The following is a 282,160-nucleotide window of genomic DNA, read 5'->3' as shown; positions in this document are numbered from 1 at the left end:
GAAGGGAGAGGGGAGGGAGTAGGGCCAAGATGGGAATTCTGTGTTCTCACAGCAGAGCGATGATGGGGTGCTGACCCCTGCCCTCTGCCCTCTCCTGAAGGGACCCTCTGCCAGCCTCCTGACCGAAAACCATCTTTGTCCTGCTTATAGGCTCAGAGGATGCGGTGTTCACTCAAGCCAGCCTGTCCTCTGAGAAACACCACTTTCAGGGTCCAACCCACTGAGCCAGCTGTTAGTGAGTCTGGCACTAGACTTGTCTGCTAGTTTGTTAAGACTCCCCGGCTTGGGGTGGCCTGGGTGGTTGAGCTCAGTGGTTGAGGGTCTGCCTTAGTCTCAGGTGTGATCCTGGGGTCCTGGGACGGGAATCATCCCCGCATCCAGCTTCCTGCAGGGAGCCTGCTTCTCCCTCTGCCTATGTCTCTGCCTCTCTCTGTGTGTCTAGCATGAATGAATGAATAAATGAATGAATGAATGAAATCTCTAAAAAAAAAGAGACTCCCCGACTTCTAGGCGACCCCTTTCATGGGGTGGGGGGGTGGGGGGTGGACCTGAGGCTCAGAGAGGGGACAGGGCTTGCCATCATGCACAGAAGCCCGCAAGTCTGTCGCCTCCAGGCCTGGCTGGGTTCTTCCCTTGGCGCTGGGGCTCCGGGTCGTCGGGGGTCACCGCCTCCGCTGGCTCGGCCCGGCCCCGCTGCTGCTGCTCTGCACGGCCGCCCCCCGAGGCCCCCGAAGAGCGGACCCCGGGTCCCCGCGGGAGCGCGTGGGTCGGGGCGCGAGTGTGCGCGCTGGCAGGCGGGGCGGGCCCGGAGCCCCCCTCTCGCCGGGCCGGAGTGTTGCTCGTCCCCGCGCCCGAGCTGCGGCTTCACTCCTCACTTGCACCTGGGGATGAGTGGCGTTTCTGGAACTTGACCGGGGTCACGAAGCCATCAGGTGGGAAAGACCGAGTTCAAGCTCCTGCAAGCGCGGTCTCTAAACCATGGGCGCCGGTGGACAGTGAGCCGGGAGGAGCAGGACGCCTGGGAGGCTGGTCTTTTTTTTTTTTTTTTTTTTTTTTAAGATTTATTTATTATATAGAGAGAGAGGCAGAGGGAGAAGCAGGCTCCCTGCAGGGGGCCCGACGCGGGACTTGATCCCGTGACCCCGGGGTCACGCCCTGGGCCGAAGGCGGCGCTAACCCGCTGAGCCCAGCAGGGATCCCTGCGGCTGGTCTTTAACGTTGCTCTTCGTTCCCAGCTAGAGTCCTCCTCACTCTGCTCCCGGCTCGGCTCGGGAGCTTCCGCAGGCTCCACCTGGCCTGTAAATGAGTCCGAGCTGGTTTGCGAGGTCAGCTCCGCACCCCTGCGCGCCCGCCTCTGCATTTGGTTGTCACCCCGGCCTTCTCCTTCCCACGGGCGAGGCCCTGCTCTGGAAGGAAGCCCTGCCCCGGCCTTCAGCCACTGGTGGAAAGGCCAAGAGAACTTCCCAGGTTCAGCTGCTGTTCTCTAAATGGTCAGGCTTCTCAGCGGATGTCTGTTGACTCTTTCTACGAATTCCTATCCTCAGATCTGTTAGATGCCTCCTTCCTCCCTTCTGCTTCTTTCTGCACAGATGCTAATACCGTGCAGGTCCGTGGTTACCAATCGTTTGTCCTCACCAGCTTGTATTTTGGAGTCACCTTGTATAGAAGTCACATCCTTGCTCCGTGAAGTCATGGAGTAGCTTAAACAATAGAAAGTTATTTCTCACAGTACTGGAGTGTGGAAAGTCCAAGATCAGTGTCCAGCAGGATCTGGTTTCTAGTGAGTACTCACTTTCTGGTTTGTAGATGGCCACGGTGTCCCTATCTGGCCTTTCATTGGTGTGTGTTCATGGAAAGAGACCTTTCCCTCTTATCAGGCCACCCATCCTATTGTATTAGGGACTCATGACTTCATTTAACCTTAATTATCTCCTAAAAGCTCTATCTCCAAACAATGTCATATTGGAGTTTAGGGTTCAGTGTATAAATTTGAGGGGCAAACAGTTCATAGCACCTAGTTTTGTTATAAATATTATCCTTGGGTTTTTGGGTTTGACCCCAGTTGCTCTGGTTTTGTGTGTGTGTGTGTGTGTGTGTGTGTGTGTGTGTGTGTGTGTGTGTGTGTGTGTTTTAAAGATTTTCTTTATTCATGAGAGACATAGAGAGAGGCAGAGACACAGGCAGAGGGAGAAGCAGGCTCCATGCAAGGAGCCCGATGAAGGACTCCGTCCCAGGACCCTGGGATCACACCCTGAGCCAAAGGCAGACACTCAGCCACTGAGCCACCCAGCCGTCCCACTGTTTTTAATTGGGGATCCAGAGAGATTAAAAAGCGTCTCCCTCATCATGCTAAGTAAAATAAGCCAGTCACAAAAAGATAAATATATTATTTCAATTATGTGAAGTACCTAGAGTGGTTAAAATCATAGAGACAGAAAGTTTAAGGGTGGTTGCTAGGGTTTGGGGGAAGGGAGAATGGGAAGTTATTACCTGGTAGGCGTAGAGTTTCAGTTTTACAAGATGAAAAGAATTCCTGAGATGGACGATGGTGCACCATAGTGTGAAAGTACTCAACACTGCAAACTTAAAATGCTTACAATTTTATGTGTTTTTATAACAATCAAAAAATGGAGGACACACACTGGCTCAGTCAGTGGAGCATTCAACTACTGATCTTAGGGTTGTGAATTCCAGCCCCATGTTGGGTGTAGAGATTACTTTAAAAAAAAATCTTAAAAACATTTTTTCAAAGAAAAAACAGGGGAAAAAAGCTATGTCACCACCATCATGATCCAGAATCTTCTCTCCAAACTGCCAATCGTTAAACAGAGTTCCAGATTAAAACCCATCAGCACCTTCTCTTCACATCCTTTTCAACAATGAATATTATCTTTCTTTAATCCGTGCCTATTGGATAGATTTAACACATGAATTACACTAAAGTTTTAATTTGTCTGAAAATAATGACACACGAAAAGATGTCACTGCAGTGTGCTGGTCAGTGTTCTTGGTTACAAACAACAGAAACTAATTCTGGGTAACCTTAGTAGAAAAGGAATATATTGGAATGGTGCTGTGAAGTTCCCAGAATCAACGAAAACAGACATAAACAAATATGAAGGGAGGCAAGAGCCAACCTTAGAAATATCCTATGTCAGTCTACTTATGACCTTCCACCCACAAGCCTAGTTTTGAAATCATGGTGCCTGCCACACTCTGGATAATGTTCCTGGGGTTAACAATGAGGTTTGGCTTAATGCCTTATCCTGTTCCTAAGATCCCAGGCAGATTTATCTGCTCAGAAAAATAATTCTTTTTAAAATAATTAATTAATTAGTTGATTAATTAATTTAAAAGATTTCATTTTAATTCCAGCATAGTTAACACACAGTGTTATATTAGTTTTAGGTATACAATGTAGAGATTCAACACTTCATACAATACCTGGTGCTTGGGCAGCCCGGGTGGCGCAGCGGTTTAGCGCCGCCTGCAGCCCAGGGCGTGATCATGGAGATTCGGGATCGAGTCCCACATCAGGCTCCCTGCATGGAGCCTGCTTCTTCCTCTGCCTGTGTCTCTGCCTCTCTGTGTGTGTGTCTCTCTCTCGAATGAATGAATGAATGAATCAATCAATCAATCAATCCTGGGTTTGTTTCTGGGCTCTCTATCCTGTTCCATTGAAATATGTGTCTATTTTTGTGCCAGTACCATACTGTTTTGATTACTGAAGCTTTGTAGTTATCTGAAAATGTGGGATTGTGATACCATCAGTTGTGTTCTTCTTTTTCAAGATTGTTTTGGCTCTTCAGTGGTTCCATACAAATGTTAGGATTGTTTGTTCTAGTTTGGTGAAAAATGCTGTTGGTATTGTGATAGGGATTGCATTAAATCTGTAGATTGCTTTGGGTAGTATAGACATTTTAGCAATATTTGTTTTTCCAAGTCATGAGCATAGAATATCTTTCCAATTGTTTATGTCATCTTCAGTTTCTTTCATCAGAGTGTAGGTCTTTTTACCTCGTTGGTTAAGTTTATTCCTAGATATTTTATTATTTTGGGTGTAATTATTTTGGGTGTAAATGGAGCTGTTTTCTTAATTTCTCTCTCTGCTACTTCATTATTAGTGTATAGAAATGCAGTGGGTTTCTGTATATTGATTTGTATCCTGCAACATTATTGAACTCATTTATCAGTTCTAGTAGTTTTTGCTGGAGTCTTTCAGGTTTTCTACACATATAGTATCATGTCATCTGTAAATAGGAAAAGTTTTACTTCTTCCTTGCCAATTTGGATGCCTTTTACTTCTTTTCATTGTCTGATTGTTCAGGCAATGTTGAATAACAATGATGAGAGTGGACATCCATGACTTGTTCCTGACCTTAGAGGAAAAGTCAGATGTTCCCCATTGAAGATGATATTAGCTATGGGCTTTTCATATATGCCTTTATTGGGTTCAGGTATGTTCTCTCTAAACCTGCTTTGTTTGGGCAGCCCCAGTGGCTCAGTGGTTTAGTGCTGCCTTCGGCCCAGGGCATGATCCTGGAGACCTGGGATCAAGTCCCACATCGGGCTCCCTGCATGGAGCCTGCTTCTCCCTCTGCCTGTGTCTCTGTCTCTCATGAATAAATAAATAAAATCTTTTTTAAAAAATAAATAAATAAATCTGCCTTGTTGAGGATTTTTATCATGAATGGATGTTGTACTTTGTCAGATGCTTTTTCTGCATCTATCAAAATGATCATCTGGTTTTTATCCTTTCTCTTGTTGATGTGATGCATCATGTTTTATGATATTGAGGTATGTTCTCTCTAGTATCTCGGTGAGAATTTTTGCATCCATGTTCATCAGGGATGTTGGTCTCTAATTCTCCCTTTTGGGAGAATTTTGGGGTTTCTGGTTTGGGAATCAAACTCAAGGAGGAATGCTGGTCTCATAGAATGAGTTTCAAAGTTTTCCTTCCATTTCTATTTTTCAAAACTGCTTCAGAAGAATAGGTTTTAATTCTTCTTTAGATGTTTGGTAGCATTCTCCTGGAAAGACTTCTAGCTCTGGACTCTCATTTGTTGTGAGATTTTTTGATTACTGCTTCAATTCCTTTCTGGTTATAAGTCTTTTCAGGTTTTCTATTTCTTCCTGTTTTAGTTTTGGTAGTTTTTATGTCTCTAGGAATGCATCTATTTCTTCTAGATTGCCTAATTTGTTGGCATATAATTGCTTATAACATGTTCTTATAATTGTTTGTATTTCTTTGGTGTTGGTTGTGATCTCTCCTCTCCAATAAAATGTTCTTATTTATTCAGGTCCTTTCTCTTTTCTTTTTGATAAGTCTGCCGAGGGGCTTATCAATCTTATTAATTCCTTCAAAGAATCCGCTCCTAGTTTTGTTGATCTGTTCTACTCTTCTTTTGATTTTTATTTCATTGATTTCTGCTCTAATCTTTATTATTTCTCTTATCCTGCTGGATTTAGGCTTTACATGCTGTTCTTTCTCCGTCTCCTTTAAGTGTAAGATTAGATTGTATATTTGGGACTTTTTTTGTTTGTTTATTTCTCGAGAAAGGCTTGTATTGCTATATACTTCCCTCTTAGGACTGCCTTTGCTGCATCCCGAAGGTTCTGAAGAGTTGTGTTTTCATTTTCATTTGCTTCCATGAATTTTTAAAATTCTTCTTTAATTTCCCAATTGACTCATTAATTCTTTAGTAGGATGCTCTTTAACCTCCATGTATTTGTCTTGCTTCCTAATTTTCTCTGGTGATTGAGCAAGTTTTAAAGCATTGTGGTCTGAAAATATGCAAGGAATAATCCCAATCTTTTGGTACCAGTTGAGACCTACTTTGTGTCCCAGTATGTGATCCATTCTGGAGAATGTTCCATGTGCACTCAAGAAGAATGTGTGTTCTGTTGTGTTGGGATAAAATGTTCTGAACATATATGTGAAGTCCATCTGGTCCAGTGTGTTGTTCAAAGCCCTTGTTTCCTTGTTGATCTTCTGTTTATATATTCTATCCATTGCTGTGAGTGGGGTGTTAAAATCCCTTGCTATTATTGTATTATTATCAATGTGTTTCTTTAATTTTGTTATCAATTGGTTTATATAATTGATAACATATAATTGATAACATATAATTGATATAATATAATTGATATAATATAATTGATATTATATATATAAATACGTATATTTATATATATATATAATAATGCCCCAAGTTAGGGGCATAAATATTTATATTTCTTAGATCTTCTTATTAGACAGACCCTTTTATTATGATGTAGTGTCCTTCTTCATCTCTTATTCCAGTCTTTGGTTTAAAATCTAATTTGTCACTGGCTGGAGCCTGAGTCCTGGGTTCCCGTCTCACCTTCTTACTCTCCGAACAGCATGAGCTTCACCACCTGCTCCACCTTCTCTTCCAACTACCAGTCCCTGGGCTCCAGGCAGTCACCCAGCCACCGGGTCCAGACAATCAGCAGCAGTGCAGCCAGCGTCTATGCAGGTGCAGGGGGCTCGGGCTCCTAGATCTCTGTATCCTGCTCCACCAGCTTTCAGGGTGGCTGGGGGTTCGGAGGCCCAGCTGCAGGGATGGTTGGGGGACTGGCAGGCATAGACGGTATCCAGGGAGAGAAGGAGACCATGCAAGACCTGAATGACCACCTGTCCTCCTACCCGGAGAGGGGGAGGAGCCTGGAGGCTGATGATCAGAAACTGGAGATGAAAACCCGGGAACACCTGGAGAAGAAGGGACCCCAGGTCAGAGACCGGGGGCATTACTTCAAGACCATTGAGGACCTGAGGGCTCAGATCTTTGCCAGTGCTGTGGACAATGCCTGCATCGTTCTGCAGATTGACAATGCCCGTCTTGCTGCTGACGACTTCTGAGTCAAGTATGAGATGGAGGTGGCCATGCGCCAGTCTGTGGAGAGTGACATCCATAGGCTTTGCAAGGTCATTGATGACACCAATGCCACTGGGCTGCAGCTAGAGACAGAGATCGAGGCTCTCAAGGAGGAGCTGCTCTTCATGAAGAAGAACCACGAGGAGGAAGTAAAGGATCTATAAAACCAAATCGCCGACTCTGGGTTGACAGTGGAGCTGGATGCACCCAAATCTCAGGACCTCAGCAAGATCATGGCAGATATCTGGGCCCAGTATGACGAGCTGGCTCAGAAGATCTGGGAGCAGCTGGACAAGTACTGGTCCCAGCAGATCGAGGAGAGCACCACGGTGGTCACCACACAGACCGCTGAGATAAGAGAAGCTGAGATGACCCTCATGGAGCAGAGACATACCGCCCAGTCCTTGGAGATCAACCTGGACTCAATGAGAAACCTGAAGGCCAGCTTGGAGAACAGCCTGAGGGAGGTCGAGACCTGCTATGCGATGCAGATGGAGCAGCTCAATGGGGTCCTGCTGCACTTGGAGTCAGAGCTGTCCCAGCCTGGCAGAGGGGCAGTGCCAGGCCCAGGAATATGAGGCCCTGCTGAAAGTCAAGGTCAAGCTGGAGGCTGAGATTGCCACCTACTGTTGTCACCTGTTGGAAGATGGGAAGGTCTTCAGTCTTATTGATGCCCTGGACAACAGCAACTCCTTGCAGACAGACCATCCAGAAGACCACCACCCGCAAGATCGTGGACAGCAAGGTGGTGTCTGAGACCAACAACACCAAAATTCTGAGGCGTTGAGGCAGCAGAAACAGGGTACCCTTTGAGGAGCAGGAGGCCAATAAAAAGTTCAGAGGTCAAAAAATAAAATAAAATAAAATCTAATTTTTAGATTTTAAAAATTGGGGGCAACAAGGTGGCTCAGTTGGTCAAGTGGCTGCCTTTGGCTCAGGTCATGATCCTGGGGTCTTAGGATCAAGCCCCATGTCGGGCTCCCTGTTCAGCAGGGAGTCTGCTTCTCCCTCTGCTTCTCTCCTCATTCACTCTCTCTCTCTCAAATAAATAAATAATTTTTAAAAATCTAATTTATTTGATATAAGGATTTCTACCCCAGGTTTCTTTTGACGTCCATTAGCATGATAAATGGTTCTTTACCCCCTCATTTTCAATCTGGAGGTGTCTTTGGGTATGAAATGAGTCTCTTGTAGACAGCATATTGATGGGTCTTGGGTTTTTTTGTTTTTTATCCAATCTGATACCCTGTGTCTTTTGATTGGAGCATTTAGCCCATTTATATTCAGAGTAATTATTGAAAAATATGAACTTAGTGCCATTGTGTTACCTGTAAAGTCAATGTTTCTGTGTACTGTCTCTGTTCCTTTCTTGTCTATGTTACTTTTGAGCTCTCTCTTCACTCGAAGGATCCCTTTTAATATTTCTTGTAGGGCTGGTTTGGTGACCACAAATTCTTTTAGTTTTTGTTTCTCCTGGGAGCTCTTTATTTCTCTTTCTATTCTGAATGACAGCCTTGCTGCATAAAGTATTTTTGGCTGCATATTTTCCCCCTTTAGCACCTTGAATATATCATGCTAGTCCTTTCTGGCCTGCCAGGTCTCTGTGGACAGGTCTGCTGCCAGTCTTATATCTCTACCATTATAGGTTAAGAGCTTCTTTTTTTACATTTTTATTTATTCATGAGAGACACACAGAGAGAGGCAAAGACACAGGCAGAGACACAAGCAGGCTCCATGCAGGGAGCCCGATGTGGGACTCGATCCTGAGTCTCCAGGATCATGCCCCAGGCATGAAGGCAGGTGCTCAACCACTGAGCCACCCAGGAGTCCCAGGTTAAGAGCTCCTTGTCCCAAGATGCTTTCAGGATTTTCTCTTTATCTCTGAAATTTGCAAGCTTCACTATTATATGTCAAGGTGTTGACCTATTTTTATTGATTTTGAGAGGGATTCTCTGTGTCTCCTGAACTTGGATGCCTGTTTCCTTCCCCAGATTAGGGAAGTTCTGTGCTATAATTTGTTTAAATAAACCTCCCCTCAAAAATAAATAAATAAATAAATAAATAAATAAATAAATAAACCTCCTCTCTCTCTCTCTCTCTCTCTCTCTCTCTCTCTTCTTCCTCCTCTGGAACTCCAATTATTCTAATTTTTTTAAAAAAATTTATTTATTTATTCATGAGAGACACACACAAACACACACACACACAGAGGCAGAGACACAGGCAGAGGGAGAAGCAGGCTCCATGCAGGGAGCTCGATGTGGGACTCGATCCTGGGACTCCAGGATCAGGCCCTGGGCCGGAGGCAGGCACTCAACTGCTAAGCCACCCACGCATCCCCCAATTATTCTAATATTGTTTCACTTTATGGTATTACTGATCTCTCGAATCCTCCTCTCATGATCCAGTAGTTGTTTATCTACCTTTTTCTCAGCTTCCTTGTTCTCCATCATTTTGTCTTCCATATCACTGACTCTCTTCTGCCTCATTTATGCTAGCAGTTAAGCCTCCATTTTTTATTGCATTTCAGTAATAGCCTTTTTTATTTCAACCTGATCAGATTTTAGTTCTCTTATTTTTCCAGTAAGGGATTCTCTAGTGTCTTCTATGCTTTTTTCAAGCCCAGCTAGTATCTTTATAATTGTTTTAAATTCTAGTTCCAACATCTTACTTATATCCATATTGATTAAATCTCTGGCAGTGAGTACTGCCTCCTGTTCTCTTTCGGGGTGAGTTTTCCCATCTCATCATTATGTCCAGAAAAGAACAGATGAAAGAGAGAGAAAATACAAAAATAGCAACAAGTCACCAGAAAACTATACACTAAACAAATCAGAAGAGAACAGAAACCAAAAAAACCAAACCAAAACAAAACAAAAACAAAAACAAAAAACAGAGAGAGAGAGAGAAAGTCAAACAAGAAATAGAACAGAACAATAAACTATATCCTGGGTGTATTTTGGTCTGTTTGTTAGAAGAAACTAGACCCCAAAATAGGAGAGAGAAACACACACACACACACACACACACATACACAAAAATAAAATTAAATACAATGAAAGGAAGCCAAAAATGAGAAATATATATATATAAATGTAAATGTAAGAATGAAAATTTAAAAAGACTTAAAAAAAGAAATGATAAAATAAGAAAACAGCTGAAAAGGAAAAAATATAAAACCAAAAGACTACAGAATAATAAGAAAAACCCCACAAATGCCATATACTGTTTTCCCCAAGAGCTGGAGTTCTGCAGCCTTCTATGAGGGGTACACTCGGTATTAGCTGGATGTTTCTGCTGGTCTTCTGGCGAGAGAGGGGCCTGTTGTCCTGATTCTTAGATATTGTTGTCCCAGCAGAACTGCCCCTGCTACAACACTGGGCGCAGTGTAAGCAGCCCCAGATTGTACTATGGGGCTGAGGGCTTTCAGCACTGATGGTGGGGGGATGAACAAGGCTGCAGCCCAGTCTCCAGCCCCAGAGCTGGAAGTTCGGCCCTTCACTCTTCGGTGAGCCCTCATAGAGTCAGGCACCCTGGTCTCCCTGGTGTCCTTCCCCACTCTGTGTTCACCCGGCCTGACATGGAGCATTTTATCTCAGGCATGTGACCCTATTTGGAGTCTCTAAACTTTAGGGACTCCTGCAGCACGCGCCTGGGCCGCTCCTCCCAGGGATGGGAGGGAGGCCTCACTGCGGTTCTGCCTCTGGAGGGACGCCAGCTGGAGAGCAGTTGCCCAGCCCTGCCTCAGTTCCCACTTTATGGCAACACCAAGCAGAAAGCCGGAGCCTGGACTCGCTGTTTTCAGCTGGCTTCCCCACTCCAGTGCTTGGGAACTCTGCAGCACTCAGGCACCCCCATTCTTTTTGTGATCCGGGGGATCCTGAGACTATGCTGTCCCACCTGGGATTCCCACTCCACCTCGCCCCCTAAGCACCTTTCAGGCAGACTTTAAAGAGTTCAACCCTTGTGCTCTGCTGCTTCTAGTACTTTCCAGTGCCTGGCTTACGGAGGCTCTCTCCCTCTGCGGTTTGTCTTCTGACATACTGTCTTGGGTTCACGTCTCCACACCTCCCACCTTGCAAAAAGTGATCACTTTTCTATTTGATCACTTTTCTATTTCTATTCTAGCAAGTCTTTTCTCAGAGCTCCGGTTAATTTGACAGGTGTTCAGAATGATGCTATAGCTCTTCAGCTGGATTCCAGGGCCCAGACGAAATTAGGGTCCCCTACTCCTCTGCCATCTTAACTCCTCCCCCTGCAGCGGTTGTCCTCTTGTTGGATTGTTCCCTTCATGATTATGTAGTGTCCTCCTTTGTCTCATTACAGTTACTTTAAAGTCTATTTTGTATGATATAAATAAATATTGCTACCTTGGCTTTCTTTTCACTTCTGTTTGCATGTTAAATGCTTTTCCATCCCTTCACATTCAATCTGCAGGTGTCTTTAGGTTTGAAATGAGTCTCTTGTAGGCAGCATATAGATGGGTCCTGCTTTTTCATCCATTCCATCACCCTATATCTTTCAATGAGCCTTGAGTCCATTTACATTTAAAGTAATTATCGGGGACACCTGGGTGGCTCAGCAGTTGAGTGTCTGCCTTTGGCTCAGGGTGTGATGCTGGAGACCTGGGACCGAGTCCCACGTCGGGCTCCCTGCCTGGAGCCTGCTTCTCCCTCTGCCTATGTCTCTGTCTCTTTCTCTGTGTCTCTCATGAATAAATAAATCTTTTAAAAGAAAAGTAATTATTGATAGGTATGTACTTACTGCCATTTTGGTCCTTGTTTTGTGGTTGTTTTGGCAGATCACCTCTGTTCCTTCTCACTTTTCTCAGTTTGCTGGATTTCTTTAGTGATATACTTGGATACTTTTTTTTTTTTTGCATATATATTAACAGTTTTTAATTTGTGGTTACTTTTAGATTTAAATTAGCATCTTAAGCATAGAGCAGCCTCTATTAAGTTGATGGTTGCCTAAGTTTAAACCCATTCTAAAAGCACCAAACTTTTACTCCTGTCTCCACCATGTTTTGGGTATATGGTGTCTTACTTTACATCCTTTAATTTTGTGAATTTATTGACTGATTTTTATAGATATACTTAATTTTACTGCTTTCATGCTTCCTAATATTCTTCCTCCTGCTTATCATCTCTCCTTTCCACTTAAAGAATCCCCTCTAACATTTCTTGTAAGGTTGGTTTAGTGGTGATGAATTCCTTTTGTCTGTCTTGAAAGCTCTTTATCTCCTATTCTGAATGATAGTCTTGCTATATAGAGATTCTTGGTTGCAGGGTTTTTTTTTTTAATATTTTATTTATTTATTCATGAGAGACACAGAGAGAGAGGCCGAGACACAGGCAGAGGGGGAAACAGGCTCTCTGCAGGAAGTCCGATGCAGGACTCGATCCCAGGACCCCAGGATCATGCCCTGGGCCAAAGGCAGATGCTCAACCGCTGAGCCACCCAGGCATCCCATGGGTTTTCTTTTCTTTCAGCACTTTGAATGTATCATTCCACTCCCTCTGGCCTGCAAAGTTTCTGTTGAAAAATCAGCTGCTAGCCTTATGGGATTTCCTCTTCTATGTAACTGTTTTCTTTTTTCTTGCAGCTTTTAAAATTCTCTTTTGCCATTTTAATTACTATGTGCCTTGGTGTGGATCTCCTTAGGTTAATTTTGCTGTGGGCTCTCTGTGCCTTCTGGATCTGGATGTCTGTTTCCTTCACTAGATTCAGGGATTTTTCAGCTATAATTTCTTCAAATACATTTTCTGCCTGCTTTTATTTCCCTTCTTCTGGGATCCCTATAATGCAAATGTTATTATGCTTGATAGTGTCACTGAGTTCCCTTAATCTCTTCTCATTTTTATTCTTTTTTGTCTCTCCCATTTGACGTCATTACTTTCTATTACTCTGTCCTCCAGGTTGCTAATCTGTTCTTCCTCTAGCCCACTAGCTATTCCATCTAATGTATCTTTAATTTCAGTTACTGAGTTCTTCATCTCAGATTGGTTCTTTTTCATTTTTTCTGTCTCTTTATTGAGGATCTCACTGAGGTCTTCTACTCTTTTTTTTTTCCCCTTTTTTTTCCTTTTCTTTTTTTTTTCCTTTTTTCCCCCTTTTTTTCCCCTTTTTTCCAATGCAAACACAGGTCTTCTACTCTTTTCTCAAACCCAGTGAGTATCTTTATGACCATTACTTTAAATTCTAGTTCCTTATCAGAGGGTGCCTAGGTGGCTCAGTCGGTTAAACATCTGCCTTTGGCTCGGGTCATGATCCCAGGGTCTTGGAATTGAGTCCCATATGAGGGGATCCTTGCTGAATGTGGAAGTCTGCTCCTCCTCCCATTCATGCTCTCTCTTTCACACACACACACACACACACACACACACACATTCTCTCTCTCTCTCTCTCTCAATTAAATAAATAAAATCTTAAAAAAAATAAATTCCCTATCAGGCATATTACTTCTCTCTATTTTGCTCTTGTACTGTAATTTTGTTCTGTTCTTTCACTTAAGACATAGTCCTCTGTCTCCTCATTCTATCTAACTCTCTGTGTCTGTTTCTCAGTATTAGGAAAGTCAGCTACGTCTCCTCTTGCAAGTAGTGCCTTATGAAGAAGAGCTTTTATGGTACTCCATAGTGCAATATCCTGTTTGCCAGAACCTGGCTCTTCTAGGGTGTCTCCTACCTGTATTGTGTGGGCCCCACTCTTGTAGCTGAGTCACCTTTGCCTTCAGTTCAGTCGTCTGCAGTGGTTCTCTTTGCCTCTTGTGGGGAGGGTTTGGTCCCTATAGTATTAGTGGGCCAGTCTGGGGACACCTTAGGCTTGAGTTGAGTCAGATCAAGTGTTTGCCAGAGATGCAGTAGCGCCAAATTTCAGGGTACTTTCCCTGTGTTGTCCCCCTGAAAATCTTTCATTGGTGGGTAGGGTCTGCAGGCAGACTAGATGTCTTCCCTCAGCCCACTGCTAGGGGCTGACAGTTGAACTGCTATATGGTTGTCTTCCCCCTTCCCCTGGGCAGGAGTCACTTCAGTGTGGTGCTGACCCATTGAGGCAGCTTGCTCACTGCCCGGCTTGTGGCTCTGCTTTGGATGGACTCCTGTTAAGCGTATGTTGGATTGGGTAGGTCTACAAGAGAACGTAGGTATGGGGTACCTGGTGTTAATGAGGTCTGTGCTGGTTTGCTGTGGGAAGGGACCTGTAGCTGCTTTAGAAAATTCCTGCCCAGGGCATGTTGGATGGGGCAGGGCATGCTGTGAGTGTTCCTACTGCACTGGTTTCCATACCTAGGTGGAATTTGTTTCACATGTAAAAGGACCACATCACTTCACAATGTCCAAAAGTAAAGCATCCCAAGTTCCCATCAGAAAGTGAAGGGCTGAACAAAATGTGGTGCATACATACAATGAAATATCATTCAGCCTTAAAAAGGAAGGGAATTCTGACACAAACTACAACATGGATGAAATTTGAGGACAGAATGCTGGTGAAATAATCCAGTCACAAAAAGACTGTATGATTCCACCTACATGAGGACCTAAACCAGTCATCTTCATAGAGACAAAAATGTAAGGTGGTGGCTGCCAGGGACTGGGGCATAGGGAGAATGGAGAGTTATTATTTAATGGGTACAGAGTTTCAGTTTGGGAAGGTAAAGTTCTAGAGATGGATGATGGTGGTGGTTGCACAATAATATGAGTGTACTTAGGGCCAGTGAACTGCACCTTTAAAATAAGTTAAGATGGGGTGCCTGGGTGGTATAGTCATTTAGGCATCCAACTCTAGATTTTGACTCAGGTTGTGATCTTGGGGTCCAGGCTCCGCAATCAGCCGGAGTCTGCTTGGGACTCTTTCTTCCTCTTCATCTGCCCTTTCTTCTTTCGCCTGTGTGCTTGCTCTCTCTCTCTCTCTCTCAAATGGATAAATAAAGTCTTTATTTAAAAAAAGTTAAGATGGGGGCAGCCCAGGTGGCTCAGCAGTTTAAGCGCCTGCCTTCGGCCCAGAGTGTGATCCTAGAGACCTGGGATCGAGTCCCACGTCAGGCTCCCTGCATGGAGCCTGCTTCTCCCTCTGACTGTGTCTCTACCTCTCTCTCTTTCTCTCTCTCTCTCTCCTCTCTCTGTGTCTATCATGAATAAATAAATAAAATCTTTTAAAAATAAATAAAAATTTTAAAAGTTAAGATGGTAAATTTCATGATATATATTTTTTACCACAATTTTATTTTTTTTATTGGGAAGGGATACATAGTTGGTGGGGAGGGGCAGAGGGAGAGGGAGAGAGAATCCCAAGCAGACTCCTTGCTGAGTGCAGAGTCCATGGTGGGGCTTGATCCCACAACCCTGAGGTCACTACTTGAGCCCAAACCAAGAGTGGGACACTTAACCAACTGTGCTACCCAGGTGCCCCTACTTTACCACGATGTTTTAAAATGGAGAAGACTCCCATCACCAGGTACCCACTCAAAAAAAGAGCACTCAAAATTTGAATGATCCCACCATTCAATCACTGGGCTGGAACTCCTCCAGCCTTTCACTTGACAGGAGAGACTATTCTATGAATAGAGATTATGAGCTCACTGAAATGACTATAAAATATAAAGATAGGATTGCTACATATGTGGGTCTCTTTTTTCCTCTGGAGCCTGAGATAAATAGGACTACCTTTATGGTAGAGCATTAATGTCACAAATGTTCAAGTGCCTATTTTATACAAGGCATTATGCCAGCAGCTGGGGGAAATGTGAAAATGGAGCATATACAAGAAGTTCGTAGTCTGGAATGGATATGTCCATGCATAAATTTTTTCATGAATAATTTGAACATGAGATAAAACTTGAGATGTTCCCTTTTTTTGTGCCCTTAAAGCACCCCGTACTTCTCAAATATTGTATATGTTTCACTATATTGCCATCAACTTCAGGCTTCTTATTCTCACACTGTGGGAGATTGTGTGGATCATTCTCCCTGTATCCATCCATGCCCTTTACCATGTAACTGTGCAATGCTTGTCCACCATGAGTAGAATAACCTGCCCGCCCCTTGATTCTAGTTTCCACCATTTCACTTGCTTTGGCAAGTAGCAGCTATGGAATGGTAGCAGCGATGATGGCTTGATATGGTCTTGACCATCGGGAACAACCCTTTTTGCACCTCTGCCATCCCCCTGAGAACATGCCTGGGCTGGCCTGTGGTGAATGACAGGCACTTGTTGCAGAGCTGAGTGTCCTGGATTACCCCAGCAGAGGCCAGCCCAGGTAGCTGTGTGTCAGATGAACCTCTAGACAGGTCAGGGAGCCCAGCCAAGAAAAGTGTACAAAGTATAATTGTACAACTTGATGAATTTTCACTAAGTGTACACATCCATTTAATCAGCACCCAGATAAAAAAGCCAGAACATTCACAACACCTCGGGAGCACCTTGAATGTTCCTTTCTAGTCATTACCTACCTCTCTCTTCCTCCAGAGATAGCCATTATCTTGACTTCTAACACTAAAAATTAGTTTTTGCCTCCTCTTGAACTTCTCTAGACGGAATCATACCATACATGGTCTTTTGTATCTGGCTTCTTTACTTCAATATTACGTTAGTGAGATTTCCCCCTGTCGTTGGGCACATCTGCATTGCTTTGTAGTACAGATGGTATGAATGTAATACAAGGTATTTATTAATTCTACTATTGGGGGTGTTTGCGAGTCGGAACTACTAGGAATGGTGCTGCAGTGAATATTCTTTAGCATGTCTTTTGCTAAGTGTATGTATGCATTTCCCTTGTATACGTGGTTAGGACTAGAAATGCCAGGACATAGGATAAGGTGTGTCCAGCTTCATACATGTTGCCAAACAGACTTCCGAACTAGTTGTGCCAATTTACACCCCCAGCAGAAATGTGAGTCCCACTTTCTCTACTTTCTTGCAAACACTTGTTATTGTCCTTTTAATTTTAGTCATTCCAGTGGGTATGTTGTATCCCATAACCCTTACAACTAGTGAACACGAGTACGTTTTTCATATGAGCATTCAAATACCCTCTTTTCTGAAGTGTCTGTTCACATAAGATTCAAGTTTGTGCCTCATAGAATTCTGCCTCAGGATCAGAAGGACAGCGAGGCAGGTCACACAAGCCTTCCAGCAAGAGATCTTGACGATAAAAAAGAACTTTGCATCAGCTCAAACCCAGCGTTAGGAATAATACAGTGGGATTCCAGCATAAGACACTGAATGCTATAAAACCTCAAATCAATACTGGAGAAGGAGTTGATGGGTTGGATACACGACAATGTGCGGGTCTTCCAGGGAAACCCATTGGCTGGTTGCTGATAGACTCACAAGTTTTCCAATATCTTGGAGACACCAGGACTTCAGGGTCTGATTCACAGCCACACAGGCTCAGAAAGGAGCTTTTGCAGACATGGTGAGTCAGAAATTAATATCAAAACCAGGAGGCTGGTGTATTGGTTTACACTATGAACCAGAATTGCCAAGCATTCCGGTCTCTGGTTAGAGTACTCGCTCCCTATAAGAAAATACCTTGGGAGGTCAAATACAATTAGAAGCCTGCATGATGAGCTAGAATCAGAGCGCCAGAATGAGAGATGGGGGCTGGGAATAACAGGAGTGTGCTTCTGGGGCTTTCACAGTAAAAATGGATCTGTCATTGGATCTGGACAAGTTATGACCTTGGGCCAGGCTCCCTCTTCCCCACCAGTACTTGGATGGATGAATGTTGTCAATGTTACTTTACAGACTCTCCTTTTTCTTGCTATTTCCGGTGCTAACTAATCCCCCTTTTGATTGATTCCTTCTTTCTTTAGCTGTCCTGGAGGACATTCGTTGATTGTGTTCCTATCAACCATTTCCCTACCTTACTCCCCAGGGGTCCCTGACTGACTTTTCAGTAGACCACAGTTTCCATTTGGGGATGTGATCCATGTAGTTGCTGGGATGACTCCACCCCAAATCTAGGTTTAGAGCTTACTACCTGGGCTGAGCAATGAGCAATTCCATCCTCTGAGCCCTGTGTTGGGTTGAGCATGTTAGCTGCAAATGCTGGGAGCCTGATAACTCTCTATTTGCTTTTGGGCATGAATGACAAAGTTTGTGGCCCTGGGAGCCATCTGAGAACTACACAAGGAGTCAGTAAGCCTCAGATTATTCTGACACATAAGAAGGCAGAGTGGAGAGTTGAAGAGAAACTGGATTCTCAGTGATTTCATTAAGCTGTTGGATCAAGCTGTTGGACTTTTCCGTTACTTGAGCCAAGGTATTCCTTTTATTGCATAAACAATTTGCATTGCCCTGGAAGACCCAGCTGGCTAGCAAGTATCTGTCCTCCTCTTCTTCCTTATTTACAGAACCTCCAGTTTATTAACAGTTTAAAAATATGCAGCTCCCCTGGAGCAAAGGGTGGTGGCAATGTGGCCAATAAGACACAAGTGAAACTCAGTAGGAAAATTGATTTTGTAAAAATGACTGATTTTCTGCCTTAAAGAGAGAGAGTGAGAGAGAGAGAGAGAGAGAGAGAGAGTGAGTACGTACTGGCACATGCATTCTGACTTCTTCTACCCTCTTCTTCTGCCCTGCAAAGCAGATAACAATATCCAGAAGAATGACAATGAACTTGTGATTATAAAACCAAAAGACACTAAGGGTGGCCAAAGGAGATAGAAGGAGCCTAATTCCATGAACAGCTACACTGGCCCCAGCCTGCATATTCCAGATGCATTGTAACATGAAAAAAAGTATACCCCTTATTGGGTTAGGCACTCTGTTGGGTTTTTGTGAAATGCAGTCAAGTACAATCACTTAGAGCATTCAGCCCATGAAACATGGACTTTATTGCATAATAGTGATGGGGCCTTGGGCTGTGAGGGTGCAGACATTGCAAACTGGAATGCCCACAATGTCATTATGCTGTGATGAAACTCTGAGTCCATTTGCTCTTCTAGGGGAGATACCCTACATGCCAACCAAGTCCATTGTGTTAGGGAAAATAGCTGGAATAATTCAGAATATTGGCATGTGCAGATGATTTTGCTCCACTTTCTTTAAAAAAAATCTTTTTTTAAGATTTTATTTATTTATTCATGAGAGACACACACAGAGAGGCAGAGACACAGGCAGAGGGAGAAGCAGGCTCCATGCGGGGAGCCCAATGTGGGACTTGACCCCGGGTCTCCAGGATCACACCTTAGGCCCAAGGCGGTGCTAAACTGCTGAGCCACCTGGGCTGCCTTCTTTCTTTCTTTCTTTCTTTCTTTCTTTCTTTCTTTCTTTCTTTCTTTCTTTCTTTCTTCTTTTAAGATATTATTTATTTATTCATGAGAGACATAGAGAGAGGCAGAGATATAGGCAGAGAGAGTAATGTTCCCCGTAGGGACCCTGATGCAGGACTCAGTCCCAGAACCCTGGGATCAGGCCCTGAGCCGAAGGCAGACACTCAACCACTGAGCCACCCAGGCGTCCTGCTTCACTCCACTTTCTACAAAGTCCTGAAAGAAACTGGTGTACTAGAGTCATCCACACTGAAGGAAAAAGGGAAGAAATACCTGTTCACTGAGTTCCTTTACTATGGAAGAACACTCTACATACAGCCTGCAAATCTTTGAAGGAGGCTCTCATAATCTGGAGATTTGCAGGGCTGAAAAACACTGTTCTTTTTGTTTTTTAAATAGGAGCCGTGGCCGCCAGGCAGTAGCTTAGAAGAAAAGACTGGTGTCCTGGAACTCTCCTAGGCACCACCCTTTAAGAGCCATCACTCAACAGAGGAAGTGAGGTCAGCAAAGTGTTCTCTTCCCAATCTTTGGTTTCCAGTTGTCTCAAGTCAGTAAACATTAAGTTGAAGGTTTGAGGTGTAGACAGAACACAGAAGCCAGAGAGTTATAGAGGAAGACTTTTAGGTTTAAAGACCTGGGCTATGGAGCGCCTGGGTGGCTCTGTTGGTTGAGTGCCCAACTCTTGATTTTGGCTAAGGTCATGACCTCAGGGTCATGAGACCGAGCCCCGTGTCTAGCTCTGCACTGGGGCATGAAGCTTGCTTGAGATTCTCTCTCTCTCTCTCTGTGCCTCCCTACTTGTGCTCTCTTTCTCTCTCAAATTAAAAATGAAACAAGGGGATCCCTGGGTGGCGCAGTGGTTTAGCGCCTGCCTTTGGCCCAGGGCGCGATCCTGGAGACCTGGGATCGAATCCCACGTCGGGCTCCCGGTGCATGGAGCCTGCTTCTCCCTCTGCCTGTGTCTCTGCCTCTCTCTCTCTCTCTCTCTCTCTCTCTCTCTATGTGACTATCATAAATAAGTAAAAATTAAAAAATAAATAAAAATAAATAAAAATAAAAATGAAACAAAACAAAACAGAAAAAGACCATGGCCACATAGGAGCTTTGGCTGTGGCTACTCACACATAGGACTGAATAAGAGGCAAATGGACTTGAAACCTACATTTTCGAGAGAATCCTATCACCAAAAATGAGAATTTAAGAATCTGGCCAGCAATACCTTATCATTTTTCAGCCCAGGTCTTCTCTGAACACACACAGTAGAATGGGTCTCCTCCCCAAAGTTCACTTCAGATATGATAGAAAGAGGATAATGAATAAGAAGTCCTCTCCAAGGAAGATGGCACTGGACCATGGGGCACAATCAAAGAGGGCTGTCCTTCCCGAGAGCAGGTTGGCTGAGTGAGGAAATTACTGTCAGGGAGGGAGTCCTGGTCACTCCCGTCTAGCGGAATCTGGTCGGTATTTGCTGTAGATTTCCTTCCCATTCTTTGCCTTCCTATGTGGGAGCTGTATTTCATTCCTTCTCCTCTATTATATATGGAATATATTGGGGGAAATAACTTGCCTTTTAGTTTGCAGGTTATTGGACTCTGAGGCTTCACATCAGGGTCACGTGGAGAAAACTGCTTATTGGCTAGGGGTCCAGACTTCTGAGATGGATGCAGTCAATGTCTGGCTAGAGCTCAGCACTGTCCCCACTGGGGAGGTGTTATCCTACCTGTGGGAGGATGGATATCCAGAAGGGTGGACTGTAGCAGTCATTGCTTTTTCCTCCCTAAGAACCATTCTCCTTGTCTTATTAGCGGAACCTTGAATTTGTTTGGAAAAGCAATATGCCCAGCTAAAAACTACACCAAAGTTTTCTAGCCAGTGAGACATCAACAAAATTCTGCCAAGGATATCTGGAAAAGCTTTGCTTCCTGGCTGTAGGTATCATCCCTTCTCTCCTTTTTGCTTCTTCTTTTCTTGCCTGGAACCAGATGGAAATTTGAATCTTCAGGAAGGAATGAGGAGCATCGGAAGTGGTAAATATGTGGATAAATGTCAAAGACTACTTATTCTTTGTGGTTTTTGTACATGCATGTGACAAGTTAAAAAATAGTGTAGGAGTTCCCCTTTTCTATGTTCTGGAATATTTTAGGTAGCTTAGAAGGTTTAGGAGATTCTCCTATGAATCCACCTGGGTCTCGTGTCTTTTTGAGGAGTAGCTCTTTCATATGTTTAATTTTTTTATGTTTACTGGCAATGCGGGAACCCAGGGCTAGCTGAGGACAAGGCCCGAGCCTGGGGGGCAGCACCTTGGCAAGTCCTTGAAACAGGCAGCAGGACAGTCCTCTACAGACTCAGCTGCCTCCATGTTAATACTTTGCTAAGGGCAGAAGGCAATCTTAGCCCACCCCCTGCCCCCCGCCCCCAGGAGCCTGTAATATATATTTTTTATATATTTTTTTATATATTTTATATATGTTTTATATATTTTTAATATATAAAAACCCCTTTAGAAATTTCCTTTATCTCTAAACCCCCGAAGATACATGTTGGAAATCGTCCTCCAAGCACAAGGCCCACCGATATCCATCTGAAGGGTGTCAGGACTCAGGGTTTATTAGATGGTAATAAGTGACCTTTCCCGACAATAACTGGCCCCCTCAAGGCCCTGGAAACCTTGCTTCCAAGGTTCAATTCCTTGGAGACTACCCTATCCTCAAACCCCTCCCAACTCCCAGGTATATATTCAGCCACTCCTCACCGGCCTGGGGCAGCAGCTCTTCCTGTCTGTGGGTCCTGTCCCCGGGCTTTAATAAAACCATTTTGCACCAAAGACATCTCAAGAATTCTTTCTTGATTTTTGGCATCAGACCTCACCTATATTCTAAAACTTCCTCACTGGGGCCAATTTCAGTGAATGATATCCTCCTAGGAAATCATCATTGGTTTTTTAATACATTGGTCTAGACTCAAAAAATGTAGTATCCTAAGATTTTTTAATTTCTTTAAAAAGAATATTTATTTGAGAGAGAGAGTATGAGCAGGGTGAGGGGCAGAGGGAGAAGCAGACGCTCTGCTGAGCAGGGAGCCCGATGGGGGAGCTTAGTGCAGGGCTCCATCCCAGGACCCCGGGATCATGACCTGAGCCAAAGGCAGACACTTAACCACTGACCCACCCAGGTGCCCCAAGATTTTTAATTTTTCTTCTGTCTCACTGGCAATTTCCTCCCTGCCATTCCTTATCTTCCATATTTATGCCTTTTCTTTTTTCTTCCTGATTAGTTTAGCTAATGGTTTGTTTGATTAGGTTGGATAGATTTGATTTTTTTTTTTTAAGAACCAGCAGCAGTTGGATGGATTTATTCTTTTTACATTTTTTTCTGCTCTCTAGCTCATTAATTTCTGCTGTTATCTTTCATAGTCCCTCCATTCTGCTTTGTTTGATCAATTAAAAAGCTTTTTTAAGCTTTAATTGATTTTTAATTTTACTGATATGTATAGTACATGAAGGTACTTATAATATGTTACCTTCATGTGATCTATTTTATTCTAACAACTGCTTTTGTGGTATTTTATAGCTTCGGATAAGTTGTGTTCATCGTTGCTATTTCATAAAATTCTGCAATTTGGGTCTGTATTGCCTTACTGACCCATGTGCCTAATACACAGCTTTTTTTTTTAAGATTTTATTTATTTTATTATTCATGAGAGACACAAAGAGAGAGCGAGAGAGAGGCAGAGACACAGGCAGAGGGAGAAGCAGGCTCCATGCAGGGACCCTGATGCAGGACTGGATCCCGGGACTCCAGGATCACGCCCTGGGCTGAAGGCAGATGCTCAATCGCTGAGCCATCCAGGGATCCCCAACACAGTTTTTTTTTTTTTTAATTAGTGGAAGAGTCTTTTTGCTTTTAACTTTGTTATAATTTTTTTGACTCGCGATCAGAGAATGTTGCTTATGTTATTGTTATTGTTTTTTTTTAAGACTGTATTTACTCATTAGACAGCACAAGCAGGGGGAGTGGCAGAGGGAGAGGGAGAGGCGTGGTGGGGCGGGGCTTGGGGCTCAATCCCAGGACCTGGCACAACCTGCGGGGAGGGCAGACCCTTAACCATCTGAGCCACCCAGGAGGCCCCACCATCCCTATTAAAGTTACTGAGATTTTCTTTTGGGACCTAATGAATCATCCACTTTCACGAACGTTCCTTTCCCTTAGCCAGCAGCCAGTGCTCTGATCCACCAGGTCTCAGGCCTGTCTTGGGTGCCTCCCCTCGAGGGATGGAACTGTTTCCTTTGGAAGCGAGTTCCCGCTGAGGTGGCTGCTCTCGGCCTCCCCCAGGGCCAGCGTACCCCTCTCTTGCACACCCCGCCCTCACCCCTCCCCGTGCCCCAGTTCAGCTGTGAGCTCCGGAGCCGGTTCTGCGAATTCCAGATATTTATCTCCCCATTTACATGTAAATTGAAGTTTTAGGTTTCCTCGGTCTCCCAGGACGCTGTCGGGGAGAGCTGAGGTGATTTCATTTGCTGTCGCGGTTGATCTGTGTGGTTTCCGGAGGATGGTGAGGGGATTTAGGCATCTGCCCCGGTCCTGCAGGAATTAGGGAGCTCCCTTGTCTCCTCCCCTTTGCTCTTTCTTCTCCAGTCCTGCCTTCCTTCGCTTTATTCAGATGTTCTCCTTTGCTCATCCCTGTGCCTCAGCGCTGAAGCCACAGTTCTGTTCCTGCTCGCCGAGGGGCACCCGCGAACGCGCAGCCCCCACACCCCCACATCCCCACATGGAGCTCTGCGAGGCCTAGAGTTGCCACCGCGGCCTGCCCCTCCCTCAGCCCCTCATAGGCTGCTTTTCTTCACCAGACATTTTCAGGGCTTCCCCTGCGCCAGGCTGATACAATAACGGACAAAAGTGGGGGGAAGTAGGCCTAGAAGCGTGTTCTGAGGGATTTGCCTTTTAGTGGGAAAGATAAACAAGATACGAGCTTCAAATGCGCAACATGTTACACAATGAAGAGCACTGAGGAGCACAAAGGAAGCAGGGTGGGGGAATATGAAAGCTCCCCCCCCCCCCCCGTGGGCGTGAGTGCGTGTGAGTGTGAGTGTGTGAGTGAGTGTGTGTGTGTGTGTGTGTGTGTGTGTGTGTAGCTAGCCAGGCACATGTCTTGGGGAAGAACATTCTAGCCGCGGAGAATATCAGGTGCAAAGCCTTAGAGGACTTTCTGACAAGGAGGTCTGTGCAGCTGCACGTCCCTCTGGGAAGCGAGGGAGGGCAGAACGGCGGGATCTGAGGTCACAGCTCATGAGGAGACCCAAGCAGAGCCTCAGAGGGCTGCAATCTGGACTACAGTCCGTACTGGGTTTGGCTCTTATCCCAAGATGGGCGCCCCTTGAGGGGTGCTGAACCGAGGAATTACCTGGTGTGCAGCATGTGGTACCAGGGTTACTGAGGACAGAGCGCTGAGGCCAGGCCAGTGAGGAGGCCACGCCGCAACCCACAGGAGCCGGGCTGATGGCTGGCCTGAGGACGGCCCCAGGGCTGATGAGAAGTGGTTGTGTCCTAGGAGTACTTTGAAAGCAGGGAGGCTCAGCAGTTGAGCATCTGCCTTCGGCCCAGGGCGTGGTCCTGGAGTCCCCAGATAGTCCCACGTCCAGCTCCCTGCGTGGAGCCTGCTTCTCCTTCTGCCTGGGTCTCTGCCTCTCTCTCTCTCTCTGTGTGTGTGTCTCATGAATAAATAAATCAAATCTTAAAAAAAAAAAAAAAAGAAAGAAAGAAAAGAAAGTTGAGCTGATAGAATTTGATGACTGACTGGTGTTAAAAACCAGTCAACAGACCCAAAAAGGAGTCACTTGTGCTAAGCCCCACATCACCAAACTGAGATTTCACTTAATTATGCTTTTGGCCTCTCCCAGAAGTAGAATCTTAAGTCAGTTGATCCGGAATTGTGAGGTAGTCTGCCCATAGACCCCTGCCTCACCTAAAGGAAGGTGACGTTACCACGACAATCTACTTGGTGCCTGTATAGCTTTCTTGCTCACTTCTCCCTCTATGTCTTCCACTTTGTAGAGCAACTTGCAGCTCCTTTCTCCCTGCTAGATGGGATGTTGCCTCATTTATGAATTGTTGGATAAAGCCAACAAGATCTTTAAGATTTATTTCCTTGAATTTCGTTTTCTAACGCGAGGTGTAAGGAAAAGCAAGAGGGCAAGGATGACCCCGAAAACATTGTCCTGAGCAACTAGAAGGATAGAGTTGCTGTTAACTTCCTATTGCCTGGCATTTAGTCACCTGCTGTAGGAGGCTAGAGTCTAAGAATGCTCTCAATGCCCTGAGATCCCTCCCCTCTGAGTGTGGGTATGATCTCATCCTGTGATCATGTTGTTACAGAGCAAAAAGAAGGCTGCCCAGGTGGGCCTGCTCTACTCACAGGCCCTTGAAGTGCACAGCTTTTTCCCGCTGGTAGGCAGAAGGGGAAGTCAGAGATTCAAAGGACTTGTACTGTTGCCATTTTATTTTTGTTTGTTTAAAAGATTTTATTATTATTTTTAAATTTTATTTATTTATTCATGAGAGACACAAGCAGAGGGAGAAGCAGGCTCCCTGTGGGGAGCCCGATGGGGGAGCCCAGGACCCCGGGATCACAACCTGAGCCACTGGCAGATGCTCAACCGCTGAGCCACCCAGGTGTCCCACTGATGCCATTTTAACGATGGAGGGGGCTACACGAGCAGGGGACCAGTCAGCCTCGAGGAACAGAGCACAGGAAACAGGTCCTCAGATCTGTGGCCACATGGATCCAGCTTCGGCCAACAGCCTGAATGAGTTTAGAAGCAGGTTCTTCCCCCAGAGTCTCCAGATGAGAGCCCCACCCAGCAGACACCTTGATTTTGGCCTTGTAAGGTCCTGAGCAGAAAACAGCCAGGCCCAGACGTGGGACCTGTAGAACCCTGGAGCAATACGTGGCGCTGTTATAAGCTGCTACGTTTGTGGTAGTTTTTTACACTGCTATAGAAAATGAATCCTAATGGCTACACACCACCTTTGGGAGGCTGGGAGACGGTGACTCAGTTGGGCATCCATGTGCGTTGTTAAACTTGAGGGCGGGATGCACGTATAATAAAACAAAGAGAAGAATGAGTGCTGGGGGGATAAGATGTTCTTGCATACACTGTAAACTTACAGTGTTCAATACAGCAGACACTAGCCACATGTGGATGTTGAGCACTTGAAATGTGGCCAGTCCAAATTGAGATGTGCTATAAATACAAAATAGCCACTAGATTTCGAAGACTTTGTATGAAAAAAAAAATGTAATATATCTCATTAAGTATTTTATATCGATTATATTTTGAAATAATATATTTTTTAAAGATTTTATTTATTTATTCATAGACACACACACAGAGAGAGAGAGAGAGAGAGAGAGAGAGAGAGAGAGGCAGAGACACAGGCAGAGGGAGAAGCAGGCTCCATGCCGGGAGCCCAACGCGGGACTCAATCCCAGGTCTTCAGGATCACACCCCGGGCTGCAGGTGGCACTAAACCGCTGTACCACTGGGGCTGCCCTGAAATAATATTTTTATAATATTTGATAAAATAATTTTTGAGCTTAATTTCAACCTGTTTCTTTTTACTTTAAAAAATTTGGTTATGAAAAAAAAAAATTTGGTTATGGGGCAGCCTGGGTGGCTCAGCGGTTTAGTGCTGCCTTCGGCCCAGGGCGTGATCCTGGAGACCTGGGATCGAGTCCCACGTCGTGCTCCCTGCATGGAGCCTGCTTCTCCCTCTGCCTGTGTCTCTCCCTCTCTCTCTATCATGAATAAATAAATAGAATCTTTTTTAAAAATTTGGTTATGGGAGGGATCCCTGGGGGACTCAGTGAATTAGTGCCTGCCTTTGGCCCGGAGCATGGTCCTGGGGTCCCAGAATGGAGTCCCACATTGGGATCCCTGCATGGAGCCTGCTTGTCTCTCTGCCTGTGTGTCTACCTCTATGTGTCTGTCATGAATGAATAAATAAAATCTTTAAAAAAAAATTGGTTATGGGGATGCCTTGGTGGCTCCATGGTTGAGCATCTGCCTTTGGCTTAGGTCGTGATCCTGGGGTCCTGGGATGGAGTCCTGCATTGGGGTCCCTGCAGGGAGCCTGCTTTTCCCCCTGCCTGTGTCTCTGCCCCTATGTCTCTCATAAATAAATAATAAAGAAGATATTTTTAAAAAAAATTTGGTTATGTGTATAACTGAAAATTTTATTTTACTTTTTTACAGATTTTATTCATTTTAGAGAGTGTGCATGAGTGGTGGGAGGGCAGATGCAGAGGGAGAGGGAGAAGCATACTCCCTGCTGAGTGGGGAGCCTGATGCCACCCAGGGCTCAATCCCAGACCCCTGGGATCATGACCTGAGCCGAAGGCATACACTTAACTGACTGAACCACCTGGGCATCCCCGTAACTGAAAAATTTCAATTACATATGTCGCTCGCATTATAGTTTTACTGGACAGTGCTGCTGTAAACTCTTTTGTATATCTCAAATTTTCTTCACATGTCTATGAATTAAATTGTTTCATTTTTATTTTTTAAAGATTTTATTTATTTATTCATGAAAGAGAAAGAGAGGCAGAGACACAGGCAGAGGGAGAAGCAGGCTCCGTGCAGGGAGCCCAATGTGGGACTCGATTCCAGGACCCCGGGATCATGCCCTGGGCCAAAGGCAGACACTCAACCGCTGAGCCACCCAGGCGTCCCTGAATTAAATTGTTTTAAATGTTGGGTTTTTTTATTTTCATTATTACAGGTTTAAAATGCTTAAAAGGCAATGTTCTCATAAGAAATATTAGCAAAGAAAGGAGTTCCTCGTCGCACTCAGCAACCTGTTTCCCAGGCTCCATGAGGACACTAGTTGATGCTTGTACATGTGGAGGTGGGGTTGATGAAGGTTATGACATTAGGTGGGGGCCATCATGGAGATGGAAATGGTGCTTATACTGTCGTGATTCATCCCTTAAGGCTGGGCGTGCGCAGTCCCAAATAAAATATAAATTCTACAGCAAAGGGGAAGGAGTGACTGTATCATTATGGGAGGGAGAACAAAGGCCAGGCTGTGATGCTTGATCTCTGCAGGTACTGCCCCCTGGTGGACGATGGTGGCATTTCAGCCAGGCCGCTTGAGAAATCCCCCACTTCCTACCACCTCCACAGTGTCCAAGCCATCACCTCCGGCAAGCGTTATCCTAAGAGATTCCCAATGGGTCTCCCTCCTTCCCCTCCAGTCCAACAGAATGATTTAAAAAAATTATGTACTTATTCATGAGAGATACACAGAGAGAGGCAGAGACACAGGCAGAGGAAGAAGCAGGCTCTATGCAGGGTGCCCGATGAGGGACTCGATCCCAGGACCCCGGGATCCTGCCCTGAGCCAAAGGCAGATGCTCAACCATGGAGCCACCAAGGCGTCCCCAGAATGATTTTTTAAAAAGATTGATTGATTGATTTATGAGACAGAGAACACACCTGTGCACCAGAGCGTGGGACAGGGCAGAGGGAAGGGGTGGGTAAGCTAAGTATACCCTTAGTATACTTCTTCCTACCCCTTCCAGACCCCTCTGAGTGAAGGGCTCCATCCAGGGACCCTGAGATCATGACCTGAGCAGAAATAGAGTTGGTGGTTCAACCCACTGAGTCGCCCAGGTGCCCCCAGAATGACCTTTTAAAGACTTCATCAGATCCTGTTACTCTTCTGCTCAAAACTCAGGAGCAATGGTCTTTCTGTAGAGTTAAAGCCAATGCTTCATTTCCCCTCCTGCCATCCACCCCCAACTTACTCCATGCTGGCCATGCTGGGGAGTTTGCCCTTCCTCTGCCAGCGTAACATACCACATGTGCATCTCTTCAACCTGCAACGCATGGTTACTCCTTCGTGGCTGCGCACGACCGTCACCTTACACCTTATTACCCTACACAAAACAAAACAAAAACCCCAGCCATCCCCCATTCTACAGCACCCCCTCGGCTGGATTCTTTTTTTTTTGCCTTAGCATATAATACCATGTGATATATTACATATTTACATGTTACATACATACATTATGTATTTGTTTATTACCTGTCTCTCCTACTGGAATGTGTATTCCAAAAAGGTAGAAAACTTGTCTGTTTTGTTCAAGTTTGTAACTCCAACACTTTGAATGGGGCTTAGGGTTAGTAGGGGCTCAAAAATATTTGTTGGAATGAGACAAGATCTGAACAATGAATAAGCGCTGTACGGCCTCATTGTTTTAGCCTAGGATATGAAGACTTAATGTCACAAAAAGGTCAACCTATACATTTATATAAAATTATTTCCAATTCCAATCTCCACGAGATTTTTAAAATTGGATTAGATCATCTTAAAATTCATTTGGAAAGCATAAAGTTCCTATGAATAGCCAATTATGTAGGAAGAAGTATACTAAGGGTATACTTGGCTTACCAGATATTGGAAGACACCATAAAGCTACCATAATAAAACCCTTATGAAATTGGCATAGGAATAGACAAATGAGCCAGTGTAACTGACTAGAAAATTTGGGAACAGAAATCTGTTTATAAGAATAGAACATATTAGGGGCATGTGGGTGGCTCAGTGGCTTCAGTGTCTTCCTTCAGCTCAGGTCATGACCCTGGGGTCCTGGGATGGAGCCCTGCATTGGGCTCCCTGCTCAGTGGGGAGCCTGCTTCTCCCTCTGGCTTACCCCATACTCCTGGTTTCGCTCTCTCTCTCTCAAATAAATAAAATATTTTTAAAAAAGAACATATTAAAGGTGAAATTCAGTGATAAAAGGATGAATATGTCATAACAGTGCTGATGTCTACCAGGGAAAAAAGACTAGACACCAATTTTATACCATTTGCAAAAACAAGTGCCAAGTAGATTAAATACTGAAATGTAGTTGGTACTTTAAGAACTCTAACATAAATACAGAATATTGTTAATTTTGTCCTCATGCCAAACGAAGACATATGGCTGATTTCATCACAGTTAGAACTTATAGTGCACATTCTTAATCCCTTTGCTTTAAAAATCCCATTTCATGGCTGGGCTCAGAGTATTGAAGCCCAAGCAGAATGAGGAGGGAGTGTGTGGTGGGTAGAGATGGCTTGGTCAAGAGTGAAGTGTTGGAGCCCAAGCACAAGGAAGGTGTCTACAAGGGGACGAGGACGTGACAGTCACCACCCAGCTGGGATGTCAGAGCCCAAGCCAGGTAAGGAGAGTTCATGGAGGAGCAGGGCAGTGGTGACACAGAAGATACAAAGGGATTGATCATATAAGTAAATATTTCAAGGATGATGGAATAACAGGAACCAAGTTTCTCACTTATCAAAAATGAAAGGACAAATATAGTATGGAGAAACCAGGAAAACCCTGTGGTGTTGGATTGAAATTGGAAATGGTTTTCATTGAATATAAAATAGGTGGGGTGCCTGGGTGGCTCAGTCAGTTGAGTGTCTGCCTTTGGCCCAGGTCATGATCTCAGGGTCCTGGGATCGAGCCCCACATCGGGCTCCCTGCTATTCCGGGAGCCTGCTTCTCTCTCTCCCTCTGCCTGCCACTCCCCCTGCTTGTGCTTCCTCTATCAAATAAATAAGTAAAATCTCTAAAAATAATAATAATATAAATAGGTAATGGGGCACCTGGGTGGTTCAATGGTTGAGCAACGGTTTCTGCCTTCGGCTCAAGCTGTGATCCTGGGGTTCTGGGATCAAGTCCCAAGTCGGGCTCCCTGCGGGGAGCCTGCTTCTCCTTCTGCCTGTGTCTGCGCCTCTCTATGTGTCTCTCATGAGTAAATAAATAAAATCTTAAAAAAAAAATGGGCAGAAGACATGAATAGACATTTTCCCAAAGACATACAGATGACCAACAGACACATGAAAAGATAGATGCTCAGTATTACTCATCATCAAGGAAATGCAAATCAAAACTACAATGAGATATCACCTCACACCTGTCAGAATGGCTAAAATCAACACAAGAAACAACAGGTATTGGCGAGAATGTGGAGAAAAAAGAACCCTCCCTCTTACACTGTTGGTGGGAATGCACAGCCACTCTGGAAAACAGTATGGAAATTCCTCAGAAAGTTAAAAATAGGGACATCTGGGAGGCTCAGTTGGTTAAGCGTCTGCTTTCAGCTGAGGTCACGATCCCAGGGAGGATCATGCCTTGCATCGAGCTCCCTGCCCAACAAGGAGCCTGTTTCTCCCTCTGCCTCTGCCATTCCCCCTCCTTGTGCTCTTTCGCTGTGTCAAATAAATAAATAAATAATCTTTTTTTAAAAAGGAAGAAAGAAAATTAAAAATAGAACTATTTACGATCCAGCAATCACATTATTGGGTGTTAACCCAAAGAATACGAAAATACTAATTTAAAGGGATACATGGTACCCCAATGTTTATAGCAGTGTTATCTACAATAGCCAAATTATGAAAACAGCCCCAAGTTCCCTCAACAAAGGAATGCATAAAGAAGAGGTGGTGTATACACACACACACAAACAATGGGCTATTACTCAGCCATAAAAAGGAAGGAAATCTTGTCATTTGCAATGACATGGATAGAACTAAAGAGCACTAAGGTAAGCAGAATAAATCAGTCAGAGACAAATACCGTATGATTTCACTCATCTGTGGAATTTAAGAAACAAAACAAATGACCAAAGGGAAAAAGTAAGAGAGGAAAAAAAAACAAGAAACGGATTCTTAACTCTAGAGAACAAACTGATGGTTACCAGAGGGGAGGGAATGGGTTAAATAGATGATGGGGATTAAGGAGCACATGTACAGTGATGAGCACCAGGTGTTGTAAGTGTTGAATTACTATATTGTACACCTGAAACTAATATCACACTGTGTTAACTAACTGGAATTTAAATAAGAATTTTAACGGGGCACCTGGGTGGCAGTGGCAGTTAAGAGTCTGACTCTTGGTTTCAGCTCAGGTTGTGATCTCAGAGTCGTGAGATGCGGCCCCATATGGGGTTCTGAGCTCAGTGTGGAATCTGCTTGGGATTCTCTCTCCCTCTTCCTCTGGCCATCCCACTCCCAACACACAAATAAGTAAATCTTTTTTAAAATTTTTAAAAAAGATTTTATTTATTCATGAGAGACACACAGAGAGAGGCAGAGACACAGGCAGAGGGAGAAACAGGCTCCCTGTGGGAAGCCCAATGCGGGACTCGATCCCAGGACCCCCGGATCACAACCTGAGCCGAAAGCAGAGGCTTAACCACGGAGCCACCCAGGCGTCCCAATAAAAAAAAATTTTTTTTTAAGTAAGTAGTTGATCCAAACTCAGGTACATGTAAAGAGGGGAGGCGGGGTGGAGAGGGATCCCAAGTCAATAAACTCTTCCTTTCCTGATTTTATGCTTCTTCTCCAACTAGCACCCTTGGAATCCCGTTCCACATGTATCCCCTCTGGATCCCCTAGTTCATAATGGGTAGGCCTTACTGCTCCTATGAGGCCCAGTCCCTTCTCTCTCCCTTATCAGGCCCAGCACTTCCATGCTGTGTTATGCTGCAGCTAACCTAGTGTAGGCCTAGTAGCTAGGAGGAAATGTGGGAGCAGATCCAAAGAGGTACCGTTGCTTTGTGAGGGAGAGCCATCTTCACTGTCTTCCAGCAGAGAGGGAGTGCTGGCTCTCACTAGGAAGAGGGGACTACTTCTGCAGGCTCGTACGGTTCAGAGGAATTTGTGGAGTTAAAATCTTTGGGAGCATCCACTCAGATATCTCCATTCCATGTGTCAGAATTTCAGGTTTTTCCAAACAGGACACTGACTTTAGCATAAGAGATCTGCCTTATTTGGGAATTTAACGGTCTTTGAAATCAGTCACTCATACTAGTAAGTCCTGAGCTTAGCCCTCAGCTTCTCTGCCCTTCCACTGAAGGAGATATGCGCTTCTTTGTACGAACCAAAGAGGCTCTCTGGTTTTCGTGCTCAGCTTTTTTTTTTTTCTCGTACCCAGCTTTTACTGGCTAATTGTTCGTTATTCTGGAGCACATCCATGGAGCTTTGCAATAGCCATCCAGTTCCATCCATCCCTATAGCTACTATTTTCTCCGTACATCTCAAGTATCTGGTACATTGTGCCCTCTAGAGCATTCCATTCTATTGGTTCACTCTCCCAGTTCGCCACTTCTAGTAACGGGCTCCTGGTTGTCAGATGGGTGGTGATCCAGTTCCAAGACCCCATCTTATCCACAAATTTCTCATCCACTTCTGGTACCAACTGTCAGAAGGTCAGGTTCTCAAGAGTTGATCCTGAGATGGAGTTTGGGATGTAAAATGCTTGCTAGAGACCCACACCTATGAAAGGAAGGGAGCAAAAGCAGGATTGGGCTGAAGAAGTCTGTGCTGCAGGGTCACCAAAGCCTCGGCCAATCAGCAGGTCACCCAGGAGGGAGAGGTTGTCAAGCATCGAGTCTAAATGGCTAGACCTTTATGCCCCTGCTTTGTTAAGTCACCAGATGCAGCCTACCCCAGGAAGGGCATGATTTCAGGCAAGACAGACCTCTGCAGGCTCTGAAAGAACTGACACTGGAGACTGTCTGCTGGCCACTATCTCCGCAGCGGGGCAGTGTTTCTCCTTCAAGGGAACTATCATTCTTCTGTCATCGTAGATTCATTTACCTGGGGATCCCTGGGTGGCGCAGGGGCTTGGCGCCTGCCTTTGGCCCAGGGCGCGATCCTGGAGACCCGGGATCGAATCCCACATTGGGCTCCCGGTGCATGGAGCCTGTGTCTCTGCCTCTCTCTCTCTATCATAAATTAGAAAAAAAATAGATTCATTTACCTGCGTTTTTTATTTTTTTTAAATATCTTCAATCTTTTTATTAATTTATTCACGAGAGACACAGAGAGAGGCAGAGATGCAGGCAGAGGGAGAAGCAGGCTCCATGCAGGGAGCCCGACGTGGGACTCGATCTCGGGACACCAGGATCAGGCTCCGCTGAAGGCAGACGCTAAACCGCTGAGCCACCAGGGCTGCCATTTACCTGTGTTTTAAAAAATTTTTTAAACTGTAATCAAATACGTAGCACACAATATTTACCATCTTAAATATTTTTAAGTTCAGCAGTGTTAAATACATTCATTGTTATGCAACCCATCTCCAAAACTTTCCTTCTTGCAAAACTGACCCTCGCTCTATGTACATCTATGCCCATTAAACAACTTCCCCTCCTGTCCTTTCCTCACCCCCTTGCAACCACTATTCCTCCTTCTGTCTCTGTGATTTTGACTGCTCTAGGTAGCTCACATAAACGGGATCATCCAGTATTTGTCTTTTTGTGGCTGGCTTATTTTACTTAGCATAATGTCCTCAGGGTTCCACGTTGTGGCATGTGTCAAAATTTCCATCCTTTTCAAGTCTGAATGATATTCCGTTGTATCGGTATATCTTACATTGTTCACCCACTCATCTGTCAACAAACAGGTAAGTTGCTTCCACTTTCTGGTTATTGTGAATAATGTTGCTATGAATGGGTGAACCTACTTTTGAACTTTATACAAATGGAATGAATTCTATCATGTGTATTCTTTTCTGGTTTCTTTCCTTCAACGTTATGTTTGTGAAATTCATCCATCTTATTGCATATAACAATAGTTTATGCTTTCTCATTGATATATAGCAGTCCATTTTATGATCACACCCTAATGCTCATCTGTTCTACCATCGATGGACATTTAGGTTGTTCCCAGGTTTTAGTATTTACTTATGACTAGTACTGCTGTGAATATTCTTGTTCATGCATTCTAGTATACACATGCACTCATTTCTGAGGCTGTATACCTGAGTTAAATTGCTGAGTTGTAGGTTATATATGTTCAATGTTACTACATTCTGCCTCACGGTGTCCAGTGGACTGTACCAGTCTACCCTCTTCGGAGCACTGAATGAGGGTTCCAGGTATTTCACACCCTCAGCAGCACTTGATATTATTACTTATTGTAATTTTAGCCATTCTCATTAGTATAAAGTGCATCTCATTGTGGTTTTAATTTGTATTTCCCTGATGACTCATGAAGTTGAAAAACTTTTCATGTTTACCAGTTAATTGCATATCCTCTTGTGAAGGGCTTGTTTATATGTCTTTTATCCTTTTCTTAATTGGTTTGTCTTTTCTTTTACTGATTTTTAGTTTTATAGTATTTCTATGTATTTTCCAAAGAGTGGTTAATTCTCCAGTGCGGATGGCATGGTCTTCCTCCAGAAGCCCAGGGATCTCTCTGGGGCTTGTCGCAAACTATGCACATCACCTTCTCCCATCTCCCCCGACCATGTGCGTGTGTATTCTTTTTTTTTTTTTTTTTTAAGATTTTATTTATTCATGAGAGACACAGAGAGAAAGAGAGAGAGAGAGGGGCAGAGACACAGGCAGAGGGAGAAGCAGGCTTCATTCAGGGAGCCTGATGTGGGACTCAATCCCGGGACCCCAGGATCAGGCTCTGGGCTGAAGGCAGCGCTAAACTGCTGAGCCACCCGGGCTGCCCTGAGTGTGTATTCTTGATAAGTGTCTGCTGGTGGATGTATGGATTGCAAATATATTCTCCCTCCCTGTGGCTTGCCTTTTTGCCCTCCTACTGGTTTCTTTCATGAACAATAGCTCTTTATCTTAGCAAGTCTGAATTCTCAATCTTTTTCCTTATGGTCAGTACTTTTTGTGTTTCGCTTACTAATTACTTTTAAAATATGCATAAAAATAAACATGTATCTATTGAAATAAGGATATTCTTTTGTGGGAGCACGGTGGCTCAGTCAGTTTAGTGGTTAAGCCTCCAACTCTTGATTTTGGCTCAGGTCATGATCTCAGGGTCCTGGGACAGAGCCCCACCTCAGCTCTGCGCTCAGTACAGAGTCTGCTTGTCCTACTCCCTCCCTCTCTGTTCTGTCCTGCACACATGCACTCACACACATTCTCTCTCTTAAATAAATAAATAAATAAATAAATAAATAGGGAGAGGGAGCATGAGCAGAAGGAAGGAGAGAGGGAGCAGCAGACTTCCCACTGAACAGGGAGCCTGATGCAGAACTTGATCCTAGGCCCCTGGGATCATGACTTGAGCCAAAGGCAGACTCTTAACCAACTGAGCCACCCAGGCCTCAATAAATAAAATCTTTAAAAAATATTTTCTTTTTTACCCACTTAAGTTTAAGTCATGTAACACCAATGGTCCCCAGTAACCCACTAGATGAAACATAGACTGGCCAACATGAATCACATGATCACTTCCCTGCCAGGCCCCTCTCACTGCTCTCTTCTCTGCACTTCCCCATTCAGCTATTTGCTTACCTAACTCCCTTGCACTTATATCAGCAATTCTGAAAACAGTATGTCAGGAACTATAGCAGACAATCCTCCTGTTTTCTACGAGAGCCCTGATTGATTGAATGATTGAATGAGTGATCATTTTTTAAAGTAATCTCTACACCCAAGATGGGGCTCGAACTCTTAGCCCTAGGATCAAGAGTCACATGCTCCACTGACTGAGCCAGCCAGGCGCCCCCAAGGCCCTGATTTTGTTCAGGCATCCACCCTCCTCCATATGCCTCTGTGTGTCAGGGGAAGATGGCCCCACTCTGAACTATAGGAGGGGCCTCCTGATTGTCTAATCCAATCATGGCTCCACATTCCTCCTACCATGGGACCCAGTTCTGGCTAGGAAGATGGGTGCAGCTCCTGGGAAAGGCATCTTTGCTCCTGCTGAAGAGAACAGAAAGAGGTGCCCCATTTCTTACTTTGGAACTTATGGGGTCTCAGGGCAAATTCCATACACTGAGCACAGAGATTTTCCTGAAAGAACCTGGGTTTTTGATTGCTGTCAATCACCAGCAATCTTCCTGTGCCTGAAGAACAACCTTCTGCCAGTCTGCATTTCCTTTTGATTTGAGCCTGTTTGAATCAATTTCAGTCCCTTTCAACTGAAAGCATGTGGTGACCTTGGGTGAATGGCTGAAGATGGACCAGCCTGGTGGACTGCGATGTGCAGGCCAGCTTCACCCATGTGTGACCTGCCTGTCCCATGAGGCCTCATGCTCAGGAGCCCCCACCCTCCGCTTAGTTTACTGTTCTGCTGTTACTGTTTCCAAATTCTTAATAACTTATGATCAAAGGGCCCTGCATTTTCATTTTGTACTAGGCCCTCCAAATTGTGTAGCTGGTCTTAGCGACGTGACATTTCTTATCTCCTTGTTTTTCTCCATCTGCCTTCTCAAGCTTTGAATCTTCACAGCTTCATCTTTAAGACCTTAGTCCAGATGCTTCATCTGTAAAACCCGCCAGCTTAACTGGACAAGGAGACTGAGCTCATCCTTCTGAATACTTCCCAGCACTGTTAAGAATTCAGCTTTCTTCCAACACATTTTGGTAAGTAATGACTTTTCAGTACCCAAAACTGACCACTACAGGCAAAATCCAGCCCCCTGGCCTAGCACTCATCATCTTATTCAGTATGTTGTTCATGTCACTCAACCTTAACCTCCCTCAACCTCCATTACACTTCAACAGGAATCACCTACTTCGGTCAAAATGAAAACAACAGAGGCACCTGCCTGGCTCAGTCAGAAGAGCAGGCAACTCTTGATCTGAGGTTGGGAGTTCATGTTGGGGGTAGAGATTACTAAAAAAGAAATAAAGCTTAAAAAAATGAAAACAACTCATGCGAATAGTTGTTTACAGACTAACACATATTACATTTGATCCTTGCAATAATTCTGTGAGGTATAATTTTTAAAATTACCCTCTACTTTTATTCTGTTACAAATAGAATTTGCTGATCAGCATTATGTATAGTGCAAAAGTCCACAAACTTAGTAAATATAGTTACTAGTCACTTTTAACAGCTTTTTATTTTGAGAGAATTTCAGACTTTTAGAATAGTTGCATGAAGAATACAAAGACCTACCATACATCTGTTATCCAGATTCCCAAAATGTTAACATTTCATCACATCTGCTTTATCATTCTTTACCCCCACATATATATAAGTACACACACATTTATATACACGCATATATTCATTTAGGGGGAAAAAGGCATATCCATAATTTACTCTCAAATGGCCAACTGGTTCAGAAAATAATTATATATATATTTATATGTTTAACTATATAACACACTAGGTTATATATGTTATATAAATATACAAAAATATATTTTATTATACATATATTTCCTAAACTATTTGAGAGGAAATTGTAGATATGATGCCTTTTCACCCCTAAACACTTGAATATTTCCTGAAACAAAGACATACTTTACACAATAGGAAAATTATGAAATTCAAAAAATAACATTGTTACACTATCTAACCTACAGATCTTATTCAGATATCATCAATTGTCTCAATAATGTCCTTTATAGCAAAGAGGAAAAAGTATTTTTCTGGTTTGAGATATAATCCAGGATCACATGTTGCATTTAATCAACAAGTCTCTTTAGTTTCCCTCAATCTAGAATAATTCTTCTCTCTTTGCCTGCCATTACCTTGTCACTTGAAGAGTGCAGGCCAGATATTGTGTACAAAATCACTTCATTTGGGTTTATCTGGGTTTTTTCCTCACAATTAAGTCCAGGCTATACATTTCTGGGAGGAATATCACAAAGAATGACGTATTCTTCTCGCTTCATTAAATCAGGAAGCATATGATGTCTATTTGTCCCATTACTGGTGACGTTAAGTAATTTTGATTCCTAGATTGAGGTGGTACCTGTCAGGGATTTTTGTCCATTTGTAATTAATAAGTGTCAGGTGGACACTTATTAGGAATAGGTTACAGTATTTTTATACTGTAACCTATTCCTTGTAAAACTTTCACCCACTAATTTTAGTATCCATTGATGCTAAAGTAACTATTTCTTTTTTTTTTTTTTTTTAAGATTTTATCTTTAAGTAATCTGCACATCCAATGCAGGGCTTAAACCCACAACCCAAGATTAAGAGTCACATGCTCCACTGACTGAGCTAGCCAGCCGCCCTAAGTCACTAATTCTTTTAACTAAAAAAGTATACATGACCCAATGGTTCAAAAAAATCCAAACAACATAATGAATATAGTAAACAGTACAGTGAAAAGTAAGTCTTCTGATATCAGATCCTGATTCCCTTTTCCTGTTACTTTTTTTTTCGGTGTCCTTGTGACAGAGACAATGTTACATGAAACGGGGTTTCATGGGTGGGTTTCATGATGGGTTACATGAAACCCATTTCATTTTCTTCTTTCTGGGTATGCAAGATGGCAACACTTCCCACCCTGCCTTCCAGTGAGGCTGTGCCCAGGAGGCCAGTTCTGGCTCAAGGGCTATACACAGAAGTGTGTGCACTTCTGGGCTAGAACATTTAGTTCTAGTGTATGATTCCCCAGCTCTCCCTTCCCTTGCTGTAGCAATTGTGGAAGCCACCACACCCAGCACCACAGGATTTACTGTGGACGATTATAGGAAACCAGTTTTTCACTCTCAGTTCGCCACCTACCTCCAGCCTATAAAAGATGTTGGAGAGGTTGAAAGAGATAGAAGATTTAAGGTTTTTAGAGAAAGTTATTGGTGTCCTGAGTCATTGCCACACCCCTAACCTCATCGTAAGGAGTACGTGCCCATCATCTCACACTGATGGAAAGAGTTTTACTGGGATCACAGAGAAGTGCATAATATGTGTCCCTTCCAATGTGAGAGGCACAGTGGCCGGTGTCTGAGTTACGTCTGGAATATGTAAAGGGTGAAGGGCTGGCTCAGGCCTCCCATGGGGTAGAAACGAGGCTATGGTTTTCGGAAGAGCATGTTTTGTCTACTCTAGATATGTTACATACGTGAAGGGCCTGGAGAAGCACTGTCTCGGATCCTGTTCAAGAACACTGCCAGAAGTGACTGGTTTCAGTGGGAGGAGGGTGGAAGTGCATCCCCAGATGCCCAGAGTCTTGAGCAAGAATTATAAACAAACAACTTTAAGAGCAATGCATTCATCCACATAAAAGAGGCCACAAAGATGTGATCCCATCCATGGAATGAGGGAGCTTTATAGAACTAAGGAATCCAGTCCCTTCCCTAAAGAGTAGCCTTAAATCTCTGCAAACCCCGGGAAACGCAGATGCCACTCACAACAGCACTAGTGAGGGACAAACTTGACTCTGTCTGGCCTATTAATTCTTCCATATGCTCCAACTTCAACAGGCCTTACGGTTGTGCAAGCCACCGAAAAGTATGCATGGCTGTAGGTGCGCACAGTGGCTGCAATCTCGCCTGCTTTCTGCGCTCCAAACCATATGTCTTGGCAGCCGGTTGCGTCTTCTCAGAGGAAGAATTGCCTTTTTCCACTTCACGCAGAGAGAGGTGCAATTCTCTCCCCACAGGGTGGCATCCATCCACGAGGGGAACCTCCTTCCAATCTATGCCGAGGCAGCACATCAGAGACTAGCAGCCACCCAGCATGGAGGGCTCAGAGGCAATAGCTAGCAAGAAGAAGAAAGGAATGGAAGTATCGAATGATGAAGGAGAGAAACTGCTCACTCAGTCCTTTTCCGTGGGAGGCGACCCACCTCACAGATGCCCAAGCTGGGAGGGAGGGAGAAGCCTGAGTTTTAAATCAATTATAGAGTGATGACTATTACAGGGGGCTGGGCATTTTTGTTGCTTAACTGATGCTGTTTGGGAGACTAGCATGAGAGGAGGATTTATGACACATCAGGGTGATCAGTAAAGTCGAGGGACCTGACCAAGATTTCATCTAAGAGGGCAAGAGACTAGAGCCCCAGAGAATAAATTAAAGGGCCAGTGGAAGAGTTGTACCCTGTAGTGGAGACCTCTAGCTCCCTACTAATTATGCACATTCCCTTCTTCAGGCACAAAGCGAGGCAATGTTTCCCAGTGTCCCTCACAATTAGATAGAATCTTTTTTTTAAAGATTTATATATTTATTTATTTGAGAGAGAGAGAGGGGAGAGGGAGAAGCAGACTCTCCAATGAGCAGAGAGCCAACGTGGGGCTCTATCCCAGGACCTTGAGATCATGACCTGAGCCAAAGGCAGATGGAAAACCTACCGAGCCATCCAGGTACCCCAGCAATTAGATAGAATCTTTAGACTCAGTTCTCTCCAATAGAATGTGAGACAAGTTACGGTTGGTTAATCTGATGGGTGCCACTTCCAGAACTAGCCTAGTAGCAACCATTATCTCCCCTCCCCCCACCCCCTCCCCATGACATTCTTTGCTTTCCTCTTCTGCTAACTGGATACAGATGGTGACCAGGACACAAAGGATGATAGGCAGAAGGAACCTGGGTCCAGAAAAAATACGCACTAATTACAAAAGGAAAGAGAGTAACTTTAGAGTGGAGAGAACTGACAGATGACTACCTCAACCAAGTGATCAAAGTTAACATCACCATACCATATGCCTCCTGATATCATGCGCTGAAAATAAACGACACCACTTCTGCAGTGTTCCTGCCAGAAATGCATATCCTCAAATCTAATCAGGCAAACTCAAAATAATGGACCTGTACTCTTCAAAAATGTCAAAGCCTGGGGTCCTGGGCAGCTTAGTTGGTTGAGCGACCCGACTTTCGATTTCAGCTCAGGTCATGATCTCAGGGTCATGAGATCAAGCCCCCCATCAGGCTCCACGCTCACAGTAGAGTCTGCTTGGGATTCCCTCTCCCTCTGCCCCTCCCCACACACAGGCATGTGCGCATGTGCACAGGCAACCTCTCTCAAATAGATAATTTTTTAAAGTCAAAGTCATAAAAGAAAGACTGTAGATTATTTAATTAAAGGAAAATAAACAGGCTGGACTTTTTTTTAATTAAGTAGGCTCCATGCACATTGTATATGAGAACTCTTTGTACCAATTTTGCAACTTTTCTCTAAGTCTGAAACTATTACCAAATAACTCTTTAATTATATAAACTTGACACCCCGAGTGGAAAATTATGGCCCATAGGACAGAGAACAAATGCATGGAAGGAAGGACATGTCGGTGAGTGGATCTTGGGTAGAGGCTTTGCACTTATCCAGTCATCAGCTTGTTCAAAGGTTCTTGCGTTCAGTGGCAACTTCTAAGGATCATCTGCTTTCTGGCAGCTCTCGAGGAATCTCAATTTCAAATTTCCAGGAAGTGCAATTTTCCAGCATTTTTTGTTGTATAACATATTATGTCATCTTAGCTGAATAACATGAATCCAAAGACCAATCCTTTGGAGTTTGACTGCTATAAGGTCCTTTTAAAGCAAGGTTTAAGTTCTCGGATATTTCCGAAATACCCAGTCACCTGGTCTGTGGGCATTTAGAAGCTGGTTAGGTGGCTGGCAAGGAAATGTGACCTATTCTGATTAGACTGAGTAGATTAGGCTAATCGTTTGCAACATATAGCCAGCTCTGCCTATAAGCAGTTAGAATTCAGTGTAGGTGGAGAGATTCCGTCATATGGACCTGCCTGCCAGTGACAAAGGGAGAAAACTGGAGTTCCTGAGTGGGAAGAACACGAGTCTTAAGAATCAAGGACATTAAGGCTGTGGGAACACAAGTGGTGTCCACTAATTTACCTAATTAGAGTATCAATATTTCTTTTGTTCTCTCCACTTTTCTAGGTGACTTAGAGTGAACAGGGCAGTGAGACTTCTACACAAGAGGCAATACTTTCCATAGCTCAAGAATAATTGCCCCAGTAAAATATACTCCTTTATCTTTAAATGTGAAGTCAGAATATCCTACGGAGGGAATGCAAAGTCCAATAGTTTCTTAGCCACGGTGAGTGGTATGGCTTTTTGACAGGGTGATAGATGCTTCGACTCATCCAGAAAAGAAACACACTATTGCCATAAACACTCATAACTCATATAGGAAGGTAATTGTGTGAGGTCTCTTTGGATATATTCCAAGGGTGTCTTAGGACATTATTCCAATATGTGTCCTGCTTTTTTAAGGTTTCCTGGATTACCTTGTTCACAGGTGAGTCATGCATTGACCACATCTTCTTCTGTCTCAGAAAAGTTTCCCCATCAGTGTTTAATATCATGGCCAACTTGTTCATTGAACGTTTTCTGGTCTTCCTGGATCTTGCAACCAATCTTCTGCATATATGATGTCATTCTTGAACCTCTCCATAGGCTCTTCATTCTGTTTTTAAGTCTCACGCTCTACCGACTGAGCTAGCCGGGCGCCCTTCGTTCTGTTTTTTTTTTTTTTTAATATATATATATTTTTTAATTTTTTTTTAAAATTTATTTATGATAGTCACAGAGAGAGAGAGAGGCAGAGACACAGGCAGAGGGAGAAGCAGGCTCCATGCACTAGGAGCCTGATGTGGGATTTGATCCCGGGTCTCCAGGATCGCGCCCTGGGCCAAAGGCAGGCGCCAAACCGCTGCGCCACCCAGGGATCCCTCGTTCTGTTTTTAAAAGAAATCCCCATGTTTAAAGACTTCAGAGAGAGCAGCCTATTAGCATAATGATCTGCAAAGTATTTCATCTAATTTTTTTTAATGTGGGCAATGACAGTAATTTCCAAGACATCAAGGAACTTACTTATTTGGTGTCCATTTTCAATAGGGACACTTGAGGAGGTAAAAAGAAAAAAAACCTCTTTCTTTCCATGTCATTCTGAATGACATGAGTCATTCAGACTCTGACATTGTCAGAGTGCGTTGGTAGCTCCTTGGTGCGTCTAACAAGACACGGTAAATGGTAAGCTCAGGCAAGAACATCCTGGTTTGCAAGCAGACAGAAAAAGGAATCGAGGGAACCCAGAACCGGGGCCTTGTACCCTGACAGCAAAAAAAAGACTGAAAAGGTTTTGAGAAACAAAGATCCACTAAGATATTTCAGTTAAACAGAGGACTTTGGCACTTGAGCAAAGAACAGTCTCAAGGCTTTCCTTCCACCCAAGCCTTTGTTTCATATGGCTTCACTGTAACCACCACTAAGTTGGGAGAGAGGCATGGACTAGAGAAATAAATGAAAGTTGATACTTCTATCCTGAAAAAAAATCTTTTGGGCATGATTTCTGGCACAAAAAGCTGCTTCAAAGCTAATCGACCTGAAGTTACTGAGGGTCAATTGCCAAAAACCCACAAACCTGGCCTGAATAAGTAAGTAGACCCACAAAAACAACACTTGGATCTCTAGACTTGCACCATTGGGAAGCAGGCTGTTAAGGCTCATTAGTCCCCAAGGAGGGCATGTTCCCCACTTCACGATCACCAGGGACAGTGATGACTAAGGGTGGAACCAGGGTAGAAGGAAAACAAGGACAAGAGAATTTTTCCTAAAGAGCAAACTCAGGTCTAATCTAGGAACTTCTTTCACTGCTGGGAAAGGGAGTCTAGCAGAATTCATGATTGCTCTGGACGTGACTGCTCATCTTTCCCATTCTCTCTCTTTCAAAGAATTTTTATTGTCTTCTCTGTCACTGTGTAGTAGGGTAGTGGTGAAGTAGCAGCAATTTGGCTTTTAGTTCATAGGTTGCCGGACCACAAGAAAATTCATTCAGGCCAATTAGAAGAGACAGCAATCCAGACTTTGATATGAATGCCATAATGGGATGGGACTTCTTGTGGTCTCCCTTAGGGGAAGGGTGAGTATATTTGGTGACCAGAGAGCTGTCTACCAAAAACCAGGCACACAGCCAGACTCACTCCCATATCCGCTTCCAATTTGGGGATGGCCTTATGACAAAGTATTCTCCAATGTAATGTGAGTGGAAGCAATGTGCACCAGTTTGTGACCTGTGGGGTGGTACAGCACAAGATGGAAGGAGCCTAGGATCATGAATAACAGCAATGAAAGACAGCCATGTCCCTGACCTGAATGTCTGCCCAGGACTGTGAGGTGAGCAAAAAATAATCTATTGTGCTGAGTCACATTTTGGATCTATTTGTTGCAGCAGTTTAGAGACATACTCCATGAGTCATGCTTGCTCGACATAATGATTACATATGTACATCCTTTTTAAGCACAATTATTAATGGTAATATACTAACCACCCTGTAACAAACCTTGCTTTTTTTCATTCAACATCTTGGAAAGTATTTCCTATCAGTACATTAAAAACTTCATTTTTCTTTCCTTTCTTTTTCACTTTTTGATAGCTTAAGTACCACACTATTTAACTAGGTCCCTATTGATAGACATTTAGGCTGTTTCTGATGTTTTTTTCTTTTTTTTAAGATTTACTTATTAGAGAGAGAGCAGAGAGAGAGAGAGAGAGAGAGAGGCAGAAGCAGGCTCCCTGCTGAGCAGAGAGAGAGAGAGCTTGACACGGGGCTCAATCCCAGGACCCCAAGATCATGACCCTGAGTCAAAGGCAGATGCTCAACCGCTGAGCCACCCAGGTGCCCCTGTTTCTGATCTTTTGCTAAATACTCTCATGCTCAAATTCTTTCAGTTGGGACTCTACAAATGCAAGATACAGGTCAGCTTCACGTCCAGTATGCTCTAGTTGTACTCTCTGACACGGGACTTTACTTAGCTTCTTTTAGCCAAATTGCAAAGCTAATATGTGACATTATTGATTCTCCATGGCACACTATGATAAACTATATATTGAAAAATGAACTCCGATGGTTACAAGTCAAATACTGATACTCCTGGGAGGAATACAGCATGGTGTATTATCAGTATGAATTATAGTCAGACAGCCTGGGTTCAGATCCCAGCTGTGCTCCCTATAACATGTAACTTAACCTTAGGCAAGTTACTTAACTCCTCTGAGCATGTTATCTCACCTGTAAAATGGCCATTGTTGTGAGGATTCAATGAGAAGTGAAGTGCTTAGCGTACAACCATCAGTTAATAAGTACTGCAGATTTTTCTTTAATATAGCATTTTTTTTCTAATGACCAAAGAAAAAAAAGTTAAGTTTGAGTCTCAGGTTAGGGCATGCATCATATGTATCTCCATTCTTTTTTTTTTTCTTTTAAAGATTTTATTTATTTATTCATGAGACACACACAGAGAGAGGCAGAGACACAGGCAGAGGGAGGAGCAAGGAGTCCCCTATATGGGACTCGATCCCGGGACTCCAGGATCACACCCTGAGCCAAAGGCAGACGCTCAACTGCTGAGCCACCCAGGCGTCCCAAGTATAAGTATCTCTATTCTTAAGATGGGAATTGTTTTTCAAACGATTAAATCATTCAAGTTTTTTTTTCTTTTTCAAAATGAATTAATTTTACATGCTCTTCTGTAACTTGGTAGTTTCTTTTTAAATTCTACCACCAATTTTCTCGTATAGGAGAAATTATGGACTTCATTGTTTTATAATGGCTATAAGCATTTTGGGGGTCCATTTTTAATAAGGAGAAAGCCCTCAAATCTTGTGACTATTCATATGAGTTTTCTATCAAACTAAATAGTATGTTGCAGGTCCAGGAAATTCAGTCATTGTCAATTATCATTGATGTTAAAGCAAATGACAGAGAGGCTTCATTGCTTTGGGGAGTGAGAAAGAGAGTTGTAGAAAACACATGCAAATGTAAATACCATTCTCCTAGCACTTAAATTCCAGAAATGAAACTGGAGGGCTGAACTGTCCTTATTAGGAAATGACTGGTTGCTTGATGACCACACAGTTAAGCTCCGTTATTTTGCTTTTGAAGGGGTGGCATGGAAAGGAACTGGTCAGGATATTATTATTAGATCAGTTAGCTTTAGCACCACTCACTACTCTGTTCTCTTCCAGCATGATTTCAGTGCAGTTATAAGCATTATAATATCAAACTTTCGCTTCATTTGGGCAGCCTGAAAACCCAGATCAGTTTTTTAATTAAAAAAATTTTTTTTTCTTCAATGCGGGGCTTGAACTCATGACCCTGAGATCAAGACCTGAACTAAGATCAAGAGTCAGACACTCAACTGACTGAGCCACCCAGGCAGCCCCCAGGTCAGTTTTTAAAGATGAAGTCTCTGAATCAGATTCCCAAATGAGGTTGTTATTCCTTGAAATTGCAGGTGAAAAGCCCATGTTAAGACTGATTTGAATCAAAGCACTCAACGTGTGCTCTTGCTATGAAGTAGTAAATGAAGGCCTGGGGTACAGACAGCCTTTTCAGCCTCTAGCAGTGCATGTATTTCACCTTCATAAAAATACCAGGAACCCCCATTTTACTATACTCCGTTTTCTTTAGTTAAGAATCAGGGATAAAATAGTACTAAGCTGGCAATGGGAATTTGACTGTGTCATGTCCTTTTTGAGGACAAAAAAGCTATGAGCCAGGGACCCAAACACCTCAAGCCTCCCAAAAGCAAGTGTTCTCCATGCTGTATTTGAGAAACTCTTTTCTCCACTCCATATTTGGGAAACTTCCTTTTTACTGAAGTTTCTCTAAGACACCTTGCATCCTCTGAGCCCATGTTTCCAAAATACTTATCGTCATAAATTCTCTATTCTTTTCTCCTGAAATTGACAGATTTTTCTTTTTTTTTTTTTTAAATTCAGGGAGGACATGAGTCCTGGCCAAGCTTAACAAAAGAAAATGTCTATTACTGTTCTTGATTACTGAACATTCAGTCTTGGTGCTTAGAAATAAAGATTTTTTTGATGTAAAATCCCCTGGGCATGTGTAGGTGTCTATGGACACATTTACATCAATTGTAAATGATTCTCCCAATCAACCAAGCTCACTGCCAGGCCAACTTCAGCTCAGGATCTTCTCCACTTAGACTGACCAGCACTTGAGAGCATTTGGCTTATCACAGCTCTGCTGGGCAAGGAGCCAGATGGCTTCCAAAAAGCCCCACCCAGAGACACAGACCTATGGCCAGATGTCTCATTCTGGGACAGATGGCTTGAACTGCCTCCTGCTGCCTTTTGCTCTGCCAGTATACAGGACTGCTGAGTGCTAGAGTCACCACAGAAATCTGCATGGAGTTTGCAAAGACAGCTTTCAATTAAGTATCAAGAAGAATGAGACAATCCAGTGTTTTCAAAAGTGAGTCATTTTGGGATCAGTGAGTCACTTTTTATTTGCTTTAGATGTCTGACTTGTTTTATTCCTAGGTAAAGATTAGAATATAGTCACAGCAGTTCATCAGAATGTTGGCCAATCCCAGAGCCACAGGCTTGGAAAGGGCCTTTGCAGTGAGAGTAGGTCAAAAGGGAATGTGGCAAGAGAGCAGCTACCTGCAGAAGAATGCTGGCTGTCCACTGTCAGAAGTCCTCATTCCTTTGAACACATTCTTAAAGCTCTGCTTTGGGTCTCCGTAATTGGGTGCTGGCAGTTTTCCAGGGTTGACTGGCTTGCGGAAGCTGACACATCAGGTAACTCAAGACATCAGACACCAAATAACAATTGTCTTTCTCAAAATATGAACAGTTCAGTAAAATAAAGGACTGAAGAGACTGTCCTAATGGGCATGACCCCACCATGGGAAAACACACTGGACAGTGAACTATAGACATTACTGGTGCCTCAAACTCTGTGATGAGGCCCCTGCAGGCGTGTGTAGACTTGATCTACCACCTTTCATATCCTGTTGGATGGTCACACTCTTTCTCTACACAGGTTCCTAACATTTTCTTAGCAGAGGCTTTACACATGCTCATAGAGGCTCTGGAGGCTATACCTTGATCTCAGGACAAGAAGAAACCTTAATTATCTGGTTACATTTTAATTTTCCATGGCATCACAGGTACAGTAACTGCAGTACAGTCCTCTCCTGCCTTACTAGGGTAATCAATCCTGCAAAACCTCTTGTGAAACCAATGTAAGCTAAAAATGTAATCATCATTTTATGCTTCTCATTTTGTGTTTCTTGAGTCCCCAAACTGACACTCATTCGTGCTAAAATACCAAATCTCATTAAGACAGGCACAATTAGGGATGCCTGGGTGGCTCAGTGGTTGAGCGTCTGCCTTTGGGCCAGGGCGTGATCCCGGATTCCTGGGATGGAGTCCCACATTGGGCTCCTTGCATGGAGCCTGCTTCTCCTCCCTCTGCCTGTGTGTGTCTCTGCCTCTCTTTCTGTGTCTCTCACAAATACATAAAAAATTTTTTAAAGTCTTAAAAAAAAAAAAAGACAGGCACAATTACGTTAATAATTAACATTGGCTATCATGAATACAAACGGAAACCATCTTTCCCTTTTCTAATTATGACTAATTACATTATTATTCTATTATATGACCCTTTCCCTGTTGTTTCTTAGCTTTTATGTCCTATATGTTTAAGATTAAATTTATAACAAAACATACATACAAATGATACCCAATACTTACACAATTCAACCTTTGGTTTCAAAAAAAGAATAGGGAAATGAATTAGGGGGGTGGAAGGGGAGGAGGGCGGGGGTGGGGGTGCGTGGGTGACGGGCACTGAGGGGGACACTTGACGGGATGAGCACTGGGTGTTATTCTGTATGTTGGTAAATTGAACACCAATAAAAAATTAATTTATTAAAATAGATAAATAAATAAATAAAAATAAAAAAAGAATAGGATGCCTGTGTGGCTCAGCGGTTGAGCATCTACCTTTGGCTCAGGGCGTGATCCCGGATTCCTGGGATTGAGTCCCACATCAGGCTCTCTGCATGGAGCCTGCTTCTCCCTCTGCCTGTTTCTGCCTCTCTCTCTCCATGTCTCTCATGAATAAATAATTTAAAAATAAACAAACAATAAAATCAGTGAAAACCATGTCAATTATAGTAGTTTTACCAAACAAGTTGAAGTACAAAAGACATGGCGTTGTGAGATAACCCCTGCTGTAAATAAGCAAAACAGTGAGAAATCAGATGGTAGAACATAAGATAACATAGACTAACTATGTGAAGGGGATGTATGGTGGCTCTCGTCTTTAGATGCTAAGCAGTTCCAAGAAGTACACCCAACCAAATCCAGCCTAATGGATGCAAAGAAATGCCATGGGTATCCTTTACCTTTTACTGCAAAACAAACCACCTCAAAATTTATTGCTTTAACTTTAAAACAATATAAACATTATTTTTCACTGGTCTGTGGGTTCACCAGACCACAGCTAATCTAGGCCAACACAGCTGGACTTGGATAGTCTACAATGGCCTGGCTCACATGTCTGGTGGTTGGCAGGTTAGTTGGTCTAAGGGGCCACACTCATATGTTTGACAATTGGTTAGATGTCAGATGAGGTGTGGGCCACATGCCTCCCCTCACCCTTCAGGTCATCCATGAGTTTTTCACAAGGTGGAAGAGTTCCCAGGAAGAGAAAACAAGCCACAATTTCTATGCACTTTTTAAAGAATCTCCTTATATCAGATTTGCTAATGTCCCATAGAACAAAGCAAGTCACGTGGCCAAGCCTAGATTCAGAGAGAGGAAAGACTACACCTCTTGAGGGAAGAAGCTGGAAAATAACAAGGCTATTCAGTTCATTTCCTATACTTAGAAGATAAAAGAGAGATTGAATGATAGTCCTTATAACCAGGATAGGTGATTACCTCAGGGTTTAAACATATTTCTCTGGTGAGACTTTTCTTTTTCTTTCTTTCTTTCTTTCTTTCTTTCTTTTTTTTTTTTTTTTTTTTTTTTTGGAGACTTTTCTAACTACTGAGGTCATTTGGTTATTCTGCCCTCTTGGGTCCGCTACTGACCTGAGGCAAAGAGATAAAACCAAAGAGGTAGGCAGGGGCTCTGCAGGCTGCATGAAGGAATTTTGGTCTTGATCCCAAGAGCAACGGGAAGCCATAGAGCATTTTTTTTTTTTTTTGCAACTAAAATGCTTTTTATTTTTATTTTTTAAAAATTTTTTATAAATTTATTTTTTATTGGTGTTCAATTTGCCAACATATAGAATAACACCCAGTGCTCATCCCATTATTTTAAGGAGAGATAAGATCAACTGGGCTGCAGTGAGGATAGTAATTCTAGAAATTTTTCCAGAAAGGGGAATAGTGAAATAAGCCTTTAGTTATAGAATATGGGGTCAAGGGAAAGATTTTTTGTTTCTTTTTTTTTTTTTTTCAAGCAAAAGATGGTTGAAACTAGAACTTGATAGAATACTGATGGAAGGATCCAGTATTGCAAGAGGTTAAAGGGGAGCCCTGGGAATGGGGAAGAGAACTCATGCATGCATGAAATGTTTGGCTTACAAAAAATTATCATACAATAAAATTGGTTGTATTTTTGTTGTACAGTTCTGTGGATTTCAACACATGCATAGATTCATGAAACTGCCCCCACAATCAGGATACACAAGAGTTTCACCTTGTGAAACCTTCCTTTTTGCTATCCCTGTACAGTCACTCCTCCACCCCTAACTCCTGGCAACCACTAACTTATTCTCCATCACTAGTGTTCATCTTTTCAAGAGTGTCACTTTGAGACTAGCTTTTCATTCAGCGTAATGCCTCTATTGTTATGTTGTAATGCCAAGTCGTTGGGTATATCAATACTTCATCCTTTTATATTGCTGAGTTTTCATTGGGGTTTCTGATAGCATTCCCCAGGTCAGTAGATGGTTTCACCATTCTACCAGTTACTCAGGCCAAAAACCTTGGCTTCATCCCTGACTCTTGACTCTCTTCTCCAATCCATCACATTCAATCCATCAGTAAATCCTGGTGGCTTTACTTTCAGAATAGACCTGGAATCTGACCACTTCTTACTACCTTCAATGCTGTCACCTAGCTCAGGCCACCATCATCCTTTGCCAGGGCTAGTGTTTCTCCTCTAATCATACCTCCACCTTCAATCTGTTCTCCCCACGACAGCTAGAATAAGCCTTTTAGAGCCTTAAATCGGATAAGGCCACTCTTCTGTTCAAAACTCTCCAGTGGTTTCAGTGTTAACAATCCAAAGTTGTCACCATGGCCTGAAAGATCCACGTGACTGGGCCCCTGACTACTTCTCCGATCTCTTTTCCTGCAACCATCCCCCTCACTCAGTCTGTATCAGCTATAGGGATTTCCTTGCTATTCTGTTAGCAAGCCAAGCATGCTCCTGCCTCAGAGCATTTGAATCCGTTGTCCTCTCTGCCTGGAACACTCCTCTAGATATCCACATGGCTTACTCCATCAAATCAGTTCCACTTTCTGCTTATCAGTCCTTCTCTAACATCTAAAAGAGCAGCTACCTGACACCACTGTCTAACCCTTTTTCTGCTTTGTTCTTCATCATAGCACATATTTGTTTTTCTGTCTCTCAACACTAAAAAAGTCTTTTAGGATAGGGACTTTTTTATTGTTCACTGCTTAATAAGCACCTTGCCTGGCATAGTGTGAGTTCAATGAATATTTGTGATTTAATAAGTTATAGGAGGAAAAGACAGAATGGGAACACACGTACATTTCTAGATTTTAAGGCATTCTGCATTTATTTCATTTTAATTTCAGTATAGTTAACATACAGAGTTATATTAGTATCATGTGCACAATATATTGAGTGAATAATTCCATATACCACCCAGTGCTCAAGGGTACTCCTTAAGAGACAAGTGTAATCCTTAATCCCCATCATCTGTATCACCCATTCCCCCCACCCACTTCCTCTCTCATAATCATGTTTCTCTATAGTTAAAAATCTATTTCTTAGTTTGTCTTTCTCCCAACTTTACTCATTTAAGTTCCACATATGAGTGAGATCATGTATTTGTCTTTCCTTGCCTGACTTATTCAACTAACCATTATACTTCCTAGTTCCATCCAAATTGCAAATGGCAAGATTTCATTCTTTTTTCGGGCTGAATAATATCCCATTGTGTATATACCATGTCTCCTTTATCCATTCGTTTATTGATGGAACACTCAGACTGTTTTTGTAATAATTTGGCTATTGTAAATAATGTTGCAATAACCATAGAAGTGCATGTATTCCTTTTTTTTTTTTTTAAGATTTTATTTATTTATTCATGAGAAACACACAGAGAGAGAAGCAGAGACACAGGCAGAGGGAGAAGCAGGCTCCCTGCAGGAAGCCCAATGTGGGACTCGATCCCAGATCCAGGGATCATGCCCTGAGCCAACCGCTGAGCCACCCAGGTGACCGGCATGTATTCCTTTTAATTACTGTTTCTATATTTGGGGTGTATAGGGCATTCTGCATTTTTTGTTACACATACAGTAAGATAATCAGGGGAAGATGTATGGGAAGTGTAGGGTTACAGATTTGCAGAGATAGCGGCAAGCAAGTTAACCAGAAAAATATTACAGTGAAATTTCCAGGTACTGTTCAGAGCCCATTTAAGGTTGAAATTAATAACTTAGTGACGCCAGTCTGTTCATCAGGAAAATTTTCTACAGGATACAGGCATGGAGAAGCATGTGGGTCCCTCTAGGGCAGAGGACCTGGGTGGGGAAAAGGGAGTGGCGGGCACGGTTACGACCAAGAGTAGGACTGTAATGGTGTACCATCGTATCTCAGATACATAAGAAGGGAAGTGAAGAACTTCACTGGACTATTGGAGGCTTTCTTTCTTTCTTTCTTTCTTTCTTTCTTTCTTTCTTCCTTTTTCTTTTTTTTTAAGATTTTGTTTATTTATTCAAGAGAGACAGAGAGAGAGAGAGGCAGAGACACAGGCAGAGGGAGAAGCAGGCCCCATGCAGGGAGCCTGATGTGGGACTCCATCCTGGGTCTCCAGGATCACGTCCTGGGCTGAAGGCGGTGCTAAACCGCTGAGCCACTGGGGGATCCCCCTAATGGAGGCTTTCAATGAAGTTAGGAAGAAGTTCCTAGGCAGTCAAGCTGAAAGCACATCAGACTATAATTGGACAGAAGGCTGTTCCAATTACTAATCTGTGATGCGATAACGTTTCTGGTGACAAGTCCTGATTTTTGACTAGGATGGGGGGTGCTGATGTCAGGGTCACTAAAGATGGGGGCTGATGTCAGAGTCGCTAGAGGGGGGGCTGATGTCAGGGTCCATAGAGACGGGGGGGGGGCTGCTGTCAGGGTCGCTAGAGATGGGGGGGCTGATGTCAGGGTCGCTAGAGATGGGGGGCTGGTGTCAGGGTCCATAGAGATGGGGGGCTGATGTCAGGGTCGCTAGAGGGGCGGCTGATGTCAGGGTCCATAGAGATGGGGGCGCTGCTGTCAGGGTCGCTAGAGATGGGGGCGCTGATGTCAGGGTCGCAAGAGATGGGGGCTGATGTCAGGGTCGCTAGAGATGGGGGGCTGGTGTCAGGGTCCATAGAGATGGGGGGCTGATGTCAGGGTCGCTAGAGGAGCAGCTGATGTCAGGGTCCCTAGAGATGGGGGGCTGGTGTCAGGGTCGCTAGAGATGGGGGGCTGATGTCAGGGTCCCTAGAGATGGGGGCTGATGTCAGGGTCGCTAGAGATGGGGGGCTGATGTCAGGGTCCATAGAGATGGGGGGGTTGCTGTCAAGGTCGCTAGAGATGGGGGGCTGATGTCAGGGTCCCTAGAGATGGGGGCTGATGTCAGGGTTGCTAGAGATGGGGGCTGATGTCAGGGTCGCTAGAGGGGCGGCTGATGTCAGGGTCACTAGAGATGGGGGCTGATGTCAGGGTCGCTAGAGATGAGGGCGCTGATGTCAGGGTCGCTAGAGATGGGGGCTGATGTCAGGGTCGCTAGAGATGGGGGGGCTGCTGTCAGGGTCGCTAGAGATGGGGGGGCTGATGTCAAGGTCGCTAGAGATGGGGGCTGATGTCACGGTCGCTAGAGATGGGGGCTGATGTCAAGGTCGCTAGAGATGGGGGCTGGTGTCAGGGTCACTAGAGATGAGGGCGCTGATGTCAGGGTCGCTAGAGATGGGGGGCTGATGTCAGGGTCGCTAGAGATGAGACCCAGATGGTAACGGGGCCTCATTATCCACCTGACATTATCCAGGTGGCAGATAGACGACAGGAAAGCAAGAGCGGGAGCTGGCCGCCCCAGTGAACGGCTGATCTCGAAGGGCGGTTCGACAGGCGGCAAAGTCTTAAGAGTAAGCGTCGGGGAAGCGAGGGTTTTTCCAGGAGGGGAGCGTCTTCCACACAGAGCGCCCCCACCCTCTGGACCCGGGAAGGGAGGATACGCCTTGCCCCGGGGACGAAGCATCCTCAGGGGGCAGCCAGGTCTCAGCCCGGGAGGTTCACGGGAACACTGACCTGGAAGCGGGAATCTCAGAGGAAGATCGACTTGAAAGCAGGCAGCGCGGGAAAGCAACCGAAGCAGAAAAATACCCCGCGGGCACCCGTGGTGTTTCCTGTGCCTTCCTCCCAACGCGACGCCGCGCCACACCACCCTCCGCGGCCGCAGGGTGCGCGGACGAGGAGCAACGTAGACCGACTCTTTTCAACTCCGCGCGGAAGTCCTGACGCCGGAAGTCCGCGCCGTGCGCGGCTTCCCATTGGCCGAAATCCCCGCCGGCGTCCGTCCGCTTCCGCCGCCGACTCGGCGGGGCGGGGCCGTCCCTGAAGTCACTTCCTGCTTGGCCCCGCCCCTCGCTCCCTTTTTGGCCGCTTCCGGCCTCAGGCCCCGCCCCGGCCAGTGCGGCCCCGCCCCGGGCTCGCGGCCCTGGCCCCGCGGCGCCGCTTCCGGTGCGGGCCCCGCCCCGGCTGTGGCCCCCGGCTGCGGAGGAGGCCGAGGCGCAGCGGCTGGAGCCGGGGCCTGACGCCGGCGGACCCCGGAGCGCCCCGCTCGGGTAAGCCGCGTGGGGCCCGGCTCGCTCCGCCGCGCGGGGGCGGGGGCTGCTGCAGGTGGAGGGGCCGGAGGGCTGCGAGGGGAGGCAGGTGTGCGGGGGAAGGTGAGCGCGCGGGGAGCGGACCCCACGCGCCGCGCACCCCGGGGGGGGTGGTGAGATAAAGAGATGGGAGCTGCGAGGGCGAGGGTGATGGGGTCGGGGCGGCCGGGGAGCGCCCGCGGATTGGCTGGAGGGCTCGGGGGAGGTCGGAGTGATGTGGCCGGGGGAGGCGGGGGGCGGGGGCCGGGGCCCCGGCGCGGCGGTCCGGGGGCTTCGGGGGCAATGGGGGAGGGGGCCGGGTTTAGGGACGGAGTGGCTTAGATTTGCGAGGGTCACAAGTTTTCTCTATGTAGGCAGGTGGCATTGTTGTTTGGACCTTTCTGCTTCGGGACGGGGTAGGTGGGCTCTCGGGGTCTCGGGGGGAGGGCGTGTGACCTGGGGCTTGAATCCTCTCCATCTCACCGAGGAGACAGCCCCCCCCCCCCCCGCTGGGGACAGCGCGCCGGGAAGATGGTGCGGCCGCTCGGGAGGCGGGGGTTCGGGGCCCGGCAGGGCCCGGCTGAAAAACGATTCCCTTTGCGATACATTGTAGTGATTATAAGGGAAGTTTTTATTATTATTATTATTATTACTATTACTATTATTATAAGGAAAGTTAAAATGATCACCCGATTGTTTGCTGTAGTCTTTTGTTTAATTTTTTTTTTTTTTGGACGCCAGTTTTTTTTCTTTTTTTTTTCTTTTTTCTTTTTTTAAATCCTCAATGTATATCCTTTTGCCGGCTGGATTGAATGCTGGATTGAAAATCTTTTCATATTTTGTTACACTATAAAGAGGGCCAAAGCCGACTGAAAGAAGCGCTACAGGCGTTAAAGTCACACTCTCTCAAGCGCCAGGAGAGGAAGTTAAAAAGGCAAGTAAAGAGGCAGACTGGGATTTGAGTCTTGCACTGAACGTGAAAGGCCAAAGCAAGCGCTTCTCAGATAAACAATGAGAATTTTTCATCTTCACTTTTTTTCACCTCGCTTTAAAGAGTTGCACCTTCCCCCTGCCCATTAAGAGATTAATAGACCCAGGCAGTTTTTATTGCTATGAAGGTGATTCCTACCCCCTTCTTCCCCCCCCCCCACCTCCGTTCGGTTTTTTTTTTTTTTAAATCTTTAGTCTCAGTTGGAAAACAGTGAAACAACGCAAATATCAAGTCTCAACCTGTGCAATGAGTTCTTTCATGTGATGACAACACTGTATGCCATTGTTGCAAGTCCTGTTCACCTAAAATGTGCGTGTGCCTAGTAATCCCCCTTCAGTTATGGAGACTTGCTGAGGAAACAGAACTGGAGTGAGGTTCCTTGGGGGTGGGGGAGTGGAGATCTGGAGAGGAGGAAGGGAAAGGGGAAGCCAGAGTGGAGAAGAGGGTGTGAAAGGGGGGATGTGTTTGGAGACTGATTGGTAAGAATGCTGATAAACCTGCCCCCAGAACACTTTGGGCCTGAAAGCCTTTTCTGTGTGCGTTTGTCATAGAATGTCACAGTGGAAGTGAATCAGAAAGAAGAGGGATGTGAAGAGATTTACTTGGCAATTTATGAAAAAGCAGCATTAACTTGTTGTTTACACAATATTGATATCTGTTACAATTTAATTAACTTTAAAATCTCCAGAGGAATTCCTCCCTGTTTGTTTTTTTTTTTGTTTGTTTTTGTTTTTTGTTTTGAGCTGACCATTGCAATTTGAAACTCTTGCCCCCTTGCATGTTTCTTTCTTTCATGTTGTTGAAATTGGATTCTTTTTTGAGGCTATAATGTACAGTTAGCGAGGCTCAGCCCACTTGAAAAGCAGGCCAGCCATTCGATCGGGGAAATTTGAAAAGTTTAAACCTAAGAGCAGTTTGCTGTGTTCTGCTTTTGTAAGAGAGAGCTCATTCTGTCTGCCTGATAGCTCTGGGCCTAGCTAGGGCGGTGCTTTCTTTCTCTGATGGGCCTGGGAACGTAAGCCGTGCTCTCTCCTTTGTAGACAGGCCCTTCTTTCCCTTTTTATTGTGGTTTTCTTACTTACAACTTTTGTACAGTACAAACCTGGTTGCCTTTTCGGTGATAAACACGCTAATGTTTGATAATGTCGAGAGAGAGAGAGATCAGAACAGAGTTTTGCAGGCTCGAAACTGTCTGGATTTACTTTTTATACCCACATTTGTCCACCACTGCTGAGATCCATCCCGAATTTCCTCTCGTAAATCCCGTTCTTCTTCACACCATTCCCTACCACACCCCCACCCCCACCCCAAGCTCCCACCACCACTCCTCTTAGAACCAGGGCTTAGAGCATATGATTAATGTTTAGAAGTCATACCCTTTACTAGAAAAAAGAAAGTTTTTTAATGTATGTTTTACTGTTTTTCCCCCTTGTTTCTCCTTCTTTGTGGTTTCTGTTAATCACTTAAAGTTTAGACCCAGTGTGCTGGCTGGGCTGTACCCAGGTTCAGAGCCATGCCAATTGGCGGGTGAAGCTTGAGGCAGTGATGGAACCACTGGCACAACAGAAGCAGCCTCGGCAGCCACCACCCCAGCAGGCCCCTCCCCTGGCTCCTCTGCAGATGGATGCCAGAGAGAAGCAGGGACAGCAGATGAGAGAAGCCCCGTTCTTGTATGCCCAGAAGCTGGTCACGCAGCAGACTCTCCTTTCTGCCACCCCTGGGAGGCCATCCAGCAGCCCTGCCCTGGGTTCCTTAGCCAGAGGGCCACCAGCCTCAGCAGTAGCCCGAGTTTTTGAACGGAGCAACGTGAACTCAGAGCCCGAGGAGGAGGAAGGAGGTCTGGAAGATGAGGATGGGGATGATGAAGTTGCAGAGGTTGCTGAGAAAGAGGCCCAGGCTGCTTCCAAGTATTTTCATGTGCAGAAAGTGGCTCGCCAGGACCCCAGAGCAGCACCTGGATCTGGTCTGCTTCCAGGACCAGGGCTTCCACTGCGTGCACAGCAAGCTAAAGAAGACCATACCAAAGATGCTTCCAAGGCCCCACCTTCAGTCTCCACAGCTGGGCAGCCAAGCTGGAATCTGGATGAGCAGCTCAAGCAGGTCAGTCTTTATGATGCAGGGGGTCATTTATTCTTCCCAAAGGCCAGCTGAGAGGAGAACTGCCAGGGTCAGGATCTCTGCCAGTCTGGGCCTTCTCACCCAACTCAGTGACCCAACAGCCTAGTGATGCATAGACTGTGATATTTTTTTTTCTCCTAGTTGTTTTCTTGATTACAGCAATGAAATGTGCAGGTTCCTCTGAATATAGATTGTTTCAAGTGGGATGTGAAAGAATGTTAGTACAATCTGTTTTTTTTTTTTTAAAGGAAGGAAGAGGTTGCAACAGTTTTGTGAGGGATATCTAAAAATGCAATTGCAGCTCTAATTACAGTTTTTTTAGTAAAAGAACAGTTTTGCATAAGACTATTGCTTAGCTCCAGGCTAAACCAGCGTCGTGCTCTTTAAGGACAGTTTTGTTGTTTATAGCTAAGTGTAGCTGACACGAAGCTCTTGCGTTGTGTATATTTTCCAAATCATGCCTGCATGATTGCATCATTTCACCCTTACACCACCCCCTTTGAAATAGGAAAGGGTAGACCTCAGAATTCCCAGTTTAGCCAAGGCAGGCTTAAGTGATTTTCAAACATGGCTGAGCATCAGAGTCGTCTTGGGAGCTTCAAAAAATTCAGATTCTGGAATCTTAAAGAATTATCTTGGTGTGGAGTCTCAGGACTCTAAGGTGTTCTCAACCAGGCTTTTGGCTTCTGATTCCTCTTCTCTTTCTGACCTGCAGTGCAGTTTTTCCTCACTCAAAGAATGGGAGTTGCTGATGAGTTGTTCCAGGTTAAGTGACTCTTTGGTGCTTAGGGAGTTTGTGACAAAGCTGGTAGTTTCTAGGTACTCATAAGTATGTGCTCTTCATGTGGCCCAGTGGTGCTCTTTGGAAATGAGTCGTGAAGAACTATGGGTTTTCACAGGGCAACTGAGAAATCTAAGAAAAGTGCTTTGGAACCTGAAAACACAGTGTCTTTGTATAAAGGAGCCCTGCGTAGTTGATCTGAGTTTTACCACAGCGGTGTTTCCAGTGGATTCCAGAGCTGGCAAAGTATGGTTCCATTCTCATCTCTTCCATTTATTACCCTGTGACCTGTCGGTAGGGCTCTCAATCTCTCTGAGCCTGTGTCCTTTCATCTGGGAAGTGAAAATGATGAAGCGTACCTCCCCGGGATGGTGTGAGGTTTGACTGAGCTAGCAGCACCCGGTAGGTCGGAGTGCTCCAGGTGCTCTTTATGCACACAGCGCCGTCCTCTGCTGAGGCCACACCAACAGGCTGGGAAGCGGGTGAGGTGCCCACTGGCACCTGGGGGCACCCGGACCTTCCCGCAGATCGCCAGGAGGTAGAGGCTGAGCTGGGACTTGGATCAGAGAGTCCCAGCTTCCACGACAGAGGCAGCCTGGCCACTGGCCCAGACCCGCCTCCTGGCTGATTGCTTTAGTTTAGCAAAACATCTGTGAGTTGCCTGCAGCCCCCGCGCTGCCTGCGGCTGGCAGAGTTCCATGCGGCCGCTGAGTCAGCCCGCAGCGGGCTCCCGCCCTGACAGCACTGGGAAAGTTCAGGCCCGAGGCGGCTGGGCTGCCCCCGCCTTGGCAGCTGGCCAGCCTCTGCGTGTGTGCGGTCGTTCCTAGAAAGTGCAGCCGCCTGCGAGGAACAAGTGGAGCTCCAGAGCCTGTCTGTCTTCAGGAAGTGCAGCAGGTGTTGAGGTCAAGCCATTAGAGCTCTGAAAAAAGAGCCTCTTCAGAAGTGGCGTGTGCGTGCACACACGGGTGCACACCAGCAGGCACCCAGCCCAGTGCTCTGGGCACAGCAGCCCTGTGAAGACACAGCTCAGTGCTCAGGGGCTGGCTGTTGGTTTTCTGAAACCCTTTGGGTTCATTTTAAATTTCTAAGGCGTATTTGACTAATTATAGACTGCCTGGCAGAGCACCTGCTAGGATGTTTTACAAACACCAACAGAGCGGAGGCCTCATCTCGCACCCTAAAATTCCCCCTCCCCTTGGATTTGGAGATCGAGAACTGGGTTAGGGGGTCCTTGGGTAACAGTGACTTTAAAACCTCAGATGCGTGGGCTGCCTGGGTAGCTCAGCAGTTGAGCATCTGCCTTCGGCTCAGGGCGCGACCCCGAGGTCCCGGGGTCCTGGGATCGAGTCCCGCACTGGGCTCCCTGCATGGAGCCTGCTTCTCCCTCTGCCTGTGTCTTTGCCTCTCTCTCTGTGTCTCTGTGTCTCTCATGAATAAATAAATAAAATCTTAAAAAACAACCTCAGATGCACGTCACCCTTTCCTTTTGAATTTAATTTCATAAAATTACTTCATTCTGTACCCTCCTCCTTTGTCTAATCCTGCTTTTAAAGGAGTAAATAATATGCTTGCCGATTAAAACATCTTTTTAAAAAGTTATGCTTAGGAAGGGGGGGACTGAAAAAATACCCTCGGGGAGAGCCTGTTGAAACCCTTACAGACCATGAAACTAGCCAGCTTTTTTATTGTTCATAGTCTTTTGTTTCTGAGGCAGTTAACTTGTAGAGAGCAGAAATGGAATATGTCTTGCTCTGGCCAACAGTTACAAAGATCTTCTGCAGGTAATACTGTCAATGTGTTGCCGTGTGCATTTTGTTCTTTAATGCAACAGACTTTCACTGAGGCTTCTTTGGGCCAGGCCTGAGCTCCGTGGAACTAAGGAGCTCACATTTTAAGCAGAACCCATGTGGAAACCTTAAGGGGCATTGGTCTTGAATTGCAATAATTTCACTCTGTCCAAAGTCAGCAGAAGCCCAACTGCCCAGTCTTAGCTGTGCTGCAGATATTTTAAAAACAAGGTTTTGTTTCAGACATTTACATACCAAGGTAAAAACATTAATTTTGTCTACAGCGTAGCTAGCTAGCTTGGTAAACCAATAGGAATACTCAAAAGTATCTTGTAAGACTTTGGGAGGTTGCAGGTGGGCAGGCACCTGCTGATCAAAAAGCAAAATTTAAAAGCTAAAGGACACCACAGTTTCCTTTGTTCTGTAATCCCTTTCTTAGAACATATGAAATCAAAATAATTTTATGGATTCTCTTTAAAGAAACTCTTAGAAAATAATTGTTTCTTAAGGCCCAGATCATTAGACAGAGTATAGTATTCTCTGACACCAGGGTGATGGGAAGATGGATAATGCCATTGAGCCAAGCATTCTAAAGCCCATCAGATTTCGATGGGCAGAGTAAACAATTGTAAAACAAGGCAACAGACAAAGAGCTGAGTGTCCCTTCTCTCAAGGGAGCTCAGTAGAGCCCTGTCAGCACACATCCAAGTGGGGGGTGTTGCTGGTCTATTAGGGGTAGTCCTCTGTCTTCCTGGGAAGAGGGTAGTTCAGGCAATACAGGCTTTGTCTGTCTTGAGCCTTTTAGTGAAGCCAGGTTTCCAGAAGGGGGTGGACTTCCTCCCAGAGAATAGAAAGATGAGCAATTGCTTGATAGGCATGGGGGGAACCAAAGTGTGTGTGTGTGTGTGCGTGTGTATGTGTATATATATATTTTTTTTTTTTTTCATACTTTGGCAGCCTCCATGGTTACTGAGTGTGGGAAGCTTGAAGGATGGCGGACTGCTTGGTCTCTGGAATATATTGCCAAGAGTTTGTGTAAATAATAAGGTGCCGTTTCTTGGGCTAGTCCTACTTTCCTAGGTACATACTGCATGTCTTTGGAACATTTGATGCTTTTCGTGAAGATTGTGCAAACTATTGCATGAATAAAAATAAGATCATAAGCGTCCCTCACTTTTCTTTGTAGGTCTGTCTTGCATGCCCTTAGCTTCTGCTGTCACAGTGGAGTCTCATCAGTGGTTCTTAATTGAGGTTGATCTCCCCCCCCCCCCCCAACCACCAACACACCCTGCTCCCGGATGTCGTTTGACTGTGCTGACTGGAATGGGGGAGATGCTGGTGCACATCCTAGAATTACCTGGTTCAAGATGTCTGTAGTGCCAGGTTGAGAAACCTGCTTTATGTTGTGTAATTAGAAAGAGAACATATGCCATGTTTTCGTCAGGCACTGCCCTGGACTGTTTCTTTGTGTTTCGGTCTTGGTCACTGAAGAGTTTGGTACCCTTGAGTTTTCGTTGAATCTCCTTTCAGTATCTGTGTTGAGTTCATGTCTCTTCGCATAGTCACCTGGGTGACCAAACTGTCACTCAGGAGAGGATTGGGACCTAGAACTTGAGCCCTCTCATTTGGCTCTGCCAGCGGTGCTTCCAGCCTAGCATTCTGTGATGCCTGAGATGTCTGTGGTGATCTGTGAGACAGCTTGGTTGCTCTTTTAGACATTAACCCCAAAAGGTTAAGGTATAAATACTCAGCAAACATGTTAATTAGTAACAGATTTAATTATTAAATCAACATTGGTTTTGGGGCCAGAAGGCATGGATTTAGATCCTCGCTCCACTGCTTGCTCGCTGTAGTACTCTGGACAGGTGCCCTAACCTACCCCTCTGAACCCATACATACTTGTATCCCAGAGGATGCTAATCCTCTCCCACCATGCTCAGGGAGCAACTGTAAAAATATTACCAAAGTGGAAGAAGAATACGAGTGTGGAAGATCTTTGTAAATTTATACCATCAAGCAGGTTAGGTCACCAATACACATCTTGAAGCTGTATTTCTTCAGGCTTTACTACCTTTGTAGGTAAGATGCTCCATAAATCCTAGACACTGCTTTGAAACAATTCCTTTTCAAGTTTCCCAGAGCTGTGACCAAACTCTCATAATCTGGAGTTCTCTGAAACATTTCAGGATTATGTGAGCTAAAACTGTTGCACTTTAGTCAGCACTTAAAAAAAAATCTTTTCTTTTTCTCCTTGTTGAGAAACCATTGTACTTTTGAAGCTGCTTCTTTCCACATTAAAATAGGAGCATGTGCATGGCACCTGGGTGGCTGAGTGGTTGAGCGTCTGCCTTCATTCAGCTCAGGTTGTGATCCCAGGGTCCTGGGATCAAGCCCACGTCGGGCTCCCCACAGGGGAGCCCCTCTGCCTCTGTCTCTCTCTCTCATGAGTAAATAAATAAAATCTTTAAAAATAAAAATAAGGACATGGGCATGTTTCTTCTTTAGGTAGAATTAAGCTTTATTTACGTTGAATTCTTTTTTTTTTTAAGGGAGCAGGGAGCCTGCTGTGCAGGGCTCTATCCCAAGACCCCAGATCAGGACCTGAGCCGAAGGCAGAGTACCTGACTTAGCCACCCAGGTGCCCCAAATTTACTTTGAATTCTTATAGACACATGGTCATGACTTAACTGAAGTCCTTACCCTTCTTACCAAACACTGATCCCACCACATGCATCTGAGACCCCATCCCCTTCCTAATTTTCAGGGACTTGCTTCATCAGAGAAAGGGCTCTTTCCCTGACTCTTTGGACCCACTGGCTTCTGAAACTTTTTCCACATTCATATGTGTTCTCCTGTCTCCCAGATTTAAAAACACAAAATAAGCTCCTTTAATCCATAAATCTGTCTGGTTCATTTGTTACAGGGGAATGAGAAGTCATTTTTAAAAAACCTTCCCTTGACTACACATCTCTTTCCAGCTTAGCTCTTGTCTCCGTCCCCACAGCAGAGCTTCCCAGAGGCATTGTTTGCACTCCTACCTCCACTTTGTCACCTCCAGCTCACTCCTCAACACACTGCAGTCTAGACTTTGTCTCTTCCGTGTTCCTGAAGTTCCTCTTGGTGAGGCCTCCCAGTGACCTCCATGCTGCTAAGCCCAGCCTGCTCTCACCTCACTTGATTTCTCAGTGGCATCGAATACAGTAGACTCCTCTCCTCCAAACATTCTCTTCCTTTGCTCTCCATATCCCCTCCATTAGCTTATTTTCCTTTCTCTGTCTCTTCTGTGTGACCACTAGAACCCCAAGTTCTCCAGGGCTTAGCGCCTCTTCTCTATACCCCCACGCCCACCCCGCCCTGGGCAATTTCTTTCACTCTCAGGGTTTTAAATACTGTCCACAAGCCATTGACTCCAGTATGCATCGTTTGGCCCTTGTTTCCATTCTGAGTTCAGTTGCCATATTCCCAACTACCTTCTTGACATTTCGACTTCAATGTTTTACTGGCATCTCAAGTCTAACACCTGTGAAGCCGAACTCCTGATTTCCAGCCTACTCCCCTACGATTATTTCCTCCTTAGTTCTTACTTCTCTTAAAGGACATTTCTCTCCCTTTGGTCACTCGTATCAGAGACCTTCTTGTTGACTCACTCTCATACTCCATCTGGTGATGTCCAATCCCTCACCAGGTCTTACCAACTCTCCTAAGTGTCTAGACCACTTTTCTCCTCCACTGTCACCTCCCTAATCCAGGCTGCCGACCTGCTGCTGGAGCTATCAACAAGTGTCTGTGTCTTCCCTCCCCCATTCTAATCCATTCTCTACACAGTAGCTGGAATGATCTTCTAAAAAACCAATCAGGGGATCCCTGGGTGGCGCAGCGGTTTGGCGCCTGCCTTTGGCCCAGGGCGCGATCCTGGAGACCCGGGATCGAATCCCACATCAGGCTCCCAGTGCATGGAGCCTGCTTCTCCCTCTGCCTGTGTCTCTGCCTCTCTCTCTCTCTCTGTGACTATCATAAATAAATAAAAATAAAAAATAAATAAATAAAAAAATAAAAAACCAATCAGATTATGTCATTCCTTTAATGCCACCCAAGTATGATGTCAGTTGCTCTAATTGGAAAAGCCCAATCTGCATAATCTGATCCCTGCCAGTTTGTCAGCCTTATTTTTGTGAATCTCCTGATGTATCACTGTACTCCAGCCACCCTGGCCTTTCCATATGCTAGTCCTCTTACCTGGAACACTCCTCTAGGCTAACTCTTACGCAGCCTTCAGTTCTCATGTTAAACATCGCTTCCTCAGAGGCACTGTCTTCACCTTTAGTGTAGATCAGGTTATAGACTGTCATTGAACATCATACTTTTACGTTCAATGACTATACTTTTATAGGTTCAGTTCACCTATACCGAAACATCATTATCCCCAAAGTCTCTAGTTTACCTTCCAGTCACTCTTGGTGTTGTAGGTTCTGTGAGTTTGTGTGGGGTTGGCTTGTTGGGTATCTGATTCCTATACTCGACAGTAAACTCTAAGACAGCAGGAACACAATCTGCCTTGCTTATCATTGTATCCTGGTGCCCAGCAGAGCAATGGCAGATTATAGGTACTGAATAAATATTTGTGTCTCCCACTGTTTTTGGTTTGCCCTGTTCTTGTTTCTATTCTTTAATGCAAATGGCACCATTTCATTTTTTTAGAGCAGTCTTAGGTTCATAGCAAAACTGAGCGGAAGATACAGTGATTTCCCATATTGTCCCTGCCCCCACGTATGCATAGCCTCCCCCACTATCAAAATCCCCCATTAGGGGCACCTGGGTGGCTCAGTGGTTGAGCATCTGTCTGCCTTTGGCTCAGGTCATGATCCTAGAGTCCTGGGATTGAGGTCTGCATCAGGCCCCACGCAGGGAGCCTGCTTCTGCCTCTGCCTATGTCTCCGCCTCTGTGTGTGTCTCATGAATTTAAAAACAAAAAAACCCGACTGGAATGGTACCGTTTTGCAGTCAATAAACCTATACTGAGATATCATTATCCTCGAAAGTCTCTACCTTCCAGTCACTCTTGATGTTGTAGTTTCTGTGAGTTTTGACAAATGTATATATAATGGCACGTATCCACCGCTGTAGTATCATACATAGTTTCACTGCCCTAAAAATCCTCTGTGCTCCTTTCTCTTTAAGTCCTGGCAACCCCTGATTTTTTTTTTTTTTTTGGCTCCATAGTTTTACCTTCTTCAGAATACCATATAGTTGGAATCATACAGTGTATATATAGCCTTTTCAGATAAGCTTCTTTCACTTAGTAATATAAATTTAAGATCCCTCCATGTCTTTTCATGGCTTGATAGCTCATTTCTTTTTAGCATTGAATCTGGATGTACCACAGTTTATCCATTCACCTATCAAGAAACATCTTGGTTGATTGGCAAATATGAATAAAGCTGCTATCAACATCTTTGTACAGGTTTTTGTGTAGACATAAGTTTTCAGCTCATTTGGGTGAACACCAAGGAGCACAACTGCTGGGTTGTATGTTAAGAGTATGATTAGTTTTGTAGGAAGCTGCTAAACTGTCTTCCAAAGTGGCTGTACTATTTTGCATTCCCACTGACAATGAACGAGGATTCAACATCCTCGCCAGCATCTTGTGGTGGTAATGTTTGGTATTCTTGCCTCTTTTTTTTAATTGAAATTTTCACTGAGATCGTTGTAGATTCACATGCTGTTATAAAAAGGATAATTTAGAGAGATCCCTGTACACTTTGCCCAGTTTCCTCCAATGGTGACATTTTATTTTTAATTAATTAATTTATTTATTTAAGATTTTATTTATTTATTTGAAATTGAGAGATGGCACACAGTAGGGGGAGGGGCAGAGAGAGAGTGAAAAGGAGATGCAGACTTCCTGCTGAGTGGGGAGCCCAACTCAGGGCTGAATCCCAGGACCTCGAGATCATGACCTGAGCCCAAGTCAGACACTTAACTGACTGAGCCACCCAGATAGATACCTCCAATGGTAACATTTTACAAAGCTATAGTATACTATTACAACCTGAATATTGACAGTGTTATTAGCCACTGATCTTATTACATTTTCCAAATTTTACATGTATTCTGGGTCTATTTTTTTAAACCTATTTAGTTGTATGTTTAATACATCTTCTGAAATTCTTCTTGCTTATTAATAAGTGCATTTGAAGCTGTAGATTTCTCTCAAGGTCACATTTTTCCTGTATCCCACAAATGTTGATATGTAACATTTTTCATTGGTCGATACTAAACATTTCATTATTTCAGTTGTGATTGCTTCTTTAATTCATGGATTGTTCAATAGTGTTTTTTAGTTTCCAAATATGTGGGTTTTTAAAATATACTAACTTCCAGCTTTATAATAAAGCTCTAACCATTATAGTTAGAGAGTTGGTATGATAATAACTTTCTAGAATTTGTTACAATGTCCTTTTTGTTGGCCTTGTGTATGGTCAGTTTCTATAAATTCTCCATGTGTGCTTGGAAAGAATGTAAATTTTTCTTTTAATACATGTGGGGTTGCATATCTGTCTACTGGATCAAACTTATTAGTTGTGTTACTCAAATCTTCCTTATCCTTACTAAGTTTCATTTGTGTTAATCAGTTTCAGAGAGAGGTGAATTAAATTATTCCAGGGTAGGACTGGCTTTCTTTTGACAAGTGCTAGTACATTTTTTTCCCTTACACATACCAGTGTTTATATCTTAAGACCACATATCCATGTAATTATTGGGATTGGTGATACATGTGGGTCTATTTCTGCCCTCTAGATTTGGATTTTCAATTTGACCAAGGGTTCTCTTTGCTTCTTGTTTTGTCCTTTCCTGTCTTTTGTTCATTTGAAGTTTTGTTTTTTGTTTTTGTTCTGTGTTGTTTTTACTCAGGCTTTGTCTCCTCTACTGGTAGAAGTTATATTTCAGTTTCTGTTATTTTCTTGATTACATTTAGATTTTACCTTGCATTCTTGACTTTTTGTACTACTCTCAAACAATATTAGGACCTTAGAGATTCTAGTTTTTGTTTTGTTTTGTTTTTAAAGATTTTATTTATTTATTCATGAGAGACACAGAGAGAGAGAGAGAGAGAGAGAGAGAGAGAGAGACAGAGACACAGGCAGAGGGAGAAGCAGGCTCCATGCAGGGAGCCCGATGTGGGACTCAATCCCCGGTCTCTGGGATCCGGCCCTGGGCTAAAGGCAGCGCTAAACTACTGAGCCACCCGGGCTGCCCTTAAAATTTTATTTATTTATTTATGAGAGACACAGAGACAGAGGCAGAGACACAGGCAGGGGGAGGAGCAGGCTCGATGCAGGGAGCCCATTGTGGGACTTGATCCCAGGGCCCCAGGATCGTGCCCTAAGCTGAAGGCAGATACTTAATCGCTGAGCTACCCAGGCTCCCAAATATTTTCATATTCTATTTTCCAACTTTGAATTCTCTCTTCAGCTCTTTCTATGCTACTTAATAACTTAAAAAATTGTTTATCTTAATATTGTGTTTAATTTCTGTACTTTTTTGACTTTTAAAAAATCTGCCTCTTAAAAAAAAAAATCTGCCTCTTTTTACCAGTTGGTTTCTATTCCTTTTTTAAAGCACTTTGAACATCTTTAACTTTTTAAAAACTTTGTGTTACAGAATTGTTAAAACTTTTTATTATGGAAATCTCTAGCATACAAAGGAAGAGAGAATGGTAGCAACTGTCTGTGTCCTTTACCCAGCTTTCAACAATTACCAACATTCTGCCATTCTTTAAACATGCTTATTTTAGAGACTTTTTAAATTATTCTATTATTATCTCATTCTTGGAGTACTAGTTCTTGTTTCCTGTTACTCTCCCATATGATGGCTTATTTCCTCTTGTGGTCTTTTTGTTTTCCCAGTGGAAGCTCATTTTGAGTTGGGATTTGTTTCCATGGGAATCCCATGTGCTGGATTATGGAAGCACTCCTAAGGGGAGTTTTGTCTTCTCTTCTGCTGGGGCCCTACAAGTTTAGCTAGTTGTCATTGCTTTGGGATAATGTGAATTTGGAGTTCCATCTGTGCCTGGTGAGAGCCTGGGCTTCCTTTTCTTATGGACCCTATTCTTCCACGAGGCCCTGGACAAACCACAAGGTTCCTTACTTCTCCAGGCTGGTGGGCAGTTTTTTAAGCACCAGTTAATGGGGGCATGGGGGGTGGAAGTGTAGTCCTTCATGACCTCTGGCTTTATGCATTTATCTCAGTTCTGGTTCCTGGCATGCAAGGCGCCTGCAGCCTGGACTCCTCTCTCTTGCAATTAAATCCCCGGTCCTCAGCCCTTAGATGTTAAGAACTATATCCAGATCCCTTCTCCCTTGAATCCTACAGCTTTGGCACCTGCTCACTGCTGGTTGATTCCTTTATGTTTCCAGCACTGTGGACTCTGCTTTCTGTCTTGGTTTCAAACTCAGCTGTATGTGTAAGGGGTGTGGAGTGCTGAATTTTATCTAGTATTTCTGAGTGAATCTTCTTTGGAGAGGGAGGGAGGCAATAGACTTCTTCTGTTTCAGACTGACCTTAATCATGATTTTGTTTGCTGAGTTTTTTTGTTTTTGATTTTTAGTAGCTTAGGCTTTTTGACATCTTGTGTGCCAGGTACTTGCCTTATTTCATTGAGTTGTGTGAGTCAGATCCTGATTTTTATCTCTCTTTAAATGTTTGTTTTACAGATGAGGAAAGAATTATGCTGCTTGTAGTCTCACAGTTGAGAAGCTGGTATATTAACCCACAGGGTCAGACTTCAGCCTCTTCCTGTGCTCTTTCTCACTTAGCCATTCTAGATAGAGCAGGGCAATGATGATCTTTTTTTGGTGCTCACATTACTCTATAAGTAATTTTGTTTTATTTTTTCTCATTGTCAAAGTAAATCAGACTCATTTCAGAAACATAGAAAATATAAGCATTTGTAAAGGAGAAAATATAATCACCATAACCACATAACTTAGATGTAACTGTAAACATTTTCCTGGGCAGTTGACCCTTGAACAACACAAGTTTGAACTGGATGTTAAAGTTTTATTTATTTATTTTAGAGAGAGAGAAAGCATGAGCAGGGGTTGGGGGAAAGCTTCAAGCTGACTCAGAGCTGAGCATGGAGCCCAGTATGGGGCTCAATCTCACAACCCTGAGATCATGACCTGAGCTGAAACCAAGAGTCCAGTGCTTAGCCAACTGTGCTACCCAGGCACCCCTGGATGGGTCTGTTTATATCTGTATTTTTTTCCTATAAATACAGTACAGTACTGCAGATGTGTTTTCTCTTCGTGTGATTTTCTTAATAAAAGTTTCTATTCTTTATCCCAGTTTATTGAGATACAAAAAATACAGCATATAATACATATACATAATATGTGTTATTGACTATGTTATCGATAAGACTTCTGGTCAACAGTCAGCTATTGGTAGTTAAGTTTTTTGGGAATCAAAAGTAATATGCAAATTCTCCACTGTGTGTAGGGTCAGCATCCCTCGTTCCTAACCCTGGTGTTGTTCTGGGGTCAACTGTATTTCCTTTGTGTTTAAAAAAAAAATGCCTGTAGGGGCGCCTGGGTGGCTCAGGCCAGTTGAGCATCCAACTCTCTTGGTTTTGCTCTAGTTAGGATCTCAAGCCCTGTGTCCCGGCTCCAAGCTCAACAGGGAATCTGCTTGAGATTCTCTGCCCCTCCTCACTGTGCAAGCATGCACGTGTGCTCACTCTCAAATAGATACATAAATCTTTTTTAAAACTGCTTATGAGGGATCCCTGGGTGATGCAGTGGTTTAGCGCCTGCCTTTGGCCCAGGGCGCGATCCTGGAGACCCGGGATTGAATCCCACGTCGGGCTCCCGGTGCATGGAGCCTGCTTCTCCCTCTGCCTATGTCTCTGCCTCTCTCTCTCTCTCTCTCTCTGTGTGACTATCATAAATTAAAAAAAAAAAAAACTGCTTATGATAATGCATTTTATATATAATTTCATGGCTAACCTTCATCACCTAGTAGACTATAAGTAATTTTTATCATTAAAATTTATTGTAAAGGATTATTTTTAAAGTTTAAAATAATGTATTACAAAAGTTATATTAACTCCGTTAATTTTAGAAATATAGAAATGTATAAAGTAAAAACCTGACTTTTGATTGGTCATTCTGAACAGTTTGATGCTATGTATTTTTTCAGAACTTTTTTCTCTTTACAAGTACATTTGCTTGGGCAGCCCGGGGGCTCAGCAGTTTAGTGTCGCCTTCGGCCCAGGGCATGATCCTGGAGACCCAGGATCGAGTCCCACGTTGGGCTCCCTGCTTGAAGCCTGCTTCTCCCTTTGCCTGTGTCTCTACCTCTGTCTCTCTCTATGTGTCTCTCATGAATAAATAAAATTTAAAAATCTTAAAAAAAAATAGCCTTGGAGGGGTGATCCTTCACTTGAAAAACAAAAACAAAAACAAATACATTTGCTTGTTTTTAACAAAAATAGGAATGCTGCACATTATTCTACAAGGTACTCTTTCACTTGGTATTATGGCTGTCTTTCCATGTGTGTTCATAATGATTTATTAATATTTTATAAGCGTTTATCTCGGAATTATACAAGTAGTATGAATAGACACTCAGGATAATTAAAACCACATAGGAAAATGCAGAATAAAAATTTATAGTTTAAAAAAATACAGTGTTCAGGACATCTGGATGGCTCAGTGGTTGAGTGTCTGCCTTTGGCTCAGGTCATGATCCCAGAGTCTTGGGATTGAGTTCCACATCAGGTTCCCTGCAGGGAGCCTGCTTGTCCTTCTGCCTACATCTCTGTCTCTCTCTGTGTGTCTCTCATTAATAAATAAAATACTTAAAAAAAATATATATATATATATATATACATACAGTGTTCTGTTGCTTTCCCTGCTCCCTTCTACCTCACCTCATCCCATCCCACAGGAGACTGCAGTTGGCATGAATCAGCTTCTACGGCTGCTTCTGTATATTTACCTACTTAACTGTGTAGTTACAGAATGTGTTAGAAAAGAGTGTGTGTGCTATGTGTATGCATTTAGTATAAATTAAACTACCTTTGTAGATGCTGTATAACCCTGTGCCTTAGTGTCAGCATTTCTATGGTAGGTGAGATTATCCTGGAGATTTTGTTGTATCAGAGGATAGATAAATGTATATTGTTCTTTTCCTGTTTGCCTTTTGTATTTATTCTTGCCTTATCTTGCTTGTGGCCTTTGTCCATTTTTCTTTCTTTTTTTAATTGTAAAAACACATGAGATTACCCTCCTAACAAAATTTTAAGTGTACAGTACCTATTAACTATAAACAGTGTTGTACAGATCTCTAGAACTTTTTCATCTTACATAATGGAAACTTACTCCCCATGTTCCTACCCCATCAGCCCCTAGTGACCACCATTCTCCTTTCTATTTGATGAGTTTGACTACTTTAGATATCGTATGTAAGTGTATTCCTGCAGTTTCTGTCCTTATATGACTAGCTTATTCACTTGCATTTATTTAACTTTTAATTGAAATATTTTCATTATTTAGCATAATGCTCTCCAGGTTCATCTATGTTACCACATCCTGCAGGATTTTCTTCTTTTTAATGACTCAGTCTTATTCTGCAACTGAATAGAGTTGACACGCATTAGTTGCAGGTGTACAACATAGTGATTGCACAAGTCTCTACTTTCTGCTGTGCTCACCACAAGTGTAGCTACCACCTGTCACCATGCAACACTGTTATAATATCACTGACTGGGTTCTCTATACTGTACCTTTTATCCTCATGGCTTATTCATCCCACTCCCCTTCACTCATTTTGCCCATCTTCCTATCTCCTTGCACTCTGGCAACCATCAGTTCTTTCTTTGTGTTTCTGGGTCTGTTTCTGCTTTTTCTTTGTTTACTCATTTGTTTTTTAGATTCTACAGGTAAGTAAAATCATATGGTTCTTGTCTTTCTCTGTTTGACTTATTTCGGTTAGCATCATACCCTTTAGGCCCATCCATGTTGCTGCCAGTAGCAAGATCTTACTCTTTTTTATGGCTGAATAATGGTGACACGTATGTATATATGTGTGTGAATGTTATATGTATATATACCACATCATCTTTATCCATTCATCTATCAATGGATCCTTCTATCAATGGATACTTCAGTTGCTTCCATATCTTGGCTTTTGTAAATAATGAATACTGCTGCAGTAAACATAAGAGTGCACATATCTTTTTTAATTAAATGTTTTCATTTTCTTTGGGTAAACACCCAGTAGTGGAATTACTAGATGATACGATATTTCCATCTTTAATTTTTGAGGAACCTCCTTACTAATGTGGCTATACCGGTTAACATTCCCACAAACAGTGCACCAGGATTATTTTTCTTCACTTTCTCACCGATACTTGTTATTCTTGTCTTTTTTTTTTCTTAAGATTTTTATTTTTAGGTAATCTCCACACCTAATATGGAGCTCAAACTCACAACCTGAGATCAAGAGTCACATGCTCCAGTAGCTGAGCAAGCCAGGCACCCCTTGTCTTTTTGATTCTAGCCATTTTAACAGGTGTAAGGTGGTATCTCATTGTGATTTTGATTTGTATTTCCCTGATCATTAGTGATGTTGAGCATCTTTTCATGTGTCTATTAGCCATTTGTATGTCTCTAGGAAAGTATCTGTTCAGGTCCTCCCCCCTTTTTAAAATCCAGACTATTTGGGTTTTTTTGATGTTGAATTGTATAAGTTCTTTATATATTATGGATATTCCTTTTGAATATATCATTTGCAGATATCTTCTCCCATTCAGTAGGTGGCCTTTTGTTGATGGTTTCCTTTGCTGTGCAAAAGTTTTTTATTTTGACGTAGTCTCAGTAGTTTATTTTTGCTTTTGTTTCCCTTGCCTCTTGAGACAAATCTAGGAAAATGCTGCTAAGGCCAATGTGAAAGAAATTACAACCTGTGTTTTCTTCTAGGATTTTTATGGTTGGAGGTCTCATATTTAGGTCTTTGACACATTTTGAGTTTATTTTTGTGTCTGGTGTGAGAAAGTGGTTCAGTTTCATTCTTTTCCATGTAGCTGTCCAATTTTCCCAGTGCCATTTATTGAAGAGATTGTCTTTTCCTCATTGTGTACTCATTCTTGCCTCCTTTGTTATAGGTTAATTGACCATATAAGCATGGGTTTATTTCTGGTGTGCCACATTTTCATTATTCATTCATCCATCAATGAATACTTAGATTGATTCCATATTTTGATTATTGTGAACCCTGCTGCAATGAGCATGAGAGTGCAGATATTTCTTTAAGATCTTGATTCTTTTTTTGTTGTTGTTTGATGATCAAATTATTTATTTATGTATTTATGTGTTTATTTTTAATTTAAATTCAATTTGCTAACATATAGTATAACACCCAGTGCTCATCAAGTGCCCTCCTTAGTGTCCATCACCTAGTCTCCTGAATCCTCCACCCTCCTCCCCAATCCTGATTCTTTTGGATAAATAATCCAGAATTGGGATTGCTATATCATATGGTAGTTCTGTTTTATTTTTTCAGAAACCTCCATACTGTTCTCCGGATTGGCTGTACCATTTTACATTCCCACTAACAGTGCACAAAGATTCTAGTTTCTCCACATCTTCTCCAATACGTTATTTTCTGTTTGTTTTTACAATGGCCATCCTAACAGATGTGAGCGACATCTCATTGGCTTTGATTTGCATTTTCCTAATGATTAGTGTTGTTGAATATCTTTTCATGTGTCTGTTGGCCATCTGGATGTCTTCTTTGGAGAAGTGTCTGTTCAAGTATTTACTCCTTTTGTAATTGGGTTATTTGGGAGGTTTTTTTTTGCCATAAGTTGTAGGAGGTTCTTCTTCTTCTTTTTCTTTTCTTTTCTTTTCTTTTTTTTTTTTTTTTTTTTTTGGTAAAGTCTATTTATTTATTTGGGGGATAGTGCAGGAGGCAAGGAAGAGAGAGAGAAACAGACTACCTGCTCAGTGTGGAGCCCAACACAGGGCTCTATCTCATGACCTGGAGATCATGACCTGAACCCACATCAAGAGCTGGATGCTTAGCTGACTGAGCCACTCAGGCACCCCTGTAGGAGTTTCTTACATCTTTTGGATATTAACCCCTTACCAGATAGATGATTTGCAAATGTTTTCTTCCATTTTTTTCTTTAATTTTGAAATTTTTTTAAAGGATTTTATTCATGAGAGACACACAGAGAAAGGCAGAAACATAGGCAGAGAGAGAAACAGGCTCCCTGCAGGGAGCCCTATAGGGTCCGATCCCAGGACCCCAGGATCATGACCTGAGCCAAAGGCTCAACCACTGAGCCACCCAAGCACCCAAATATTTTCTTCCATTCTGTATGTTGCCTCTTGCTCTGTTGATTGTTTCCTTGGCTGTGCAAAAGCTTTTTATTTTGTTGTAGTCCCATTTGTCTATTTTTACTCTTGTTGCCTGTGTCTTATCCAAGAAATCATTGCCAAGACCTGTGTCGTGCAGCTTTCATTCTATATTTTCTTCCACGAATTCTGTAGTTTCAGGTATTATATTTAAGTCTTTTATGTATGGTATGAGCTAAGAGTCCGTTTTCATTCTGTGCATGTGGATATTCAGTTTTCCTGACACCTTTTGTTGAAGAGACTATCCTTTCCCCATTGTGCATTCTTGATATCCTTCAAAGAGCAATTGACCATACATATGCAGGTTTATTTCTGGACTCTGCATTCTGTTCTGTTGGTCTATAATATCTGTCATTATGCCAGATACGCTGTTTTGATCACTGTAGTTTTGATATATGTTTTGAAATTAGGAAGTATGAGGCCTCAGCTTTGTTCTTTCTCAAGATTGATTCAACTGGGCAGCCCCGGTGGCTTGGTGGCTTAGCGGTTTAGCGCCGCCTTCAGCCCGGGGCATTATCCTGGAGACCCGGGATCAAGTCCCACATCTGGCTCCCTGCATGGAGCCTGCTTCTTCCTCTACCTGTCTGTCTGTCTCTCTCTCTCTGATAAATAAATAAAATCTTTAAAAAAAAAAAAAGATTGATTCAGCTATTTGGGCTCCTTTGTGGTTCCATATGAATTCTAGAATTGTTTTTTCTATTTCTATTTTTTAAATGCCACTGGGCTTTTGGTGAGGGTTGATTGAACCTATAGATCTCCTTGGTAGTATGGATAGTCTAATATTAGGTCTTCCCATCCATGACCATGGAATGTCTTTCCATTTTTCTGTATCTTCTTTAATTTTTTCAGCAGTATTTTGTAGTGCACAAGTCTCTCACCTTCCTAGCTAGGTTTATTCCTAAGTATTTTATTCTGTTTGATGCTGTTGAATATGGAATTGTTTTCTTAATTTCCTTCTTGGGTTGTTCGTTGTCAGTGTAGAGAGACACAACTGATTTTTGTGTGATTTTGTATCCTGAAACTTCCCAGAATTCACTTTTTAGTTTTTTTTTTTTTTTAAGATTTTATTTATTTATTCATGAGAGACAGAGAGAGAGAGGCAGAGACACAGGCAGAAGGAGAAGCAGGTTCCATGGAGGGAGCCCAATGTGGGACTCGATCCCGGGTCTCCAGGATCATGCCCTGGGCTGAAGGCAGGCGCCAAACCACGGAGCCACCCAGGGATCCCTCACTTTTTAGTTCTTTTTTTTTTTTTTTTTTTTTTAAGATTTTATTTTATTTATTCATGAGAGACAGAGAGAGAGAGAGAGGCCGAGACACAGGCAGAGGGAGAAGCAGGCTCCATGCAGGGAGCCTGACGTGGGACTCGATCCCGGGTCTCCAGGATCAGGCCCTGGGCTGAAGGTGGCGCTAAACCGCTGAGCCACCCGGGCTGCCCTCACTTTTTAGTTCTAATGGGTTTTTTTGGTATGTGGAATCTTTAGTTTTCTACATAGGAGATCATGTCATCTGCAAACAGAGATAATTTTATTTCTTCCTTTCCAGTATGGATGCTTTTTATTTCTTTTTCTTGCCTAATTGTTCCAGCTAGGACTTCTAGTACTATGTTGAATAGAAACGGTAGGAATAGGCATCCTTGCCTTGTTCCTGACCTTAGAATAAAAGCTTTTAGTTTTTCACCATTGAGTATGGTGTTAGCTGTGGGCTTTTCATTCACAGCCTTTAAAATGTTGAAGTAATTAATTTCTGTTCCTAAGTTTATTGAGTATCTTTGTCATGAAAGGATGTTAAATTTTGTCAATTTTTTTTTGCATCTATTGAGATAATGTGATTTTTCATCCTTCCACCTGTTAATGTGGTATATCCCCTTGATTAATTTTTTGTGTGTTGAATCATCCCAGGGCATCAGTCCCATTCGATCACGGTATATGATCCTTTTAATGTACTGTTGATTGTGGTTTGCAGTGTTTTATGAAGGATTTTGCATCAGTATTTAACAGGTAGTTTCCTTGTGGTGTCTTTCTCTGGCTTTGTTATCAGGGTAATGCTGACCTCATAAACAGAATTTAGAAGAGTTTGGGAAGGATTGGATGTTAATTCTTTTTAAATGTTTGGTAGAATTTACTTGTGAAACCATCTGATTCCGGCCTTTTCTTTGTTAGTAGGTTTGGATTCTGATTCAGTCTTCTTGCTAATTATAAGTCTGTTCAGGTTTTCTATTTCTTCATAATTTCATCTTGGTAGGTGGTAAGTTTCTAAGAATTTTTAGTTTAGCTCAAGGTTTGACAATTTTGTTACCTTTTCAGAAAAACAACTGTTAGTTTTGTTGATGTTTTTCTGTTGTTTTTCTAGTGCCTGTTTTGTTTATTTCTGCTCCAATCTTGATTACTTCCTTCCTTCAGCTAACTTTGGGTTTAGTTTGTTCTTTTTCTGGTTCTTTGATATGTAGAGTTAGGTTGTTTGATATCTTTTTTAATGTAGGCGTTTATTGCTATAAATTTCCCTCTCAGTCCTGCTTCTGCTACATTCCATGAGTTTTGGTTTGTGTTTTGTTACCTTTACCTATTTTTCTATTTGGTTACCTTTGTTTTATTGAGCTGTAATAACTCTTGTGCATAGGCCCTTGTCTTTATGTTGCAAGTATTTTTCACATTTGCTGGTCCTTCATCTTGTAATCCTTTCATCAAGTAGGAGTTGACATTTTGATGTAGCTAAATCAATTGATATTTCCCTTTATGGTTTCTCTCATATTTTAAAAAGCCCTCCTCTCCCCAGGATTATGAGAGTGTGTGTGTGTGTGTGTGTGTGTGTGTGTGTGTGTGTGTGTTTAAGATGTCATTCATTTATCTGAGAGAGAGAGAGAGCATTCACAGAGGGAGATGCAGACTCCCCACTGAGCGGAGCGCCCAGCTCACAGCTCCATTCCAAGACCCTGAGATCGTGACTCAAGCCAAAGGTAGACACTCAACTAACTGAGCCCCCCAGGCACCCCAAGTGTATATATTATTATTATTTTATGATTGTATTTTTGTATATAGATCTTCATTACATCTGGAAAGGATACAAAATAGAGATCAAATGTTTTATAAAAGCAAGGCTACCTTTGATTGGCTAAGCAGTGTTCTGTCACAGAGGTGGCACCTCTGTCATGTGTTGTCTGTTGCCTTAATGTCAGACATCTGGACTGTTTCTAATTTTTTGCTATTATAAATAAAAGTGAGGGGGATCCCTGGGTGGCTCAGCGGTTTAGCGCGCCTGGCTTTGGCCCAGGGTGCGATCCTTGAGTCCCGGGATTGAGTCCCACGTCGGGCTCCCGGCATGAAGCCTGCTTCTCCCTCCTCCTTTGTCTCTGCCTCTCTCTCTCTCTCTCTCTCTCTCTGTGTGTGTGTGTCTATCATAAATAAATGAATAAATCTTTAAAAACAAACAAATAAATAAATAAATAAATAAATAAATAAATAAATAAATAAATAAATAAAAGTGAGGATTCCTGGGTGGCTCAGTGGTTTAGCGCCGCCTTCTGCCTAGGGCATGATCCTGGAGTCTCGGGATCAAGTCCCACGTCGAGCTCCCTGCGTGGAGCCTGCTTCTCCCTCTGCCTAGGTCTCTGCCTCTGTGTATCTCTCATGAATAAATAAATAAAATCTTTTTTATTTTATTTTTTATTTTTTTTATTTTTTATTTTATTTTTTTAAAATAAAATCTTAAATTTAAAAAAAACTGCACTGTATTTCTAGTCATTTCCTTAGGGTAGATTCATAGGACAGAGCTACAAGATCAGTAGGAGACTGGGACAGTAAAGCAGTTACAAGCAGGGGCTTGAAAAGGCGCTGCCTGCATTTGATTCTCAGACTCCTCTATTCAATTGTTTTTTACCTTTCTGCCAGATGTTTCCTCATGCGTTCCTTGTGCCTTGGTTTTCTTGTCTGAAAAATGGAGGTAATAATAGTACTCCTCAGAATTGTGCTGAAGTTTAAGTGTTTAATACACTTAAAATACTGGAACAGGGCCTGGCAGTCTACTGCTCCGTCTCCCTCTGCTCCTCCCCCTAGCTCGTACTCACTTGCTTGCTCTGTCTCAAATAAAATCTTGTTAAAAAAATTAAACTGCTGTCTTTAGGAAATGGTTTATGTTGCCTTCAAAGTCCCTTTTATAGAATTATGTTTTTGGAACTTAAAGCCCACCTTATTTGTTGTTGTTTTTAAAGATTTTATTTATTCATGAGAGCACACAGAGAGAGAAGCAGAGACACAGGCAGAGGGAGAAGCAGGCTCCATGCAGGGAGCCCGATGTGGGACTCGATCCCAGGACTCCAGGATCACACCCTGGGCCAAAGGGAGGCTCTGAACACCTGAGCCACCAGGCGGTCCCAGAAGCCCACCTTCTTATAAGGGTTTGCTTTCCCCCTAGTTCGTTACTTAGCCTGAGGTGATCCTCCTGAGTATATGCTCATAGCTTGTGCTTCAGATACTGATGTCCACTTGAGCCCCTGCCATCTGCCAGACCCTGTGCTGGCACATTGGCCTTACAGAACTGTAAGTCACTGTGTATGAGGGACCACAGCCTGGGAGAGGTGGCAGGCAGCATAGGGCAGGGGACACCGGACATGCACACTGTGCTGCCACCTGTGGGATCAGGTTGGGGGGGTGGGGGTTGGGAGAAGCCTTAGGAGAAGTTCTCAGAATTGTAACGGGCTGACCTTTTTTTTTTTTTTAATGATTTTATTTATTTTTTTATTTATTCATGTGAGACACAGAGAAAGAGAGACAGACAGACCTAGGCAGAGGGAGAAGCAGGCTCCATGCAAGGAGCCCAATGTGGGACTCAATCCCAGATCCCGGGATCATGCCCTAAGCCAAAGGCAGACGCTCAACCACTGAACCACCCAGTCATCCCAGGGGCTGACTTTTAAACACAAAGTGCAACTGTTTTCTGCATGAGGAAACCCACTCTGTAACATACCAGACCTGAAATGAAAGGAGGGTTTTTTGTTTTGTTTTTTTACTTTATAAAATAATTCATAATAGCATTTTTAAAAAATGTATTCTTCTTATAATCTGTAGCTTGGGGGTGCCAGGCTGGCTCAGTCGATGAAGCCTGGATAGACTCTTGATCTCTGAGTTCTGAATTGAGCCCCACGTTGGGTGTAGAGATCAGTTAAAAAAAAAAAAAAATCTTTTTTTTTTTTTTAATCTACTTCTGGGGCACCTGGGTGGCACAGTTGGTTAAGTGTCCTGCTTACTCTTGGTTTCGGCTCAGGTCATGATCTCAGGGTCCTGGGATGGAGCCCCGTGTTGGGCTCTTTGCTCAGCAGGGTGGGTCTGCTCTGTGTCTCAGTCTTAGACTTGGCTGGGCTGGTTCACTCTTTGGCAGAGCGTATCCTCATCACCAACACTGCCCTTTAGTTTTTCTTCCTCCCTTTGTAGAAATACCCCATTTCTGGATGGTCTTCTTGGGTAGGGCCTGGAGGGAATGTGTGCCTAGATGGGAAAATAGGACTGCTCTCCTCTCCCCTCCCCCGCTCTTCCTCCTTTCTACTGCTTAATCAGAAAAGTGTCCCTTAGCTCTTTTTCCAAGCCACCGAGTTTGAATTGATTTTTGCTGCTAGTAAGAGGTGGGGAGGCACTTTCTGGTTCCTGCTAAAGTTACCTGACAGCGGAAGGTGTGCATCTGATAATTATAACTCTAGTGCTTCCAAGGCCTGAGAGATTTAGCTAAGAGCAGTAATCCTGATCTTATCAGGAGGGTTTTGTAGTCCAACAGCGTTGCTTATAACAATATCTGTTTTACTTCCTGGGGCTTCAGCCGCCTCTTAGGATTCTCCTATAATCCTGCCCATTACCCTGTTGTGCATGTCCCATTACCTCCTGGAATCAGTTAAAAGTGGTGGGAGGGCAAAGGTGTTTTTCTTTTCTTCCTACTAAAATCTGGCAATTGGACTTTTTTTTTTTTTTTTAAGATTTTATTTATTTATTCATGAGAGACACACAGAGAGAGGCAGAGACATAGAGGGAGAAGTAGGGTCCTTGCAGGGAGCCCAATGTAGGACTCGATACCCGGACCACGGATCATGCCCTAAGTCGAAGGCAGACACTTAACTGCTGAGCCACCCAGGCTTCACTGGGAATTGGATTTTTTTTTTTTTAATTTTATTTTTTATTTATTTATGATAGTCACACAGAGAGAAAGAGAGAGAGGCAGAGACACAGGCAGAGGGAGAAGCAGGCTCCATGCACCGAGAGCCCGACGTGGGATTCGATCCCGGGTCTCCAGGATCGCGCCCTGGGCCAAAGGCAGGCGCTAAACCGCTGCGCCACCCAGGGATCCCGGGAATTGGATTTTTAACATCACAACCTCATCAGCCTGGCCAGCAGTAGAGCAGTCACAGTCTAGTATAGGTGATACCTGCAGTAGAGTTAAGGTCTAACCAAAGAGAAGATAGTTTATGGGTTGCTTATTTAAAAAATAACAATAGTAACAGCAACAATATTCAGCCCAAATACTTTGTTTACATTTTATATTTCAGAGCAATTAAATAGTATCCATGAGTTTGAGATCAGCCCCTTTGAAGTCTAGCTCTTTTGCTGATAACTGCTTTGAGATTCAGGCCCCAAGAATTTGCCCAGATCCTTGACCTTGGGGTTCACAATCTATTAGATTTTAGAGAGTAGACAGAAAGGAATCATTACTGTTCTGTGTCTTCAGGGAACATTCAAGGATCTCTATAAAGGTTGTCAGTAAGTGTAATGGTATTCTAAAGGACATTTTCTTAGAGGTTCCAGAATATGGGGAGCCCAAGTGAAGAGTTGGAAGCTTAGCCGCTATGCTTTCAGTCTGCAGGAAAGGGTTAACTCTTGCCTTGGGGAGGAGTGAGGAATGGGAACTAAAATTGCTTTGGACATCTGAGCTGTGCTTTAATAAGATATTCCAGGTGGTCAAGAAGTAATCCTAAAATAGCCTAGATACTTAATTGCTTTTAAAGTCAGGCGCTCCTGTCTCTGGGGAGGTACAGCTCTAAGGAATGCAGTGCTGGCTCCTAAGATCTTGGAGGCGTGGTCTGGTTGGGCTTTTTTTTTTTTTTTTTTTTTTTTTTTTCTTTTTTTTTTTTTTTTCTTTTCCAAAATCCTAGTAAAAAAAAAGGCCCAAGGGTAGCCTTCTTAGGTCAGGAAACACTAGTTGAATTTCTCCCTTTCTCCTCACCAGAAGCTTGGCTCTTGCCACTGCCAGCCTCCATAACTTGGCTTCTTCCAGAGTTGTGGGATATTCTCTCTGTCGTTCTCTGTCTCTGTCTCTGTCTCTCTCTCTCTTTCTCTCTCTCTCACACACACACACACCCCATCCACTGGAGACAGTGGTCTATTTTCATTAGTGCTCAAAGGCTTCCTCCTTGATTCCTTTTTTTTTTTTTTTTTAATTTTTTTTTTTATTTATTTATGATAGTCACAGAGAGAGAGAGGCAGAGAACAGGCAGAGGGAGAAGCAGGCTCCATGCACCGGGAGCCCAATGTGGGACTCGATCCTGGGTCTCCAGGATCGCGCCCTGGGCCAAAGGCAGGCGCTAAACCACTGCGCCACCCAGGGATCCCCTTCCTGCTTGATTCCTTGCTCAGCGTCTCTCCATTTCCATCAGAACATACCTTTCACAGGATAAGATAGATTCACATTCATCCTCTTTCTCTTTCATCCCCTTAGTCCAGATCCAGTCATCTCTCTGGTCCTGCTGCCCCCACCCTGGATTCTGCATGGGCTCCTGCATAGCCAGCCAGCCCCAATGATGGCTTTCCCTCTCTGGTCTTCTGTGCATTTTACAAAGTATGTTAATACTGCAGAACATTACTGAGGGCCATTCAAAGTGTATTTTGTTAAATGAAGAGTAACTGCTCCCTTACTTGAAAGATTACCTGTTATGAAGGTGTTAGTTCACTAAATTATTCTAGAATTTCAGTGCAATCCAGATTTTCTTTGGGGGCGAGGGAGAAGCAGGAGAGCAAGTCATAGATTTTTTTTTTTTTGTAAGTCATAGATCTTGACAGATGATTCAAAGTTAAACTAGAAAAAAATAAGCAATTGTTTTTTTAATTGTCTCTCTTTCCATTAAGCTCCACAAGATCAGAGGTCCTTAACTGTCTTGTTCTTTTTCCCTCAGAACCCTTCACAGTATCTAGTATATCCTAAGTGGTCAAATGTTTGTATGTAAATGAATATAATGAAAAACTGAAAAGTGAAAAATTCCCCATCTCAATCTAATTAGGTATCTACATATATTTACATATTTATGTTATATTTTCTCCAACAAAAGTGGGTCATTAAAATCATCTAAAACACTGGTTTAATCATTTATTTTTCCATTCAGAAAACATTCACTGCTTCCCTCTTGTTCACAGTTCAGAGTTTAAATTTCCTCCTGGTATTCAAGGCATCTCACAGCCTGTTTCCACCTCAACTATTCAGACTCGCATCCTCCCTGCCAGAACACGCCCTGTTTATCCCCCCACTCCATGCTCATTTACACTGTAAATCTCCCCTCAACCCATTCTTCCAGGCCAGTTTTATCTCTACCTCTGAGCTGCCCTCCTTTCTTCCACCTCCTGGGCACTTTGTGTATTGGTACTTTGACTTGCTCTATTAAATGCTGTGTCCAGCTTGTTTTTCCAACTACACAGTAAAACTCCCAGTGCTGAGAATCACTTTTTTGCGGGGTGGGAGTGTTCTCAGCAGCTTGCACAAGGCTCTACCTGGGTGGGTTCTCAGGAAATCAGTGTTGAATGAATTTGTCATAGTCTGTGCTTTTCAGGACAGAAAGGGCCTCTAGAGGCCCTCTCATGCAACCTTGTCTCATGTTGGATTCCACGGCATGATGTCCCAGAGAGATGGCCATCCAGGGGTAGGAAGCTGTCCACCTCTTGAGAAGGCCCCCTCCATTCCTGGCCAGTTCTGATTGTTAGAGAAGTCCTTCTTCTGTCCACCTGAAATTGTCCTCCTGACAACTTCTGCACAGTGACTCTAGTTCTGTACAGAAAAAAGGAAAAGGAAAAAACACCATCACTCTTCTTCTGCAAGGCAACCTTTAAATTTTCAAGGAGTGAATACATTTTCCTGCTGTCTTCTTGATCTTCCAGGGTTGAGGTGTTGAGGAAGTACTGTTTTAATTTTGAGGAGCAGTCAGGTTAGACTTTGACTCATTGTTTTTTGAAGGCCTTTTATGTGCAAGTCACAGCGCTAGGTGCCATATTCCGCTGGTCCTCCCAGAGACATAACCTGCTTTGTCACTCTTTCTCTTTCCCTTGATCCCCTGGCCACTGGGGGAAGACAGGGGCCCATCTTACCCTGGATGTTTTAGTGTTGAAAGGTTAGCAATTCATATTCCAGTACCCACCAGTTTCCTAGTTAAGTTTCCCAGGCCCTTGATGTATGAGAAAGCTGCTTCCTGGTTGGCTGTAATTCCCAGATGTAACTGATGAGATGACTCAGGGAATATAAGACTCTCCCTTTGAGAGGGCCATGACTTGGCATTGTAGGCATTCTGTGGCCAGAGGATTTTCTTCTTTTCCTCCTCCCTCTCTCCTTTCCTGATGTCCCAGGAGAACACCTTCTGCTGTTCTTTCCACCCACGAGGCAGGATGGCATGACAAGAGAGCCAGACCTGGGTTTGTTACATGCTGGTGCTGCCACTTGGAAGCTCTGAGACCCTGGGCCAATTAAGTAGCTTGCTTTTTGAGCCTCTGTTTTCCCATCTCTAAACCACCTCTACATCACTGTGAGATTCAGTGAGAAAATGCCTGTTAAGCCCCTGGCACCGCCCTTTCTCCTTTCCCCAGGTTTCTTTCCACTGCCAGTTTTGAGGAATTTAAAGGCACAGCACCATGGCTTCCCCAGGGGAAAGAAGCTGAACGTGAACATAGTAGCCAAAGCTAGTCTTGGGTGGGTATTTGGGAACAAACTGTCAGTTTCCTGTGAGCTCCTGGTGAGATCAAAGCCGATAGGAGAGTTCGCAAGTAGGAGAGGCTGGAAAGGTTGTAAATGGCCCTAAGTGACCACTCGCTCCCGTTGACTTGCCTGCACATTTGGGGGCTCTTGAGTGCTGCTACCTGCTGACCTCCTGGTCACGCAGTCTGTTCCCTGGCCAATAGGCTTGCATGCAGCAGCCCTTCAGCTGAAATGCTTTTCTTGGGGACCCCTCGAAGCCGTTGAGCTGGTTCCCTTTGGACGTGTGTTCCGTACACCCACATTCTGCTACTCCCCACTTTCCTCCCCACCCTTAGCCTCAGTTGGCCACACTTGGCATCCAAGAGAAACATCAGTGGGCTTCCAGCAGTCACACCCACAGCCAGCGATAGGCCAAGAACCCTGCACCTAAACTCGAAGTGCCTGCATGAGCTGTGTGTTACAGTAGTTGAGAGTGAAGAACCACTAAAATAGCCACAGAAACCTGTACTCGGTCCTTCCCCTAACGAGGAGGGAGAAGAGAGGAGTTGTGGGGTTCGAGGCCCCGTAGGGGAGTCCATCCCTGCCTTTCAGTGAGCGTGTCCGTGTTTTCTATGTGCTGGCGGCTGGGGATATCCTGACAAGCCACAGGCAGACTGGGGACAGGGGCGGGGGCACAAGCAGCCGACCCAGCAGCTGACAGCCAGAGGAGAAAGGTGTCGAGGCTTCGTGCAGGAAACAGCATTCCAGCTGGACTGAGAAGGGTGGGCAGGGTCCAGGAATTACTCTCACTTCAGCCAGAAAATCCTGTGAAGCAAGGTTTAACTGCCCCAAGACAAAAGAGAGTAAGGCAAAGAGAGGGGACAATTCCCCCATCGGCCCCCGCTGAATATTTTAGATTAGGTAATGGCCTATCCTTGCCTTGGACAAAAGAAAACACCTCCACTCCTAGGAAACTCCCCTTTGTTTTCTTTAAATCATCACTAAAATTCCTATCTGTGGAATGGGGGTCAGATAGTGGGATTGCCAAAGAGTTGGGTGTCCTGTTCTGGCAGGTCTGTCCATCCCCCGCAGTCAGAGAGCTAGGGCTGCTTCAGGCTAAAATCCTGTCACTAAGCAGCGTTTTAAGGCTCTGATATTTAGGGGGCCATAGAGCAAGGTCTGCTCAGGCTCCGATGCTCTTTGGAGCAGAGCTGGAGAAAGCCAAGGGGTCAGGACAGCCCCCAGCTGCCTTCCTCCCCGCCCCCCGCCCCCTAAGCGTCCTCCTCTGTTCCTGAGCCGAGCCCTCCCTCGCACCTGGGTGTTTATTTTCACACGTAGTCACACGGTGGTTGCACTGGTGTGCTTGTTTTGACACTCTTCTCCTGCTGTGGGAAGCCCTGTCTGGGTTGGGGTTGTGGATTCCGTCCTCCCCACCCAGCTGAGTGTTAAATCGTTTCTCAGGGAGCATTCTGAGTGCCTGGAAGTTACTGTAATTAGCAAAAACCTGTGTTTTCATCTCTCCTGGTGACCGAGAGAGAAAGAATCCTCCTGCGAACAGAATCTGCTTCTGATCTCCAGCTAGAGAGAGCTGGGAATTGAGCTGCTGCAGTAAACAGCTGACATAACAGAAGCGGCAATGATCCCCCATTAAATGTCTTTCAGCCGATAGGGGCTCCCAGGATAATTGACTTTCCAGCAGGAATTACTGGCTCAAACAAAATCACTGGGCATTAGGGCAATCTCCTGCATCCTTTGAAAGGGGGACTGTAACTCTGTCTGGTTTTGCTGACCTGACAGGCATAATTCATCTTGATTATTCATTGTGCTAGTTGCCACCAGATGACACCAGATTTCTGTTGACTGTAATTACAATGTGGGGGTGAATCTTAGCTTTTTTTTTTTTTTTTTTAAATAATGTTTCTCCTGCTTGATTATTGGCCTGCCTCCCTGAACTGAAGAGCTGTAGGGAGATCTCTAACAACGTCTGCCTGGGGAGATGATGAGTGCACAGTCAGATAGCATTTACTGAGCACTTCCTTACACACATCTTTTACGAGATAAGCAGGGAAACAATTTGGTGTAGCCTGTTTCATTTCAGCTGACAGAGTGTCACTTCTTGGTTATACTTACTTTCCTGTGAGCCAAATTGCTCCTATCAGAAAGTAGGTCTACATTTCAGAGCACTTTTTGAGTAGGGGAAGCAAAGTATGGTCCCAAAATATAACTGAATAATACCTCTTGCTTTCAGGCAAGCTTGATTAGAGGGGGAGATAGGAAAGAAGGGAATTGGACCAGGCTTTTGTATTTATGGATGAGGTTTTACAACATGACCCCTTTGCAATACAAAGAATGTCCTCCCAAGAAACCTCTGTTCCCCATCTCCAGATGTCCCTTCCCAACTATACGTACACCCCAGTACTTGCACACGTGCCTGTCTTGGGGGGAGGGTGTGTGAAGTGAGAGAGTGACAGGCTCGGTGCATCCAGTCCCATCCATTGGGTCCTCCGTTGACCAATGTGGCATAAGTGAATAGCAGATGTCTACTGTTCATATTCCCCACTAGTGAAGGGCCTTTTGGACTCTTCTGTACAGTACATGTGTATATTTTTAGAAGAGGTGATTCAAATGTCCCATTACTAACTTTTAGCAATGATTATAGTTCATCAAGCATTCACTGGGGTGTATTAAGTGCCAGGCAGTGTGCTGTATGTTGGAGGTACAAAGATGAATGAGAAACTTTTATTCTTGAGGAGCTGACAATGTGGTGAGGAAGATAGATAATTCCAAAAGACGTTAAATTCTAAACTCGAAACGTACAGAGACTGCTTCCAGAGTACTAAGTGCGGCTGAGAGTGAAGGGAAGGCTTCCCCCAGAAGATGTTGCCTAATTTGAGGAGTAAGAGTTAACCCAACTGAATATAGGCAGGAAGCGGGTCCCAAGAACATAAACAAAGGCATATTTGCCATTTTCTCCTGTTTGTATGGTGTTGGTTTAACCTAATCAATCAAATTAGGATTCGGTTTTCATTATTTCTCTAATGGAAATGGATTTCACCCTAGTGGCACAATCTCTGTACCTTGGGAATAATGTCAAGCTCTGAGAGCCCTCATATCACTAGACTTAATGGATTCTAGCAGTGGGGCTTGGCCGAGAGACCAGAACTTCAGGACCTGCGTCCTGCTCCCTCCTGCCCTTTACCTTCCACTTAGAGGGTCATGAGGGAAGCTGGGCTCAGTGTCTTTATAACACACTGTATAGTACAAACACTCCGTAAAAATCATACAAACACATATACCATACAGAACCTGAAGAAAAGTGGTACATCTCACAGTGATGGCTTCTGGAAGATCAGCTAGGGATGAGCAGCTTCTCAGAAAGTTGGGCCTTTGTGTCCTCCTTTTCCAGGATTTCAAGGATAAGTAACACCTGCCCTCTTCCAACAAATGGGCGTGATTTTTCTACCTGACTCCCATTTACTTTGGAACCGTAACTGAAAGCAAAAGATGTCCCTGTTGGAGGGGCAGAGGGGGTAGACTAAGCTAGGATAGCCCAGTTGCTGAAAGTCTTCATCTTTGCCCTGAATGATTGCCTTGCCCTCTGCCGCTCTGTCCTTCTGAACTCTGTGCTTTGTTCCCCTTCAGAACGGTGGTTTGACCTGGAGTGATGATGCAGATGGAGGCCGGGGAAGAGAGATCTCCAGAGATTTTGCCAAGGTCTGTAATGTTTCCTCTGTGATAACAAAAGGGGCAGTGCTAGTGCTGCCATGGGGTGTTGTATCTATTCCCTCCCCCCCGCCCAAGGAATAAGGACAGGAGTGGTCTGTGAGTCACATTTGCAGTCATACAGAGAGATACAGAGATGGTTGTGTATGTCTGGTGTAAGACTTCCTGCATTAAATGGAATTTTTCATTGTGTTTTTTTTTTTTTCTGGGGGCACCGGGACTGCAGCTGTATGAACTGGACGGTGATCCGGAAAGGAAAGAGTTCCTGGATGACCTCTTCATCTTTATGCAGAAGAGGGGTGAGTGTGCAGTCTACTCAGTTTTTCAACTCGGTGAATATTAATTGAGTGCCTACTGTGTGCAAGTCACTGTTAGCCATCCTGACTGCAGAGTGCCAGCATCTTAGCCCAGGAGAACAAGAGGCGCTTCCTGCCAACTGGTTCTGGCCTTAGCAGAGTAATTGGCAGACAGTGAGATCGAAATGGGCAGAGAGGATCTGGGCAGAAAATGAGTGGAGTGATGCATCCAAATTTGGTCTTGCCTTGTTTGTGATGCTCTCTTCTCTTTAACTGTTCTGTGGAGGTATTTCAAATTCAAATATACTTTCTCCATAGCCTTCTAACAACGTTGGACATCACCACCTAAACTAGTATGTGGGGTTTTCTGTTGATGTACCTAGTCTTACAGAGACTGACAAAGGCCAATAAAAGAATAGAGGCCCCTCAGGATTTGTTGAGAGGGTCTGAAAGGATCCATGAAAAGGAAAGGCTCTTTTATCCATTGGCTCTTTGATTTTTGCACCCACTGGCTTGGTTGGGGCATTCCTGCAGTTAAATTGTTGTAGGTTACACGGACATCTGCGCCTTCCCACTTCTCTGTCCATCTCTCCTTCTCACTCCCACCCCACTTCCCCAGACGTGTCCACTTTGGACACTGGCGTGACTGAGTCTTGAGCCCAGTGACTTAACTTCCTGGCTTTACATCCTGTCACAGCAGTGGGTTCACCAGCCAGGTCAGCCCTCAGGAAGCATGGCCAGAAACCCAGCCTTTCTAGGAGAAGGTCCTCAGCAACCTGCGTAGCTCCACCTTCATCACCCTCAGGACAAAGCCGCACGAGAGAGCTATTCCCACCAGCCTCTTGCCTGGGATCCCGCTTATGTCTGATCATGCATCCCTTGGTTTTATGCATCAGCAGCTTTACTGAGACCTGGGAATGAAATTCTCTATCTTAGGCTGAGCTATAACGGCAGCCCCCAGCAGGTACTATTCTGTGTTAACTCCTTTCTCTCCCCCCGCCCCTTCCTTTACCGTCTAAAGCCTCATTGCTGTCCCAGTAGCCTGCCCATTACTGCTGGTTTGCTTACAAAGACAAAGTTTTGAGTCTCAGTGTCCTCCCATCTCCACGCCTCTCAAAGCAGTCTAAGCAGCCTAATTAGTTTACTCCTCCAACTGCTATCTGGAGCTGTGTGTGTCGGTAGAGAACAAGAATATAATCCTGAAAGATAATGTGACTGGCAGCAATGAAACTCCCTGGTTGCCCTGAGAGTGAAAAATCCACTTAATACTTTGGTCTCCCTTCCAATTACCTTTTAATTATTTACAAGCTCCACAAGCCCAGCTGGTGCAAACCCAGGAGCTGATCTCATCTCAGAGGGGCTGCCATAGCAATATAGATTTTAATCAGCGATGTGGCTCCACTGCTTTATTTTCTATGTTATTGTCTCCCTCCCCAAAAGGACTTTTTAAAGGGAAACGGAAGTTAGATTGGCCTAGCCAGGAGTCAATATCGGAAATTATTTGTTTACTACTCTGTGTCCCCACTAGACTAGGAGCTCCTTGAGGACAGCCCCTTTATCATATCTTTGTGTTCCCAATGTTAGCACAGGGCCAGACAAGGGGGTGCTCAAGAGGTGTTGTCTGTGGGAACAGTCCTATAGGTGTCCCTTACTCAGCAGGCCCTGTGCGGGGAGGCTGAGCTGCCCCCCTGTAGGTAACCATCCTGTAATTGGAAGTCGGCAGCAAAAAGCAGTGGGTGTGCTGAGAAGCCCGCCACTCTACAGTGGCGGGGGGCGGGGAGCCACTGCTGGACTGCCATCAAGTATGTTTCTGAATGACTCCAAAGCAGGAGTAAGTGACACCCTTTGATCATATCAGTTCATGGTGATTCAGGCTGAACAAATTTTCTTCTGTCCTCAGCACTTATGTTAGGTATTTCACTGTTTGCTGGCATCACCCAGAGAAACAGAGGAATCCATTTTGCTACTTGTTAGTTACCCAAATACAAGGTTTCTCAGCCTCAACATATTTACTTTGGGGACCGGACAGTCCTTTGTTGTAGGGGGCACCCCCCCTTCATGATAACCAAAAATATCTCTAGATAGTGTAAATGTCCCCTGGGGGACAAAAGTATCCCCACACCCCCACCCCCGCCATTGAGAACCACTACTATAAAAGGATGAGAAAGAAGATAAAGATCTAAAACTTCGTTTGCAGAGATACTTTTTATGGAAATCCTCCTCTTACCTCCATTCAGGTAGCAGTACCCGAGGGCGGCAGGGGCCTGTCCTGGGCAGTATCACAAGCGCCCCTCCTGTGGCTGAGTACCAGAGGAGTGGGTGCTGGGACCGTGTCCCAGTCTGGAGTGCCGGGGAGGCCTCCCCGGGATAGGAGGTAATGGGAGTGGAGGACCCACACAGGCAGAGGCAGAAGCGTGGTCGTGCCCATGGCCCAGGCACAGCTGGAAGGACCCTCGTCTGTGCCCTGGCTGAGTCAGCTGGCACCACACGGTGACAGGCCTTATTTGGCCGAGACGTTAGTACTTTGGTCTATGGACGTAGAACATAGAGAACGTGGCCAGAGCTGGGCCTTCAGGAGGCTCACGGTGGCAAGCAGTTTGTGTTGGGGGGAGAGAGGGGAGAGTGAGGCAGAGACAGAGTGGAGGTTGTCCTTTAAACTCCCGGTGATCTCCCTGGACACTCGCATCTGCCAGTGGGAAGTCGAGGGGGCGGCCAGGAGGGTGGTGGGGGCACAGAGCCCAGCCTCACTGACGTGAAGCTTGTCCTTTTCACGCTTCACGCAGTGGTGAGACCGAGGGCCCTGGGACAATTGTGACTGATTCATCAGTCCCAATTCAGAGCATCCGGGGCACTCAGGAGCCAGATATTGTCAGTTGGGGCTGAGGAAAAGCCTCAGAGAGGCCGGCAGCAGGCCAATGACTCCTCCGCCAGAGCTAACAGGAAGAGAAACTTAGATTTCACAGGCACCACTGAAAATGGCCTGGGTCTCAAAGGCCTGATGACTCCTGCCTGGGCTAGGGGTGGGGCTGGGCAGCTCTGACACTGCAGGCTGCACCACAGAGGACGGGGACGGGGCTCCCCGGGGGGCAGGGCCCGGCGGGCCCCCCCAGTGACCACAGCTGCAGGTGATATAGGCAGTCCCCGGGAGAGGGGCCTGGCTTGTGACCGCTGCTTTGACTGCTGCTTTGGGCGGGGTCTCCTTCGCTTGTTAACGCATTTGAGTGAATGGACTACAACAGATGGGCCTTTCGGCTCCAGGCACCTTGGTTTCTGGGCCAGACCAGGGTGACTTGCACCCTGATGACCCCTCCCCCATCGGGCTCGCTGTCTCCTGCCTGCCTCTGGAAGCTGGAGGCTGAGCGCAAAGCCAGGGTCACATCCCACCCATCTCCCTGATCTGGAGCAAACCCTTCTCCCCCAGGAGGCCACAGGTTCCTGATATATAAAATGAGAGGGTTCATTTAGAGTTAATCTGGAAGTTTCTTCCAAGTTCTGTGTTCTGTATTATGTCCATGATTGTGTCTTTTTGCTGTCAACAGATAATGAGCCACCCTCAGTGACCAAAAAGAGAAGAAAAGCCCCTTTAGCAATTTTCTCGCAAAACAGTTGTGTAAAAACTATACCAAGGACCTCCAAGACCAAGTGATTCTCACCTTCCCTTGCCTAAACCAAATTGAAGTAAACAAGTTGCCTTTGGTTCTGCCCCCCACCTGTGTTTCTCTAGAAAGACTGGTTAGATTTCAGAGTTCTGATGCTCCTTCTTGCTTAACCTTTGGTTGCATGCACACACAGGCGTGTGTGTGTGTGTGTGTGTGTGTGTGTGTGTGTGTGTAGAAAATCCACACGTGTTTCCTTGCCAAAAATAAAGCCAAACTGTTGTAAATAAAATTCTTTGGCTAATTGAACTGACTGTGGGTGGTTACTGAGAGATCATTCCATGATAGATTTTCCAGGGGGATCTCTAGATAGGCCAGAGGGGGACTGATATGGAAGTTTGATAAGCAGAGGCTTATAAACAATTCCATTCTTCAGCAGTGAGGAAGAAAAGCTTGTTTTCTTGTTCCCTAGGCCATGAAACAGAGAAAAATAGGTCATCAAAGAGGAGGAAGAGAATAATTTTGCTCTTATTTTTACTATCCTTTGTACTTTATAGAACCCTTTCAACCCATTTTTTGATCTGCTCCCCACAGCCCCAGCTCTAAGGGGTAGAGAAAGCAAAGGTCACCAGGTTAAGTGACTTGCCTAAGGCCACAGAGCGCATTTAACACTTGTCCCCTAACACCCAGGCCAGGGCTCCTTCCCTCTCCTGCGCTCAAGAAACATGGTCCCTAGCACCAGCAGCTCTATCACTTCCTGCCCGGGCAGTGGGCAGGTCTGCTCTCTCCTTCAGCCTTCTGAGCCTCACAGAGAATGCTGGCTGGTCTCCACAGTAGGGCGTCTGGTAGGGTCTGACAGTAGGGCAGTTAACGCAGATGTAGAACTATTCATGCAAGAGGAGTCTTCATCTCAAGAGATGGCCCATCTCTCAGGGAAGGGCAGATGTGACAATTCACAGTAGCACCGAGGCTGCCATCTGTTAAGGCAGGATGCGATGGGGGTAGGGGGCACCCCAGGAGACGGAAACCCTGGCCCATCATGCACGCACCCAGAGCACCCACGAACAAGACTCTCCTCTTCCTGCCCGAGCTGGACACACCAGGTGAAAGAACTGCTCAGTCACATAGAGGACACGTTTTGTCAAGACCTCACCCAGAGAACTGCCCTCCATCCCCCACTAGGTCTGTTCAAGGCTGCAAACTGACCTTGGTTTTCCCAAATGGATTGTTGAATCTGTTTTTGATGTGTATATACAAAGAATTTACTGTGGGAAAAGGGTTTGGTCTGCCTCGAAGTGCAATTTGAGTGTTTTTCCTTCTGTTGTGTGCTTATCTATCCATCTCAGGCAAGGAAATGTTCATGACATATATTGCTTTGCCTTTTGGTGGAGGCAGTTTCTCATATATTCTTTGTATCTTGCAGTAAATGGTCTGTGCCATGGACGGTCTTCCTGATAGACTAAAATATGTTGTCTTTGTCAGATGAAATAGGCTTTGGGGCTTCATTTTCTAATTTTATCCCCAGATGAAAATGTAAAATGCAAATCTTTGTCTCACAATTAGCCTTTGTTTGAGGCCCGATCTTTTTCGCCCCCCCAGGTGTTCCAACTACTATTGATATACTGCTTGTTTCTTTTTTCCACTTATAATAGTCATTTAATGCCCTCTATCTACTCAGTTATCTGCAATAATGGGAAGAGATCCTGGTTTTTGGACGGCGTGGCTAAATTGAAAAGCCCACTTTTGTCATTAAATTCAGCCTCTTCCCCTTCAAATTTTTGTTTTTAAAGATTTGTTTATTTATTCAGAGAGAGAGAGAGAGGCAGAGACACAGGCAGAGGAAGAAGCAGGCTCCATGCAGGGAGCCCGACGTGGGACCCAATCCCAGGTCTCCAGGATCACACCCCAGGCTGCAGGCGGCGCTAAACCAATGTGCCACCAGGGCTGCCCCCCTTCAAATTTTTAATTGATACTTTTAGTATTTGATAAAATGGAGTTGATAGTTTTGCCTTTTTTTTTCCAAGTGAACTAATACTTGGTACGTCATCCAAGGGTTGGTGCAGGAAAAGTATAGAGCAAGAGTTTGGTCCACTTATCCTGTGGGAAAGTCTGCTGAGTCTTGAGAAGCTAGAGGCACGGATCGGCAATGGAAGGCAGCTATGCAGTGTCTAGGCCAAAAGGCCCTTGAGTTGTTGCCTTTCCCCAGCCAACTTTCTGCCCCCTCTCTTGGAGACACCAGCCAGGTCTGTTGAATCAGCCACAGTCAAAGCAGAGAAGACCCGATGGTCCACCTCCTTCTGACTCCTTGGCCAGCTTCTCTGAACACAGTTCTCAAGGAAGGAGCCTGCACAGCCCTAACCTTGATTATAAAGCCATGGGAGAACACAGCATCACACTGACCTTCACCTAAAGCAGTTAGTCTGAGCTACAATATCAAAAAGAGTGAGGAGTTGAAGATGAACCTCTCAAGCTGGTATGTGCAGTACTCCCAAGAATGGCTGCTAGGAATATAAATGGGCATAAGCACTTTGGAAATGTACGTGGTAGCATTTGCTACAGCTAAATATATGCCGGCCCTGTTACCCAGCAACTCCGCTCCTAGGTGTATACCCAACAGAAATGAGTGCTGCACTCACTGAAAGACCTCTCAAAGTATTCAGATTCGATCCAGAACTCCGGAAAGAACCCCAGCGGCCATCAGCAGTAGAATGGACAAATGAAGGGTGGCACAGTCCTAGACTGGAATACGGCAGGGCAGTAAAAAAGGCCGTACACAGCGGAGGGCTCTCAGAGACCTCATGTTGAACAAAAGAAGCCAGACACAAGAGTATAGACTACATGATTACGTGTATCCAAAGTTGAAGAAAAGCAGGTCAGGATAATGGCTGCCTCCTAGGAGGGAAGAGGTGAAGGATGTATATTGAGTGGGAAGGACCATGAGAATTTCCTGGGGTGCTGGAAATGTTCTGTATTCTGAGCTGAGGAATGGTTACAGGGGTGTACACAGAAGTGAAATTCCACCGAGCTGTATACTTCAGGTTAGTGTACTGTAGTATGTGTCTGTTATCAGTGGGAAATCAGAGGTAGAGGCCTCCAGGACACCTATCCGTGCAGAATTGGGATATTTGTGCATCTTGCCTCCGCTCCGCTCTGTGGAACAGTTAGCTACACGTTGAACTGCACGTTGCCAGACACGGCTGCACAGTTTCCTAGTATGCAGTAATTTCTACGTAAACAAGTTAGGAGGAAAATCACCGGTCATTTCTTTGCCTGTTTCTGGGCAGCAGGACCAGAGCAGGGCAAGAATTAATATGCAAGGAAGGGCAGGAAGCCTGTCTGTCTGCCTGTGCACAGTCCCTACTTACCATGGGTCCTAATGATTCTAGGCTCTCTGCTCAGCTGCCCAGCTCTCTTGACAGGCCATGGAAATGATTAATGATCTTTTTTAAAGCTAGGAAAAAGCAGCGAGCGTCCTGGGCAGGGCCACGTCCTGGGTCCAGGGCCCTCACCCCTCATCAGTGGGCAGGAAGGCAGCCATGTGACTGTCTGGGGTCCCTACCCCTGATTGCATCTGGTTGTCATTGGAATGGTCCCATTCTCTGTGGTGGGGAGGAAGTGGCCCTCCCTCCAACACTCCTGCCACCTCCCATCTTTGTCTCCAGTGCCTGAAGAGGCCATCTCCTTTGCCTGCCCTCACCCCACCCCTAACTCTGGCTCCGCGGTCTGACTGGCAGGAAGGAGAGCAAAGTGCCAGGGAGCAGGATTTTTTTTTTTGTTTGGCTCCCCCTGGCTGGAAGCTTCTGATGACAGCTTTGGCCTTCATTGTCCCACCACCCAAGGGTTAAAGCCCCTGGAGCCCCACAGCAGAGCTGGGTCCATGCTGGGCCCAGGGCCCTCATAAAAGTCTTTTCTACACCATCCCTCAGGCTGCCTCAGGCTCCTGGCTGAAATCTGATAAGGGCCCTTTTGTTGGATCTGTCAGTCTCCTTTATTGAGGAGGGAACTGGAGACCAGCGGCATTTCTTGGGGTACAGATAAGGCCCTGGATTCCTGTCAGAGGGAGCATGATTAATTACCCTCAATCCCAGCTCCTGCTTTGATAGCAGTGACTGACAGGACACAGGCTTCCCCACTGGGTGCTCAAGCCCCCCTGGGAGGGGTGAGGAAGGCGGAGACTCGGCCTCCCGCAGGGCCAGCCGTAGTGACCCCAGAGCCCTCTCTGCAGTGGCTGCTTGCCTCGTTCCTGGTTCTTCGCAGGTTGCTTTTCAACTTATGGTGAACAGAGACCTATCACCTCTCAGATGAGGAGCCTCCTTAGAGGAAGATAGAATCTAGTCCAGAGAGAGCAGGCCAGAGACTCTTTCCTGCAAGGTTGGGCAGAGAGTGTATGGATCTGGTCCATGGTCACACAAGGGCCTTCCTAGGACAGGTTCTTAAACCTTTCCATCTCAAGGTCACTTGGCAACATTATCCATAATTCAGGCATGCTCCTAAAGACAAGTCACTCTCCCTTCGGTAATAAGCACAACTATCAGGTTTTTTTAAAGATTTTATTTATTTATTCATGAGAGAGAGAGAGAGAGGCAGAGACACGGGCCGAGGGAGAAGCAGGCTCCTCACAGGGAGCCTGATGTGGGACTCGATCCTGGGACTCCAGGATCAAAGGCCAACGCCCAATCACTGAGCTACCCAGGCATCCCATTTTTGTTTAAAGGTTTATTCTTAGACTCATGGGACTGAAAGTCATCTAGTTCAAATTACTCATTTCACAGATGGGGAAACTGAGACCTGAATATGTTGATCCCCATCCCCACCCCCCAGTATGTTCTGTTGGTTCTCTTTCTTGTTCAGAAGGTAAACTCAGCTAAAAGGCCTCCCTTCTCTTCATCGCGGAGTCTCCTTGGGACAAGGGGACGGCTGCCAGGTCCATTAGGCAGAGAGCAGATGCAGAGACAGACCAGCCTGAACATCCAGCCTCTTGGTTGTTAGAAGAATCGAAGCCAGGGCAGGTTTTGTGTCTGGATTTTCTGGATAATGTGAGAAAACCGTACGGTCATCTAGAGCTAGCGCTCAGGATGGTCTTGGCTTTGTTTCTGACAGTACCCGGGGGCTTCCTGCCCTGGGAGCTATTTTTAGTGGTTTCACAGAGGGCTAGACTCTGGGAAGAGCATGTCCTCTTATCCACTGAACTCTGAACCAGGGTACCTGGCCGGACCACAGAGCAGGACTGTGGGGGCCACCACCAGGTGCCAGTGTACCCCAGACCTGTGGTTTCCCCCAGAGGTGCTAAACGGCCTGGGCACTTCTATTGTCCTGGCTTGCCTCCATGAATGACCATTTCCAAATGTAAAACACACCTTTTATGTTTGAAGATCTACCACAATTGGAGATCCCGATGAAAATAGTGCCGACTTAGAAGGCCATTTGCAAATGGATTTCCAAAACCACAGCGTAGCTTGTTCCCCAAGGCATCTGTTCTGCAGAACGGTGCCCTGGGCAAGTCCCCTGCCTGGTGCTTATACACTCAGCTGCGCCTGTCCATGGACAGCACAGACCCAGCCACGTTCTGCACTTTTACCCCTACGTCCCCTTCCCTTCCACCCCACTGAGTGCGGTCATAGATTCTTTACCCCCAGGTGCCCCGGCCTCCAGCCATTCTGCTGCTGCTTGTCTGCTTTTCATGGGACCTGGACACAAAGAGCTTAGGCACCCTGGGCCTCCTTTCCCCATGCTGTTTACCAAGGGTCATGACCCTAACGAACCTGCTGGGGTCTGAGAAGAGAGGGTGACTTCTGCTTGGGGCTGTTGCCATCAGACAGGTGATGCTGGCGACGGGTCTGGCGGGCACACCACAGGACAGAAGTGCATCTGATGGTCCCTGTTGGGTGACCCATAGCTGGTTGTTTTGACTCTGAGAAACATGTTTTTTCCCCATCTGCACGGCAGTTTAACCTATTAAACACTCTAATATTTAAGACCTAGTGAAGGAGAAACAGTCTGTCTCTGCCTTCACAGAGCTCACAGTCCTCCTGGGATACCTGGCGGACATACATGAAACGATTAGAGACCTTTCACGTGCTGAATTTGTAGGGCTTGTGATAGGAATTCTGAGAGAGAAGAAATCCCTCCGAATGGGGATAGTTAGCAGATTCTTCCTGAAGCCCAGCACGGAGAGGATTTAAGCAGAGGCAGGTCGTGTTAGGCTGGGGATGGGCATGACGAGAGGCAGCTGAAGAGTGAGAGTGCGTTGTGGGGATGCTTGGAATACCTCCTAGGCAGTGTCTCCAGGGGTGTTGATGACCCGGGTGGTGAGACTGGGCAGGCATCAGGATCCGTGGGTGTTGAACGAGGAAGCGAGTGCCGTGGTGGCAGCGGTGTGCAGGTGTTGCACGGGGGTAAGAGGCCTCTGGGCTGGAACAGAGTACACTTTGAGAGGCGCCTCCAAGGAAGAATCAGTGAAGCCTCCTAACAATCTCAAGGTGGCCAACAGGAGAGAAAAGAGGAGCCAGTGCCTCCTCATACCTCAGAGCATGGTGATGTCACTGGAAGAAGAGGAAGTGGTGAGAATGGAGGGGCTGGCTTTTGGGATAAGGATGAGCTTAGTGTGAATATTCTGACTTGGAAGTGAACAGGTCCTCGTAAAGATGTCCCGGAAGCTTCTGGAAATGGGAGGGGACCTTGAGAGTGGGCCTTCTAGAGTCTCCAGGTGACGCCATGAGGATGTGAACTGGCCTGCACTGTGAGTGTGCTCGAGTAGACAGGCCTCCAGAAGGTGGCGGCCCTTAGAGCAGTTCTGCTGTACCAGACCCTCCTGTCTGTGTCAGCAATCAGGTTGACTGTCCAGAGCAGCACAGGGAGGAAAAGTTGACCAACACGGGCCGTGTGTATTGACAGTGTACCCACAGTCCTCTGAAGTTTCACCTGTGAATCTTTGGATCTAGCACTGGGACCCGTTCATCTTTGACCCTCCAAGGACCAGCTGACCAAGACGAGGTTCTCGAAGACCTCCTGGCCCCGCCTCACACTTAGGAAAGAGGCCTGGTGCTGCCACACATCGCTCCCATGTTCATGCTGCTCGCTCTTCTTCATGGGACCCTCTGCTCCATTCTCTCGCTTGAATTACCCTGTGAAAGAGTTGATGAGGCCAGCGGTTCAGGGCTGTGAAGAAAATGCCATTTCTTGAGGGGAAAGAAGCAGGAGGAGTTGAAACAAATAGCACTTCTGGAAAATCCAGCTGGCTTACCATCCAGCAGGCTGCCAGCGAGGCCTCGGAGTGTCTGGGGCGGTGGGAGGGGGCTGAGGCAGAGGAGAGCAGCCTGTGTACAGTAAAAGGAGTTTGCCATCAAAAGGCAACAAGTCTCATACCCTGCCCCGGACGGTGACCCTTCCCTGTGGAATTCTCCCCTCTGACCTCCAGATCATTAATCCTGAGGCTGCCAAATGACAGTCATCCATCACGCCTCCCGCCGAGCATCCCAGCGGCCTGTGAAAGGACCCCAGGCCCGCCCTCCCTGCCGTCCCCTGGTGCTCATTAGCAGGCCTTCCTGCCTGGTGCCAGGCTTCCTAATCAAGTCCCCGGCTCCTCTCACTTCCCTTCGGGGCCAGTGGCGGAAGCTGCTGTGACCCTCCCTCTGTCAGAGGCCAGGGAGGGGTGGAGTGATTAGTGGGGAGAGAGCCGTTCAGTAGCTTTTCATCCCCCTGGAGATGTGTGTGTCCAGCAGCTCCTTTGACTTGTGGGGACACAGGAGAGAAAACATTGCTGTGCCCTGCCTGCCGCAGGAGAGAAAGAAGCAGGCGGTATGCAAATGAAAACACTGTTAAAAAGTGCACCTAGAGATACAGATGACGGCCCCGGGAGCAGTGCAGGTGGGTGGTGGGACGGCTTGAGTGGCTTCTGAAGGCCCCAGAGGAGTGTGAGTTGCCACATCATTAGGAAAGAATCTGGGCTCGTCCTGCTAGCCAGACACAGCACAGCACAGCTCTGAAGCCATCTAGCACAGCCCTCATTTACCAATGGGAAGACAGGCCCAGGGAGGCTAATGCTTTAAGCAGGACCACAGGGCCTGTGAGTTGGACCGGTCTTTCTGCTCATCCCAAGGAGAACTGGCAGCAAGTCTGATAGCTTCGAGCTTTGGGAGCTTGAGTCCGCTGAAAGCAGACTCACGAATGTCTTTCCAACTCAGCAAAAGCTGGGCGCGTGCGTACATCTTCTTTCTCTGCTTGATGACACAACCCTCTGTTTCTCTATTTGGACAATCACAGGGACCCCCATCAACCGAATCCCCATCATGGCCAAGCAGATCCTGGACCTGTATATGCTGTATAAGCTGGTGACAGAGAAGGGAGGTCTGGTGGAGATCATCAACAAGAAGATCTGGCGGGAGATCACCAAAGGCCTGAACCTGCCCACGTCGATCACCAGCGCCGCCTTTACCCTGAGGACCCAGTGAGTGGCCAGGGCCCTGTGGGAAGGAAGCTGAGCCTGGGAGAAAGGGAATGCGTTAACCTAGACGAGGGGAAGGAAGGAAATTCCACTGTACAGTGGGCAGGATGAGGATTCCCGACGCAGCCAGGAACTTTCTGAGATGAATCCCTTCCTATGATCACGAGAGCCGCCATTTCCCAAGTGCCTCCCTAGGCTCCTTTGCCATTCTGTTTCTTGCAGACCTCGCCATCAACCCTGGGAGGTAGGTGCCATCCCGTTTTTCAGAAAACAGAAACCGAGTCTTAGAAGTTAAATGGTTTGATCTACCAGCTGGCAGTGATAGAGCTCAGATTCGCCGCTGGCCCTCCAGCCCCATCGCCGCTCTTTCCAGGGCAGTGTCTCCCACACGGCACGTCCACCCTGAGCCTAGCTCTTCCTACCTGACACTCAGCATGCCCGGCAACAGGACCTGGGATTTGGGACCTGTTTTTGTAATCGTCTGAGTTAATTATGAGGCTAATAGGAGCAGGAGAACCAGGAGTAGCATCAGAGAGTGAGGAGCAGAGGGGAATCTGTCCTTTGGAACACACTGGGTGTCACTCTCTGGAGCATACAGAGGGGCATCAGGCAGGCAGCTGTCACAGCCTTGTTAAAAAGTAGAGGGTTTTATCTTCGGAACTGTAATCAGTACAGCAGTCCTTCTGTCAAGCTTCTTGGGTAGAGAATTGTTTCTGGGGACGTGGGATGCAACGAGGGATGGCACCATAGGTCCGCTCACCTACAGCGTGTGGAGAGGTTGTTCCTCTCGGACCAGCCTGGCTCAGGATGGTTAGGGCATCCAGGAGCCAGGAAGACATTGCAAAGCATTTCTAAATGACCCCTAAAACGCTGCCAAAACAAACCCAAAACATGAGTGAAGATGGTCTTTATTTCTCTTAATGAATGGTACCTCCAGGGCAGCCCGGGTGGCTCAGCAGTTTAGCGCCACCGTGGGCCCAGGGTGTGATCCTGGGGTCCCGGGATCGAGTTCCATGTCGGGCTCCCTGCATGGAGCCTGCTTTTCTCTCTGCCTGTGTCTCTGCCTCTCTCTCTCTCTCTCTCTCTCTCTCTCTCTCTCTCTCGTTGTTTCTCATGAATAAATAAATAAAATCTTTAAAAAAAAAAAAAATTGGTACCTCCGGTTGGAGCAGAGTTTGCTGCGGTGTTGAGTAGCAGCTCGACAGGCCTGGGCCAGGGCACCCTAGGGCCCTGATCTCTCTCTTCTGCCAACTGATCCTATGTCCCAGAGGCCTGCCCCACAGAGACCCATGAGCTTAAACTGGGTGGCCTCTGGTACCATTCTGGATTATTCTCCTCCCTCCCTTCCTTCCCTCCAGGTACATGAAGTATCTCTATGCCTATGAGTGTGAGAAGAAAGCCTTGAGCTCCCCAGCCGAGCTCCAGGCAGCCATCGATGGCAACCGGAGGGAGGGCCGGCGGCCCAGCTACAGCTCCTCCCTCCTTGGCTACTCACCTGCTGCTGCCGCTGCTGCCACTGCCGGGGCGCCTGCCCTCCTCTCCCCACCCAAGATCCGCTTCCCCATCCTCGGGCTGGGTTCCAGCAGTGGCGCCAATGCCAGCAGCCCTCGGATATCCCCAGCAAACACTCTCAGGAAAGGTCTGCAGGGCCCAGCAGGGAGGAGGGTGGGCAGGGAAGGGCATGGTGGGGCCAGTGTCAGGTGGGACGCTTGGTCCAGCTCTGGTGCCTTTGCCAGGTGATGGAGTCCCAGTGACGACGGTGCCTGTGCCAAATCGCCTGGCTGTGCCCGTGACCTTGGCAGGCCAGCAGGCCGGTACCCGGACTGCCACACTGGAGCAGCTGCGGGAGCGGCTGGAGGCGGGGGAGCCCCCTGAGAAGAAGGCGTCCAGGCTGTCAGAGGAGGAGCAGCGCCTGGTACAGCAGGCCTTCCAGCGCAGCCTGTTCAGCATGGCGCGGCAGCTGCCCATGAAGATCAGGATCAACGGCAGGGGTGAGTGCCAGGCCAGGGCAGCGCCTCCCCTCCTGCTGGGTGTCGACCTGGGCTCCACTCAAGGGCCTGGTCACGTCCCAGGACTGGGGTGGGGTCCCTGCAGGTCCCCAGGACCGTCACAAGGTCAGGTAGTCACATGGGGCTTCTGTGCCCACTGGGATCTCAGCTCACCAAAAATTGCCTCAGGCAGTGCCCTGTTCTCTAGCAAAAGGGAGGAGTCCTTCGAGGAGGAGGAGCCAGAGGCCCTGGGGGCGGCTGCTGTGCTTCTCTTCCTCACCAGCCTTTTGATCTGTCTAAATGAAAGGGCTCACCTCCACCCCCCCCCCCAGCCCCCAGCGCCTCCCCGGATATAGATCTGGGCTCTGGGCGGAAGGCAGCACCTCCATTCCCAAGCTTCCAAGGAAGCCCAGTGCCTCAGGCCAGGCCGCCTGTGACCCTCAAGAACACAGGGAAAGAGGAAATACAAGTTTGGCAGCATCGCTGCCATCTTCCCTTCCCCTCCTCGTTTCTCTTCCCCTCCCTCCTCAGCTCCCTCCTCGGCTCCTGAATCCCACACTCCGTGCCCCTTGTTCCTCCTTTCTCCCGTCCTCCCCCTACATTTTCTTTGCCATTCTTGCCCTTGACTCTACCTCAGAACAAACTTAAGCATGTGATGGAAAGAAGTCAGGTGTGAAGGGAGCTGTGCATATTCTCGGGCTGCACCCCCTGCGCCCTGTCCCCAGGTGAGGAGCAGAAGGACGCTGGCAGCACAGCTCTGCTCTCTTACCCTCTTGGGGCCGGTGCCCTTGGCCCTGCGCAAGCCAGACACTAATAGAAAAGCAGCTCCTCTGGAAGGATTCCTGGCTGCATGACGAAAGGGCAGAGTCGGGGTGAGCCAGGCAGAGGGCCTGGGTGCCAGCGCACGCAGCTCTCTGCAAATCCAAGGTCGCCAGGGTGAAACGGGTGCCAGGTGCTGGGCCACACGCTGGGCAGGCCGACCCTCTCCCTGAGGTCCTAACCCGGTTGGGGTCGGGGGAGGAAAGGCAGGTCCTCAGGCAGTGGTGGGTCCCTCGGATCTCCGGTTCCCCAGCCTGATGGGTAGTGGGTGCTGAATCAGGGTTTGCTGGATCGCATGACAAGGGTCGGTGTGTAGCCAGGAGCTGGGTCGGTCCTTGCCGCCTGTGATCCCTTTCCTTGGACAACAGAGGACTCGGGGGCAGAAGTGGCTCAGAGGAGAACATAGCAAGTGAGAGAACATTGGCAAGCCCGGGTTCTCGTGCCAGACCTTACACCCGAGAGAAGAGCATATGGCTGCTGTCTAGCAGTGGGAGGCCTCAGGCAGCTGTGGCCTGTCTGGGGAAGTGGGAGGGCCTCGGAGAGGACACTGGTGCCAGGAGACCTGACCAGGCCCACTGTCTCCCTCATCCCAGCAGAAGACCGATCAGAGGCCTCAGCTGCAGCACTGAACCTGGCCACAGGCAGCGTCGGGAGCATCAACATGTCCGTGGACATTGATGGCACCACCTACGCAGGTGAGGCTCTTGGCATTCCCAGGGAGTCCCACGGCCCCAGCTGCCCCCTCCCTTGCATGTAGTCTCAAGGTTCCAAGGGTTAGGTGGTGTTTCCAGCCTAGGGGAAGCAGAGGGTTGCTAACCGGATGACAGACCCCCCGGCTCTGACAGAGCGACAGGAGCGCTTCGTCCGGCCCCCTGGGACCATGGCTGGCTCATTAACTGCGGCCGCCCTTTAGTGGGAAGCCCCGTAATCGGCTCCATGCCCTCGCCCTAGACATCGTGGCGTAAGCCGCCTCCACCGTGGCCAGCACGGGTCTCCTTGGACCGGCTCAGCCCCGCCCACCTGAACACCCCCTGTTCCCTGTCTTTAAAATGGGCTGAGGACTGACCGCAGGCGGCGGACTCTGAGTGCTGCACAAGCAGCCTGTGCGCGCGGCTCTCCCCAGCCCTCCACAGTCGTCTCTCGGGTCTAGTGGGACGGGGCTTTGTCGCCTGTGGTTTAGCATCTCTACCAGGTCTCCGGTGCTGGAAGCCAGTCCCTTCCAGCTCCCGTTTCTCTGATGTAGGTGGGAGTTTGGGAACGAGCCCAGCACAGCCGATGAGGGGCACCGGGGAGCCTGGGTGTGCTGGCCTCCTCTCACCCGGACGGCCCGGGAGGTGCCGGGTGGAGGAACTTTAAAGCTGCACCTCCCATCAAACCTTGGGGGGAGCCGTGCTCTGTCCCTTTGGACTCTCCCGTTCTGGGGGGTAGGATCCGGGCCCTCGGGGCACCACGCTGCAGGCCTCACGCTCGAGCTCTGCTGGGCCGCTGGCCATGGGCATCAGGTTGCAGCCAGGGAAGGGGCGATGTGATGCCAAGTCACCGCACAGCCGGTGCTTCAGAGGCCATGTTCGGAGGTCTCTGCCTGACACCGGGGGCCCTCGAGGAGACCAGGCGAGCCAGCGGGCAAGGCGCAGGTGCCCTTTGCCTTGTGGTGCTGTTCGATGGCCTAGGCAGCATGGGGGCCGTGAGTAGGTCCACGGAGAATACGGGGAAGGAAGGGATCGACACCTGGCTCTGCTGTCCTCTCCCCTCTCTCAGGAGAAAGGAGAGGATAACGCCTCCTCTCAAAATGGGGAGCAGTCAGAAGAGAGGTGAAGGCTCCCCGGACCTCACCCACCTTAACCCCTGTCCCACCTGCGCCCTTTGTCAGTGGGTGTGCAAGCTGCATAGGCCAAGAACCAGGAACTTGTTCCCCAGGGCCCCCAGAGCCTCCAGAACCCCTTCAGGGCCCCCAGAACCCCCAGAACCTTCAGAGCCCACAGGTCCCCCAGGGCTGAGCGGTCCCCACTGCTCTGTTCTCTCCCCCTCCTGCCACCTGCACCCGCCACCCTGCTGCTGCCCTGGCTTGGGCCTCTCCCCGCCGTTGGAGTAGTGGCCTTGCGGTCCTCCAGCTCCACAGAGGGCAATTAAAACACGGATCTCATCATGTCCCTCCCCGTCTTAGCAACTCCTGGGGCGTCACCACGGTGCAGGGCCAGCCTTCCTCCCGGGAGGCACACAGGCCTCCCTTCCTCCTCCTCCCTTCTCTGCAGCCTCACCTCCGCACACCCTGCCTTTGTCACCATCCTCCCTCTCAGGAGCCCATGCTGCCGGGCCGCCTCCAGCACGTTGCCACCTCCCCTCCAAGGCCCTGTCCTGGCATATCTCCAGCTTGCCCCTGCCCTCTGACACCCCTCCTGTTCCCATCCACCCCCCCAGCCCCGGGGAGGGGAGCAGCGTCCGCAGGGCCCTGGTTCTCTCCTCAGGAGCGCTGTGTGCCTCCCTGCCCCTGGAGGCCCCCTGAGGGCAAAGTGCGCGGGCTCCGGCAGGGCCACACGGGGGACGGGGCACCCGCCTGGCTCAGCCGCTCACTCCTGCTCCCCCTGCCCAGGTGTGCTGTTCGCCCAGAAACCGGTGGTCCACCTCCTTGCGGGGCCTGCCCCCCCGAGCGTGGGCGGCAGTGCCAGCGGCAGCAGCAGCTCTCACTGCTCCCCAAGTCCTACCTCGTCTCGGGGCACCCCCAGCGCCGAGCCCTCCACCAGCTGGTCCCTCTGACAGCCAGGACCCGGCTCCCTACCCCACGCTCTCCTGCCGAGAGGGAAGGAGGCTGATGCACAGTTTACCTCATCTCACGGAGCCCATGTCAAACACCATTTGGCCAGATATTGAGAGTTTGGACGTGTCTGTCTGTCCAGGCTCCATTCAGGTCCTGCTGTACTCTGGGGACAGGGAGAGGCTGCAGGGGCAGGACAGGGCAGCGTTGTCCAATCAGGGATTGTCCTGGAGAACCGGGTGGGGTCCGCGGGCTCCCGGCTTCCTCCCGGGTCCGCAGGCCACCTCCCGTCCCGGGCACAGTGTATCGACAATCGGTAAGCCGGCACAGAGCTGGAGGCCCTCCAGAGCCTTTCCCCTTTAATTTATTGCCCTTTCCCTGCCTCCTGCCGTGACCCCAGGGTCCCTGGCTTCATCCCCTGCTCAGACCTCCAGACTAATTCCGCGTGGGCTGCTCGGCGCCAAGACCATGCCTTCGTGGCCCTTCTCTGCTGAGCATGGGATGGGGCCCTCCTAACCCACCTTGCCCACCGGGTGTGGTTCCAGAGGTGTGGGTCCCTCAAAGCCAAGTCTTGAAGCAGCCCTCAGGGCCCCGCACCCCCCCTTTAGACTCCCAGGAAGGGGCACATGAGGGCAGTCCTCAGGTCCAGGCTGACTGAGCACCTGCTGAGGGAGAGGCAGAGCCAAGGGGGCTGCCCAGGCAGGCCCTGGCACCTGCTCCACACTGACCCTTCTCTGGCCCTCCCAGACCTCACGCCCTCACTCGCCCTTACTGGCCGGCTCTCCCGGAACAGCCCACTTGTCCCTTGGGCCCTCCCATCTCATGGGGCCACCTCGGCCCCAGCGTCCCCAGACCTGCTGACGTCAGGTTCATTGAAATACCTCAATTTGTAATTGCTGATGTTTTGATTCTTCAGGAAGTATTTGCATCTCTGAAATCTTTTTTTATATGTGTTTTGCTGACTTTTTTGTTTTTAATTTTTATTGTCGTTATTGTAGCACCAAAGAAATGAAAGCAGATCACCCCCAGAGCCGAGCAAACATTTGGTACCCCAGCCCCTCCGGCCCTTCGCTAGGACCCCAGTGAGGAGGCGGGAGGCAGGCAGGAGGGATGACTCAGGGATCAGAGTGGCGGGGAAGATAGTGGATCAAGAGGCCCGTGCTGGCAAAGATTGGGTCCTGAGGCCACGCAGTCCCAGAGATGGCCCCCGACCCATTTCCTGCCGAAGCAGGGCTTGTCCCACACCCTTGCCGGCCCTCCAGGGTGGGGACAGAATGGTGGTCCTGGACTCAGCATTCCCAGCTCAGGGTAGGGGCAGGCCAGGGAGGCCCCGGGCCTTGTAGCGGCGGGGCTGCCCCAGGGAATCAGGGATGCCGGGACCTCTGTTCTCTGGGCCCCGGGCTGGAGCAGGCTGCTCCCGTGTTGGGAAGATGGGGTGATTGTCCCACAGGCTCACCTCATTGGGCACGGCCCGCAGAGTTCCTAGAGCGCCAGCACTGTGACATCACCAGGCTCTGGCGGGGACAGGCCACGCGGGCAGGAGCCCTCGCACGGCTGGCCCTCGGCCCCGTCTACGCAAGGAAAGGCAGCTCAAAAGCTTGAGCACAAAACAGCTACCTCAGCCCGGTAAGCTGCAGCTCCCCCCGCCTTCCGCACACTCGCTGTCACACTCACACAGTCCCATCCCCCGGGGCCTAACCCTCTTCCGCCCTCGGGAGCCTCCCCACCTTGCCCACTGGGTAAGTGCAGGCAGCGGGCAGAGAAGGGCGTCTGGGGTCTGGTGCCAGGGACGAGCCCAGTTGGCTGGCACTGGGCCCACTTAAAAGTGTCGGAACACTTGGCCAGTGTGTCTTTCTCAGGGGTTTGGTCACGAAGGATGGACTCTTCCCAGCCGGAGGACACGGGCACGCACTGCAGCTTTCTGTTCATTGGATCCCCCTTCCCTAGGCAGCTGCCCGGCCTTGCCCTCTCGGCAAACCCTCTCTGCCCTCAAGGACAAAAGCAGGGTCTCGGCGTGAAAGCCCAAGAGCGGGGATGCCCGCAGGTGCTCCAGGGGCCGGGCCTGGGCCACAGCAGCTTTCCCGGAAGGTTCAGTCCCAAAGGCCCCAGGGCAGGCCGCGGGCCGGGCCGCTCTGCCCCCCGCCCCGTCCACGCGGGCTCCAACCAGGAAGATGTGCTAGCACACGGTAGCCTAGGCGGTGATGAATACCTCAGACGTCCTCTTGCAGCAAGTGTCTGTATATGTTGTGGTTTTTTCTATCTTACATGTTCTCGAATGTTTATATTTCAATAAACCTCTACCTCTTCACACAGCGGGTCTCTTGGGTGTTTTCTGTGACTCTCCCAGGGAGCGGGGAGGGCCCGGAGGGTGAAAAGGGTCTGCTTCTCTGAATCCCCAGGCCTTCCGAACCTTCTGTCCTTTACTGCTCGTGCACCCCTGAGTGCTCACTCTCCTCTTGTTTGGGGCTTAGCGGGGCACCCCGGCTATTGCCTGGCCAGTGGGACGGACTCCAGTGGTGCTCCACAGGTGCAGGGCGGGGGCGGGGGGGGCACCTAAGCCTTCTCCGAGCTCCTGCTGGGTGTGGTCCCCGGGCTACGGAGCCCTGGCTTGTCTGGGAGGCTTGCACACTCATCCGATCAAAAACCGATTCTTTAGAGTGCAGCGTGACTCCCCCGCCCTGGCAGGTAGATGCTGGAGCAGCTCCCTGAGGAATCTCCGGAAAGCTCCCCAGAGGTGGCAAGATTTAGGCTGGAAGAGGGAGATGGTCAGCTGGAGACCTGAGGAACAGCACTCTCAGCAGGGCAGTGATACATCTGGAAACTCAAAGGACATCAAAGGACCTGCCCTTGGGGAACTGTGGCCAGGGCCTAGAGTTGATGGGGTGGAGGGGTGGAGAATCGGAAAGTGTGGCCGGGGCCAGGATGGATCCCAGACGAGGGGGTCTGGGTGCCATCCTCTGAGCATCAGGGCACTGCCAACACGTTTCAACCAGGAGGCTCGGAAAGACTTTTCTGGAAGGGTCTTCTGGGGCCGGGAGACATTCTGGGCACAGACTCCAGGGTGCTCAGCCTATCTTTCAGACACATACATCTTAGGGCTCCAACCCGGTTCTGGTGCAACCAAAAGAAATGGGCAGTTGGGGGAGCACTGGGGACCTGTAATTGCCCGTCTCCATGACGACATGCACCTCACGCAGCCCCCAGCCCCCTGAGGCCGGCGAATGGGGACCTCTGCCACTTGGAAGTGCTGGCAAATGAGAGACACTGGGACAGTCTTGAGCCTCACTGATTTCTAAACACCTTTTGAAAGAAATAACCAATACTTTGTGCTTTTTTTTTTTTTTAAGATTTTATTTATTTGACAGGACCCCTGGGTGGCTCAGCAGTTGAGCCATCTGCCTTTGGCTCAGGGCGTGATCGTGGAGTCCCAGGATTGAGCCCCACATCGGGCTCCCTGCAGGGAGCCTGCTTCTCCCTCTGCCTGTGTCCCTGCCTTTCTCTCTGTGTCTCTCATGGATAAATAAATAACATCTTTTTTTAAAGAAGTATTTGAGAGAGGGAGTGAGCGAGCAAGAGAGAGCAGAAGCAGGGAGAGTGGCGGAGGGAGAGGGTGAAGCCGACTCCCCGCTGAGCAGGGGAGCCCGATGCAGGGTCCATCCCAGGACCTGGGATTACACTTCACCAGCTGAGCCTCTCAGGCACCCTTTGAGTGCTGCTTACAGCGTAATCTACGCCCAGCGTGGGCCTCCAGGGCACAACTCTGACATCCAGAGTTGCCTGCCCGCCAAGCGAGCCAGCCGGGCACTCCTAAGACTTGAACAACCGCTAACCCATAGTTGGTCTCACACCTCCCAGCTTCCTGTGACACAGCAGGAGGCTGCCACATGGAGCAGTGGTGGGCCTCCTCTACAGGGCATGGAGAGGAGAGCCGAGGCCAGAGACCTGCAGGGTGGGGACGGTGCACAGTGAGGACTGCAGGAGGCGACACTGAGGGAGACTGTGGCAGATGAGTCGGGCTCCCGACGGACCCGGAGAATCTAGGAAGAACAAGGCAATTCACAGAAGACGGACTTAGCTTGAGCAAGGAAGAATTTCTCAATCTAGACCCTCGGGAAGAGCTCACCAAAAGACACCCGCCATCAGATGGCAAATAGGGGGCGTGCCTGGGGGCTCAGTCAGTTGAGCATCTGCCTTTGGCTCAGGCCATGGTCTCAGGGTCCTGGGATCGAGCCCCACGTCAGACTCCCTGCTCATCTGCAATCTCTCTCTCAAATAAATAAAATCTTTAAAAATAAAACGAAGGGACGCCTAGGTGGCCGTCATTGGACGCCTGCCTTCGGCTCAGGTCATGATCCTGGAGTCCTGGGATCTAGTTCCACATTGGGCTCCCTGCTCTCGCTCCCTCAAATAAATAAAATCTTTTAAAATAAAATAAATAAAAACAAAATGACAAAATGGGAGAAGATGGCAACACAAAACTAGCAGTAGCCAGAAGTGCGTGTGTGTGTTGGTCCTGGCAGGGACGGGGAGCAACGGGAGCCCTCGCCGACCGCTGGGGGGCACCTGCGCCCAGCAGCCAGCAGCCGAGGCCTGCATCACGGGGGCTGCCCGCGGCCCCGGGGCCCCACGGCGGATTTCTGAACGGGCCGTGCGCTGCTTAAGCTCTTCGCGTGATGAAGTCCTCGGACCCGGTACATGTTTATGACACAGGACTATTGTCCCCATTTTAAAGATGAGGAAACTGAGGCCTGAGGCCTACGCTGCCCCGCCGCAGGGGTCCTCACCAGGGGCTCCGCCCAGAGCCCCCCCCCCCCGCGCCCTCCGTCCGCTCCTCCACGAGGCGGCGACTCGGGTCACGTCGCAGGGGAAGGGGCTGAAGGGCGTCACACGTGCCGCGGGCGGTAGGGCGGGGAAAGGGCTCCGGGGGCAGCGGAGGGGGCCGACCCGAGTCGCGCGGAGCCCTCGCAGGGCCCCGCCCCCAGCCGCCGTCCAGCCTTCTCATTGGCCGGCGCTGGCCCCGTGCCCTCCACGCAGCCAATCGGGGCGAGGGGGCGGGGCAGCCGGGCGCCGCGCGGGAAGCCCGAAGCCCGCGGGCCTCGCGGGGGGCCCAGGGACTGCCGGGAAGGCCAAGGGGGCGGCGGGGGCGGCGGGAGGAGGGGCCCCGGAGGACGGCGCTCGGCGGCGGAGCGCACGCGTCCCCGGCGGGCGGTGCAGACCCCCGGGCCCCCGGGCCGCGACTTACCTGCGTGGGGTGCAGGGGCCCAGGGGCACGCGGGCGGGGGCGGCCTCCGCAGGCCCCGCCGCGGAAGGTTCTCGGCCCCTGAGGCCAGCGAGCAACGGGGGACCCGACAGGTCGGGTCTGCGTGTCCTTCCGGGGACCTCCCGGGTGACCCGAACCGCCCCATCCGGTTGCACCGCCCGGGAATCGTCGGCTGCGCCTGCGGTCACCGAAATGCAGCCTTTTGCACCACGAGAAACAGGGCAGTGACGGTCACCAGGTTCGCTCTGGGTCCAGTCTCAGCCCTGGGGAGACGACTTCAGCTGCAGCCCAGGTGGGCTCAGGACCCGGTGCCGGGCGACCCCCCGAACTCGGCGGCCCGCGCGGGGCGGAGAACCCTCCGCAGGAGACGCGGGGGAAGCAGCGTCAGCCGCCTTCTGTCCTCTGCAAAACTCTGCCTCCGTGAAGTCATGGCCGGCGGGGCGCGGGGTTCCAGCTCTAGAGGCATCTGGCCCAGCTGCAGAGCCCTGTGGGGCAGGAAGCACAGCAGGCTGGGGGTGGGGGGTCGGAAAGGGGGAGCTGGTCAGGTGGCTTCCAGCGGGTCACCGCCAAGCCGGCCTTGCCCGTGGCCACGGAGATGGCCAATCTGTCCAGCTCAGAAACCGTGAGAAGCCTCCTTTGCGGGACAGGTTGGGGGCCCCGGGGCTTACTGCTGGCTTGCTGTGTGGCTGCGGGCGCGTTACTGTCCTCCTCTGGGCAGCTTCCCCGTCTGTGGAGCGGGGCCTCGAGTGACCTGGGCATAAGTGAATCAGAACTCACTCTGAAGTCTGAAGCCCGGTGCCCGGCGCTCAAGTCCAGCGAAATGTCCGTGGCCATCGTTTCGCTGGCCCCAGAGCAGCAGGTGGATCGACCGGGCCCCAGCAGGACCCCAGCACCCCGGCCGCTCCTGGCCCAGCTCCATTCCGAGCCAGCGGGGCCCGCCAGGAAAGGGCAGGTGACCTCCTCCGCCGAAAGGGCACCTCGGGCCCTGTGGCAGGCAGGGGACCGGGAGGCCTCCACTGCGGCCGCCCGACATGGGGGCTCAGAGCTTCGGGGCTCCCCCGCCCCAGGGAGCCCTGGCTGCGTCTTGGTTTCTGGCCGTCCCGGTCCGCAGTCACAGTCCCAGTCAGTCTGTGGCAGAGGGAGGCTGTGACCCGCGCCCCGCCTGGGGCAGTGCCCGCCGCCAGCTGTCCGAGCTGCTGTCTCCGCCTGGGCCGAGCGGCAGGCCGGCAGGGGTGACCCAGCTCTCCCCAGGGAAGGGCCCTCGGGCGCCCGCCCGCCCTCAGCTTGCACAGAGGCAGGGGTCGCTCCGTTCCCCAGAGGGTCCCCGGCTGTACCCTGCGGGGCGCCGGAGCCTGGTGCTCGAGCTGCATGGGCTCTGCCCCCTGGGGACACTGTCTCAGCCTGAGGATCGGAACCCCTGAGTCCCCCAGGTCCCACCGCAGGCGACCCCGCCCCTTAGGGGTCCTCAGGTTGCAGCCGAGGCAAAGGCTAGGGGTCCCGTCGCCCCGGGCGGTGGCCCGGCCACCTTGTCGGTCCCTGGCAGCTCCCGGTGACAGCATCTGGCTTCCTGACTCTGTCACTTGCCCACAACGCCGTGGCGGAGCTCCGGAGCCTCTGTGGATTTCCGACCTTAGCACGGGTGCCCCCGGCCCCAGGCCTGGGAACTGGGGACCAGGTGCACGTCTCATGTGAGCCCCTCTGAGGTAGGTCGCTACCTACCGCTTCACCGCTGGGAGCCCGAGCTGCCCCGGGGCATAGGCCTCTCCTTTTGTGCGTGGCCCAAGCCCAGGGACCGGGGCACCCAGAGCCACCTGGCCACGCCCTTCCTGCTCCGTCCCCGGTCCCCAGCCCCCCAGAGGCCAAGGCAGGCTGGGGAGTACCCCGGGGTGCGGCCTGGCAGCGTGTCCCCCCGCCCAGCATGTCCTCCAGGGCCCTCTCCCATCTACCCCAAAGCCTCAGGGGAAGGGGAAGAGCTTCCCCTTCAGCTACCCTCAGGGGAAGAGCTCGGGGTGCCTCTGTGACAGAGGGGGCTTCTCCCGCGGAGCCCCTCACTCCTCGGTCCCCACTTTCCCACCCCAGCTTCTTGGCAAGGCTCCCCGTCACCTTGGGGTGCAGGCCCAGGGCAGTGAGTGCTGTCCAGGGCCTGGGCCCCCCAGGAGCAGGGACAGAGTCTGGGGGAGGGCAGGCCGAGGCACAGGGGCTGGGCACAGGGGACCGCGTGGCCCCTGGACACGCAGGCCCAGTAGAGGCGCTGAATGCCGGGTTCTGGGCACCCTCCGGGCCCAGCTGCTCCTGCAGAGAAGTGTGCGCGTGGGAGGCAGGGAGGGGGTCACTGGCTCCTAACCTCATCTGGCTCTTCAGGCTGTCACCCACCCGGTCCCTGTGGCCCATTCTCGTGGGGGGCCCGCCTGGGACTGCCTTGACCAAATGGGCTGGTGGCTGGGAGATGCTGGGAGAGGCCGCGAGGACAGCACCTGGGGAGCGAGCAGGAGGCCTGTCGGCTCCTCTCCACGCGTGCGGGACCACAGAGGCCACTGAATCCTAAAACAGAATAGAGGTACCCCTCAGGCTCCCCGTCTGCTACACTGCTCTCCGGGAGCAGGCCAGGGCTCCAAGCCCTCATCTCCAGACCCCCCACCGTCCCCCACCATGTGCCAGGCCCGGCCTGCAAAGCCTTTGTCCTGATGCACTTGCTTTGCACTGATGGGTGAGCCCAGCCTGTGTGCCCGGGCCCCTCTACACCAGGGCAAGGGTGAGGCCGCCCAGGGCTCCAGCCTGGGTGGGTCAGTGGATCATCCCGATGATCCCAACTCCCCGCTTCCAACGGCCAGGCACCCCACCTCACCCCTGCCTCACCTCCCCAGTGGCCTTGGTCTTAGCTCTCCGGTCCCTGGTCACCAGGGCCCAGTGTGTTCTTAGAGGGTCCGGTCCACACCGCCAAGGCAGATCCGAGCCTCATCCTCTGCCTGGGAGGCCCCACCTCGAGCTTTGCCCCCACCCGGACCTGAGGAAGCACAGCCAGGACTCCGGGCACTTTTACTCCCCGTGGGGCCATCCCCCGCTGCCCGAGGCGCCCAGGAGACCCCACAGTGCTAGTCCCTCGGGACTGTGGCCGGAGCTGAGGGGAGCGGGCTTGTCTGGCCCCAGGCCTCCGCAGGGGGCGGAGTGTGGCGTGGAGCTCATCCCTGTGCAGACTCGGGCGGGGGAGCTTTGCCACAGCCTGCGCCTGTGGGACGGGGCCAGGGCTGGGACTCAGGGACACCGGCCTCCCGTCCAGCTTCTCGTTCTCATTCGGGGCTGCGGGCAGGCCCAGGCCACGCTGACCTGGGGGGTCCTGACCCAGTCTCAGCACCAGCTGTGCCCTGCTCCCCGGCATCCAGCTCAGCCCCAAGTGCAAGGCGCTCGTCCACTTGGGACACATGGGCTGCCCACGCCACACGGCGGCACCTGAGCCCCGAAGCCCCACGGAGGGGCAGGCAGGGCGTGCGGGGCTCACCACACAGACCGAGAGCCTGGGCCGTTGAGGAAAAGTGGCTGCTGACTGCGGCAGAGCCCGGGCACCCCACTCTTGCACCAGGCCCCTGATTTCAGGTCTGGGAAAGCCTCTCGGGTCATCAGGAAGGGCTCCTTGAGGGCCCTGATCCCAGGTGGGCTCCGTACCACCCCCCAGGCAGCCTCCAGCCCCTGCCCCGCCTCTGGATCCCAGCAGCCATCCGGGGGCTTTCCTTCCCCAAAGCCGGTGTCTCGCTGTCGCTGGCCACAGAGGGGGTCCCCACACCGTCCTGTCACGCCTGTAAGTACAGGTTCCTGGGTCTGCGCGCAGCCTGGCCTGTGGACAGGAGCCCGATCTCCAGCTGCGCCAGTCCCGGGCTCCGGAACGCCGCCCATGCAGAGGACTCCCCCACCAGCTCCCGCCTCCCCCACCCCACGCCAGGCATTGTCATTGGCAACTTCCACCCACTCGATGGGTATGTGGCCCCAAACCACGAGCTCTGGGGACGAGGGGTGGTCTGATCTGACCTTGGTCCTCCCGCGCACAGCAGGGGGCCCGACGCGCCGATGTGTTGGGTGCAGGCCGGGTGCGGGCAAGGAAGGGCTGGCGGGCACCAGGGCACAGGAGGAAAAAGCAGAATGAGGGGGTGTAGCATCAAGCTAGGGGGCGTCCTAAGGGCTGGAGGCGCCTAACTGGCTTGCAGTGGGAGAGACTGGGCAGCGGGGAAGAGAGTGGGTGGAGGGGCTTTGGGGGGGGTGGGGGGGGGTGGGGAGGCTGGGAGGCCAGGCCTCCTGCACCTGTGGCTGCTCTGCAGCTCTCCTGCGGAGTCGGGGCAACTGCCACCTGGCGCCCCGGGCCTTCCTGTGCTCAGCCCCCCCAGCTGCCCGTGAGGGGGCGCAGTACCTCCGAGGCCTGGGGTGTGCTAGTAGAAATGGAGCTGTCTGGGCACTGCGGGGGCCCCAGGTCACCCCAACCCACTTCCAGTGGTTTCTTTCCAAGTGGCACAGATGTGCTCCCTAGGTCTCACCAGCTGGGAAGGGGACTAGGGTGGAGATGCCTCCTCTGCGGTCCCCTACACACACGGGAGCCTCAGTCCCGGGCCCTTCCACCGCTGAGCACCCCGACTGGAGCCCAGCAGCTAGGGTCCTCTCCCCTCTGCACCCAGCCTGGCCCTGGGCTGGCAGCAGGGCTTTGGCCACATGTGGCAGAGGCAGGACTTGCTGAAGCTGAAACATTTCCCACACGCTGCCCCGAAAGGGCCCAAACCAGGACAACCAGGAGGACTGATCCCTGGGGAAGGGAGCCTGGCTTCGGCCACATGAGTCAGGGTTTGGGGCTTGGGGTTGTTCCAGCCGGAGACGGGGGCTGGCCCACCTCCTGCCCACAGGTCCACCTCGCCCAGCGTGAGAGCTGGGCCCCCAGTCCAGCGGGGACAATAGGAGGGTGGGCCCGAGCAGCACCCCCCACCCCGCACCCCCGGGGCCTGCGCAGGGCCCTCCGCCAGCACCGCCTCCGAGGCAGTCACTGCAGCGGCCACCGGTGCTTCCCCCCAACTCCTCCAGGAGGCCCCCCCCTGACCACAGCCCACGGCCCCTGCTCTGAGCTCCAGGCCTCGGCTCTGGACCAGGCGGCACCAGGCTGCACGCTGTCAACTAAGGATGCTCTTGTGGGATCCCAAGTGACGGCGGTGCTGGAGCAAGCTGTGGGGACGTCCTGCTCCGGTCTGTCCCTCCTGGATGTTCTCTTCCGCACTGTCACCCGGCTTCGGAATCCCTCAAGGGCGGGGCCTAGACTCCCCTGCTTCTCTGCCCCCTGGCACAGGTGGGCACAGGCTTGCTCAGTCGGTGCCCTGCACACCCTGTGGGGCCAGCCCTGCCAGGGTTCTTGGGCCACCTGGGCAAGCACGAGCAGCTGCTCCTATAGGAAGGTTGTGTCCTGAGCCTGGGTGGGGACTCAGACTCCATCCAGGCCCTGAAGAGTGGGGGTGTCTTCCCAAATGCTTGGTGGGGACGGGGGGAAGGGAGAGTCCCTCTCTGGGCTGCATGGAAGCCTCTGTCTTGCCTTCTTCCTTCCCCGCTGCTGCTCCAAGAACGAAGGCCAGAGAATAGAGTATAAGGCAGGGCCACGTTCAGGGCCGTGCCCGCGTCCACTTAGAAGAGGCCCTGGGCCAAGGGGGGGCTGTTGGCTCCTCTGCTCCAAACAGCTGCGCCTTCTCCACCCCGCCCGCAGCAGCAAGATCTGCCCCAGGACCAGGTGCCCTGGCTTGTCTTTCGCGTCCTGGTATGGCCTCCTCTACTCCTGTCCCTGGGCCCCCTGGCCACTGTGCCTCTCCGGCTCCAGGTGGGCCAGGGGCATTCCACCTGTCAGGGGCGGGAGTGGGGTGCTGCACAGGGTGCTGGTGAGGGCCGTCCTTGCCCCCGGGCGCAGCCGCACCTCTGGACCCCGATCGAGCAGGCTGGCTCCGCTAGCTGTGATGAGCCCAGCCAGCTGTGATGACCGCCAGCCCAGCGTGGACCTGTGCCCTGGCTCACACACAAGGGACACAGCGCAGAGGGGGTGCCCAACTATTATCGCTACGGGCCCCAGATGTGTGGCCCTCCACTGCCAGCCGGACCTGAGGTGGACCAGCCGCTGATGGCTTTGGAGCTCCAGCAACAAGACGAGGGACGCTGTCGTGGAATAAGAGCTGGGAAGCAGGAGCAGACAGGCTGCCAGGTGGGTCCCCAGGGTGACCCCAGGCACGGGAGGGAGCAGGAGCTCTAGGAGGGCTCAGCTGCGGGCTGAGACCCCCAGGTCACTAGGCCGTCACAGGGTAGCACTGCCCACACCCTCCCATGGGGCACGGGTGCTGGGTACCTCCCCTAGGACCTTCAGCTTGCATGAACCTTCACCCTCCTCTCCCCTGGGGACCGTAGCTTTCACCAGGGGCAACTGGGCCTTGAGGGGACCTTGACAAGCCTTCTTCCTGGTGAGAACACGACCCAGATGTGGGCCCCAGCCCTAAGCATTCTGGAGCCCTCAGCCTGGGAAGAGGATCCTGCTAGCTCAGGGCTTCGGATAAGCAAGGAAGATCGTGGGGGTGGGGTGGGGGCAGGAGACGGCTGGGCCAGGAGCCCCCCAGGGCCCCACGGAGTCCCAGCTTGCATCCCACCTCTGCAGCACCTGTGCTGCCTGCACCGCCCGCCCCCCGCCGGCCACACCCACAGTCCTTCTGACAGCCTCCAGCCCGCTCCTGGGCTGAGCACCTGCCAGGAAAGGCTTCGACCTGGCCCCGACGCCCCCCTGCACCCTTTGGGCCTCCGGGAGCAGGCGTGCCAGGGAGACATGGGGCAGGCTCCAGGGCCTGCCTGCCTCCAGAGGCTCTGCCTCTGTGTGCGCCCTGGGGTGGGGCAGTCCTGCCCTCAGAGCAGCGGCTCCGAGGCCCACGGGGCTGAGCGCGCAACTAACCCTGATGGCCCCCTATAACCCTGACGGCCCCGGGGCCCAGGGCTTTCAGATTTCTTTTTTTTTTTTTTTTTAATTTTTTTATTTATTTATGATAGTCACAGAGAGAGAGAGAGGCAGAGACACAGGCAGAGGGAGAAGCAGGCTCCATGCACCGGGAGCCCGACGTGGGATTCGATCCCGGGTCTCCAGGATCGCGCCCTGGGCCAAAGGCAGGCGCCAAACCGCTGCGCCACCCAGGGATCCCCGGGCTTTCAGATTTCAAACCAACATCAGCCTTGACCCCACTAAGCAGATCTCTAGTCCAACGGCTTCCAAGCGCCGTGGGGCTAACTGGCCCGGCCACTTGCTGACCACCAAGCTCATCGGACCTCCCCGGGCCTCCCTGGCTGGGGCAGCAGAACTGAAGCTCAGCAGGGGACACCAGTTGCCCCAGGTCATGAAGCGGGACTGCTGCAAACTGGGCCTGTGCTCCGTGGCCCCTGCTGCTCCCCCCAGTACGGGTGTCCGGGACCCATGATTTATCTCTAACGTGGGGGTCAGAAGGCCTTAAACCAGCTTAGCGCCTTGGCACACCTCAGGCTTCCACAGCTTTGGCTGTATGATGGGGGCCCCGGGTGCCACCAGCTTGGCAACGGGACTGCTCAGCCTCCCTTCGCCTCTGGGCCGGGGCCTTGGGTTCCTACCACTGTCTTTCCGCCCACGGCCCGGGCACCAAGGCCCCTGCCCCAGCTGTGTGGGCCCGGGGAGAGGGTGTCCACTGAGGAGAGGCTGAGCTCCCCCGCCCCCTGACCTGCTTGCTCAGGATCGCTGCCACCCACCAGCCCTCTCCCTGCTGTCACCCGGACACTCTACGGCCTTGACGCCAGGCCACATCCTTGCAGCCTCTCTGCGCGCTCCCTCCACGTTTCAGCACCTCGCAGGGCCTCTCTGACATGGCCCCAGTGCTCACTGGGAACGCTGCCTGCTTGCCGTGGGGGCTGGTGGCCTTGGGCCTGCGGGCCTGCGGGCGGGTTGGCCGGGTGGAGCGGGCGCGGAGGAAGGCACAGGGCCCAGGGCCCGGGGCAGCGGAGGGGGCCTGGCCCGCCCTGGGGCGCCCACGGAGGCTTCCCGGTCCCGGCGGAGGCTCAAAGGGGAATGAACTGCCCAGAGAAGGCAAAGGCCGTGGAGAGTCGAGGGGGCAGGACAGGGAGGCCGGGGAGCTGCAGCCCAGCAGGCAAGAGGCCGAGCGAGGGGCGGGAGCTGCTGCGGGTCCAGCCGGGGCCCCTGAGCCAGAAGGCTTGGTGGGCGCATGTGGAAGGCGGCTCCTCGGCCCAGGCCCTGCGCTGGAGCCCGCGGCGCGACGGGTCAGGCCCTCACTGCGGGGGGCTCGTGCCCTGCACCCGGTCACGTCCCGGTCACGTCCTCCTCCGCTCGCCCCTTCACCGCCAGGTGGGATTCCTCCAGGAACAACGAGGCAAAGAAGCTCTCGTGGCGGAACCGGGGGCGGGGGAAGGTCTTGGACAGGCGCCCCCATTCCAGGAAACGAGAGCATCCTCCTTCCCGGGAGGCAGGGGCTCCCGCGTGGGGGCGGCAGCGCGGGGCCGGGGGCAGGAGCCTCCGCGGCGCCTCCGCAGCCTCCACCGCCCGCGGGCCACACAGCGGCGGGGACACCGGGTCCCGTCGCCCGCCCGGCGGGGGAACCCAGCCCCCGCCCCCGGGGCCCGTCTCCCGAGCTCGGGCCGGAGCCCGGAGGGGCACAGCCGGGCCCACGCTCGGCCCCCGGGTCCGCGGAGGCCCCGCCCCGACCGCGCGGCCTGGGCACGGGGGGCGTCGAGGGCCCGGCCGCACCCGGTGCCGCGGCACACGCAGAGCCGGGCCGGTCCGCGCCCTCCGGGCCCCGGGGCCGCAGCGAAATAGGCCGCCCCGCCGCGCGCCGAGCAGGGCAGGGAGGGCAGGGCGGGCTCCGCGGCGGAGGATGCAGGCGCCCGGCCGCGTCGGGCCCCACCTCCCGGCTCCCAGCTCCCAGCGCCCGCCGCCGGGCCGCCTCCCCGGTCGAGGCTCGGGGCCTACGTGCGTCGCGACACGCGGAGGGCGGACCGCGGCCAGGGGCGGCCTCTCGGTCCCCCGGAACCAGTGCGCACGGCGGCGGGGCCGGTCCCCCAGGGCCTCCGAGGGACGGGCTAGAGAGGCCGGTCCCCCCCCCCCCCCGCCAGGGCCTCCGAGGGACGGGCTAGAGAGGCCGGTCCCCCCCCCCGCCAGGGCCTCCGAGGGACGGGCTAGACAGGCCGGTTCCCCCCCCCCCCCCCAGGGCCTCCGAGGGACGGGCTAGAGAGGCCGGGTCCCCCAGGGCCTCCGAGAGACGGGCTAGAGAGGCCGGTTCCCCCCCGCCCCCCAGGGCCTCCGAGGGACGGGCTAGAGAGGCCGGTCCCCCCCACCCAGGGCCTCCGAGGGACGGGCTAGAGAGGCCGGTCCTCCAGGGCCTCCGAGGGACGGGCTAGAGAGGCCGGTCCCCGCCTCCCAGGGCCTCCGAGGGACGGGCTAGAGAGGCCGGTCCGCGCCCCCCGAGCCTCCGAGGGACGGGCTAGAGAGGCCGGGTCCCCCAGAGCCTCCGAGAGACGGGCTAGAGAGGCCGGTCCCCCCGCCCCCCGAGCCTCCGAGGGACGGGCTAGAGAGGCCGGGTCCCCCAGAGCCTCCGAGAGACGGGCTAGAGAGGCCGGTCCCCCCGCCCCCCGAGCCTCCGAGAGACGGGCTAAAGAGACCGGGTCCCCCAGAGCCTCCGAGAGACGGGCTAGAGAGGCCGGTCCCCGCCCCCCGAGCCTCCGAGGGACGGGCTAGAGAGGCCGGGTCCCCCAGAGCCTCCGAGAGACGGGCTTAGAGAGGCCGGTCCCCGCCCCCCGAGCCTCCGAGGGACGGGCTAGAGAGGCCGGGCCGCCGGGCGGGGCCCGCCGAGCGCCGCGTCACGCGGGGGGCGGGGCCGCGCGGCGGAGGCCGAGCCGGAAGCGGAAGAGGCGCTCGGAGCGGGGAGTGGGGCCTAGCCGCAGCCGGATCCTGGGCCACGGTGAGTGCGGGCCCGCGGCGGCGGCGGGGGGTGAGGCGGGCGCGCCGGGCGCGGGCCTCTGGCCCCGGGTGGGTCCCGGCCCCTCCTCCTCCTCCTCCTCCTCCTCGGCCCGCCTCTGGCCGCGGCCCCGACCTCTCACCCCTGACCCGCGGCTTCTCCGGAGGGGCGGCCGCCGCAGACCCCGACCTCCGGGCCCCGCGGAGCCGGTGCGGGTGTCGGGCCGCGGCGTCTGAGCGCCGGGCGGCCGGGAGCGGGGTCCCCCCGGGGCCTGCGCGGGCCTCGGACCCTCCCGCGGCCCCTGCGCGAGGCCTGCAGGCTCCTCCCCGCGCCGCCCGGAGTTGGATCGCGGTTGAGGCCGGCCCCCCGCCCGGTGCGGCGGTTACGGGGAAGGGGCCCGGGGCCGCAGGGGCGTCAGGGAGGGATGCGAGCGGGGCCCGGCGGCGGGGGGAGCCGCGGATGGAGCCGCGGGGGGAGCCGCTCCGGCCGGGGGAGGGGCCGGCCGGCGGGGCCGGGGCGCTCGGGGCGCGCTGGTTCCGGCGCGGGCGCCCCGTTGCGGAGCCGGGGAGGGAGCTGCCTGCGCCGGGCTCCCGTCGAGGCGGGGCTGGCGGCCTTCCAGCTTCCCTCCTCCGTGCCCTTGAAAAGGAGGAGCGTTTCCCTCGGTGGCAGCGGCTCGTAAGGCGGCGGGTTTGAGGCTGCGGCGGTGCGGCGGCGGCGGCCAGAAGTAACCGCGGGGCGCTGGTGCGGCGGGCCCGGGAGCGCAGAGGCGCCCGCCGGCTGCCTCGCTTGCCAGCCCGGCCCGGTTTCCTTTACGTGGTCTCCCTCTTCGCTGCAAGAGCAGAGCCCCCTGGACCTGACTGTGACCCCTAAGTAACCGGCTTGCTGGGGTCTCAGAGCATCCGAGGTCGTGGATGAGGAGGGGTAGATGGGGGCATCTTGCTCCCAGCGCTTGGGTCTAGCATGCGTTAAAGGAGAGGCCACCGCCCTCGGATCCCTTGTGCGGTGCTGGGAGCGCTCCTCCTTGTCACCTCCTCTGCCAGGTGGGCCGGACGGTGTTGTCGCCAGTGTTCAGGTGTGGTGACCAAGGCCTAGCGTGACTTGTGTCAGGTCCCGAGGCCACAAAGTGGCAGCACTAGGATTCAGTTGGGGGGTTTTCTACCCAGGGCTCTTTCTCCTCTTGGAAGGGGCTTAAAAAAAATATTGTTTCTGTTCTAACATAGACTCAGAGGTGTTACCTGGAATCTTTTTTAATCTGGCTAATGAAAGGCTGACTTCAGCAAAGCCATTTGACATAAAAGCAGGTATTGTCGAAGTGGCATAATTAAATCCTCGCAGAGCCCTAGGAGGGATGGCTGTTCCCTCGTTGCCAGAGGAAGTCGAAGGTCAGGGTAGTTGAATAGCTTGCCCGACAGCAGGCGCACAGCTGGCAGGGGCAGTGTTGGGATTCTGGCAGCTCTGAATTTGTGTTTGGTTCACTATGGTGAACACGGGTGGACACACGAATCCTCCAGGTCCCAGGAGGCAGTCTTGGGGGTGAGGTTTGAGGTTGCAGCGCTGGGGCAGCATCATCCAAAAGTAACCACGGGGCGTGAGTGTGGAGGATCGCGTCCTCCAGCTCTGGTGCTTCTGTCCGCCTGGCCACCAGAGCACGCTCCACGTCACTCAGGGAGACGTGAGATCCTGCCCTCACCCCATAACTTGGGCGCCTGGCCTAGGGTAATTGCAGGAAAACAGTGAAACATTAGTCAGCTGGTCATCAAAACAGAAAAGCAATTTAAGCTTTTGGGGAGCTGTTGGTGATTTCACATAGTATTTACCTCCAGGGGTTGCCGGGGCCTGGGCCTCCAGGTGGATAGGGGAAGAGCCTGCTGGTGGGGAGATGAAAGCAGTGATTTTCTCAGGATCCTGGAGAAGCTCCCAGGGATTTAGTCAGACAGGCCTGGCTGCCCTGCTCACCCACGAGGAGCTTGTTCAGACCCTTCTCATGAGATGGGGCAGCCCTGGTGGCTTTGTCCAAATGTGCTTGACCAAGCAAGCCTGGGACTGACCACCACTGGAGGTTGGCTAAGGCCCAGGAAGGGGTTGGGACGAAGGCCGCCACAGTCTCTGGCCCAGCCTCCGGACGCAGGCAGGGCTAGGTTTTGGGTGTGGGTGGAACGGGGAGCTGGCCTCACAGCCGTCTTCCTCAGCTGCTGTCTGATCCAGCCTGGCGATCTTCTGTGGCAGGTTTAAGTCCCACTGAACAGGGATGGCGAGGTAAGGACCCTTTTGGCCTGCCTCCAAGCACACAAGCTTGCCACACGCTCAGCCACCCCCCCCCCCCCCCCCCCGGCTGCTCCCGAGAGGAGCACAGGAAAGAGGACGGGAGCAGGGCGTCTAGACAAGGGGCACATCCAGAGAGGCGAGGCACGGCCTGCCGTGGCACTGCAGCGGGTCGGAGGGTTCCAGGGGGTCTTGGGCAGGGAAGTTGGGGGCTCTGAGGATGCTGGTGTCGGTTTACCAGTGCTGAGACGGAGTACGGAGTAGCAGGGGCTGGATGGCCTCCAGTCTGCGCGGGCTAGGGCCGGTTTGTGAGACCCTTTGCGTCGCCTGCTCCAAGGGCAGGTCTCGTTTCTGCCCGTGGCTCCTCACACTGACATGTGGTCTTTGCTCCCTTGAGTGAGGTCCAGTTCAAGGCCTCGGCCAGGCAACTTGGCCTCAGACTTGAGGGCTTTCACCTTTTGCTCCTGAGTGTTGGCTCCCTGCCAACCGGCCTGTGACTCTGGCCTCTGGCTTGACAGACCAGTCCTTTCATAGAGCCGCACCGACAGGAGGCTCTCCTCCCCTTGGCCTTGGTCGCCGGGGAGGTGCTCCCCAGCCCCCCTTCTGTCTCGGCACCTGTGCCGGTCCTCCGGGTGTCCCGGGCACTCAGGCCCCCAGGCCCGCGATGCTGCGCTGGGGAGGCAGCTGTTTGTTCGCTGGCAGAGAAGGGTGTTGCCCGTTGTGTGCTGTCTGACCAGTGTGACCTCAGAGCTCTTTTTGGCTTCATAAACCCCTGGGAGGGGCTGCCCCCAAACACAACAATGGGCCTCTTCTCCAGGAGCGCCTTGGCCGAGCAGCCCCATGCCTTGCTGCCCTCTGAGCAGGGCTCTCTTTCTCGTGGCCTAGATGCATCACTGTAAGCGATACCGCTCCCCTGAGCCAGACCCGTACCTGAGCTACCGATGGAAGAGGAGGAGGTCTTACAGTCGGGAGCACGAAGGGAGACTGCGGTACCCGTCTCGAAGGGAGCCTCCACCCCGGAGATCTCGGTCCAGAAGGTGACAGGGGCCTAGGTGGGAGGAAGGGGCCCCATCCCTCGGTGGGGCTGGGGAGATAGCCTGGAGGCTGCTTTGGGGCCGGCCGCCTCTGCCCCTGTCCCCTGCCACACACGCCCCCCATCTCAGCAGTGTTCCTGGGCCCCGGGCTCACTGCCGTCCTGCTGCCCGTTTCCCTGTCCTTGAGCTTTCTTTCCCAGACGTGTTCCCCATTTTCTAGGCCAGCATGTCCCCTGCTGACTTCTGAGCTTCCCTCAGTGGGGTTAAGAACGTAGCCTCCATCCCTTCCAGAGCTGGGTCCCTGGTCCTGTCTCAGTGGGCGTGGGGACCCCCAAGGCCCTTCATGCCGCTCACCTTCCCCGGAGCTCTGCCTCCTGCTGCCAGTGTTGGGCCTCATGCACACGCCCTCCCCTCCCCCCAGGTCTAGATGCCTCTGCTCCAAGCCTTGTGAGCTCTTTTTGGGAGCCTCACCACACATCTTTTGCCCAGAAGCAAACCCTGGGCCCGTGGGAGGGAAGCTCCCATCTTACCAGTGTTCCCATCTTCCTCTGGCAGCCACGACCGCCTGCCCTACCAGAGGAGATACCGGGAGCGCCGTGACAGTGACACGTACCGGTGTGAAGAGCGGAGCCCATCCTTTGGAGAGGACTGCTACGGATCTTCACGTTCCCACCATCGTCGGAGGTCCCGAGAGAGGGAGCCGTACCGGACGCGCAAGCACGCCCACCACTGCCACAAACGCCGCACCAGGTCTTGTAGCAGCGCCTCCTCGGTGAGTGGTGGCCAGAGTGTGCTGGCTGGGGCTTAAAGGCCTCCTGTCTCTCTAGCCTTCTCTCAGGCTGGCTGGTCCGGGTGAGTACTGCCAGCCCCACGCACGCGCATCAGGTGTGCGTGCATGTGTGTGTGTGTCTGTGTCGTCTGGTCCAGGTGCAGGGATGAGTAGGAGGCCCGGCCGCTCCGTCTGCTGGCCCGTCGGCAGTGGCAGTGGGGGGCTCTGGTTCCGGCGCTGGCTGGCCCCCGGCCTATCTCTGTCTACACGCTGCTCTGGGCACAGGCCACATGGTGCGAGTGGCCGGGGACACTTAGGGAACCTGATAGGGCTGCTGGTATGTGGTTTGGAGCTGCGCGGCCTGGTCCTTCCCCACCCCGGCGTGGCCCACGCACAGCAAGCTCTCTCGGGTATGGACAGCACCCACCTCCAAGGTCTCTCTTCTCCACACCCCTCCCCGGGGGCCTGAAGGCTGGAGCGCCCACGGGTAGGGAGGTCTGCCTGGCAGCTCGGACTGCAAGCTGCCTTCTGACCTGCAGCCAGGCCCTCTTCAGCCTCGCCTCTTCCCGGGAGGGGCAGTTGAGACCAGGAGGATGTGCTGCCCATACGACGGGCCACCTGACCAGGCGGCTGAGCGGCCTGCGGCCCAGGCCTTGTCCAGTTGCCGGCCACCTGCCAGGAACAGGGCCTGGCAGTGGTGGTAGCGCCCGGGTCATCTAGATCTCTGCCGAGCCCGGGAGTGCACGCTGCCCTCGAGCCCCTGCGAGGAAGGCCACTTGTGTGTCTGTCAGGTTATGTGCTGTCTTCTCTTCTTCTCCCCATCTCTCTTCCCTCCCGCCGGCCAGGAGGCCCCCCAAGGAGTAGTGGTGCAACCGGTGCAAGGGCCAGGCATCTCTTCTGCTCAGCTTTCCTGTGACTTCCTTGAGTGGCCACAGGTTGAGGGTTGACCGCGGGCGGCCCGCGTGGCCCAGTGGCCTCTGTGCACATTGCCACATTCTGCTGCAGGATGGCGGTGCAGGTCTGCAGCTCTGCTGCTTCTCTTTTTGGTGCCCCGTGTCGTCACGAGGCTCAGGATGGCCTGGCTTGTGAGTATGGTGGGTGCCAAGGCCAGGGCAGGAGCTGGTGTGGGGCCTGTGTGGGCCGTCGTGGTAGGAGGGCGACCGGCCCAGAGGATCCCGGGCTCCTTCCCTGCTCGAGGCCGGTGGCACAAGGGCTGCCGACCGAAGGCCGTTGCTGGGAGGCGATGTGAAGTCTGGCCACGGATGCCGTCGGGGGCAGGTAGCAGCTTGGCTCTGTGTGGCAGCTGTCGGGCATGTGCAGGGCTGCGTGTGCGAGTGGAGGCAGGCAGCGACAGGCTGGGCGTTCTGCGGTGGAAGCCAGAGCGGCCTCTGACCATTCCGGACGATCGGGCCCGGGCTGAGCCGGCCACCTTCTTGCGCCGTTCTCACTGCGTCTTCACCCCGGCTGGATCCATCACGGGAGGGCCTGGGAGGGGGACACTCGGCGAGAAGGGAGTTGGGACCGTGGCTCTGCGCGTGGCCTGGCCCCTCAGCAGCAGAGGCTGGTCGTCTTTCTGAGCGTTGGCGGCGCCCTTCTCTTAGATAATGTCCGAGTTTTCTTTACATACCTGTAGCTGTTTTTACTTTTCTGTTTTTGAAGTCAGTTTGTGTCTTGACGTGTCCCTTGCAATATCCCTATCGTTATATATGCTGTGTGCCTTATGAAATGCTGGGATCTGGAAAATCCAACCAACCAACCCACCGGCTCCTCACCGTCTCCACCTCTGCCTTTGACTGACACCTCAATCTGTCAATCGGAACCGCCTACCATGCGATTGGTCGGATGGCGTTTCGGGGGGCGGTGCATGCAGAGAAGCCAACAGAGCAGTAAGCGCAGCAGCCGGAGTGTGGAAGATGACAAGGAGGGCCACCTGGTGTGCCGGATCGGCGATTGGCTCCAAGAGCGATGTACAGCCACCTTTCGTAAAACTTTACCTCTCTACTTTCTACCCCCTTGTTAGACGAGACCTCTCCTGCCCGGAGGGGCCTCTAGTGCGCGTGGCGCCTTTGCGGGGCCACCAGTAATTGCCTGAATGACACAGACACTAGCAACTTCTGTTTTTAAGAGTGTAGCAGTGAGAGACAAACCTTTTTTGTTTTTGAGAATTTGAATGCTGTGAACTTGCAGGAGCTGCCGGCCCTCTGCCCTCCAGGCCCTCATGCCTTGCTTCTTTTCTCTCCTAGATGAGATCGTGGGGAACCTGGGCGAAGGCACGTTCGGCAAAGTGGTGGAGTGCTTGGACCACGCCAGGTGAGCGGTCGTCCTGGGAAGAGCTAGCCTGCGGTTCCTGAGGGTGGCAGCAGTCCGAGCCCCCGTGTGCTTTCCGAAGGGCGGCGCCATAGCAGGGTGCTGGCCCGCGCATGTCGGGCTTCTGCTGATCCCCTGGAATGGGGAGAAGTTCGGGGCTCCACAGGCATGCGGCATCCCCGCCCAGGGGCACTGCTGTGGTGGCCGTGACATCCGCACAGGGCTGGGGCCCTGGCTCTTCTGTGGTCGGGGTCGGCTTCCTGCCGTCACTTTTGGCGTCGGGCCTGCGGGGCTTGAGGACACTGCTGGGCCGAGAGCAAGTGCAAGCCCGCCCTCTGGGGCCTGCCTGAGAGGTTGGGCCCGTCCCTGTTGAGAGAAACAAGACTTGGGCTCTCACCTTGTGGCCACTGCCGCCTCGGGGTGGCCAGCGTTGACCATGGGTCCTCTGAATGTGTTCGGGTGGAACGGGGTGATACCTGTGTGTGTTTGGAGACCTCTGGGGAACCTTGCTGCCTTCCAGATTTCATCCCTCTCCACCTTAGTCTGGGAGACCGCCTCCTGGGCGCCCCGTCTCCCTCCTTTAATGGCACGGTCATTGGTTTGGTGCTCTGGCTCCCAAGCGCGTGTGACCGTGCTGTCTCATTGGAGCTGCACGCTGCCTGTTGTGACCTTTCTGCTGTAGTAGAGGTGAAGAGAGAGGCTCAGGGTTTACCCATATCCCCCGATTGTCAAGTGGTGGTGCTGAGTACCCCCAGACGGGGCTCAGAAAGGACGGCCGGCCCTGTGGCCTCCACATAAGGTGGTGACAGCGACTAACAGGAAATCTCCTGGGTCCCCAGTTCCAGTTTACACACCCCTCGGACCCAGTGGGCCCAGGTTAGGACTGGAGCCAGAGGGCATAGGGACGCGTAGGCCATACTGTGACAAGAAACGTGCCAGATCTGCGAGCTGGGCACATGGGGGCAGCTAAGCTCTCTGGGCTGTGCCACCCTGAGTAGATAGAGGGGAGGTAAGCATCTGAAGTCACTAAGGGGCAGGCACAAGGCTCCCGGAGTTCCTGGGGGGTCCAAAGGGAATTGGCTGGTGGGGTTGTGAGGAGGAGGTAAATTCCTTGGGAGAGGAAAGGGCGGATCCTCCGAGCCATGGAACCCTGGTGGTGGCTGCCTGGGGACGTGATGCGTTCCCGGTGTTGAGCATCAGACTGCCATTGAGGGATCCTGCTCTAGGAGCCTGCAGCAAGTGGCCTTTGCCTACCGTCAGGATCTGGGGAAATGGGATAGGGAGAGAAAACCAGTGCGTTCTCCAGAAGATGCCTCTGCCCTGGGACCTGTGAGCCTTCTCTTAGGCACCAGGGCCAGCCTTCCAGAGGCCTCAGGGGGCCACGTCCTTATGAGCCAGGGCTGTCTCACTCTAGTTCCCCACGGGCTTCTGAAACCGGGGTGTCCCTTACGGATAGCCATCGTCCCCTGCTCTGCTGGCATCCTGCGGTGGCCTGCCGGGCGGGGCTGGGGCTGGGACGCCTGGAGCAGGAATTCTTAAAAGTCCTCACTAGACGCTGAAGAGGCCTCCTGGCACTCAGTGGTCTCGGATAAATGCTGTGGCTGGTTGGTAGGCAGGCTGGGGTGGGGGCTGGAGTGTAGCAAAGGGCCCCGGGGACTTGCGGTGAGAGGACCCTGCTGCTGGCACCCTTACCCTCTGTCCAAGGCTTCATCCCATCCTGGAACCCCCACTCCAGGGGGAGCTGTTTGCCCAGCCACGGAGAGGCACTTAGGAAGGTCAAGGGGGTGCCGCAAGGAGGTTGTGGCTGGGGTGGCCTGGCCAGGTCAAGGTGACTGGCCTACAGGCTCGGTCACCGAGCGGGCTAGGCCTCTACTCTACTCTCACTCTCCTCGGGAGCCCGAGGTGGCTGCCATCGGATAAGCCCAGGCTGGCAGGGACCCACTAACTCACAGATGCCAGGGGACCTTGCTGCTGGGAGAGCGAGGTGTGGCGTTGCCTGCGGGCAGGCCGGGTGTCGGGTGTCTGCACTCTTCTGAGCGGGTCCTGGGGTCCTGTTCCTGGAGTCCCGAAAGCTGTGAAAGCCGTTTGCCAGCAGTTGCCGGATTGGGGTGGAGGGTGGGGGGAGGGGCTAGGGACCTTCTCGTGAGAACCCCTGCTTCCTTCCCGGCTCCCAGAGGGAAGTCTCAGGTTGCCCTGAAGATCATCCGCAACGTGGGCAAGTACCGGGAGGCCGCCCGGCTAGAAATCAACGTTCTCAAAAAAATCAAGGAGAAGGACAAAGAGAACAAATTGTGAGTGTCAGGAGGTGACCAGGGGGAAGCTTCCAGTGGGGATGGCGTCCTCAGCCCCGTGGCCTGGACCCCCCAGCTGTGTCCTCTCCCTACCCATGGAGCCGGGGCAGCTGGGCCAGCGAGTCCTGCTGGTGGAGCTTGGAGTTGCCATCCAGGTCCCCCCATCCATCCTGTGCACTGAGGCAGGCCTCCCAGGCCCGCTTCCATAAATAGGGGCCTGTGGGTCACGGCAGGGGTCAGGCAAGATGCGCCCCGAAACTGTTGGATCCCCACGTGGTCAGAGAGCTCCAAAGGAGAGCCAAGAGCCTCTCTGGCACACGCACGCTGGGTAGTCCCTTTCCTGCAGACTCGGGAAGCTCAGGGGGGCTGGAGAAGGGATGCGCGATTCCATCTCTTCCTGAGGTGCAGGGATGGTGGCCAGGGCAGGACAGCTCAAGTCAGACCCCCCCGCCCAATAGCTGCCCCAGGGGCAGCAACCAGCTTGAGGGAGGGCCGGGGAGCCAGCGCCACCGAGGCTGAGCCCTGCGCGCCATTCTTCTCCAGCCTGTGTGTCTTGATGTCGGACTGGTTCAACTTCCACGGTCACATGTGCATCGCCTTCGAGCTCCTGGGCAAGAACACCTTCGAGTTCCTGAAGGAGAACAACTTCCAGCCTTACCCCCTGCCGCATGTCCGCCACATGGCCTACCAGCTCTGCCACGCCCTCAGATGTAAGCGTCTACGCTCCACACGCCAGGGGCAGCCTCGTGCACCCCGCCAGCCGATCTGCGGGGCCCCGAGGGCTGAAAGGCTTCGGGCAGGGGCCTCTCAGGCAGAAGGGGGCGCAGCTCCAGAAACAGCCCAGCCACTAGGCCCCACGCACCCCGTGCTGCAGGAAGTGGTGGTCGGCACGGGCCGGGCTCCTGCACAGGTGGAGGGCGGGCCTCGGAGCTAGGCTGCACGGGGTCGGCTCAGGCAGAGGGCACAGGACGCACACCCGAGCTGGCCGAGGGGACCCGGCACGTGATGTCGGGGAGGAGACAGGAGCACGAAGTGGCGGGTGCCACCACTGGTGGGGCAGGGGCTGGAGGAAAGAGGTGGATGTCTCCCCCGGGCTGAGGGACGAGGAGCAGCTCCAGGGCCGGCCCTGGGGTGGTTGCTGGAGTGTTCTGTCGCCGTCATCTTGATACTTAGTGACTTTTTCCCAATTTGCCCCTGGCCCGCCAGTACCGCAGCTGGTGCTGGGGAGAGAAGCCCCCTCAGCTGACGCTGCAGCTTCGGGGAGACGGGCGAGGAGGCCAGGCCTCCACCCAGGAGGTGGAGGAAGGTTCCCTAAAGGGAGGGTGTCCATGCCTGCCCCTCTGGGTGAACACTCGGAGCCAGGCAGGGCCACAGGCACAGAGAAGTCAGGGAAGCCTGGCCGGCCTGGTCTGCGGCTGGCAGGGGCCCGAGGGCAGCCAGGTTCTCAAGGCCCGGCTCCTTCCGCGCTTGCCTCCCCAGTTCTACACGAAAACCAACTGACCCACACAGACTTGAAGCCAGAGAACATCTTGTTTGTGAATTCGGAGTTTGAAACCCTCTACAATGAGCACAAGGTACGGGTCGGGAGAGGCAAGACCTGCTCTGGGGTGGGTCACCCGCTGGGTCGGACTCCTGACCCGACTCCCTTGCCTCAGAGCTGCGAGGAGAAGTCGGTGAAGAACACCAGCATCCGAGTGGCTGACTTCGGCAGTGCTACCTTTGACCATGAGCACCACACGACCATCGTGGCCACCCGTCACTATCGCCCACCTGAGGTGATTCTTGGTGAGTGACCGTGCGGCCCCAACTCTGACCACGTGGACGCTTGTTGGGAGGGTTAAGACTGGAGGCAGGGAGGTGCCTGCCGCCAGGGGCCGGTGTCCCTGTGGGCGCTGACTGGACCTCACCGGGAGAGGGTCTTCTCTGGGTTTGGGCAAGAGTCCTGCCAGCCGGAGGGCAGCTGACCTGTGACCGGAGTCTCCTGTTCTCTCCCCACGCTGGCTTTCAGAGCTGGGCTGGGCACAGCCCTGTGACGTCTGGAGCATCGGCTGCATTCTCTTTGAGTACTACCGGGGCTTCACGCTCTTCCAGGTGAGGCCCCCTGTGGTGCGGCGCGTGGGCCCTGCTTGGGCAGGCTGCAGGGACTGGGCTGGGCTGGGCAGCCCTGCGACCACCCACCCGTCAGAACGGGTGGGACCCCCCGGGCTCCTGACGTAAATGTAGTGGAGCGCTAGGCCTCCGGATGGAGGCCGGGGAAGGGGGGGGGGGCGGCACAGCCTGCGTGAGGGTGCAGAGAAGAGCAGGGCACGTTCCGGGAGGAGTGAGCAAAGGAACTGGAGATAGGTGCTCGCTGATGAACGGGTCTGAGAGGCCCCAGAGCACAAACTTGACCCTGAGAGAAGGGGGTGGCGGCTGCCACCAGGTCAGAGGCCAGGACTACTGCTCACTGATGGGTTCCCATCTCTGGGGGCAAGAAGACACTTGCCCATCTTTTTTTTGTCCGTCCCTTACCTCCTGTGAGGGGCTGAGGCTCGCACTGAGCCTTGCTTGCTCTATCCCCGAAACCCCAACAGACCCATGAAAACCGTGAACACTTGGTGATGATGGAGAAGATCCTAGGGCCCATCCCATCACACATGATCCACCGCACCAGGTAAGGCCCTGGTGGCAGCCTCCGGGCTGGCCGTAGGCCACTGGCCAGTCTTCCTGGGACATCGTGGTTCCCCCAGACTCCTAGCAGCCTTCCCTCCCGAGCACCACACTGCGTGACCTGGGAAACCACCCACGCACACATTCCTGCCCTGCTCGGTTGGGCCAGCTAGGATCCTGCACCTCGCTTCGCGGCCACTCCCGACTGCCACTGTCTTCTGCGACCTCCACCCATGACTTGTCGCTCTGCCACCCCTACCACATCAACCCCTTCTTTTCTTTCACTTTCAGGAAACAGAAGTATTTCTACAAAGGGGGCCTGGTTTGGGATGAGAACAGCTCTGATGGCCGGTATGTGAAGGAGAACTGCAAACCTCTGAAGGTCAGTTCCTGGCTTCCCCCAACTCAACTCCTGCCGAGGAGACCCCAGGCCCTGGGCAGACACAGCAGAGACAGGCCGGGCAGCTAAAGGCTGCCAGGGGCTGGCCGAGGGGCCCCTCCCCACAGGGTGGCTCTGGATGTAATTGGGGAACCACCAGAAGAGCCAGATGTCAGAGACCTGCTGCCTCCTGCCCCCTCTCCTCTCAGTTTTGGGAAGAACTAGGCAGGGCTGAGAGGGGGAGGGAGGACCTAGACATGGCCCGGAAGCCTCTGTCAACGGCATTCGGTGCCTGGACCCGTGAATTCTGCAGAGGTGATCTCTACCCACCTGTCAGGACTTTGCATGCGGGGGCAGAGGCACCGCGCCAAACGCTCTACACAGGCATGAAAGGAAAGGAGCTGCTTGCTGTCAGGAGGGCAAAGTAGTCCTCCAGGGAGGCGGCACTGCCGCCTCAACCCGTGCAGCAAGGCTTCCCACGAGCCTGCCGTCACACTGAGGCGCCTTGTGTCCCTGAGCAGAGTTACATGCTCCAGGACTCCTTGGAGCACGTGCAGCTGTTTGACCTGATGAGGAGGATGTTAGAATTTGACCCTGCCCAGCGCATCACACTGGCGGAGGCCCTGCTGCACCCCTTCTTTGCTGGCCTGACCCCTGAGGAGCGGTCCTTCCACACCAGCCGCAACCCGAGCAGATGACAGGCGTAGGCCACCGCAGGAGCCGGAGAGTGGGACGGGGCCATCCGGCCTTTTCTCCAACCCCCACCACCGGGCCCCGAGGCCAGAGCCACCCAACGAACAGTGCAATGTGAAGGAAGGCAGGAGCCTGCAGGGGACGAGACTTGACGCCCGCCCAGCTGCCAGAAAGCACAGATTTGCCCCAAGCTATTTATATGTTGTAAAGTTATAATAAAGTGTTTCTTACTGTTTGTAACCCCTGGTACCAGTGTGTCCGTCTCCAGGCTCTTTGCCATCCTCACTCCCGGCCTTCTTAATAAAGTCTTTCTTAGCAGTTCAGCTTGTGGAGAGCTAAGTAAGTATGAACTGGGCTGCCCAGAGGAGCGGGGTGCCCCCCCACACACCCCAGGGAAGTGCCCTGAGGTGCTGGGCCCACTGGGACCTGGCTGGGCAGCAGCCAGTCTCCCCTCCTCCTGGCCCCGTCTCCAGCCAGCACTTCAGGGCGTATCTGCCCAAGAGCCGTGGCTGACTGAAGGCTGGCGGACGGGGCCTGACCAGCTGGGCTCCTGGGCCCAGGCAGCAGCTCCAGGCCGCAGCCTGCACAGCAATTTACCAGAGCTCACGCCTCCGTCATTCAGCTTTATTTTAAGTGCTGGTTTTTGGTTCCCCAAGAGCTGCATGAGTGGTAGTCCTGACCACCTGGCTGGGGACGGGGGGGACAGGACGGGACGCCTCTGAAAAAAGCTGAAGGCAGAGGAACCATGCTGATCTTTAAGACCACCAGGAAAGGTCCAGGCTGGGGGCAGGAGGAGGCTCCAGAGCCTCCCGAAGGGAGAAGACAGGCCCAGGAACAAGCTCCCCGTGGCCCCTGACCAGGCCCTCGCTCCCAGGGCTGCTGCAACTTACCCACTGCAGCGCGCAGAGTCTGCTGCAACTTACCCACTGCAGCGCGCAGAGTCTGCTGGGCCAGGCTCCTCAGGCTCCTCTTCCGCTGTACCCAGCGCGGGGAGGCTTACCAACAGGCAGGCACCCAGTCTACTGGCTGCTTACTGAAAATGCCCGTAACCCAGCACTGCTCCTCAGACTGTGGCCCTGCCTCTACAGAGAGGGCTCCATCTTGGAGCTTCTTGGCCCTGAGAGTGAGCAGAGGTTCAGGGAGGATACACACAAGGCTCACAGTCTCTGGCTGCCTCCCACTGCTGGAGACAATTAACATTTGAGGAAAAATGGGAGGAAAAGAGGGACCAGCCCTCTGCCCTGCCTCATCTGCTCCTGGCTATGCTCCTATGAGAAGTGGGAAGTAGCCTGCAACAATCCATGGTACCAGGGCCTACCCTGTGTCCATATTCCTTGGCGAGCCCTCCCACTCACCCCCTTAACCAGAGTGAGTGGGCAGAAAGCAGAAGCCTGAAGCCCTGAAAATGGCTTTAGAGCATGAGCTTTTTGCAAGGGCCCCTGGCAGGTACTCTAGGGTATGGCTCGTGTTCTGAAACCAGCCTCCAAGGCCTAATCACATGAGGTCCAAGGGCTTTCCTGCCTTAGGATCTGAGCAGCAGTGTGTTCCTATGGCTGAGACCCACCAGCTAGCTCATCTAGAACTAGCCTCATTTTGGCATCTTTGAGAGGGCGCTGGCCCCAAGCCTACTCATCTAGAGTGGACAATCATAAAGGGTTCAGAGCCTAGATGGGAGGGACTTGTTTCCTGCTCTGGGACAATAGCTGCAGAGGACCATTTCAGGGGGAAAATGGGAGAAGAAAGGGGGGTATATGTGCAGGCAAGGAGGTAGGGGCAAGGTAGTGGTGGCCTAAGACACAGAAGCACCAGGGAGCCTCTTCTGGCTCAGCACCAGGCTCCCCCAGGGACCTCCCCAATACTGAACATTAAAGCTGCACCCTGAGGGCTCTGGCCCCAGCTAGAGAGGGTATGGGGCTGGGGGGCACTGCTGGCAAGATGGGCACTGTGGTTCTACAGTAACATAACCTCATACTACGTATGCAGAAAACAGAAAAACAGTATAAAATCCCAATACAGTAAAACCATCCTGATGCCACCCCCTTTCCTGCCTCTCAGCGTGATGGAGTGGAAAGGAAGACCCTTGAAAAAAATCCCAACATAAAACTTGCATCAGCTCAGGAGAAAGGGTCAAAAGCCTCCAAATCAGCCCCTAAATCAACTTGCGGCAGGACTCTGGGAAGGCCGCCTCCAAGCCCTCGCCAGGAACGCAGTGTGAGTCTGCCCTCTAGCGGGCAGCTGCAGCACAACTAGTTTGACATGATCAGAAGGGGGGGTGCAGAAGCAGGGGACACGGAGCCAAAGCAAGTACAGGGCCCCAAATAGGACCCGCCCCACCCCGCAAGGTGCTTGCTCAGGCCCCAGTGACTGTAAACCTGAAACACAGTCCGTGAGTGAGCTGCCTAAGTCTGTAAACAAAGCCCCATCCAGCCACGCAGGGGGCCAAGGGTCGAGATGCCTAGAACCACTCAGCCTGCTGCCCACCCAGCACACCCACACACCTGCCCTGGCTACAGGCAGGTGACAGGTCATTTTTAAATATGATCTGTTCTCTCACAGAAGTAACAAATCCAAAAGCGAAAAAATTTAACAAGGTCCATGAAGCTTCACATCCTTAAGGCGTTCGTTGTCAAGTTCAGTGTGTCCGGAGCAGCAGGGGACCGCTGGGTCTAATTCGCCCAGAGCCCCTCTAGGCCGAGTGCAATGGAATGACAAACTTGCAGCCAAAGGGGGAGTGGTAGCTGATGCCCACCTCCTGGAACACCTGCTGGGGGAGGCCGATGTCGCACAAGTAGATGCGGCCTGCACGCTCCCCCAGTGGCAGAGGCAGGCCCAGGGCCAGTGACCACTTGGCGTCGATGCCCTGTTCGCCTTCATGCACGGGAGGGTCTATGCTGAGCACTGGCGCCCGGTTCCGGTTGGCCCAGGCCACAGCTGCCTTGTACCAGGGCTGGTCCCGCAGGAAGGCATTCTCGGGGCAGTCCAGGCAGTTGATCACTAGATCCACAGGGCTAGTGGGCAGATCTGCGGGAGGAAAGAGCGCTATATGGGAATCGCTATAAGCAGAGAGCAGCCCAGGTGGGGACTGGAACCCAGATGGCCCCAAGCGTGTCTTGTCCTGATACCACTCCAAGGACTTGCCACAGACTGGCTTTCTCAAGGCTGGGCCAGGCCCCTGGACCTCTGCGGCCCGGTTGGGCTAGGCACCAGAGACTAAGGGCATGTCAGCCCAGTGGACCATTGTCCTCATGGAGTCCCCAGGCTGAAGTAGCATCCTGCTGGCCATGCAGGCCATCTCCAGGAACAGCAGATGCACATCCAACTAACTCCCTGGTACACTATGAGCTCTGAGAATGGGGCGCTGACTGCCAAGTCAGCCCTCACAGGGAGCCCTGCCCAGAGCCCAGATGAAATGGGCTGACTGCCATTTGCTGGCTGGCCCAAGAACTGGAAGCAGGCCAGAACGCACATACTTACTCTACCTCGAGCTAGCCGCCTCACCGGACAGGAGCCAACCCGGCTTTGCCGCACCCCGCCCCACCTCGTGAAAATGGGCTCTCCTTGCAGCCCACTCTGAGGGATAGGGAAGGAATGGACCACTTCTCCAGGCATTTAAAAAAGTTTATCTGCTCAAACCACACCTCTCAGGCGGCGTAAGAACAGATGTCTCAACAACTATGTAAGTCTTGACCAGCTTAAGAGGGTAATGGAGAATAGGAGAAATCAGACCAACTCAAGATCAGCATCTTCAGACTTGGCTCCTGGAATTGAAATAGGAAGGCTTTTGGGTAGCCAGAGGAAGAACTGCCTATAACACGGTATCATGTTACAGATCTCAAGCTGCGGAACCCACGCCAGACCCCCTTCCTGGCTAAAGTAATGATATTTCTTAATTAGGGACTCATGGCTTCCTTACTTAGAGCAGAAGAAGGTGGCGGGGATGTCCCTGGGGGCCAGGAGGCTTTCAACAGTAAGGGAGGGTCTTACCTTCCACGTGCACACAGGAGGCTGGCTGGAAGGAGACAGAAGTTATGGCCCAGAGTCTGGCCTCAACCTGCCATCTGACCTCCAGCAAGGGCCTTCTTCATATTTCTTCTCTCTTCTCTTCCTGCCCTGCTCTCACTAAAACCCATTCCAATCACTTTGTTGTCCCTACCCTCCCTTCCCCACCGGCCCTTGAAACTGCCCTGGTCCAGATTATCAGGGGCTTCCACACAGTTAGATCCAGTGGTCGATTCCCAGACTTCACCTAAGCCTAACCTAGGCTGGCTTGCTGGCAGAGCCGACCGCATCCTCTTCACTTGCCTTCAGGTATCCGGCTCTCCTGCTTTTCCTTCTCCCTCACTGACCACTCCTTCCCCATCTCCTGAGTTGCCCTCTCAACTCCCTGACTTCCTAACAAAGAACTGAGTCTCACAGCTTCCCTACCCCTTCCTAGGAGATAGCCTACCCAGGCTCACTAGGGCTCATTCCTGCCTACACACCTGGTACTCAGACCAGACCCCTTCACCTACCTGTGGACTTCTCTGTATCAGGCAACAGTTACACCTGCTTATCCAACAGGTACCTCCGACTTTCTGCTCCTCCTCCCACAAATCTTCCCATTTCAGGATGGCACTTCCATCCTTCTGGTGACTCAGGCTGGACACCTTGGAGTATCATATAATCCTCCCGTGTCATATACCTTACAACAAGGCTGCAGCCTCTAGCTCCAAAACTTAGAAACTAACCCCGCTTCACCTCTTCTACCACTACCACTCTGTCTCAGTCCCCAGCATCTCCTCCCAGTTTATCACAATAGCCTCTCAACACTTCTCTTTGTAAACCTCTAGTCTCTTCTCAAACAGCAACCACATAATCACTGGGACCTGAGCTGGATTCTATCTTCCTTCTACTTATTCCTCCAGTGACCCACCATCTCAGCCACGGTAAAGTTCAAACCCTTAACAGTGATCTGCAGACCCTATACAACTTGACCCTCAACGCCTAAGTTAGCTACTCCCTACCCAACCCTCCAACCCTTTCTAGCTCCCTTCCCTACTTTGTCTCCAAAACACCACCATCTGGCCTAATAGAAATGTTACTTATTTGTCTCTTTGTCTGCCCTAAGTAGAACGTACACTCCATGGAAGAATAGATTAAAAAAAAAAAAATCTACTGCCACAACCTGTGTCAAGAATAGTGTCTGTTCTGTAATGTTTGTAAAATAAACAAATGAGCCCCCGGCTCTATATGACTGTGCTGGAGAGTGAGGACAGCGAAGGGATGGGAAGTAAGCAAGTCAACGCCCGAAGTATTTCCTTTGTGTACCAAGACTCCTAATAGGCAGAGTACGCTTTACATCTGTGGTAATGTTCCACGTGTTGCCACTGGGTGGCAGCACCAGACCATCAAATTCTGTGAGGAGGGAGGAGGCCAGAGGCACCGGGCCAGCCCCAAGCAAGGGCTCACCTTTGAGGTTAGATACTTGTTGGCCTTGGGTCTTGCTGAAGAGAGACAGCTCATTGGTGATGGACTCCAGCATCTTGACAAAGTTGGGCAGGAAGAGAATGACCTGGACATCATGGTTGGCCAGGTGCCTTCCACAGCTGATCCCCTGGGCCCCTTTCACATGGGGGCCACACAGCAGGGCCACCGTGGGCCTCTGGTGAACATTTTTGGGGTTCAACCTGGAACAGAAGGTAAATAAGCTTTATCAGCTGCAGATCTGTCTTGCACCCTAACCAGGCGAGTGCCTCTCAGGACCTGTTGCTCTCAGAGTTCTCCACAGTCCCAGGTCCCAGAGTGAAAATCCACCGCATTCCAAGACTACGGGTGGCATTCCCACGGTCCCATGCCCACGTCACTTCATCTGCTGGGTCCTTTCACTAGGCAGATCACCCATATCTTGTTCCGTAGAACACTGTTGCCAGAACACTGCTCTCTGGGATGCCCAGGGGGCTCAATGGTTGACCGTCTGCCTCTGGCTTAGGGCATGATCCTGAGGTCCTGGGATCGAGTCCCACATTGGGCACCCTGTGGGAAGCCTGCTTTTCCTTCTGCCTGTGTCTCTGCCTCCCTCTCTCCCTATATCTCATGAATAAATAAAAAATTTTAAACACTTTAATAATTTTTAAAAGAGAAGACTGCTTTCTGACTAGAAACACCTAACTGTTCTGTGGGACCTGTGAGGTCCAAACTGACTAGCAAAGAGACTTCTCCATCTCTACAGCCTTCTTTGCTCTTCTTCCCCAACATATTGCTCCACTGCAGTAAGGCTGGCCTCACTCTCTCCTGTATTATAAAGCTCTTTCTTGGGATCCCTGGGTGGCGCAGCGGTTTAGCGCCTGCCTTTGGCCCAGGGCACGATCCTGGAGACCCGGGATCGAATCCCACGTCTGGGTCCTGGTGCATGGAGCCTGCTTCTCCCTCTGCCTGTGTCTCTGTCTCTTTCTCTCTCTCTCTCTGTGACTATCATAAATAAATAAAAATTAAAAAAAATATATATATATATATATAAAGCTCTTTCTTGCCTTTCCTCAAACTCTGTCCCCTGCCCAGAAAGCCCCTCACCTGTCAAACTCTGACCCACCTTTCCTTTGAAATCCAGCTCAAGGCTCACCTCTTCCAGGATCACTCAGCTCACCTCCTAAGAAACTCACAGCAAGTACCAAACGGGGCAGTTCTAAATCGTCCTCAATCAGTTACCAGACCAAGTTCTCTTTACTGAGCTGCCAGTAAGCAAAAGAAGGGCAACCCTAGATACTAATAGTACCTCTTCCACTCACAGGATGTTGTGTGGATCAATGCACACAGAGCATTTAGAACGGGGCCGGTACATTAGAGCATTGGTCACAGAGAAGGCAGCAGGCTAGGGGTTTCCTGATCTACACTGGCAGTTCCCTTGGATCCCCACCTTCCTGATGAAGTCATTTCCAGCTCCTGCCATTCAAAGCCGAGCCACAAGTAAGGAGGTGTGGGGGATAACTCTGGAGCTGTTCCCAACTCCAGACCAGTACGGTCTATCTCCAGGACAGAAGGCGGCGGGGAAGATGGACAGCAAGAAACAGGCTTAGGTCCCTCCTTAGCAGTGACAGTCACTTACTAGTCTCCCAAAGAGGGGACGATGACAGATGCTATTCATGTCTGAGAGGAAGCCCCTGTGCTCCAAATAAATGTGGGGGAATTTAGCAATGTACCCTGCATATATACCAAAGCATTCATTTCAAACCCCCACTATGTTTGCATCTTAGGGAAATGTGATGAGCACTTCTTCCTTCAGATAGACATCGTTGAGCTGTAGTATCTGACTCACCCATGTCTGCTGCTAAAACAGACTCTTCCTCTCAGAACCACCCCCCATCAGAGGACCCAAAGCAGACCCTGGTACCATACAGCCCACAGCAGGCGGCAGGGTCCAACCACTGGAAACAGACCTATCTGGATGGGAGACCTGGCTCTACCAAGTACCAGCAGAGTCAACGTGGGCAAGCCTTTCAGCTCTCTGTGCCTTAGCTGGCTCATCCTCAAACACCAGACTATTTACCTTCGAGGCTAAGCCATGAGGATCAAATTAAACACGGCTGTGAAAGCACAGTGAAAAACTGCATGGTACTGGACACACATGAAAAAGATTACTAGCTGTGGCGATCCTTCTCAAAGGCGCTGCAGGAGACAGCCCTTCTGAGAGGTCAGATGTGGCGAGAAAAGAGGCCCAAGGACAACCAGCCCCAAGAAGCTGGCTAGAGAGCAAAGTGACTCGGTGAGGATGTTCATATGCTGCCCCGACACTGCTGTTTCTGAAAGCCCTTTGGCAGCTCCCTACCACGCAGCTATCGCAAAACCCTACTTCCCAGCCACACAGAATGACTCCGCAGATCCCTGCCACATCCACACTGTTCTGTTTGCCCTCGGCGTAGGCTCCTCCCCAGACCTGGACTTCTGGCCCTGCCAGCTTGCCTCTGTTGATTCCCCGCGCCCCCTGCAGGACTCAGCTTGAAGGCTACCACAGCTTCCCAGACAACCACAGCAATGTATTTTCTGGAGACCTTACAGCCTTCGAGATGGCAGGCTCAGTGTTTTATTCTCCTGTGTGTCCCCAACACAAGGATTGGCACAGGAGATCAGTAAATGACACAAATACAATTAAGCACTGCTCTTGACATAAGGGCCCAAAGGGCAGGTAGGAAGGCACCAAACTCCAGCTCTCCCACCCAGCTGTCAGGGTGGTTCTAGAAGTTCTCAGATATGGAACTCAGGGGCTGATCTGTATCCTAGCCCCTCCAAACGAAATACAAGTGTCAAAGGCTGAGTCTCTGAAGGTTCTTAAAAAGCAGGCCTCTGGTAACCAGCAAGAGGTGTCAAAGCCAGCTGTTATTGGAAAGAAAGGGTCAAAGAGCAGCTTGCTGAGAGAAGAATGAGGATTTCCGGGAGGTGGGTAAGATGGGCAAACAAAACCTTCAGAGCTCCAGGAAAGGGACTTCACAGAGGGACTCACACTGTCTGAGGAACTCTGTGCAGCGCACTGGTGGTGCCTCAGCAGAGCAGAACCTCCCCACCCTCAGCCCTCACCAGTGTAGAGGCATTTACCTGTTGGGTCCTCCAAGCAGGGTCAGGGCCATCTGACTGGCACACACTCCTGTCATCTCCAGTCTCCGCTCCAGAGTCAACCCGTGCTTCTCAGCCACAGACAACAGCTTTTTATGCAGTTCATAGGAAACACTTGGGACAACCAGGCCAGAGTCTGCAGTTCAAAAGGAGGTGAGCAGAGAAAGGGAAAGTGAGGACAGGAAACCAGAGCCACAAATGAGTGTACTCGATCCAGGATTCTGGGAAAGCCGAGACTCTAAGACTGGCCCTCCGCTGGCCCATCCTCCTGATCTGGGATGGAGGTGTAGTATGCAGCCCTCCAGAGTAGTAGATGGAGAAGTGAGTAACAACATGTGCATGTTACCAAAGAGCAGGTGTAAGCTTAAGCACTCTTAGCAGTTTATTATTTTTTAGACTTAATTTATTTGAGGGGTGCCTGAGTGGCTCAGCAGTTGAGGTTTGTCTTCGGATCAGGGCGTGATCCTGGGGTTCCGGGATCGAGTTCCACACAGGGCTCCTTGCATGGAGCCTGCTTCTCCCTCTGCCTATGTCTCTGCCTCTGTGTCTCTCCTAAATAAATAAATAAAAATCTTTAAAAAAATTTTTTTTTATTTATTTGAGAGCAAGAGGGCAGGTGCAAGTGCCCAAGGTAGGGAGGCAGGGGGCAGAGCAGAGGGAGAGGGATGAGCAGACTCCTCACTGAGCCAGGAGCCACAGAGCTCAATCCCAAATCCCAGGTCCCCGAGATCATGACCTGAGCCAAAGTCAGAGGCTTAACCAGCTGAGCCACGCAGGCGCCCTTCCCTTAACAGTTTAGCTTTAGACCACAAAAGCCAAGTCTCTCAAGACCTACTTGGTTATTGCAGAGAAAAGGCTGGCACAGCATGTAACAGCAACCTGTGGGCCACTGCAGAAGAGAACATGCTTTTCCGAAAATGGGGGAAAATGCTGTTCCTGGCAGTGGGGCTGTCCTCATGGACTCCTCCTCCTTCCCCACAAATGGAAGGGATGCTAAGCCTCCCGACCCTCTGTTCCCCAGTGTTCAAGGTCTAGGCTGGATGATTTGCCCATTCCATTTGCTCCCCACTTCCTCTTCTTTCTCCTCTATTCTACTTAGTCCTTCCTATTTGCTTAAGAAATTCAATGAGTGGAATGCTAGGTGGCTCAGCAGTTGAGCATCAGGGCGTGATCCTGGAGTCCCGGGATTGAGTCCCACATCGGGCTCCCTACATGTAGCCTGCTTCTCCCTCTGCCTGTGTCTCTGCTTCTCTCTCTCTCTCTCTCTATCTCTCTCTGTTTCTCATGAATAAGTATAATCAAAAAAAAAAAATTTCAATGAGCAATTTCTTTTCTCAAATAATTTGTCATTTTCTCCCCTTATTTGGGGTGAATATAACCTAATACTCAAATCTCAGGGAAAGAGTACATGGAAAGCAACCTACTCCAAAGAATCTTGAACATTTTATTTGCCATAAGGAAAGGAACTCTATAAAGGTTAGGGAGAATCAGTCATTGAAAGTACACCATAGAAAATACTTAGTTTTATAAGGCCAAAGTCTGCAGCAACTGGTACACTTGCAAGAGTCTTACATGCATCAATACCAACATATCAGATATCATCTCAGGGCCCAGAAAACCAGGACAGGAAATAAGTGCCAAAATAAGTAATTGTGATCTGTAATGTGCAGCTTGTCTTGACAACCAATGCCATCTTAACAAATACTAGAAGCCACTGGACTAGCTCCCCCAAGGGAGCAGACCTTTGCCAAAGAGCCCCATTTGGCCTCACTGGCTGATAGACCAACACACACAAATCCCAATAGCAAGTCATCATGGAATCCCACATAATTTGCTTTGTCTGGCTGGATCAGATCCATTTTTAGATCCTGGGTCTTCATCTATACTAGACTATTAACTCCTCAAAGCAGGGAAATAAACTTCTTTGCCCCCATTTCAACTGGTCTCAGACACATTTAACAACAAAGGTGAGGGGATCCCTGGGTGGCGCAGCGGTTTGGCGCCTGTCTTTGGCCCAGGGCGCGATCCTGGAGACCCGGGATCGAATCCCACATCGGGCTCCCGGTGCATGGAGCCTGCTTCTCCCTCTGCCTGTGTCTCTGCCTCTCTCTCTCTCTCTCTGTATGTGACTATCATAAATAATTTAAATAAATAAATAAATAAATAAATAAATAAATAAATAAATAAATAAATAAATAAAACAAAGGTGAGTTTTTATCAAGTACTCAAACACAGAATGATGCAAACCCAGTGCTATTTATGGTCTGGCCTAAGTCTAGTAGAACTTTTCATGAAGCTCACCATTACCATATTGGTTCCAAAGCCCTGTATAGAAAAACGTCTTCCTCCTTGATCATTTCAGGAATAATTTCTTGAAGTTCTATGAGATATCCAGTCCTGCCTACATCGATTCTTAAAACCACACAGTACCACTATGGTGGTACATTGGAAAAACAGGAATCCAAGCACAAAGACTGAACCTCAAGCACCAAGGTATATATATCCCTCTTAAAGGCAGGCAAAATAATAATTTAACGTAGCAAGGACAACAAAAGATGTCTACTCATCAAAATTAACACTATCCTGTTGGTTAACTGAACTCTCTACTTGCCTGAGTCCTATTCCTGCCTTGGCACAAACAGTGCCATTAGGAACACTGTCTCTTCTCTCACTCTTTCTGAAATGTCAGTCCTAGGTGCCAATGCTGGAGGCTGCAGCCTGACCTTGCGTGTCAGCAGCTGATTAAAAGAGCCATTTTTATAGCCTGCTCCAGACACGCACATATTATCAGAACTAATTAGGAATCGTTGATAGCAGTGTGAAAAGGTCAAATGAATTCTCAGGAGTCCTAAGCCACTAACAACCCTAAACCTGTCAGACACGTCATGCCTACTTCAAACACCCTCTTTACCTGCGAAGTCACGCAAGAGAGCGCTTTCCCTCAACCCTGTGCATTTCTTCACCCATTTCCCATTTATCTGCCTTCTGTTGAATCTGAAACAAATCGAGACTCACTAGTCCTGAGCATGCCACCCTACAAATCAAGCTTGCTTTCGGGACCTACATCTTGTACTGTGTGTACAGGCACCCCCTCTCCCTTCCTGAGGGCTCTCTGAAGGCAGGTAAGTACTTTCTGCTACCTTTCTCCTCAGTCCTGGAGGGTACAAAATGCACAGTACAGGGAGAGGAGAGCTGACCCCGCAGCCTGGCTGGCTGGCGGCTACAGCTCATGCCCTCACTGGTGGTGGGAGCACTGTTGATGAACTGGCACACTTTGTAGCCTAGGGCAAGACGAAGCCAGGAATCCTTTCTGCTCAGGCTGCCAGTTACAGGGCCTAGGTTTCCAATGAACCTTGCATACTCAGTTTCTCTGAAAGGAATGTGCAGGCACCACAAAATGTTCCTTTTCAACATTTACACACAAAGGCCAACGAGGCCAACCTCGTCAGACTGGCTTATCAGAAACAGGCAGAGGGAATAAGATAAACTCCAAAGGAAGGGAACCAAGAACATAGCGTGTAAATTGCAAACAATAACACTGTCAAAGCCTGAACATGAGCCAAGCCTAATTATGTTTGGGCTGGAAGGTGGATCTTATTGTTCTGGAACGAAGGCAGTAAAATCAGTTGGTAGGGTTTCTCTCAGTATGTATTTTACAGCTGTCGGTAAAACAAGAAAGGGAGATATAATTACAGCCAGTTCGTGACAAGCAGAGCACATCTAAGGACCTGATTAACCTTAGGGTATCCCGGAAAACGGCTGACTCCTCTCCACACAGCTCACTCGGCAGCATGAGGCTAGAGCCACGCAACCTCACAGGCCAGCCACCACGGTGCGTGCTGTGGCCTCCCCTCTTCAGGTCTTCCTCACTTCCACATGGCTCCTTCCAGTACATACGACTTACGGCCTCTGCCCCTCCTAGGGACATACTTACACATTCTCACACCCTTAAGCACCAAGTCCAAACCTTCTCTAGCAGCCTCTGCATGAACATCCCTCCTTGTCCTTCAAATCTCCCGGCCTTCTGGTTGTGTGACAAGGCTCCCACGACAAAGTTGTCAGTTCAGAGCTAAAACTCAATCTTCACGCTGACATGGCCCTTCAATTAGAAAGGCCGTGTACGTCCCATGTCTTATCAATGAGGAGCACAGCTCACTGAATGCTCAATGCCTCAGTGAGGGCATGGTGATTTCTCCAGAGCCGTCAATTCAGATTCCATTCTGTGGGGGTCACATAACCGTGGGGAGGCATCATACTGGTTCTTTTTCTTTTTTCAGTCTTTATTTTAATCACCTAGTGCTCATCAGGACAAGTGCCACTTCTTAATCCCCATCACCTATTTCACCCATTCCCCCCTCTTCCCCTCTGGTGACCTCTGGTTTATGTTCTATAGATAAACACACTGGTTCTTCTTGGGAGTATAAACCAGTAAATTCATACCCACAGACCCACATTGTACAAGAGAGCCCCTGTAGATTTACATTAAAGCTACACAAAATGAAATTTGGTGTCAAGTGTACCTCTGAAAGAAGGATCTGTTACAAGAAGCCTAAAAACTCTTAAGGTGCTTTATTAGGGCCCACGAGGCCTCCCATGATCTTGCCCCTGTTTACTTCACCCCCTTTACCTTGGACTCCAACTCCCACCATGCTCCAAGGCACCTCAGCTGCTTTCTGGTTCCTAAACACACCTAGTCCCTTCTGGCCGGAGGAAGCACATCCCCTTTCCTGGGACTCACTCTCTTCTCTCTTCCAGTGCTCTACTGCACTCATGGCTGGTTCCTCATTCTTTGGGTCTCAGCTTAAATAACTCTCAGCCTCTGTTTATTTGCTGTTTATTTCCTTTACCGTACTGAACACATCACGTAAATGGCTGTTCTTTCTTTCTGGACCATCTACTTTGTCGGACTGTAAGCTCCATGAAGGCAATGACCATGTTCATCTTGCTCACTACTGTACCCTGCTCTTCATGGTCCCTTCAGTGTGAGCACAGGGTCTGACTGGGGCTACATAAATATGTGTGTAACTAATGAACAAATGGGAAGGAGATCTATAAAAGCCTCAGCACTTTCCATTCTGCAACTCGGTAAGAGCCCAGCTGTAACCAAAGGTAAATGTGGGTGACATGTTTCTGACTCTCCCTACCCTTTCCTTCCCACCATTTACAACAAACTAGACCAAACTCTATCCACCCTGGACCTCATTCCTTCAGGTTAAAGCTCCACTGGAATAAGCTTTGGACTAAGGGGTAAAGGACCTCCTGAACAAGATGACTTATTAATTATGAAGAGAGAAGTATCTTATGAAGAAGAAACCCAAATGCCAATACCTTGCCAAGTGATTAACTCAGCCCCAATGGTGAGACAAACCGACATTGTATTTTCTTACAATGTGATACCCTGAGAGAGACAGGGCCTCACCAAAATCTTGGAAAAAATGTTTAACATGAATCACATGGAACACGAATCCAAAGGAACAATCAGTCTATAAAACTGGGATGCCCGGGTGGCTCAGCGGTTGAGTGTCTGCCTTCGGCCGAGGCCATGACCCTGGGATCCCGGGATCCAGTCCCGTGTCTGGCTCCCTGCATGGAGCTTGCTTCTCCCTCTGCCTGTGTCTCTGCCTCTCTCTCTCTCTCTCTCTCTCTCTCTGTGGTCTCTCAGGAATAAATAAAAATCATTAAAAAAAAAAAAAAAAAACTAAACTAAGGGGTATTTCTGCAAATTGAGTGGCCTAGACTCTTCATAAATGACAGTATCCTAACAGACACAACCACTGACTAAAGCTATAAAGGACACGACCGGGATAATCAAAAAGCTGTGGATATGGAGTATGCATTAGAGAATACTTCTGTATTAACTCTAAGTTTCCTGAGAGCACTCTTACAACCTGGTTGCAGAGAGCAACATTCTACTTAAAGTACAGGGAAGTAGGTAGGGGTAATGTAACGAAATGTAACGAGAGCAACTAAATCTCAAGTGGTTTGGGTGTGTTCTTGTTTATATAAAGTAAATGTGGCAAAATGTTAAGAGGTGAATCTAAAGATTTTATTCATGAAAGACACAGAGAGAGGCAGAGACACAGGCAGAGGGAGAAGCAGGCGCCATGCAGGGAGCCTGACGCGGGACTGGGATCCCAGGACCCCAGAATGACAACCTGAGCCAAAGGCAGATGCTCAACTGCTGAGCCACTCCGGCGCCCCAAAAGATGAATCTAAATGAAGAGTGCATGGCGTTCATTATACTATTCTAGCAACTTAACGTGTGAAACTATATTTATTAAAAAGTTAGAGGGGGAGGGCCTGGGTGGCTCACTTGGTTGAGCGTCTTCCTTCAGCTTAGGTCATGATCTAAGTCATGATCTCATGGTCCTGGGATCCATCCCCGGGTCGGGCTCACTGCTCAATGGGGAATCTACTTCTCCATCCCTCCTGCCCCTCCCCACTGCTCCTGTCTCTCTCAAATAAAATCTTTAAAGGGAAAAAAAAAAAAAAAAAAAAGAATGCTAAAATGTTTTTTTAAATAATTAGTTGGGAGAAAAGAGGAAGAGAGTAAAGATGATCAGTAAATCTTTTCAGAGTAGTAACACATCAAGCCAGTGGTGGAGTGGTGAGTGGCAGGAGACAGTAAATAAAAAGAATACATAAACAGACCCTGTTCCCAGTCTTACAATCTAGCTGAAAACAGAAAATAGATGTGCAAATACCAGAGAATACACACACTAAACTATTATCCTGAGCACAAGTGTAAAGTATTGATTTCAAACCAGGAGCTGCAGGCAGGAAGTGTCAAATTCTCAAACTGAACTCTGCCTTAAAAGACAGGCAGGACTGTAGTCAGAACAACAGGAGGGAGAGAGCACTCCAGGTTCCAGTGGGGAGGAACCAAGAACAAAGTTCCAAAACTGGAATCTGCGTGACACATGCAGATGCAAACTTCCCTGCCCGGAGCCCAGAGGCTGATACAAAGGCTGGCTTAGACTCAGAGTAGTGGGCAGGCCCAGACTTTTGAAGGCTCTAAAGGCCAAGTTGTTTTATGCAGGGAAAGGTAAGTGGGCTAGAAAATGAACAGAAAGACTAAGCAGAACTGATATCAAGGGACAAAGGGAACTCGTGGAGTAGCACAAGAAACTGAAAAGTCATGAGCACTTCAATGGCAATTCTGAATGAATAAGAAGAGAACCTGAAGCCAGAATGAATACTGCAGATAAAGGAAAATTCCTTGCCAGGGCTGCTACAGAAGGAATCACTACATCTGCTATTGAATTAGAAAAAGGGCTGTAAGGGTGCAGCATCTGTTACCCCTCTAGTCGCTAGGGTTCATCTGGCTGGTCTGGCTGACTAGGCGAGTATCCCCTTCCTCCCTCACTGCTCTATGTGTGTTCCTCCTAAAGCAGTGCACTGGTCAAAGAGGACGACCTTCCCCAATGGAGGACCATTCTTCGGTCAAGGTAGCTGCGCTCCCCTACTAGAACCTCCAAACAAGCTCTCAAGGTCCAGTTGTAGGAGGACACAGGGTAGTCAAGCTTCCAAGGCTCTGGACACATCCAAATGAGGGGCTGTACATGGCATGAATTTTTATGAGAAGGAAAAGGTGAAGGTAGTTACAAAGTTTTATGCCAGATACCTTAAGAATAGTGACTGCAGTGAAAGAAACAGGAATGCAAAGGAAGCAAGAACATTGGGCAGGAGGAGAATATGACTCCTGAATATTAGTGTGTCAAATTTAAGGAAGATGGTGGATAGTGCATACAATGAAATCAAGCTCCATCCTCACTGGCTAGACACCTGTGGCTCTGGATGGTGGCAAGAGGATACATATTGGCAGAGTGATCATATTTAGAGACCAATTCATTCTCTAAAAAATAATATGATATGGTATGGTATGGTATGGTATGGTATGGTATAATATAATATAAACAACTAGCAGCTTTAGCAAAAACTCAGGTGTCAGGGGAAGGGGGCGCCTGGGTGGCTCACTTGGTTAAGTGTATGACTCTTGATTTTTGTCTCAGGTCATGATCTCAGGGTCATGAGATTAAGCCCTGCATCAGGCTCAGTGGTGCTGAGCAAGGAACCTGCTTATGATTCTTCTCCTTCCCTCTGCCCTTCCCCCTGCCCTTCAAGTGCTCTCTCTTAAAAAATTTTAAAACTCAAGTGTTGGGCTATAATGTGCCAAAGCCCCAGACCCTCCAGCTCTTAGTTTGAATTTAAATTCTTAAATTAAAACTCTGGCAACAAGTTGTCGTGAGACCTTGTCCCATGCAAAGACTGTAGGAAGCACAAATGTTCGATACTGGGAGACGAGTCTTTTTTTTTAAGTTTTTATTTATTTATTAATGAGAGACCCAGAGAGAGAGAGGCAGAGACACAGGCAGAGGGAGAAGGAGGCTCCACGCAAGGAGCCCAACACGGACTCGATCCCGGGACTCGAGGCTGGGGGACGAGTCTTAACAATACTGCCCTATAACTTCATGAGACTGCCGATGACTACAACCAAGCCCTTCAAGTCTATGACAAGTATCCACCATCTTATCCAGGCCCAGAAACTCTGAAGGACACAACATTAAGGGGACTGACTACTCTCTCAACTAGAGGATCTGCTTAGAACCTGAGGTTCCCAAAACCAACCAAGTCACTGCCAAGGAAGTCCACTTGCAGAGACACAATTTCAAAAACCAGTTTCATTAACTCTGTTCAGTGAGTAAGTCATAGTGGCATCTGATACAGCACAAGTGTGTTAGTGCAGCATTCCAACCCAGAACATCTCCTAGAATCTACTTCCGGATATGTCCCTGTGGTTCTCAGGAGCACAACTGCTGAAGGAGGTCTCACTATACCCTTAGAGTAAAATTCTTCAATGGCCACTTCTAAACTCAAAGATTTATTTCTTCCGGAATTCCTGCTGAACATACATACAAACCCAAAACAGATTTCCTGATTATCTGTTCTTCAAGAGATAAGAACACTGCTGGTCTTGAAAACATTAGCATACCTCTTGGTGACAAGAAGCAAAAGAAGGCAGCCAGAGCTCAGAGACAGAAATGCAAGACTAGCTGTGGAAGACAACTGCCAGCCTCAAAATATGAAGGTCAAGCTCGTCCTAAGAGCAAGACACATCCCCACTGAAGCTCAAAGATTTAGCTAGCCAAGGTGGGCAGTGTAAAGAGACAAGCCATAAAGCAACAGAACCAATGGTGGCTTCACCAGCAGCTCCCCTTCAGAGTAGGAACCAGAACTGCTTTTACCAAGAGAAATGGGCACGTGTAAGTGGTGCTGGACTCAAAGGGAACCCAGACCAGAGTGCCTCACTCAAACTTCGACTTTTGCAGTAAACAGTAACCCTACTTCAGGTCATCCTCCTCATACACTTGCTGCTCACCAAATCTCAGCAGGTAGATAGTAAGGAGGCACAGGAACATCCTTCAGGAAAAGCAGATAGGACAACTGCAGAGATTCAGTGTGTGCACCAATAGCACCCCACTGCCACTCATCTGGGTTTCTACACACTCGAGGGCAGAAGGAGACTACACAGTGGAAAACAAACGGCACAAGTTAGTAAGAATTCTACCCAACAGGAAGAGTTCTTGAATAAATATGCCAAAGAAGAATTTATTAGCACTCAGGAAATGAATTCGAGACAGTTTAGTCTTTCCTGATTTGAAAGGTTTACCGGATTACTTAATGCCAACAAAATGGGGATAATAACAAAAATGGGGAGGATAGGGATCCCTGGGTGGCGCAGCGGTTTAGCGCCTGCCTTTGGTCCAGGGTGTGATCCTGGAGACCTGGGATCGAATCCCAGGTCGGGCTCCCGGTGCATGGAGCCTGCTTCTCCCTCTGCCTATGTCTCTGCCTCTCTCTCTCTCTGTGTGTGTGTGTGACTATCATAAATAAATAAAAATTAAAAAAAAAATTTTTTTTAATGAGGAGAATGGTGTAATCTCATAATTGCACTCCATGAAAATTGTGACAAACATGTGAAGTGCTTAGAATGATGCCCGTGACACAGTAAACATCCAATGAACTTTCAATACTATGACACTGATCATAATGCTGCTGCTTCTCCTGAGCCAGGCTCCCATCTCCAAACCTTGTACACACTTCTATTATTTGGTTACTTGATAACGTAATTAATCCGTAACATTTAGTTACTCCATAAGGCCTCTGAGGTGACCAACAATACCCAGAGGATCTAGAATGGCACCTCTCACATAGTAGAAATTGTATAAATGTAGGTGCTTTGAAATAACCTTCCTGAGGCAGCCTTCACATTCATACTTGAAGTCAAATACCAACAATCATAAGTTGGGCGTTGTACTAGCTGCTTTTCCACATGATCTCATTTAATTGACAATTTTATCCCACTTTACAGAAAAGGAAAGGCTCAGCATCCCCCATTTGGCTACATAACTCCATTCTCTGACTCTACAGAAGCCTCCTCATTGAAGCTTTTAGTAACTCCCTGACCTCTCAGTGTGATAACTCTACTATCTGCTTTTTCTGAGCTCAGCCACAAAGCACCACAGGAGGGAAATCACATAACCACGCAGACTTGCAAACTAACGACAGCTAGACACTCATTGCCATTCTTCCTGCCCCACAGATGCAATGCCTTTGAAACCTCCCGCTCACTCAACCCTTTTTCACCTGCTTTCAGCCATCAAGTTCTGCTCTGTCACTTCTCTCACACCTTTGTCTTCCATCCCATTCAGTGGTCCAAACCTCTGGTACATTAGTTACATCATGAGCCTAACTAGTCTTCCTGGTTCTGCTCTCTCTCCTCTCACTCTACTCTGAAATCTATCATGAGACCAGTCTTCAAGACTGTAAGTCTTTCTAATGAGATCTGGGATCGCATCTCTTTCATTCTTCAGAATCCTTCAGTTGTTCCCTATGGCATAGGACAAGGATAGCATATGCACACAAGGCTCTGTGCTCTGTGATCCAAAGCTATTTTTAATTCCTGCTAGTTCCCCAACACTGTCTGCCCCGGCCAAACCTCCCACAGGGCCCTTTAGTCACACTATTCACCAGCACCTATCGGCCTACCCGCATACTCCTCTTCCTCTCTGCCTGCTGAAATCCTGCCCATGCTTCAAGGCTTCTGTCCTGCTCCCTTTGTAAGGCTATTCCTGATCAGCCCACCTTTCAGAACCTCTCCTGCCTCTCAACATCCAGCGCAACTAATGTCCACACTCACTGGACTCCAGGCAAATATGGTATCCTTCCATTTCCTAATAAATCTTAAAAAAAAAAAAAAAAAGATGTATTTGAGAGAGAGAGTGCACGTGTGCTGGAATGGGGACAGGGATCTCAAGCAGGCCCCACCCCCACCCCCACTGAGCATAGAGCTTGATCCCAAGACCCTGAGATCATGATCTGAGCCAAAATCAAGAGCTGGACACTTAATCGACTGAGCCACCTGAGTGCCCCTTCCTAATACATCTTAATAACAAATGCAAGGTCTTAAGAGTGACTTACACAAAATAAGCATAGTATTTAGATGAACAAAAGGTCTTCAGTATTTCTTTTAGAACAGTATGAATGTTGAGCAAATATTCTTCCATAAAGCCTTACCTCTCTCCTACCCAGTATTCTTTGAGGACCTCTCACAACTGAAGAGTGCTCACACACATCTCACACTTTACAGCCAAACTTAATACACAAGTATGTGACCACTAGATATCATTATTTAGCAGGCTAAGTCCACGCTAGAGAAATGTCTGACCACCCACAACTGCTGGGCACAGTAACACTGTCAAAGGACTCAAAAAGGCTTTCCAGAGAAAAAATCTGGGTTGAACAAAGAGCTAAATTTAGCTGCTTCCTTAATGTGTTTTTCCAATTGACAGACCTTTTATAATACTACCCCATCACACACATACACACAGCTGGTATTGTACTGCCAAGAGGAGTGTGGCAATTACAGAAAATGGCTTAGAAACTGTTGACACCACTCAGCACACAGTCAACGTGCTGGATACCAGCAGCAAGCTGTCAGAATCCTAAGACCCAAGCCATCACACCAATGGGTAGTAAACATGTCGTTGTTCTTTTGTACCCTGGAGATTAGTAGAAAATAAGGCATTTGGGAATCTAGGACATGCCAGAAGGCTAGCTGGGGAGCTATCCAAGCCACCCTCCACAACGACCGATCTAAGTTGATCTGCTTCTGTGGACTCTAAAGAGAAACGACTATAGTCTATTCCGCCATTACACGGCCCTTCTCCTCTGATACTATATCCTTCCTCCTCTTTAACTTAGCGACCTTCCGAAAAGAAAAGAAAATATAAGGTTTGTTAGAGTCTTTATCTCTCTGGGCCTCAATGTCCTCATCTGTAAAACAAGAAAATCATACTAAGTGATGAAGTAACCTAACGCTAACATTTGACAGTCTTATGTTGTTGTTTCTCCACATGTTCTAGATAGTTTGCCTTATTCTGACCATAACATCTGCATAGGAGATCCAAGTGGAAAAGTGTCCCCAGCCAGGTACCATCTGAGTAACAGTAGAAACCAACTTGTGCCTTGTTGATGGAACAGAGATAAAAACCACCTGTAGGAGAAGCTGCTCAACAAGGCAACGGTTTGTTTGCTCGCTATTTCCAGCATAGACCCTGCTTGGCAAAAGGGCTTCATTTCCACTCTTATCACTACTGAGGACAAAGAGGAAAACCAGATAGCATGAAGCTGTGGGCCTTCTTAGCCCCTCACTGTCATGCCTCAGTGAAGTCCAACTGGTCAGCCACCATATCTGAGTTCCTGGCTGAGGACCAGCTCATATAGTTTGTTTTAGGTTTGTTAATGGCAATTCTGGAAAATAGTTTCATGTGAGAGAACAGAACTTTCTATTTGTCATTAAATTAAACACGGCATCTGGGTGGGCTCAGTGGTTGAGCGTCTGCCTCCAGCTCAGGGTGTGACCCTGGGATCCTGGGATAGAGTCCCACATTGCGTTCTCCGTGGGGAGCCTGCTTCTCCCTCTGCCTATGTCTCTGCCTCTCCCTGTGTCTCTCATGAATAAATAAATAGAATCTTTAAAAAAATAAAAATTAAAAAAATTAAAGAAAGTGTGAGTGAAAATCAAGTTGGGGGAGGCTGACTGTGTAGTAGTAAAAAATTCTCACACTCCCCTTTGCCTACTTTAGCAATGTTTTCTCAGGCTCTTTTAGATCTGATAATCTTTCCTGAGTTTACTATTTTCTTCCTTTTAGCCACTTCATTCCAAGGCAGGCCATATCTCCCCAAGCTCAGGAATTTCAGGGAAAGGACCTGCTGCATGACCTGATCACCTCAGCTCAGTGAGCTACAGGTAGAGGCAGCTTATTTTGCTGTGGGCAGTGAAAGAAAAGCTACAGGTAGAGGCAGCTGAATGGCAAGAGCTGACTGTATTTTCAGACCTGCAGGATGATGGCTGCCTTTGAAAAGCTTCACACCTGGCAAATGAAATGAAGCCTGATTCTGAGCTAGGCTGTCTGCCCACACACAAGTGGTAAAAATCAAGAGTTCAGTAAGTCACACTGTCAGTACCACTTAGGGAAACCACCTTAGTAAAGAGGCATGCCCATCAGAGTCCGCCAGTGAACAACGGAAAATAATAATCTGGCAGTCTCTCTTAGCCTGGCAGCCTGCTTTTTTCTCCCCCCACGTGGAAAATGCATGCAAACTTCTATACTCAACAAACTAAATAAAATACAACACGGCCTTACAAAAAAGCCATGCTGTATCTGATTTTCCTCCAAATTTCCATAATACTTTCTGTAACTGCTACTACTGTTCTAAATTTATATTCCTTATACTCAAACCCTCAAACCAAAAGGAGTATTATACTTAGTTCCTCCTCTAATTAAAATGATTATGATTCCGGGATCCCTGGGTGGCGCAGCGGTTTGGCGCCTGCCTTTGGCCCAGGGCGCAATCCTGGAGACCCGGGATCGAATCCCACATCGGGCTCCCAGTGCATGGAGCCTGCTTCTCCCTCTGCCTGTGTCTCTGCCTCTCTCTCTCTCTCTATGTGACTATTATAAATAAATAAAAATTTTAAAAAAAAGATTATGATTCCTCCTTCAGCTCTTTAAGATCATTCAATAAGAATGGTTTTCAAATTGTATTCGAAGAAACTCTGGGAAGGGACAAGGCCAGGGGTGAGGTAGATCACCTCTCCCATAGCTGGTTTTATGTGCCTCAAATGCCACGTTTGGAGAAAAGATCCTCATGTCACAAAAAAAGAAACTTAAAACCACTGAGGTAACAGACTATCCTATACAGTGACCTACATAACTACCAAGACACTACTTTGTTAAGTGAGAAATAGGACCAGCCAAACCTCCCATGACCAGGGCTAGCAGGAGATGAGAACAATGTAGTAACAACAAATGTGATTTACTGAAACCCCAATTTTAGCCAGTGGTTTCAACAATCTATCTTCGAATGTTTTTTACACCAATAAATAACTAGTAAAACAGGTGAACTTCCCGTAAAATACATAGGCAGTAGCAGGCAAGCCAAAGTGAAAAGTGAGAGATCTGATTATGTGAATCTACATAGTTGGCTCCTATGCCTTTAGTTGTTAATCATTATACACTAAATAAAGAACAGACCAGATCCTGTCAGATGCAGGACACCAATGGACATGAAATCAGCCCCCTACCCCACACCTCCACATCACCATGGTAGGTAGGATGCCATATTAACCACGATTCCCAAGAGACGATAAGAATGTGCCAACCACAAAGCCACTTAGTTAATTCCTACTGCAAGAGTCTGATTCAGAATCTACATCATTCTCTTTCAAGCAAAACAAAAACAGGAGAGCAGCCAGTAGGATGGAGACCTGGTGCAACTCACCCGTGCAGAACTCCTTGCTCACATTGTGGGGCACTGTGATCCGCCGGTAGACAATGGGCTCTGACTCCAAGATGTTCTCATCATGGCGGTACCGAGTTGGTCTTTCATTTGGGATGCCCCGGGAACGGGTACCACTTCTCCTCTCATAGGTATCAATCTCCTCAAACACAGCTGCCTTATCAAAAAGGGCCAGGTTCCCTTCAAAATCAAAATCTGTATCTGGGATCTCTTCGATATCATCCCCGAAGCACTCGTCATCTTTATTCTTCATTTGGCCATTCTTTAAGCCACTTTTCTTTGGAGTTGCCTGATTTGGGTGTCTGCTACTAGATGACCCTAGAGAAAAAACAAGGACTAAGGTCAGTGTGCCCACAGGAAATACTCAGGGGAAGTGGAAAATACATTAGTCCTTTATAGAGAACATCATAGGAATCAAAGTGAAGATGGTAAAAGCTATATCTAGATCACATTAAAGTAGCACAAACTACCACAAATCTCATGGAATAATATATTTCATATATTACCTAATAATAGTGAATATAAAATAAGTACAACTCCCAGAAATCTTTTTTTTTTTTTTTTTTAACTCCCAGAAATCTTAACCAGTTCTATCCTTCATGAAGAAATTAGTCAACAGAGGCTTTTTTGACAAATGAATATCAAAAATGTGGAAGAGCAAGAGTAGAATCGTTTCTTCCCACAGGTCTGGGTAGTTTGATCTCCAATGTCTAGCAGTTAACAGCGAAATAGGGCCAACTCTTTGTAACCTGAAGCTCATAAGAAGAGAATACCCAACTGGCTTTTAATTCATTGCTTACCAAGCAAGCTAACATCTAATTTTTATTTGATCTCAGGTTATTGGTATGCCAAATGCAACCTCCAATATGGTTTAAATATCCAATATGGTAATGTACTTCCTTTTGAAAGACTAAAAGCTCCTCAATTATTAAAAATACTCAGGTAGAGGGATCCCTGGGTGGCGCAGCGGTTTGGCGCCTGCCTTTGGCCCAGGGCGCGATCCTGGAGACCCGGGATCGAATCCCACATCAGGCTCCCGGTGCATGGAGCCTGCTTCTCCCTCCGCCTGTGTCTCTGCCTCTCTCTCTCTCTCTGTGACTATCATAAATAAATAAATAAATAAATAAATAAATAAATAAATAAATAAATAAATAAATAAATAAATAAATAAATAAATAAATAAATAAATAAATAAATAAAAATACTCAGGTAGAGGTTAGAAAGATCACAAACAAATCCCCTTACACATTTCCATCCAGCTATACTACTCTAACTTCTCACAGCAACTCCTTTCTACCCTATGGACCAGCCAGGAGACTTAGGATCTAGCTGCAGTTCTTGTTAACATGTTATATAATCTTACACCTGTCATCCAACTTCTCAATTTCCCTGTATATAAAATGCTCACTGTTGTAACCCCAGCATAGTTCCTAGCACATAGCAGGCAGTCAATAAAGATTTGTATAACAAACTCTTCAATACTGGCAAGATCAATTACAATAATTACTTTGAAAGGTATGTGCTGGGCACCTGGGTTGCTCAGTCGGTTAAGTGTCTGACTTCAGCTCAGGTTATGATCTCAAGGGCCTGGAACTGAGCCTTGCATCAGGCTCCCTGCTCAGCAGGGAGTCTCCTTCTTTGCCTGCCACTCCCCTGCTTGTACTCTCTGTCAAATAAATAAAATCTTTCAAAAAAAAATGGAGGGGAGAGGGGAGAGGGGAGAGGGGAGGAGAGGAGGAGAGGAGACGAGAGGAGAAAAAGATCAAACAGACTTCGTATCCCAAGTCTTTTTTTGTTTTTTGGAAGATTTTATTTTTATTTTAGAGAGATGGAGCGCAAACAGGGGAAGGGATAAGAGAAGAGGGAGAAGCAGACACCTGGCTGAGCAGGGAGCCCAATGTGGAACTCAATCCTGGGACTCTGGGATCATGGCCTGAGCCAAAGGTAGAAGTTTGAGCCACCCAGGCACCCTTGTCCAAAGCTTCCTTTTTTTTTTTTTTTGTCCAAAGCTTCCTAATGCCAAATATTAGTAAGGAAAAGGGCTAAGCTGGAAGATGATATTTAGCCTCTGAAAAAACTAATAAGGCTGACCAAAATTATAAAGGAGAGAAAGATCTAGCTGAGCCACCATAAACAGCTTCAACTATGAAACAATGACAAAGTTGTCAAAATCTGGGTTCTAATAATCTGACAAAAAATTTTAGTGAAAGCATGCTGTGTGCCAGAGTTAGATTCTAGGAATACAGTATATAACCAAGACATGCTACTCAAAAAAGAAGCTAAATATAGTTGATCTGAGAGAAATGAATGGAGTGGTCTCCAAGAGTATCTTCATTTCAGCCAACTGCACCTATCATCACATCACTGCTTATTGAATCCAAAACACATTTCACTCAGGAGAGAATTCTGATCAGCAGTTTTTTCTAAATTCGTTCAAAAATGTTCATTAAGCATCTGTTATCCACTGGGATCAGTGCTAAGTGCTAGAGAGTCAACAGTGAACAATATAACATAACCCCAGTCCTCATCTAATGTTATGCTCATCTTCCCCTTTACTAAAACTCTCAATCACTTCTGCTGACCCAGTAAGTCAAATTGCCTACATCTTCCACCATGGCACTTTCAACAGGCCCTTGACACAGATAAGCAATTTTAGAGTTCTTTGCCCTATAAGCAGACTATGTTATTGCCTATCCAACATCCAGACCTCTCTACCCTTAGAATAAAATCCATTTAAAAAATAAATAAATAAATAAAATAAAATTTAAAAAAGGGATCCCTGGGTGGCTCAGTGGTTTAGTGCCTGCCTTCAGCCCAAGGTGTGATCCTGGAGACCCGGGATCGAGTCCCATGTCGGACACCCTGCATGGAGCCTGCTTCTCCCTCTGCCTGTGTCTCTGCCTCTCTCTCTCTGTCTCTCATGAATAAATAAAATAAAATAAAAAAATAAAATAAAATAAAAATAAATAAAATAAATAAATAATAAAATCCATTTTTGTTCAGACAAGATACTACACTCTCCTCTAAGGCGAAGGAGTGGGTTAATTTCTGAATCAATCATGCCAACAACTGATTTAAGCATGGGTATGAGAAAAATACTGGTCAAGAAGACAAGATGGGGTGGCGGGGGGCGGGGGCAGACGACAGATTTGCAGCAGTTTCTGATAAAGGTTTCTTCACTCCTAAAGAACTTTTGATTCTCAATCAAGGGCAATACTATCCCACATGGGACATCTGACAATGTCTAGAAACATTTTTGGTTGTTAAAACTGGTGGTGGTTGAGAAGCGCTCCTGGTATCTAGAAGCTAAAGTCCAGGGATACTGCTATACTGCTAAACATACTACCATGCACAGGACAGTCTCCCATAACAACAACAAAATTATCTGGCCCAAAATACCAAGAGTACTGAGATTAAGAAACCCTGCTAAAGATGATACACTGGAAGAGACAATGTCTTTCTTCTCTCCTTGAAAAATCTGGAGGAGACACACAGAACTGCTGAAGCCAGCTAGTTCCAGTTTGAGGACAAAGCCAACCTACAAAGGAGAGCTTCAGAGAAATAAGACTGAAGGCCTGATTGTACCATACCTAGAAACGTCCTAACTCTGGACTTCACCTGTGACATAATTTCTCTATCATTTGAACCACTAGGTAGGGTTTCTATTACTCACAGCCAGAGCATCCTGATATAATCCACTTTTACATTAACATTTATCATGAACTTTTTCACAAAGATTACTTCACTGTTATAATGCTTTAAAGTATTACAAGGGGGACACCTGGGTGGCTCAGCGGTTTAGCGCCTGCCTTCGGCCCAGGGCGTGATCCTGGAGTCCCGGGATGGAGTCCCGCGTCGGGCTCCCTACATAGAGCCTGCTTCTCCCTCTGCCTGTGTCTCTGCCTCTCTCTCTCTCATTAATAAATAATCTTTACCAAAAAAAAAAAAAAAAAAAGTATTACAAGGTATTAGAAAAGTAAGAAAATACTTAAGATGGTTATTTTTTTGAAGATTTAATTTATTTGACAAAAAGAGAGCACAAGCAGGGGGAGCAGCAGAGGGACAGAGAGAAGCAGCTCTCTGCTGAGCAAGTAGCCTGATGTGGAACTCGATCCTGGGGCCCCAGGATCACACCCTGAGCCAAAAGCAGTCACTCAACTGCTGAGCCACCCAGGCATCCCTCCAAGTATCTTTTTATATGATTTTTTATAGATTATACTCTACTGATCTATACCATACCTACTGATGAACGTTTAGGCTATTTCTCATTTTTATTGTCAAAGACTCAGCCCAAACACACCACCTTGATTACTCCATCTGACCACCTGCAGCAGTGTGGGTGCCATTCCACTAGCACTTGCCCTAGACTACACCTACTTTCTTCTGCAGTTATAGGTGTTCTTACTCTAACTCCCCAAGGACACTGTAAGTCAACCAAGGGTAGGAACCCTATCATCCAGATCTGTCACCCAGTTCTTTGCGTGGCCCATCATAAATACACAGGTCTCTGAATTAATAAAAACAGCCATATTACACACACACACACACACACACACACACACACACAAACAGAACACCCCAAACAAACATCAAAAGTTAAGAGTTTAAAAGAGGTCACAAAAGAAAACGCAACTTGAGATTAACTATGGGAAAGAAAGGGAACTATGGGAAAGAAAGGGCACTATGGAAACCATGTATGACTGAAAAGGAAAGGAAGATGAAGAGGCCAACAATAATACGAGGAGGGAGCACAGGAGGAAAGGACCGCAGTGATGCCTGTAGGAACTGACAATGAACTACTCAGGATCTAACACAATGACAGATGAAGACAAGCAATCATCAATTTGAGAGAAGACAGGGGAAAAGCAGTAAAATGGAAGCCATTTTTGGCTCAGCCTGAAGACTCTACAAACACCACTTGCAACCAAACCATAGTTTTGCCTTTAGAAGGAGTCAAGTATATTTCCTCACAGTCTCACTGAACACAGACCTTATATTCACTCGTTTGACAAATATACACTAAGAACTAGCTATGTTCAAAAAAAAAAAAAAAAAAAAAGAACTAGCTATGTTCTAAATACTGTCAAGAAAGGAGAATGAAAATAATTCCCAAGAGGAAATATTGTAGGTCAGCAAGAAAAAGATAAAACAATATGAAGTAAATGGAAGGCAAGCCAATATGCTCAGATGTCTCTCATTCTTACTTTTGTTCATACTTGAATACTAATAGTGGAAGTCCTGGGTGAATAAGCTATCTCAATACTTAGTTTACTCAGCCCAAAGAGCCTGGCTCTGTAGGTATGTATGTATGTATGTATTTTAAAGATTTTATTAATTTATTCATGAGAGACAGAGACACAGGCAGAGGGAGAAGCAGGCTCCTCATAGGGAGCCTGTTGTGGGACTTGATCCCAGGACCCCAGGATCACACCCTGAGCCAAAGGCAGACACTCAACCGCTGAGCCACCCAAGTGTCCCTGGCTCTGTATTTAAAATGGCCTCTGGCCACTAGGAGAGAAAAGCACTTCCCTTGGAAAAGATAAACAGTGCTTCACAGATTTCTTTACCTTTCAATTACAAGGGCCAAGTATGTGTTAAGACTAGAGGCTGGGTGCCTTCCTGTGCCATTTTGCTGCCAGCCTTTGACACAAAAGCCCTTTGGCCTAATTTACAACAAACCCATTGTTGTGTAATCCTCAGTGCCACTTATTTATTGGTTTTTGTCACACACATATTGTAAAGGAGAACTTTGTCCTGCAGTTAGCACGCTAAAGGGCACCTGAAGGTCAAACTGCAAATGCTTTAATGTCAGACTCTATGGGCTTCATGAAGAATCTGGGACCTTCTTTTCAACCCCTCAAATTCCAGGCCTTAGTAATCAATCAACTTACTGGGCTCCAGCAGCAGCAACAGGGTATTCAAGACTGTTGGAGGAAGCACACCCAAGGAGGTTAAGTCAAAGCAGGACCTCAGCAGGACCATAAAAACTGACCTCTGATGGTGGGATCACTGTTACACTGAACAGATAATACAGAGAGCTTAGCCGGTCTCAAATGGTTTCCCTCTACCTCCCAGGGTTAATGTTCCATTCATCTACTTGCCAAATATTCTGAGTGGTCAGTTCAATGACCAAGGTCACAGGAATTATTCTCTATAACCACTGTGCATATACATGCAACCCAAAAAAGAAATTTAAATCCGCTCGTGCTAAACCTCTTATCAATGTTGGACTAGATAACTAGAACCAACAAATCCCTCGACAACTCATCACTAACTGTGAAAGAACACCTAAAAGCCAGAGATTATATTCCTATAGTTTTATCAATCTACTAGTCTCAATATCAATGTACATATACCAGAGAAAATTCTATTTACGTATCTCTAATAAGAAAAATATTTAATCTCTATTTCTTCATTCATCGATGAGAAAAACACTGATAATCTACATTACAACTGTGGTAGGAAAAAAATGTATTTTCTTGGAATCCTTAAAATGCCACATAAAACACAAAGTAAGTCTCTGACAGACCTTTCTATTCATTTTACAGAACCGATATATAAAGGCAACCCCACTTTCTATCACAAACCAATTTGAGCCACATCTTATCATCAAATTCCCAGGCCGCAGACCTTTTCCACACTAATGTGGATTCACAAGTAGTTCTCTGAAAGAGTAGCACCTAGGTGGTTCAGTCGGCTAGCTGTCTTACCTTCAGCTCAGGTCATGATCTCAGGATCCTGGGATTGAGCCCTGCATCAGGCTCCCTGCTCAGCTTCTCCCTCTCCTCCTACCCCCTGCTCATGCTTTCTCCATCTCTCTCTTTCTCAAATAAATAATTAAATTCTTTAAAAAGGTTCCCTTGGGGCAGCCTGGGTGGCTCAGCAGTTTGGCGCCTCCTTCAACCAAGGGCCTGATCCTGGAGACCCAGGATCGAGTCCCAAGTCGGGCTCCCTCCATGGGGTCTGCTTCTCCCTCTGCTTGTGTGTCTGCCTCTCTCTCTCTCTCTCTCATGAATAAAAAATAAAAATAAAAAAATAAAAAATAAATAAATAAATAAAAAGGTTCCCTGAAAGAGACTAACATTTTACTACCGTGATCTCTTTACCTTATTTATATGTACTTAATAAACTAGGGAATAGACTAACCAGAAGCAGCAGCATCAACCAGGGGATGTTTCTGAGAGTGATCTCATTTTTATACCAGAGTGACTTGTTAAAGATCAAATAAATTTAAAAAAAAAAAAAAAGATCAAATAAATTGAGGCAACAATTTATTGAGCTGGGTGGCTCAGCAGTTGAGCATGTCTACGTTTGCCTCAGGGTGTGATCCCAGTCTGGGGATTGAGTCCTGCATCAGACCCCTGCGAAGAGCCTGCTTTTCCCTCTGCCTATGTCTCTGCCTCTCTCTGTATGTGTCTCTCATGAATAAATACATAAAATCTTTAAAGGGTGGGGGATGACACCTGGGTGGTTCAGTGGTTGAGTGTCTGCCTTTGGTTCAGGTCGTGATCCTGGAGTCCCGGGATCGAGTCCCACATGAGACTCCCTCCATGGAGCTTGCTTCTCCCTCTGCCTATGTCTCTGCCTCTCCCTGTGTGTCTTTCATGAATAAATAAGTAAAATCTTTTTAAAAAGTAAAATATGGGAAGCCCTGGTGGCTCAGTGGTTTAGCGCCGCCTTCAGCCCAGGGCGTGATCCCGTGATCCCAGGATCAAGTCCCACGTCGGGCTCCCTGCGTGGAGCCTGCCTCTCCCTCTGCCTGTGTCTCTGCCTCTCTCTCTCTGTGTGTCTCTAATAAATAATAAAAATAGGGATCCCTGGGTGGCGCAGCGGTTTGGCGCCTGCCTTTGGCCCAGGGTGCGATCCTGGAGACCCGGGATCGGATCCCACGTCGGGCTCCCGGTGCATGGAGCCTGCTTCTCCCTCTGCCTGTGTCTCTGCCTCTCTCTCTCTCTCTGTGACTATCATGAATAAATAAAAATTAAAAAAAAAATAAAAATAAAAAAAAAAATAAAAAATAAAAAAATAAAATCTTTAAAAAATAATAAATAAATAAGTAAGTAAAATAAGGGCAGCCCCGGTGGCTCAGTGGTTTAGCGCCACCTTCAGCCTAGGGTGTGATCCTGGAGACCCGGGATCGAGTCCCACGTCCGGCTCTCTACGTGGAGCCTGCTTCTCCCTCTGCCGGTGTCTCTGCCTCTCCCTCTCTCTGTGTCTCTCATGAATAAATAAAATCTTAAAAAAAAAGTCAATGAAGGGGGTTGAGGGTCTAGGTTGGTAATTCTGATAGTGCTATACCTGCATACTAGAACTGAATCATTTAAGCCAATGGCAGATGGTAGGAGACAGGTTCTCACTGAAGTGAGAAGTTACACATAAAACAAGGAAGCAGCTAGAATGATGAAATGTAGTAATGGATTCCAGTTAGAGACATCATCAGTATGAACTCACATTTAGCTTAATGAAAGTTACACAGGAAAATAGTAACAGATACATGTACATACACTGTGAGCATACATATACCTATTTCCCTGCTCTGTCAGCCAAAAAGGCAACACCCAGTAAAAATGACCACACCTTGCATCCAGACAGTGGCTTACAATACTATTCTCTAATAAAAGAAACAAGGCTCGTTGGAGATACAGCTGATTCTAGGGTTAGAGTAGGAAATAGAGAGGATAAACCTGGAGTATCTTTGTAGTACCAGAAAGTAAAGAAGTACTAGGAAAAAACCCACCCACAATAATGGGGGAATGTCAAAGGAACACAGGAGCTAACCAAAACAACTCCCAGTGGCCAAAGCAGAAACAATTTGAGCACTAAAATAAAGCAGTGATGAATTATAACCCAAAGTATAAGATAAATACCTACGAATCCATACTGATAAAAAATAAGTAAATAGGAGAGAAGAGACAAATCTCTGGTTTAGAAGAATTCCAAACTATTTATGCAGATACCTGCATAACTTTCCACTCTTTAAGTGTGGATTGCACACAGTCCACTTCCTCCTAATATAGAAGGGGGTGGAGAGAACTCTATAAGAGAAATGTGACCTACCCACTCCCTCAGCCCGGTTATCAAGGTCAATGTTATGTCATAAACCCTGTTGATATAACATAACCTTGACATGACATGATGAAAATAACATCTCCGTGGTCATCTTCCCCCAAATACATAACCCCAATCTAATCATGAGAAAAACATCAAATACCAATTGAGGGATATTCTACAAAATACCTGACCAGTACATCAAAATAGTCTAGGTCACCAAAACCAATGAGAGTCTGAGAAACCACCAGGGGCAAGAGGAGACATGATTACGAAGTATAAGGTGTTGTGCTGGACAGGAGCCTACAATGGGAACAGTAGATAAAAACTAAGGTTATCAGAATGAAATAGACTTTAATTAATAATAATGTAATTGTAACAAATTTACCTTAGTAATGTAAGACATTAACAACAGAAAGAAAAAAATATGTAGGAAAAAATTACTAATGAAAGTTGTCTCTCCCTCTGCCTATGTCTCTGCCTCTCTCTGTGTGTCTCTCATGAATAAATAAAATCTTTAAAAAAGGAGGGGAGGCACCGCCTGAGTGGCTCAGTGGTTGAGCATCTGCCTTCGGCTCAGGTCATGATCCCAGGGTACTGGTGAATCTAGTGAATCTGTTATAATTCACTCTTATACCATTATTTTAGTGAATATGTTAAAGAACATACCAAATTCTAATGAACTAATTCTAATTAGTTCCATAGTGAGTAAATGGCATCCAAAAATTTGTGTCAAACAAAACTGGGCAATCAATACACTCATGCATTTTCTCCTTGATGTGTCAGTAAGGACAGTGAATACAGTAAATTTAAAATTGTAGAGACCTGGGATCGAATCCCACATCGGGCTCCCGGTGCATGGAGCCTGCTTCTCCCTCCGCCTGTGTCTTGCCTCTCTCTTCTCTCTCTCTCTGTGACTATCATAAATAAAAATTAAAAAAAAAATTTAAATTTAAAATTGTAGTCTGTCAGAAACTGATCACAGAGATGTGCAGGCGAGTCCCTTCTCCTCTTTTCTTGAGGATGGGAGCCAAATCACAAGTTATTCAAGAATCCCCAGGAATGGCCAAGTGCAGACTCAACTCACACACCACCATCTCCATCAGTCACCAGATTAAAGACAATAATGGCTTTCATCTATATGAACTTGAGGCAGGTCACTGACTTTTCTTGAAGGAAGTTAAGTGGAGGGAGAGGGCAGGGAGTTGGTGTCTCTAACAGCTTATTTTCTTTCCCTTAATATCCTGAGAGACAAGCCCTGCAGTAAGACAATCATGCTGTATTTTTGTGAAGCTCTGCCAGCATCCATTTTTACTGGAGTAATAAAGAATTTGTTTAAAGAATGGCAGTGGATAAGAGCTTATAGCCCTGAAACACAAGGTTAAGAAGAAATATCAACTTGATCCAACTTACAAGAGTTGTGCCGACGGCGGAAACTTTTGGATTGACTCAAGGATTCCGTGTGCCTGTCCACATAGCTCTTTGAGCACTGTTGCTGCTGTGGGGAAATGGCAACATCCTGACTCTTCACATCTGTCCTCTTAGGGATATTCTGAGGAGCACTGCTGGAAGAGGCTGGCTTCTTCACCAGCTTGCCCATGCCATTCTGGCTGATACCCACTTGGTATCCAACACCAGATGGGCCTAATTCTGTCTGATGAAGGTCTCCAAAATGCTGGTTTTCTCCAGGACCTGGTATCTCCAGAATTTTCAATTCCGTAATGTCACCTGCCCTGAAATATACAAAAGAGTCCAAGTCTCAAAACTTGCCTATGTAACAGTGTCACACCAATGTTCATAGCAGCATTCTCCACAATAGCCAAAAGGTGCAAACCCAAGTGCCCCCTGTAAGATAAATGGATAAACAAAATACAGCACATACAGTGAAGTACTTACTTACTCAGCCTTTAAAAGGAGAGAAATTCTAACACATGCTACAACATGGATGAACCTTGAAGACATTATGCTAAGTAAAATACACCATCACAAAAGGACAATTATTAAATGATCTCACATACCTAAAACAGTCAAATTCAGAGAAAGAAAGTAAAAAAGTGGTTTTTAGGGCTAGAGGAAGAAGAGATTGGAGAGTTAGTGTTTATGGTGTATGAAGTTTCAGTGTGGGAGGATGGAAAAGTTCTAGAGGTGGACAGTGGTGATGGGTGCACAATATGTGAACATACTTAATGCCACTGATTTGTATACTGAAAAATGGTCAAAACATAAACTATATGTTATGGATATCTCAACACGTTAAAAAATAATACAAGCAATGTAAAAAAGACAAAGCACCAGAGTGATAAAAATGATGAAATTGGGATCAATAGCAACCAGTTACACTTTTGCAGAGCTGTAATTTTTTCCCCCTAATTGAAGTATAGTTGACATACAGTATTATATGAATTCCAGGTGTACAACATAGTGATCTGATATTTATATATACCACGAAATGATCACCACAAAAAGTTTAGTGGTATCTGTCACCACAGAAAGTTATTTTATATATATATATATTTTTAAAGATTGTATTTATTTGACAAAAAAAGACAGCATAAGGAGGGGGAGCTATAGGCAGAGGGAAAGGGAGAAGCAGTCCCCCCTCAGAGCAGGGAACCCAATACAGGGCTCAATCTCAGGAACCCCTCGAATCATGACCTGAGCTAAAAGCCATGCTTGACTGAGCCACTCAAGCACCCTGAAAGATATATTAATGACCATATTCCCTATGTTGTCCTTTACATCTTATGTCTTACTTATTTTATAACTGGAAGTCTGTACCTCTTAATGGCAGGGCTTCATTTCATTGAAATAGCAGAGGCAAAAATGAGGAAAGGTGGTAGAGTACTTAAGGACAAGGCTCAGGCACCAACACTGCCCTTTAAAGAGACCTATTGTTGGGAGCCTGGGTGGCTTGGTCAGTTAAGTTTCTCTGCCTTTGGCTCAAGTCATGAGCCTCGAGTCCTGAGATTGAGCCTCATGTCAGGTGGATGTAAAGGAACGGAGGAATACATGAAAAGAAAACCCAAAGAGGCAACAGAGAAACTAAAAGAGGGAACTTCAATAGTTAGGGAGCATCTGGATTAAGGTTCAAATTAAGATACTGCAACTCAATTTGGCTCTTAGGTCATTTGTAACTTTGGCAAGAGTGAGTTTCACAAGATGGTGAAGTTTGAAAAGTGGGGTAAGGAAAGACTAGAGAATGAGGCCACAAAGGGAATGAAAGCAGACTACTATTTTGCTCTGGAAAGAACTTTGGTATGTATAAAGAGAAGGGAAATGACAGGGCAACAGCTGATGGCTCACACAAGGCGTGGTGGGTATGTTGGTGTGTATGGGTGTGCAGGAGTGTGTGAACTGTGGGGGAAGGCTGGGGAGGGCTTCACAAGAATGCAAAGAGGAAAACGGGTATGAAGGTTGAAAATGAAGACACAAGAGACTGAGAACGGTATGAAAGGAGACCAAGGGATCCCTGGGTAGCGCAGCGGTTTGGCGCCTGCCCTTGGCCCAGGGCGCAATCCTGGAGACCCAGGATCGAATCCCACGTCGGGCTCCCGTGCATGGGGCCTGCTTCTCCCTCTCCCTCTGCCTATGTCTCTGCCGCGCGCTCTCTCTCTCTCTCTCTCTCTCTCTCTGTGTGACTATCACAAATTAAAAAAAAAAAAAATTTAAAAAAAAAAAAAAAGAAAGGAGACCAAAAAGGAGAGTATATAAAGCATATGGGATAAGGGTAGCCCTGAACACAAAGGGTATGTCTTCTATTGAGACTTCAGAAGGGGAAAGAAATTAAGAATGGATACTCCTACAGAAAAGATTAAATGAAGGTATTGTTCCAAAAGTCAAGGAAGCGCTTATCCGACAGTTGTTTGTTGCCACTGTTCTTATTTTAACCTAAGAGAGGGAGATTTTATGAAAAACTGGTGAAAAGAGAGATGTGAAGGCCACTGAACTTGAGATCCACAAAAACTAAGAAAACTACATTCCTGTAACTACAGATGTCAGCTACTGGCGACAGTGTGCTTCCAGAGATAAATTATAATACAAATCTACAAAGAGAGATACATTTATGTGGTGGTGGGGGAGGGAGAGATCAATAAAACACAAATAATAAAAGCCTAAGAAAATAGATGATTCTGAATTTGACTGTTTTAATTAAGAATATTGGTGTTTGACAGAGATTAGGAAAAGGTTTCACAAACCCTGATCTATTAGCTAAAAGTTAATGACGACATAAAGTCTACGCTGAAAACAGCCGCTAGCCTGTAAGAGTTAAGACTGTAAAACCTCACCCCTGACAAGACTACTCAGATGCAGCCCTCTGCAAGAGAAAACTGGCAACTGGACCTAAGCTCAACCTCCACAGACCACCAGACTAGATCTGAAAAACTCAGCAAAGACACTCACCTGAAGGTGACTTCCGGCACGAGGCACTTCACTCCATTGTGGAAAGGCCGGGTGAGAGAAATGGTCTGGCTGACCTGGTCCACCGCAGACACTCGTCCCTGATAGACTCCCAAGCTATCTCCACAGTTGATGGACACAATACTGCCCAGCCAATCCGTAGCCATGATTCTGATGTAAGGCCACTGTCGAGAGAAGGAGCCACACACAGCTTGAGAAACAGACAAACCTTTAATTAAATTCAGCAGAGACTAGGTCAGGCTCTGAACCAGGTGTTGCTTAATAATGCACGTTCTGGGGGTGTCTGGGCAGTTCAGTCCATTAAGCATCCAACATCTGATTTCAGCTCAGCTCACGATCTCTGGGTCATGGGACAGAATCTGGGGTTGTGAGACAGGGCTCTGCACCCAGTGGGGAGTCTGCTTGGGGTTCTTTCTCTCCCTCTCCCACCTCCATCCTGTGTGCATGCATATTCTCTAATAAATAAACTTTTTTTTTTTTTTTTTTTAAAGATCTGAGACCTTACAACTGGGGGGAGGGCAGAGGGAGAGGGAGAGGGAGAGGCACAAGGAAACTCCCAGTAAGCAGGGAGCCTGCTCCGGGGCTTGAGCCCAAGACCCTGAGCGCTCGACCTGAGCCAAAGGGAGGCACCCAGGCACCCCCAAGTTTTATTTTTCATACTTTATTACTTCAATTAAGGATGTGACAGAATGTGTAGTAGTTTTTTTTTTTTTTCTTAAAGATTCATGTACTGGGGCCCCCAGTGGCTCAGCTGTTCAGTGCCACCTTCAGCCCAGGGCCTGATCCTGGAGACCCAGGATCGAGAACCATGTCAGGCTCCCTGCATGGAGCCTGCTTCTCCCTCTGCCTATGTCTCTGCCCACCCCCCACCCCCCCGTGTGTGTGTGTGTGTGTGTGTGTCTCTCATGAATAAATAAGTAAAATCTTTTAAAAAAAGATTCATGTACTGGGGCACCTGGGTGGCTCAGTCTGTTGAGTGCCTACCTTCAGCTCAGGTCCTTTCCCCCTGCTGCTCCCCCTACTTGTGCTCTATTCTCTCTAATAAATGAAATCTTTTTTTTTTTCTTAAAGATTTTATTTATTTGACAGAGAGAGAGAGAGAAAGCACAAGCAGGGGAGCTGCAGGCAGAGGAAGAGGGAGAAGCAGGCTCCCCGCTGAACAGGAAGCTCCACGTGGGACTTGATCCCAGGACCCTGGGATCATGACCTGAGCTGAAGGCAGATGCTCAACTGAGTCATCCAGACATCTCTAAGCAAGATCTTTAAAAATAATAATAATAAATAAGACTTTTGGTGGGAATGCAAACTGGTACAGCCAGTTGTGGAAAACAGCATAGAGGTTCTTCAAAAAATTAAAAACAGAACTATCTTATGATCCAGTAATTGCACTACTGGGTATTTACCCGAAGAACAGATATGATGTGTGTATACACACAATGGAATATTAATCAGCCATGAAAAAAAGAATGAAATCTTGCCATTTGCGACAACATGGAAAGAGCTAGAATGTATAAACCAGTCAAATGGTGCATGGGTGGCTCAGTGGGTTAAGCATCTGCCTTCGGCCCAGGTCACAATTCCAGGGGACCAAGGCCATGTCTGGCTCCCTGCTCAGCAGGGAGTTTGCTGGTGCCTCTCTCTCTGCACCACCTCCACCCACCCACCCCCGCTCTAAATAAAATCTTTTTTTTTTTTTTAACATTTTATTTATTTATTCATAGAGACACAGAGAGAGAATGAGAGGCAGAGACACAGGCAGAGGGAGAAGCAGGCTCCATGCAGAGAGCCCAACGTGGGACTCGATCCAGGGTCTCCAGGATCACACCCTGGCTGCAGGCGGTGCTAAACCGCTGCGCCACCGGGGCTGCCCTAAAAAAAAAGAGGGATCCCTGGGTGGCTCAGCGGTTTGGCGCCTGCCTTTGTTCCAGGGCGTGATCCTGGAGTCCCAGGATCGAATCCCGCACTGGGCTCCTGGCATGGAGCCTGCTTCTCCCTCTGCCTGTGTCTCTGCCTCTCTCTCTCTATGTCTATCTACCATGAATAAATAAAATCTTTAAAATTAATTAATTAATTAATTAATTGATTAAAAAGAAAAAGAAAAAAGATACGCCAGAGAAAGACAAATACCATAGATTTCAATCATATGTGGAATTTAAAAAACAGGGCAGGGCAGCCCAGGTGGCTCAGTGGTTTAGCACCTGCCTTCAGCCCAGGCGTGATCCTGGGGTCCCGGGATCAAGTCCCACATCAGGCTCCCTGTGTGGAGCCTGCTTCTCCCTCTGCCTGTGTCTCTGCTTCTCTCTCTCTCTGCGTTTCTCATGAATAAATAAAATCTTTAAAAAAAAAAAAAAAAAAGAATTCTCAGAACTCAGTAGTGTTAAAAAAAAAAAAAAAAAACACGGGAATATTTAAAAGAAATCCAATTTAAAAAATGGTCAAAATCTGCCTGTGTCTCTGCCTCTCTCTGTGTGTGTGTCTCTATGAATAAGTAAAAAAAAAAAATTTTTAATAAAAAAAATGGTCAAAAAACACAGACATTTGAACAAAGAATATATACAGACAGCAAGCAAGCACATGAAAGATGTCCAGCATCATTAGGGAAATACAAAGTAAAACTACTGTGACGTATCACTATATACCCACCAGAATGGCTAAAATAAAAAAAATAGTGACAATACCAAGTCCTGGAAAGGAAGTAGAAAAACTGGATTCCTCATACATTGTTGATGGAAATATTAAATGGTGTGGTCATTTTGGTAAACAACATGGCAATCTGGGACACCTGGGTGGCTCAGCAGTTGAGCACCTGCCTTCGGTCCAGGCCATGATCCTGGGGTCCGGGGTTAAGTCCCATGTCGGGCTCCCTGCATTGAGCCTGCTTCTCCCTCTGCCTGTGTCTCTGCCTCTCTCTCTCTCATGAATAAATTTAAAAAAAAATTTTTTTAATTGGCAATCAATAAAAAAATAAATAAACATGCAACTGCTACATGGTCAACTGCACCACTGGTCATTTATCTGAGGGAAAGACTTAAGTTTACACTAACAGCCCCAAACTAGAAAACCCACATGACCTTCCACGGATGAATGCTTAAACTGTGGTATATCCATACCACAGAGAAAAAGTGAAAAAGTCAACTCCCAAAAGTTACATTCTGTATAATTCAATTTGTGTTAACATTCCTGAAATGACTAAAGAGGGCAGCCCCAGTGGCCCGGCAGTTTAGCTCAGCCTTCAGCCCAAGGTGTGATACTGGAGATCTGGGATTGAGTCCCACGTCAGGCTCCCTGCAGGGAGCCTACTTCTCCCTCTGCCTGTGTGTCTCTGGCTCTCTCTCTCTCTGTCTGTCATGAATAAGAAATAAATAAAATATTTAAAAAAAAAAAAAAAAAAGAAAAGAGAAATGACTAAAGACATGGAGATGAGTGGTTCCCAGGGTTTAGGAAGGGATGGAGGCAGGAGGAAAATGAGAATGGCTATAAAAGGACAATAAGGGGATCCTTGGGTGGCTCAGCGGTTTGGCGCCTGCCTTTGGCCCAGGGCGCGATCCTGGAATCCCGGGATCGGGTCCCGCTTCGGGCTCCCGGCATGGAGCCTGCTTCTCCTTCCTCCTGTATCTCTGCCTCTCTTTCTCTCTGTGTCTATCATGAATAAATAAATAAATCTTTAAAAAAATAAAAATAAAAATAAAAGGACAATAAGGGGATGTCTGGGTGTCTCAGCACTTGAGCCTCTGCCTTTGGCTCAGGGCATGATCCTGGAGTCCCAGGATGGAGTCCTGTGTAGGGCTTCCTCCATGAAGTTTGCTTCTCCCTCTATGTCTCTGCCTCTCTGTCTCTCTCTGTCTCTGTCTCTCATGAATAAATAAAATCTTTCAAAAAAAAAAAAAGGACAATATGGAGGATCCTTGTAGTAATGGGAATATTCCGTTCTTTGATTGGTAGTGACACGGTACTATAATTTTTTGAAGATGTTATCAATGAGAAAAACTGGGAAAAGTATATGAAATCTTTCTGTATTATTCCTTAGAAGTGCATACAAATCTACAATTATCTCAAATAAAAAGTTTAATTGAAAAAAAATCAAAAAAAGAAAAAAAAATCAATGTCTTCTATAGCATTAACAAAATAAATGAGGAAATCATGTATGATATCAATAAATATAGAAAGATAGGGGCACCCGGCTGGCTTAGTCAGTAAAGCATGCGACTCTCGATATTGGGGCTAAGGTCAAGCCCCACATCGGATATAGATTACTTAAAAATAAAATCTAAGATAAATGCATAAAGATAATCCAACAAAACTGAACACCCATTCATGATATCAAAAAGGGTAGTGGTGGTATCTCCAAAACAATTACAGCTAACACCATATTAATGCTGAAATAATGAATCCTTTACTCAAGACTAAGGACAAGGCAAGGATGTTCACTTTCACCACTTCTAAGCAACATTACACTGTACATCCCACTCAGTGCAATAAAACAAGAAATAAACACAAATAGGGACACCTGAATGGCTCAGCGGTTGAGCTCTGCTTTCCACTCAGGGTGTGACCCTAGAGTTCAGAAATCAAGTCCTACATCGGGCTCCCTAAGGGGAGCCTGCTTCTCCCTCTCCCTTTGCCTATGTCTCTGCCTCTCTCTAGAGTATCTCTCATGAGTAAATAAATAAAATCTAAAAACAAAAAAGAAAGAATATTGAAAAGAACTATATAAATGACTTTTGTTTTTAAGGTTTTATTTATTTGACAGAGAGAGTGCACAAATGAACAGACCAGCAGATAGAAGGGAGAGAGAGAGAAGCAGGCTTCCCACTGAGCAGAGAGCCCAGTGTGGGACTCAATCCCAGGACTCTGGGACCATGACCCAAGCCAAAGGCAGACGCTTAACTGACTGAGCCAACAAGGCACCCCATTAAAAAAAAAAATTAAGATTTTATTTATTTGAAAGAGAAAGAGACTGCACACATAAGCTGGGAGAGAAGCAGACGGAGAGGGAGAAGAAGGCTATCCACTGAGCAGGGAGCCCCAGGTGGGGCTCAACCCCAGGACCCTAGGATCATGACCTGAGCTAAAGGTAGACACTTAATTGAGCCACCCAGGCACCCCTCCAAAAAGGTCTTTATTTATAGCCATACAATTGACTGTATGTAGAAAACCCTAAGAAATGTACCAAATAAAAAATTCCTATTAGAATTAATTTAGCAAGGTCACAGGATACATGCTGAATTAAAATAAACTGTATTCTTTACAATAGCAACAAAAAACTGAAAATGAAATTTTAAAATACTATTTATAATAGTATTAAAAAACATAAGGTACTTAGGACTAAATCTAAGAAACACGTGCAGAATTTCTATAATGAAAACAATATGAGACCCCTGAGAAAAATTAAAAGACAACCTAAATAAATGGAAAGATGCACCACCTTTGTAAGTCAAAGGGCTCATTGTCAATTCTCTCCAAATTGATCTACAGATCAAACACAAATATCGATAAAAATCCCAGCTGGTCTTTTTTTTTTTTTTTTAAGATTTTATTTATTTATTCATGAGAGACACACACAGAGAGACAGAGAGAGAGAGAGAGAGAGAGAGAGACAGGCAGAGACACAGGCAGAGGGAGAAGCAGGCTCCATGCAGGGAGCCCGACATGGGACTCGATCCCGAGACCCCAGGATCACACCCTGAACTGAAGGCAGATGCTTAACCACTGAGCCACCCTGGCATCCCTGTCAACTATAATTTTAAATAGACACTGATATCATACATTCAAGTTTATATTGTTAATAAATGAGAATTTTTAATAGTTTCTTTCTTTCCTTCCTTCTTAAAGATTTTATTTATTTATTCATGAGAGATAGAACAGGCAGAGACACAGGCAGAGAGAGAAACAGGCCCCCTGCAGGAGCCTGATGTGGGACTCGATCCAAGACCCCAGGATCACACTCTTATTCAAAGGCAGACTCTCAATCGCTAAGCCAGGCATCCCAATTTTTAATAGTTTCAAAATGTGGACTGCCACTTCTACATTAATAGAAGCCTTTTAAAAAGTAACTATTCAGGACGCCTCGGTGGCTCAGTGGTTTAGTGTCTGCCTTCCACCCAAGGCGTGATCCTGGAGTCCCAGGATCAAGTCCCACATCAGGCCCCCTGCATGGAGCCTGCTTCTCTGTCTCTGCCTCTCTCTCTCTGTGTCTCTCGTGAATAAATAAATATAATCTTTTAAAAATAAAATAAAAGCAGTGTTTAGATAGTCTGTGTGGGAAGGGCTTTCTACTCTTCTTTGTGTACTACTTTTATATCAAGGTATAATATATATAGTAAGTCAACATATTTTAAGTGTACAGCTGAATCAATTTTTGCATACTAATTCACCAATATAACCTCCATTTAAGACATCGAATACTTCAAACATCAGAAAAGATTCCACTGTGTCCCCACAAGAGCAGCCATTATTCTGACATCTAACACAAAAGATTAGTCTGTTTTTGAACTTCATGTAAATGGAATCATAAAGGTTCCCCATAAAGAACCAAGGTTTAAGTTCTTTTGCTCAATATTATACCTGTGAGATTCATCCTTGTTGTTACAAGCAGCAATAGTTCATTCTTTCTCTGGCTACATAGTATTCTATATGCCTCAAAGTATTCACCCATCCTACTGCTGATAAACAATTGGGTTATTTCCACTTTGGTGGGGGAACTATTATGAATAAAGAATTAAACCTTTTTAAAAAAGATTTTACTTATTTATTCATGAGAGACAGAGAGAGAGAGGCAGAGACATAGCCAGAGAGAGAGGGAGAAGCAGGTTCCATGCAGGGAGCCCGATGCGGAACTCGATGCCAGGACTCCGGGATCATTCCCTGGGCTAAAGCGCTGAGCCACCCAGGAGTCCCAAGAATTAAACATTTTTGTATTTGTGGGGACAAATGTACCCATTTATGCTGGCCATATTACACAGGAAGCCCTAGAGTATTTATGGACTATTTTGCTCAAATGCTAAACTATCACTTTTTCCCTCGTTAAGGATGAGACTTTTCTGTATTTCCCTTATAAGAAGTCTTCAGATAACAAAGTCAGGTATCCCTAAATGATCTTCCACCCATAGTGCAACTGAGGCAGTTGCCAAAATAATTCATAAACCACAAAAGAACTTGCCAATTACAGACTAATCAACTTCCATTTCATCTGCCACATCAGAAAGACATCATTCAGATCCAAGGAAAAACTCTGGTCCACTAAGGACAATCAACAGCTGCAGAGGAGTAAGTGATTAGTTATAGGCTTCTGAAAAAACAGATATTTTTCCACACATTTACCTAGAAACCTGCTTAATCAAAATTTTGAGATTGGTGGAAATCATTAAAAAAAATAATAATCTAGTACCAAAAAAAAAATCTAGTACAATCCAAGTACTAATTCTAGATCTTCCATAAAAATCAGCATAGTGAAAAGGGCACAGATCTCTGAGGTCAGGCATCATAGGCTCACATTCACTTCTGGACTTCACCATTTCCGAGTACCATGACCTGGGCAAATTATCCTAATTTGAGTCTCAATTGTCTCAACTATAAAATGGTAATTAACACCAATCATACCACCACCTCACAGAACCACTGTGAAGATTAAGTGAGATAATCAATATAGTTTCTATCATTAGTAAATTTTATTTCAAATGTCTCCTTTTAGCAAAAATATTGACCAGATAGATGGGCAGCCCAGCCCAGTGGTTCAATGGTTTAGCACCGCCTTCAGCCCAGGGCCTGATCCTGGAGTCCCGGGATCGAGTCCCAGGTCAGGCTCCCGGCACGGAGCCTGCTTCTCCCTCTGCCTGTATCTCTCTCTCTCTCTCTCTCTCTCTCTCTCTCTCTCATAAATAAAATCTGAAAAAAAAAAAAAAAAAAAAAAAAAGAAAAAAGAAATATTGACCAGATAGGGGACTTGAGTCATAACCCTAGAAAATCATTATGGGACAGCCACTTTCATTCTCACCCAAACAAAACTACAAAAATGCAACTACAAAAGCTACAAATTCTATCTTGGAAATGAAGTCCCAATTTTCAAACTGAAACACATATCTTTAGGGTTATGCAAAAATATGCAAGCAAGGGAATCAATTTCCACACTTTCATAAACCTGATCAGCCCACATAACTGGATTATCAATCAAAGATTTTCAATCCTAATATGTATTACTCTAGGACAGGCGTCTGAAAACTATAGCCCATGGGCCAAACAGGGCCCACTACGAATCAAGTTTTATTCGAACACAACCCCACTTAGGGTGCCTCAGTGGCTCAGTCAGGTGAGCCTCGGATTCTTGATTTTGGCTGGGGTCCTGAGAACCAGCCTAGAGCACAGCATGAAGTTCACCTGAGATTCTCTCTCCCTCTGCCTCCCACTCGTGCACTCTTGTTCTCTAAAATAGATAGATAAGTCTTAAAAAAAAAAGTATGAAATAGACAAATCCCCCAGAATAATACAAATTACCAAAAAATGACTGAAAAATAGAAAATCTGGATAGACCTAATACCAAGTAAAGAAAACTGAATTCGAGGGGTGCCTGGATGGCTCAGTGAATAGAGCCTGTGACTCTCTTGATCTTGAGGTCCTCAGCTCAAGCCCTATGCTGGGTGTAGAGATTATAAATAAACAAACTTAAAAAAAACAGTGGGACACCTAGGTGGCTCTTCGTTTAAGCTTCTTTTCTAGCTCTTGATTTCGGCTCAAGTCATGATCTCAAGCTCAGGGCCCATTCTGACTCTGTGCCCTGCGAGGAGTCTGTTTGAGATTCTCCCTCCCTCTCACTTTGCCCCTCTCCCTATACCTGCATGCTCTCTCAAATAAATGAATCTTAAATTAAGAAACTGAATTAGTAATTTAAAATATTCCCACAGGGCAGCCCCTGGTGGCGCAGCGGTTTAGCGCTACCTGCAGTGTGATCCTGAAGATCCAGGATTGAGTCCCACATCAGGCTCCTTGCATGGAGCCTGCTTCTCCCTCTGTGTCTCTGTCTCTCTCTGTGTGTGTCTCTCATGAATAAATAAATATTAAAAAAATAAAATAAAAATAAAATATTCCCACAAAAAAAAAGCATAGACCCAGAAGACTTCACTGGTAAATTCTATCAAATACAGAGAAATGAAAAAATGTTATACAAACTCAGAAAACAGAGAAAGCAGCATTTCCAGCTCATTTTATGAGGATATTATCGCTGTTACTAAAGCCAAAAACATCATAAGAAAACTTCAGTATCCCTCATGAACAGACACGAAAATCCTTAACAAAGTATTAGCAAACTAAATTCAGCAACATGGATTAATATACACACCATTACTAAGGGGGCGGGGGGGCCTCATTCCAAAATACAAGATTGGTTTAACATCCTAAATTCAAGTAACATAATACACCATTTATACATACCCTAAAGGGTTTTTTTTAATATAAAAAAAAAGCCAGAGGCACTTCAGTAGCCCAGTTAAGTGTCTGCCTTCGGCTCAAATCATGATCTCAGGGTCCTGGAATCAAGTCCCACATCAGGCTCCCTACTCAGCAGGGAAGTCTGCTTCTCCCTCTCCCCACCCCGCACTTGTGCTTTCTCTTTCTCTCAAATTTTTTTTATATTTTTAAAAAATATATTTTAAAAACATCAGGGGGCACCTAGCTGGCTCAGTCAGTGGAGCACCTGGCTCTTGATCTTGGAGCTGTAAGTTACAGCCCCACACTGGGTATGGAGTCAACTTAAATAAATAAATAAATAAAATCGTGTGATTTAGGGGCGCCTGGGTGGCTCAGCCGGCTAAGTGTCTGCCTTCAACTCAGGTCATGATCCCATGGTCCTGGGATCCAGCCCCACATCGGGCTTCCTGCTTAGTAGGAAGCCTGCTTCTCACTCTGCTTCTGCAACTCCTCCTGCTTGTACTCTTTCAAATAAGTAAAATATTTTTTTTAAAAAAAGTGTATTTAGATAACTTTGTATTTATTTTTCAAAGTCAATATTTACATGTCAAAAATTTTTGAGACCTGAGTGACGAGGGAAAAAGAACCATTCATGCCAAAGCAACTCCACTGTATCTTTGGACAGCCAATAAAAAAAAATCACTTTTGAAAATTTAACAAATCCAACTCCTTTTAAATTCTATCCCAAAATTAATTTACTTCTGTAGAGTGCCCAGACATAAAGCTAATACTCCAGGATGGAGCCAGCCAGTGTTAGGGTCAACCTTCCTTTCTTCTACATTCTCCTAAAGCAATCTACTACCACAGGTACTAGATTTTCAATTTTTTTTTTTTTTTTTTTTTTTAATCCATGAGAGACACAGAGAGAGAAGCAGGCTCCATGCAGGGAGCCCGACGTGGGACTCGATCTTGGGTCTCCAGGATCACGCCCTGGGCTGAAGGTGGCACCAAACCCCTGAGCCACCCGGGCTGCCGGATTCTCAATTCTCAAAGCTTAACCACATCACTGATTCTGACGACTGAGACTCCACTTGAACCCCTTCTAAGTCACATCTCTACCTTCATTAACTTATATAATTGCATTTTTTTAACTCAACTGAAATTTCTGACATGTATATGTGACCCTTGCATTTCATTAAACTGCACTAGGCAAATCTTGAGATTAACCAGATTCTCTCTTCCCTTCATAAAGGCAACAAATCTGGTAAGCACACCTTCCAGATAGGCTGTAAATACTGTATATAAAGAAAAGGGATACAGACTCAACTCAGCAGAATCCCAACTGCAAGTTGTACCCATAAATCAAACCCCTCCAGACATAGGTGCTCAAAACCATGATTCCATCTAATTTTACCACAATCTGGCAAAAGCCCCTAACTCACCCACCAGGTCATCATAAAAGACTTTAACAGATGCCTTACTACAATTCTGATACACTATCCTTCTATTCCTTTGAGATATCAGTTTGAATGTCCTCCTCTGGCAGAATTTATAACTCTAGCAACCCTGCTACTCTGGCTATTAAGAACAGAAAAATGACACATTTTCTACTTTGCATTAATTACAGCACCTCAGGAATCACAAGTACTTTTTTTTTTTTTTTTTTTTTTAGATTTTACTTATTTATTCATGATAGAGAGTGAGAGAGAGGCAGACACAGGCAGAGGGAGAAGCAGGCTCCATGCAGGGAGCCCGAGGCAGAACTTGATTCCGGAACCCCAAGATCAGGCCCTGGGCCAAAGGCAGGCACTAAACCGCTGAGCCACCCAGGGATACCCCCCCACAAACACTTTAAACATTTTCCAGTCCTTTGTTTTTTACACTACAGTTCTTTAGCGGTCAGACACATTAGCAGTCAATTTGGTGAGTTACAATCAACTTTTTCTGTTTTAATGAAATAGAAAATGTAAACCGGCATCCTATACAGAAAGGGTAAACCTTTGGGAGGGGTGTGTGTGTGCGCCCTGTGCATGCTGGGAGCACATTAAGTCATAATGTAATAATGTATCCAGCTGTTGGTCCCGGGTCAAAAAAAGTTTGAAACACACTTTGCTAGTCCCACAGCCCCATCCAAAAAAAAAAAAAAAAATCTTAGTAGTCACAAAGTTCATTCATTATTTGTAACCATCTTCCTTCCGTACAGAGAAACAAACAGGAATTTTGAATTGAGTACATCTAATCTGCCATTCATAAATCAATCAATCAATCAATCAAGCCTGGGTTGAACCACTCAGCGGTTGAACCTCTGCCTTTGGCTCAGGGCTGACCCCGGGGTCCTGGGATCGAGTCCCACGTCAGTCTCCTCGCAGGGAGCCTGCTTCTCCCTCTGCCTGTGTCTCTGCCCCTCTGTGTATGTGTCTTTCATGAATAAATAAAATCTTTTAAAAAATAAAAAAAATTAAAAAAATTAAAAAAAAAGACTAGAATCCACCTGAGGTTTCCAGGTGCAATACTAACCTGCTCAGAGACAATTCTGTTCTGATGGAAGTTAAGACCTGTTTACGGCAGCAGACCCGCGATCGGTTTAGTCTGTGGAGAGGGGAGAGAACAAAAACCATTGATTCCTCATCTGTAACCGCAGGAGAGGGCTGCGGGGACTCCTCCCGGGTCTGGAATTGGGAGAGATTCATTGAAAACCGACTGGCCAAGCGCTGTGCCCCGCCTTGCACAAGCCATTCGACGAGCCGGTTACTACTGATAAAATTCACTCGGTTATCGCACAAAGAGCGCCTGCACCTGGAAGGAATCACGAAGCCGCGAACCTGGCCGGTGTCACCAAGTTCTCAGCCGCCCTTGCGCCTGAGACCCCCCAATACACCTCCGCCCGCAGGGGCTTCGGCTCAGGGACGTGGCACCGGCGCGCGCCGCTCCGAGCCACCGCGCTCCATTGTGCAGGGCGACACCGGGCAAGGAGCAAAGAGTGGGCGAGCTGCCGCGGCCGTGCCCGGGCGAAGCCGAGGGCCCCCGCGCTCACGGCCCTGCGGCCCTCGACCTGCCCCCCCAACCCCCGCCCCCCGAGGCAGCGCCCCGCACCCGGCCCCCAGCCCGCGCGCGCGCCTCCAGGCACCTCTACGAGGCCTGGAACCGCGAAGCCCAAAAGCAAAGCCGCCCGGCAGCCCCAGAAGCCCCCTCCCGCCAGCGCCCGCCGCCCCGCCGCCCCCTCGCGCCCACCTCCACGCCGGCCGCGCGCCGCCTCCGCACGCCGCGCCCAGCGGGACCCGCCACGCACCCGCCGACACCTGGAGGCTCGACGGGCTCCTCCACACCCACCTCCGCCGCCGCGGCCGGAAGCGCCCCGCGTCTCCACGCCGCCGTCGTGAGGTCACTTCCGGCGCGACGCCTTGGAACCCCGAGGGCCGGCGGCGCGGGGCGGAGCTGCCGGGAAGGCTCGAGGGGAACCAGGACCCTGGGCGCGCCCTCCCGCCCGCGGGTACGGGGCTCTCCGCCGGTTCCCGCCCTCCCCCCAGGCCCTCGGGGCCTGTCGCCGAGGAAGACTGGAGGACTTCGCGGAGGAGGTGGCGCCTGGCGACGTGGGCCTCGTCGACTCCGGCAGTCGCGGCTGTGGACGCAAGGAATCGGCCCCGCGACGGATTAAAGGAAACTGGTTCCCTTCGCGGTTACCCGTCCGCGCGCGTGGGCTCCGGCGCGTTGGGGCTCAGCGTGGGCCGGACGCCCCCGCTCCCGGTGCGCGGGGGGACGCGGTTCCCCGGGGCCTCTGAGAGCGGCGTCCTGGGGAATTGGAGACCTGGAGGGCTTGCAAGGTCATCACCGGAAAGCCCGAGACCCGGCTTGGGAATCCCTGCGCGGGCAGCAGGGAGGTTCCGAACGTGGCTCTGCGAAATAAGGGGAGGAGTTCTGTAAAATCTCCCTCTGCGGGGACTCCCCATCCTTCCCATATCGCGAGAGATCCAGTTTTAAGTCTGGAGGGACCCCGGCCTGTATTTTTTTTTTAAGATTTATTATTCATTTATTCATTCATCCATTCATTCATGGGACACACAGAGAGAGGCAGAGACACAGGCAGAGGGAGGAGCAGGCTCCATGCAGGGAGCCCGATGAGGGACTCCATCCTGGGTCTCCAGGGTCACCGGCCTGTATTATCTTAAAGGTTCTTTACAGTCGATCCTTTACACCCTCCGGATCCGGGAGCCCTTAGGGTGTGAAGCTCAGGGTTGAATCCTAACTCTACCTTCTGTTTCTTTCAGAACAGCTGTGCGGCTTGAGATGAACCGGAGATAGCTAAAAAAAGAAAAAAAAAAAAAAACTGCTGTGAAATGTGCACCTGAACCTGATTGGCATTCCTAAAAGGGTGATTAATTCTCTTGTGCCTTTTTTTTTTGGTTAGGATTCTATACTCCAGGCCAAATGACTTTTTTTTTTTTTTTTTAAGATTCACAGGAGAATTAGTTGTAGAGGCCACTTTTAGGCAACAGGCATAAGCACTTGGAAACCTGAGTCGGGCAGAGGTGCCCACCGTGACCAGGGGACTGAATGCAAACAGACTCATTAGTCGACCCACCTAAAAATAGCCATATAGACCTGAGCTGAGGAATGGGCTACCTGCAACCGGGCACAGGTACCCAAACACGAAAATTCCATGTTCCCATCCCTTCTCACCACCTCCTAAACTACAGCCCAACACTGCCTCCTGACAGTCTCTCCTTTGCTTTCCTGACCAGCTAACTGGAAATTCAGTAAACTTCTATCACCTTTGTTCTGCCTCAGGTGAATTCTTTTACCTCTGATGCCACCAGCCTCCACCCAATCTGGACACACCCACCCGCTAGCACTGCTATAGCCCAGAAGTCAATTGAAGGTTATACCTAACCGTAATCCCACCATCTTGCACAGTTCCTGCCAAGAGTAGATGCTAAAATGTGTGTCTGTTGAATGAAAGAACTGTCCCTAAGACCACCCCAACAGACTTTGCCCAGAGTTCAAACTGGGAGGCTTTTAGTAAGATCGGAAGCCCCACTTGGTCAGCCATTAAACTTTGGAAAAGAGATCAACTGCCCTAATTCCACTATTGAATTGTTCTGCTTATCAAATACAGTGTATTGTTTTTGGTTTTTTTTTCAGTGTATTGTTTTTGTATCAAACTTTGGCTTCATGGAGGGATCAGTCGCCCCATTTTTTTTAATGCTTTTAAGCGTTACTGAGTTGCTCATTTGGCCTAACTGGTGTGGCAGAGACATTCAGAATTCTAAAGGGTAACGTTGTTTTCTCTAAACCATGTCTTCATTCTTCTTTCTCTACTGCTGGTTATCTGAGAGCCACAAAGATTCTCTCTGAGAAGAGTATTTATTGTTTCTCTTCCTGACCTGAGCACAGAAAAGTTGCTTTCATTAAGTTCTTTCAGAAACCACAATCCAGTGGCACGGAGCAAAGGTTGTTGGAAGATACACATTCTAGGTCTCACTCACAAAGAGTCTAATTCAGTTAAGTCTGGGGTAGCATCTGGGAGTCTGCATTTTAACAAGCTCCTCGGGGGTTCCTGATGCTGGTGGCTAGAAGATTATACTTCTGGAGCCACATAAGCCTCTGCTTAGCATTAGATAAAAGAGCCTTCTAGCACCACCATTCCCTCCTCCACCCTCCCACTACCACCCTAAACCTAAATTACGCAGAAATTGACAAGGTTTACTCCTCCGAAATGGACTTGAAAGAAAACTGGTGGAAGTGAGCCCAGATGACAAATGATGAGAAGCCATAATAAGGCACTAGCAAGTGGGGCTGATGAAGTGAGGACAGACAAATCCTAAAGATGTTTAGGAGATAAATCAACTGCCAGATTTATGACTAAAGCAAAAGATTGGCAGTGCTGTTTGCTTAGATGTGGAATAGAAAAGGATGAAGAGGTTGTGAGTAGACAGTAAAAGAAGAGAGGGAAAAGGTAGATGATAAATTCAGATCTGTGAATGAGTTTAAGGTAGTGTGGGAGCAGTTAAATTCCTTACACTTGGGAAATTGGGGGCCTTACCCTAGACCTCATGCTTTAGATGGCCCTCACCCTGGAACTATTTTATTTTTTTAAGATTTTATTTATTCATGTAAGACACAGAGAAAGACACATAGGCAGGGGGAGAAGCAGGCTCCCCATGGGGAGCCTGATGAGGGACTCAATCCCAGCACCCCGGGATTACCACCTGAGCCCAAGGCAGACACTCAACCACTGAGCCACCCAAGTGCCCCTCCCTGGAACTCTTCCCCCCCCCCCCCCGGAACTCTTTAAACAAAGCCTTTCTAATTCTTATTTTTTTTTTTTAATTTTTATTTATTTATGATAGAGAGAGACACAGGCAGAGGGAGAAGCAGGCTCCATGCACTGGGAGCCCGATATGGGATTCAATCCCAGGTCTCCAGGATTGCGCCCTGGGCCAAAGGCAGGCACCAAACTGCTGCGCCACCCACGGATCCCTAAACAAAGCCTTTCTTTGTGACTAAAGGGACGTGACTACCCAGAGCTCACTCCCCAACTTTCAGACCTGCTATATTGCACATTTCTGGGATTCCCAAATCCCCTCCCAAATGGCCTGAGTCCACTTCAGGCCCACAGATACACCTCTCGTACAGGTCATCCTGATGGTGGACCTCACTACCATTGTGCAATACCCCTAAGCCCAAGGAGCAGCCAAAAAAGTGGCTGTTTGAGAGGAGTGTGAATACTCTTGCCCTGGCTGCTCACTTGTTAGGAACATACCTGCTGTGGGGTATCTGGTGGGAAATTGGAAACGTGAATCTGGAGCTCAGGAGAGAGAGATGAGATTTGGAAGTCATCCATAACCAAGGCAGTACTTAAAGTCCCAATAATGGATGATACAGTCCAGGGATGCCATACAGCATGGGAATAGTTAAAGGCCAAGGACAGAACTCCAAGGGCCAACATTTAAGGGATACTCATAGGAAGAGAATGATTCAAAGGAAATTGAGAAACCACGACCAGGAATACAGAAGAAAACTCAGTGGTGAGTAATGCCAAAGAGATACTTTTAAGAGAAAAAGAATCAGAGAAGACCTAGAATGTCCATTTGATTTAGTAACTAGGAGGTCCCTCACGATTTTGACAGGGGCTTTATAGGGGAATGAAGGAGCCAGAAGTCAAATGTCAGTGGGCAAGGAGAGAGTTGGAGATGAGCAAGTGGAAACAGTTAAGTGCGGACAATTTCAAGAAGTTTGACTATGAGAGTGAGAAGTGAGACACAGTAACAGAGGCAGCTGAAGATAATCATTCAGCAGCAGAATTTACTATTCACCAAATGCTCTTGAAGCCTTCCTAAGTTCCCAAGTCCTAGAACTCCACCAAGTACTGCTGGTTATAGATAGTTATCTGAACTAAGTGGACCCTACTGACCACTAGAGTCAAATTTCTGGGAGCCATTGTAGATTAAGCCAGTGAGCAGCACCTACCTGCCTCTCCCAACATATGGAAGGGGGGATTTGTTTTACCAAGACAACAAGCCTTACTGTGCTGTGGGCCACACTAACAGTCTCTAACAAGGACATCAACTATCAGAGAATGAACTCTTAGGTTGAGAAGAGCAAAGCACTAATCTGCAGTTCTTGACAGGGTATGTCATGGAGATCTAGAATGGTAAAGCTGAAAGGAACCTTAGAAATTATCTACTTTAAGACTACCACCACCCTTGCTTAGTTAGTTAATTTGTTTTTTCTAAGTTTTTTTTTTTTTTTTTTAATAAAGGTTTTTAAAATAGGCTCTATGCCCAATGTGGTGCTTGAACTCACAATCCTGAGATCAAGAGTCGTGTCCTCTACTAACTGAGCTAACTGGGTGCCCCAGCCACCACCCCCATTTTATAGGTGAGAGCTTAACAAGTTAATGGTGGATCCAATATTGAGACCAGTCTCCATTACTTATATGTAGGAGGAACATATATATGTCCCAATTTGCCTTGAATAGTCCCAGTCATGCCTGTTACCCCTTCATAACGATTAATACTCTCCTGCCTTTTTACTGTCACATGTTCTGGTTTAGACAAATTCTTTTTGGAATGTTGGTGAGGTTGGTGGGGTCTGGAGTGACAGCCAAGAAAGAATTCTTGAGACATCTTTGGTGCAAAATGGTGGTTTTATTAAAGCATGGGGAGAGGACCTGTGGGCAGAAGGCGCTGCTCCCTGGAGATTGTGAGGAGTAACTGATATACACTTTCCAGTTGGGGGAAATAAAGGAAGTTCCAAAAAGATTTTTATATGTTAAAGAAGACTCACAGGATATTGGAGGCCTTGTTATTGTCAAACTTAAGGTTGTTTTTCCCTCTAGCAAGGCATTAACATTAAGACAGTTGGGAGCTCCCTGGAGGAACATTATGGTCCACTGACTCAAGTATTTATCAGTGGGCTGCAGATTTTAAGGACATTTAATTTTATCTACATTACTTTCTGCTTTTGTTTCCCACATCAACCACCACAATGAGATACCACTTCATACCCAGTAGGATGGCTATAATTAAACAACAACTAAAAAGAAGTGTAGGTGAGGATGTGGAGAAATCAGAACCCCCTCATACACTGCTGGTGGGAATGTAAAATGGTACAGCCACTGTGGAAAACAATTGGACAGTTCTTCGAAGTCAGAATATCCATATGACCCAGCAATTCGACTTCTAGGTATATACCCCCAGAGAACTGAAAATGTATGTTTGAACAAAATTGTGTACACGAATGGTCATAGCATTATTCACAATTGCCACAGGTGGAAACAACTGTCCATCAACAGAAGAATGGACAAACGTAGAGAGAAATTAGTGGTTGCCTGGGACTTGGGGTGGGGTCGGGGGCAAATGTAAAGCCTCATAGATTCGCCTTTTCTGGACATTTCATGTGAACTGAATCGTACAATACCTGGTATTTTGTGACTGGCTACTTCCCTAGTGAGGAGAATAAAGGCAAAAGAAATGTAAATAAGATTAAATTTCCTTACAACTTGCATCCCGCTGACAAATACTTGAAGGCAGTTGTGAATGCCTTGAGGATGGTGTACTCTGCCTGCCTGGGATTTTTCTCAATGGGCTGTAAGTAGTAAGTGATGTAGGAAACCAAGGCAGAAGAGAAACGTAGATTTCCTTACTGCCCAAGCCATTGAAGTCCTTGAAACAAGCAGTGACATTCCTCTAGGGACTCAGCTGCTTCTGTTAATACTTTGCTAAGGGCAGAAGGCAATCTTAGCCCGACCCCCAGGATCCTCTAAGTCTACTCTAACATATAAAAGTTCTTTTGGAAACTTCCTTTATCTCTACCCACCAAAGATACGCGTTGGCAATCATCCCCCAAACATATGACACGCTGATATACATCCGAAGGGTCTCAAGACTGAGTTTGTACTAAACAGTAATAAATTTCCTTTTCCTAGCAATAGCTGACCCCCTCAAGGTTCTGGAAACCTTGTTTCCAAAATGCTTTGGAGCCTTGTGCTATCCCTAAGCCCCTCCCAGCCTGAAAGTACGTAATGGGCTACTCTTGAGACTCCAGTGCAACTCTTTCTGCCCAAGGGTCCTGTCCCTGTGCTTTAATAGAATCACTGTTCTGCACCAGAGATGTCTCAAGAATTCTTTCTTGGCCATTGGCTATGAACCCTAACGTCTTTCCTACATCAACTTCATAATTCTGGGTTTAACTTTTTAGGTACCTCCAAACTTTCCAAACTGGGAGTCTATGGCCCACCCAGCCAAGGCAATGATGGAGGGAAGAGAAGGCAAGCTGAGGACGAGGCAGGAGCTAACGCCATACAGCACCACCCCCCCAAGGTGGGATTTGTGTGACATTCCTCAGGCACTCCCAGGGACCCTGAAACAATGACAGAGGGGAATGTAAATAAAATTAAATTTCCTGATAACCTGCAGCATGTTGACAAATACTTCAAGATACAAGCAAAGTATAATATTCCTCCAGGAGGCTCCCAAGCTGTCTTAATGAAAATGGAGAACAGAGGACTAGCCAAGGATAAAGCACAAGCTGACACCCCACAAAGACAAACACCCCCCACCCCCACCCCCCCTGCCGCCCCCATGGGATATGTGTGACATTCCTCAGGAAGTTCCCAACTGTCTTAATATTAATGCCTTGCTAGGGATCCCTGGGTGGCGCAGCGGTTTGGCGCCTGCCTTTGGCCCAGGGCGCGATCCTGGAGACCCGGGATCGAATCCCACGTCGGGCTCCCGATGCATGGAGCCTGCTTCTCCCTCTGCCTGTGTCTCTGCCTCTCTCTCTCTCTCTGTGACTATCATAAATAAAAATTAAAAAAAAAAATTTAAAAAAAAAAATGCCTTGCTAGTGGGAAAAACAACCTTTAACTTGACAATGGCAAGGCGTCCAGTATCTTTTAAGTCCTCTTTAGCATAATGAAAATCCTTTTGAAATCTCCCTTTTCCTTACCTCCCCCAACTCCCAGGTGTATAATCAGCCACCCTTCACAAGCCCAGGGCAGCGGCTCTTCCTGCCCCCTGTCATTTGATTAATCAATTTTCAAAATAGGAGATGCACAGTAGTTTCTAGGACTCTAGAGTTCAAGCATCCTGTGACTCTGATGTAAAAATAACAATTAGAACCTTGAGAAGAGTTTAAAAAGCACTTCTAAACCATAATTCGTGTCTTCTCAAGAGCTAGCCATGAGAACTGATTCCAAAGGGTATTTTTAAAAGCCAAGTAGCTTATTTTTAATTTTGTGGAAAGATGTTTCTATTTTTTTTTTTTAAGATTTTGTTTATTTATTCATGAGACACAGAGAGAGAAGCAGAGACACAGGCAGAGGGAGAAGCAGGCTCCATGCAGGGAGCCCGACGTGGGACTCGATTCCGGGTCTCCAGGATCACACCCTGGGCTGAAGGCAGGTGCTAAACCGCTGAGCCCCCCGGGCTGCCCAAGATCTTTCTTCTTAAGCAGAAGCATTTCTCCAAATAAACAAGAAGAGTTATTTGCTAATGGACAGACAGCACCTTTTTAGGCCAACAAGTAACTCAGTCTAATTCTATAACCTAATGCCATGGTGGCAAATGAATCAAGGCTTTTTCTTTTTTTTTTTTTTTTTTATGAATTTTTACCTTTCTGGTTTTTTTTTTTTAATTTTTTATTTATTTATGATAGTCACAGAGAGAGAGAGAGAGGAAGAGAGAGACATAGGCAGAGGGAGAAGCAGGCTCCATGCAGGGAGCCCGACATGGGACTCGATCCCGGGTCTCCAGGATCGCGCCCTGGGCTGAAAGCAGGCGCTAAACTGCTGTGCCACCCAGGGATCCCAATAAATACAAATCTTAAAAAAAAAGTAATTCCTAGGTAGCAAGCTTCTCACTCCTTTCAAGTTCCCCATTGTGTAGCAATATTTGTCTGGCATGAACACTTAAGACACAATCTGTAATTTTGTTAAATTTGTTATCTATTTCTCAGATGTCTGGGAACCATTATAGCTAAATAAGTCTAAAGTGACAACTGAAAGAATTGTAGTTAGTCCTGCCAGAACAAAGTCATTTTCTTTGATCAATTAGCTGAGTGTAAAAGTGCTATTGGTTATTTCCTGTCATGTCATATAATCAAGATTTTATATTAAATGGCTTTACAAAAAACCTATCATTCTTTATAGCTGAGATATTTATGTCAAATTTACATGCGATATCTTAGCTCAAGCCGTATAACCTAAGAATTTTTTTTTAAAGATTTATTTATTCATGAGAGACATAGAGGCAGAGACACAGGCAGAGCAAGAAGCAGGCTCCATGCAGGGAGCATGATGTGGGACTCAATCCTGGGACTCCAGGGTCCCTCCCTGGGCTGAAGGGAGGCACTAAACCGCTGAGCCACCCAGGCGTCCCATAAGAATTTTTTGAACTGTTATAACTAACTAGTTCCATTTCCTCAATGTAATCAGTCTGTATGATATACTTTGTTTTCACATTAAAGTTGTTCATTGTGAATTAATCGAAACAAATTCATTCCCAAGAATGAGTGTTATCACAATCACAGCTGGTGGCATCTTTAACAGAATACCTTAATAGACCAGATCACCCCACTATTCCTGGAGACAAATGACAAATTCAATAACAAGTTAAAATGCCTGAGGTAGCTACTACATCTAACAAATGTGACATCTTTATTTTTTTTTTCAAGATTTCATTTATTTATTCATGAGACACATAGAGAAAGGCAGAGACCTAGGCAGAGGGAGAAGCAGGCTCCATGCAGGGAGCCCGATGTGGGACTCGATCCCAGGACCCAGGATCACAACCTGAGCCAAAGGCACTCAACCACTGAGCCACCCAGGCGTCCCAATAAGCTGTCTTTATATAAACAGTTAGTCCTAGATGAAGATGGCCAGAAAATTTAAACATTTAAATTTCACTGTTAAGAGAATTAACAATCATCAAAAGATTTATCTTTTATTTTTTTAATATTTTATTTATTTTTGTGAAAGAGAGAGAATGAGTGGGGAGGGGGCAGAGGGAGAAGCAGACTCCCTTCTGAGCGGGGAGCCCTAAGCAGGACTCGATTCTAGGACCCTGGGATCCTGACCTAAGCCACAGTCAGGCACTTAACTGACTGAGCCACCCAGGCACCCAAATTTTACCTTTTAAAGAGAGATTTAAATCATTAACAAGGGACACCTCCTTGGCTCAGCAGTTGAGCCACCAAGGCGTCCCTGTGGGTATTGTTCTTGATTGAAAGGTCTAGGGGTTGAGCTGACTACTTTCATGAAGTCCCTGATTCCGGACTAAGAAGGTCTGAAAGATCCTGACTTGGTCATTTAGTATAGTCTGGCGAGTGTCTGTGATGGTTCTTGGTTGAAGCTTTTAGTTCCTTCTAGAAGACTCAGTTTCTGACCTCTAACTTGTGGCAGTGTAAGGAAGAAGGCGAGTGTAAGGAAATAAAATCAAAACTACTTGACCATGATAAAACTGAGTGGCTCTGGGTAACGCATTTTAATATAGGGGCACCTGGGTGGCTCAGTGCTTTAACCATCTGCCTTTGGCTCAAGTCATGATCCCAGGGTCCTGGAATCCAGCCCTGCTGAGCAGGGAATCTCCCTCTTCTTATCCCTCTGCCACTCCCTCTGATTGTGCTCTCTCTCTCTGTCAAATAAATAAAATCTTTATAAAAATGTTAATATCAACAATACTAGAACAAGGAAAGTAGAATCCTTTATTGAGAATAATACACATTTAATCTGCCACTTATACCACTAAGTTTTTCTCTTTTTTTTTTTTTTTTAAGATTTTATTTGTTTGAGAGAGAAAGATAGTGAAAGCAGGGGGAGGGGCAAGGGAGAAGGACAGAGAGTCCTCAGAAGACTCTGTGGTGAGTATGGAGCTGACATGGGGCTCAATCTCATGACCCTGAGATCATGACCGGAGCCAAAATGAAGATGCTTAACCTACTACACCACCCAGGCGTCCTCTACAAAGATTTCCTTATGATTGTTCCCCACTGAAATGGATATTTAATTCCAGAAACAAAAGCTGCTCATCAGGGGCACCTGGGAGGCTCAGTCCTTTAGTGTCTACCTTTGGCTCAGGTCCTAATCCAGGGGTCCCGGGATCAAGTTCCACATCAGGCTCCTGCCGGGGAGCCTGCTTCTCCCTCTGCCTGTGCCTGCCTCTTTCTGTGTCTCTCATAAATAAATAAAATCTTTATAAAACAAAAACAAAAGTTGTTATCAATCTGTATACAGTTACTGTTTCAGTTGTGGGTGAACAGGAGAATGCCTATTCTTGGGTGAGGCTATACCTAGATGGCTCAGTCGGTTCAACATCTACCTTTGGCTCAGGTCATGACCCAGGGCTCCTGGGATTGAGCCCCACTGGGGGCTCTCTGCTCATTGGGGAGCCTGCTTCTCTCTCCCTCTGCTGCTTCCCCGCTTGTGCGCTCTCTCTCTCTCTCAAATAAAATCTTTAAAAAAAGAGAGAATGCCAATGCTCAAGCTAAAATGTATATAGTCCCTAAAACATATTTACATTAATATCAAAACTAAACTCTTTGGGATGCCTGGGTGGCTCAGTGGTTGAGTGTCTACCTTTGGCTCAGGTCATGATCTTGGGATCCAGGATGGAGTCCCGCATCAGACTCCCTGCATGGAGCCTGCTTCTCCCTCTGCCTGTGTCTGTGCCTCTCTCTGTGTGTGTCTCATGAATAAATAAATAAAATCATAAAAAAAAAAACTGAAGTCTTTTTCTGATATGTCAGATTTCATTTATTTTCATCCAAGATTTTGGAAAACAAAAAGAATTTTCCAACATTTTGAGTTAAATAAAACCTAGAAATTAACAAATAAACCCATGATTCCTCCTTTTATGAGAAGAAGCAAGTCTCTGTGGTTCGTCAGTGACCTGAGAAACCTCAAAGTCATTTTAGGTAAAAAGACTCTTGTTCTTTTAAAGATTGTAATAAAATGCACATAACATGAATTTACTATTTTAACTGTTTTAAGGGCACAATTAAATGGCATTAAGTGTATTTGCAAGGTTCTTTATTTTTTTATTTTTTTATTTGCAAGGTTCTATAACTGTCTACCACTGTCCCAAAGACTTAATACTTTATTATTTTGAATTTTGGAAAGGCAGTGTCAAAAAAGTTGTTGGAACAGATTGGCCCCAAGGAATATGTTATCTTGGCTACCTCATTAATCATGATAATAATAACAATATTTTAGAAATAATAATAATAAAAACAATATTTAAAACAATAAAAAACAATATTAAAAGAGCTAGCATGATAATCGGTAAGAATTTTAATGCTTCCTGATCCAGCCCGGGTGGCTTAGTGGTTTAGCGCCACCTTTGGCCCAGGGCCTGATCCCGGAGTCCTGGGATCGAGTCCCACATCGGGCTTCCTGTATGGAGCCTGCTTCTCCCTCTGCTTGTGTCTCTGCCTCTCTCTCTCTTTGTGTCTCTCATGAATAAATAAATAAAATCTTAAATAAAAAAATTTTTATCCTTCCTGAAGTATTAATCCTTCCTGAAGTTTCCTTGTTGCTTTATTTAAAACATAGGAAAAAATAAAAAATAAAACAAAGATAAAAGAACCTAGGAATAAAGGAAAAGGCAACTGGGAAACTGAAATTGTATTTTTTTGAGAATTGAGAATATTTACATAGGTGAGGCAAAATATAATTGTATTGTCTGAGTAGAGTGTCCAGAGGACAAAAAATATTTATTTCTTCATATCCAGAGTAAATTGTATATTTCAGGCCATAATATTCCTTTAGCTATAAGTTCCCTTGTCCCTACCATATTTAAATTTTCATTTACTGATATTATTATGTGAATATATTTAAAGAGTTAGTCATACCCTACAATGTTGGATGACAATATTAAAGTTTTAATTTTTAATCTTAAAGTATAATTAATTTCATGAATATATAAAGTAACAAAAATCACATCAGCTATTTTAAGTTAAACCTTGTACAAGACAAAGATTTTTTTCTAACAAAAGCTGATGGAATTTACCAGCCCTAGACCTGCCTTGCAAGAAATGGTAAAGGGAGTTCTTCAAGCTGAAACAAAAAATACTAATCAGTAACATGAAAGCATAAGAAACTATATAACATACCAGCTAAAGGTAAGCACAGAGTTAAATTCAGAACACTCTAATACTGTACTATGGTGATATGCTAACCACTTAACTCTAGTATAAAGGTTAAAGGACATACACTTATCATGGTGAGCGTTGAGTAATGCTTAAAATTGTTGAATCACTATATGGTACACCTGAAACCAATGTAACACTAATTACATTTAATTATATCAGAATTTAAAAAAGAAAAAGGTTAAAGGACAAAATGATTACAATAGCTATAACTATAATAAGTTGTTAATGGATACACAATATAAAGAGATGTGAATTGTGATATCAAAAACAAAAGGAGGGAGTAAAATAGAATTTTTGTATGCAACTGAAGTTAAATTGCTATCCATAAAAAATAGATTGTTATATCTAGAAGATGTTTTATGTAAGCCTCATGGTAACCACACAGCAAAAACCTGCGGTAGATTCACAGAAGATGAAGAGTAGGGAGTTAAAGGATACTGCTATGGAAAGTCATCAATTCACAAAGAAAGGCAGAAAGAGAGGAAGAAAGATACAAGGGAACTACAAAATAGCCAGTAAACCAATAAAGAAGATGGCATTAGTAAGTCCCTACCTATCAATAATTATTTTAAATATTTTATTTTGGGCAGCCCGGGTGGCTCAGCGGTTTAGCGCCGCCTTCAGCCCAGATCCTGGAGACCTGGGATTGGGACCCACATCGGGCTCCCTGTGTGGGGCCTGCTTCTCCCTCTGCCTGTGTCTCTGCCTCTCTCTCTCACTCATGTGTGTCTCTCTCTCTCTCTCTCTCTCTTTTTTTAAAGATTTATTTATTTATTTATCATAGAGAGAGAGAGAGAGAGGCAGAGACACAGGAGGAGGGAGAAGCAGGCTCCATGCCGGGAGCCTGACGTGGGACTCAATTCCGGGACTCCAGGATTGCGTCCTGGGCCAAAGGCAGGCGCCAAACGCTGAGCCACCCAGGGAACCCCTCATGTGTCTCTCATGAGTAAAAAAATAAAATCTTAACTAACTAAATAAATATTTTTATTTTATTTATTTTTATTTTAAGTAGGCTCCATACCTAATGTGGGGCTTGAATTTATCATCCTGAGATTAAGAGTCACATACTCTACTGACTGAGCCAGCCAGGCACCTTTCAATAATTATTTTATTTTATTTTATTTTATTTTATTTTATTTTCAATAATTATTTTAAATGTAAATTAGAATTTAATTTTCCATTCAAAAGACCGAAAGTGGTTGAATGATTAAAAAAAATAAGACCTAGCTATACACTGCCTACAAACTACTCACTTCAAATTTCAGGACACACAAAGGCTAAAAAGTGAAGGGATGGAAAAAAGATATTCCATGCAAGTGGAAACCAAAAAACAGCATAGGTAGTTACACTTAGACAAAATAAGGCTTCAATCCAAAAATGCTACCGAGAGATAAAGAAGGTCATTATATAATGTTAAAGAGGCCAATTCATCAACAACATATAATAATCATAAATATATATATTTATATATGTGTGTGTTGCACCCAACGTCAGAGCACCTAATATATGTTTTTTGTTTTTGTTTTGTTTATTTATTTATTTTTAAGATTTTATTTATTTATTCATGAGAGACAGAGAGAGAGGCAGAGACACAGGCAGAGGGAGAAGCGGGCTCCATGCAGGGAGCCCGACGTGGGACTCGATCCCGGGTCTCCAGTATCATGACCTGGGCTAAAGGCGGCGGTGAACCGCTGAGCCACCCGGGCCGCCCAAGAGTTCCTTTTTTCCCAACATCCTTGCCAACACTTGTTATTTTTTGCCTTTTTGTAATAGCCATTGTGACGGGTGTGAGGCGATATCTCATTGTGGTTTTGAGTTGCATTTCCCTGATGATGAGTAATGTTGAGCATCTTTTCATGTGCTTATATTTTTATAGACACTAAAGTATATCATGCTTCCCTGAAAAGACTCAGAAGCCCCCCAAATGAGACAAGCACAGATTATTCAGGGGACCTTTCATAACTGATTCCCTCTTCATGTGTGCTCTACCAGTTGTGATTCCCACGGTGGGACTAGTAAAGGTAGGAAAAGTTCAAAGTTTATCACTGACCTATCATAAGTCGTATACGACCACACTTTGCTCTAAACAAGCTAGTCTAAATTTATTAACTAGAGTTGTCAGAGATAATTGTATGGTCCATGATTTCCTCTTAGTCAATTAAGGGGAAATTTGGGTTATAGCAAACACTATTTGCTACATCTCTGTAAATGGTGTAAGACAAAAAGAAAATGCCACCTGACTCTCTAAAATAAGCCAATTTGGGGCACCTGGGTGGCTCAGTGGTTGAGTGTCTGTCTTTGGCTTGGGTCATGATCCTGGGGTCCTGGGATTGAGTCCTGTGAGAAGCCTGCTTCTCCCTTTGCTTACATCTCTGCCCTTCTCTGTGTCTCTCATGAATAAATAAATAAAATCTTTAAAAAATAAATGACTAAAATAAAATAAAATAGGCCAACTTGATTTGGGAACAATTTATTTTTATTTTTTTTATTTTTTATTTTTGGGGGAACAATTTTTTTAAAAGATTTATTTGTTTATTTATGAGAGACACAGAGAGAGAGGCAGAGACACAGGCAGAGGGAGAAGCAGGCTCCATGCAGGAGCCAGATATGGGACTCGATCCTGGAACTCCATCCCGGAACTCCAGGATCATACCCCGAGCTGAAGGCAAGATGCCCAACCACTGAGCCATACAGTCATCCCAATTTGGAACAATTTTTGATTGCCTGGATTTAATAATCTAGGTCTTTGGTTTCCAGACTATTAAAAGACTTAGTCATTTTGATTCTGATAATTGCCTATGTTACAATTGGCCTGTGTAGTCTGACTAGAATCTTAAGTACTACTAGGACATTATCGGTAGGGCAGCCATTGTCACATCAGATGGACCAAGAACTCATCCTACAACAGAAGAGGGAAAGATGAATTCTAGGTCAATTATAGATAACATTCAGTGGATGTTCTTAATCAGCAAATTTATTTTAATCAGCAAAATCGTGGCAATGATGAAAATTTGGATATAATGGATGATATCCTAAAACCTGACTTTGTCTGCCCTCGATGAAAAAGGAGGACTGAGAAAGAAAGCCCCTGATAGCTGGAAATAATCTGATGCTCACAGCCAGACCTCACTTTTATCACAAGCTGCTCTAATGCTCGCAGGCTCCTTTGTTACCCTCTTTGGCTCTCTTCTCACAGAACACCAACCTCATAAAAAGTTATTCTGAGAATGTGATAAATGAAACAAATAAGGTCACTTTTTGTAGAGGCAGAAGTAGAATTAAGTTAGGGACAAGGGATCCCTGGGTGGCGCAGCGGTTTGGTGCCTGCCTTTGGCCCAGGGCGCGATCCTGGAGACTCGGGATCGAATCCCACATCAGGCTCCCGGTGCATGGAGCCTGCTTCTCCCTCTGCCTATGTCTCTGCCTCTCTCTCTCTCTCACTGTGTGCCTATCATAAATAAATAAAAAAAAAAATTTAAAAAAAAAAAAAAAAAAAAATAAGTTAGGGACAAACAGGGCTGGGCAGGACTAGATAGGGGCCATAGAAGCAGGCTTACAAAAATCCCAAGAATGCTGAGGTGTAAGGAAACCAGATTTAAAGGAACAAGCCAGATCACCCTCCCGTATCAGAATGGCCACAGGGAGGAGAAAATAGGGAGTTTTGGGGACACCTGGGTGGTTCAGTGGTTGAGCGTTTGCCTTGGGCTCAGGTAATGATCCTGGGGTCCTGGGCTCAAGTCCTCCATCGGACTCTGCAGGGAGCCTGCTTCTCCCTCTATGTCTCAGACACAGAGAGAGAGGCAGTGACATAAGCAGAGGGAGAAGCAGGCTCCCTGCGAGGAGCCTGATGTGGGACTCCATCCTAGGACCCCGGGATCATGACCTGAGCCAAAGACAGATGCTCAACCACTGAGCCACCGAGGTGCCCTCAGGGGTAGAACTTAATGACTTACCAGTTGCACATAACACCCAATGCTCATTACAACAAGTGCCTTCCTTGTGTAATTCAGTGGACATTAGTATATTCACAAAGTTATACAATCATTTCTACTACCCAATTCCAGAATATTTCCATCACCCCTAAAAGAAACCCCTGCACCTTCCATTCTCCCCTCCCTCCATCCCTGGCAACCACTAATCTACTTTTTTCTCTATAGATTTACATTGTTCTAGACATTTCATACAAATGGAATCATATAATATGTGGCCTTTCGTGTCTGGCATACAAGTTCTTTTTTAAGCAAAAAATAAATCAATACAAGAATGTTTGAGCACCAAATTCCTCATTTCCCTATATAAACAGGTTGCTCCAACTAACTTTAGCTCATTCCTGGCAGTAGCCTGAAACTCTTGTTGAGGGGGCTCTATCTCCCCTTGCCAGAAAGCAGAGAGTATGAATGGATGTGTGATGGCCATTGCACGATGCTTGAGTTAGAAAGCTAGGCTGGGGTGCCTGGGTGGCTCAGTCCATTAAGCATCTCCTTTTGGCTCAGGTCATGATCAAAGGGTCCTGGGACTGAGCCCCACATAGGGCTCCTTGCTCCACGGGAAGTCTGCTTCTCCCTTTCCCCTGCTTGTGTGCTCTCTCTGTCTCTCTCTCTCTCTCTCTCTCTCTCTGTCAAAATCTTAAAAAGCAAGCAAGCAAGCAAGCAAGCAAGCTAGGCTGGAGGTCACATCTCAAGATGTGTCATCTCCCCGTCTCTCCACCAGAACCGCTCCTGGCTTCATGGTCCAGCCTCTGTCCCTACTGGGCACCACTACTCTGACACCCTAGATGGACAGGGATTTTCAGTGTTGAAATCTGGGCCACAGTCTGCTTGTGGTGCCCAATGACCAAAGTCCTCCTTTCCCAATTGTGACCAGCCTTGGGTTCTAGAAAGGCAGCAGGGCCTGAAACGGAATAGTGAGGAGTAGACCACAGCTTCTGAGCTGAGAACCTCCCTCCTCCCCCCACACCGTGACCAGAGTCTAGCCTATTGGACTTGAGAATCTAACGCTGTGAGACCCAAGTAAGACTGGCCTTTATTCTTTTTCTTTCTCTCTTCTTTTCTTTTCTTTTTTTTCTTTTCTTTTTCTTTTCTTTTCTCTTTCTCCTTCCTTCCTTCCTTCCTTCCTTCCTTCCTTCCTTCCTTCCTTCCTTCCTTCCTTTTTTTAAGATTTTGTTTATTGACTCCAAGCTAAACTCAGAGCCTGACTCAGGCTCCATCCAATGACCCTGAGATTATGACTTGAGCCAAAGTCAAGAGTCAGAGGCTCAACAGACTGAGCCACCCAGGGGCCCCCTCCCTCTCATTGTTTGAAGAGCGATCTGCCTAAATGACCTTAAATTCTTCAGGATCCCCACCCCACCCCCACCACGCAGCCAGCCCCAGCACTGGGCCTCACCTTCCTGTATATATCCCTCTGGTAGAGCCCTACTCAGAATGAATTGGATGATGTGTTTATAAACTGGCTCCTCCAACCAGTTGGGGAGGCTTTTGAAGGCAGAGACCGTGTTTTATTTGGTTTATATCCCTCCATGCCTAGTCTAGAGGATGTGCTTCGTCAACGTGTGATCAATTTGGGAGGAAGGCAGTAAGAGCTAGTCTTTTGCCCCAACTGGATTGTGAGCTTCCCTAGAGTCACAGCTTCACCTCTTCACTGCCTCCTCCTCTTCTTCCTCCGATAGTAAAACCCAATATGAGACTGGGCTCAGACTGGGCATGTAGGGGAGTGATGGATTCATTCAAGATTCAACAAATTTCCACAATAGGACTTCTGAATAATACTTTTATTTAGTTAGCTTAAGTAGATGCTTCTTACACATTTCTGGATACATGGATTAGAATTTTCTCTATTGCACTCAATAAATTGTTCTTAAGCTCTTATATACGATAAATGCAGACATACAAGTACAATGCAGGCTGGATAAAAGCTTCTTGTGTACAAACATTTTATTTTATTTTATTTTATTTTATTTTATTTTATTTTATTTATTTTGGTACAAACATTTTATTTTATTTTATTTTATTTTATTTTATTTATTTTATTTTATTTTATTTTATTTTATTTTATTTTATTTATTTTATTTTTTTGGTACAAACATTTTAAAAGGCATTTTTATATAGAGCATAGAGACTTGGTCTCTGGTGCCTGAATCTGGGTACTGCCTCCACTCTCTACTCCTCTTGGATTCAAGTCCCCAGCCCCTCCTGGACAGGAACAGGGGCCTTCCAAGGCTAGGAGGCAGCCCTGTTCCTGCCTGCAAGGAGAGCAGAAAAAGGCATCACTGTGTCCCAGAAAGATGTGGTCAGTTTGCTCAGCCTTGTTCAAACTGGGAGACCACCTCTGCGCCTCTTCCCTTCACTCTTGCCAGCTCCCAATAGTCAAAGCGATTGGACAGGCTCTGGTGTAGCCTGCTCTGAATGTTTCTCAAAACAGTCAGCTGCCACAGAAAGCCAGACAGTCATTGGGCTCAGGGGCTTCTAGAGCATTCCCTCGAGGTTTCCAGGGGCTTGAGGACCTCCTAATCCTACCAAGCCTCCTGGCTCAAGCACAGCTCTAGAAGGTCCCATCTGCTCCTTCGTGGCCCTGCTGTGTCCACTGTCTGTGGTCAGTATGCAGAGGAGCAAGTCCAGGGTGGTGGGCAGGCATGAGCCTTCAGGCTTGCCCGCAGCCCAAAAAGCAAAAACCAGCCAGACCAGTATCTGTGGGTTTCAGGCCATAGCTTAGAAACTCCCCCCCTGACCCCGGGCCAGCCCCCTGGCCCGGCCACCCAGACAGGCCAGGTAGACAGAGTCTAGGCTGCAGGGCTCTCAGCCCCCTCAGTGCGCACCCTCAATTGGAAGTGTTCACAGCGGGCGTGCTTCATGGTCAGCCCATAAATGGGGGTCATATCTACCTTTGTGCCCTCTGGCACACTAAATTCCACCTGCTGCAGCAGGATGGCCAGAAAGAGAAAGACCTCCAAGCGAGCGATGGTCTCACCGATGCACTTCCGTTTGCCCAAACCAAAGAGAATCACCTTCTCACTCAGTGCCTTGTTGATGGTGCCATCGAGAGTGAGGAATCGTTCTGGTTGGAACTCAGATGGGTTACCCCATAGCTTCCTGTAATCAGAGAGAGGAGCTGAAGTGGTCAGAAGCAAAGCATCAAGTGGGTTGAACCCCAGCCCAAAAGAGTTGGGGTTGGGCAACTGGCCCAGAGTCAGCGAGGTCTGAGGCTTGGCAGAGGGCAAAGTTTCCCTTGCCTTCTCTCGACTTACTGGTCATGGTTGATCTGCCACTGGTTCACAAAGACGCAACGTCCCTTGGGGATGTAAAAGCGACTCAGACTCGTGTCTCTTGTGGTGCTGGGGAGGAAGGAAGCCCAGTCAGGCTCAGGACCACAGGACATCCCCCTGCCTCCCATACATGTCCCTCCCACCAGCCCTGATGGGGTAAATGGACCTGAGGAAGGCCCAATATCAGACAGCAGGGGATCCATGGGGCTTTACCTATGAGGGATGGTGAAGGGGACGAAGGAAGCATGTCGGAAGGTTTCCAGGATGAATGCCTCCATGTAGGGCAGCTGGGGCCTGTCAGAGAGCCGGGGCTGCCGTGCCCTGCCAATCACTGTGTCTGCAGAACAGAAAGGACCATGTGGATGAAGGTGCTGCCCGGAACTTGGCCAGGCCCTCTGCCTTGAGCACTTTAAAGGAAGCTACCACCTACCCAGCTCCTTCTGGATCTTTTTCTGTACATTGGGGTTTGTCACCAAGTACAGAAGGCTCCAGGAGATGGCAGTTGTGACTGTGTCAAATCCTGACCAGGGAAGAACAAAGGGACAAATCAGGCGGTTGGCAGGTCGGGGCAGTTGGGCCCAGGAAAGGCACAATGGGGTAGCTCTTACCAGCTCCAAAGAGGTCCAAGACAACATTAACAATCTTCTCATCAGACAGCTGGATATTGGCATTCTCATCCAGCCTCTTATCCTGACAGTGCTCGATCAGGCTGTCTGTGACATCCCGAATGTGGCCCTGGGCGGGAAGGCCCACAGGTGAACAAGATGCCAAACCCAGACCTACCTTTCCATCCAGGCCTGATTCTTCACCATCCCTAGCACCTTGATTCAAGAGATGACCCCTCTACCTGAAGGCTGCCATCCCAGCTTCTCATGCCTCTTTAAGGTGATCTCCTGCCTCAGAATACTGGCAGCCCCAGCTCAAGGGACACCCGAGACAGAGGTGTCACCCAGGCAGGCTCTTTACCCTTCTCTCTCCCATGAAGCCGGGAGACCAGCTTTGTAATCCCTTCTGTTCCCCCACATCAACTGGCCTAGGGTCCTGCACAGACTGGGTGTTCAGTAAATACTGCTGTCTGATGGAAGGAGAGAAAGGCTAATCAAGGAAAAGTTCTATTTCCTTGCCAAGGATGGAGTCTACCGCCGGCCTCAAAATCCCAGGGTGAAGGCCCCTGAGAGCCCTCCAGACCCCTAAGCCCCCTACTTCTTCGATTATCTCTGACCTGCTGGCCCTGACCTGCCTACACCCCACCACCCACCTAAAATCTCCCCCCAGCCTGTACCTTCTCAAACGTTTTATAGTGTTCCTTGACCATCTTTTGCATGAAGCTGTAGAATCTCTTATTCAGGTCCTTGAAGAAATCCAGGGCAGGGTTGGGTAGGTATCGAAGGATGGGGAAGAAGTCCACGGGGTTCGCAGAGGCAACCCCCTCTCCAAACTCATTACTCAGGTTGACTAAGCTAAGCAGCTCCTGGTCGTCGTGGTCATAGCGCTTGCTAAAGCACATGGCACAGATGACGTTGGCCACCGACACCACTATGTATCTATAGGGATCAAAGCGCCCAACCTCTGCCATCTGCTCCTGCAGCCTGCTGAGAAGGGCCTCGGCCTCCTTGCTCACATGCTCTTCCAGGTAGCAAGAGCGCGAGGAAGCCGGGTCGGAGGCAATGGAGAAACTCTTCAGCGCGTTCTGGGCCAGGCGCCTGCGTGCAGCCCACACTGGTCCGGAGTCTGGGCTGAAGGACATGCTTTGGCCGTCGGTAACCAGAGAGAAGCTGTAGAGGTCGGGCCGGCCCTTGAAATCATCCCCCTGGCGCACCAGGGCCTGCCGGATGGTGTCCAGGCCACTGAGCACCAGCACGGGGGTGGAGCCGATGCGGATCTGCAGCACGTCCCCATAACGCTGGCTCAGCCTGGACAGCGCCAGGTGGGGGCTCTTGCCCAAGGTCAGCACGTTCCCGAGCAGGGGCCAGCCCCAGGGCCCCGGTGGACTTTTCAGGCCTTTGGGAAGCCGAGGCTGCCAGGCCTTGACCACCCAGAGTACCAAGCAGAAGACAGTGGAGGCCAGGAGAAGCTCTGTGGCCGAGATGGGGATGGAGAGTCTGAACATGGACATCATCACCAGCGTAGAGACCTCAAGACAGCTGCGGAGACATGGGGTGGGAAGAAAAGGTCAAGAGATCAGATGGGGAAAGATGAGGAACCAGTGTCCTCAAGGGTCAGCATGCTGGTCAAGGAAAGGAGAAAGCTTCCTATCCAGAACAGCTAACACACACGCAGGGGAGGGGACCGGAGAAGCTGCTCGTCGATCTCCTGCTACGTGCCAAGAACTTCACAGCCGTTCATTCCGTCTTGGCCACAGCCTAAAAGGTAGACTACAGTGAGGTTCAGAGAAGGTAAGGGACTTGCACACGATCACACAGTCAGGAAGTGTTGGATCCACGCTCCCAACTCAAAATGCCCAATTCCAGACCACCGCTGCACCAGTCTAAAACAGGATTTTCCTTAGGGCGCATGGGTGGCTCAGTTGGTTAAGCATCTGACTCTTGATCTCAGCTCAGGTCTTGAGCTCAGGGTCTTGAGCTCAGGGTCGTGAGTTCAAGCCCAGCATGGAGCCCACTTAAAATATATAAGGGATCCCTGGGTGGCGCAGCGGTTTGGCGCCTGCCTTTGGCCCAGGGTGCGATCCTGGAGACCCGGGATCGAATCCCACATCGGGCTCCCGGTGCATGGAGCCTGCTTCTCCCTCTGCCTGTGTCTCTGCCTCTCTCTCTCTGTGACTATCATAAATAAATACAAATTAAAAAAAATTAAAAAATATATATATAAATAAAATAAAACAGGGTTTCCACACATCAGTCTGTGATTTCCCTATAGCACCTGCACTGTTATTTATTTTATGCTTTTCTAAAATCAACTTTAAATCTACCCACTTAGCATCATCCCAAACAAAACACCTGCGTCAAAGTACAGGTTTGATTTCTTTCCTCCTAATGTATATTAAACACATAGTTGACATGTGTCACCTCCAATTGGCTTGAGTGCTACCCACCACACTTGGGAAATTACTGCCAACCGGGGGAACTAGGGATCATGCTCTCCTTTTACCTTACTTTATGCTTAGGGAAATTGACCTCCAGAGGGGCCACTGACTTGACCAGAGTCACTCAGCCAGGACTCAGACCTCATAGGGAAAGTTCCCTGGGAAGTTCTCAGCTCCTGTCACAGGTACCTCCCTTTGAAGAGTGGTCAGATCAATGAAAGGAAACTCTCCCAGAACTCTCAGTTTTGCACTGCTCCATCCCAGAGTCTAAGGAATCCTGTCAGACCAGACCCTAGGACATGGCAGGGAAGGGACAGGTGACTGGAAGGCCACAGCCTGAGCCACACTACTAAGCCTCACTCTCTGAGTTCAGCCACAGGGCTGAAAAGCAGCCAGAGACAAGCTACACTGAGGCTCCTGGTTGTAGAAATCCAGGCCAGGGTTTTTGTTGCGCTCAGTTCTCAATGAATGAACAGTAGTCAGCTTTTGCCAGTCACCAAAGAACAGAGATAAATGGAAGACTCCCACCAGAACAGGGCTGCAAGAAAATGCTAGACTGGAATAAGGGAAATGAGGAATCAATCCGAATTTAACAGAGGGGAGACAATATTTTCCTCAAGCTTGTTCTAGACAGGGTGTGCAAATTCATGGAGTAGTCTCCTCAAGACATTGGCCTCTAACTGGGGCATCGGCCAGGTGCCAAGGACTGGAGAGGAGGAGATCTGGCATTCCATGGCATGGCCTTGGACTTGCATTTTGCCTTTCTGGACTCCAGTTATATAGCTTGAGGGAGTGGGGGTGGGGGTATGATCTCTGATTCAGGGGGCCCAGCTAGATCTCAGAAAAGAGAAAACCTAGATCTGACCTGGGGAACCTCCCAGTGTGACCTGTGAGGTTCCCCCACAGGAGAACCACCCCAGATGGGGAGATTATCTGGTTCCTGCCTTGAGTCTATAGCCATCTGTCTAGGGAGGCTGCCTGGAGGAGCTGGATCCCAAAGCACACTCAAGCTCAGGCTCCCTGAGTGACCTGGGGACAAGCAAGCCTTGGGGTGCCATGATGTTCCCTTCTGCACGCAGGGCACCCCAGGGACCTCCAGCCTTAGCGAGATGGTAGGAGGCCAAGAGAGATGTGACTGGCAAATGTTCGGGGGCGGATAGGCCAGCTCTCCGCAGCAGGCAGTCTCGCACACAGCTTGCCCCCCAGTACAGGTCAGAGGAGGCGGTCGGTGAGGCAGCGAAGGGCCCTGGGCAGTGCCCAGGCCTCCAGTTCAGATCAGCAGCTCCTGTCCTGGCCAGCACATCGTGGCTCTGACAACCCAGGTCTGCGGAGGGGCGAGACAGCTGCGGTAGCTTTTATATAAGGCAAGGTGCAGCTGGTAAGAGCCCCACCTGCCCCCCTCCATCCATCCTGACCACCCAGGGAGAAGCCCCCCTCCTCACACAGCCTGAACAAGGGGCTGCACATCACCCTCGCTTCCCACAGCCCCGTCCTTACCCCAGTCTCCCAGGTGACCCTGATGGGGAGGCCCCAGGGCATTCAGAGAGTCACTGGGAAGGAAACTGGAGCCTGATTGCTGGAGTCCTTGAAGCTCTAAAATCTAGAATTCTGGCACCAGCTGTGGGGCCTTGGGTAATTCCTTCTTGCCCTTCCCCTGGCCTCAGTCGTCCCACTACGGAGCTGGAGTGCCTCTGGCCACTAAGGACACTCTTAGTGACCTTTTTGAGTTGCTAGACCAGTGGCCACCTAGGAAAGCTTGGAGGCATCCGGACTTTCTTCCTGTTGGGAGGGAAGGGCCGAGCCAGAAGCCTCCCACACTCACCTGTGGCCGTGAGAAGGTACTGAGCCGGCACGAGCGGTCTCCTAAGCCAGGGACCCCAAGGAAGGAAGGCTCCTAGGAGCTGTCCCCTTCGGGATGAGGGTGAAAGCACTTGTACCTTTATAAGCCGCTCGCGCGCTGGGCCACGCCCCCTGGAGCTCGGACGGGAGGGGCGGCCCCTAGGCGGGAGGTGGGGTGCTGTAGGATGTAGGGGGAAGGAGGGAGGGAATAGGGGGTGAAGGGGTGGGAAGTGGGGGGGGGGGGAAGATAGGGTGGGGGACCTCAGAGGGACAGGCAAGAGCCCACTAGGGGATTCCTCATCCAAGTGCCAGCGCGCCAAGGGGTGAGGGCAGGGGACACCTGGGACCCCAGGGAGGGCGCAGACCCCAGCTAGGTGGGGATCTGAAGGAGGCGTCCCGGGACAGCCCCAGGACGGGCTCCAGGAAGCCCTGCATCCCCAGCTGCGAGGGCCGGTCGCCCTCTCCCTCTCCGGTGCGTCCGCGGGGCGCGGGGCTCGCAGGGGCCTCGGCTCGGGGCTGCGGGCGGGAGGGGCGGGGCGGGGCGGGCGGGCGGCGGCCTCTTCCCCCGGGGGACCGGGCCCAGGCTCGCGTGAGAAGTGCGGCGACCCCAGCCCGAGGTCACCGGGCCGGAAGGCCAGCGGCGCCGAAGGGCTGGCTCGCTTCCCCGGGCCCCGCAGCCCGGTCACCGGGCGAGGCCGGGGTCCCCGAGGCGCAGCCGCGCGGGGTGGGGACGCGCAGTCCGCTGAGCGCCCGCCGCCTCTGGGGAGCCCGGGAGCGCTGGGGGGCTGCGAACCAGGGGCGCCCCAGCCCGGCCCCCAGGCCTGGAGGCTCCCTCCCGGCTGCTGGGCTGTGAGCGTGTCGGCGGGCCGGAGAAGTGGGGCGACGAGCGGGGCTGTGCGGCGGCGGGCGGCGGAGGAGGGGGACCCCCGGGCTGGGGGGCGGGGGGCGCCCGGGGCCGAGGCCTCCCCGCCAGTGCGCAGCCCGGGGCAGAGGTCACGCGGCCCATCCCCGCCGCACCTGGCCGGGGGCGCGGTGCCCGGGAGTTGCGTGAGAAGGGCCCGGGGCGGGCGCAGCCACCCGGACTCCCCACCTCGGTCCCGGCGCTGTCACGCGAGGTTGGGGGGGGCGGGGGCGGGGCTCCCGTAGGGCCGGGCTCCGGGCGTGGGAGGAACCGCCCGGCTCCGCGGGGCGCAGCTGGAAGGGGGGCGGTGCAAAGGGCCCAGCTTTGCGTGCGGAGCCAGGCTTTGGCCCGCCAGCGGGAGCCCGCGCGTGTCGTGTGTGTGTCCCACGCGTGCGGCAGAACACGCAGCCCCAGGCCTGCCCGGCCCTCCCGGGAACGCGCCGCTTGCTCCAGCTGCCCCCCCAGCCACCCGCACCACCGGGGCTCCCCGCCTGCTCCCCTGCTCAGCGAGGACACCCCAGGACACTTGCACCCGACCAACAGCCGGGGCTCCGAATATCTTCCAATCGCCTGCTCCGTGCGGGGCGCTGTTCTGGATGCGGGCGATTGATAGAAAAGTGAACGAATCTGACGCGCGTCCTGCTCCCGTGGAGCTCCCGCTGGGGACGCGAGGGGGCGGCGGTGAGCGGATAACGCGCGGGGAATGTCGGAGCGGGAGAGGTGCTTTGGAGAGAATTACAGGAGAGAAAGGGTAGGAATCACCGTGGGGAAAATTGCAGCTCAAGGCAGGGTGCTCAGGGGCGCCTGGCTGGCTCAGGTGGAGCAAGTGACTCTTGATTTCCAGGTCATGAGTTCAAGCCCCACCTTGGGTGTGGAACCTACTTTGAAAAACTTAGGGTAGTCAGAGAAGGCCTCGCTGAGGAAATGAGCGGAGGCAGGAGTGTGGAACCAAGACTCAAGGCGAACAGACACCTGGAAGCAGAGGAAGCAGCAAGTTTATAGGCCCCTAGAGGTGGTCCTTGGGTCGGACAAGGAAGGGAGAAGCACCCGGGGCCCTGGAAATGCGCAGTCTTCTTGTGACTGGGGGTTTCTCCCAGAATTGAGGGTCCCCTTCGCAGGGTGCAGAGAGCACCCCGCAGAGAAACATCTTCTCTGTGTGAGATCGCACTGTGGGGTCTGGGGCAGGGAAGATGGCTCTGGCTCTAGTGCTGAGAGTAGACCTTGTGGAGGAAGCCTTTCTCCACCCTGACATCTGTCCAGCCCTGCTGCCACATCCTCCGTTCAGGATCCCATCATTGCTCCCTAGGGTCAAAACAGCCTCCACCTGGTTCCCACTTGCCTGTCACTCCCTCCAACTCCTTCTCAAGCCTGTGGTATCCACAGTGGTCCTTTCCAAAATGGAAAATGTCAAAAAAAAAAAAAAAAAAAAAGGAAAACGTCATTCTATCGCAACCATGCTCCTTCAATAGTTTGCATCTGAACAAAGCCCAGAATCTTCGACAGAACCTACCAGGCCTGATCACCTCTACCTATTACTACTACTACTACTACTACTACTACTACTACTACTACTACTACTACTTCTTCTTCTTCATCTTCGTCTTCGTCTTCTTCTTCTTCTTCTTCTAGGTAACACACTTTTTATTTCTATTTTATTTTATTTATTTATTTGAGAAACAGAGCACACAAGCAGGGGAAGGGACAGAGGGAGAGGAAAAAAACAGACTCCTCACTGAATAGGGAGCCTGGGATCCCGACCTGAGCTTAAGGCAGCCACTTAGCTTAACCAACTGAGCCACCCAAGAGTCCCACCACTTCTACTTCTAATCTCCCCTATTTTAAACCTCAGCTAAGGGGCAGCTGGGTGGCTCAGTCAGTTAAACCATCCAACTCTTGATTTTGGCTCAGGTCATGATCTTAGGATGTTGAGATCAAGCCCTGTGTGGGGCTCCTGGCTCAGCAGGGAGTCTGTTTGAGAGTCTCTCTCTCTCCCCTACCCATCCCCCAGGACACTTGCACTCACTCTCTCTCCCTTTCTCTCTTTCCCTAAAATAAATAAATACATCTTAAAAAAAAAACAATAAATAGGGGAGCCTGGGGGGCTCAGTAGGTGTCTGCCTTCTGCTCAGGTCTGAGATCCTGCTCAGCAGAGAGTCTGCTTCTCCCTCTGCCTCAGCTCTTCCCCCCTCCTTGACCTCTCTCTCAAATGAATAAATAAAATCTTGTCATCAATCAATCAATCAATCAATCTCAGCTAAAACATCACTTCCTCTGGGAAGCCTCTACCCCCCAAAATCCTCCCCACAGCTATTTCGGTATCTCCTGATCTATGTTTCCATAGTTACACCTCCCTGGTAACTCTCAGGGCTCTTGACCCTTGCGATGACCTCAACCCTACCTGTCATTTTTACTCGAAGCCCTAACACAGAAAAACACCAACCCGGGGGAAATAGATTGATAAGCAAAGCCTTTGCAAGATATTAATGATTGGTCAAGGAGTTAAATCCCCCGGGGTGATGCTGAGCTGCCCCAAGTGCTGATACTATGATAGTGGAATTTAGGCAACAAAACAAGCAGGAGACAAGGGAGGTATCCACCTCTGCATCTCTGGTTCAGCCTGAAGAGCTTTGTGGTCCCCAAGAGAGGTCTGTCCTTCAATCTCCATTGGAGCTAGAGCCACAGAGAATAGAAAATCCACATGGAAATTGTGGCAAAGAAGCCAGGAGCAAGGCCTCCCTCCCAGATCCCTCTCCTATTCTGCAGTCTAGTCCTTGGCTTCCTAGAATCCCCACCCATGCCCTAGCTCTAGAGAACTGTGGCAGCAGGCTCCTCAGGGCTGGAAGGTCATCTGCTGGGGCTCCTGACCAGGGACCCAGCAAACTCCTCTTGGTGGAAGATGCTTTGATCACATACTCTAAGGGGCTCTTGATCCCCAAGAAATTCATTAGCTGATTAAGCCGATTTCTCTCCCACTTCTCAGGCAGTTTGAGCTAAAGAGACAGATGCCAGAAAAGAGAAGGCCCAAGGACATGTGGCAAACCAGACTCTAGAACTCTGGCCCCTTGCGTCCTGGCCAGGGCTCTACCCACCATGATATATCATCTCAGACTACCAGCACTCCAAAGGTGGACAGGCTCAGCCCCTGGGTCAGGGCGCCCCATCTCCCCATACTCCTGGACGAGAGTCTGGTGCACTGGGGTTACGAGGGGCATTGCACTCCTCATCAACAAGCCCTGTCTTGGGGAACAGCCCCCAAGACAATGGGGCCTCCAAATCACCAGGCGGAGAAGGAGGGAGGCAGGCAGAAGGTTAGAGGGCCTTGGCGTGGAGCTGAACAGCCCATCCTGGGTCAAAGTTCTCATGCCTTTGCGTGAGAAGACTTTTGGCTAGGATTCCCTGGCCATCGATCAATCTGCTACCAGGAACATGGGGGCAGCGGGGCAGCAGGGCAGCGGGGAAGGGAGAGGGCTCAGGGCTGAGGGTCTTGGCCCAACCAAGAGTGTTTGGTCAGCACTTTGGAAGGCGGTGGGGGGGTGGGGAGGCATGGAGAGACAGCAAGAGCCACAGCAAACCCCTGTCCCATGGCGGAGATGGGACTCACACCCAAACATAGCCTGTGCCCAATTTGGAAATGCTCAGGAGCTGTGAGAAGGCTGAGACCCTGGGGTGGGCACAGGTAAGGGACTCGGCCGAATGGGCGGACTAAGAAGGGCATATGGGGGCATTCCCGGCCTGGGGAGAGGGCGCAGCACTGAAGGGCAAGGCAGCAGGAGGCCGGCTGAGGCTGGGGGGCAAGACAAGGGTGTGAGCGGATGTGGAGAAGTGGGACTTGCTTCCCAGGGTGTCTTCAGCCTCCACCATCCCCGAGCTCTGAACCCTGAGCACTTCCCCTTCCTACCTGCACCCAGACAGCCAGGGAGATCCAGTTTGCTGGAGCCAGGGCTCTGCTGGGGGAGCGCCTCTGGCTCTCTGGCATGCGGCTGCTAGAGTTAGGGTTGACAACACTTTCTCAAGATAGTCTTTGTCTAAGCCTGTTGAACTGGTATAATTATTAAAAGCGCCTTCTTTCCCTCTTGAGGGAGTCCTGGCTTAGACAATACATCATATAGTTGCCCAGTGCTAGTGGCTGTCTGAGGGGCTTTGCGTGCCCAGCATCCATTCTCTCTTCCTCTGGCAACACCACTTGGAATGTCCTTTGGGGACCCCCTCACTCCTACTCTCAGCCAGTCGGTTTGCAGGAACTGGCCCCGCCCCAGGCTATTAGGCTAGCTGACCCAGGCCGGGCCAATGAGAACCTCCAGAGATTTTTATGAAATTGTTGGAAAAGAGTTCTCTTTTTGCCAGAGGTGGCTAAGCTGGTTAGAAAATAAGTCTGGGGCTACCAGTGGCCATTTTTAAAGAAGGCCTACATTCAAATGACGCCCATTCAGGGGAAAGCAGAGCTGGGAGATGAGGGCAGGGGAACAGAGAAAGAATTGATGACCTTGGGCACCTAGATCCCGTTATTCCAGAAGCCAGCAAAACGCACCCATAGAACATCTCTGGTGCATGACTCCACATCACTACTACCTCCCTTTTTCCTTCTTCTTCACCTCTTCCTCTTTCCCTTCTTCCTCTACCGCCTCTTTTTTCTTCTATTAGGATTTGGGGTTGAGGACTTAAAGCTGAAGAATCATAACCGAAACCTGCCTGCCAGAGAACTCTCTGAGTGATTACACCTCAGGCCTTGGGGCATTGGGGTGGCTCAGTCAGTTAGGTGTCTGTCTTTGGCTCAGGTCATGATCTTGGGGTCCTGGGATCAAGTCTCCACATTGGGCTCCCTGCTCAGTGGGGAGTCTGCTTCTCTCTCTGTCCTTGATCTCTCTCTCTCTCTCTCTCTCTCTCTCTCTCTCTCTCTCACATATGCTCTCCCTAATAGATTAATAAAATCTCTAAAAAAAGAAAAACCGCAGCCCTTGAGGCTGACCCTAAGATATCCTGACCAGTGGGGTGGAATCCTAAGAAGTTATTCCTTTTTTTTTTTTTAATTTTTATTTATTTACGATAGTCACACACACAGAGAGAGAGAGAGAGAGAGGCAGAGACATAGGCAGAGGGAAAGCAGGCTCCATGTACCGGGAGCCCAATGTGGGATTCGATCCCGGGTCTCCAGGATCGCGCCCTGGGCCAAAGGCAGGCGCTCAACCGCTGCGCCACCCAGGGATCCCCTAAGAAGTTATTCCTAATCACTTCCATTGGCCTGTCCCTGTGCCAAAAATGCCACCATCGACATCACTGGGGGAGGCTAATTCTTCTCCAGAAGCCCCTGTGACAGTGTTGAGGAGCTCTTGGCTGGTGAGTGTCTGGAGAGAACCCACATGTGAAGCAGAGGCCATCAGACGAGTGTGTGCCCCTCACTGTACTGGGAGCAGAGCTCAGTGCCCCATTGGCTGGGGGATGCCCTGGGAGGGAAGTGGCCATCTCCAAGTTCCTCATGCCCCAATTTGCTCCCACAGCTCCTAGCTGAGGAAAAGATACCATCCTCTTGCCAAGTTCAGGATGGAACAAGTTGAAGTTTTCAGAAGGAAGCTTTTGAGGAATCTTAGGGGAAGCAGTCCTTATGATGGTCTGCCAGGCCCTTCCAGATGTGGCTCCTATTAGCTCTCTGACCTTATCTGGCTCACTCCTCTCTAGGCGCAATAGCCTCCTTGGTGTTCCTAAGACACTCCAGGCAAGTCCCTGCTTATATTTGTCAGGGTCAGTCCTTGCAGGAAACAGGGGGCTCCCCTCGAATTGGGTCATTTAAGAGAGTTTAATAAAGGGACCATTTGCAAAGGTATGAGCAAGATTTAGAGAAGCCAGCAAGGGACAATGCAGCACTGCAGGGTTAGCAACAACAAGGCCAGATTTGATAAGGGAAAGGAGCAGAAGACAGACCACAGGGAAGGAGGCTACGGAGAGGCTACACAGAGGGAGCTGGGGCCTTCGGTAGAGAATGCAGCTAGCATGCAAAGACCCTGCAAGGAGAGAGCCTAAGCACTCTAACCTCACTCTAGTCATGCCCTCTGATGTCCTGCTGGTAACTTCCATGGACCCAACTGAAAGCCCGAGGGCAAGGAACCAGTTCTTGTAGCCCACGAAATTCAGCCTCCGGTACCAAGGGTAGAGAACAGTGAAGAGTAGGTCTGGAAAGGCAAGTGGAAGATACCCAGCACTCTGCCTCAGGACCTTTGCACTTGCTGTTCCCCCTCCCCCTGGAAGTTTTCTCCCCAAATCTTCATGTCTTACTTCTTCATACATGGTTTTTGTTTGTATACTTACAAACTTCAAATATACTATATATTTTACTATGTAGTGTATAGTCTATTTCCCTCGACTAGAATGTAAGCTCCAGCAGAGGGTGGACTCTTTTCTCTCTTCTCTCTCTTTTAAAGATTTTATTTATCTATTTGAGAGAGAACACAAGCCAGAGTAGGAGCAGAGGCAGAGGGACAAGCAGACTCTACTCTAAGCACAGAGCCCAATGAAAGGCTCGATCCCATAACCCTGAGATCATGACTGGAACCCCAAGTCAAGAGTCAGATGTTACCCAACTGAGCCACCCAGGTGTCCCCTCTTGTCCGTTTTGATCAATGCTTCATCAATAGCAAACTGGCACATTGTGGATGCTAAATGTATATCTGTTAAATACATGGAATAGAAACATGCTAAATCCCCAAATAGAAAAATACATTTTTAAAAAAGATTTTATTTATTCATGAGAGACACACACAGAGAGAGAGGCAGAGACACAGGCAGAGAGAGAAGCAGGCTCCATGCAGGGAGCCCGATGCGGGACTCGATCCCAGGACCCCAGGATCATGACCTGAACCAAAGGCAGATGCTCAACCGCTGAGCCCCCCAGGCGTCCTACATCTATTTTTATATTTATTTATTTATTTATTTATTTATCTATTTATTTATTTTAGATTTTATTTATTTATTCATGAGACACACGGAGAGAGAGAGGCAGAGACACAGGCAGAGGGAGAAGCAGGCTCCATGCAGGGAGCCCAATGTGGGACTCGATCCCAGGACCCCAGGATCATGACCTGAACTGAAGCCAGATGCTCAACGGCTGAGTCCCCCAGGCATCCCCCCCCCACATCTATTTTTAAATAACAGAGGCCCAGTGAGATTCTGGGTCTCTATAGGCAGGGCAACAGGTCCCAGATGGCCAACCGAAGGATTCCCCATGCAGGCCAGATCCTTTCTTCAGCACCTGCTCGGTCAGTCATGTCGCTCCCGGAAGATAGGCCATGGGCACAGCCATCCTTGAGAAGCTCCTCCCAGCCTGGCCCAGAGCAGGGGTCCCAGCCTACCCCGCCTTCCCTCCAGTCCAGGGCCAGCACCTGGGCAAGGTGCGAGGCTGACCACCTGGCCCTGATCACCGGAAGTCCTCGGTCTCTTTCAGTGTCAAGGCCTCCCGGCTCCTCTCGACGGGCTGCAGTTGAGTAACCTCCCCCCCCCCCCCCCCCCCCCGCAGTGATCCGCAGGGGGCAGGCTCTGGGGCGGCCCTCAGCAGACGCACTCTACAGGATTGGGATGAGACCCCCATGTTTTGACAGGTGGGGACCGGCTGGGAAGGTGCAGACCCTGGGATGCTGCACAGAGGGCTTGGGGGGGGAAGGGGCACGGGGTGCACACGGCTCTGGGCTAACTCTAGAGCACGGTGCAGAGGAAGGCAGCCCTTCTTTTTCCTTTTGCTCTTCTTCCTTCAATAGCAACAGATATGATTAATTTAGGCCCATATTATAGGTTGGAATTTGGCTAATTCTACTCAGGTTGGCAGGTGCCTTTACTGCTGGGGAACGTTTGTCAAGCCAGTGAATTGTAAAAACAGTCGTGCAGGGAAATGTTTGACTTGCTGGAGGGCATGTTTGGCATGCTCCGGGGCATGCTCCGCCCAGCTGGAGATGCCCTTTTATGCATAAACACAGAGATTAGCTGAGAGCGAAAGCTGCATCCTCTCATCAAAGCCAGGCCTCTGCTTTGTCAGCCAAATGCTCCTGGATGACCTCCCACTGTCTCTGCCCAGGAGGTCGGCTCTTTCAGCCCTAGGGGGGCACAGCCTGGTGCCCCACCAGCTGATGCCAGACTACTCCACCAACTTAGGAACCGAACCCTTTCTCAACTGCCCCACCCCTGGTAGACACCCGATGGCTGTTCCCCCCACGTTGGGGCTCTCTTCTTCCTCACACCCTCCCCACCCCCAGTTTTGTGCAAGGATCCTCCATGTTCCCTCCCCAGCCCCCAGCCTGACCTAATGTGTCCTGGCTGCTCTGAACCAGTCATGGCAGCCCCAGTTGCCTTGCTGGTGATTAGATTAAACTCAAATGTGTGATGGGATTCTGGCCAATGACCTGTAGAAGAAATCTAGTTGGTGATAGGAATGTGGTTAAGAAAGACAGGTTAGGGCGGCCCGAGTGGCTCAGTGGTTGAGCGTCTGTCTGCCTTTGGCTCAGGGTGTGACCCCGGGGTCCTGGGATTGAGTCCCACGTCCCACGTCGGGCTCCCTGCATTGAGCCTGCTTGTGTCTCTGCCTCTCTCTCTCTGTCCTCAAGAATAAATAAATCAAAAAAAAAAAAAAAAAGAATAAATAAATCTTTTTTTTTTTTTAAAGACAACTTTAAAAAAGAAAGAAAGACTGGTTAAGGATAGCAGAGTATCACAAAACCTTCAGAAAGAGAGGAGAACGTTTTGTGGACCATTTTTATGTGTGAAACTAGGTCCAATCGAGCTGGCTGCCAAGGGGCCACTGCTCTTCCTACGGGTGCTGGGTCCGGGACAGTGGCTGCACTATTGGCGGGAAGACAGAGGCTCCCAAGAGCCTGAGAAGGTTCACTGCACCCCCCACCCACCCGCCCCCGGCCCCAAGCCTCATGGCCTGCAGGAGACAGAAGCCAAGAGCTAGAGGTGTGGTGGAGAGAGACGGAGATTCTGCTTGAGTTTTTATTGCCTAGAGTAAAAAATAAGGAATGACTCTCTGCGTCTGCCAGGGGTGGGGCAGCTGAGCAAGGGTTCCCGAGTGGGTTGAGCGGCCCGTCGCTGGTGGGGCAGCCAGGCTGCACCAATAGGTCTGAATGGGACCACCTCCCTGAAAGAGAGTGCGGGAGCCCACTCAGGAGCTTTTGGCTGACAATATTTTTTGTTTGTTTACTAAGAGCAATTTTACTACAGCTGGGACCAAATGCTTTCTGGAACACATTCGTGATTGTTTACTGAAAACCACAAGACGGATAGGGCAATTCCCTTAATGAAAAAATACTTCAGAGCAAGCTATTCTGAAAACTGGGGTCATCTGGGACAACTTTCAGGAAAAGCGTCTTCACTCTTAAAAGGGATACATGGCAAGAGGTGCAGTCTTGTCCCTCTGGCTCTTGTCATATCTGAATGTGATGGCTGGAGCTGCAGCAGCCATCTTGTGACCAGAGGGAGACAGCTGGGGCAAACAGCCGATGTTCCCAGGATGGTGGACCACAGATTTGCAGAGAACCAATGTGTTATTAGGGTCCTCACAGGAAATAAGATCCATTCAGGATGAGTCATTGGGGAGAGTTTAATAAGGAGACTATTTACAAAGGTGTGGGCAGGTGTAGAGACACCAACACAGGATAGTGCAGTGCCATACAATTAGGAACAGAGAGGACCCCTCGCTATCTTGGGCCTGAAGGGACAGAAGAAGGGGGTGTTTCCAGGACCAGAGAGAGACTAAGGAGAGGAGGACGTCCTGGCCGGAGCTATGACCTACCAGAGTGACTGCTGGGACATGTGGAGAGAAGATACCCCAGGCTCATTCTCTGGACCCGCACATCTCATGCTAGTGCCTCCCGTTGACTGAACCAACAAGAAGCCAGAGGAGGGGGTTGCCCACCGATACAGTCTGCAGGGATCAGCCTCTCAGTGCCCAGAGAGGGGAGTCGAGTGGACCTGGAAGACAAAGAGGAGGTGCAGAGCCTCTGCGATGATCTCACTCATCTGACTGCCTGCTTGTGTGTCAGTCTCCTCCATGAGGGCGGGGCCTGTTTTGTCCACGGCTCTAAGTTTTCTCCTAGAATAGGGACTGGCAGCTTATGTTATGCTCAAAGAATATGGCCAAACATCTGCTGGCGACAGGCACTGACCTAAAAACTGAGCAAACGAGAACACTGTTTTTTGGTTTTTTTTTTTTAATTTTTATTTATTTATGATAGTCACACAGAGAGAGAGAGAGAGGCAGAGACACAGGCAGAGGGAGAAGCAGGCTCCATGCACCGGGAGCCTGACGTGGGATTCGATCCTGGGTCTCCAGGATCACACCCTGGGCCAAAGGCAGGCGCCAAACCGCTGCGCCACCCAGGGATCCCCCACGAGAACACTGTTTGCCTCAAGTTGTCCAGTCTAGAGAGCGAGAAGGAACCCACGCAATATGACACGAGAGCGAGTCATACCCCAAAGAGGAGGATCTGAGCCAGAGGAAGGGGTCAGGAAGGCCCAGAGGAGGTGGGCTGGGACCTGAGGTTTGGAGGATTTGCTCCACAGGAGAGATGGGAATCCTTCGTCATTGATGCATCCCCTTGCCACAGTATAAGTAAGCATTTCTAACCTGGAAGCAATCCTGGAGGGTGTTTGTTGGCAGGGGAAGGTCCGGAGGAGGGTAGGGTGCTCCAGGCAAAGGGAACAGCATATGTGAAAGCCCAGAGGCAGAAATCTGGAGGAATGAGAAGCTGCTCGCTTCAAATGTTGGGAAAGCTGGCGGGAAATGAGGAGACGAGGGAGCAGGAACTGGCTCATGCACTGGGCTGAGTTTGAACTTTGTTTCCATTGCTTTAAGAAACTGCTGAAGGATTTGAAGGAGGGATAGGACCCGCTCAGTTTGCAGTTCTGCAAGTGCGAGTGGGTGACGGCTTGGAGGGATGAGCTGAGGAGGGAGCCAAGAACAGCTCCAGCCAATGTGGCAGCCGCGAATCACATGCAGCTACTACAATTTAAAATTTTGGATCTAGAGATCCCTGGTGGTTCAGCGGTTTGGCGCCCACCTTTGGCCCAGGGCATGATCCTGGAGTCCCAGGATCGAGTCCCATATCGGGCTCCCTGCGTGGAGCCTGCTTCTCCCTCTGCCTATGTCTCTGCCTCTCTCTGTGTCTCTCATAAATAAATAAAATCTTTAAAATAAAATAAAATTTCGGATCTCAGTTGCACTAACCACATCAAGAGCTCCATAGCTCTATGTGGCTCAGGGCTACCCTATCCCATGGCACAGAGAACATTCCCATCACAGCAGAAGGCTCTATTGGACAACACCGGCTTACATGTGGTGAGATCCAGCAGGAGGTTCCTGCAAAAGCCCCGGCGGGAAGTGGTGTTGACAACTTTGTGCAGACAGTGCCCCAGTAATGGAGAGAAGGAGTGAGACCCAAGAGGTATTTACGCCGTAGAATCCTGAGAACCCCGCTGGTGGGGAATGACAGAGAGAGACCTCCAGGATTCCCGGCTTCTGGCTGGGGTGAGATCAGAGGGGCAGCATGTGCACAGGGAATGACAGTCCTCATTTGGGCATATGCGGGTGCTGTGGGAGGGGGCCTCTGGGTGGACACTCACAGCGGGTGACTGGGCGTCCAGGATGGAAGCTCCGGGTCCATATCTCATAGATTCCAGTCCACCTGGATTTATGACTCACCTGTGTCCACCAGGGTCCTCCTTCTCTGCCAAGTCTGGAAACAGAGACAAATGGGGCTCAGCCCCTGCCTTCAGAGGCCCACAGTTGGCTGGAATTTGGGTTAGACCATGGACCAGCCAGAAGCCACGGCTTCCTGTGGCCAGAGCCGTGGCATAGTGAGAATGGAAGTAAGAGGCAGGGATCCCTGGGTGGCACAGCGGTTTGGCGCCTGCCTTTGGCCCAGGGCGCGATCCTGGAGACCTGGGATCGAATCCCACGTCGGGCTCCCGGTGCATGGAGCCTGCTTCTCCCTTTGCCTGTGTCTCTGCCTCTCTCTCTCTCTCTCTGTGATTATCATAAATAAATAAAAATTAAAAAAAAAAAAGGAAGTAAGAGGCAAAAACAACAAGCAAAACAGGAGCTGTCAATTCCTGAGTCCTGACCCCCAGCCATCCTGATGAATGCACAGAATAAATTTGTCAAGTGACCCAGGGGTGCTCTTCACCCTTCCCCTCACCTTAACCTTAGCCACATCCTGTGTTTCCCTGAGATCCTCTCCTCAGGATAGGATTGCTATGAAGCTAAAACAGAGACAGCCGACCTCAACATGCAGCACAGAGGTTAAGGCATAGCAGGTGCTCCATAAATTTTAACCATAAGGATTATTACTTGCAAGTTCCATAAAACCAATGCAGGAAAGGCCCAAAGCAGAGTCTTCACAAAGCTCTCGTGCCGGTTAGCATTCTTACTTGTGAACACTAACTGATTCAGCAAATCTTGTTCTCAATACATGCGTGCCCATCCCAGTGCTAGGAACTAGAGATAAGAAGAGAAACAGAGGCTACCTCGACCTTGAAGCTCACAGTCCAAAGGGGAGGCAGCATGAAGGGTGCCTTAGAGGAGGGCAGTATAGGGCCTGTGGGAACTCAGAGCGGAGCAGTGTGGTGACAGCTGAGCAGGGTATAGAATGATGAGCAGGAGCTGGCCAGAGAATGCAGGGTGAGGCATGAGTTTCAAGAAAATGGATAAACCTAAGGAGAAAGACAATGGTGGTGGGGCTGGAGGGGTCATGGGGGCAAACAGATCCAGAGAGGTGAGCAAGAGCTCCTGCTGACGCCTTTGGGTACTAAGCCAAGGAGTTTGGTTTTTAGCCTGAAATCTCTGGGAAGCACTGGGGGATTTTAAAAAGTGAAGCAGTCAATATGCACTCCAGAATGGATAAAATGAAAAATATTAAAAATATTCCATGGTAGTGAGCAAGCTGGTGGGCATGCTTCTTGGTTCAAGTACTCTGAAAAATTGTTCTGTAGAATCTACTAGCATCGGACATATGTCTAGTCTATGACCTAGCATGTCTACTCATGGGTCTATACACGACAGAAATACATACAAAAACATGTGCAAGGGGCGCCTGGGTGGTTTAGCCGGTTAAGCACCTGACTTTAGCTCAAGTTGTGATCTCAGGGTCCAGGAATGGAGCTCCAAGTTGGGCTCCCTGCTCAGCGGGGAATCTACTTCTCCCTCTGCCCCTCCCCTCTCTTGTGTGTGTTCTCTTTCTCTCTCTCAAATAAATGAAATCTTTAAAAAAGAAAAAAAAAAGGAGAGAAAAACTTTCTTTTAAAGAAAACAAAACAAGGGCAGCCCTGGTGGCCCAGGGGTTTAGCACTGCCTTCAGCCCAGGGCGAGATCCCGGATTCCTGGGATCGAGTCCCACGTCAGGCTCCCTGCATGGAGCCTGCTTCTTCCTCTGCTTGTGTCTCTGCCTCTCTCTCTCTCTCTCATGAATAAATAAATAAAATCTTTAAAAAATCAAATCAAATCAAATCTGGGGGTCCCTTGGTGGCTCAGTTGGTTAGGCATCTGCCTTCAGCTCAGGTCATGATCCCAGGGTCCTAGATGCAGCCAGGCTCTGGACTCTCTGCTCAGCGGGGAGCCTGCTTCTCCCTCCCCTCTGCCTCTCCCCCTGCTGGTCTGCTCTTCCTCTCTCTTTCTGTCTCAAATAAATAAATAAAATATTTTAAATAATAAATAAAAAATAAAATCTGTTAATTAACAAAATATTCTGTGACCAAAAAAAGAGTACACACAGCATGATTTCATTAATAGAAAGAACAAAAACAGACCCAAGTAATGTACACTATTAGAACTTGGGGTTGTAGTTACCCTTGGGGAGGGAGCACAAAGGGGGTTCTAGGGTGCTGGTCATGTTCTTTCTCTTAATCTGAGGGCTGGTTATGTGGCTTTGTTAAATCTATAAAAATTCAAGTTGTACATGACAGCTGTGCTTTTCTGCATGGTTCTTATCATTGAATAAACGTTTTAAGAATTTTATTAAAAATAAAAAGATAAATAGAAGTTCAAATACTTTATGTAGATACTCCGTCCTCAAGGAGGGGGAGAAGTCCCCTCTCCATAGGTGTGGGCTATTCACAGTGACTTCTTCCAAGGAGCACAGTATGGTAAGGAGTGGAAAGAATGACTCACCACGAAGAAACTTGACAAACACTACTTCAACAGGTTGATTAAGGCCAACATCAACCATCATGAGTCAGGCTGACAATATCTAGCCTTGACATGATGTGAGTAAGATGGCACTTTACTTCTATGGTCCTCCTCCCAATAACCCATAACCCCAGCCTCAATGTGAGAGAAGCAGTTTCCAGTACTGGACCTCCTGTGGAATACCAGGCCAGTATTCCTGAAAACTGTCAAGGTCATCAAAAACAAAGATAGTGGGGATCCCTGGGTGGCTCAGCAGTTTAGTGCCTGCTTTTGGCCCAGGCTGAGTCCCACATTGGGCTCCCAGCATGGAGCCTGCTTCTCCCTCCTCCTATGTCTCTGCCTCTCTCTCATTCTCTTTCTCTCTCTCTCTCTCATAAATAAATAAATAAATAAATAAATAAATAAATAAATAAATAAAAATAAACCAGGACACCTGGGTGGCTCAGTGGTTGAACGTCTGCCTTCGGCCCAGGGCATGATCCCAGAGTCCCAGGATCGAGTCCCACATCAGGCTCCCTGCATGGATCCTGCTTCTCCTCCCTCTACCTATGTCTCTCTGCCTCTCTCTCTGTGTATCTTGTGAATATATAAATAAAATCTTAAAAAAAAGCTTAAAAAAACCCCCAAAAACAAAGATAGTCTGAGAAACGTCACGCAGCCAAGGGGAGCTTAACGACACATGGCCACTCAGTATAATGTGGTGTCTTCCTCGATGGGATCCTGGAACAGGAGAGGACATCAGGCTAAAACTAAGGAGATTGAATAAAGCACAACTTTAGTTCATTAAGGAGTGAGCACCAGAGAGGGGGAGAGGGAGAGGGAGACACGGGGTGAGGGAGGGAGGAAGGCAGGGAAGGAGGTGGGGAGGGAGACACAGGCAGACCGAGAGCCGTGTTCGGTAAACCTCAGCTTCGGCTCAGACCCTGATCTTTTTATTGCGTGAGCGGAACCTAGTAGAGACACAGACAGAAGACTGTCGTCCTTTCTCTCAGCCACGGTCCTCAAACCTGCTCCGCAGCTCCTCCAGACTCCCCAGCCGTAGCCTTGACTGCAGCCCAGATTGAGCACACAGCTTTCTCGTTTTCAGGAGTGAGAGAGCCCAGTCCCGTCTAAATCTAAATTTGCTCCTCACATCCAATCTAGGGCGTGTTCTCAGCCTTCTGGGGACCCGACCGGACCCCACGGGGAGGGGAGAAGTCTGCTCTGTTTCTGTGCTCCTTCCTCCCCCGGCCCCCCACCTTGCAGGCCTCTCCACCTGGATGGGTGCAGGGGGAGGGTGCTGGAGGAGACACCAATCTCTATCCAGCTGGTGCTGTGTATCTTCTCCCTGGGTGAAGGGTGCCCTTACGGAGCAGGTGTTCCCCTGCGGGCTTTTCATCAAATGCCTTAGGGTCCCCGCTGTCCTGCACATCACAGAATTCCTAAGTGGCTCCTGGACTCTGGCTGACCTCCTGCCCCCCCAGCTCACCCCCACCCTGTGGCTTCTGGGGTCTCCTCTCCTCTGCAGTGAGCCCCCATGCACGCAGCTTGAGTCCAGCGCCTTCAGGATGCCTACCTGGCTCTCGGGAGACTCATATCTTCGTATTGCACCCCACTCTGTCACGCAGGCTGCCCTCTGCTGCCCCCACCATCACAGCTGCTCCCCCCCAATCCAGGGATACATTTCAAGGAGGTACGCAGCGTGCTGGTCCAGAGGACAGTCTTTTTCTTCTTCTTCTTTTTTTTTAAAGATCTTATTTATTTACTATGAGATACACACAGAGAGAAAGGCAGAGACGCAGGCTGAGGGAGAAGCAGGCTCCATGCAGGGAACCTGACCTGGGACTCGATCCCGGGTCTCCAGGATCACGGCCTGGGCCGAAGGCAGACGCTCAACCGCTGAGCCACCAGGCGCCCGAGGACAGTCTTTTGAAGGTCTGGTCTCAGCTCTAACACACTGCTCTGGGACCCAGAACAAATGACACAACTTCTCTGCATTTCTATTACCCTGTTGTCACGTGAGAAAAATATTAATTTCATTTCCACAGGATCCCTGAGAACGTGTTTCCTTCATACGTAGCTCTTAGGACAACTGAGCCCATAAGCATCAAGCTCTATAAAGTGTGTGATACGTGTGCCAGTGGCACAGGCCCCACACCGTTCTCCAACCCACGGGACGCCCGGCGGGAGGCTGAGGCCATTCTCCCCTTTTGTAGGCATCCCCATCTCAGCGCCGGGCCTCCGGGCCGCCCTCCCGGGAAGAGACACAGGATCACCGAGGACAACTCCTCGCCAAGCAACCGTCTGCCACCACCCTAAGGCTCCGGACATTCGCTGAAGGCCCACACACCTTCCCCAGGGCCCTACGTCGCAGCCATCTGCCACTTCTACTCCCTCTCTCTTCTCTCTATGTACAAACACACAGAGACATCCATTTTTAAATAGAATCTTTTTTTAATTTAAATTCATTGATTAACATACAGTGTATTATTAGTTTCAGAGATAGAGGTCAGTGATTTGTCAGTTTTGTAGGACACCCAGTGCTCATGACATCACATACTTTCCTTAATGTTCCACCACCCAGTTGTCCCATCCCCCCACCCACCTTCCCTCAGCGACCCTCAGTTTGTTTCCTTTTTTAAATTATTTTTATTTATTATTTATTATTTATTTTTTTATTATTTTTTTATCAGTTTGTTTTCTATGATTGTCTCCCGTGGTTTGTCTCCCTTTCTTTTTTTTTTTTTTAATTAATTTATTTATTTATTATAGTCACAGAGAGAGAGAGGCAGAGACATAGGCAGAGGGAGAAGCAGGCTCCATGAACCGGGAGCTTGACATGGGATTCGATCCCAGTTCTCCAGGATCGCGCCCTGGGCCAAAGGCAGGCGCCAAACCGCTGCGCCACCCAGGGATCCCTTTGTCTCCCTTTCTGATCTCATCTTTTTTTTTTTTTTTTTTAAGATTTTATTTATTCAGGAGAGACAGAGAGAGAGAGAGAGAGAGAGAGAGAGAAGCAGAGACACAGGCCGAGGGAGAAGCAGGCTCCATGCAGGGAGCCCAATGTGGGACTCGAACCTGAGGCTCCAGGATCATGCCCTGAGCCGAAAGCAGGTACTCACCCGCCAAGCCACCCAAGCGTCCTCTAATCCCATCACTAAACAGAATCATTTAGCAGTAAGTTGCAGAAATCGTGGCACCTCACCCCTGAATGCCCAACATTAGTCTCCTAGGATTTCCTACAATATCCTCCCACATAACTGTGGTGCTATATTCACAACTAAGAAAATTCACATTAGGGGCACCTTGGGTGGCCTAGTTGGCCTTCTGCACCGCCCCCCACCCCCCCACTGTCAGCAGGGAGTCTGCTTCTCTCTCTCCCTCTGCCCCTCCCCCCACTTGTGAACTTGTGAGCTTGCTCTCAAATAAATAAAATCTTAAAAAAAAGAAAATTTACATTAATTCCATAATATTTTCTAATCTCCTGTCCATGCTCATGTACCTCCAATTGTCCCAAAAATGTCTTTTGTAACTTTAAAAAGTTTTTAAGTCCAGGGTCCCATGAAATTTTACATATAGCATTTGGTTGTTTTGTCTCTGAGCTCTTCACTCTAGAAAAGGACTTTTTTTAAAAAAGATTTTATTTATTTATTCACGAGAGACGCAGAGAGAGAGGCAGAGACACAGGAGGAGGGAGAAGCAGGGGCCTGAGATAAGGACCGCGGCGGGAGCCCTCGTGTGCGGCTCGGTGCGCCCGTGTGCGGCTCGGTGCGCCCGCCGTTTGCGGGTCCCCGGCTGCGCACCAGGAAGCCAATGTAGTTCATGGCCTCGTTCCTGTTCAGCTTCGGTCGGGGTCGGGCGGGTGCGTTGGCAGCAGCTTCCTGAGCTCTGCGAAGGCCCCATTCACATTTTGCTGCCGCCGGCGCTCCCAGATGTCGGTGAACACACGCCGGGCCACCTTCTGGGGCTGGTGCCCCATGGCCAGCTCCAGCTCACAGTGGCTCAGTCTCCGCTTCAGCCGGCTGCTAGGGAAGATGCCAAAAGGTCCTGCTGGCCCAATGTAGAGTTTGTAATGGGTCGTGGGTCACTAACGCCTTGTGGGCAAGGACCCCGGCAGGCCCTGGATTCCCCCCAGGCCCCAGCTCCCCACTGACGTTGAGGAAAGGGTGACGGTGATAATGCAGGGCCAGGGGCCTGGGGCGGTTCCGAGGGTAGAGAAGCTGCAGCAGCGGGGGCCGCATGGCACTCAGCTCTGTGGTGGCCACGGCTGCCCCTGGGGGCCTGGTGTGGCCCAGGCTGATCACTGGCACGCCAGGGTGCAGCCTGGGGGGTGAGGAGCTTTGGTGGCCAACCTCCTTCACTTTCGGGGGCCCAGGCGAGGCGGGCTTGGGAGGCAGAGCAGGCACTGGGCTGGGGGCACACACCATTTTGGCCTTCTCAGTCATGGTGGGGCCCACCTCTGCCTGGGCCTGGGGCAGGCACATGGAACCCAAGGGGGTGCTCACCCCGGCGCTGGTCCTGCTGTCCGGTGAGTGCCCTGGCTCTGTCCTTCACAGCTCCAGGCCGGGCTCTGTAGCCCCAGTCGGATGCAGCCTCGGCAGCAGTCAGGGCCGCACCTCTTCCCAGGCTCCCAAAGGCCACAGACGGCTGCGTGGATCCCTCGAGGGAAAGTGAGCTGCTCCTGGCCCGCCCACCCTCTCTCGGACCCCAGTGGCCCACTTTCCTCCCTCTCACCCCCGGCCGCGCCGGAGGATGCTGGACTGGCACAGATAAGGGCTATTTTTAAAAGATTTTATGTATTTATTCATGAGAGACACACACACACAGAGAGGCAGAGACACAGGCAGAGGGAGAAGCTCCCCACAGGGAGCCTGAGGCAGAACTCGATCTCAGGACCATGGGATCACACCCTGAGCCGGAGGCAGATGCTCAACTGCTGAGCCACCCAGGAGTGCCCGTCTCTTGTTTTTAGATTAAGGACTTGGGCTGAAATTCAGAGATGGCCAGAACATGCCCATTCCCTACTTGGTTTTGCAGGGTGTTGGAGGGGTGCTACAGAGCACGCTTCACAAGAGGAGCAGATCCGCCTGGACAGAGGAGGGTCCCTCCTCATGGGTGCAGTGAGAAAGGAACCTGGAACAACCCAGGAGACTTGTTTTCAGCACCTTGTCCTGCCCTTGAGAGAAATAAGTAGGCTGATCCTGGATCCTGAGAAGAGCTGTATGTTTTTCCCTAGCGACATGGTATCTCTCCCTGAAGACCTGCCCTGGGTAGTAGATGGAGCCAAGAGAACATGGCCCAAAGCCAAGGGCTGAGCCTTCCAGCTTCATTTGGTAACTTTGATATCAGGTGGCCAGGATGGCTGGGCCAATCTGAGAGAGGGTGGTATTTATAAAAGGCCTCCTCCCCCAGGGGCCAGAAGCCCTGTACCAGCCTCCACAATCCTACTGATCTCAAGCTCCTGCCTCTACAGGTACGTTTCTTGAGCTCATTTTCCAGTCCCTGGAAACTCTACCATATATCCTGCGAACAGTGGAGATGGAGGAATGAAAGGACCTGAGGTTAGGTGTAGGAGGCCTGAGTTCAAGGCCTCCCTGCCCAGCTCCAGACCTCAGTTTCTCCATTTTGAAATTAGCAGCTTGGACTGGGCCATCTCTAAAAGCCCTTGGTGTGATTCAAATGGAGAAATGGGGAGGGATCCCCACCTGGGACGAGGGCAGCCGTGGCTCTGGCTGCAGCCCAACCTCAGGCTCTGAGATTATGAGGGGTTGGGGACTCATCCTCAGAGGAGGTGCTCTTCTGGGGTGTGGTAAAGAATGCCTCAGGCAAGGGGCATCACCAGTCATTTACATCGGCCTGGGATGTTGGCCCCCTCCATGTTGCTGGGGGGGAGCAGCTCCATGTATCCTGGGTAGAAGGAGGTATTGGCAGGAAGCCAGTATTGACAGGGACTGCTTGGCATGATGTCCAGCATGACCTTGAGCTGGGGCCTGGTAAGGGGGCTTCCCTGTTTTCAAGTGTCAGTTGCCTCTACTCCAGCCTCAGAATTGGAAACTGAGGTGATGGGCAGAGGTCGAGGTTAGAAGTTCAAACCCTCAAGTTGGGAACTTTGAGGCTCCTTTCCAGGCCTGAGATTCTGTGATGCTCTAATGGTGAGCTCCAGGCACTCAGGACCCAGGGCGGATGTATCTTAGTCTTTCTATCTTAGTTTTTCTGGTGTCCAGCGTGGAGCCAAGCACTGAACAGGTGCCAGTGTGGATTGACTGAGTGAGTGAATGAATGAATGAATGAATGATTGGCTGCAACTTGACACTTGGCTTGGCTCCTCCTTCTTCTTCCCCAGTAGTTGATACAGATGGCATTGTCCCAGATGGCCACAGAGCTTCTCCTGGCCTCCACCATCTTCTGCTTGGTACTCTGGGTGGTCAAGGCCTGGCAGCCTCGGCTTCCCAAAGGCCTGAAAAGTCCACCGGGGCCCTGGGGCTGGCCCCTGCTCGGGAACGTGCTGACCTTGGGCAAGAGCCCCCACCTGGCGCTGTCCAGGCTGAGCCAGCGTTATGGGGATGTGCTGCAGATCCGCATCGGCTCCACCCCCGTGCTGGTGCTCAGTGGCCTGGACACCATCCGGCAGGCCCTGGTGCGCCAGGGGGATGATTTCAAGGGCCGGCCCGACCTCTACAGCTTCTCTCTGGTTACCGACGGCCAAAGCATGTCCTTCAGCCCAGACTCCGGACCAGTGTGGGCTGCACGCAGGCGCCTGGCCCAGAACGCGCTCAACACCTTCTCCATTGCCTCCGACCCGGCTTCCTCATGCTCTTGCTACCTGGAAGAGCATGTGAGCAAGGAGGCCGAGGCCCTTCTCAGCAGGCTGCAGGAGCAGATGGCAGAGGTTGGGCGCTTTGATCCCTACAACCAAGTGCTGCTGTCAGTGGCCAATGTCATTGGTGCAATGTGCTTTGGGCACCACTTCTCTCAGAGAAGTGAGGAAATGCTCCCCCTCCTAATGAGCTCCAATGATTTTGTGGAGACCGTCTCCTCCGGGAACCCGGTGGACTTTTTCCCCATTCTCCAATATATGCCCAACTCAGCCCTGCAGAGATTCAAGAACTTCAACCAGACGTTCGTGCAGTCCCTGCAGAAAATTGTCCAGGAACACTATCAAGACTTTGATGAGGTGAGCCCAGGGTGCTGGTGGTGGTAGAGCCTGGGTGTGGCCCCTTTCACCCAGCTTTGAGGTACACACATGGCTGATGTGCTGCCAAGGCCTAGGAAGGCTCTGGAACATCTGGGACCAATCCCTCTCCCTCTTGGGGCTCAGATTCCTCATCCAATTGCCTCCGTCTTGGGGTTGCTCAAAGTCCCAGAAATATTTGGCTGTGAATGGGGCCCTTGCAAAGTCTCACAATGTGGGGGGCTGTTATCATGAGAAGGCTTTTGTTCTGCAGGAACCTGAACCTTGACAGGGGCTAATCCACAGCTCAGGTGGCACTTGGCTTCCAGTACTCTCCACAAGCTCTTCCTTTGAAATTGGACCCCTCGGGTTATTGGGAGGGAAGGTATCCAGGCTGCTACCAGCTTCTCCTGTAAGCCCAACCTACTGCCTGGAATCCACGTGGCAGTGCCATATAGGGTACGGCAAGGTCCAACCTGGAAGTGCTATGGTGCCCCTAAGCTTGTGTCCCCACAGCGCAGTGTCCAGGACATCACAGGCGCCCTCCTGAAGCACAATGAGAAGAGCTCCAGGGCTAGTGGTGGCCACATCCCCCAAGAGAAGATTGTCAACCTTATCAACGACATTTTTGGGGCCGGTAGGAACCAGACCCACGTCCCTTCCATCCATCCATGCCTGTTGTTCAACCACAGACTTGTCCAACCCCTGAGTCCATCAGATAATTTGCCAACTATACACCAGATAGTGCAGGACACAGACATCTGGCCCATGTTCAGGGTTCTGAGTCCAGGTCATGCCAATAATTCCCAGTGGAAATTCAACTAAGTCCCTCTCTGTTTCTGGGCCTCAGTTTCCCCACATGAACAATAAGGGGTTCTCATGTAATTCTAGCAGCTAATTATAAAACTAGGAGACCCAGTCTCTACTCTCCGGAAAATCATGGGGGGTGGAGGATGTACTTGGAAGGAGACAGAGAAAGCAATGATTGGTACGTAAGTGCTGGATGCTTAGTAAATGTTGGTTTCTTGTTCTTGTCTTTCCCCTTCCTCACCTTGAATCATGCTGCCTAGGATTTGACACTGTCACAACGGCCATTTCCTGGAGTCTTATGTACCTTGTGGCAAACCCTGAGATACAGAGAAAGATCCAGAAAGAGTTGGGTATGTGGTAGAGATGCACAAGCTAAGAGAAGCTTGGGATCCCCAGGTTCTTTGTTCAATGACATATAGCTGTTGTGTGCCTACCATGTGTAAGCCCTGGGCATACACTGGTGCCCACCCTTGCCTAGAACATGCTGGGGGTAGGGTGGTTACTGGGCCTTAGATATATAACAGACAGTACTATGTAATAGGGGACTTAGATACCATGGAGCAGTCGGGGCAGCCCTAAGCCCTGTTTGGTCTTCTGTGTTCTGCAGACACAGTGATTGGCAGGGCACGGCAGCCTCGCCTCTCTGACAGGCCCCAGCTGCCCTTAGTGGAGGCCTTCATCCTGGAGATCTTCCGACACACCTCCTTTGTCCCCTTCACCATCCCCCACAGGTAAGGCCTGCTTCTTCTGCCTTGCCACCTTTGTAGCCTTCACCATGTTTCTTCCTCCCATCTTCTTAGCCCTGGATCTGGCTCAGACCTCGGCCTCTCACTTCTGGCCACGTCACCAAGTTCCCCTCAGCCTCTAGGCTGCCGACAACCAATCCAACCATGATCAAACTACCCAGCTTTCAGGAGAAAGTCACACTCCTGATCTTAGCTCTCATTCACCTCTGCTCACATTCCTTTCCTGCAAGTACTCTCAATCCACCCGGGGTGGCCTCGTTGTACCTCCCCAGCATGATGCGGTCAACCTCCAATTTTGCTTATGCTGGACCTTCTGCCTGGAATGCCTTTTAACCTCTTCTCCCACCACCTGAATCTTACCCTTGCCCAAGGTCAATCCTGACACAAACTTCCCCTTCACTAGCAGGCTTTCTTGACTCATCCAGCTAGCACAGCTTCATTCTCTGATATATTGTAGGACTTTCAGCCATTTGTCCTTGATTATGTCCTGGGATTTTTTTTTTTTAAGATTATTTGTTTATGATAGACATAGAGAGAGAGAGAGGCAGAGACACAGGAGGAGGGAAAAGCAGGCTCCATGCCGGGAGCCCGACGCGGGACTCGATCCCTGGACTCCAGGATCACACCCCGGGCCAAAGGCAGGCACCAAATCGCTGAGCCACCCAGGGATCCCCTGTCCTGGGATTTTAACAACATCAAGAGACTTAGTGAACATTTACTCTTACCCGTATGTTGGTCTATTTATTCCCAGAGTAGAAGGTCTGACTCCTCAGTCAGGCTGGGAACTACCCAGGGATAGTCCAGACTGCCAGTTTCTTGGCTTCAGAGGATGGCCAAGTGCACAGCTGGACACAAACAAAGGTTTAGTGAACACTTGCTGAAGTTGAAGAACAGAAGCTGAGGAAGAGGAAGGATAGTTTCACCCCTTCTGTGCTCCTGATAGTCCCTCCCAGTGTAGGACATGGAGACTGTGGGGGGCAAGCTATTGGGGTGGAAGAAGGAGCAAGTAGATCCCAGAGACATACCCCAGTGTTCCTGCCCTGAGCCTGACAGAGCCCTCTTCCCTCTTCAGCACAACAAAGGACACGACTTTAAAGGGCTTCTACATCCCCAAGGAACGCTGTGTCTTCGTAAACCAGTGGCAGGTCAATCATGACCAGTAAGTATACCTCCCCAACTGAAAAATATATGAGGCTCAGCAGTCAGGAAGGCTATTTGTCCCCCTGGGAACTGGGTATAATACAGGAATGGGGCCTCAATGGCTATATATATAGTATGTTCTTTTTAAAAAAAAAATATTTTGTTTACTTATTTGAGAGAAAGCATGAGAGAGAGAGATCACAAGCAAGGAGAGGTAGAGAGAGAAGCAGACTCCTTGCTGATGTGGGCTCAATCTCAGGACCCTGGGATCATGACCTGAGCTGCAGGCAGGTGCCCTATGTAATGTGTTCTAAGTAACAAAATTGAGGTCCATATTTCTCAAACATTAGTGTACATAGGAAATGACCAGAGGTTGGTTAGGTTAAGGTGCCTATCCCCCAAGATTCCACTTCGGTAGGTAAAGTGGAACATCTCAGGTGATTGTGATGTCAATGGTCTACCGACCTCTCTTTGGAAAATCCCACTCTAGCCTACAGGTAGAGGGACCATATAATTTACCATCTAAATTGAGGTACTTCTGAGGAAAAGGGATGCTGTCAACAGTTATTCCAAAACAATAAAGCATAAACCAGGAGGTACAGCTGATACCCCTTGGGTTCAGTAGGATGGAGATAATGTTTTCCCTCTTTTTTTTTAAGATTTATTTATTTATGCATGAGAGACACATAGAGAGAGGCAGAGACATAAGCAGAGGGAGAAGCAGGCTCCCCATAGGGAGCCTGATGTGGGACTCGATCCCAAATCCTGTGATCATGCCCCGAGCCAAAGGCAGACACCCAACCGCTGAGCCACCAGGCATCCCATGTTTTCCTTCTTTTAATTTCTTTTAGTTGAACCATTATTTCTTTAAAATAACACTATGATAAAGCACCATTAACAGGGTCATTTTAGAGACAGCTTTGTAAAAGAAATAAGTTTGAAAGTATATCTCGGTTCCTCTCTCCACTCTCTTCTCATTACTCTTGATCTATTCTAACCCTTGTGCTATCAACAGAAGTCTTGCCCAGGCTTTTCCTCCTAGGGTCTCCCTAGCCCAGAAATCCCATCTCCTCTGTTCCTCTTGCAGACAGGTGTGGGGGGATCCATTTGCATTCCGGCCAGAGCGATTCCTCACTGCAGATGGCACCGCCATCAACAAGACCTTGAGTGAGAAGGTGATGCTCTTTGGCATGGGCAAGCGCCGGTGCATAGGAGAGGTCCTGGCCAAGTGGGAGATCTTCCTCTTCCTAGCCATCTTGCTGCAGCGGCTGGAGTTCAGCGTGCCAGCAGGTGTGAAAGTAGACCTAACCCCCATCTATGGGCTGACCATGAAGCACACCCGCTGTGAGCATGTCCAGGCATGGCCACGCTTCTCCATCAAGTGAAGGCACCAGCATGCCAAGGCAGAGGGAGGGGAAGGATCACCCATGGGGCCTCAGCCCTTGTTTTTTTTCCTTCTTCTTAAATAAAAGTATCATTGAGGTATAATACACACACCATACACCTCGTCTTCTTAATGTATACAATCCAATGGCTTTTAGTCTATTCACAGATCTTTGGGGGTTCCTGGCCCCAGTTTCAACATGGGGGTCCCTCTTCCCCACAACACCAAACAATTCTCAGACACCAACAGGGTGTCCAAGAATTCAACTCGATTCTGACACTATCTACTCAGAGATAGTAAGCTTACACTTCACAGGTTAAGGGCTCAAACCTACAAGACTGCCCCCCACCCCTGACTTCAGTTGCCAGTCACAAGCCCCAGGCTGTTATCACCTGCGCTTCTGACCAATCAACTTCAGATTGGAGGTTCCAACGACCTCCTTCTTACGTTCTTTAATTTGCTAGAGTGGCTCACAGAACTCAAGGAAACACTTTTGTTTACCAGTTAATTAAAGGATATGACAAATGATATGAGTCAACAGCCAGATAAAGAGATACACAAGGCGAGACATGGGGAAGAAGGCACATAGCTTCCGTGCCCTCTCCAAGCACATCACTCTTGCCATTCTCCGTGTGTTCACCAACCCGGAAGCTCTCAATCCCAATCCTTTTGGGATTTTATGGAGGCTTCATTGCATACTCAGGACTGTCTTTGGCCAATGGCTGATTGATCCTCCAGACCTTTACCCCTCCTTGGAAGTCAGGGAGTAGGACTGATCTAACATTCTAATCACATGGTTGTATCTCCAGGCAACCAGTTCCCACCCTTGAGTGCAGTTTAAAAGTTATCTATGTTAATATAACAAAAGACACCTTCATTAATCTCAACACTTAGGGAATTCCAAGGGTTTGGGGAGCTATGAGCCAGGATCTGTGAACAAAGACCAAATATATATGAGAAATATATTTTGGTCATCTGAGTGACCAAACCTACACTTCTTATAAATCACAATATCACAATAGAGTTGTACTACCACACCGTAATCAATTTTAGAACCTTCTCATTAAAAAAAAAAGAACCTTCTCATCAACTGGAAAAGCAATCCCATTCCTGTTAGCAGTCCCTCCCCATTTCCCCTAGCTCACCTCCATGTCCCACCGGTTCTAGGCAACTACTAATCTACTTTTTGTCTCTATAGATTTGCCTACTGCGGACATTTCAAACAAATGCAATTATATAACTAGTGGTCTTTTGGTACCAGCTTCTTCACTTAGTGTAATGTTTTCAAAGTTCATCTATGTTGCAGTGTATATCAGTAAGCCCTGGTTTCTTGAGTTGTAAGAGTAGGTCCAGGTTTGTTTCCTCAATCATTGATGGGCACATTATTCACTCCTCTCTTTTCTCTCCTTTCCTGTTTGACCCAAGTCTTTGAACACTTGAGGGGAACATGAAGGAAGGGACCAACCTTTGTGGGCCAAACCCTGATGGCTAAATAGAGAGTCCGTCATGTCCCATCTTCAAAACATCTGACTTCTCACAAGGTCTTGATTTCTTCATGCACAGTGAAGGGAGGATAAGCTCCCCAGAAGCACTTGGGTTACCTGCAAAAGGCCCAGGTCTCACCAAAGGGCATTATCAGAAGAATGAAAACATAAGCCACAGAATAGGAGAAAATCATATAACTGATAAGGGATTAATACCCAGAATATAAAAAAATATATATCCAGAATATACAAAGAAATCCTACAAATTGACAATAAGAAAACAAACAACTCAATTAAAAAATGAGTCAAAGACTTGAACAGACTTCTCTAAAGAAGATATGCAAGAGAACAACAAGTACATGAAAAGTTGCCAAACATCATTAGTTATTAGGGAAATGCAAGTCAAAACCACAGTGAGATACCACTTCATACATGCTAGAATGGTTATAATAATAATTTAAAATCTAGATGGCTATAAACATAACTTTTTATATATATATGTATATATATATATATATATTTAAAGATTTTATGTATTTATTCATGAGAGACACAGAGAGAGAGAGGCAGAGACACAGGCAGAGGGAGAAGCAGACTCCATGCAGGGAGCCCAACGTGGGACTCGATCCTGGGTCTCTCGGATCGCGCCCTGGGCTGAAGGTGGTGCTAAACCTCTGAGCCACCCGGGCTGCCCAATACCCCACTTTCATTAAGGACAGATCATCCAGATAGAAAATCAATAAGGAAGCATTGGCTTGGGACACCTGGGTGGCTCAGCGGTTGAGCATCTGCCTTCAGCTCAGGTCATGATCCTGGAGTTTCGGGATCGAGTCCCACATTGGGGTCCCCACGGAGAGCCTGTTTCTTCCTCTGTCTATGTCTCTGCCTCTCTCTGTGTCTCTCATGAATAAATAAATAAATAAAATCTTAAAAAAAAAAAGAAGCATTGGCTTTTAATGACATGTTAGACTAGATGGAGTTAACAGATATATAAAGAACATTCCATCTAAAAGCAAGAGAATGTACATTCTTCTCAACTATACATAGAATATATATTTTAAAAGATTTTATTTTTTTAAAAATATTTTATTTATTTACTCATGAGACACACACACAAAGAGGCAAAGACACAGGCAGAGGGAGAAGTAGGCTCCATGCAGGGAGCCCGACGTGGGACTCAATCCCATGTCTCCAGGATCACGCCCTGAGATGAAGGCAGTGCTAAACAGCTGAGCCACCTGGGCTGCCCAGAATATTCTTTTTTAAAAAAGATTTTATTTATTTAAGAGAGAGAGAGAGCATGAGTAGGGGGAAGAGTAGAGGGAGAGGGACATGCAGAGTCCCTACTGAGCAAGGAGCCTGACTTGGGGTGCCCTCCCAGAACCCCAAGATCATAACCTGAGCTGAAGTCATATGCTTAACCATCTGAACCACCCAGGTACCCCAGAACACTCTATGATAGACCACATGGTTGGCACAAATGAGTCTTAATAAACTTGAAAAGACTGAACTCAAATGAAGCGTGTTTTCACAATGGTATGAATCTAGAAATTAACAAACACACGGAGGTTCAACAGCATGCTACTGAACAACCAATGAGTCAAAGAAGAAATCAACAGAGAAAGAAAAAAATACTTTGAAGAGTTTTTGAGTGACACAGATGGTTAAGCATCTGACTCTTGGTTTTGGCTCGGATTGTGATCTCAGGGTCATGATCCAGCCCTGCGTGGGGCTCCATGCTTAGCACAGTGTCTGCTTGGATTTCTCTCTCCCTCTCCCTCTGCCCTCCCCCCATGTATCTTTTCTCTCTCTCAAATAAATAAATCCTTTTTAAAAGTACCTTGAGACAAATAAAAATGGAAACATAATATACCAAAACTTAGGAGATGTAGCAGAAACAGTTCTAAGAGGGAAGTTCATAGCAATAAAGGCTTACCTCAAGAAACAAGAAAATATCAAATAAACAATCTAACTTTACACCACAAGGAACTAGAAAAATAAGAACAAACGGAGCCCTATGTTAGTAGAATAAAGGAAATAATGAAGGTAAGAGTGGAAATAAATGAAATAGGGACTAAAAAGACAATGGAAAAGATCAATGAAAACATGAACAAAAATGACACGCCTTTAGCTAGACTCACGAAAAAACTCACGAGAAAATAAGAGACTCAAATCAATAGAATCATAAATGAAAGAGGAGACTTACAACTGATACCACAGAAATACAAAGGATCATGAGATGACTATGGACAATTATATGCCAACAAATCAGACAACCTGGAAGAAATGAATAAGTTCCTAGAAACATGTAACCTAGTAAGACTGAATCATGAAGAAATAAAAAAGTCTGAACAGGCTGATTACAGATTAAATCAGTAATCAAAAACTTCTCCGTAGGGACACCCGGGTGGCTCAGTGGTTGAGCATCTGCCTTTGGCTCAGGGCGTGATCCCGGAGTCCCGAGATCGAGTCCCACATCGGGCTCCCTGCATGGAGCCTGCTTCTCCCTCTGCCTGTGTCTCTGCCTCTCTTTCTGTGTTTCTCATGAATAAAGAAATAAAATCTTAAAAAAGAAAGAAATAAAAGAGCATAGTAATACTGTTACTATTTACAGATGATGTGATATTAAATACATAAAACCCTAAAGACTCCATCAAAAAACAAAACCAAAAAATTATTAGAACTGATCAATAATTTGATAAAGTTGCAGAATATAAAATTAATATACAGAAATCTGTTGCATTTCTATATACTAATAATGAAGTAGCAGAAAGAGAAATTAAGGGGTGCCTGGGTGGCTCAGTTGGTTAAGCATCTGGCTCTTGATTTCAGTTCAGATCATGTTCATGGGGTTGTGAGGTCAAGCCCTATTGGGCTCCACACTAGACATGGAGCCTGCTTAAGATTCTCTCTCTCCCTTTCCCTCTGCCCCTCTCCCACCCACCGACATGCATGTGCTCTCTTTCTCTCTCTAAAAAAAAAAGAAAGGGCGGCCCAGGTGGCTCAGCGGTTTAACACCACCTTCAGCCCAGGGCCTGATCCTGGAGATCTGGGATAAAGTTCCATATCCGGCTCCCTGCATGGGGCCTGCTTCTCCCTCTGCCTGTGTCTCTGCCCCTTCTCTCTCCCTCTCTCTGTCTCATTAATAAATAAATAAAATCTTCTAAAAATTTTAAAAAGGAGTGAGAAATTAAGAACTCAATCTCATTTACCATTGCTTCAAAAACAATAATGGGAGTGTTCTTGGCTGGCTCAGTTGGTAGAGCAAGTGACCTTTGATCTCGGGGTTGTTGAGTTTGAGCACCATGTTGGGTGTAGAGCTTACATAAATAAACAAAAACAATAAAATACCTAGCAATAAATTTAATCAAGAAGATGAAAGACTTGTCCACTGGAAACTGTAAGACATTGATAAAAAAAAAAAAATTGAAAAAGACCTGAGGCACCTAGGTGTCTCAGTCAGTTAAGCATCTGTCTTCAGCTCAGATCATGATCCTTGGGTCCTGGGATCGAGCTCCATATCAGGCTCCCCGCTCAGTGAGGAGCCTACTTCTCCCTCAGCCCCTCCTCCTTTTTTCCAAAGAAGACATACAAATGGCCAAAAAGCACATGAAAAGGTGCTCAGCAACATGATCATCAGGGAAATGCAAATCAAAACACAATGAGTCACCTTGCACCTGTCAGAATGGCTATTGTCAAAAGGACAGGAAATAACAAATGTCGATGAGGATGTGGAGAAAAGGGAACTCTTGTGTACAGTTGGTGCATATGTAATGTGGTAAGGCCACTATGGAAAACAGTAAGGGGTTCCTCAAAAACTCAAAAATAGAACTACTATATAATCCAGCAATTCCACTTCCAGGTATTTTTCCAACAAAAACACTAAAACAAAACAAAACAACAACAACAACCCACTAATCTGAAAAGAGGTATGTACTCTCATATTCATTGCAACATTATTTACAGTATCCAAGATATATAGCAATCTAAGTGTCTGTCAACAAAGGATGAATAAAGAAAATATGGTACAGGGATGCCTGGTTAGCTCAGCAGTTGAGCGTCTGCCTTTGGCTCAGGTCGTGATCGTGGGGTCCAGGGATTGAGTCCTGTATCAGGCTCCTCGCAAAGACCCTACTTCTCCCTCTGTCTATGTCTTGGCCTCTCTCTCTCTCTCTCATGAATATATCAATAAAATCTTTTAAAAATGTACAAAAAAAAAAAAAGAAAATGTGGTACATACACACACAGGAATATCATTCAGCCATGAAAAAGAAGGAAATCTTGACATTTGTGACAATATGGATGAATCTTGAGGGCATATGCTAAGTAAAATAAGTCAGATATCTTCTATATGTGAAATCTAAAAAACAAACAACAAACTGAGCTCATAGATACGGAGACCAGATTGATGGTTTCCAGAGGGAGAGGGTAGAGGGAGAATAAAATGGAAGAAGAGGGTTAAAAGCTCAAACTTCTAGGGCATCTGGATGGCTCAGTCAATGAAGTATCCGACTCTTGACTTCACCTCAGGTCATGATCTTGGGGTCACAGGCTCTGGGCTCAGCGAGAAGTCTGCTGGAGATTCTCTCTCTCTCTCTCTCTCTCTCTCTCTCTCTTTCTCCCCCATTACATCTGCTCCTCCCCCCACTCACTCTCATGCTCTCTCTCTCTCTCTCTCTCAAACAAATAAATCTTTTTTTTTATTTTTTTTATTTTTTTTTTTTTAAATTTTTTTTTTATTATTTATTTATGATAGTCATACAGAGAGAGAGAGAGAGGCAGAGACATAGGCAGAGGGAGAAGCAGGCTCCATGCACCGGGAGCCCGATGTGGGACTCGATCCGGGGTCTCCAGGATCACGCCCTGGGCCAAAGGCAGGCACCAAACCGCTGTGCCACCCAGGGATCCCCAAATCTTTTTTTTTAAAGTACAAAGTTCCATCTATTAAAATAGATAAATTACTGGGACATAATGTACAGCATGGTGACCATAATTATATACTGTATCATATATTTGAAAGTTGCTAAAAGAGGAAACCTAAAAGTTCTCATCACAAGAAAAAATGTGACTGTGTTTGGTGATGGGTGTTAACTAGACTTATTGTGGTGACCAGTTTGCAACATATACAAACATTGAATCACGTTGTGCACTGAAACTAATATATGTCAGTTATATGCAATTTTTAAAAAAGCCAGTAAACAGCATGTGTTGGTGAGGAAGTGGATAAATGATAGCAGTGTGCATTTCTGGGAGGGATGTAAAATTGTGTCGTCATCGTAGACAGCAGTTCGGCAGTTCCTCCAAAGGTTAAACATAGAATCACCGTACGATCCGCCAATTCTGCTCTTACGTATACACCCAAAAGAACTGAAAACAGATGTTCAAACAAAAACTTGTACAAGAATGTTTGTCGCAACATTATTTTCCATGGTTAAAGGAGGAAACAGCCCAAGTGCACAACAGATGAACAGATAAAGTATCACATAGAAATACAATGGAATATTATTTGGCCATAAAAAGGAATGACATCCTTGCCCATGCTATGACATGAATGGAGTTGGAAAACATTATCCTAAGTGAACTTTTGCACCTAAGCCAGGTGCAGAAGGACAAATAGTGTATGATTCCACTTGTGTGAAGCACCTAGAGTAGTCACACTCAAAGAGACAGAAATTAGAACAACGGTTAGTTACCAAGAGCTGGAGACGGAAAAATACGGAGTTAGTGTTCAACGGGTACAATTTCAGTTTGGGATGATGACAAAGTTCTGGAGATGGACAGAACGGATAGTTTCACAACACTGTGGATATATTTAGTGTCACCGGATTACGTGCTTAACAATGGTTAAAATGGTAAGTTGTTTTTTTTTTAAGATTTTATTTATTTATTTGTTTGTTTGTTTGTTTATGAGAGACACACAGAGAGAGGCAGAGACACAGGCAGAGGGAGAAGCAGGCTCCATGTGGGGAGCCCGATGTGGGACTCGACCCGGAATCCCAGGGTCATGCCTTGAGCTGAAGGCAGGTGCCCAACTGCTGAGCCATCCAGGTGACCCACCACCTGACTCCTTAATGCCCTTCTGGCTCCAGGTTCTTTCCAGGGACACATCTTTATGCTTAAAGTTGCTAGAGTGTGACTCCAGAGTACCCACCTGGGTGTGAATAAAAGGAACATGACAGAAGAATCTTTGGGGGGATCCCTGGGTAGCGCAGCGGTTTGGCGCCTGCCTTTGGCCCAGGGCCCGATCCTGGAGACCCGGGATCGAATCCCACGTCGGGCTCCCGGTGCATGGAGCCTGCTTCTCCCTCTGCCTGTGTCTCTGCCTTTCTCTCTCTCTCTGTGACTATCATAAATAAATAAAAATTAAAAAAAATTAAAAAAAAAAAAGAATCTTTGGGGAGGGTCCTTGAAAAATGGCTGTGCCCCTCCAGCTATCATGACCCCCTGCTTTCTAGGACAGACTCATCCAGCAACACAGGCAGTAGACTGAGTCTCTGCAAAATGTATCCTATTTTCCTATTGCCCTTATCAATATATTAGAGACATGTTCTGTAGAAAAATAGCTCTGAGGGCCCCAGTCCAGAGCGGGATGCAGCCCAGCCCTGGGAATCTCAGGAAACATGGCCTTGCTGGAGGAAAGACACATGGCCTTGTTTTGGGAGCTGTAGTCTGAGGGGGACATGGTCAAAACCTCCATCTGGTGAAGACTCACTGATGCGCCCTCATGGCACATGGAGACCCGGCCAGCCATACTTTGTCAGTCCAGGATTTGGCCAAATCCCAGTTGAGTTTTGGGTCCAGTGGCCACTCAATGGTCACCACTCCGTCCAGCTCCCTGCGGTCAGGAGTTGGCTCAAGCTTCTCACGCACACCTGGCCAATCTTTAACTCACCCAGGCTGGCCCAGGGCTGCCCTCTGGCCAGAGTCAAAGTAGGAGGAATTAGACATAGAGATTTTGCAACCTCCCACCACTGCCACCCATTCCTGCTTCCCCCGCCCCCCCCCCGCCCCCCACGGCAGGCTGGAGGCTGGCTGGAACAATCCTGTCCTGCTGCTTCCTGGACGCACGTCATCCCAGGCTGTTCCCACAACCCCAGGAGGCAGGTGCCATTACACCCTCTTTGGAGGTAAGGAGCCCAGATCTCAGAAAGCATGCCCTCCGATTGGTGGGGGACTCGGGGCTGTGTCACCTGTACCACGTGCAGAGCCTCTCCCCCTCCACCCACCGTGTTTTCCCCGGTAGCCAGGACTGTCTGGATAGAACAGGGCAGCTTGGAAAGGCAGCTGGAGCAGGAGCCGGAGCCGGGAGGCACGTGGAGAGTTGGAAGGGCGCTCAGTGGGAGGGCTGGAGCCCAGAGCTCAGGCTCTGGGTGTGGGTGACCTTGGGCAAGGCCGCCCCATCTCTGGGCCTCAGACCCCTGTCTTCATCCCCCTCTGAGGTCTTCTCCGGCACCGTGAACTGGAAGCCCAGGCTAAGAACAATGACCCCCACTCTGCCAGCCTCACTTTAGGCTCTGGCACACTTGGAAGTGCCGTGCACGGGCAGGTGGTCATTCTGGTGGAGATGAAACAGTGGGAACCCCGCCTTGGCCTCAGGGGGAAAGTTCAATGACTCCTCTGTCCCCCAGCTGTTCAGTCAGGTTCTCAAGTCTTTTTATCTTAAGTATCATCCACCTACTAGGACTTAGTTCACATTCTTGGAGAGGAATGGGATGCGTGCAAGCCATCTTTTGGACAGGCCTTATAGGTGAGCGGTCACAGGTTAATCAGTGATTGGGTCCCCCTGGGGCAGCGGTCACCTCTGATCCACGCAGCACCCTGGCTGTATTTGCAGGAGTGCCCGGTATACCAGGGACAGGAGAGACGACCAGAGGCTGAAAGCAGCGGAGCCACACAGCAGCTCCTTTGTTTTCTTCCTGCCCTGCCCAGCCCTCCTCACACCCTCAGTGCAGAGAAACCTTGTCCTTGTCCTCAACCTCCTCTGACACTGCAAGACTGAGTCTCCCGACTAATTAGAGGAAGGCACCTGTTCTTACTCCAAGACAGCTCAACCTTCTCTGCATGGCACTGTGCCACTGAGCCAGGTGGTCCTGCCTTGGTCCCTTTGAGTTCAGGGTGACCCCTCTCCCAGGATCCCCTCAGCCATTATGCAAATGAATCCACATCTGCCCACATAAGCCTCTGTCCTAAGGCAACTTGCTCCTGGGAAAGATTATCCAGGTGACAAATCTGAGGAGGGGACAGACTGAAAGAAGGGTGGCAGATGCACATCTGAGAAGCCAAGCAGAGGCTGGATTTTCCTAGCATGAAGTTTATTGGGTTCGGGTCGGCCCTCCACCTCATCCTTGCCGTTGGCTCTTGCCCCTGAATCACCCTTAGCTGAGCTCCCCATCTCTTGATGATCCCCTCCCTCAAAAATAGCCCCCAAGCCCTGTGTCCTGCTTGGGTTTCTACCATGACATAACCACACCACGGGTTCGTAGGATCCCCACGGAGTTCGGGCTGTAACTCAAAGATGTGCGACTATAGCAGTGGGCTCTCAGCTGTGCAAAGGAGGGGGAGCTCTGGGGTAAGGAACCCGCCCAGCACAAAGCCCTCAGCTTGCACTAGTGAGGGGGGCCACCTCTGGTTCTCTGGTCACTGTGCTCTCCCCAGAAGCCCCGGGGACCAGCAGATTTCTCTGGTTTTAGAAGGATAACATGGTGATACTCGATAGCTTTCCCCAGACTGCCCCTTCACTTCTGCACCTCCCATTTCCTCCTGGCAGGTAATCAATGATTGGAGTCCAATCCCCAGCAGGGCCTAGGAAAGGAAAGGAGATAGGGCAGGAGGCTGGCTCGCAGAGAGGCTCAAATCCCAGCTCACACCTGACCCTGGGCCGGTTGCATAACCCTTCCGAGTGTAGCTTTTCTCACGGTGTAACTAGGGATGACAATCTTATCCCACAGGGCTGCTGGGAGGCTTGATGATATAGGGTGTGTAAAGTGCCAGGTATTAGGTCAGTGCTCGATACACACACACACACACACACACACACACACACACACACACACACCAGGAATGCTGGGAAAAAATGTCTCCGGGCAAGACCAGATTCAAGACACATGTGCTGCATTTGCAGCTGTGCATACACCAGGCGCACATGTGTGAGCCAGCATTCCCGGGACCCTACACCCTCACTGGGGTCTTGCCAGGGCCTGGGCTCAGCCCACTTCCTTCCACCGTTCCCCCCACCCAGAAGCTGGGGAGGGCTGGGGGTGCTGGCGTGCCAGGGAACAATAGGCCCCCAACCCCTTCCGGCTAATTGCGTGAGAAGGAGCTGTCGGAAGGAAAGTCACCTCCCGGTGGGACAGGCCTCCCCCCTCCACGCCTGCCCCAGGGAAGCCCCTGGAGAACCCCACGCTGCTAAAGGGGAGGGCTTCCATGGGCTCCCGGCCTCTCGCTCTGGGTGCATTCTGTCCCTAGACCTGGACTGGCTTCCCGGACTGGCTGGGGGAGCAGCAGGGCCACGAGGCTTCCCACACCCCCCTGGCAAAGGCACCCTCGCCTGCTCCTCAGGAGCCCAGGAGCCCGGTCTCGTTCATCTCTGTGTCTCTAGCGCCGGCCTGCCTCCAGCGTCTCCAACCGAGGGAGGGACGGACAGCAGGACGCCAGTCCAGGGATGGTCGGTCGGGGCCCAGGGCTGAGCCAGCAAGGCTGAGAGGGAGAAGGGGCCAGCTTGGGCCAAGCTTCCACTGCAGACGGCCAGGAGCTCGGGGCCCCAGAAGTCCCTCCAGAGTGCGGGGCCTCTGCTGGGGGGCTAAGGACATTCTCACTCTCCCTCAACAGTCCTTCCAATGGGGCACCTGGGGGGCTCAGCGGTGGAGCCTTGAGTGTCTGCCTTGGCCCAGGGCATGATCCTGGGGTCCCAGGATCGAGTCCCACATTGGGCTCCCTGCGTGGAGCCTGCTTCTCCCTCTGCTTGTGTCTCTGCCTCTCTCTCTCTCTCTGTCTCATGAATAAATACATAAAATCTTAAAAAAAAATCCTTGCAACACACAGGGTTTCACTTGTAGAGCACTGCCTTCACCTACACCCCACCCCAACTTGCGCACCCACGCATGCACATTACCTCCAAGTGGGTGCAGCACCCCCCCTCCAGGCTAGGGGTTCTCTAAGGCCAGGGACGATGGAGGCTGAGGCTGGGGGTGGGGGCTCTTCTTCCACTATGCCTGTCGGCACCCAGTGGCATGTGTCAGTGGCTTCACGCCAGGTGGGCTAGTGACAGAGGCTCTGGATAGACCACCCCTGTATCAGCATCAATTTCCCCACCTAGAAGCTGTGCAGCGTGTGTGTGTGTGGGGAGGTGTGTGTGTGTGGGGGGGAGGGTGCGTGTGTGGGGGGACTGCAGGGGACCATCCCTGGGGCCGGGCACTCCTGGCCTGGTGGGTGGGCGCTGCAGCCCAGAGCACAGCCTTGTCCCGTGTGTGGTGGAAGCTGAGGTCCGGCTGGATCTTGCCCCTGCCACTTGTTTTCCCACCCCTCCCCCAGCTCTGTTCCCCCTGCCCAGGTAGGTGCGCCACCAGGTGCAGGTCTCCAGGTGTGACCATGCCGTGGGCAAGAGAAGCAATAACAGGGCTCCTTGACCTGTCTAATTAAGCAGGCCACCTCCCCGCAGCCACCCCCACCGTAGAGGAAGCACTGATCTGGGGACTGAGAGAGTCCTCCATTCTCACGACTCTCAGCTCCGGGACAAGGACTCTCAGGCACGCAAGCAGGTGGCTCCGGTGGCCCAGAGGGCAGGGAGATAGCAGGCACACCTGCAGACACATGCCGGCTGCAAGCACGCACATACTTGGCCACTGTGCTGCCGCACCTGAACACACACCTGGCAAACTCACGCACACGTGTAACACTGGACCGCTCCAGGCCCACACCTGCCCGTGGGCATGTGCCCCCCGAGACTGAGTACCCTCTCGCCCCATCCACAGCCTTCAACCCACACCCCCAGGACTGGCGTTTGAAATGCATACCCACGCCTACCACTACCCCCCACTGGCCCACTCATGTACTTGGGCACCCCGGGACCTACAACTGTGCACTCCACACCAGCTCCACCTTGGAGGTTCAGAGGACACTAGGGTTAGAGCAGGCCTTTGGAGGTGAACCCCAGTGATAACAATGAGGTCTGGTGCCGTGTAGCAAATGATAGAGCAGTGAGTTTTTGTTCTCGGCAATGCTACCAAGTCACTCATTCATTTATTCATTCATTCATGTTCTTACTACAAAGTATCATTTCCAATCAGTGCGGGAAAGGTATATTCTTGAATAAATAATGTTGAAAAATGCAGATACTTACCTCCCTCCTAAGGCCAAAATAAATTCGAATGCATCAAAAATTTAAATGTTGGTAATAAAACCATAGAAGGAGGAACCTGGGTGGTTCACGGGTTGAGCATCTGCCTTCGGCTCAGGTCATGATCCAGGGTCCTGGGATAGAGCCCCACATCGGGCTCCCTGCTCAGCGGGGAGTCTGCTTCGCCCTCTCCCTCTGCCTGCCACTCTGCCTGCTTGTGCTCTCTCTGTCAAATAAATAAATAAAATCGAAAGAAAAAGAAAGAAAGAAAGAAAGAAAGAAAGAAAGAAAGAAAGAAAGAAGAAAGAAAGAAGAAAGAAAGAAAGAAGAAAGAAAGAAAGAAAGAAAAAAGAAAGAAGAAAGAAAGAAAGAAAGAAGAAAGAAAGAAAGAAAGAAAGAAAGAAAGCAAAAAGAAAGAAAGAAAGAAAGAAAGAAAGAAGAAAGAAAGAAAGAAAGAAGAAAGAAAGAAAGAAAGAAAGAAAGAAAGAAAGAAAGAAAGAAAGAAAGAAAGAATACTGACATTTGCAGAGAATATCCTGCAAAGTTGTATAAGAAAAAATGTCTCTTCTCTAAAGAAGGTAATGCACATCTAGAGGACATGGGCTTGAGAGAGATTTCATCCTTTTGTGACTTTTGGACTTTGTACCTTGTATAGAGATTTCCTATTTCAAACAAAAGAATTTATGTTAGACTGATTGAACGCCTATTATGTACTAGGTGCTATGCTAGCTGGTGGAGAGATGGCAACAAACCAGATTAGGATGGTTATCTTCTGCTTTCGTGGAATTCGTAGTCTACTGGGCAGCCCCAGGTGGCTCAGCGCTTTGGCGCCGCCTTCAGCCCAGGGCGTGATCCTGGAGACCTGGGATCGAGTCCCGTGTCGGGCTCCCTGCATGGAGCCTGCTTCTCCCTCTGCCTGTGTCTCTGCCTCTCTCTGTGTATGTGTCTCTCTGTGTCTCTAACAAATAAATAAATAAATCTTAAAAAAATAAGTAAATCTTAAAAAAATAATAATAAGAAGAAGAAGAAGTAAGGGCACTATGAAGAGACAGATAGGGATGATGACCTAAGATGGGTTGATGAAGGCAGGCTTGTCAGCAGAGGTCCGTAGAATTGAACAGGAAGAGCTAAGGAGAACAGTTCCTAGCAGAGGGACCAGTATGTGGTCCTGAGGCAGGAAAGGGTTTACACGTTTTCATGGACAAGTTACGGTACCCCTCGTCTCCGGGAAGGTAGAGCCCCACTCACTAAATAACCCCTAACCCTGCTTTAGAAATGGAGAGACAGAGGCTCAGGGAAGGGGAAACAGCTTCCCTAGCAAAGCTGGTGAGCAGAACTGGTACCTAGATGTTCTGAGGCCATAACTCAGTGGTATTCAGGCTGCATATTTTGGGACTGTTTGCAGGATCACGGAGACCAAGGGCAGAGATTTTTTTTTTAAGAATTTTGTTTAATGATTTTATTTATTTATTCATGAGAGACACACAGAGAGAGAGAGGCAGAGACACAGGCAGAGGGAGAAGCAGGCTCCATGCACCGGGAGCCCGACGTGGGACTCCATCCTGGGTCTCCAGGATCATGCCCTGGGCCAAAGGCAGGCGCCAAACCACTAAGCCACCCAGGGATCCCCCCCAAGGGCAGAGATTAAGGGGAGAAAAAAGTTTGCCATTCCCTTGCCTCTGCCCTGCCTCCCCTCACCACCCCAGACCACCTCAGGGACTGAGGGAGGGAAAAACAGAGGCGCGTACACACAGGCGTGTACACACGTGCCAGGAGCACTGAGCACAGCTTACAGGCAGCCAAGCTGCTGACCTGCCGTGGTCATCTTGGGCCTGGAGTTGGACCCTCCTCCACCTGGTACCGGCCTCCGAAATGTGCCTCTATCAAGATGCCGCCTGGGGGGCTCAGTCAGTTGAGCTTCTGACTTTTGCTTTTGGCTCAAGTCAGGATCTTACACGTGGTGGGATCAAGCCTCACATCAGGCTCCGTGCTCAGCAGATGAGTCTGCTTGAGATTGTCTCTCTCCCTCTGCTCCCCCTGTCTCGCACCCACACTCTCTCTCTCTCTCAAAATAAATAAATAAAATTGTCCATAAGAGACGCTTTTAGAAACTATAGGAAACAAACTGAGGGGTGCTAGGGGGGATGGGCACTAGGAGGGCACGTGATGGAATGAGCACTGGGTGTTCCATGCAACTGATAAATCACTAAATTCTACCCCTGAAACTAATAATACACTCCAAGTTAACTAAATTGACTTTAAATAAAAATTTTTTGAAAAAAATAAATAAAATCTTAAAAGGCTGCCTATTCTGTGTACAAACCTCAGTTCCCAGGGCGTATATATGCACATTCCCGGGGTGGAGAGGCCCGTTTATTCTGAGCTCTCCCCAAGGACAGCAACGAGGCCCCACTGACCTCATTGCCCGATGGTGCTTTAATCCTCACAGCAATGCCACGAGGCACACACTGTTATTTACCCTTTATCACGATGAGGAAACTGAGGCCCGGGGGACACCACAGAGCTTGCCCAGCAAGTGAAGTGGCATAGGACAGACTCCAGGCCAGGGATGCAGGAGAGCAGTACCTGGTAAATGTGCAATGGATAAGTTAGTGAGCGGTACTCGGGGCACAGATGAGGAAACTGGGGTGTACATGGGCACCCAGGAAATGGGCGCAGGGGCAGTTTTATTTTCGACGGGCAGGCCCCTGCCGCGATGCCACCTCATGTGGGGCTGCGGCTTGTCCAGCTCCGGCCAGGCCCCCACTGCTGGGCCATCCTGGGCTCTGGCTGGACTCGGCAGTGGCCCTACCCTCCTGCGGCTGCCAAGAAGGTCCTGGGCCTCCGTGCCCTGCACCCGGGGAACCTGGCAAGGTGAACCTGCTGCCTTCTCCCCCACTTGCCACCTCCTGCCTCAGGTGCACCAGTGCCCCCTCCCAGGCCCTGCAAGGCCTGCTTCCTCAGGGTGGTGTGCAAACCCAGGATTCTAGAAAGCCAGCAACAGGGCCTGCCCACCCAGAGGATGATGAGAGGCCCTCCAGGGAGGCCCACACCGGGCACCTGGGTCTGGGCACTGCCCTCGAAGGGGAGTGGGAGGCAGTGTTCAGCTGCCGTGCACCAGGAGCCACACGGTCCCCTCTCCCCCCCACAGGAGGGGTAATGCATTCTGCCTTGAAGCTTGCACAACTGCAGTCTTTTTCATAAACTTTCCAGTAATTTTATAAATTTCACCCAGTGGCAGGGCTCATTGTTCAAAGGAAATATTCCCACCCGCCCACGAAAGCCCCTGCCAAAAACGTCAGGCTTGTGATCCGTGGGCAGGAGAGCGGCCCTTCCCCAAGCCCCCCCCCCCCGCCCCCGCCCTGCAGGCCTGGATCCGCCCGCCCCGCCCCGCCCCGCCCCGCCCCGCCCCGCCCCGCCCCTGCCCGGCTCCTCCCAGGAGCGGGAGCGGCGACAATGCGGCCTGCGCCGCCCCCTCGTGGCCACCCGGAGAAGCGCAGGCCTCGCATCCGCCCCGCCCCAAGCCGACGACCTCAGGCAACACACTTACTTCTTTTGTAAATGCAGCTTCAGGACAAGTCTCCAGTCTTTCTCACTCAGAAATTCTAGTGGCCACTAGGAGTGGCCAGAGGACATGGATGCGGAGAGCAAGTGGACGCCTGGGGGCTCAGCGGTTGGGCACCTGCCTTTACTCAGTGCGGGATCCCAGGGTCCCCGGATCGAGTCCCCCATCGGGATGGTTGCATGGAGCCTGCTTCTCCCCTGCCTGTGTCTTGGCCTCTCTCTCTCGCTCTTTCTCTGTGTCTCTCATGAATAAATAAGTAAAACCTTAAAAAAAAAAAAAAAAAAAAAAAGAATGGCCAGAGAATGCTCTTCCTCCACCCCCACCCCCACCCCCATCATTCCCTGGCCTGGTCTCCATAGACCCACTCAAAGTAGAAAAGTTTTTAATTAGCAATAATCGCGCCTCGGATAAACTTCATTGGCTACGATACTGCCACTGAGCAAAGCTCCCCACTCAAAGTAGAAACTCTTTGTCCAACTCCCTGCCAGGACTTCAACCCTGTTCTCTTACTTCCACCTTCAAGGAATCATCACCCACCAGGCTGACCCATTACCTTCTCTGTGCCGGGGCCACCAGGAACACCGATGGCGGCCACCCTTCCTGACCTCCGGGGACTCACTCCGCTCCTCACCAGAGCAACAGGTGAGCAAATGAGGGTCACAGGTGCACTGACAGGCCCAGAAGGAGAGAGTGGCCCATCCTACAAGGATCTACACCCCTACCTACCTCTTCTCAGGGGTCTTCTTCTTCTCTTATTTTTTTTTAAGATTTTATTTATTTATTAATGAGACACACACACACACATATGCACAGACACAGGCAGAGGGAGAAGCAGGCTCCATGCAGGGAGCCCAATGTGGGACTCGATCCCGGGTCTCCAGGATCACGCCCTAGGCCGAAAGCAGGTGCTAAACCGCTGAGCCACCCAGACGTCTTCTCAGGGGTCTTCTATTTGAAGAAATTAAATGTTGGAATCTGGAAGATGTCTGGAATCCAGATGCTCCCCTGATTCTGCTTGAGAATCTGCCTGAGTTCTCGGAGCCTCTCCTTTCTGTGGGTCCCTCCTGCCGCTTTGCCTACGTGGCCCTCGGGACACTCTGTGGGTGAGGATAGCAGACTCATGCCCACTGGGCAGACAGGGACAGGGTGCAGAAGGGGAGGTCCCTTGCCAAGGGTGACATCACTGGTGCTCTGCAGAGGCAGCTCTTGCAGCTCATGCGGAATTCCCTGCGCCAAAGCGGGACCCCTGGGCGCTCACCAGGAAAGCCGGGGGCAGCCAGTGAGGCCACAAGTTTGACCCTTGGCGGCCCTGTCACACCCTCCTCCCAGCCCTGCCACCCCGGGCTCTGAGACCCTTCCCCCGACCCTCCTACCTGGACTGTCTGCCACCCAGGACCACTGCGCCTGCAGCTCGCCTTTTCCTCAAGGGAGGATGGTCAGGCGGGTGGCAGACAGCCAGCTCGCGGCCCGTCACCCCACGCACACCTAGGCCCCGGGCCCACATGCGGACCCCTGTCTGAGAGCCTCCTGTGGGGCAGGACGGGAAGGCCAGGCTTCGGGATGCTTCCACAGGCCACCTCTGAGCCTCCGTCCAGCCATACAGATAAGGCTTAGACGCTGCTACGTTCCCCGGAGGACAAGGAGCAAATGAGACCAAGTGACAAACACCCAGCATGCGGGGTGTCCGCAGAGGGTGCCTTCCTGCCCGCCTTCTCTTGTTCCTGACACTCAGGAGAATGCCAGCGATGTCAGCGAGGCCGGGCCAGGTGCCCTGCGAGCCGGGGTGTGTGTGGCTGGAATCAGAGAGAAGCCCGAGGACCCGGAGAATGCTGGCACCGGGGCTGACCTGGCTGTCCCCCACTAGCACCCCGCCTGGAAAAAGCCGTCCCAGAGCCAGACAGAGAAGCCCTAGAGGTGCTCCCGGAGGGGCTGGCTTCTGCCTGCGTGAAGGGATGACCGAGCGGCCCCCGCTCTCCGGAAGCGGCCTTATCTCTGGTTCCCTGCCCTCATCTGCAAGGACGGCCTTGCCCAGAGCACACTTTGCAGCCCTCCGCACTGGACAGGGTCAGCCCTGGCCCTGCTTGACGTCGGGCCGGGGTCCTCTCCAGGCTCCCGGCAGCTTCTAGAGAGACACACACCTGCTGTCAGGACGTGGCTCTGGGGCTGCTGGCCAGGGCCCTGGGGCTTTGTCCTGCCTGCAGCCTGGCTGCCTCCCCTCCGCTCTGGCCACCAAGGGGCGCTGGTCCCCCCCAAGCCTGGCCAGACGCACCCCGCCCGCACCCCGCCCGCAGCTTGGTGGAGACCAAGCTCACTCTGAAAGAGAGAGCAGAAGTGAAGTCATCGCGAAGAGTGCAAGGGGAAGAAGATGACCTTTGTCTAATCGCCGTTATGAATCTGACACTTCCCACGCAGGACCTTACCTCATGCTCTTGCCACACGGTGGGTGTGGGGCCAGCGCCACCGGGGAAGCTTCTAAATGACAAGTGGAAACCGACCTTGGACTCACAGAAGCAAAAAATAAACGTACTGTTACCAAAAGCAGAAGACAGAGCCCCGGGCTGGGGAAAGGGCAGCCCCCCAAGGAGGAGGGCCACAAAAGCCAGCTAAGATGAGGCTCCGCTGCAGTTTGCACAGGATGCTGGCCCTGGCCCTCAGCTGCCGCTGCCACTGAACATGATCTCCGAGGGTCGCTGGGCTTGGGGCACTGCATCCCCCTGTCACACACCACCGTCACCCTAGCTGCACAAAGCTTTGTTCTCCATACCACAAGCTCAGGGGCGTGGCTAGCTCCTTCCAAGCTTTGGTCCTGTCACCCCAACCTTAATCCTTTGCTCACCCAACCAAGCAGGAGGGCCTGGGCTCCAAGCCCAGGCAGGCCTGACCAGTTTCTGCAGCCGCCCTTCGCCCTGCTGCCTGGCGGGTGGAGTTGCAGGCGAGGTCCAGCTACGGCCCTAGCTGCTGAGGAATCGGAGTTGCAAGGTCCCTGCGGGCGGGGGGGTCCTTAGGGGACAAGGGGGCCATCTCTTTGACTAGACCGGCCCTGCCACAGACTCTGTGCCACCCCTCGGACAGACAGAGGAAAAGGAGCCAGGCCCTGTCCTCAGGCCCGTCCAGACACCCATAGCTCAGAACTATATTTGGAACTAACAACTATATATGTTGGAACTAACAACCAGAGGGAGGGAACACTTCTCCCCAGCCCCCCTAACCCCCCCGGAACCCACAGAGGAAACCCTCCAGGCCTCATTCCTGACTCAGGTGGCTTCTGGAACCTCCTTCAGCTCAGGGAGGGTCCCCTCCTTGCCCAGCTCCACTCCACTCCCAACCAAGGGAGGAGTCTTTCCAAAGCTGCCCTAATCTCCCATGGGGACAGGTGTTGGCCACCAGGCTATTCATGGGTACAACACCTGGGCGGGAGGATTTGCATGTGATTTGCAAAAGCTTGACCGGAGACCCACCAAAGCCCAGCTACTCCAGCTTGCACAGCCCAAGCCCGGCAAACCTCCTGCTCCTTTTCCTTGCCCTGGGGCACACTTCCAACCTTTGCACCTGGGGGCCCCCCAGGACCTCTTTTCTTGCTTTCCCCAAATCAGTTCCCCTGAAGAAGGCAAAAGAGCCCTAACGGGGCTTCCAATCTGCAAGGCAGGGCCTGGGCACTTCTGGGTGGAGGTTGGTTCAGCTTGAAGATGACACCTGACAGATGAGAGTCTCCGGGCAGCACAGAGAGGGGTGTCAACCCGTAAGAGGGTTTGTGAGCCCAGCACTCCTGGGGAGAACCGAGCACGCTCCGCCCTGCCCAATCCCAGGGGCTCCGGAGCCCGGAGAGTAGTGAACGTGCCCTGGATATCTGGTGCGTGGCTGGAGGAGGGTTTGAACTGGGCAGCCACGGAACCCACTCAGGGCCGGGCACAGACAGGCCTCAGGCAGCTGTGCCCAGTGCTGAGAGGGCAATGGGGCGGTGCCAGAACCACAGAGCCTGTGGGCACTCAGAGCAAAATCCTCTTCTGCCTGCCAGTGAGCGAAAGCATGCTTTGTGCCGAAGCGCCGTGCTAAGTGGCTAACTTCACGCAGCCTCCGGTCAGCATCACAAGCACCCCGTGAGGTGGGCCCCTCGTGTCCATTTTAGGGAGGAGGAAACTGAGCCTCAGAAAGGTTCAGTGACTTTTGCTTAAGGTCACACAGCTGGGCAGGAGTGAGGCCGGGACTCTAACCCAGAGCTCTCCCAATAAACTGGGTGATAGGGGGATCCCTGGATGGCGCAGCGGTTTGGCGCCTGCCTTTGGCCCAGGGCGCGATCCTGAAGACCCGGGATCGAGTCCCACGTTGGGCTCCCTGCATGGAGCCTGCTTCTCCCTCTGCCTGTGTATCTGCCTCTCTCTCTCTCTCTGTGTGACTATCATAAATAAATAAAAATTTATTAAAAAAAAATAAACTGGGTGATAGGGATGCAGCAGAGTCCTGGGCCCTTCCTCCCCCACCCAGGATCTGGCAACCAAGCTCCCCCATGGAATCCCTCTGAAGGTTCTGTATCTGCAAAATGGAGATAACAATGGTCCTTACGTTGCGAGTATATGGCGAGGCTAAAGTGACCATTAAGACAGGTGAAGTGCCAGAGGTCTGGCACATTGTCAGCCCCTCAGGAGTGTTACCTAGTTATTATTATTATTGTCAGCGGAAATTCACATTACTCGGTCTTTCAGCCAACCTCTGGGTGCTGCATTTTGGCCCCAAGGGCATATCAGGAAGCCCCCACAAAGGGGTAGTCGGTGCCCCGATGCTGAGGGATCCAGCACAGAGGAGGGATCTAGCCTTGGGATTTGGGACGATCATTGCAGCAGCTTCCCGGAGGACAGAGAGGCAGTCAGTTCTCCACCTGTAGGGAGGAGTAGCTTTAAAACTGCAAATGCACAGCCAGCACTGTGGTAAAAACCTCAAAGAGCAGGGTCCCTCTGCCTAGGGAGGAGGTGCACAGACTCTGCACAGCAAGGGAGGCTCTGCTCTGGGCCTCTGCCCCCTGCCCTGCCCCTCTCTCCATCCTGGCCTCCCTCCCCATTCCAGCTCCACGGCCTCTGCTCCCCTCTGCCTGCCTCCTAGGCTGGGTCTGAGCACTGAGGTGAGGAGGGCTCCTCTGCTCTGAACCCACAGCACGCCTGCACACCCTCCTGGTGACTCTCATCACCTCGTTTAACATCCATGCCCCAGTAGCCAGAACATTCCAAGAAGACAGAGGTGGAGGAGGAGATAAATATGTGCCATGAGGGAGGCACTGAGACACTTTGCAGGGATGACAGGTACCTCGGCCAGTTCATGCCATGGACTTACCTCTGCAGCCTCCCACCTCTGCAAGATTCTAAATCAGCCCACCCAGGACCCATGACCTTTGAGGTCAGGGGACCGGCCAGTTAACCCCTGTGTGGTAGGGGAGGGCCTGTGTATGGACAGCCTCAGGCCACAAGAGTGGGAGCCACCAGCTCCCCAGTGACCTTGCAGTTGGATCGCCATCACTAACACCACCAAAGCCACCAAGCCACCGCCATCAAGACGCCTTTGACCACTGTTGCATCAAAACGAAAGACCAAGTTCCTAGGAAATGTCCCTGGAGCAAACTGGTGCAGTGCAGAGAACGGACCTTAACTTGACACAAAAACATGCTGTGCACAGGGGCGCCTGGGCGGCCCAGCCGTTGAGCATCTGCCTTCCGCTCAGGGTGTGATCCCGGGGTCCTGGGACGGAGGTCTACATCAAGCCCCCGCGGGGAGCCTGCTTCTCCCTCTGCCTGTGTCTCTGCCTCTCTCTCTGTGTCTCTCATTAATAAATAAAATCTAAAAAAAAAAAAAATGCGCTCATGCATAGGAAGTGCTCAGTAGATATTAGCCGTCATCATCCATAATAATGAGGCTTCTGGCACACAGTGGGTGCTCAGCAAATGGCAGCTGCCTGGTCCCGGGAAGTCAGAAGTTGGGAGGCAGTCGGCAGCCACCTATGCTTGTGCACAAGGAGCCAGAGCTGCAGGAGATCCCCAGGTGTGAGCCTTCACCACACAGGTGTGGAGGCTGAGGCCTAGACGGGGAGGCCTTGCCCAAAGTCAGTAGCAAGGTCTGTTCCCAGAGCCTCAGTTTCCCAGGCCAGCACCTCATCCTCATGATAAACCCTACCAGCCCAAGGAGGGAACTTTTCAATGTGTGACAGCCCTGGATTCCAGGCAGGCACCGCTCCCTCCCAAGGACAGCTTTGTAGGGGTGGGCGTTCAGGCCGAAGCACAAGGGCTTATGTGGAAGGCCAAGGCCGTGCCCCTTCATGGGCCTGTGCGGCCTCTTGACTTGACAGAGCTTGCGGAAGCCTGCTGGCCCGCAGGTCAGGAAGGGACAGAGGTCCCAGGGGAGGCTCATACAGGCCACTGCTTCCCTGAGATTTTAGCCGCACTGGATTTTATCAGCTTGGCCCTCTAGCTGAGCTGCCCCTGGCTTTGAGATGTCAGAGGCCACTGTGGCCTCTTGCTGTTTCCTGGTTCCTGTTCTCCTTAGAGACTCTTGGCCCTTGACATTGGCCTGGTTGCTCTGGTCACCTTCCCCCAAGCCCCTCTTTCTACTGCTTCCACTCCCCAACATCCCCCAGCCCCCAACCCCGCCATCCTCGGGTCATTGAGAGCCTGCAGCAGGGCAGTGGCATTCACAGCAGGCCTGAGTGACCCAGAAGCCCATGCCCTTTCCACTTGGTCTCACGTCACCCGGTGTCCCCAGGTGCTATTTCCTTTCAGTGCCACTAGCCTCTTTCCCAGTGAGCCCCCCTTCCATCTGCCATAGCCTCTTCCTGGAGGAGGTGCCTTCCCCCAGAGCCTAGCAGGAGCTCCCCACTGGGGATGGTGATGGCAAGGCCATAGAACAGCTCCCAAGGCAGGCGGCTGAGGTGCCGGTGCCGCTGTCAAGCAAGGGCAGAGACTCACAGCTCAGCCCCAGCACCTGCTCTGCAGGAAGTTAGAAGGGGACTTTGCTGGAAATCTGCCTTTAATCTTGGCTTCCTGTTTTCTGCCCTGGGGGACCGCCCAGAAGGTCTGAGTTTCAAACTATTTCACACCAGCTTCTCTAAACTGTCATCTCAGATGCAAAGAGACTGGGGGAGGGGAGGAGGCAGGATGGAGAGAGGGAGAGGTCCTTCCCTTTCCAAGGGGCTGACAACACACCATCCACAAAGGTGCTTGGCCTTGGCCCTGGGCTTCTGGCCACCAGCAACCAATCCAAGCCTAGCTCATGTTGTTAAATGTAGCCAGAATGTCTTTTTTTTTTTTTTTTTTAAGATATTTATTTATTAATGAGAGACACAGAGAGGCAGAGGGAGAAGCAGGCTCCACGCAGGGAGCCCGACATGGGACTCGATCCCAGGTCTCCAGGATCACACCCTGGGCCAAAGGCAGGCACCAAACCACTGAGCCACCCAGGCTGCCCTGTAGCCAGAATGTTAAATGAGCATCATCCTCCACATCCAGGAGTTTCCAGCCTCTCTTTTTTTTGACTCCCCGCAGGGTGGAGACAAGTAGCCCAGCCCTGGGAGAGCGAGTGAGTGCTGAGCCTACTTGGCCTGGGGGAGGCGGGGTGTGCTCCTCTTAAATTTACTCCCCCGTCCTAAAACCCAAGGACTTTCCTTCTCTGATGATTTTTTTCCCCCTAAAGTCTGCTGAGTTTTGAGGCTGTTTGGTGCTCCAGGCTTTGGCAGTTCTCAGACCCGTATCCCAGTCCTGGGGGTGGGTATCTGGGAAAGGTCTTTACATCCAAGCCTCGGTGGCCAGGTCTGTAGAGCTTGGCTGCAAACGCCAACGTGACATCTCCAGGTCTCACAGGTGTCTTAAGCCCAGTTTGTCCAGAACCCAGCTTTTGAGCATTATCCTCCCTCCCAAATCCTCACCACCTCAACAAAGAGCACCACCATTTCCTCAGATGCTCCAGCCATACCCAGGGATTAGGCCCACTTTCTCATGTGCCCTTATTCCGCACAAATAGCGCCTAAGGAAGAGCCATCAGGTGGCCCACCTTTGTCCCCAGGGGCCCATGGCCATCACCACTGGCTCCCCACTGGCCATATAATAAGCTCCAAACTCGTGTAATAAAATGCCTGGCCCACAAGGACCCCCAGGACCTGGCCCCTTCCTCCAATATCTCTCTCCCCTACTTATGGGCCTTATCACCTTGGCCTTCTGACTGTCGTCCCTCAAGCTGCTGAGCCTCTGTGCCTGGCTCCCCTCGCCCGTTCTACTCCATCCAGCATTCACTGCCTTCCTGCCACAGTGTCTAATCACCCTGTTTGTTTATCCTGCTGGGCAAGGACCATGTGACCTCGCTTTATGCCTTCATCTCTAGCATCCAGGACGGTGGCTGGCACTGAGTAGGTGCTCAGTGTTTGTTGAGTGAGTGCCTAAAAGAGAAGTGACTGGGGAAGTTGGAAATTACTTAGCTCTCCCACCAGAGGATACCTAGCAGGCCAGGGCACTTTATTGATATGTCCCCTAGGCCTGGGGTTTGGGGAAGTTAAAAAATATATTTCACTCTGCCTTGGAGAGGTGGAGCCAGGCTTCAAACGCAACTTTATTTGACTCCAAAGTTCACTCCTGGCCACAGCAAACCAGGGGAGAAAATAAAGTGTGTTGGGGGAAAAGGAAGATGGGTTGGTGACAAAACTGGAACACAAATTATAGCATTTCCCCCAAATCCCCACAGTCCTTTCCCATTTCGCCAGCTGAGCCCATCTGGGGAGAAGAGAGGTCAACTTCTCCCTTTCAAAAGCCTTTTGCAAAGCTGCTGCAGTGCTTTCCTGCAGGCTGACATTTGCCCCACATGGCACTACTTTATCATTCCATCTTGACCTCAGAGGAAAGAAAGGGAAACCAACCGAGCTGAGCACCCTCCTCACCCCCACACCCAGGGCTGTTATCTTGCTGAATCTGCAGCATCTCTCATGAGCAGAAGGATATTTTGAGCCTGATCTTATAAAAGAGGAAACTGAGCTCAGAGACCTTAAGTAGCTAGCCCAAGGTCACACAGCTAGTAAGTGGCCCAGCTGAGATTCAACTTTGAGATTTGAGCCCCCAATCCGTGCTCTTTTCCCATTACACCATAGCAATCTCTGAGACTTGATGTCTCCTCAAAGGGCAGAGGTGTGACTACTAATTCCCTCCCTTTCTTGTTTTTAAATCACTTATTTACTTATTTATTTAGAGAGAGTGAGTGAGTGCACACATGTGTGGAGGGTGGGGGCAAAGGGAGGGAGAGAATATTTTTTTTAAGACTTTATTTATTTATTTATTTATTTATTTATTTATTAATGAGAGACAGAGACAGACAGAGAGAGAGAGAGAGGCAGAGACACAGGCAGAGGGAGAAGCAGGCTCCATGCAGGGAGCCCGATGCGGGACTCGATCCCGATCCCGGGACTCCAGGACCACGCCCCAGGCCAAAGGCAGCGCTAAACCGCTGAGCACCCCCAGGGATCCCTGGAAAGAGAGGATCTTAGGCAGGCTCCACTGCCCAGTGCAGAGCCCAACTCGGGGCTCGATTTCATGATGCTGAGGTCATAACCCGAACCAAAATCAAGTGGAACACTTAATGGACTGTGCCACTGAGGGGCCCTTGCTTCCCTCCTCAGAGGGCTAGCCCCTCCCCGGGAAGCTGGCCCAGGGGTACATTGGGTCACAGGGCCAGCCTGTGGTTTGTCCAGGGAGGCACACCCAAGTCAGGCTCCTGGCATTTGAGGTTCTTTGCACACCGCAGCCGTACTGTCTCTCCAGCTCACTCTCCCACAGGCCCATTACTGTCCCTCTCAGGCCTTCAGTCTGGGTATACTAGACCTTGCCAGGATATGTCATGTCCCCCACCAGATGTGCCCCTCCTCTCTGCCCACCCAACCCTGACTCTTCCTTCAGGGCCCAGTCCCTAAGAAGTGCCTCGATGCCTCCTACCTACACCAGAGTCTGGTCTCCCCTCCGTCACTGACCACCTCCCCAACACACACACACACACACACACACACACACACACACACACACACAACCACACACACTGTCTGCTCCTGTAGCTCAGAGCAGACCATGTTCCTGCTCCTCATTGACTAGGACGTGTCACAGTGGTGCTTGACTGAGCGCCGGTCACGTGCCAACTACTGCACACTAAGCACTTTACATGACTTAACTCATTTCCTCACCACAAAAACCTTAAGAAATTGGTGCTCTTATTTCCCCCATTTTACCAAATGGGGAAAACCGTAGCACAGAGGGTTTAGGTAACTTTCCCAAGGTCACACAGCTGCCGACCACAACCTCATTGCCTCCAGGCTGAAAATAAAGTCCAAGGAAGTCCCACAAGGTTCCTTGCTTGGATCTCTTGTCCCCGCAGCTTGCAGAGACCTGTCCTGAAGCCCCACTGCCAGCTGCAGCCCTACTGAGCTCTTTAGGCTTCCCGGAGCCCTCGAGGGCTCCCCCCATTCCCTACCCTTGTCCACGCGGTTCCCCCACCTGGGGTCCCAGTTCTATTAAGTCCTCCCATCCGCCGGCCCCTCTTTTCTGCCTTCCCGGACCTCGTCCCCCAGCTCTCGGTGTCTCTGCACCGGGCTGCCGGCCCGCCCGTTATCCCGCCGAGGCCCGCGACGGGGAGGAGGGCCGGCCCCTCCCGGAGGCTGCACGGCAGGGCCAGAAGCCGGCGAATGAATGAGTGAGTGAACGGACGCCTGCTCGCGGCTGCCAGCGAGGCCCCGTGTCTGCGGCCGGGTCGGGGGAGGGCGGCCGAGGCCGGGCCTCAGTGGCTCCCGCGCGGGGCCCGAGCCCGCAGCCGGCGGGGTTGCCCCGGGAGGGCGCGGGGCGCGGCGGGGGCAGGGCAGGGCAGGGCAGGGCAGGGCCGGGCAGCGCAGGGCCCGGCAGGGCAGGGCGCGGACACACCCCCTGCAGTGCCCCCGGCGCCCGGCAGGGGGCGCCGCCCCGCCCCCGCCCCGCCGCCCCGGGCAGGCCCCTCGCGCAGGCGCGCTGCGGCGGGCGGAGGATCCGGGCCGCGCTTCCTCTCGCCAGGCCTGCGAGCTTCCTCCGGCGGAGCCCGGGCGAGCCCAGCGTGTCCGCCGCCGCCCCCCGCCCGCGCCCGCCCGCCCGGGGGCCCGCGGGGAGGGGTCCGAGCGGGGCGCCCCCGCCGTCGGGGCCGCTCCCGGCCAGCCCGCGGCCGCCAGACCCCGCCCGGCCCTGCAGCGCGGGAGCCCGCCGCCCCGACCCCGGCCCCGGCCCCGGCCCCGGCTCCCCGGCCCGGCCCGGCCGCCACGTCCCCGCCCCGGCCCGGCCCGGCCCGGCCGCGCTCGGAAGCGGAACTCTGCGGGGCCGCGCGGCTACATTGTTTCCTCCCGCCGCCCCCGCCCCCCCGCCGCCGCCGCCGCCGCCGCCGCCGCCGCCGCCGCCGCCGCTTTGTACCGCGCCCCCGGGGACCCCGCGCCCCTCCCCTGCCCCGGCCGCGTGCGCCGCCCCGCAGCCGCCGATGCTGCCCGCCGCGGGGTGGCCCGGACCGCAGCGCCCCGAGAGGTGAGTGCGGGCGGGGGCCGGGGGCCGGGGCCGGGGCCGGGGGCCGGGGCCGGGGCCGGGGGAGGTCGCGCCTCCCGCTCGCCGGGCCCGGGCGCTGCGCTCGCGTCCCCCCCGCCCTGACCCCCGCCTTCCCGGTTTGAATTCTCCCGGGAGCCGCTGTCAGCCCGACGGGGGGGGGGGGCGCCCGGAGGTGCTGCCCCGGGAGCCCCACGGACCTGTGCCCTCCCGGCCCCGCCTGGCAGGGCCGGCTGGAGCCCCAGGGAGCCCCAGGCAGCCCCGAGGCAGCCCCGAGGACGGTGGGCGGGAGCCCCCAGGCCGGTCGGCGGGAGCCCCCAGGCCTGGACCTGCCCGGCCCCCGGCCTGCCTCCTCCTGAACCCCCTCCCCGCCGGGGCCGAGGCTCAGGAGGCCCAGGGCCCCAGCACCTCCTTGATCTTGCTGGAGGTTGAGCCTGTCCCCCTCCCAGACGGCCAGGCCTCAGCCGAGAGACCTGTGACCCTTGGGTGGAGACTGGGCAGATCCTCTGTGTGTGGGGATGTGACACCGGGCCCTGGGACGGTGCCCCCCCTCCGGGCAGCCCGGTCATCTCATTCTCCCAGACGCCTCCAGGCCCGGCAGTGTCAGGAAGAGGCGTGTCCGGCCACCAGATCCTTGGTGGTTAACTTAGGGGTTCACCTCCCCTCGCGTTTTGTGGACCAGGGTACTGAGGCTCAAAGTGGGAAGTTGCCGCCCCAGGTCGTTGGCAGGGTCCGGCCGTCCTTCCAGGCTCCGCTCCGCAGGGCAGGACTGCTGTAGATGGAGGGAAAGCAGGCAGGTGCCTTCTCCCACCAAGGACCCAGGCCCCCAGCCTGACCCGGGGGACCTTGTGGGTGAGCACGTGCTTCCCTCCAGAGGGCTTCCGGCCCCAGCGCTGCCCGGCTCTGGGCTCAGGCCGTGTCGCACTGCCCACGGGATTTCCCCTTGGTGCCTGAGGTGGGTGCTGCTGACAGGGGATGTGGCGGGAGGGGGGCACCTTGTCTGGTGTGGCCACGGCGCGAAGTGGAAACAGCCTGGCAGTCAGTCCCGACCCAGGCCTCCCACACACTGGGCCCAGCTGCCCCAGGAGCAGCCAAGTCCAGAACATGAATGGGGTCCAGACGGGGAAGGGGAGAGCCCTGCTTCCACAGCCGTGGTGGAGCAGCGTGGTCAGTGGGCACACGCAGCGGGCCCGTTCCAAGCTCCCCACGCTTTGGTGGTTCCAGCGTCTTTCTTGGTGGGGCCCCAGCAGTAACAGGACAGAGGCAGCACAAGAGAGGTTGGGAGGGTGGCAGGGTCCTCTTGCTCCCTGGAGGGTAGGAGGTTCCCTGGAGGCTGTTGAGCTCTGTCTGGGCCCCCGTGGGGCCATTGGTAGTTTTGTCCTGCTCCAGACTCTGCCCGTGTTGTAGTGTTTTTCCAGTTGCCCCGCCATGCACAGCGAAGGGGATCCAGATGTGGTGGGCCTGTGAGGCGCCCCGCACCTGGCCCTAACTTCCTTTCCGGCCTGAGGGCCTGGGACTGTGGCCTGAAGATCGGGCACTTTTATGCCAACTGTGAGTTATGTGGATGCAGCCCCAGGGTCCCCAGGCCTTGGTAGAAAAGGGTCTGGCGTCCAGCCAGCGCACGTGCAGAGATGTGTTTCTTATCTGGTGAGCTTGTTGCCTTCCCCCCTTGCAGAAGTGGCTGCTCTTCTTTCTGCGTCGGGTCAGGGGCAAGGAAGGACCACATGATAGTCTCCGGGGCTGCTGCAGGGGGCACCAGGGCCCAAGAAGTTGAGCCACCGTGAGCAGACCGGGGTACGGGGGGCTAAGGCCCAGGGGTCACAATGCGTGATGCAGCCGCCCGAACAAGCTGCCCGTTGGCCTCATGGGGGAGAACGACCTGGGTCCAGTTCTGGGCTCTGTTTTTTGAGGCCTCTTGAAGCCCCGACACAGAGTTCCCAAAGAAAGAGTTTGGTCCAGGAAAGAGAAGGTAGGGAGGGACGGCTGGGTGGCTCGGTGGCTGGATGTCTGCCTTTGGCTCAGGTGTGATCCCAGAGTCCTGGGATCGAGTCCCGCATTGGGCTCCCTGCACGGAGCCTGCTTCTCTCTCTGCCTATGTCTCTGCCTCTCTCTCTGTGTCTCTCATGAATAAATAAATATCTTAAAAAAAAATAGAGAATGTAAGGAGGGCCCCACAGGTGCCCAAGGGGCTGTTCCAAATCAGAAAGGCCGTCCCTTGGTGGAAGACATCCCGGACATCAGGGCCAGAAGCAGGTCTGAGCTCAGGAGAAAACTATATGATGCTTTCTTTTTTTTTTTTTTTTTTAAAGATTTTATTTATTTATTCATGAGAGACACACAGAGAGAGGCAGAGACACAGGCAGAGGGAGAAGCAGGCTCCATGCAGGGAGCCCGATGCGGGACTCGATCCCAGGTCTCCAGGATGGCGCCCTGGGCCAAAGGCAGCACTAAACTTCTGGGCCACCCGGGCTGCCCTATCTGCTACTTTCTTAATGCAGAGAGTAACAACACAGCATTACAGAAAACCTAGAAAACAAAACAAGAATCGCAGTTTCACTAGCAGAGGGAGTGTTTGCCTTTTGGAGTTCCCTGCCTGTCTTATTCCTGATTTTTTTTTCCCCCTTCCTCACTGTGTCATTGGAGGATGCGCACCATGGTACCTTTTTTCGTTTCGTTCTGTGTCTCTGAGCATTTCCTCACGTTGCCGCTCAGCCCGGGGAACCTCACCCCTGAGAAGTTGCCCAGTGTTCCAAAGCTCTAGGCTGCAGTGACCTCACCTGGGCGCCCTGACTAAACTCGTTTCACTGCTGTTGCCCGTACAGCTGGTGTGACCACAGGCCCCCCGAGCAGCCTGGGGAATGGCAAGGAGTGGGCAGCTACTGCGGGTCCAGTCCCAGCCACGCCATCTAGGCCGGTCACCCTCTGAGATGGGCTTCCTTTATGGGCACCACAGGATGGCCATACCTGGGGCAGCGGGGACTGTGAGCAGGGTCCAGGCTAACTAACCAAGGTACTAGAAAGCACCTGGCACCACCCCTCGCCTCCAGGATGCACTTTGTAAGGAGAGGTTGGCGTTGCTCAGAGCCTGCAGGCCGCCTCTGTGTGTGGGGGTGACACCTGGGCCCCTGGTGGCTGCTGGCTCACCCAGCAGGCCTGTCGCCCACGGAGCCCTGCTGAAACCCTCTGTTCCTGAGGTCCTGGACTGCCCTGGCCAGTGCCCTGTCCCCCCCCGCCCCATCACCACCTGATTGGCTGGTCCAGGACACAGACCTGGCCTTGGGAAGATGGGTTACTGGCTGGGTTCTGGGGAGTTTGACTGGGGCGGTAACACCTGTCAAACGGTAACGCAGGTCCTAAGGTGAACTCAGGGAGGACAGAAACCTCCCGTGGAGCAGAAGGGCAAAAGCTCGCGTGATCTTGATCCCCTTTGGTCTCCTGGCAGCAGAGCTGACTGGACCAGGCCTCTCCTGAGAGCCCGGCCTCCTCCTTCCCCCGGCTAGCTTCAGCTACTTCCGGGGCCACCCCAAATTTCCCTACTGGAGACAGAGGCCTACTTTCCCTGGGAAAACCACAACTTGGGCAAGGAGCCCAGGCAGGCATCCTGAGCCCCAACCCAGGGATGGCATGCCAGCCTCTTCTCCCTACCCTTTCCCGGTGGCAGAGGGTGGGGGGTGAAAGGAAAGAAAACTGGCCGAGGGAGGGGGGTGCAGGGTTTCTAGCCCCCCGGATGGGAGTTGGAAGGGAACATAGACAAATCACTGGGGAAGTCTTGTGTGTTAGTGGCCTCCTCTTCGGCAGGTGTTCCCTGGGTCTGACCCGAGTGCAGACTGCTGTGCCACTCCTTGCTTCCTTTTGTTCTGCCTCTGTAGAGACCACAGTAACTGGGAGTGCCCTCCTGGGGCCATGCCATGGGCAGTGGGAGGGAATCCTTCTCCACTTGGCACTCCTGGGGCCTAAGAGACCATAGCCCCAGATGACCGAACGGTAGCCCAGGACTAACCTGGGCAGGAGGTCCTCCCCCAGGTGGCCCATCCGATGCAGAGGTCTCCCAGGCACGTGACCTCAGATTCTAGCTGCTAGATGTTTGCCCTTGGAGCGTCTCCCTCCTCCCTGGTCTTGGCACAGGGGAAGTGGGCATTACAACTGCCCTCCTGTCCCACAGCTTGGGCTGGGATGAGGTCACAGGGTGGGGTCCCCTCCAAGATGCTGGCCTGGCTGGTGTAAGCCCTTCGGCTGTTTCTCAGTCCCCTGGCCTTAGTTGGGGACAGGATGGGTGGAGGAGCAGGCTGCCCCCCATGCCAGGCAGGGAGCACTGCCTCCCTTCCTCTTCTCCTGTGGGTCCCTTCATTCGAGGGCTGGAAATAGAACCCGCTAAGTAATGATTAAAGTCAAATTCAGACCTAAAAATAAAGAGCTGGTGAAGGAAGAGCTAGTGTGCTCCCTGCGTGGCTGAGGGAGAAGCGAGCGGGGCGAGGCTAGCTTTGGGGGCCAAGCCCCTGCTTCCCGGGAGAGGCCGGAGCTGCCGGAGGATGGCAAGTGCTCCACCAGCGGGGGGGAGCTCGTTTATCCAGCACGATGAAGCCTGCACCTTTGGGCCGCCTGGCAGAAGGGAGGGAATCCATTCTTCCCCTGGAGAGGCCGAGGCCCAGAAGGCCCAGGCGCTCCCCTTGGCAGGTGCCTGGGAATCCGAGGGCCCCTCACAGCCCAGTGTGTTCTTTCTCCCTGCTCAGTTTCTCTTCCTGGTTTTGAGGTGCTGCGAGGAGAGGAGCTTCTCATCACACCCTGGCTTTGTACGCCTCGGCGGCCTCCGACCGCAGCTTCCCTCCGTCTCCCTGCTCCCCCCACCCCCGCCCCTTCCTGGTCGGGGCCCAGAGCTGCAGGAACAAGCAGGAGGGAGGCACCCCGCGCCTGGGCTGCTCTCCTCACAGCCCAAAGCCCTGTAGGTGGGTGAAAACCTGAGTGTCCTCTGACGCCTGCCCTCCCGGGCTGCTGCTTCTCAGCCCTGCCCAGCCCCACACCAGGTCTCCACCCTGGTCCCCGGGACCTGCACTGGCATCCTGTGCTGTCCTGGCCGCAGGCCGCAGGCCGCCTGAAAGGGAGAGCTCCCCTGCTGGCCAGCAGAGACCAGACTCCGTGAAGGGTCAGGGGAGGCCTGTGGTTCCATTTCCTGGCAGGGCTGGTGGGAGCTCAGAAGCTGGGGATCTGCGTAGGCTGGAGCAGCCAGGAGGACTTCCTGGAGGGGAAATGCCAGGAAAACCAAGGGTTGGAGTTTCTCCCTTCCTAGGGTTGCTGGCTCCTCTAGCTGCTGTGTGGCCGTGGACAGACTCTTGGCCTCTCCATGCAAAGCAGAATTTGGAGCAAGGAGTGGGCCCACATGTGATCTCTGCTCCCCAGAGCAGGAGGGCTGAGCTCCAGGCAGGCCTCCCTTCAGCCCCCGCTCTCAGCTGGCCGCCCGTTTTCACCGTGTCCTCCGTCCTGCCCAAGGAAAGGCTGGGGCTTTTTCTCCTGACCAAGGTCAGACAGATCTGAGTTCAAATATCTGCTCTAGCCCCTTTGAAGCTGGTGGCCTGTCAGCCTGGTCCCTCCTCTGTCAAACAGACATAACAGTAAAACCTCATGAGGGTTTTTGAGGCTTAAGTACCTGCCAGGGGGCCGGGCTGGGGGGCTGTCATTCCCATGCTTTCATTTTTATAGCCCATCCTGCTAGGGGAGGGTGTTGACAACGTCCTCCTCCATCGGGTGGGTAGCAAGGCCGTGAGTCCTCTGTATTGGGCTCTGTTTGAGGGTCCTAGTTCTGCAATGGGGAGACCCGAGAATCTGGGGGCCAAAGTTCAAGGCAATTTGTGGGCCTCTGGGCCTCGGTTCCCCCACCTGTTATGTACATAGGGGACTTGAGGTACAAGACAAGGACACTCGGGATTTTTAACTGTCCGTTGGAGGTCAGTGCTGAGAGGCTATATGTAAATGTAGGCAAATGGCCATGCAAAGACCACAGCCTGTGTGGGGGGCAGGGGACAGAGGCCTGTGTTAGGACCCTGGGGAGGCCCCAAGTCCCCCCTGCCCAGTGCATGTAGGTAATTAGGTTCCTGAGCGGTAATTAGAAACCTTTCTGGGCCAGGAGTGTCAGCCTCAAGCCCCAGCGGTGCCTTCCCATTAGCCTTCTGTAACTCCAGCCCCCATGCCTCCCAAACCACTAGATGGGATTTCCGGTCCCACGAGCCACTGGGGGCAGGGAAAAGGCGGTGAGTTGCTGTAATTTAGTTTTAAACATTTTTTAGCCATTGACTCACCCCTACCCTTAGGGCAGGGGTGCCGAAGACTGAGGAGACCCGGGGGTGGGGGCTCTGCAGCCAAGGTGAGGCCATCCTCCCAGCCTTCCTCGGCCCCCAGGGAGGCGTGGGCATCTCCAAGGGTCTCGGGCACAGTTCCGCAGCCTGACCCTGAGATGTGTGTGCAGGGGGCCTGTGAGGGTCTGGCCCTCCAGCCGCCTGCCTGCTGCGCCGCCGGGGCATCACCCTGTCCTCAGCCTGAGTGTCCTCTCCAGAGCCGAGGTGGGGCTGATGGCCCTGCTGCTAACCCAGCCCAGCTGCTGGCGCGCCCCGCCCCCGTCAGGTGCCCTGCCTTCCAGGGGCGCGGGCCTCAATCAGCAGCTCAGTTTTGCCTGTTATCTCCCTGTGGCCTGTCGGAACTTCCGGGCCAGTTCAGAGCCGCTCTGGACCCCGGCCCAAGCCTTCTGCCCTCTGTGACTCTTCCACGCCGCGGTCTTGGACACGAAATCCTGGCCCGGTCTGGCACAGCCCCCTCCCAGTTGCTTCCACTGAAATCCTCCGGGCTCCAGCTCCCCTCCCCTTGGAAGCTTTCCTGGTTGCCCCTGTCTGTCCTGTCTGTCGGGGCACCGAGCACACCTGGCCACGACTGACTGGCAGCCAGGAGGACAGAGGCAGGGCTGCGTTTTGGTGGCGGCCTTAGGCTGGGTGCAGAGGGGAAGACGGACAGATGAGCGAGGTTCTTAGGCCCTCGGGGTCTCCTGGGCCCTTTTCTCCTGTCTGTCCTGGCCGGCCAGGCCGGGTGCTGGTGGCACAGGGAGGCTCCAGGAACACTGGCTCGAAAAGTGAGAAGGCGTGGAGAACCTGCCTGTTGCTCGGCAGCTGCCCCTGCCCCCAACACGCTCCAGCTGGGTCCTGTGGCAGAACCAAAGTCTCTGGGGGCCATGGCCCCGAGTTCCCCCCGGTCTCTTGTGCACTTCCCTTTTCAGTGGGTATTTTTAGCTGGGTGTAAACAGTTATTGAAGGCTCCCACGCCCCAGTAAGCAGTGGAGTTTTGGTGAAGGGGGCAGGGAAGGAGCCCCTTGACCTGCCCTGGCCTTCAGCGAGTGATAGCTGTAGGGGTCTGCTGCTGCCCCGTGGGCAGGGAGAGGGTGGCCTGGGAGTTTGGGGGCTCCCAGTTCTCCTTGCTTCCCCGACTCCCTGCCAGCCTGGGCTACCAAGAAAGGCCTGCCTGAGGCTGCAGCCACTGACCTCAGTGCTTGGGCACAATGCCCAGCCTGTTCCTGGGACCCCAGCACAAGGACTGCTGGGAGTCGGGTTTGGGGCAGGAAATCAGAGTGAAGCGCTGACTTCACAGAGTTCCAAAGCCCCCTGCCCCTTGGTCCTTGGCGGGTGTGCTGACAGCTGCTGTCCCTTTGGGGTTAAATATAGTCCTGTCAGTTAGGGGACCTTGGTGTGGCGCAGCCGGCCTGGCTTCCTCCTCTCCTTTGTTGGTTCATTCATTCATTCAGCACTCACTCACCAAGCAGCCACTCTGGGCTCAGCCCATGCTGGGCACATGAGTCAGCATCCAGCCTCCCCCCCCCCCCCCCCCCCCTGCCCCGAGCTCCCAGGCCATGAGCAGCGAGCAGAGAGCTTGTCTCTGGAGTGTGGAGATGTGTGAGAGGCTGGGGAGGCCTTGGAGCACAGCCGGGGAACCAAGGGAGGCTCCTGGCAGAGGCGATTTTCAAAAGTGATTTATTTTCAACCTTATTTTTAGGGGGAAGTTAGTAATAGATACATGTGGTTTAAAAAAAAAGAAGTCAGAAAGGACAAAATAGCAAACTCACAGTGGAAAGTAATCTTCCCTTAAACTTGACACACACACACACACACCCCATCCCAGAGACAACTCGTGTTGCCAGTTTCTTCTGTCTTTCAGGGATGATCTGCGTGGATTGGAGTTAGGGATGCCTTGTGTGTCACGTACCATGGATCAGGTCCTGCACCTTGTCTTTTCTCACGGCCTTTCACTTGGAGTATTTCAAACCTACTAAAAAGCTGAAATAGGGCACCTGGCCCACTCAGTGCATGGAGTATGTGACTTTTTTTTTTTTTTAAGATGTGATTTATTTATTCATGAGAGACACACAGAGAGAGAGGCAGAGACACAGGCTCTAGAGAAGCAGGCTCCATGCAGGGAGCCCGACATGGGACTCGATCCCGGGACTCCAGGATCACGCCCTGGGCTGAAGGCAGGCGCTCAACTGCTGAGCCACCCAGGCGTCCCGTGTATGTGACTCTTGATCTCAGGATCATGAGTTTGAGCCCCACGCTTGATGTAGAGATTACTTTTAAAAAATAATAATAATGGGGTGCCTGAGTGACGCAGTTGGGCGTGCATCCGACTCCTGATTTCCACTTAGGTTGTGAGATCAAGCCCTGCTTCTGGCTCTGCACTCTGTCCCTCCCCGTACCCCCACTGTATGCATGTGCATGCACGCTCTCTCTCTCTGAAATAAATCTTTAAAGGTAATAAAAATAATAAGAAACTGAAATAATAATGTAACAAATACCCAACCATCCCTTACCCAGATTCACCAGGTCTTAACATTTTGCCATATTTGGTTTCCCTCTTTCATATACCGAGATGCGTATGTGTGGAGTTTTTTGCTGGTGTGTTTGTTAGTTGCAGGCATCCTACATCTTCATTTCTAAGTACTTGAGCATGCACCTCTTACGTAATCACAGCACTAGGATCGTCCTTAGGAAAATTGACATTAAAATTCCATAATATTACCTTACATTTCCATTTTTCCAACTGTCATCCAATGATTTTTATAGCTACTGTCTTTTTCCCTCTGAGCCAGAATCCAGTTCAGGATCTCTCACTGAATCTTGTTGTCCTGTTCCTTTCACCTTTTTTCCCCCAGCTTTATGGAGATGTAATTGCCGTATAAGGTTGCGTAAGTTTAAGGTGTACAGCGTGGTGATTTGATGTACGTGTGTTGCTAAATAGTTACCACGGTAAGGTTAGTTGACACCTCCTTCACCTCACAGAAATACCATTTTGTTGTTGTATCACATGCCTCTAGCGTCCTGTTTATTCGAGAACATTCCCCAGCCTCTGCGTGTTCCTTGGTTTTGTCTCTTACAACATTAACTTCGAGAGTCCGGGCCAGTTGTCGAGGCTGTGCCTGATTGCATCTTCCTGATTTGAGTCAGGTTAACGGGCTCCGTGGGAATCCTACCCCCAGGATGCTGTGCCCTCCTCTGGGCGTCCCGGCGGGAGGCGCTCTGTCGTTGCTCTCATCGTGGGTGATGCTTGATTCGGTCGCGTGGTTAACGAGATAGATCGATATGTCTATCTGCCAGGTCCACCTGTTGTGTAGATGCTTTTCTGCTTTCAGATTCACCGGTGGGGTGGTCTTTGGAAGCCATGTCACTGTCTTGTTCCCCCCAGCAGCTTTTCCTTGAGCGACTTGAGCTGGCTTTTTGCCCTTCCGGCTTGCTGCATCATACGGGTGCTGTGTGTCAGCACCTGAAGGTCGGGGCCCCGTCACCGCAGGGACTGTTGTTCCCTCTTAGGGATACCCGGCTGTTTATTTGCCTGGTCCCTCACTGATAGACATAAAGATCGCTTCCCAGTCGCTTGCCACCATAGACAATACCACAGGGACTTTGTAGGCACACGTGAAACAGAAGCAATGCCTCAGCTGTGCCCCGGAGGTTGAGAGGAAGTTCCTTGGGTAGAGAAGAGGGAGGGAGTGGAGAGGGAATGCCAGGCGAGGTGGGAACAGCAGGTGCGACACAGGTCCGTCTGAGGTGCCAGAGAGCCAGCAGGTCCCAGAAAAGTCAAATGACTTTCCCAAGGTCACACGCAGCAAGTTGGTGGCAGAGCCAGGAATAGGACTCAGAGCCCCTGACTCCCAGGACAGCGTCCCAGCAGCCTCCACAGGGTGGCCTAAAAGCAGGTTCACGTGACTCCAAAGGGACCCCTGTGTGCCTGGCTCAGGCCAAACCAGAGCCCTAGGTTCACAGGGGCCCCTCCTAGCCATCCTGGCTCTTTGTGTCCAACCTGGAGGGAGCTGGCCCCTGGCCCCTCAGGACCCTCGGGAGGGAGACCTCTGAGCCCGCCTGGGCTTGACGCCAGCAGGGAGGAGCTGTCAGAGAGCCCACGGCTTGCCCTGCAGCATTCCTGGGCAGGGGCGGGTCGAGGCACCTGGCAGCTGCGTGCAGAGCAGCCCTGGCTGCTGTGGAGGTACCGCCAACCCATTGTACAGGTGGAGAGACCAGGTCCTGAAGTTTTAGGCAATAGACCAAGGGAGGGCTCAGCTCCTTCCCCTGCCTTCCAGATGTCTGGTTGTCGGAGCCTGGCCCCTTGAGCTAGCCCACCCTGGCCTCTCCAGTGGCGCTTGCCCGTCCTCTGGCTGCCGCATGGTGCCGGGGCTGGGCAGCCGAGGCCCGAGCGCGGCAGGGTGCTCCCGGGAGGTGTAAGCCCGCCGGCAAGACCACCATGCCTCTTGACCTTGCTCAGGGTCCTCGTCTACAATATGGGGGTAGTAACAGGCTCAGTTGTTAGAGGATTAGATGAGCCATAACGTGCCAAGGACGGGGCCTGGCACAGAACAAGTGCTCAGAAAACAGGGCCTATTATTATTTTTATTGTTATCGTCATGTCAGTGGGGAGGCGGCGGCAGCAGCTGCAGGCCAGGAAGGGAGTGTTTGGGGAGGGTGACTAACGGGGCCACAGCCACCATGCCCTCTGTGGTGGCCCAGTGGTGGCAAGCTGGGGAGGGAGGGGAGGCCGGCTGAGGGTGTGGAAAGCTGGCAGGGCCTCTGTTCAGAAGGGCCTGAGGGTCAGGGCCCCCGCCAGCCCCAGTAGAACCCTCATTTGGGTTCTGGGCCGTCACCCCTAATGAACTGTGTGACTTCACACAAGTTGTTCGGCCTCGTGAGCCTCAGTTTCCGCTCCTGTAGAACGGGGGCAAGAGCAGCTCACGGCTCACCACAATTTGTGGGCCACAAGAGCCCGGCGGGCGGTTCCTGTCCCCGGCTCAGCAGCTCAGCCGTGCGACTGTGTGTTCGGTGGGGGCGATGTCTCTGCTCGACCTTGTGGGCCCCGGGCTCCTGTGCCGACAGCAGACGTCGGCAGGTTGGCCTCGGGCGAGAAGCCCCGTGTCCTGGAGGAGGGAGGCCTTTCTGTCTGGAGGAAGGGGGCGGCTATGCCAAGCCCCGCGCCAGACCTTCTCAGGCCCGAGGTCTCCTACTCCCTCGCAGCCTGCATGCAGGGCATGCCTGTCCCCGCCTGGCAGGGTGAGGATCCGAGGCTCAGAAGGGTTGAGTCATTCTTCCGAGTTGCACACTCAACGGAGCCAGGTCCGCCTGACTGGAAGCCGGAGTGAGGCCTGGGAGTGGTGGTTCTCCCGGCCGTTGTTGCCCTCAGCCACACACTTCACTGCTGAGGCCCCTGGTTCCTTGTCTGAAGCCCCCGCTGAGCTGCAGGGTTGGTGCTGGGCGGGCACCTCTGGACTGTCCCGACAGCAGCCAGGTAGGGTGCTCAGATGGCCGGGCTGTGTCCCACCGCCCTCCCAGGGCTCGCAGCTGGGCCCCTTACTCTCGGCTGTCCCTGTCGACCTGCCCTTCTGGCTAGGCCTGCACCCCACCCGGTGGAACCTTTTCCAGCTTGCCTTCTGTCCCTAAGCTCTCTGTTCTTCAGAGGGTGGCTCTGGGGCTCCCCCCTCCGAGAAACGGGCCTCAGCCCTGCGGTCCTTGTTCAGTTCGCAGGCCAGGCACATGCACTCAAGCATCTCCTCCCACTGCCCAGCCTGGGGTGGGTGGCATTGCAGCCTGGCCCTAGACCTTGTCTGTCCTGTCAAATGCACCTGGGAACAGGATTCCTGGGATTTCTCTCCTAACACGCAGGGACGAGTCACCGGCCTGTCTGAGCCTCCATCCCCTGGAAACAGAGAACAGTGGCTCCAGCCCCACTGCTTTCTGAGATGGGGGCTCGGGGGGCTCTGGGCTTCAGGAAGGCAGCGGCGGTCAAGGGGGTGCCAGGCTGGGGCCACGGAGTCTGTGTGGCTTGCCGCCCTTGGAGCGTGGGTCGGCTGGAGGTTTTCTGGAGGGATCAGCTGCACCGAAGGAAACCACAGAGTGCCCCAGGGCGTAAGGGTACAGCTCCGTGAGGTGCGGCAAGGAGAACTCCGCTCTTCCAGTGGCTCTACCCCTCTGAGGGCAGCTGCCGTCCTGCACCGTGGGCTCGGCCAGATTTTGAATTTTATACTGTCTACGTGGGATTACCCAGCCTGTGCTCTCTGTCGGGCTTTCGGGTTGATACCGTTTCAGAAATTCATCATCATGGTTTCATTATTCAGTCTACTCGTGTTTGCTGCTGTGCAGCATGTACTGCTCTGGAAGACACCACAGCTTAGCCATCTAACCCTTGATGGGTATCGGGGCGGCTCCCAGCGTGAGGTTGCTTACAGATCCTGCTGTGCCGTTGCTCTTGTGCACATCTGGGCTGACACCTGCCCTGTGTTCTCTTGGGTGTGTACCTAGACATGGGGCGACCGGGCCACGAGGTTGGTGTACCTTTGTCTTTAGACTTGTTGCCTGGGCACGTTTTTATAGGCTGTGGAACTAGGAGACCCACGGAGAACAGGTGACTTTCCCAAGTTGCGTTGCACCTTTCCTAGGCTCACAGAGCTGCCCTGGGCTCCCTTCCTCCACAGACCACGTGACTGACCTCTGGGCCTGGGGCTGCTCACCCCCAGAGATTCTTTTGCCTCTGTGGGCCATTTGGTGGGGCTGTGAGGCCCCCATGGGCTTAGGATTGGTGACCCCTCCATCCCTGGGGGCCCTCAGCCTTCATGCTCCTGCCTCCCCCTATCCGGTGCTCTAGGGGCTTTCGGTACGTGTTCACATTGCTGTGGGGAAGGAATGGGGGGCTCAGTGATTGGGAGGAGCCAGCTTCTCACACCCCTCCTCGGTCTTCCCCTTCTCCCTGCAGCTCTCATGGTACCAAGTGACGGGGTGGCCTTCCTGTGACAGGAGGACGCCAGATCTTCTGAGAAGATGTCAGCAATCCAGGTACCGTGGGGGCGGGGGCTGGGGCAGTTGAGTACTCCCCCCACCCCTGGAAGGGTGCTCAGTGGAGGAGAGAGAACGAGGCCTCACGTCAGTCTGCTCCCCTTGGCCCCACCCTGTCCTTCGACAAAGGAAAATTCTAGGGTGTACTGTTGGACCCAGGGCCCTCAAGGTGGGCGTACGGACCTGGGGGCAGTGGGGGGGATCTCAGCTGGAAGGCACCCAGAGTTCTCGGGGCGGGAGGTTTACAAAGAGCAACAAGAGTCTGTGTCCTGAAGGGCGGATGGGCAGTGGGTGGAGATGGGCCCCGGGCTCCCTCCACCTGCCCACCTGTCGCCTGCCCTACAGGCCGCCTGGCCATCCGGTACAGAATGTATTGCCAAGTACAATTTCCATGGCACTGCCGAGCAGGACCTTCCCTTCTGCAAAGGAGACGTGCTCACCATTGTGGCGGTCACCAAGGTAATCGGGGACCTCACGAGGCCACGCCTACACCCTCCCGCCTCTGGGCATTCCTGCTGGGTGAGGGCTCCCCTGCAGGGGGGCCAAGGGAGGGCTGAGCGTGTGTCTGGGCTGCCCTCTCCCCAGGACCCAAACTGGTACAAAGCCAAGAACAAGGTGGGCCGTGAGGGCATCATCCCAGCCAACTATGTCCAGAAACGGGAGGGTGTGAAGGCCGGCACGAAGCTCAGCCTCATGCCGTGAGTACTGCTGAGGAGCCCTCGGGGTCTGCAGCGTGGGGAGGAGGGAGGACGAGAAGCCCTGGTTCCCTAGAGGAGTCAGAAAAGCAGCGAGCGGGTGTAGGGGTTGCAGCGTGTGAAGGCTTCTCAGGCGGAGGGAGAGGCCCAGGTGCTAGGTCCCCAGGGCCTAGGAGGCCCGAAGCAGGAGGAGCGTGTGGGGGCCGTGGGGAGGTGGCACAGAGGGAGGGCCTCAGACAGTGGGCCCGGGTGGCCAGGGTCCATGCCTGGAGCCGCCGTGAGCCCTGGCCCGGTCTCCCCGCAGCTGGTTCCATGGCAAGATCACGCGGGAGCAGGCCGAGCGGCTGCTGTGCCCGCCCGAGACTGGCCTGTTCCTGGTGCGGGAGAGCACCAACTACCCCGGGGACTACACGCTGTGCGTGAGCTGTGACGGCAAGGTGGAGCACTACCGCATCATGTACCACGCCAGCAAGCTCAGCATCGACGAGGAGGTGTACTTCGAGAACCTCATGCAGCTGGTGGAGGTGAGCCGGCCCGGCTTCCGGCCCAGTGTCCCCCCACTGCTGGCTGGCCTCGGCACGTGCCGCCTCCGGAGCCTGCGTTTCCTCATGCCCCTCGCGCCTTGGCGAAGCACCTGCTGCGTGCCAGGGTTGACTTCTGGCCCCACACGCCACCACAGGCGGGGGACAGAGAGGCTCAGAGCAGTTTCGGGACCTGCCTCAGGTCACACAGCTGTCAGTTAGAGGCGCCAGGGCCAGAATCGGAGTCTCGCCCCAGAACTAGGCTTCCCTCCAGGCCTCAGAGCCACATGTCAAGCCGCGTACATAAGCCTGCCCTCACGAGCTGCACCTTGGTGGTCAGGTCACAACCCTGCGTGGCTGTGGCCACATGTCCCTGCAACTCCCAAGGCCAGTTCTGCTGGTCCTGTTGAGGCCACACCTGGCTTCCCAGAGCCCCAGCGGCCTCCCAGACGCCTCCTGTGCTCCTTCACAGCTCCTTGCCCCTGCTAGCCCCTGGCTGGGGGGAGGCCTCCTCGCTTCTGGCCAGAGGCCAGGGCTCGCCTTCCACCTCGGGATGCTGGTGAGGCCCGTGGCCCCAGTGGCGGCGACAGCCTGCGTCTGTCCAGCCCCTGGAAGTGAAGGTCACAGATCTGAGTCTGGGACCTCCCTAATCCTTCCCTGGGGGGACCCGAGGAGCTCCGGCCCGGTGGGCTCGCCTCCGCCGCCCTCTGGTGGTTGGAGCCGGGCAGTGCGCGTAGGCGGCGGGCGCGGCGCTGGCCCTGAGTCCCCGCCCTGTCCCCCGCAGCACTACACCTCGGACGCGGACGGACTCTGTACTCGCCTCATCAAGCCAAAGGTCATGGAGGGCACGGTGGCCGCCCAGGATGAGTTCTTCCGCAGTGAGTGCCATCCCCGCCCCCGTGCTCACCTGCTTCCCCGCCTCCTCTCTCCGGGCTCCCGGGCACCGCCCCCATTCCTGGAGGAGCCCTCCCCAGGACGCCACACACTGTGATGCCTGCTCTGGCTTCACCCCTCACTGACACCCCCTCCCCCACCAGGCGGCTGGGCACTGAACATGAAGGACCTGAAGCTGCTGCAGACCATTGGGAAGGGGGAGTTTGGAGGTGAGCGGGAGGGGGTGGCGGCCGCGGGAGGGCCAAGGGCCAGTGGAGGGTCCAGGGAACAACCTCCAGCCCTCGCCCCGCAGACGTGATGCTAGGCGATTACCGAGGGAACAAGGTTGCTGTCAAGTGCATTAAAAATGACGCCACTGCCCAGGCCTTTCTGGCTGAAGCCTCTGTGATGACGTGAGTCAGGGCCGCAAGTGGGTGTGGAGGTGTCCCCCGGCCGGGGAAGGATGGGGGGGCCTAGCAGCGCTGACCACCCCCATCCTGCCCCAGGCAACTTCGGCATAGCAACCTGGTACAGCTTCTGGGTGTGATCGTGGAAGAGAAGGGCGGGCTGTACATTGTCACGGAGTACATGGCCAAGGTGCGCCCCTGCCCGGAGAGCCGCCCCCGCCCTGGGCTGAACACTCCAGCCTTCCCGCCGCTCGCCCGGGCCCCTCACCGCACCCCGGGGCCCCTCTCCCCGACTGAGCTTTGAAGTCACCAGGCAGGGCTCAGCTTTTGTCCTGACTCCTCCTTCATTCCCTGTGACCTCGCCAGGCCTGTTTCCTCCCCCTGTGGGATGGAGGTAGTGCCAGGGTTTGCCTTAGAGATTTGTGAGCTCTGAGCTCAGGGAACTGCGGGGCGCGGGGGCCAGCTTGCAGAACCTACTGCTCGTTCCGCGGTGATGCCCCGAGCCCTCCCCTGCTGGTTCCCCTCAAGTGTTTACCCAGCCCACGGTTCAAGAGGACTGGGGGCGAGTCTGACCCGTGGGGCCAGTCAGTCTGTCTGTCCTGCCTTAGGGAAGCCTGGTGGACTATCTGCGGTCGAGGGGTCGGTCGGTGCTGGGCGGAGACTGTCTCCTCAAGTTCTCACTGTGAGTGAAGCAGCACCCATTGGGGGGCCCCTGCCGTGCCGTGGGTGCCCTATCTGAGGGGTTGTGTGGCTGGCTCTCTCCCAGAGATGTCTGTGAGGCCATGGAATACCTGGAGGGCAACAACTTCGTGCACCGGGATCTGGCTGCCCGCAACGTGCTGGTGTCTGAAGACAACGTGGCCAAGGTCAGCGACTTTGGCCTCACCAAGGAGGCCTCCAGCACCCAGGACACGGGCAAGCTGCCAGTCAAGTGGACGGCCCCGGAGGCCCTGAGAGAGAAGGTGGAGGGGGCCTAACCCTGAGCCCGGGGGCTGATGGGTGTGGGTCCTGGGCTCCCCTCCCCCGCCTCCGCCAAATCCCGAATCCCCAGGGTCTGACCCTGCTTCTCCCATCCACGTGGCAGAAATTCTCCACCAAGTCTGACGTGTGGAGTTTCGGAATCCTTCTCTGGGAAATCTACTCCTTTGGGCGAGTGCCTTACCCAAGAATTGTAAGTTGGGCGCCGGGCCTGGGCAGGGCTGGGCGGGGAGGGGGCTAGGGAGCCTCCTGGGCCCTGCTCGGAGTTCTGAGCTGCAGGCCTGCCCTCGGGACCTTCGGGGCCTGCTGGCTCTGAGGCCCAGGTCTGAGGGGGATCCCCGGAGCTGAGTCGGGCTCCCCCGGGGGGTCGGCCCTGCACACTCACACCACCCGCCTGCCACAGCCCCTGAAGGACGTCGTCCCTCGGGTGGAGAAGGGCTACAAGATGGATGCCCCCGACGGCTGCCCACCTGCGGTCTACGAGGTCATGAAGAACTGCTGGCACCTGGATGCTGCCACAAGGCCCTCCTTCCTGCAACTCCGGGAGCAGCTCGAGCACATCAAAACCCATGAGTTGCACCTGTGACCGCTGCCTCCTCCCCCCAGGTTGTGGGGCTGCGGGACTGAACCTGGAGCGATTGTGGGCCTGGTGCCCCCACTGGCTGGGCCCCAGCCTGAACTGAGCCCAGCGGGCCAGTGGGCCTCCTTCCTCTGCCCCAGCCTGCGCCCCCTCTGGCCCCACAGAGACCCCGCCTAGGCCTGGCACCTCTTCTCATGGACCCACCCGCGGGGTGTCGGGAGCCCCACCGAAGGGCCAAGGAGGGAGGAGGCTGAGGAGCGTGAGGCAGATGCCCCCCGCCGCAGTCAGGCTTCTCCTGGCCTCCCATCTCTCGCCTTCTTAGAGTTTTATTCCTTTCCTTTTTTTGAGATTTTTTTCCCGTGTGTTTATTTTTTATTATTTTTCAAGATAAGGAGAAAGAAAGTACCCAGCAAATGGGCATTTTACAAGAAGTACGAATCTTATTTTTCCTGTCCTGCCCGTAAGGGTTGGGGAGAGCAGGCCCCTCTCTAGGGACCCGTCAGCCCAGCCTCGTTCCCCGTTCCGTGTTCCGTGTCCCGTGTCGCCTCGGTCGCCCGTGTTTGCGCTTGCCCATGTTGCACTGTTTGCATGCGCCCGAGGCAGACGTCTGTCAGGGGCTTGGAGTTCATTCATGTGCCGCTGCCGCCCACCCACCTGCCTTGTGAGATGGAACCGTAATAAACCACTCCATGAGGACACTGCTGCCGGCCTCGGCGCTTCCTCCGCCGAGCCTGCCTGGCCCCCCGGCCCTCTGTCCCTGTGCCATCTTGTCCATTCCCCTGTCTCTGTGAGTGGGGCTGTGCTTGCCCTGGGAGTGGAGTCGGGCGGGGAGCACGGCCGGGAGATGTAGCCGCGCTTTGTGTCAGCTGCACGAGCGAGTGTCCTGTGTCTGCCGTGGGGGGAGCCCTCCCCCCCGCCCTCCCCCACCATCCTGCTGTGGCAGGGGCTTGGCCCTGAGGCCGTCCCGAGCTCGGGACCCTGTGCACAGGGTAATGTCTGGGGGTCCCAGCTGCCTCCCCTGCCGTGTGGTTCAAGGCGACAGCATGAGGAGGCCTGGCACCAAGGATGGGGGAGGCGCCCAGTCCTGACCAGGTGGAAGCGGGGTCCCCCTGGTTGGAGGCAAGATAAATGTCACCTGCCTCAGAGAAAGTGCTGACCCCAGAGGGTGAGGGAGGGGGAGCCTCTGAGCCACTGGTGGTTCTCACCGTTGACCCAAGATGACACGGCGCTGGCCTGTCCCACGTGTGCCCAGCTGCGTGCCTGAGGATGAAGGTGGGGGGCCTTCCCCACTCCGCCTCGGGGGCCCCAGATGGAGGATGAGGACCCACCAGGGCATGGTCTCCCCTCCCTCAGGTTGCCTGGGTGTGGTGGTCAGTGCAGAAGCTGTAAAGATTGGGGGAGGCTCCTTTCATCACTGAGATGGGCACCTCGCTGGGTGGGAG

General features: G+C 49.8%; 6 protein-coding genes, 1 long non-coding RNA gene and 3 pseudogenes across 26 annotated transcripts; 6 read left to right on the top strand and 4 right to left on the bottom strand.

Moving 5' to 3' along the window:
* The first annotated feature begins 6,385 nt into the window (after window positions 1-6,385).
* LOC112918042 (keratin, type I cytoskeletal 18 pseudogene) lies at window positions 6,386-7,686 on the top strand (annotated as a pseudogene).
* A 47,942-nt stretch (window positions 7,687-55,628) lies between these two features.
* ARID3B (AT-rich interaction domain 3B) lies at window positions 55,629-109,689 on the top strand. Of its 6 annotated transcripts, none has more exons than XM_072745970.1 (11): window positions 55,648-55,736; window positions 56,129-56,170; window positions 56,610-56,688; window positions 58,215-58,845; window positions 89,403-89,474; window positions 89,710-89,782; window positions 101,638-101,821; window positions 103,177-103,457; window positions 103,555-103,809; window positions 105,222-105,320; window positions 107,216-109,689. In XM_072745970.1, exons 4-11 carry the CDS (start codon window positions 58,291-58,293, stop codon window positions 107,377-107,379), a joined length of 1,683 nt encoding a protein of 560 aa, XP_072602071.1. In that variant the 5' UTR covers window positions 55,648-55,736; window positions 56,129-56,170; window positions 56,610-56,688; window positions 58,215-58,290; the 3' UTR covers window positions 107,380-109,689. The 6 variants fall into 6 exon arrangements, with proteins under 6 accessions (XP_072602073.1, XP_072602069.1, XP_072602074.1 ...); XM_072745974.1 differs by having other exon boundaries at window positions 55,690-55,736; window positions 108,828-109,689; XM_072745972.1 differs by lacking the exons at window positions 56,129-56,170; window positions 56,610-56,688 and having other exon boundaries at window positions 55,629-55,736; window positions 105,219-105,320; window positions 108,828-109,689.
* A 12,783-nt stretch (window positions 109,690-122,472) lies between these two features.
* Window positions 122,473-135,235, top strand: CLK3 (CDC like kinase 3). Of its 6 annotated transcripts, none has more exons than XM_072745982.1 (13): window positions 122,473-122,614; window positions 125,759-125,910; window positions 126,463-126,679; window positions 128,547-128,643; window positions 128,920-128,986; window positions 131,158-131,274; window positions 131,818-131,984; window positions 132,754-132,848; window positions 132,930-133,059; window positions 133,283-133,365; window positions 133,848-133,927; window positions 134,215-134,305; window positions 134,824-135,235. In XM_072745982.1, exons 2-13 carry the CDS (start codon window positions 125,759-125,761, stop codon window positions 134,998-135,000), a joined length of 1,473 nt encoding a protein of 490 aa, XP_072602083.1. In that variant the 5' UTR covers window positions 122,473-122,614; the 3' UTR covers window positions 135,001-135,235. The 6 variants fall into 6 exon arrangements, with proteins under 6 accessions (XP_072602083.1, XP_072602084.1, XP_072602085.1 ...); XM_072745979.1 differs by lacking the exon at window positions 122,473-122,614 and adding an exon at window positions 122,618-122,682; XM_025984186.2 differs by lacking the exon at window positions 122,473-122,614 and adding an exon at window positions 123,256-124,867.
* A 370-nt stretch (window positions 135,236-135,605) lies between these two features.
* On the bottom strand, window positions 135,606-184,746 carry EDC3 (enhancer of mRNA decapping 3). 3 transcript variants are annotated; one of them, XM_072745978.1, is made up of 8 exons: window positions 184,640-184,746; window positions 183,827-183,898; window positions 171,893-172,074; window positions 168,905-169,224; window positions 158,426-158,761; window positions 143,561-143,714; window positions 140,444-140,661; window positions 135,606-138,016 (listed from the first exon to the last, which is right to left on the bottom strand). In XM_072745978.1, exons 3-8 carry the CDS (start codon window positions 172,054-172,056, stop codon window positions 137,682-137,684), a joined length of 1,527 nt encoding a protein of 508 aa, XP_072602079.1. In that variant the 5' UTR covers window positions 172,057-172,074; window positions 183,827-183,898; window positions 184,640-184,746; the 3' UTR covers window positions 135,606-137,681. The 3 variants fall into 3 exon arrangements, with proteins under 3 accessions (XP_072602079.1, XP_072602078.1, XP_025839870.1); XM_072745977.1 differs by having other exon boundaries at window positions 184,599-184,693; XM_025984085.2 differs by having other exon boundaries at window positions 184,541-184,676.
* A 177-nt stretch (window positions 184,747-184,923) lies between these two features.
* On the top strand, window positions 184,924-191,219 carry LOC112908733 (uncharacterized). Of its 2 annotated transcripts, none has more exons than XR_011999284.1 (3): window positions 184,924-185,053; window positions 185,575-185,678; window positions 191,009-191,219. It is a non-coding gene; the product is annotated as an uncharacterized lncRNA (long non-coding RNA). The 2 variants fall into 2 exon arrangements; XR_003232979.2 differs by lacking the exon at window positions 191,009-191,219 and adding an exon at window positions 185,760-185,892 and having other exon boundaries at window positions 184,997-185,130.
* An 11,727-nt stretch (window positions 191,220-202,946) lies between these two features.
* Window positions 202,947-209,633, bottom strand: CYP1A1 (cytochrome P450 family 1 subfamily A member 1). The gene is made up of 7 exons (XM_025984380.2): window positions 209,084-209,633; window positions 205,501-206,362; window positions 204,827-204,953; window positions 204,649-204,738; window positions 204,432-204,555; window positions 204,201-204,287; window positions 202,947-204,045 (listed from the first exon to the last, which is right to left on the bottom strand). The coding sequence occupies exons 2-7, from the start codon at window positions 206,335-206,337 to the stop codon at window positions 203,736-203,738; spliced, it is 1,575 nt and encodes a 524-aa protein (XP_025840165.2). The 5' UTR covers window positions 206,338-206,362; window positions 209,084-209,633; the 3' UTR covers window positions 202,947-203,735.
* Window positions 209,634-209,782: 149 nt separating this feature from the next.
* LOC112918053 (protein lyl-1-like) lies at window positions 209,783-228,684 on the bottom strand (annotated as a pseudogene).
* Window positions 228,685-229,533: 849 nt separating this feature from the next.
* CYP1A2 (cytochrome P450 family 1 subfamily A member 2) lies at window positions 229,534-235,506 on the top strand. Of its 4 annotated transcripts, none has more exons than XM_072745964.1 (7): window positions 229,534-229,611; window positions 230,482-231,312; window positions 231,826-231,946; window positions 232,380-232,469; window positions 232,727-232,850; window positions 233,938-234,024; window positions 235,093-235,506. In XM_072745964.1, exons 2-7 carry the CDS (start codon window positions 230,494-230,496, stop codon window positions 235,388-235,390), a joined length of 1,539 nt encoding a protein of 512 aa, XP_072602065.1. In that variant the 5' UTR covers window positions 229,534-229,611; window positions 230,482-230,493; the 3' UTR covers window positions 235,391-235,506. The 4 variants fall into 4 exon arrangements, with proteins under 4 accessions (XP_072602065.1, XP_025851261.1, XP_025851269.1 ...); XM_025995476.2 differs by having other exon boundaries at window positions 231,811-231,946; XM_025995484.2 differs by having other exon boundaries at window positions 229,561-229,611; window positions 230,485-231,312.
* An 8,313-nt stretch (window positions 235,507-243,819) lies between these two features.
* Window positions 243,820-281,421, top strand: CSK (C-terminal Src kinase). 4 transcript variants are annotated; one of them, XM_072746027.1, is made up of 14 exons: window positions 243,820-244,000; window positions 252,297-252,415; window positions 276,585-276,664; window positions 277,010-277,123; window positions 277,250-277,362; window positions 277,664-277,883; window positions 278,665-278,758; window positions 278,918-278,983; window positions 279,067-279,166; window positions 279,260-279,350; window positions 279,769-279,842; window positions 279,927-280,122; window positions 280,245-280,331; window positions 280,542-281,421. In XM_072746027.1, exons 3-14 carry the CDS (start codon window positions 276,650-276,652, stop codon window positions 280,722-280,724), a joined length of 1,353 nt encoding a protein of 450 aa, XP_072602128.1. In that variant the 5' UTR covers window positions 243,820-244,000; window positions 252,297-252,415; window positions 276,585-276,649; the 3' UTR covers window positions 280,725-281,421. The 4 variants fall into 4 exon arrangements, with proteins under 4 accessions (XP_072602128.1, XP_072602126.1, XP_072602127.1 ...); XM_072746025.1 differs by lacking the exons at window positions 243,820-244,000; window positions 252,297-252,415 and adding an exon at window positions 263,176-263,312; XM_072746026.1 differs by lacking the exons at window positions 243,820-244,000; window positions 252,297-252,415 and adding an exon at window positions 263,964-264,282.
* On the bottom strand, window positions 252,141-252,220 carry LOC112918257 (U4 spliceosomal RNA; annotated as a pseudogene).
* Window positions 281,422-282,160: the final 739 nt, after the last annotated feature.

The sequence above is a fragment of the Vulpes vulpes genome, unplaced genomic scaffold (genome assembly GCF_048418805.1).
Source record: "Vulpes vulpes isolate BD-2025 unplaced genomic scaffold, VulVul3 u000000678, whole genome shotgun sequence".
In the NCBI taxonomy this organism is placed as follows: Eukaryota; Metazoa; Chordata; class Mammalia; order Carnivora; family Canidae; genus Vulpes; species Vulpes vulpes.
Note: the sequence above shows the minus strand (reverse complement) of the source record. Positions and strands in the feature narration are given on the sequence as shown.

Bases quoted from the DNA above. Each gene is read 5' to 3' on its own strand.
- CLK3 (XM_072745982.1), top strand. From the start codon at position 125,759: ATGCATCACTGTAAGCGATACCGCTCCCCTGAGCCAGACCCGTACCTG. The intron at 126,680-128,546 runs GTGAGTGGTGGC...CGGTGCATGCAG, and splicing joins CTTGTAGCAGCGCCTCCTCG to AGAAGCCAACAGAGCAGTAA. The intron at 133,928-134,214 runs GTAAGGCCCTGG...TTTCACTTTCAG, and splicing joins CACATGATCCACCGCACCAG to GAAACAGAAGTATTTCTACA.
- EDC3 (XM_072745978.1), bottom strand. From the start codon at position 172,056: ATGGCTACGGATTGGCTGGGCAGTATTGTGTCCATCAACTGTGGAGAT. The intron at 143,715-158,425 runs GTGAGTTGCACC...TTTGAACTGCAG, and splicing joins GAGCAAGGAGTTCTGCACGG to ACTCTGGCCTGGTTGTCCCA. The intron at 140,662-143,560 runs GTAAATGCCTCT...CTTCTGTTCCAG, and splicing joins CTGCTTGGAGGACCCAACAG to GTTGAACCCCAAAAATGTTC.
- ARID3B (XM_072745968.1), top strand. From the start codon at position 58,291: ATGGAACCACTGGCACAACAGAAGCAGCCTCGGCAGCCACCACCCCAG. The intron at 58,846-89,402 runs GTCAGTCTTTAT...GTTCCCCTTCAG, and splicing joins TGGATGAGCAGCTCAAGCAG to AACGGTGGTTTGACCTGGAG. The intron at 89,475-89,709 runs GTCTGTAATGTT...CCGGGACTGCAG, and splicing joins TCTCCAGAGATTTTGCCAAG to CTGTATGAACTGGACGGTGA.
- CYP1A1 (XM_025984380.2), bottom strand. From the start codon at position 206,337: ATGATGTCCATGTTCAGACTCTCCATCCCCATCTCGGCCACAGAGCTT. The intron at 204,954-205,500 runs GTACAGGCTGGG...CTTCCCGCCCAG, and splicing joins ACTATAAAACGTTTGAGAAG to GGCCACATTCGGGATGTCAC. The intron at 204,288-204,431 runs GTAAAGCCCCAT...CTTCCTCCCCAG, and splicing joins CCCTTCACCATCCCTCATAG to CACCACAAGAGACACGAGTC.
- CYP1A2 (XM_025995476.2), top strand. From the start codon at position 230,494: ATGGCATTGTCCCAGATGGCCACAGAGCTTCTCCTGGCCTCCACCATC. The intron at 231,947-232,379 runs GTAGGAACCAGA...CATGCTGCCTAG, and splicing joins CAACGACATTTTTGGGGCCG to GATTTGACACTGTCACAACG. The intron at 232,851-233,937 runs GTAAGGCCTGCT...TTCCCTCTTCAG, and splicing joins CCCTTCACCATCCCCCACAG to CACAACAAAGGACACGACTT.
- CSK (XM_072746027.1), top strand. The intron at 277,124-277,249 runs GTAATCGGGGAC...CCCTCTCCCCAG, and splicing joins CCATTGTGGCGGTCACCAAG to GACCCAAACTGGTACAAAGC. The intron at 277,884-278,664 runs GTGAGCCGGCCC...TGTCCCCCGCAG, and splicing joins ACCTCATGCAGCTGGTGGAG to CACTACACCTCGGACGCGGA.